This window comes from Culex pipiens, chromosome 2 (assembly GCF_016801865.2).
Source record: "Culex pipiens pallens isolate TS chromosome 2, TS_CPP_V2, whole genome shotgun sequence".
NCBI lineage: Eukaryota > Metazoa > Arthropoda > Insecta > Diptera > Culicidae > Culex > Culex pipiens.
The window spans coordinates 100,991,779-101,280,136 of NC_068938.1; the positions used below are offsets into that span (position 1 = coordinate 100,991,779).

The window sequence follows — 288,358 nt, forward strand, 5'->3', positions numbered from 1 at the left end:
CATTTTTGAAGCCGGATCTCACTTAAATGTATGTAAACTATGTCCGGATCCATCATCAAACCCATCGTTGGTTAGGTAATTGAAAGGCCTTTCCAATGAGTCCAAGACATTGAAAATCTGGCAACCCTGTCTCGAGTTATGACCACTTAAGTGATATTTATGTACTTTTTTGAAGCCGGATCTCACTTAAATGCATGTAAACTATGTCCGGATCCATCATCCGACCCATCGTTGGTTACGTAATTGAAAGGCCTTTCCAATGAGTCCAAGACATTGAAAATCTGGCAACCCTGTCTCGAGTTATGACCACTTAAGTGATATTTATGTACTTTTTTGAAGCCGGATCTCACTTAAATGCATGTAAACTATGTCCGGATCCATCTTCCGACCCATCGTTGGTTAGGTAATTGAAAGGCCTTTCCAATGAGTCCAAGACATTGAAGATCTGGCAACCCTGTCTCGAGTTATGACCACTTAAGTGATATTTATGTACTTTTTTGAAGCCAGATCTTACTTAAATGTATGTAAACTATGTCTGGATCCATCATTCGACCCATCGTTGGTTAGGTAATTGAAAGGCCTTTCCAATGAGTCCAAAACATTGAAGATCTGGAAACCCTGTCTCGAGTTATGACCACATAAGTTATACATTGTGTTCTTTTTTTTCTGGATCTAAAAAAATGATGAAACCACTCATATACTCATTTTTGGTAAAAAGTGAGGAAGGCATCAACCACATAGGTGGATTAAGTTAGTTTTTATTTTTAAAACCGCTGTATCTTCCCAAGGATTGGACATAGGACAATAGTCAATATGGAGACTTTTATGTAAAATTGTCTGGAGAATCGATTCCCACTACCGGCTTTTGAAAATTTTGATGTTTACACCACTTTTCAAAAAAACAGTTTTAGTAAATGATTTTTGTATTTTTTTAGGAGAGACATACCATCCTGCATTTTTCGTCAGTCTTTTGGTAACATTTTAGGCTATGTCCTCAAAAATTTTGAACGAAAAAAAATCGTGACATCACCTTTAAATTTAAGTTTTAGATTTAAAAATCAAAAAATCTCATAGATATGACGTGTATTTTTGTTTCAGTGTATTTTTTTCAGAAAGCCCGTCCAATTTCCTACAAGTTTGTCTTTGACCACTTTTTGATACGACGCAATGGCTTCGAGATACAGTAATTTTTAAATTACAAAATACAAAAATATTTATATACCTTACGCCCTTCTCAAATGTTATTTTCGAGTACTGTTGGCTCCATATACACAAAAATGGCTTATATAGGCCTAGGAAAACATGTCTACAAAGTTTCATTGAAATCGGAGAGGGTCGGGTACAAAAGTACCAGTAAAATTCCTGATTTGAGCTGGAATTGCTCCATGGCAATGACAATGCTGTAGTGCGAATAATTTGATTGGATTTTTGGTTTGATTTAATTTTGTTTATCAGTATCATAATTTAAAAACTTAATGCGATTTTTTCAATTTGAAAAAGCATCTTTTTTATTAATCACAAAATTTACTTCATTTTTTGGTCGAAATCATGAATTTCTTATGAGCTTAAAGAAGTACTCAATTAAGCTTTCAAAGAGCAAGAGTTAAAACCGTTCAGCAACATCCTTTTTCGTCGGCGCACGATGAGTAGAATTTCGCAGAAAAAGTCGTGTCCAAAGTGGCCATATACCAGAATCGATTAATTGTGGGTTATTCAATGATCTTTTTTTGCTCTTACTGCTCTTCTTTTAAAGATTTACTTTTTTTGCTCTTCACCCAAACTTGAACTTGCCAAATATGCGCGCGCCAATCACGAAATTAACCCGCCATAATTGCATATATTTGAGCCAAAAAAATGACGGGGCTCAGCTCAAATTGATTGCAATTGCTCTTGTTCAAACAAAATTTCACATGGGCCCGCGTGTGTGTGTGTGTCTGTGTGCGAGCTCAACTCTGCTGTTGTTGATTGAATTGATAGTGTCGACGAGCGCGTTGTGTGTTGGTCGTGCCAGCCAGCATCCGCGGCACAGTCGGATCTTGGCCTTCGTCTCAGTGCCACAAATTCTCCCACCCGAGCGGGGCCCGATCTTGCCGCGACTTAGAGATGGTCGGAAATACGCAGAGCTTTCGAGTATTCTGAGATTTTTCTGACTAAAAGTTGTTAAAAGTGCTTTTAGTTGATTTTTTTGTTGTTGTATTTTGGGTGTTTGGTATTTTTGTATTTAAATCCAACCATCCCTACCATCCCTCAGAAAGGTCCGTCCAAGAGTTCACTCTCTCTTTCATCGAGCACAGCCCGCGACCCTCGTATGGGTTCTCCAAGTGCATCGCAGTTCACGATACAGTGCAACGTGCAATACTGCGGCGGCGGATGCGCGTGCATCTTCCCATCGCTTTCAGGCGTAAAAACATAGCATAAGCATAATCATGATTGCTTCATAACACAACCAACCAACCCAACCCTCTTGCTTCCTTCCTCTTTTTTTCATTTTTTGCATTTCGTCTTTCTGTAGCATAATGCAACATGATGTTGCAGTGCATGTATATAATCAGTGTGCCAAGCGAGAAAATAACACACAGCATAAGAAGAAAACAACCGCAAAGAAGAACCACTAAAACAATCATAAGGCCAATAATCGTGATCGTCGGCTTGATATTAGCATCATCACGAACAGGGCCGGCATTTTAATCCGCGACGCGCGCGAACTCGACGCCGACATAATAAACACACACACATCAAACAGTCAAACAATCATAATCGCATTCTCACCGATAACCAGAGGCAGGCAAACACATATCGGAAGGGTTTATGCTCTTCGGCAGCATCTCACTTGATGTGACGCATTTCGTGGAACTCAGTTTTAGTGCAAACGTGAGAGAGAGCAATGCTCTTGGCGGTGGATTAAAGCACAGACTGGGTAGCGCTTTTATGTTTTAATACTCAGTATTTTGATTGCTTTTCAATTTGCTTTTGATCGCTGCTGATATTTATTTTGCTGATACACGTTACTTTTTCATACAACTTGAAATGTTTAAAAATAAGTAGCTGACATCCCCAGCTTACCCTGGAGTAGAAGATTCATTTGAGTAAAAATAGGTTTGGGTGCTCTCCCCATCCAAGCCTTCGGACTCCTAGGCTCGAGCATAAACTTGCAATAGAGACCACAAAAGACCTGGGGGTCGTGAAAGTAGATGGTTCGATGTATTTTAAAGTGTCTTGTAAACGTTTTTGACGTTTTTTTCTGAACTTTTCTGATATGGTTTTCTGCGGATACACTCAATGTTTACATTTGTTCATTGAGTCCAGATCTGCAGAAAAAAAACTAATTTTGTTTTATTTCAAGCTAAAATCACGATTTCACTACTCTACATTATAGGTGTAAATTTGGAGGTTTATAATTGCCTCTCTTGAACTAAATTTAGACTGAAGAAGTGACATTATACCGGTAAATTTATACATTTTTAGTGGAAAAATTACACATTAGTTCTGACTGTGAACACGCCTCAAATAACAGATTTACATTTTTTTTTCCTTTCTAGCTAGTACTACTCAAAACATAACACTTTATATGAATGCTAAAGATTCATTCTACACTCCATGCAACTACATTGAATTTCAATTTCTTCGAATCGATTCATGGAGGCACCTGTTTTCTTAGAATTAATCTTTAGCAATGAAATCTTGTTGATTGAAACTTGTTCAGGGAGCCCAGTTCATACAGAACTTGCACTGCCACTCTAATCAAGTCCGTCCCATAGGTAATTTCGTCAATGTTGAGTTTATGATACCGTTTGGTTTAAAATCATGTGAACCAATAAACTTTAGTACTTCGACGTCGTCGTGCTATCCTTTCGCACCCGCCATTTTAACGTTCCGAGAAAAACGCATTTTAATGTTTGAACTTGAATAAACATAAACGAAAGCACGCAATGTAAACAATAACAAACACGTTTTGTTTGGCTGACCATTTTGTGCATTGCCCCGAAGTTTGGTGGAAGTTGGTTGCTGGAATCCCGAGTTATAATTACAAATGTTTACGGTAGCCTAACTTGTACGTGTGACAAACGCGTTCTGACCTGAAATCCCTTTGGTCAATTGTCGTACTTACATCAATTTTCAGGGATAAAAATATAAAAAGTGAAAAAAAAATTTCAAAGCTTTTTCGGATTTCATTAAATATCTCAGGATTGAAATCCAATTTTGAGGACCTGTGAAGGTTAAAAGATGAGGCATTGTGAGCTGCACAAAATGGCGTTCTTAACTCAATTTAGTCCAAAATGCACGTACAACAAGTTAGCACGACGGCGACGAAATGGCTGTTACTTTTTTTTTGCGGGAGTCCACAGATTGTTTTGGTGACCGAACTGAGCCCAAATCCAAAATATGAAATTGATTTCTTTTGCTTTAAATTTTTTAATGGGATTTATTTTATTTTTTAAATATATTTTGTGTGATTTTTGATGATGATTTTTGGTAAGTAGTGAGGAAGGCACCAATCACAAGGAGGATTCAGCTGGTTTATTCATTAAAAACTGAGTTCAGTGTGTGGCGTAAAAAGAAAACTTGCTGCTTAATTTACACAATTTTCCAAAATCCTGAATATGAGCTCGATTGGATTGCTGTTTTTCACTATTTAAGCAAGCAACAACTCTTGAAGAAACATGCAAGCTTACTTCCTGGAGTTCTGTTGAAGCAGCGATGCCATGTGGCTGATTTTTTTTTGTATTTCTATCAGGGTAGGTAAACCATCACCATCGCACTATCGTTGATGCATATTTCGGTACGTTCCTCGTCTCTTAAAATTTCTCTTCTCTTTCGCAGCCGAGTGATGGTCGGCTTGCTATCGCGAATATCGAAAGCCCATCACATCGACGAGAAATACACTCTCGCTGGCTCCGATGGAACTATCGTTCCAACCGGAGAGGCACGCACACGAAATTGCTGTATACATACACTGGAGCTCACGCACACAAATGAACTCATTTCTACAGGGCTTACGGGCGAGATAATTTCACGATTGCTCTCTCTCTTGCTTTTTGAGCGAGGGGACTGGCTGTGTGAGAGATTTTTTCCGTCTTACGCATCGGTTTGTTCGTTGCTCGCTATTTCATCGGCGTCGTTTTCGCTTCGCTCTCTTGATGCAGTTTTGGGAGAACGCCGAAAATTTGATGATTTGAGCGAGGGACGATATCTAAAAGCCCTCGCCATCGGCGAGGAAACGAGAAAATACCATCCCTGATTTCTATTGGTTGTTCTTTTGCGTGTTGCATGCATTTGGTGAGTTTTATAATAATAATTCAATAATGATTTCAGTTGCGCGTTGCCAGTGGGGACGCGTCGTCATGATTTTTTGAGTGATATCTATAGTTGAATAATGATATCATTTGTTAGCTAGCAGTGATAGAATAATTCCTTCCTTTATCAACGTTGATCGGAAGGCACGCCGTCGGTTGAGTTCGTCGAGGTTATTTTGTAACAAAATTACATGTCAACTTCATTTGCAAAAGTTTATGTATTGTCATGAGTTTGTATTCATTATCTCTATAAAATTCGTTGAAAGCAACATTTGAATCCAACTAGAACTAACCTGGTTGCTGAAAAGACAAAATGCGTAACGTGATTTTCGAATGCTCCCCACTGATCCTCACTACTACAACTACACTACCCAAGTAACCGCGGGACTGTATAAGGTAGCTTTAAGTCCCCTCTATATCAACATATAAAGTATTCGAGTTATGAGACTCTATAACTTTATATCCACTTTATACGCATGGAGGTAAAATTGAGTGGCGACGGGTAGAGTTGATATAAAGTTATACCGTGGTAAAATGTCAAAATATTGCTTTACCGACAGTATTAAAAATAGAAACATTCAAAAAGCTTTGCGCAGCTCTCTCTTTCTGGGGAGAGTGCTTTTCACGCTGAGATAATGTTTTTGTAAGCTTATTTGTGTTTTTTTTTTGTTAAGTTTCTCTACATTGGAGATTCTAAACAGCATGTTGAATTGGATGTTTCTCCTTGATGCGCTGCGCCAACCGTCTCGTCCGTTCTGAAATATGTATGAACTGATGATGTTATAATTCTATTCTATCGATACAAAGACCCCCAAAACGGTGTTATACCCACTCCAAAATATTTATTTAGCAATTCTATGGTAATATATTGACATTTAGTTAAATTAAAAGTTTTCAAAATTCAGTTTGGATAAATTTTATATAGAATTTACAAATATTTTTAAACTTTTATATTAAGTAGTTAGTAAACTTTATATTCAATCAAAATTATGTTTTTAATCAATCAAGGATGCCTATTTGGAGTTGGGACTGGATTTATGGTGATTTGTCAACAAATAACTTTATTTATGTTAATTTTTCGAAAGGTGTACAAACTTTTTTTGTACCTTTTTTGATTTTTCTGATAGTATTTGTTATATAACTTTTTATAGAAATCATCTTTTCGTGAGCTTTTTGTAGCAAAATATTTGGCATGAATTTCTGAACAAAACGTAGTACTAGGTTTTTGTCAAACTTTAAATTGTTTACATGTTTCATCACAAAATGTGCATTGTGCCTAAGGGGTGCAAATACTTTTTTTTACATACTGTAAACATTAATTGTTTCCTGCTCTCATCAATTGACGTTCAATTCATGAGCAGGAAACACTGCATGTTTACATAAAAAAGAGTCAATTTTCTTAGATGATTTTAATTTGACGACTCTCTCCGATGTTCATAAACAATAATACAACTTCATTGTACATCAAATTGCCCTGTAAGTGCGGCTAATCTAGTTTGTGTGATTTGTGTCTTCAAGATTATAGATTAGAATCGATTTGTGTTAAAAATAAATTAAATATCTAGTGTTCTATTGTAGCTGTACGTCATCACCGGGTTTAATTTACAAAAAAACCAAGCAAACATTTTAACCTTAAGGTCCAGTTTAACTCCACTTATCCTAAACCAGATGCTCGGTTCAAATGTTACACTGATCGTGTCTTGATTGACTCAATTTTGATCAAATTCACAGCTGTTCCAATTTTTGAATTAGTCTTCTGCAAACCTTATGTTTCAAATAAAACTCCCCTTTGCTTCGCCAAAAGCTTGCATTTCGAAAAAGCCCCACCACACGCCCGTCTTCAAAAATCGAACGAAAAGAAAGTGTTTTAATGAGATGTCAACTTTTCTAATTTGCATAAAGCCGGGCACCGGCCAACCATGGTTTGTGGTTGTTGCTGCCTTTTAGATTTTGATTTCGATTTCGATCACGTAATATTCGCACATAAGACTCAGCGAGCTTCCTTCGACGGACAGGCTTACGGGTTTTTTTTTATCGTAGAAATTCCATTCCAAACTCGAATGTGTCACGTCCAGTCCAAAGCTCCATCCCTTAGGAAAAAAGTGACAGTGCCGTGACAAGTGTAATTTTTTGTACCGTTCAAAAATAGTCATTTTTCACTTTTAATATCTCACGTCCACATATCTTGCAAAAATGTACTTTTCTAGCATACAAATTGTGGCGGTTGCGTAAAAGAGGTGAAAATTGACTATTCAAGACAAGTTCGGAGTTGGCTTGCCAGAGGCCAGTCCGTAGGAGCCTAGCGTGGTCAGCAAAGTGGCCAACTCCTCGAAGAATTGCCCAAAACAACCTAATTAACCGCGGTCAGGACTGCCGGCTCGGTGAAAGAACTCAGCTGCTTCGGAGCCCAGCCAGAAAATTCGAAAGAAACCACCCAAAAAATGTTCGTATGCCAGCCGGCATGTAACACTGACCCAAAACACGCAAGTCCCAAGAGCAAGAGGGGAAAAAAACCTTGCAAATTTTGGACATTTTGAGAGCGTTCCACACACAAGCCGTTGCGTCATCAAACATCCACTCTGGTCAGCACGCGGCCAACCATTGGCCAATTGGGCATCGGGGTGTCCGGTGGCCAACTGACCAGCCAACCGACCAGCCTCGAGATGTCGCGTGTTTTGGGCGAAATGCAACAGGTATGTCTCACTTTTACTTTTATTGTAGATCTTTGGAAAGATGTCTTCTAGCGTTGTTTGGGGTGACGAAAGAAAATCAGGTCTTTTCAAGGAGGATCACTATCACTAGCAAATTGATTAGATTTTTCAAATTGGGGTGTTTTGACGAAACGCATTGCTAGTAATTTCGCAATCATGCCTTAAAAATATTCATCAACAAAATGTAATATTTTTCTGTTACTACATTTATGTTGTAGTGGCCAACAGCTATGAGATTGACACACCTTTTTTCGTGCCAAGTCAAGATATTATTTTTAAAAAGCGGTTTTTAAACATTTCACTCTTTAAACATTGTTTTTTTAGCTATTGAAAATAGTGTCCATCTAGAGCGTCCAATTTCCCGAGGTTACAAAAATCCCGAGAAACGGGAAATTTTCAACCGAGAAATTTCAATTTTAATTTTCATGATGATTTTTTTACAAAAGAATTTAACAGGGTAGCGGTAACAAATATGTCTGAGCATCAATTAAAAGCATTACCGCTTGTTAAAAAACTTGAATATTTTTGTTTTTTTTTTTTTTAATTTTATAAACTGTGTTCCAAATTTTTGTTGAGAAGTATTTATTTTAACAAAATGTTTGGACAGTGAGTAAAATGATTGCTTACTTCACAACTATAAAATTACTTTTAAATTTCTCTGATAAGAGAAGGGAGGGGGGGAGGGTTTTGGATCAGTTGGTTAGCGTAACGTAAGTAAATTGATTATAATTAAAAACAGGTACAATTAACCCCCAATTTGACAAGAGTCCTTTGAAATGAAAATTCGTTTGCATCTAAATACGGATATTAAAAAATATCGAGTTTTCTAAATAATCACAAAAAAAATAAAAAAAAAAACATGACATTGCTGAAATAAAATCGTACGTGTGACTGGAAAGTAATCAAAACCACGAAATAGGCAAAAGATAACGATTTGACCAGATTTGACTACACGGAGAAAAAAGAGTTCCCAAAATCGTGAACAAGCGTTCATGCAATTCGGAACCATGAACAAAGTGTTCAAATTGCATGGTAAGTTTTTCAACAATGAATGAAAATGAAATGATGAAAAATTCAATTTAATTTAATACAATATACCACACAGGCCAATTATTCATTGAAAAAAAAATCATTTTAAGAAAACGTGATCACAATCGAAAAATGCAACATTTTGACAAAAAATGTTTTACAAAAGTACCAAAAACATGCAGTTTAATTTAAAATTGTTTGAAAAAATACCTCTACGGGTTACTTCAGATTCCAGATTCCAAACCAAATTTGACTAAAAACGACATGGCCCAAGGTTTTACAGTTGGCTGCTGGTGTGATATCTTTTGACAAGCCTTCAAGATCTGAAGTGTCAGAAAAGCTCGGTTCATCTTTTCCGAATTTGATGTGAATAGACAGAGAATGATTCACCTCGGAAGTTACAAAAAAATAATATATACTTTCACGACTTTTTTTTAAATGGTCCTATAAACAAATGTAAACAATAAGTGTATCCCTTTCAAACCTCATTTCAATTTCATCGGAAAAAGTGGGTTGCACTAAATGTTTACATTTGTTTATAGGACTTAATCAAAAAAGTCTAAAATTGATCTTAAAGCTATAGAACTTCGGTAATAACTTCTAAAGTCTTACTTAGAAAACTTGAGTTTCCAGTTAACTCAAAGTACTCAGTAATTGAAATAGCCTTTTGTATAGTAAATTTGCATGTATTTTACTGAAGATACTGTTAAAACTTGAGTAATTTTTGGACTTTCATACTTGGTGTGTTTGCAAAAAAAAATGTCAGGGGTGCCCAACCTTTTGGCCCTGCGGGCCATATCTCATTTTTCTGAAGCAGTGGCGGAACTAACATTTGATAAAAGTTGAAAAAAGTAAAACTTGATTTTAAGTATAAAACACATAGATAACTTTCAAAAATGTGTTTATCTGACATATCGATGCTTGTGTGCTCTCTTATACTAACTGACATTTTGGTGGTTACGAGAAAATCGACTTTTTAACTTTGAATTACTGTTTCTGGGAAACTGTTCGACAAACAATTGTCCTAATAATTTTAAAGTATGCTCCTGATATAACTTAAAGACATGGTAAAATATGAAAACTTTTGAAATTCAAAAAAAAATTTGGCAGAGAAATTACGAAAAAAAATCATGCTTGCAATTAGCACAAGTGTGTCTTGAACAGTGATTTGTATGAGTTAGCACAAACGTGCACAGGGCAATTTTTGCAGTTGAGCTAAAATGCTTCTTCGATGGCAGAGTCGTGTATACTTCCAACGTGGCACTTGGTACAAAAGTGCGCAGAGTCATTTTATTGTTAAAATAGTAGTTATTGCTTGTTTCAATGTTTTTTGCGTAGTTACTTTGAATTGTTGCTAGTTAAGGAACATTTTTCTCAACAAAACTTTTTTAATAGACTTGTTTATCATTAAATTTATTGTGAAAATTGCAGTTTTTGAGAGCAACTACCGTTAAAACATGAATTTTATTAAGAAAAACTTAGTGAAGTGTGATGATTCATAAATATAAGTATGATAATCCATGAAATAGCTTCAATAAGACCAACTATGACGAAAACCGAATAGTTCTACGCTTACAAACAGAAGAAAATGATTTTGTAAAAACTTTGAGCTAGTTTATTTTATTTCCCTCATGTCATACGACCTTTTTAGAAATGCAAGATATCCAGGGCACAAACCATAGAACTGTTATGGTAGATTGCAGTTAGAACAAGTGTGTCTATTGCAATGAATTCTTAGTTTGTATCGAATAGAACAAAAGTGCTCCAAAAAAAATCAATACTTAGTCTTTGAACATGGACGACCCCTACAGTTGTGCTAAGTGTGCACAACTACGTGAATGATGTTGTTACGTGTTTTTTTTTGGTTTGGACGACCCCTGCAGTTGTGCTAAGTTTGCACAACTTCTTGAAGGGTGTTTGAGTTGGATATTTGGGTAAGGCTAAGTTTGAGATTGGTTAGTGGATGTTATTGTTACGTAGTTTTTTTTATTGGACGACCCCTGTAATTGTGCTAAGTGTGCACAGCTACTTGGAGGGTGTTTAAATTGAATATTTGGGTTAGGCTAAATGTGACATTGGTTAGTGGATGATGTTGTTACGTATTTTTTTTGGATAAGACGATCCCTGCAGTTGTGGTAAGTGTGCAAAACTACTTAAAAGTGTTTTAAATTGGATATTTGAGTTAGGCTAAGTGTAACATTCATTACACCGTAACATTCGTTACACCGTAACATTCGTTACACCGTAACATTCGTTACACCGTAACATTCGTTACACCGTAACATTCGTTACACCGTAACATTCGTTACACCGTAACATTCGTTACACCGCAGTATGGTTACACCGTAACATTCGTTGCATCGTAGCATTCTTTACACCGTGACATTCGTTACACCGTAATACACCGCAATTAAAACATTTTTCAAGTCTTTGTGCACACTTAGCACAACTGCAGGGGTCGTCCAATAAAAAAAACGTAACAACATCATCCATTCACCAATAACACACTTAGCCTAACTCAAATATCCAATTCAAAAACCCCCCAAGTAGTTGTGCACACTTAGCACAACTGCAAGGGTCATCCATTAAAGAAAACTACGTAACAATAACATCCACTAATTAATCTCACACTTAGCCTAACTCAAATATCCAATTTAAAACATTTTTAAGCCGTTGTGCACACTTAGAACAACTGCAGGGGTCGTCAAATCCAAAAAAACTACGTAACAACAACATCCACTCACCAATATCACACTTAGCCTAACTCAAATATCCAATTCAAAAACCCCGCAAATAGTTGTGCACACTTAGCACAACTGCAGGGGTCGTCCATTAAAAAAAACTACGTAACAATAACATCCACCTACCAATGTTACACTTAGGGGTCATCCAATTAAAAAAAACTCTGCCACTAAATAATTTTTTGACACACTTCGTCTAACTTACAACTTCTTCACGTATCCAAATGTGCACACTTGTGCTAATTGCCTTCCAAAATAGTGCTCCATAATATTGCTCAAACTAGTAAGGACACCTGGCAATTTACCATAATATTATAGTATAATCGTATTTTTATGGATTTGCGTGTTTTCAAAAGGTCAAGCCATGATGAAAAATAAGAGAGCACATCCATGATGCGTTCGAAAATGTCAGTTAGTACAAATGGTTGCAGGGCGATATCTCCGCGTAGGAAACGAATTTTTCAGATCTCTTAGAAGCGTTTTGTAGGGATTTCAATTAGCTAAAAGATGGCATCATTAACTCATTTTGGCCCAAAAGTCAGTTAGTACATCAGAGCACAGAGGCATCGATATTCTAATTTTTGTTTGTTTAAAATTGTATAGTTATTGTTTTTGACGATTGCAATCAAATACCTCGATAAAATAAAAAAAAAACATTCAAATTTCAATGGTCGTTGCCATTTTTTAAGATTAATTTCCTCAACACTACAATATAAAAAAATTAATGAGACATGATAAAATTTATTCCAACGAAATTTGGATTCGAATATCTTTTACAAAAAAAAAACCTTGTTGTAAACCTTTATTCAAATATTTTGAAAAAAATGTTTTATAAATATTTCAAACACACAAAATTTAAAAGTATCAAAAATATATATTAAATCATTTTTATTTGATTTGCTCTCTAATTTCTTAACTCATTGTCTCAATGTTTCAAACATTTTTTAATATTTTTAAAATATTTGCAGCGATCAGTACGAATAATTTGCTTTTTGAAGCTTTTTTCAAAAAAAAAAATTATTATAGAAGTGTTGGAAAAATACATAAGTTTTTACTAAGTTATTTAAAAAAAAATTAGATAAAAAATACTTCAATGTGTTAAAACTGAAAGAAATTTAAATTTAGAGTCATTTTGTACATTTTTAGACAACAATTCAAGTTTTTTTTCATAAATTTCACAATTTTGCGAAATGGATAATTTTGTTTCCGTGCACCATTTTTCAGTTTAAAAATATCAATATAGAAATTAGAAGAATTAAATTCAAACATGAAGAATGTTGTTATATTATGTTAAAATTTGATCACAAGTGTACTTTTTTTAACTCAGACAATCAATTTATTTATTTAATATTTCAAGAGCAGCCTCAAGGGCCGCTAATAAAACTATTTTGAAAATCCGTCGCGGGCCGGATGAAATGGCTTCACGGGCCGGATCCGGCCCGCGGGCCGGACGTTGGGCAGGCCTGACCTATGTGGTTGGAGCCTTCCTCACAACAGTGGCTGTACACAAGTTTCATCTATTTTTTAGATCCGGCTTCCAAAAAGTACATCAATATCACTTAAGTGGCCATATCTCGAGACAGGGTTGCCAGATCTTCAATGTTTTAGGCTCGTTGGAAAGGTCTTTTGATAAACTAACCAACGATGGGTCGGATGGTGGATCCGGATATAGTTTACATACATTTAAGTGAGATCCGGCTTCAAAAAAGTACATCAATATCACTTAAGTGGCCATATCTCGAAACAGGGTTGCCAGATCTTCAATGTTTTAGACTCGTTGGAAAGGTCTTTTGATAACCTAACCAACAATGGGTCGGATGGTGGATCCGGACATAGTTTACATACATTTAAGTGAGATCCGGCTTCAAAAAAGTACATCAATATCACTTAAGTGGCCATATCTCGAGACAGGGTTGCCAGATCTTCAATGTTTTAGACTCGTTGGAAAGGTCTTTTGATAACCTAACCAACAATAGGTCGGATGGTGGATCCGGACATAGTTTACATACATTTAAGTGAGATCCGGCTTCAAAAAAGTACATCAATATCACTTAAGTGGCCATATCTCGAGACAGGGTTGCCAGATCTTCAATGTTTTAGGCTCGTTGGAAAGGTCTTTTGATAACCTAACCAACAATAGGTCGGATGATGGATCCGGACATAGTTTACATACATTTAATTGAGATCCGGCTTCAAAAAAGTACATCAATATCACTTAAGGGGCCATATCTCGAGACAGGGTTGCCAGATCTTCATTGTCGAATGATGGACCCGGACATAGTTTACATACAGTTAAGTGAGATCCAAATATATGTGAAAACACATTTTTATACATAACTTTTGAACTACTAATCGAAACTTCAGTCTGTATAAAACTCGATCTATGGGACCCTAAACCAAGTCGAATGCAACAAGTTCGGGTCAAATCGGTTCGGCCAGTGCCGAGAAACATGCGCTAGTTTGTTGGTCACATACATACATACACACACACATACACACACACATACACACACACAAACACACAGGCATTTGTTCAGTTTTCGATTCTGAGTCGATGTGTATACATGAAGGTGGGTCTACGACGTTTTTATACGAAGTTCATTTTTAGAGCAGGATTATAGCCTTACCTCAGTGAGGAAGGCAAAAAGACTTGTAGGAACTTTTATCGGCATAGTTCGATACTTTAATTTTCAGCTGACCGCATTTTATTTTTTCCATTACGAAAATTACAGATTCTTTTGAAGGAATCTTCTCGCTGGCATAATCCCGTTTTGAACCTGCTCCACATTTTTAAGTAATCTTTTTCGCCATGGTCAATTATGTTTGCAGAATTGATTTGTCAATGAATGATTTAATGTAGTATTTTAAATTTTATTTTAAAAGGAATCATTGAAATACATATCAAATAAACAATAAATAATGCATAACCATAAGTACGGTAAATTCGGTTAATTTTTACAGGATTCAGGGGAAATATACCCATTTTGATCACTTTAAGCCGTTCGACCATTTCTCATCACTTTTGCCGTTTTCCGCTATTAAACCAACATTTTCAGATGTATCAACAATGAGCGTTGCTTGCTCACTTTTATATGAGCTACTTATTACTTTGGAACAGTCAAAAATATTTTATGAAAGCTGTAATTTATGATGAAAGTGCTGATAGGCCGATAATAGAAATAGGCTGAAAATGGGTATAGTTCCCCTAACAGTAAAATTTTGAACATGCTGTCAAATTCGCGTTTACAAAGCACTCGGTAATTTCTAGTGTTACTGAGCTGCTTATCGAGCGCTCGACTGTTGAGACTTCGGTAAAAAATTATACCGAGTACGGTAAAAAAATCTAAGTTACCAGTCACATTGATACAGATTTGAACAAAAGTTTAAAAAAGTTTTAAACTAATCTGTTATTCAAATTCTCTCGTTAACCCACATCACAAATCCAGCAAGTCATCTTATCAAAATCCCGCGTCTAGACCGCGTTTTTGCCAACATTTAACCGCATCTCATTTGATAACGAAACCAAAACAGAGAATGAGTTCCTCCTCTCTCGCCTTTCTCCATCGAACGAGAGAGAGAGGGCAACCGCACGAGACGAGAGTTCCCAACCATCCGTCGAGAGACCCCCGTCGATCGCCAGCAAACTCTTTTTGCTTCTTTAGTTTTATCCACTGCCAGCGTCGCGACCTGCGATCAGTCGGTTCGCGAAAGCTTAACACCGCGCAAGTGTCTGCTCGAGTTGTCCCCATCTCGGTTGTTGAATTGTTTCAATTGTGCGCGACTTTGGGAATTGTTTGCGGTTCGTCGCCTACAGGTCTGTTCAAGTCACTGGAAGAAATTGGTGTTGCGTTGGGATTGGAAGCTCTTACTTAGCGCTTAATCAGCATTAAATCGACTTTCAATCAGAATTGGTTAAATCTTAAGTGAATTTGATGGATCGTGAAGATTAAAACAGAAAGTGAACACAATCAAAACTTGGAAGAACTGTGCAACTGTGTGATTCCCATTGTGTTTGTGCAGAAGAAGTTGAACAAACAGAGAACCCACGGTGAAGGTCTCCCCCCGGGGACCTCAACGACACTCGATCACGACCGAAAACGGGCCCCTAAAAGAAGCTTATTAATATATTAATTTCTTTTTGATTGATATGTTGTGTGTTGAATGAAAACATAAAAACGTGAAAGAAAGCAACGCTCCGCGTGGTGTGGAGTCGTTTTTTGTATCTTTTTGCTGTTTATACTGGACTCTGATTCCTTCCCGTGGGTCGGTTTTTGGCCGAGGACACAAGACATTTCGCGGGGGTCCCAAGAAGAAGCGGTAGGAAAACAAACAGAAGAAGAAGAAGCCGCAGAGGAAGCAAAAACTTCTGCGTGGTTGCCCGAAAAAGGGGCGACCCCTTGGAGCGGTCCTTTCTTGTTCGCCCTCTTGAGAGGACCCCTCGAAGACCCCTCCACAGAGAGAGAGACCCCCAGCCGGCAGCCAACAACTTCCAGAAAATCACGGACCCCGTCAGAGGAAGGAAGTTTTGTGTGTGCGTGTGCGTGTGTGTGTTTCCCTGGGAACCCTGGAACTGAGTGTCGGAGAAAAACGAGTTTTTTTTTTTTTTTGTTTTATTTGGACCTCTAGCAAATGGACAACAACGACAAAAAGTATTGATTTCGGTCAAGTTCAAAGTGATTTTGGAGGGTTTTTTCTGTGTTCACTCTCGCGCGTGTTTGGGCGTCGTGGGACGGAACAAGGAGACACGGCGGGCGCGTTTCACGGCGTGTTTGACAATTACGCAAATGCATGGATCACCGGGGCAGGGCAGAAGTGTGCGGTGCGAGGCAACAAGTTTATTATCTGCTACAAAATCAACTACATTTCAGTGATAAAGCTCATTTCCTCTTAGATGTTGGATCTACTTGATATCTTAAACAAAATTGATACATTATTAAAAGTATAATTTTTCCAAAATATGTGAAGTGAAAAATTTAATTGGAACAGAATTTTTAATATATCATTTAAACTGAAAACATCCGGTTTTTTAACAGATTGTGTTTATTCCTACAAAAAGTTTGAGTTGTCATGCATGTACATTGCTTGAAAAATCTTTTCTTTTTTTTTAAAGTCAGCAAAAATAATACTAAAAAATCGTTGTTCCGAACTCTAATGAGGATTTTCATTTTAAATTAAAAATAACAAAAACTAATTGATTCGCAAAAAAATTTTTATCTGTTACTTTTAAAGTACTCCATAAACGGCATGCACAGAAAAAAAAATCAATTCTCGAAACCGTAAAGTCAGTTCACGATTATAAGAACCACGAAGGAATATATTCACGTTTATGGTGCAAATGCACCATACTCATGAATAAATTCCTTCGTGGATCTCACATTCGTGAACTTAATTCACGATTACGGGAATTGATTTTTTCTGTGTGTGGTAAAATTCAGTTCAGTTAGAGCATTTTTATCACATTTTAAGGGGTTAAGTCGATTCCGTTTTCCGTTTTCTTTGGCTGATAAGGGTATTTGATCAGATGAACATTTCAAATCATGCCAAGCGTTAAAAAGAATAGTTTTAACCGACATTTTCAAAATGATAGGGATAACTTTACCCCCTTTTAACATTTTGAAGAAATCTTAAGCAAAATGTTTCTTATTCATCCAAACTTATGATTTGCTATAAGTTACAGAAATTACACACAAAACGTTTACGTTTAGTATGTAAAATATTAAAAAAAAACTTTAAATATAATTTTTTGGACCAAAATTGAGCATGTTGCTCAAGCAAATGCTGGTAATTTTTGGTCACAAAACTTCTGAAAAATGGTTCTAACTGCAGTAATTCATGTACAGCTATAATAAAAGACACCATGCACGAAAAACCAAACCAACTAATTAAGCTTGAGACTGATTCCAGTGACTGTAAAAATGCAGTGATCAAGTTTCCCTAAACCCACTTTATTAAACTTTTTTTTTTGTGAAAATGGTATGACGATAAATTTAACATCAAATACTTAACGGTTTTGTAATTGATAACTTTATCAAACAATATGTATTTTTTTAAATAAATTTCAAGTGTTTTCAATACATATCAGAACAAAAAAAAAGATCTCTTGGAGGTTTTATACAGCATTTTTTAGAAAAATGTGTGAAACTTAATCCAAACATTTTTGAGTTTTTTTCCAAAACGAGTTTGAGTCATTTTGCCCAACTCTCTAGAACAAAGCTATTTTTACCCATATCCTGAAGAGATACCGGTTTGGAATCAAGTGTCCCCGGGGATCAAGTCTCCTCACTGTCCCCTATACGAAATTGTGGATCTATGAGACTTCATAAAGAAAATAAAATGATGTTTGAAACATAAATCAGAATAACCGGAATTTCACGGGTTTTGACTATTAAACCATAAATACAAAAGCTTAAATATAAAACGTATTTTTATCGAAAAAAAAATACAATATTAGTTTCAAAAAATCTGCCATTACTCGATACTCGACTGTAAAACGTATTGAAACATAATATTTTATTGAAAATTAAATGTTCTTTTCAAATCTGCAATTTTCATTTAGAACAAAATAATTCATTTTAAAATTTCGAGTTTTTTGTAACTTTGCAGGATTATTTTTCAGAGTGTAACAATGTTTTACAAAGTTGAAGAGCAGACAATTTTCAAAAAAAAATAATCTTAAGGAGTTAGCTTGTAACCATCACGAGTTATCGTAATTTTACGAAAAAAAAGTTTTGAAAAGTTCATGCTTTCTCTCGGGTTGAACCTGTGCAGTAATTTTATGAAGTTCAAAGTATTTTTTAAGTTCTTTGAATTTGCACAGTCAGGTTTTTTTTTTCAACAAATGTGAATAATTCTGAAACTATTCGTTTTTTCGGGAATTTGTATTTTTTTCATTTGATGAAACCTAGTTCAACTATTCTATTTGGCGAGATAGATTCTCCATACAAAAGTACTATAAAAAATTCGAAAATCTGTCATAGAATTTTAGGAAAATTTATTGTTTTCAGTCCCGCCCGTGTGAATCAATCGGACCACGCACTGGACTCACAATCCAAAGGTCGCCGGTTCGAATCCCGCGGCGGGCGCTCTAAAATTCTTTGTGTAAATATGGGTATACGGCGCCGTCGCTCCGTGTCATACTTTCATACACTTAGGAGCCCAGGGCGGTGAACTCCTTGTAGATAAAAGGAAGACACTAGTGGTTGGTACTAGCAATGGTGGCCGACAGCTATAAAGTCAACTTCGTATTATTGTTTTCAGAAAAATTGTAGGACTGATTAAAAAATGTCGAGTACAAGTAAAAAATGTTTGTTTAAATTTAAAAATCTCAATTTTCTCTAATTTTATGTTATGCATTGCGAACAAATTATTTTTGACAAAGTTTGTTTTTTTTCTCAAAAAGGCCGTTGCAAACATTTTTCAAAGTTATTGTCGTCAAAATCGGCCAAAAAAACAGGGGGCAAATTCGGAAACATTTAAAATTTAAAAAGAAATAAAAGTTTAATCAGCTGAAAGCGACTAGAAATTTATTTCCCGCGTTTATAATCAATAAAGCATGTTTGGATCGCTTAAAAATATTTGGATTTTTTTTGTGCAATTTTCATGTTAAAGTACCGCAAAAAGTAGTTTTTTTCGCGGTAGAAAATATTTCATCAATGTTGATGGAATGTTGAGAAATTTTGATGAGGTGCACGGTTTTTGAGTTTTTTTTTATATTTTTTGGAAGATTTTTCAACTTATTTTTACAAATTAAAAAAAAGACCTCGTTCACCTAGAAAAAAAAATGTTCAGAGAGGTGAGAAAATTCTGTACGGATTATTTTAAATTGCTGAACCGATTATTAGTCGTTCAAGTATGGTTTTGTAAAATTAGAATGAATGATAATATCACATAATTTGTGAAAAATGTTAATTTCAGATAAAACAATCACGACATCCGAGGTCCACAATCATGACAAAGATTTTGAAAAGGCAGTAATTTTATTCTTCAAAACTTTTCAAAAATGTACAACTATAACTCAAAAGTTGTCACTTTTGGCCAATTAAAACATATCAGATTCATAATCGATTGCTTACTAAAGGGAAGGTTGTATATCATCACCAGGGATGCCAGATACACAGATTTGTCTGTGTTTCACAGACATTTGAGCTCGTGTCAGACATTTTTTGAGGTATTTTGTAAAAATATCAATCGAAAATTATTTCGTTAGTCTTCAAATGCTCAAAACAAATTTTTTGATGGATTTCTATGACTGTAAATTGATATATTTGAATTTTAGACAAAGGCACAGACATACACAGACTTTTTCACAGACATTTTAAAAAATCATTTGGCATCCCTGATCATCACAGACTTTATCAACGACATCTTAGGGAAGCCAACCTATAGATTTTTTTTTATTATTATTATAGACATTTTACCACTTTTGTGGAATTCATGTCTACCTATGGAATGTTAACCACAATCTTCACATGTTGACTATAAGTTAAGAAATAGCCACAGAATCGGCTTTTTAAATGCGGCCCAAAAAAATCAGGGAAGAACAGATAGTTTTTAGCACTACAGAAAATCTTTTTTTTTACGCGGAGGCATAACGCAAAGTTTTTCGTCAATCTCTCTTCAAGATATTGCAAGATGGTTTCTTTGGATTGCTACTTTTCAGATCAATTTAGCCACTTTCTAGCTCTTCAAAACTTTTGAAACATGTTACATGAACATTCATATTTTTGGATTAAATTTAATATCTCTTTGAATCTATTGTAATCTTTTTTAACGATTCAATAAAATCTTAACACAAAGATTAAACTGAACAAATGTTAAGTGCATTGTTTGTCATATTCGTTTCTCTTACATTATTTTTGTTATTTAAAATTGAACCGCACACAACTTTCCGCCAGATGACACCCCAGCAAAAATATAAAATGTAGTTTCGATCGCTCAGATTTGTTGCTCAGACTATCGCCGCGGCGTGTGAAAAAGGATTTGTTTGCTCTAATTTATGCGTCCCAAACAGGATTAGGTTAGTTTTGCAAATGTGACCAGAGACCGGAGGAACCTATTGTGAGAGTGGACTACGTGGAGTTGAAGTGTGTGCAAAATCAGAGCTGTTTGTTTGGCAATTTGCTGCTGTCTGTGATACAATCTACCCCGCAAAGCTTTGGACAAGACCAGGTTGAAACCTGCTGCTGAAAGCCTTTTCGGAACAAGGAGGTAAGTCCGGCCGTCCGGCCGATCTACACTAATGAGCCCGGTCAAACATATCAGTGCTTAGTTGTCGTGTCGAATTATGGAGCCGGTTCCCGGAAGGATGACAGATCGAAATCCTGACACCAAGGGTCGGGTTTTTTTTTGTTGTTTTCTTCAAAATCTGGTCTGGGACTGGGACGACTGATGGGCACTTTCCCCTTTGCGGGCGGAATCGGCGGAACAACCCGGAGTCCGAATTTATAATTAGGACCAATTAATTTCTAGCAAATTATGACATTTGTGGCATTGAGTGAAAGTTCGACAGGATTATCGGCAGCCACTCGGTATTGGAAGCTGGGTTTGGCCGGGGTCACACGCTTTGGCACGATCTCACGTGAGACGACTGTTTGTCTGGCCGGTCAGGGGACCGGTTGAGGAATGATTGTTGTTGTGTAATATTTATGTCTCTGTTGTTGACACTTGATGGGAACGGTTGATGCAACATTTCTCCTTGTATGTTTTAATTCGGGCTTAGTTCCTTCCGGTTTATTGGCATTCATTGATTTCAGTATCTCTCTATTTAACAAGATAAAAGTTCGTTTTTTGGTTTATAGATGTTTTAAAGACATTGCATAACTTTTTTATATGCAGTACAAAGTAGTGTTCCAAGAAATTAGTATGGATTTTGGAGAGCATTTCAAAAACCCAACAATGACACCCAAGGATATCAATGTAACCCCAGTTCAGTTAAGAATCCTATCCTTATTCCGTGGGAACCTTTTCCCAGCGTAACCATATAGACTGGACACAATCTTTCGCCAACTCACACTCCTCCTCCAAAAAAAAAGCTCTCCAAGAAGTGCTGAACTTCTTCACCTCGTCTTCCTTGTTCCGTCTTCCTCCCAAATTCGAGGCGGCTCCTTAAAGTCTTAAATCGTTAAATCGTGTCTGTACTTTTTCGGCACTCTGGTCCTGGTGGTGGAGACACTTTGGAGGACGAGGGGGGCAACATCATCATCATCGCCGTTCGTGAATGAGTGCATGAATGAAAAAGAGTCCCCGAGGGCATCCAACGACGACGACGACGACGACGGGCGATCATGTCTGAACTTGGCACAAACCCGAATAATGCTGTGATTGTGAAGCGATTGCGATGGAGCTTTGTGTAGAAAATGAAAGTTTTTATCTTCTTGTCCAGATGAAGGGGGTAGCCCCCACTGGAGTGGTGAAGTATGATGGAGTTGGTTTGCGAAGTGGAATTGATTTTTGATCGGAAACTGCGTGAATTAATTGAGAATCATTAAAGATCAATAAACCATTCTTTCTAAATTCGTCAAATTAAGGTGAATTGTCTTTATCTTTTTTTCTGGAGAAAAATCGGAATCTTACCTAAAGAATAAACATTCAACATTGTAGAAACCCCAATATTCTTACCTGACCTCTCCTAAGAATGAAATAAAAAAAAAATACGAAAATTTATACATTGGATCCAAGAATATTTGACGGGTTCCAACTAATAAGGGAATAAAGTAGTTTTCGCAACTAGTTTCAAAATGCCTACTTTCCAGCACGAGTTGGACAGCTCAAGCTCTGCCGATTTGAAGAGATACCGTCATCTGGGCCTTTGAACAATAATTTGGTATTCAGATTTTTAGGTATTTCCGGTTAGAACAGAAGCAGAACTAAGTTAGTTCATAAACGAAAAAAAATATGTGTTTGAGTGTCCTAAAAACTGCTGTCTTTATACAGAATGTAGTCCTGATATGCCCCAGATTGATGATGAAGTTTTCCAACAAATTGCAAGAAAACTATGTTCGAACTTTCATATTCTTAAAGAACATTTTCTTAACTTCCTTATCAAAATGGCCTGTCTGCTGTGATTCAGAGGAGAAACAATAACGGTATCTAAAACAATATTTGCTCATACAAAACTTGCGTGCAATTTGTTAAAGAGCATTTATTACGTTGTAAATTTCCCAAAACAAACCATCCACTTTAACGTCCCCCAGGTCTTTTGTGGTCTCTATTGCAAGTTTCTGCTCGAATACTTCAAGGAATCTTCCACTCCAGGGTTCAAACTGACGACCTTTGGATTGCAAATCCAACCGCCACCAGCGATTCCACCGAAGCAGGCTTGGTTTGGTGTGTAGTTTGTACTTATAGTGTGGAGACGACTCCGACACTTGGAATGACTTAACGGCCTAACAACATCCAAGGAAGGGACCGACGTTTTACTTCCCCATCCGATGGAAGGTTAAATTTACCATACCTCTGAAATTCGTGAAGAAATTGTCATATTTAGAAAGGATTTGTCTTAAATGATCAGTTCTTCAAAACTTCGGCCATCGATTTTTTGTATTTTCAAATTTGCCTTTAGAGGAAAATTTCATTCATGACGTTCGAAAGGAAAGTATACATTTTTTTGTATTTTACGTAGTTTTGAAAAAACATTGTTTTGAAAGAACAAACACTCAGAAGATTTTTGAAACATACAATTTAGATGATTTGAATCATTTTCAAAAAAATAATCAATCATTTTACTATGAAGCAGGTGAAGTTTTAGAGGAAAGTATACAATTTTCTGTATTTTACGAAGTTTTGATATAATTTTCTAGTTTTTGTTGTAAGAAAACACACTCATAATGTTTTTGAACTTTATAATTCAGATGATTCGAAACATTTCCATAAGAGAAATCACTCATTTTACTACGAAGCAGGTGAAGTTTTAAAGGAAAGTAAACAATTTACTGTATTTTACGTAGTTTTGGTATTTTTTTTTTAGTGTTTTGGAAGAACAAAAACTCAGAAGGTTTTGGAATCTTATAATTTAGATGATTTGAAACATTTTCATAAAAGAATACGTTCATGCAGAATAAGTGGGTTGTTCTCGAAAATAAAATGTCCGGTGCTTTGAAAATATTAGGAATTTCTGATATTTGCGTTATTTAGAGGTTTTAGAGGGTTTTAGAGAAAAACCTTTTTTTTATCATCCAAGTAACACATAATTTTCAAATGCCGTTAACTTATAAACTGCTGATCCGATAAAAATATATAATATTGTTAAAATAATATCATCCGGAGCGTTTGGTACGGTATGTCCACGCATCCTTCCTCCCCTGTAGATTCTGTGAAATGTGATCCGTTCACAGAATCCTCTCTGCGGTTAATGCAACGCAGTAGGCCTGGCCGCTTTTATGAGTGTAATACGTTTCGGGGATGCTCGAATGTACTACAATCATTAATATTGACAAGAAACAACATGGGGCGTAATCTAATCACATGTTCTTCCAGGATGCTTTCTTCGGACTGGCTGCGCTTGTGTTTGATTAGAATAGATTAGATTAGTATATTGCTAAAATAATATCAAAAATTTACATTCACACAAATTCTTGATAAATTGTTTAAGATGTAAATTAAGCTATTTTCAAATGTTGTTTTTGAATTAAAAATTAATGTATTAGTTTGGTCATAAAGATCAAACAAGTTTTTTTTAGAATAAACATTCGATCAAAAGTTGCTGAAAATGTAGTGTCTTTGTATTTGTTTTTCAAGTGAGTTTTTTTTTCAAAGAGACTTGAAAAAATGCATAAAAAATCACTGAGTATTATTTGAAAATGTCCCAAAAGATAAGGAATCCCTTGGCTTCTAAGACAATCACAAAACTGTAGATTTGTTTGTTAAAAATCAAATTTTCAGATTAAAAGCAATCATTCAAAAGGACCTCTGTGTGATGGATTTCCCATTTAGATAAGACCTTTAAAAAAGTATAACGAAACATTTGTTTGTCTTTGTTTTATAAAATTATAATGTGAATCTATATAAATTATGAGGTTAAGTTACTAAAAAGTTGCTTATTTTAAATCATAAATCAGAAAATTTTAATATTTACTTGGAACTTAGTGTTATTAAACGAAACTGTTGCATTATGTTCAATAATTCGGAAAATAATTTAAGCTATTTCTAGTGCAAAAATTGTGTAAACAATCCAAAACTACCTTACTTATGATAAATTTTACGTTAGTTTGACGTACAGTGATTTGTAAAAAAATACTATCAAAATAACAATTTTCAACGAAACTTTTTTTAAAGCACTATTGAAAAATACTTTTTTGAAAAACCCTTCATGGACATTATGTTACCCAGCCAAGTACATATTCAGAATAAAAAAAACGTTAGAAAAGTCTTACTGGTTGTCACTCCGATTTTGTATACCGTACTTTGAACACTTATTAACTAAGAAAAGTTTAATTCCTCTCAATTCTTACTTTTCTTTTTGCGTACAGCAAATGGACGTTGTCGTGCTATCTTGTCGCACGTCGCTTCTTGCCGTTCCGAGAAAAAACTTATTTAATGTTAGACCTTAATTAAACAAAACTAGAGCACGCCATGCGAACAATAACAACCACGTTATGTTTGGTTGACCATTCTGTGCACTGTCCCGAAGTTTGGTTGCCGGAGTCCCGAGTTATAACTACAAATGTTTACGGTAGTCGGGCATGTACGAGTGTCAAACGCGTTCTGATCTGAAATCCCTTTGCCCAGTTGTCACACTTCAATTTTCAGACTGTGTCAAGATAACACGACTAGATTGAAATCTCTCTCATATGAAGAGTGACAACAATGCACGAAGTTTTTTTTCTGTTTTAATGAATTACTCAGGCTTGAAATCTAATTTTGGTAATCTGGGTAGGTCAAAAGATGGAGCATTGAAATCATTTTGGCCCAAAATCGACGTGTGACGGAAATATCTCTGACTTGTTATTAAATTTAGAATATTATTTTAGAAATGTTTTTATCGCGTTAAAAGTTCTATAAAAAGTTCAAGTTCCGTTTTACTGTTTTATAATTCGAAACCTCAATAACTACCAATTTAAGTCACAAGTATTCCAGATTCTTCAAAACTGACTGTCCAGATTAGGGACCTCGCAAACCTGCCGCTAAATATCAATCAATCATAGCGTTACCGCCAAACGGCCAACTTCATCAAAAGACCACCGGAGCAGGAAATTGCACGCCAAAAGTGTTGGCACCACGCCGCTTAACGACGACGACTCCGAAGATCACAAAACCCGAAGCGAAAGTTGTTAAATCGTTTAACTGACCACACCACAACAAGTACGCAAAGGCAACAACACATCGATTCTTCCTGTGCAGATCATCGATCAGAGCGGCGAGGTATTGGCAACGTGGTACACAACAACAGAAACAATGTCCAACACACCGTAGTTCGACAGACGCTGAGAGATCAAAACAAAATCATTCGGACACAATGTCCGAATTTCCGCCACAAAGTCTAGGATCTCTCGAGAGGTTCGCGTTAGGGTGACCCAGGTCTGGTTGATCTTGAGTTGGGTTCAATGACATTTTAGCATTGTAGTTGATGTTTCCAAACGGGGAACGCCAAATCCAAACAGGTTGGCAATAAACGGGTTGGTGCCAGAAGTTGGCAACTTTTTTACATCCAAACCAAACTTCAGTGAGCTTAACTACCAACCAATTGTAAACTTCACTCGCTATCTTTATCGTCAAGTAAGTCGAGTGTAAAGAGAGTTTGACAGTGAAGAATGTGTCAGTTTTTGATAATCAGGAGAACTCAATAAAATCTATCAAATTAATAAAAAAAAAAAGTAACCCTACTCTTCAAGCCATGCCATCGAACACAGATCTTAAACGAGCGATCTTTGCCCAGTTTGCCAAGTTTCACACAGCCGTTATCGTGCAACTACTCGCATGGTGATGCTGGCATGTATGGTCACAACATGATTTATGATCGTGCAAACATCATCACCACTAAGCACACAGACACCATGACTCATGGGTTTCGTCTATGCTCCAATGACCCAAAGACGGACGGACCACGACGATGACGGACGCGAAAGAACGATGATGGCTGATGATCGTGTGGGGGTCCTAACTGAGGCAGTTGGTTTGCCGGTGCTTTAGCTTGGGGTCCCACCCGGTACGCATGATATTGGCGGAAAGAAATGGTCAACAAGCATGGTATACAAACGCGCAGTCAATGGCCCCCGGCGGAGTTGCGGAATCAGTGGTGTCAGTTAAGGATCGTGTGCGTGTGAAATTGAAGCATTTTATGACGCATTGGGATAGGTTTGACGGAGAAAAGTGAGTGGACAATGCCGATGGCTATTGGGCAATGGCCACTTTAGAGTAATTTGTGTGCAGACTGGAATTGTTTTTTTAAACTAGATATTGAGATTGCTTATTTATTTATATAGAGATTGATAGAAATGAACTTTTTGCATACATATTTAATCAAAAAGTTCCTAAAAAGGTTCAATCAAATAATTACAAATGATAAAAAGAATATATTTCAACGCTGGATGGACATAGCAGTGCTTCAGTGCTTTCTTTCTTAAAAATACACTGAAACAAAAATACACGCCACTTCTATGAGATTTTTGGATTTTTAAGTTTAAAAGTTAAATTTCAAGGTGATGTCACGATTTTTTTTCGCTCAAAATTTTTGAGGAAATAGCCTAAAATGTCACAAAAAGACTCACGAAAAATGCAGGATGAAGAAGCACTGGCAACTCTGAGCCAGCAAGTTCACTTTCTTCTGTGCTCCGCAAATTTTTTTTTCGATTTTTTTTCCAACGCGAGTGACAAAACTATCCGCGAATGGCTCCCCCGGGGGGACATAAACCCGTTCCGGAACGCCGCAATCCGTTTATTCGGCCGAATTCAGCTCGTGGTGCTTCACCAGGCCGAGTTGCGAAAAACTCGGACGCCACCAAACGGACTTGGTCACCGTCCGTCTTCCTGAACATGCCGAAGGATATCCCTGACCCTTCGAAACTCCATCCTGGGTACAGCCCAAGAAGCCCTATACAAACCCGTCAAAAAACGGCCATGGACCAGCAATCTGCAGGAACGTCCGGGGTTTCATCCTCCGGAGGCAAAACAGTGCCAACAAGCTCAAACGCTATTAAAACATCCAACACATACGATGTGCTGAACGAAGACAATGGTGACGACGACGACGACAAACAGAATCCAGCCGACGGTATGGAAACTGAGGACGAAGCAAAAATCAAAAACAAGTGGCAAGTGCCTATTGTAATTCCAGACTATCCCGGCGCAGCGATAGACAATTTGCTGTCTCGAGCTGGTTGCCAGTACGAGATTTTAATCTTGAAAAGCAGCGTGCGCATCAGCACACTTAACCGTCCTATGTTTGAAAAAGTGCAAACTGTGCTAAAAGAGGGCAACGTACCGTATTTCACATACGCATCGCGGGACAAGCTTCCGGTTAAAATTGTCTTAACCGGATATGTCCCAGTAACCGCAACGCAGCTGGCTGAAGTCCTTGACGCGTACGATGTGCATCCCCAGGAAATTCGTGTTCTGTCCAGTACCGAGACGGTGACTGGCGAACATGTACTTTACCTTTTAGTGTTCGACCGGGGGTCAGTAAAGCTTCAGGACCTTCGTCGTATCAAAACACTTGACGGTTTCGTTGTGAGCTGGAGGTACTTTGCCAAGAGACCTACGGACGCAGCGCAATGTCACCGATGTCAACGCTTCGGACACGGCTCTCGCAATTGCACGCTTCCTCCCAAGTGTGTGAAATGCGGGGAGGCCTATCTCACAGACCAGTGCTCGCTACCTCGGAGGACGAACCTTGGGGACAATGACAACGCTGAGCGAAATAAAGCTTTGGTCAAGTGTGTCAACTGCCAAGGGAACCACACAGCAAATTTTCGCGGGTGTCCCGCTCGGAAGAGTTATCTCGAGGTGCTGGAGAAGCAGCGGAAGAAACCAGCCAACAAACAACCATCTAAATCATCGTCTTCGACGGTCCCACGTTTGACGCATCCACCTGGTTGGGGGCGTACCTACGCTAGCGTGACTGCCTCGGCTAGCGATGAAACGTCTACTACTGCTGCTGCTGCTGCTGCTGGAGGGGCTGATCTATTCACCCTAACTGAGTTCCTTTCTCTGGCTCGGGAAATGTTTACCCGTTTCCGTGCTTGCCAGAATAAGGAACAGCAATTCATGGCCCTCGGCGAGCTGATGATAAAGTACGTGGGAGCAGGGTAGACTGCTACGCGTGCTGAAGATCTACGACGCCGGAAGTGCTCTGGCTTGCTTTGCATTTTAGAATTAAGTTTTCCTTTCCCTGTCCCTTTCCTTAAGTAATTTTTTGTAGGTTTTTTGATAGTTTTTTCCTGCTCCTGTCACCCCCTTTTCAAAGTTCAAAACATCGAAAGATTATTGTGTACTTAGTAATAGTTGAAAGGAACCCCATATCTCTATTTAATGTATTTTAAATACCACAACTTGTACACCGATAAGTACCACTAATAAAACAAAATTGAATTGAATTGAAAAATGCAGGATGGTATGTCTCTCCTAAAAAAATACAAAAATCATTTACTAAAACTGTTTTTTTTTTTTTTTGAAAAGTGGTCTGGGTGTGGTTTGGTCTGAAAAGCTGTCAAAGGCAAACTTATGGAAAATTTAACGAGCTTTCCGGTAAAAATATTTTCGAGACCAAAAAACCAAGTCTGTCATATAGAAATTGCCAAAAACCACCAAAAAACCAGTTTTTTCATCATTTTTATTTTTAAAACCGCTGTATCTTCCCAAGGATTGGACTTGGGACAATGGTCAATATGGAGACTTTTATGTAAAATTGTCTGAGGAATCGATTCCCATTATCGGTTTTTGAAAATTTTGACGTTTAGACCACTTTTCAAAAAACAGTTTTAGTAAATGATTTTTTGTATTTTTTTAGGAGAGACATACCATCCTGCATTTTTCGTGAGTCTTTTTGTAACATTTTAGGCTATTTCCTCAAAAATTTTGAGCGAAAAAAAATCGTGACATCACCTTAAAATTTAACTTTTAACTTAAAAATCAAAAAATCTCATAGAAGTGGCGTGTTTTTTTGTTTCAGTGTATTTTTTCCAGAAAGCCCGTCCAATTTCCTACAAGTTTGTCTTTGACCACTTTTTGATACGATGCAACGGCTTCGAGATACAGTAATTTTTAAATTGCAAAATACAAAAATATTTAAAAACCTCACGCCCTTCCCAAGTGTCATTTTCGAGTACAATTGGCTCCATATACACAAAAATGGCTTATATAGGCCTAGGATAACATGTCTCAAAAGTTTCATTGAAATCGGAGAGGGTCGGGTACAAAAGTACCAGAAAAAATCCTGATTTGAGCTGGAATTGCTCATAACATAAACATTAACTGAGCAACTCTCTACGAAATCGGTCTTTTTTCTTAAATTTTAAATTTTTGTAATTTTTAATCTAACTGAAACTTTTTTGGTGCCTTCGGTATGCCCAAAGAAGCCATTTTGCATCATTAGTTTGTCCATATAATTTTCCATACAATTTTGGCAGCTGTCCATACAAAAATGATGTATGAAAATTCAAAAATCTGTACCTTTTGAAGGAATTTTTTGATCGATTTGGTGTCTTCGGCAAAATTGTAGGTATGGATATGGACTACACTGAAAAAAATGATGCACGGTAAAAAAATTTTTGGTGATTTTTTATTTAACTTTTTGTCACTAAAACTTGATTTGCAAAAAAACACTATTTTTAATTTTTTTTATTTTTTGATTTGTTTTACAGGACATCAAATGGCAACTTTTCAGTAATTTCCAGGTTGTGCATTTTATTTCTAACCAGATTTTATAGATTCATCATGTTTCTTTTTTCGTAACACGATAAGTCTAGCATTCTAAAATGGAATGGTTTTTAATGAGCTTTTTATCACTTTTATGTCAGATAGCACTAGGCACTTGGCATTTCTGGTTGGATCATTAATCTTCCTGTTAACGAACACCTCCAGTGACATATTACAAAACACAGAGCCATTATAATCCACTTTGGTTAAGTTTAAATCTTGCTGTGCCTTTCCCCAAAATCTCCAAGATCTGCTGCACTTCTTTCTAAGTCAGCCAGATATGTGTCAATGTGACAATCGCCTCTCCTTATCCACCTCGGCTCAATCACCTGAGTGAGTTGATCCAAAAGAGAAGAGATAAAGTTGGAAAAAGGTAACAAAACACGCCAAACAGCATAGAAAATCAATGTTTTGATTGCGCAACCACCGGCTCAGACTCTAGTGTAATTCAAACTCAAGTCTGATGGCACTACCAACCCACATCTCTCGACTAGACCACTTTTCGATGGGGAAAATTAAGACTTCTTTTTTTTTTTGCTTCACTAGAGCACACTACTGCTCCGATTCCACCTTGAGGGGCAAATTTTTGCACCGTCGAAAAATTCCAGCAATTTCATCTCGAGTGAAGCACTCTCACACACAAATTCAACAAAAGTCTAAAAGAGTCATGTTTGGCTAGGCTTCCCCACTTATCTTTAAAGAAAACCCACTTTTACTTTTGACGCAGGCTTTTGATTTGGTGATTTAATTGATTTGTGCTTTAAATTCCACCCCAATACTCTCAGCATACCGGAGGGGCCTTATGCAACTCTTCGGCCGAGGCTTGGACGAATTAGATGTAGAGCTCTTGTGGCAGGTCCTCGGAGTTGATAACACGTGCCTGCCTACCTGCCGAAATTAAGGCTCTTAATAACACTCATTACAATACGGTTTCGTAAATAAAAGAAAGACAAAAAAGTGCAGTCTCGTGATTTAGGCAGCCACGAGATGCCCAGCGGGGTGGTCCGTGTTGAGTGTTACTTGTTATCTAATATTATATTATATTATTTTCACAAGATTGCCCTGCAACAAATGAAGGCGGTGTGTGCAGTGTCATAAGAGAGCCATTAAGCGTTAGAAGGTTTTATCACACTGGTCGTAAGACAATCAGCAGTGCACTCAACGGCGGCAAATTGATTGATTTTGGGCCAACGATGATCGATTGGTTTTGGTTATGGGCTCAAACGTTTTCCCTTTGTTGGTGGAAAGTAGGTCTATTAACCAATTGGGTTAGTGGAAGTTCAAGGTATCCTTAGTAGTTGTGAACTAATTAGTTGACCAAGAGTATCGATATGACAGTTTTCAACTTATTTGGACAAATTGAATATTTTTTTAATTTTGAAGTTGATAAAGCTTTTCTTCTATGTTCGCATAAATGTCCCATATGCAAAACAGCAAGCTGAGAAAAATGCAAGAAAAGTTTGTCCCAAAAAAGCAAAGCAATCCGCTTTAACGACTCCCGGGTCTTTTGTGGGCTCTGTTGCATGTTTCTGCTCATTTCTAGGCGCCCGAAGGTTATGTGTGGTGAATCACCCAAAACCTCTTTTACGCAAATGGACCGACGTTTTACTTCCCCATCCGATAGAAGGCCAGGAGGATAAGGCGGGAATCGAACCCGCGCCTAATAGCAACTTAGGGATCGGCAGCCGAAGCCGCTAACCACCGCGCCACGAGGCCCTTGTCCCACATACAGTTAAAAAACATGGTAATATTACATCCGGGAAGGAGTAGGGGAAATTCTCGTATGTTTGGCAGGTTAAGCACTCGCTCCTAACTCCATCCAATTCGCTGATTTTCACTATTTAAACAACCAATTTTGCAAAAAATTTGATGGAAACTTGCTAGCTCACTTCTCCTGAGCTATTTATCACTCGATTACGATTGAAAACGCTTTTATTGGCTTTAATTGAATGACAAAGTTCTGACCTGAGAGCATTAGAGGCACGCTGGAATTAGATGCTGTTTCCCTACATCTTTTATAGCAGAAAAAAGTGTAATTTTATCTCTGAAAGTATGTAATCTTACCTCTTTTCTTGTGAAATGTCAATGTCCTTGTGAAGTTACAGCCGGTTTAAAAATAAAAAATGTTGAAAAAAATTAGTTTTCGATGGTTCTTGACAATTTCTATATGACAGACTTGATTTCTAAGACTTTTTTGTAGTTCAGTGGATGGTAGTAATCTGGATCGTAAATAAGCTTAAATCATCAAAAAACGAGTTATTTCGAAAAGTGGTTTAAGATAATCTTATGGGAAATTGGACGAGCTTTCCGGTAAAAAATATTTACGAGATGGAAAAATCAAGTCTGTCATATAGTCTGCGAGCAGCAGTGAAGCGAGTCAGACGTGCGTCCCCCACACACCAAAAAAGTGCTAAAAAGTGCAAAAAATGCCTTACGGCAAGAAAAAGAGGCGGTCCTCACCAGCAGGATCGGCAGATTTGAAGAAGCTAAAGAATGCCGAAGCGCTACCTGCAAAGCCAGGCAGTTTGAGCAAGGACGCTCAAAATTCGTCAGGAAACCAGTTCGCTACCCTCCCTGTGGACGTGAGCGAGAAGGAAGAATTTGAACGACGGGAAAAGTTGCCACCCATTTTTTGTGAAAACATCGTCATCGGATTCGGTGCGAAAGTGGCTGACCGGGTTTATCAAATCTGGTGCTTTACGAGCTTCCATTCGCTTGTGTGCTGATGGACTCAAAATTCTGCTACCTACCAGAAAGGATTACAACTACGTTCGGGATTTTCTGAACAACACAAAGATTGAATACTACAGCCATGACGATCCAGGTAAACGCCCCTATGAAACAGGTCCTCCGTGGCCTGTACGACATGGATGTGAGTGTGCTGAAAGAAGAGCTCAAAACTCTTAAGTTGAACGTGATCGAAGTCTTCAAGATGACGAGGCACAACAAGGACATCAAGTATCTAGATCAACTGTACCTGGTTCATCTCGAGAAAGGATCGACAACGCCGTCTGAGCTGAAAGCAGTTCGGACAATTTTCAACATCATCGTGACTTGGGAACGTCATCGTCCAGTGCACCGAGACGTGACACAATGTTCGAACTGCTTGCAGTTTGGGCATGGTGGAAGGAACTGTTTCATCAAGAGTCGTTGTGCAATCTGCGGAGGTGAGCACAAAACCCAAGCTTGCAACACAATCAACGAGAACATCGAAGCGAAATGCTTCAACTGCGGTGGCGAAGATTCGACCAAGAATCGGAGCTGCCCAAAACGTGCTGAGTTTGTAAAAATTCGGCAGCAAGCGACGACGAGGCACCAACCAAATCGTCGCAATACACCACCAACATTCACGGACGTGGATTTTCCTGCTTTGGCGTCACCAGGAGCGGGATCTGCGCGAGTGGTTCCAAATCTGCAACCACTGCCGTTGAATCAGCGGCAAAAATTTGCAGAGAGCACAACATCTCCTGGCTTCAGTCAGCAACCGAGGGAAAACCAACCAGCATCAACGGATGAAGGCAGCAGTGACCTGTTTTCACCACAAGAACTTTTGAACATTTTCATCGAGATGACAACAACACTGCGTTTTTGTCCCTCGGCCCTGGCCGAGGTCAAGGGGGGGGGGCAAAAAAATAAAAAAATATAAAAATTTAAATAACAAGCCATAGTCTTCACATTTAAATGAAAAAAGTGTTTTAAAATGCATTTTATACTAGTTCAGTTGTTTTGCAATCATTTGGTTTCAAAAAATCTAAGATCTGACAAAAACAAAAATTGTATCGAAAAAAAAGATTTTGCATCGAAAATTTTCAAAAAATATTAAGATTTTTTAATAAACCCAAACATGCTAAAAATGATTTTAAACGCAGGAGAATGTATTTTAATTTGATTTCAGTTGGTTGCACTTGAATGTTCATTGAAATTTTGAAGTTTATTGTAAAAATATTTTTTTTGCCCCCTGATTTTTCGGGTTAATTTTGAAGGGGGGGGGGGTGACAAAAACTTTTAAAAATATTTGTACCAGCCTAAAGACATATTTAATTAAAAAAAAAAAGTCTGTCATATAGAAATTGTCAAAAACCATCAAAAAACCGTTTTTTTCATCATTTTTAATTTCAAAACCGTTGTAACTTCACAAGGATTGGACTTAGGACAGTGGTCAATATGGAGACTTTTGTGTAAAATTGTCTGGGGAATCGATTTCCGTATTCGGGTATTTAAAATTTTGACGTTTAGAGCAGTTTTCTAAAAAACAGTTTCAGTTAATGATTTTTGTATTTTTCAGGTGAGTTGCTCCATCCTTCATTTTTCATGAGTATTTTTGTAACATATTGGGCTATTTTCATAAAAATTTTGAACAAAAAAAACGTAGGCTCACCTTCAAATTTGACTTTTAAATTTAAAAATCAGATATGTGGCTTGTTTTTTTTTCTTTTAGTGTATTTTTTCGGAAAGCCTGTCAAATTTTCTACAAGTTTATCTTTGATCACTTTTTGATACGATGCAACGATTTCGAGATACAGAAATATTTAAATTCCGAAATACAAAAATATTTAAAACACTTACGCGCTTCTCAAATGTCATTATTGAGTGAAACTGGCTCCATACACACAAAATGGCTTATATAAGCGTAGGATAACATGTCTACAAAGTTTCGTTCAAAATCGGAGAGGGTCCGGTATAACCAATTCCCTATTTGGCATGAAATTGCAGAAAAAAATAAAATAAACTTAATTCAACTAAATGTATTTAGCTATCAAAAATGTTTGGTGGAGGTCGAGCGGAGGGGAAAAAGGTGAAAATTTCAAATGTAGACAGTAATTATTTTTTGCTTCCTGGTCTTTAGGGAAATTTAAAAGGCGGAGGGAGGGGTACAAAAATTGAAGTACCTATACTTTGCAATGGCTTTGAAAAAAAACTATAGAATTCAATAGTACATGGCTTTTAAATGAAAATATCTGTTTTAGGAATTTTTTTCACCTTATTTTCGGAAAAATGATCTAAAACAAGCATACAAAATTTCCTATAAGCTAGCATGAGTCAAAAAAATGTGGCAAAACCCCATTTAGGCTTGCATTTAAGTAACGTACCTGCTCCCTGAATCTCAAATTCCAAAACACCTCATCGCACACCGGAAGGGAAACGCAGAGTGAAGAAACATTTGTTATCTCAGTTTATGAGTAGTTCCTCTGACTAGTTGAACGTCACCGACCAGCTATGTTGACAATTTGCTAAGTAAATATGCAAATGAGTGGCACGAATGACACATTTAAGGTCATCGCTTCTTGGTGACCCACTTTGCCAATTCCACGCCACACCTTGTGAATGGTGACGACTTGAACCTTAAACGAACTTCAGTAGAAGAGTTACAGCACGTTTGAAAAGTTTGGATAATTCCTTTCAATTGCACAACAACAATCGTAAATATCCTGCCTACCGGGGTGTGAAGCGTGCTCCTCCAAATGAAAACCATCAAATTAAATCGGTCGCATATCATAATCACAATCATCTGCTAATCTAACTTAATGTGCACCTATTAACGCCTCAAACACCTCACTCCTCACTCGTCAGTCACCATCCTGCGTGAACATGATTTTAATTCATCTCTCTTCTCTCTTCTCCATTCACCAGCAATCATCATTATCACGGTTGAGAGGCAAGCAGCATCAGTATGAGTGTGCGACGGTACAAGCTGATATTTATACTGGTGTTTTTCATTCAAACGTCCGCGGCCAACGATCCACACTCCGCGCCGGCCACGACCACGTTCCAGCAGTGGCCAGCGGTCAGCACCGGCAGCAGCAGCTCCATCAGTGGTTTCGGTTTCACGAGAACTGGCCGCTCTAGTCAGGGGACACCAGGTGAGAAGGTGGATCTACTATGTTACTTATATGATTCAAATCCGACCTGGACCAATTGAAATATCTATCACCAGTTCTGAAACATTCATATATTTTTGCTAAAAACAGATATCTTTAAAGCTGAAATAAAAATGATGAGATATAAATTAAAGTAAACGAATGCAATTCCTGAAATAATAAATAAAATAATGAAATTATGCATAACTATTCCAAATTATAATGATTTTCAATGATAAGTTTAATTTCTAAAATAAAAAAAAAAACAGAAAATAATATTTTAGAAATTCAATTTGAATTAACTTCCAGAGTTGAGCCATGTTACCATTATTGTATATGAGCAATTATCTAACAAAACCGGAAATGGATTTTATATGTATCTTTTGATATGGCTCAAACTTTGTTGGGCCCTTCTCTACAACCAAAGAAGCTATTTTTTGTCATTAGTTTACCCATACAAGTCTTCATACAATTTTGGCAGCTGCCCATACAAAAATAGTACGTAAATATTCAAAAGTCTGTAACTTTTGAATGAATTTTCTGGTCAAGTTCTAGGTATTGTTGAGGACTACACAACTGGTGATTTTTTTCCTTCTGGATTCGATTGCTTAGCAAAGGAAAGGTAGTGTATCGTCACAAACTGGACCTTATCAAGACACCTTAGGAAGACAACCTATGGAATGTTAACATCAACTTTCACATGTTAACATTAAGTTGATTAATAAAATGTCATTGAATCCGCTTTGTAAATGCCGGCGCCGATACTATTCACGGGTGTTCCCCTCAGGCACAGGAAAAGATTTACTTAATGTTATTATGAGAAAAATAGGTACACGGATTTTTCTATAAACTTTTTTTTAACTTTTTTTTCACAAAAACTCAATTTCCCAAAATATGTATTTTTTTACTTTCGAGATTTTTTTTAATGTTTTAGGAGACAAAAATCCGCAACTTTTGAGACATAGAGTAGTATGGTCAACAATTCTGCCAATGAGTTATGAATTTAAAAAAAAAATTAAATTTCATACATATTTTTTACCTCATGGTTTTTATGTAATATTGGCCCCGTTTTTTCGAATTTTAAAAATAGTGACCATGCGCACTATCTCTGAAAATATTTTTTTAAGTTCAGAAAACATGCTATAAAATTGTTAACGATTGGTTGCTGAGATACAGCGGCTTAAAAAAAAATAAACAAAAAAATGATGTTTTCTAAGTCTCACCCAAACAACCCTCCATTTTCTAATGTTGATATCTCAGCAACTGATGGTTCGATATTCAATGTTAAAAAATGAAACATTTGTGAAATTTTCCTATCTTTTCGAAAACAATATTTTGAATCGAGACTAACATTTTGAAAGGGCCAAATATTGAATAGATTGCTGCGACTCCTGTCAGACTTCGATGTAACAAAATAAAAGTGACAAAAGTGACAGACGCAACACTCTGCGATATGCCATTGTAGATCAGGCTTAAGAATTTCTCACCTTTTTTCCCGAAACCCGCAATGTTTTTTGGTATTGAAATAGTTGATTTAATCAATTCTCTTTTGAGAAATGTTTCTGGGCCAATTGATTGTACAAATCACTACTGAAAAGTGTAATTGGTTGGGTTTAAGTTGATTGTTCAACTGTAAGTCACTTTTGTTAATTTTGGATTTTAACTGAATCATCATATTTCCATGTGTTTTGGTTATAAAATATGCCATTTCATGTTAGGGTATATGTCCCTATTTTGGACCTACTATGCAAAGCGTCAACATATTTCGCATAGTTCTCAGGAACGATCTAACTAATTTGGCTCGTTTCAGGATTGTTTTGTGCCTTAATTTATGCTTAACAAAGTGTACTATTGAAATTTGGAAATAATTTAACCATTTCATTGTTATAAGCATTTCGAGTAAAACATTTTTTGGATGCTTTTTGGACTTATTGAATGTATTTTGGAGACATCGCTGAACCTATTTTGGACCTACACTCTGATTCGTTGAAATTTGGACAACTCGAATTGCGGCGTGCGGCGGCAACACGCACACTTACAGAAACTTGGTTTGATAAACCAAAGGGCCTATCCACGATTATAATTTGGAAAATATTTATTCCAGAAATTAAATAATTATGATAAAACAATGGATTTGTTTTTTATTATATTGAATGGAAACTCACGCTTCTTTTTTTTCTTTCTTCTTTTTTTCAAATCTTTGTTTGAATACCAGGGTGTCTTTGATAGTCATAGTTTGCTTTGTTAAAAGCAGATTTGAAGTGTTCAAACATTATGTTTACTCCGAACTTACCATCACTTAGGTTGCTGATATAATTTTTAAGAAAATCGTTTATGTCAATATTTAGTTAACTAAGTTTATAACTTGGTTTATAAGCTTTTAAACCTTATATAAGTTTTAGGTAAAATTGTTAAAAATTCAGAACCTTGCCTGAAATTCGTTGAAACTAGTTTTGTTCATTAAATTATAGATTTATATTACATGTTTAACTGAATTCAAAGAACGAATCAAAAGTCTTCACATTTTATATGAAATTTGTTTTACTGAAAATGCCTTTAAATTGGGAGATTTTTTTAAATTATCTTTCAAAAACAATAATATTCAATAAGACTTATTATTCACAAACTTATTTTACCTTTTCCTAGTAGAAGATTGCCTGATAAATCCGAAAATGCATTCCGTTTTATGATTCAAAATTATGTTCATTGAGAAAATCATGACACTTTGAGAAGATTAAAATAATGCTATTTATCAACATTTTCTCAATTGTCTCTATTGTTAACAAATTTTTTTAACTTTTAAAAATTTCATGAAAAGTTCTTCATGAGGTACTTTGAGCACTTCTCTACCACGGTCAGTATGATTCCATACCATTCCGTACGTATTTAATTTGTACTCTTCATTTTGTGGAAAAATCTCAAACCTATCAAAGTCACCCAAATTTACGATAATCAGATATGTCTCAAATCATAAACTTCATAAAGTCAACATCGCACCTCTTTTGCCATCACGATCTCCGACACTTATTTGATTTTTTTCTCTGAATCTAACTTTGTTTGTTTTTCAGCAAAGAGCATTTTGAAGTTGTGGATTTTTTATTCATTATACGTAAATTGATCGAGAGCTGATCAAAAAATTGATTTGTTTATAACTAGCTCTTAGGATCTTTTTAAAACTAACTCAAGATTTTTTAAATTTAATTCATACGACTTTTTCAAAAACCACTCGTAAGCAATGTTGACAGCTCCTGTCACGGTGACAGCTAACGATTAAATGAACTAGACCCTTTAGGTTTTTCAATCGTTTCCCCTTCAATTCCAACAGGGTAGCCAGCTTGCATTTTTTTGAAGCAAAAATTCTAAATATATGCAGCTAAATTGGTGATAATGATGTTAAGACAAAAATAAATCAACATCAGTTTAAATTTTGGGATACTTTGCAATCGGTCCTAACAATCATCTAAATCTCTATCATCAATTTGCATTTTTACCGTTTAAAACAAACATATTTTCGTTGTTTCTGTTAATCATTTGCATTTTAAAACTTAGATTTCTTTCAAATAATTACAGTAAAGAAATTCAATTCAAAATATTAAATTAAAAATTATCAATTAATTTCAATGAAATATCGAAATAAATTGATAAACTAAACTGGCAACACCTTGTTATACATGTGTTGGTGATAGCCTTGAACCGACGGCAAAGTAGGTCCAAAAACTGATCCAACGCGGCTGATTTGAAAAAAATATTTTGAATTGTGTTTTTTTCGATAATAGAATAGTTATTTCAATGGTTTAGTGATGAAAAACATAAAAGAATTAAATAAACAACAGTTACATTGCTCGGAAACCGGGCGAAATTGCTTGGTGTCAGTGCAAAACAGAAAAAATCATCAAGGTGTCGCGAGCCAAATCTGATAAGCAACGAGGCTGGAATTTTTGGACCTAATCTAGGTGCTAGGAAAATGGTAGGAAATACGAATGGCATTGGAAAAAGTGGCTGAAAAAGCGGAAATAATCAAAAATGTTAACATTTTTGGAAGAGGTAAGCTACAAAACGATCCAGTTTACACTTTCTGTTGGTTGGATTCAGTGAACTCGTACTTTAAAAGCCTAAACCACCTCGATTAATAAAAATAGGTCCAAAATAGGTACTAGGTCCAAAATAAGGTCATATACCCTATTTTCTCATACATATTTTGAGGTAAGATGAAAAAAAAATAATTGAAAAGAAGACTTATTCGTGGTTTTGTTTATGAAAGCAATATAATTATTGAAATTTGTACATTTAATAGTAGTTTATGCAACAAGTTGTAAAAAGAGGATTTTTTCAGCACGAGTCGTACATTTATCCAACGAGGTTCACCGAGTTGGATAAATACGAAGAGTGCTGAAAAAATCAAGTTTTGCAACAAAAAACAATAAACCAGATGATTTTTTTTAAAAAAAAAACCTGTTGTTATTCTACTAGGAGATGGTAAAATATGTTTGTAAATAATAAATACTATGTGTTTTTGAAACATAATTAAAAAAAATCTTCCAATTTATAGGCATTTTTGGTAGAACAAATTTCATATAAAGTTTGAAAACTGATTCGTGCTTCGAATTCAGTTTAAAAATGCTATATAAATCGATAATTTTATAAAGAAATCTAGTTTTAACGAACTATGGGTGAAATTGGGAGTTTCGACAATTTTACCTAAAATTTAAATGCATTTTTTAAAAAAAAGGTTATAAACTTAATTGACGTAATAAAAAAAATAAAATTTTTCTTAAAAACTATATCAGCAACTAAAGTGATGGTACATTTGACTCAAAAATAAAATTTGAAAAACCTTAAATCTGATTTTAACAAGAAAAACTATGACTAACAAAGTCACCCCGGAATTCTAAATAAGAATTTTCATCGCAACTAATTTTCTAAACTCTATTGAAAAAACTTTTTTTCAAAAATAGTGCATGGACCTTGTGTGGCCTATTCCAAGTACATCTTTTAAAAATAAAAACGTTACTTAAACCACCCTTTGCTATCCAAAATAGACACAAAAGGGCGGCGTTTTTCAGTGTTTTATCAATTTGACTCATTTTTCATACCATTAGATTTGGTAGTCAGATCTTCATATTGCAGGGCACTTTTGTGCTTACAACTTATGATAAGGTAGTCAGATCTCCCATCCAATTCGTGCTCGTTGGAAAGGACTTTTAATTACCTATTCAAAGATAGGTCGCATGATATATTTGAACAACGTTTTCATCAAAATATCTGAGCTCTGGCCTCCAAAAAATATATAAATAACACTTAAGTGCTTATAACTTTTGATGGGGTTGCCAGATCTTCGATGTTTTGAACGCGTTGGAAAGGCCTTTTGATTACCTTTCCAACGACAGGTCGCATGATAGATCCGCACATCGTTTTTATCAAAATATCTGAGATCCGGTCCGGAAGGGTTTCCAGCAAGGCCTCAGACTGGCAAGTAATTAATAATTACTTTAATTTTTAGCTGGTAATTAGGTAATTCTTCAATTACTAAGTAATTCATGGTAATTAGGGTAATTAATTAATTGGTAATTAAAGTAATTTTTGAGTAATTACATTAATTGATATTTTTAAATTGTACTTTTACAACGAAACTATTTACTTTTTATATATAATCGATTATAACATTCAATTCAATTCAATTAGTTTTTATTAGTAAATAATCAATTCACAATTCCGTAATTCTTATAACCTAATAGAGTTTTGGAGTACCTTTCAACTATGATTTGTACTATAGTTCATTTTGATGTAATTGGATATTCTAACAATGGATTTGCCAACAGAAGGAAAAATTATTTTAAAAAAAACCTTCTAAATTTGCTAAGGAAAAGGATAGAGATAGAAAAGCTTAAAACTAGATCACAGTTTGTTTTGTCTTTTGACGTCGAAAAACTTCGCTGCACAAGGCAGCTTATCCGTTGTAGATATACTTCATCATAAGCTCACTCAGAGCTTGGAATTGTTCTGCCTTGTTCCGGCAGGCACGAAAGCGCGTGAGCATCTCTCCAGCAAGAGCGAAAAACTCGGGAAGCGTGAAGAGATCATCTCCGGTAACGTCTGCTTGTCCCGGTGAAGTACCGCTCCCAGAAGCGGCTACTCTAGCGTACGAACCTCCCCAACCGGGAGGGAACGCTGGGTTGGTCGGTGGAACCGCTCCGCCGCCAGCTGCTGCAGCGTTCGTGCTCGAAGTCTTTGGAGGTTGGCGGGACGCTGGCGCTTTCTTCTTCTTGTCCTGCTCCTCGAGGTACTTTTTCCGCGCGGCACAGCCACGGAAATTCGCCGTGTGGTTTCCACCACAGTTCGCACACTTGACGCGCGCTTTGTGCTGCTGGGCGTTTTCCCCCAGCTGGTCTTTCCGCGGAAGATTGCACCTTTCGGTGAAGTGGGTCTCACCGCACTTAACGCACCGGGGCGGAAGATTACAGTTTCTTGAACCGTGCCCGAATTTTTGACAGCGGTGGCATTGCGCTGCGTCGGTCGGATTCTTCGTGTAGAATCGCCACGTCACGAAGAAGCCGTCCAGTGCTTTGATCTGCCGTAGGTCCTGGATTTTGACCGACCCACGATCGAAGTACAGGAGGTACAATGTGTACGTACCTGTCACCGTTGTCGATTTCGAGAGCACCTTAACCTCTCGAGGCTTAACCTTGACGCCCGACAGGTGTTCTTCCAGGTCGGAGATCGGGCGGTCCGGATATCCCTGAAGGACGATCTTCACTGGGACCTTCTCTGCTGGGTCAAATGTGAAGAATTTGAAGTTTCGCAACTTCAACTTCTTCACTACCAAGTCGAAATTCTGTTTTTTATGCGTAATCACTTGCACCGAAGTTTTACTAATTTTAAGACAATATTGGAGTCCCTCAAGCAACTCGTCAACATCGTCCGCCAACGTATCCAAAACAAAAATTGGAGGTGGTCGTCGTTCCTTCGAAGAGTTACACTTTTTCTGCTTTCCTTGCTTGCGCGCAAGTTCATCATCGTCATCGTCGTCGCCAGCACTGCTGCTGTCACTGGCGGTGTTGTTTTCTTCTCCACTCAGCATCTCAAATTCGTTGCTGGTGGGAACGTTGGAAGTGGTTGTTGTCGTAGTACTGGTGGACTGCTGCTGCTGCTGCTGGTCGGAAGTACTTCCGGATGCCCGGGTCGATTGTCTCGTCCGTACTGGGGACTCACGTGGACGGTATGACACGTGTAAAAAAGAAGGATCGGTGACGTCACCGGGCACGCTCCCGTGCGCGATGGCGGTCGATGCGGCGTTGGTATGTTTACCTTTCTGCACTCTGCCGGTAGATGAACTTCGCGGGTTTTTCGAGGCCGCACTCGAACTGCCACGGCCACGGCCGGCCCTTGGCATGCTGGAGCAGCAAACTCGCGGGAAAACACTGTTAATTACGGCGAAAAAATCGAAAAGTTTGAGGAGCTCCGAACAGTTGACTGTTGCTGGCTGGTGTTGCCAGTCCCGATGACGATTATAACATAATCTTATTAATTTCAAATAAGAGTGAAACACAAAATTACAGAAACTGATCATGTATGTAGAAGGCCTTATCACCATAGTTCTCTCCAAAAACTCTCCTAAAATTTATTTTTATCATGTTGTTTATCGAACTGATTAACAACAAATATTACCCAGTGAAAAATGTTTTGTGAATCCGAAATCCATTCATTTTTATTAAGTTATTATAAAAATATGTTTTTTTTTTTTTTTTTTGAAAGAACTACACTGCCCATATTCGCATAAATGTCCCATATGCAAAAACAGCAAGCTGAGAAAAACACATTTAAAGTTTGTCCCATACATAAAGCTATGTGTAAAGTTTTCGAGAAAAACTGGGTTTCCTCCTGATTTCTAGAACAAAGTACTGGATGTTATAGGCTCTTTCAAAAGAGCACATAATTTTGAACCAAACTGCATCAATAACTCGAAATCGACGAAAATGCATATGGGAAATTTATGCGATCAGGGGCAATACATTAGAATCGATTTTATGCTTTTCCTTCTTATTGACAGTCAAAATTATTTGAAGTTTTTGTGGATCAAATATTTAAAACCAAAATGTACTTAATTATCATTGAAATAAACAAAATTTTCAAGTGATGACCATTTAAAAATCAATAAAAATAAAAATATGTTTTTTTTTATATTTTTTCATCATCTGGCAGTCCTGTAATATCTCTCTATTAAGAGATTAGCTATTTTCCCGAAAAATTTCCAAATATTTCTGAGACAAATGTTTCAATGGTAAAAATCAAACTCAGTGAAATTAAAATCGACTAACATTCAGATGCAATTAAATCCAATGGTAATGTCACGTTCCACATTATCTGTATTTTAAGTATCAGATTTTTTAAATTTGCTTCAGAAAAAAAAAATGCAAAGTAATGTCAAACCAATGTTTGAAAAACGTTTTAAAACTAAACGTTATTTTGATGAATTTCACAATTCTCAAGAAGAGCCGCTGCAAATATTTGTCAATGTTTTTGTTTAGCTCAAATAATCAGGGGGCCTTTTTTACAACAAATTCTATATATAAATGACATTCGTCTTTGGAAGCTAAAAATATTATTGAAATTCATATATTGAAGTAAAACAGTACAATTTTTTTTGCTTTTATGACAAACATGACTTCAAAAAACGTAAGCCAACTTAAATAATCTTCATTTGCAATTGTTTGATAAGGGTTCGGTTGATTGAAACGTGAACATTAAGGAAATTTCGAATCAGATAGTGAAAAAGGTTAAATTGGCCATGAAACAATTATTATTGTTCATATCCAGAGTTTTTTTTAAAGGTTCTATAAGCTATTGTGTTTCATATGTTTATAAGACCTATTAAAAAAACTCTAGATATCAATTGAGCTACTTATTTTTTACCGAAAAATTGTTTAGTTAAATACGAATGTCAATTTTATAATAAAATAAAAAATCCAAATTTCAAACCAATTAACTCGCTGTAGGATATCATGTAAACATCACTCAAAGTTTCAGCGCCCTCTAGTTGGGGGCATTTTTGACGTTTGATCGCCTATATCTATTTTCAATAAAAATTATACGTGAAAAAACAAAGTAAACATAATAATTATCGAAAAAGCTATCGAATGATATATTTATCAATGTTTTTTATCGTAGTGAAAAGTAATTAAGTAATTTGTGTAATTAACCATTATGCACCAGTAATTTGAGTAATTAATTGGCAGACTGACAAGTAATAGACCCTTCTAGAAACCCTTGATCCGGTCTCCAAAGAGTGCATAAATAACACTTAAGTGTTTATAACTTTTGATAGGGTTGTCAGATCTTCAATGTCTTGGACGCGTTGGAAAGGTCTTTTAGTTACCTATTCAACGATAGGTCGCATGAAAGATCCGGACAACGTTTTCATCAAAATATCTGAGATGCCGCTTCCAAAAAGTGCATAAATAACACTTAAGTGCAAATAACTTTTTATAGGGTTATCAGATCTTTAGTGTCTTTCAAATATCTTTCTAAAATTGTATAGCATTACGGCCTTTCTTACAAAAAACACCCTTTTTACAATCTTGCGAACTTTAGTCGAAATCGTTTTTTAGCATAACTTTTGAAGTACTTTACTAAACATAATGAAAATATGACCTATGGGACATGTAGACGGATCTAAAAACACAGATCCGGACAAAATCGGCCAAGCCAGTTTCGAGAAAAGTGAGTGAGAAAAAAATCTACGTCCATCCACACACACAGACATTTGCTCAGAATTTGATTCTGAGTCGATAGGTATACGTGAAGGTGGGTCTACGTGGCCTGTTTAAGAAGTTTAGTTTTCGAGTGATTTTAAAGCCTTTCCTCAGTGAGGTGAGGAAGGCAAAACCTTACTAGTAGAATAATATTCCAAAAATAAATCGAAATTCTATCAATGTCACCCTGGTTTACGAAATTAACTTTTCTTGTCATTCTCTAGTGATGAAATGGTCCAATATTTTGGTTTTGAGTTGACCACACACACAAACGCCAAACTAAAGCGGCAAAACAAACGATTCACTGAAATATTCGAAAGTGATTTTCAGAATTGCAAAAAAAATGTTGTATGCAACTCCATGCTAACTCGATGTTTTTCAGCACTAGTCGTAAGTTTATCCAACGAAGCTCTGCCGTTCTTTTGCAACTTGTTGCAGAACTGTAATTGTCGTTTCCCGACACACCCGCAACTAGTTGCAATACGAGTTGTTACCTTTTCAGTAACTCAGTCCTCTAAATCATATTAAAATAATAAAAAAAAACTATTTTTTGAAGTTTTATTTCTGTGTTAAAAAATAGTTAACTTGAAAAAACAAAAGGAATCCAAAAAGTTTTAGCAAAATAAATAAAATATATTTGGTCCATTTTCAGTTTTTGCTGATGTTTGTTGAATACCGATAATTCAATCAATTTACACTTTCCTTAAAATAATTCCAACTACCGGAGTAAACGACTGAGAGTTGAAAAATTATTCGAAAAAAGAAAAATTATTGTTTATGTGAATGTTTAATTTATAAAAAGAATACTTATTACTAGAGAGCCTGGATCTTATTAGAGAACGGCCATCTCAAACCAAAGTACCAATCGAAGCACGAGAACTGTCAAATGGAGGTACCTATAGAGCAAAAGATAAAGGATTTTGCTTAATTGGTACCGTAAACCGGGGTGACTTTGATAGGATTTCAATTTGTTTTTGGAATATTTTCGAACAGGTAAGGTTCTTCTCAAGATTATGTACTGGGGTAGGCCACACAAAGTCCATGCACTATTTCGGAAAAAAAAGTTTTTTCAATAATGTTTAGAAAAATAGTTACGTTAAAAAATTTTAGTTTTAATTCCGGGGTGACTTTGATAGTCATAGTTTTTCTTGTTAAAATCATATTTAAGATGTTCAAACTTTATTTGTACGCTAAATAGGGGGATGGCGTCGCTATTTTTAGACCACGTTTTCCACTTTTTCTCATCGAAACCGACTACTTTATCGACTTCATTTTGCTGGGCGAGATAGGACGCCGTCTATTTTTAGACGATGACTCAGCACTTTTCCACTCTTGCGCTTAAAAAAACCAGATGGCAGCACGATGTAACGCCACGTCCCTATGCACTAAAGTAGCTGATATAGTTTTAAGAAAAAAAATCAATGTTTATATTAAGTTAACTAAGTGTATAAGCTTTTTAGCAAAATACATATAAATTTTAGGTAAAATTGTTAAAAAGTCGGAATTTTGCCTGACATTTGTTAAAACTTGTTTTGTTTATAAAATTATTGATTTATATTGCATTTTATACTGAATTTCAAGCACGAATCACAGATTTTCATATTTTACATGAAATTTGTTCAACTGAAATTGCCTATAAAGTTGGTGATTTATTTAAATTGTGTTTCAAAAACAAAATATTATATATTATTTACAATTTTTTTTAACCTTCTCCTAGTAAAAAATTGTCCAAAGAATCCAAAAATGCATTCCGTTTTCCGATTAAAAATCATGTTCATTGAGAAAATCATGACACTTTGAGAAGTTTTAAATAATGACTTTCATCAACATTTTTTTAACTATACTTAACTAACTTTTTAAATTTGTCAAAATTTTATGAAAAGTTCTTGTTGAGGTACTTCGAACACTTCTCTACCACGGTCAGTATGTTTCTAAACCATTCCTTACGTATTTTAACTGTACTCTTCATTTTGCGTAAAAATCGCAAACCTATCAAAGTCACCCGGCTATCAAAGTCACCCCGTTTTACGGTACCTCCGTTTGACAGTTCTCGAGCTTCGATTGGTACTTTGGTTTGAGATGGCCGTTCTTTAAAAAGGTCCAGGTTCTCTGCTTATTACATATCTTTCCGATAAAATATAATTAAATAAACAGTTTAAAAAGAATCAGTTAAAACTCTCCTCCCTACCGTTTTTGTGTCACCTAAATTTCAAACCAATACGATCACCTCCCGACACACCCCCAACTCGCATCAACAGAGAAGATTCCCGCCGAGTTGGTTAGTAGCTCAACCCTCAATTACGGTGGCTGGCGCGCGTTAATCTGCCCGCAAAAGTGGCGCTTGGCTTATCTCAACGCCAAGTGTAGTTCAGCGACGCGATGTGAAGTCTCACTTTCAAGGTGTGCGCCTCGATCAAAAGCCGGCCGCGACTGGAGCCCGAGGTGGCTTCCCTCTGTAAACGAGACTTCCAAGAGCGGAAGCCATTCGTTATTTGCTTGCGGAGAAACACCATTATCGGCAGAGCTAAGGGAGAGATATCGTTGGAAGAAAAAAAAGCTGACGGATTCAATGGGTTTGGATTATAAACATGGACTGTTTATTGAATCATCCGGCATAAACATTCAATTTTATCAATTGATCGTGCTGAAATTGACGTTTAGTGTCGCTTTTGATGGTGGTCTACATTGTAAGCAAGTCAGCTTTAAATTATATTTTCACTGGAATGACAATATTGTAAAAATCACAAAATAGCAAAAGAAATTCGTCTTATGCAACATACCAAAAAATATGCTTCCTTGAACACGCCATCAACTAGCATCGATCTGAATCGGTGGATCTTCCTTAACCAGCTCTAATCCAGCATCTCAATGCACGACTTGAACACAGCCACACGATTGCATAACCTATGCCGCAGCTAATTGCCACGATAGATGGATGGATGCGCGCACAAACAGCTGAATCTTCCGGCTATTCTTCGATGAGCTTAGCCGGCCTTAGACGGGGCTGCGTATGCGCGATTCAAGTTGGCACATAAATCAACCAAGATTCGCTATCCATCCCGCAGCTGCTGCCGTCGCGGGCTCTAGAGGGGCTTCTTCTTTAGCGGCAGACGTTCCGACGGCGACGACGATTCGTCGCGTGAGGAATCCTCGCCAATCCGCAATAAATTGGAAAAGCACAACCCGGCGTGGTCGTCACAGCTGGGTGCGATTTCCGAGAAAAGTCTCTCGCTGACTGTCGCTGCTTTTGGGCTTGGGGTCAGTGGTGCTTTACTTGGTGAAAATTTGACCCCGCAATGTGATGTTTCGACTACCAGAAGTTTGGTTTATGGATGGCCCCGAACTTCAGTTGATCGAATCTCGCCGAAAATTACTCTTAATTTTTATTCGTCACACATAGGTACAATTTAAGTGATATAATCCCTGTAACATAACCATACAAAAATTAGTTAAGAAAAACAACATATAAAAAATTTCAGTGTCACATTCCAGTTCAAGATAACAGAATACTAGAATTAGGGACCAATGAAAATAAATTATGTGCCGATATCGATGGAGTCCACAGTCATCTCACAAAATTAATGCGGAACACATTTCAAGCAAAACAATGCCAAAGGGCCGTTGTGGGTTTGTAAACAAAGAGTGTGTCCTGCTCACGCTAGAGGATGTTTACATCTGGCATGAAAGGGATACACTCTTTGTTTACAAACCCACAACGGCCCTTTGGCATTGTTTTGCTAAATTTGTGTTAATTTATCATCCAACAATTTATTTGACATTAGGACTACTACAATGAACTTGTTCAGACCATTCTCGAGCTATTTCACTAAAAAAAGTTCTTTCTTTTGATCAAAACACTAGTCTATCAAGTGCAGCAAAATACTGCCTGAAAATTGCCTGCTTCATAATTGGGGTATGAAGGATTTTAGACTTCGTCCATAAAGTACGTCACGCAAAAATCAGCCAAAACAAACTTGGGGACACTGTGGAGGTTTTCCCCTGTCCCCTTAAAATAGTGGAGCATCATCAATTCCCGTCTATCCTATCCTTGGTGCGCGGTGCAGAGCCGGCAATGGGCACTGCCATGGTGGTGAGAAGATGGTTCAGAGAAAATTGGTTCTACTCCCAACTATTGATTCTAAGGCAATTTGTGCTTAGACCATCATCACATCACATGGCAAAATCCAGACTGCAATCCGCTAAAATCACCGTCTCCTAGCGAAGCGAAGTATTGATCCAATTTTGTGGGCTCGTCATACAAAATGGGTACGTAAATGCATGAAAATATGTGTGTAATTCTCCGCCAACTCGCACAGCAGTTGCCCCGACCCCTCTTCGCTTTGCGTGAAACTTTATCCTAAGGGGTAACTTTTGTCTCTGATCACGAATCCGAGGTCCTTTTTTGATATCCCGTGACGGAGGGGCGGTACGACCCCTTTTTATTTTTGAGCATGCGAAAAAAGAGGTGTTTTCACTAATTTGCAGCCTGAAACGGTGATGAGGTAGAAATTTGGTGTCAAAGGGACTTTTACGTAACATGACTGTAAATTTTTTTGGAACATGTCATTTTATGGGAAATTTAATGTACTTTTCGAATCTACAATGACCCAGAAGTGTCATTTTTTCATTTAGAAAAAAAATCATAGGTAATCAAAAAACGTGCCCAAAAGATTGAAGATCTGACTACCCTATCATAAGTTATAAGTACTTTAGTGTTTTTAATACACTTTTTTGAGACTGTGTAGTGTATTCACTTCATGCATGCGAGGAAGGCACCAACCACCTAGAGGTGGATTTAGTAACGTTTTTTTTTTATAAAATCGCGATTACTCGTGATGTTTATGAGCAAACTCCTTATGTTTATACATCAAAATTTTTGTAATTGTCTGTTCTATAACTTTGTAGATCATTGTCACACTATAAAAAATATCCTTGCAAAGTTAGAAAAAATACAAAACAATAAAATGAAAATTTTTGTTCTAAATGCAAAAATGACCCATCTGGGTCAATGTAGATTCGAAAAGTACATTAAATTTCCCATAAAATGACATGTTCCAAATTTGTTTAAAAGTCGAGTAACGGAAAATGGGAGAATTTTTAAAACTTTTATTGGTGTATTTTTCGATGAAAAATACGTTTTTCCGGATTTCTGAGTACGCCATTAAATCGGGCGAATAATTTCACATAAAAATACCTTTGACACCAAATTTCTATCTCATCACCGTTTCAGGCTGCAAATTATTGAAAAACACATCTTTTTTCGCATGCTCAAAAATGATAGGGGTCGTACCGCCCCTCCGTCACGGGATATCAAAAAAGTACCTCGGATTCGTGATCAGGGACAAAAGTTACCCCTAAGGACAAATTTTCACGCAAATCGAAAAGGGGTCGGGGCAACTTTTCCCGATTTCGTGTGAGTTGGTAGAGAATCACCCATGGATCTTAATATGGATTTTTCTGAACGATTTGGTGTCTTCGGAAAAGTTGTAGTTTATAGGACTATTCAGAAAAAAAAGTTACACTCTTAAAAAAAATCACCCTTTTTTTTCATCAAAAATTTGAATCCCATTAGTGCATGTTAGTGCAAAATCTGGTTCCAAAAATATATATTTGTTTTTTTTTAATATCGATGAAAATTTGAAAGAATTATTTTTCAAAGCTAAATCAAATTAATAATTGAATAGAATACAAAACATTTGATAAATTCCACCGATTTCGAGTTGAAGGCACTAAATATTTTTAGGTTCGTAATTTTTTACACCCCCCTCTTCGTTTTGCGTGAAACTTTGTCCTAAGGGGTAACTTTTGTCCCTGATCACGAATCCGAGGTCCTTTTTTGATATCCCGTGACGGAGGGGAGGTACGACCCCTTTCATTTTTGAGCATGCGAAAAAAGAGGTGTTTTTCAATAATTTGCACGTAATTTTTACGTAAACGTTCGTAATTTTTTACATTTTTCAACCTATTTCAAAAATGTGGAAAATATACTCAAAATTTCTTAACACTTATAGCACGAACAGGGTCAAAACTTACGCGAAGCACCAAGGGGGTCAAAAAAGTTGTAAATGCAACTTCAACCGGCTGTATCTTGGCGAAAACTCAACCGATTTGGATGATTCTTGTTACATTCGATCCGGAAGAATGCCAAGAATCACCTCCAACAAGGTAGATCCAAAACAGATGCGTCTACCTTAAGTTATAATAAAAAAAAACATTCCCAACTTTTTTTTCAAAGGGTTGTATGAGCCGGTGGAAGGGAGCGGCCGTGGCTGACTGGTTACGGTGTTCGCTTTGTAAGCGAATGGTTCTGGGTTCGATGTCCATCTGCTCCCAACGAGAATGATTAGAACACAGAAATTAGAAATAATAAATATGAACGAAAAATCAAAGTCGCTCGAGGCGGGGTTCAAACCCCCGTCCTTTGGATTGGTAAGCAAAAATGGTAACCACTAGGCCATGACAACTTGGTGAGCTTCGACTGGAATTAGGAATACTGTTACAGAGAGCGAGTTGTGGCGCTATAACCACGGCAAATAGTGTCCAGGGCATTCGTGGAAATACAATGTCCCATCCCAGAGGGTCCCGGAGTACCAAACCTTCTTAGCATGGTGCTCCCAACGAATGCAACCAAAATCTCGGAGCGTAGGTGGTGTGTCCCCACGCTTCTTCCTCCCCTGTCGATTCAGAATTGTGCTGTTGTTCGAACACTTAGTGCTCAAACTCAACCCAATTACGAGTCATCTCTGCGATACGGCTTTACGCAGTAGGCCTGGCCGCTTTAACGCTTGTGATGTTTCAATGCATTCCGATGCAATGGCGCACTACAAATGTTAATGAATGACAAGAAGAGTGCTAGGCGTCATCTAACCTAAGGCACGCTCCAGGATCCCTTTGAAAGATTGGCTGCGCTAGGGTCTGATTAGATTAGATTAGATTAGACAAAGGGTTGTATGAGCCGGTGGAATTGCATTTCCAACTTTTTTGACTTCGTTGGGGCTACAAGTGTTTATAATAAATTAAAAATGCAAACTTAAATTTGCAATCGTAAAGTAATTTTAATTTTATCTTTAAAAACTAACTTAATCCACCTATGTGGTTGGAGCCTTCCTCACAACAATGGCTGTACACAAGTTTCATCTATTTTTTAGATCCGGCTTCGAAAAAGTACATCAATATCACTTAAGTGGCCATATCTCGAGACAGGGTTGCCAGATCTTCAATGTTTTGCACTCGTTGGAAAGGTCTTTTGATATCCTAACCAACAATGGGTCGAATGATGGACCCGGACATAGTTTACATACATTTAAGTGAGATCCGGCTTCAAAAAAGTACATCAATATCACTTAAGGGGCCATATCTCGAGACAGGGTTGCCAGATCTTCAATGTTTTGGACTCGTTGGAAAGGTCTCTTGATAACCTAACCAACAATGGGTCGGATGATAGACCCGGACATAGTTTACATACAGTTAAGTGAGATCCAAATATATGTGAAAACACATTTTTATACATAACTTTTGAACTACTTATCGAAACTTCAATCTGTATAAAACTCGATCTATGGGACCCTAAACCAAGTCGAATTCAGCCAGTGCCGAGAAACATGAGCTAGTTTGTTGGTCACATACATACATACACACACACATACACACACACATACACACAGACATTTGTTCAGTTTTCGATTCTGAGTCGATATGTATATACGACGTTTTTATACGAAGTTCATTTTTAGAGCAGGATTATAGCCTTACCTCAGTGAGGAAGGCAAAACGGGTCAGACTTTTAAGGGATAAAACACTTTTTTGCCTTCCTCACTGAGGTAAGGCTATAATCCTGCTCTAAAAATGAACTTCGTATAAAAACGTCGTAGACCCACCTTCATGTATACATATCGACTCAGAATCGAAAACTGAACAAATGTCTGTGTGTATGTGTGTGTGTATGTGTGTGTGTGTGTGTGTGTGTGTGTGTGTGTGTGTATGTGTGTGTGTGTATGTGTGTGTGTATGTATGTATGTGACCAACAAACTAGCTCATGTTTCTCGGCACTGGCTGAACCGATTTGACCCGAACTTGTTGCATTCGACTTGGTTTAGGGTCCCATAGATCGAGTTTTATACAGATTGAAGTTTCGATAAGTAGTTCAAAAGTTATGTATAAAAATGTGTTTTCACATATATTTGGATCTCACTTAACTGTATGTAAACTATGTCCGGGTCCATCATCCGACCCATCGTTGGTTAGGTTATCAAAAGACCTTTCCAACGAGCCCAAAACATTGAAGATCTGGCAACCCTGTCTCGAGATATGGCCTCTTAAGTGATATTGATGTACTTTTTTGAAGCCGGATCTCACTTAAATGTATGTTAACTATGTCCGGATCCACTATCCGACCTATTGTTGGTTAGGTTATCAAAAGACCTTTCCAACGAGTGCAAAACATTGAAGATCTGGCAACCCTGTCTCGAGATATGGCCACTTAAGTGATATTTATGTACTTTTTTGAAGCCGGATCTCACTTAAATGTATGTTAACTATGTCCGGGTCCATCATCCGACCCAACGTTGGTTAGGCTATCAAAAAACCTTTACAACGAGCCCAAAACATTGAAGATCTGGCAACCCGGTCTCGAGATATGGCCACTTAATGGCCTATCTACAATCACTTAGCTTAGAAAATTTCACTTAGCTTAGGAATTTGAATCAATGGAAATGAATCTGAGTTTCTACAATGGAAAAGTAATCAAATTAGAAACTGACGTTTGGTTTGGAAAATTTCAAAATCTACGGTAAGTTGACGTTTCCATATCAAAGGTAAACAAACAACTGCATAGCAACGTATATCAGCCCAGCAAGTTTTCTAAGTTGATTGTGGATGACGAACGTAAGTTGCAGACTTTCCTAAGTAACTACTTTACTTAGATGTTCTAAGCTAAGTGATTGTAGATAGGCCATAACTGCCCATATTTGAAAATTCGGCTATTATGCCAAATCAAGTATTCCGAGAAAAACGCGTTTTAGTGTTTGTCACCAAATCTCCGTCAAGGCAGTTTCCCATAAGAATGGCATATTAGCCGTTTGGTTTTTCACCCGGCAGCCAAATCTAAACACTATTTTAGTGAAATTCAAGTTTCAGAAGATGCGTTGGAACATCATCTACACAGAAAAAAAAATCATGGTAATATTACATCTGGGAGGGGTACATCTTTTATGTCAGAAAAAAGGTGTTATTTTACCTCTGGAAATTTGTAATTTTACCACTTTTCTGGTGTGATGTCACTATTTCAATCTAAATTGAGGTAAAATTATATCATTAAAGAGGTAATATTCAACCTTCAAAAATTACAGCTTCCAAATTTACATTATTTTTTTCTGTGTACCACCTGGTGCTAATATCTCATTTTTGCCAAAAGTGGATAGTAGCCGTTTTTTCAATGGTGGGCAGTTAAGTGATATCGATGTACTTTTTGGAAGCCGGATCTAAAAAATAGATGAAACTTGTGTACAGCCATTGTTGTGAGGAAGGCTCCAACCACATAGGTGGATTAAGTTAGTTTTTTAAATAAATTTTATGTACATCCAACTCAAAAGTGATGAGAATTGGTCGAACGGCTTAGTGTGATTAAAATGGGTATATTTCCCCTAATTACAAAAAAAAACTTCAAAAATGCAAATAGAAAAATATTCTTAGCTACCTGAACAAAATTATCAGAAATGGACAAACATGGTCACTATTTAATGAAATCCAAAATAACAATTTTTTTGGTCCTCATCCGAAAATTTGGCCGAAGACAACAAATCGATTTCAGATATTTTAAAATCCATTTTTTATGGACAGCTGCTAAACATGTATGAGCAAACCAATTATGAAAATGTCTTCTGTGGTCCTAGGGAAGCCACCCAAAATTGATAGCCAAATAAAGAAATACAACTGAAATCTATTTTCTGTTTTCGAGAAATGTACTTATACAAAGAGACAGTTTAGCTGTCGGCCACCATTGCTAGTACCAACCACTAGTGTCTTGCTTTTATCTACAAGGACTTCGCCGCCCTGGGCTCCTAAGTGTACGAGAGTATGGCATGAAGCGACGGCGCCGAATACCCATATTTACACAAAGAATTTTAGAGCGCCCGCCGCGGGATTCGAACCGGCGACCTCTGGATTGTGAGTCCAGTGCGCGGTCCGATTGATCCACACGGGCGGGACTGATCGTGTTTGGAATGTATTTTTTTCAGTAAGGACGCTCACATATAAATATAAAGATTTTAGAACCACTGCAACGGTTTAAAACCGAAGCCAAGTCACCGCCGACAGCACACAGCCGCTTTGATAATCAGCTGAACACTTTATTGATTTCATTAGTGAAACTCTTCCTCTCCTCAAGCAGATATGCTGCTGTAGCAGTAAGACAAATCAAACGATTTGTAATTTTCTCATCAACCACCGAGAGTGAACGATCGGTCATTTAGCTGTTTACGTTAAATGTATGGGATTGTGCGAAAACGTATTTTTTCTCAAGACAAATTATTCTTTGCAAATATCAAAGAAAAGTAACAGTGCAGATTTGCAAATGACCAGCTGATACTTGTTTGAAGTGAGCCAAACGTGTCATGGTCTTATTTGTAACACCGGCTTTTCCGGAGGCTTCGATGGCCATCACATTGAAAAAATGCAGAAGAAAGAACTGCCCAGTGAGCATCCAAGCCAACCAAGCCAAGGACCAGCAGGTGAATGTCGAAAAATTTATGAATGGGCGAAGAAGACACACGTGTAAGTGATATGACACCAAACGAGTTGTGCTTCTCAGGGGCGTTGTGTGCATTTACATTTTATGATGATGCGGGCTATTACCGCCACTTATTGAGAAGCGTTTATTTTGTTCGTTTGCCCTGAATGAGGTTAAGGCCAGAGCTGAAAATGTCAGGGGTCCTGACGCGAAAATCGGCGACGCATACATGATTTTTTCAGATCCATTCACTGAACCGCAAAACCGTGACATAAACAAACCCGACTCAGTCGTGAGTGCCCTAGCTCACTGAGCAGCTGCAATGCGAGGCTGTAGTCCACCAACGCTCATTCGACGTTGCAAGCACACACATAAAGAAACACGTTTTTACACAAAAAGTTGGTATTTATGCGTGGAAATGTAATTTTGAATATAAGTTATGGTTGTTTTAAGTGTTTTGCACAGTCTAGAACCATTCAATTGTTTAAAAATAGTCAAAATAGTGTTTAGAGAAGATTTTACGAGTCAGTCATACGACACGAATTGAGTGAGTGTAGCTCAATTTTTCACGTCTCTCATTCTCCAGCAGCCGACCGGCACGAGTCAGGCGGCAGTGGTTGAACGGACACAGTAGGCTTACAGTCAGATGCTAGCAGTGAACTGACATTTTGGTTTGCTTCATGTGTACGCTGGGTTGGAAACATTTTGCAGGCCTGGTTAAGGCATTGAGAATTGATTACCTTAGAGTTGAATAATGGGGTAAATTTTACTTTCATAATCGAGGAATATTTTCGCTTCCATTAGATCAATTCTGCCAACACTAAGAATCTCTTTGTATTTTTTTTACTTGTAACCGACAGTTAATTAAAAAAATCCTAAGTTCATTCATCACCAACCATCATCTTATCACAACAAATCAGTGTTCCCATAAGCAATCATTGCACCACCGCCAGTCGTCACAAGTCGATGTAACACCTGGTTCAATGCACTTTTCTCCACGTGAGCTGTCAGGTGAGAGAACGGCAAGAAAAAAAACTCATTCTAACCAGTTCCACGTTTCAACATTTCCAACTTCCATCACGTACATCACGCAACGCATTCCTGCCAGTTTCCATAGTTCACTTTTACCGCACACACAACATGAGAAGACCCGTTCCCAAGTGTCATCTGCGATTGAATGGGCAGGTTTTCCTCTTTCCAGTGGTCGTTTTTGAATCATACTACTATTTGCTTAAAAAATAAACTTGATTTGGTTTTTCTAAGATTTTTAAAGTTCAAAAATAAAATCAAAGTTATTTCACAAAAAAAATTCAAAATTATTCCACTAAGTGGATTCATCCAACGGGGTTTTCCCGATTATGTATCACGTGTGCATGTTTATTTCTCTTGATACTTCATCACCGAGTTTAGCCGATGATGTTGGATGCCACACCGCAAAACCACGCAACATCCCTCGCACGAGAAGAGAAAATAACTCACCGCAAAAAAACAGGTGCCAGCCACTATCACTAGATGGCATTACAGTCACATTTGGATGCCACAGAAGTAAGCAAAAAGCAATCCGCGGAAAATGTCTGCATAAATATTGGCTGCGGTGACTTCCCGAGTTAAAATAGTGGTTATTGGTGATTTTTAGTGTTCAAATTTCTGACTTATGCACAATTCTATTTTTTCTTATTAAATATAAAATTTGAAAAATTCTTCATCTTTTCACAAATCAACTTTTTTTGTATTTTATTAATTGGGTGAGACTTTACCCATTCAATCTCTGCGTAAAAAAATGTATTATGCATCATTAGTTTTTCCCAACAAGGCTTCCTTTAGTTTTGCGGGGTGGTTATACAAAATGGGCATGTAAATATTCGAAATTCAGTATCTTGGGAAGGAATTTTGTGATTGATTTGGTATCTTCAGCCAAATTATAGGAATATTCAGAAAAAAATGTTACACACAAAACAAATATCCAGTTTTTTTGTTTTGTTTTACTTTTCATCATTAAAAGTTGAATTCCCAAAATGCGTATCTTTTAACAATTTTTTTTATGTCTTCTGTAGTAACTTTTCAAAATGACGAAACCGTGGATGTAAATAAATAGTATATCCCAATTGCTCCAGTGACAGTTCAAATTGAGTAAGAGTAAGTTAGACTGCTTGTTTACATCCAAGATTTCGCGATGATAATTCACTACGGCGACTTGGAAAAGCATATGTTTGCAAAAAAATACTCATATTTTATTTTTCTGTCGAACCGTTTTAAAAATATGGGAGTTTTGGGCATTTTATATATTTTTTTCAAATTTTTCCAATTTAAAAATACTTTTAACACAAAAATTATTCCTGCATATTTTACATTTCGAAAGAATAGGCTCGTTGGAAAATACACTGATATAAGCTCTTTTTACCAAATTCAAATTTTTAGCTTTTTAAAGATTTTTTTTTTTTCAGGGGTGCTTTTCTTTCATAAAATAATTTAAACAACAAAAAAAATTATTATTCGAAAAAAACTGATATTGACTGCAAATTGAAAAAGTTGCCCCTTATCAAACAATTGAAACCTCCTTTTTGATTGCAAATTTGATTTTGCATCTAAAAATGATTTTTGAAATTTTGTGAGAATTTTTTCGATTTTTTGCCAAAGTCCTGTTCTAGATATTTTGTCATTCTTAACTCTAAACAAAATATTCCCTTAATAAAAATTTAAAATTAAGAATAAAATCATTTTTGGAATAAATATTTTAGTGAAAAATGTCAGATATAAAAAATCTAGAGAATTATACAATGATTATTATGTTAAAAAAATGGCAATTGTTTTCCTAAAGAGAAGCTGTTTTTTTATTTCTTCAATTACTGTTTCTACCCAAAAACATAGTAGCAATCCTCTTTGGTAAAGAATAAATATTTGCAGTATTAAAAAAAGAAAAAATGATTTTTTAATGTAAGCAAAACTAAAATTTATTGATAAATTTTATGTTTTATTTTTTAAATCTTCAAGAATTTTCTGTACTGCTAAAGGCTCACAAATACTAAATAACATAACAGCAATTCCCCACGAAAACAGCATGATTCGAGAAGAGAAAAATGTTCTCCGATTGGGCTCAATTTTTTTCTGGAGGATCCTTGGCCGAAATAATCAGACCCGTATTTTTTTTTGTTTGGCCATTAGGGTGACCTACGCCGTGTTAGGGTGGTCCGAAAAATGGCAATTTTCGTCGATTTTCGCAAAAACCACCTTTTAAAAAAATCATATCTCCACGCCATTTTATCCGATTTTAGCTGTCTTAGACGCAAAATAAAGGTGATTAGTTTGGCTATTTTGGGAAAAATAGTAAGAAGTTTCAAAAATCTAGCTTAACATTTGAAAAGGTCGTATGAAAACTTAAAATGCTGTTTTGAAGATCTCGGGACCAAAGAGCCTTTGTCTGAAAATATGTTTATCAGACTCCTCGAAAAATTTTACATCAGTTATGTTTTCAATACTCGGAGGTACGATTTTTTTGAAAATAAAAACTGGGTTTTCGACGCGCCACGCGCAAAAATGGGAAAATGTCAAAAAACGGGAAAAAATCGACTGTTTCACTAAAACTGCGATAACTTTAAAATTTCAGCGATGACCTATACATGTCAGGGTACCAAAATTTTTGTAATTGAAATACGCTACTTTTGGTACACTAACATGTATAGGTCATCGCTGAAATTTTGAAGTTATCGCAGTTTTAGTGAAACAGTCGATTTTTTCCCGTTTTCGTCATTTTTCCATTTTTGCGCGTGGCACGTCGAAAAACCCAGTTTCGTATCGTATCTCAGAGTATTGAAAACATAACTTCACCATTTTTTATACGTTATGTAAAATTTTTCGAGGAATCTTATAAAAATATTTTTAGACATAAGCTCTTCGGTCCCGAGACCTTCAAAACAGCATTTTTAGTTGTCATACGACCTTTTCAAATGTTAAGCTAGATTTTTGGAACTTCTTACTATTTTTTCCCAAATAGCCAAATTAATTACCTTTCTTTTGCGCATAAGACAGCTAAAATGGCGCGGAGATATGATTATTTAAAAAAAGTGTTTTTTGCAAAAATCGACGAAAATTGTAATTTTTCGAACCATCCTAGCACGGCTTAGGTCACCCTAATGGCCAAACAAAAAAATACGGGTCTGATTATTTTGGCTAAGGAACCACCAGAAAAATGCTACACCCAATCGGAGAACTTTTTTTCGCATCATGCTGTTTTCGTGGGGAATTGCTGATAAACAATAACAAACTTAAAAAAAACCACTTTGAAGGAAATCACCATATTTCAGTTTTTTTTTACCATTTTAGGCCTGAATTTTCAAAAAAAAAAATTGGTGAATGATGGGAAAATAATTCTTACGACCTTTCGAATATTAAAAGCTAGTTATGGAAATTTTCATTTTTGGGTCATGTATGACCCATCAGGCCTGAAAGGATTAAAGAAAAGGTTAAACAAAACGTGTCACAAGATGCTTCAAATATTATCACATAAATAGCTCTGTAGTTTTTTTTAAATAATAATGAATTCATAAAACTATGTATGTTTAATTTTTTTAATTTAAGAGTGCCATTTTTGAATAAAAAGCAAATATAATCTTTTGAAAACGTGTTCTAAAAAGTAACTAATTATTTTTCTATATAGTTTTCCATTTGTTATCAAATGAAATCGTGTATGAAATAACTCAGAAAGAAAAGAACAAGCATGTTTCCATTGAAAGTTGTGCAAACAATAAATTGGATGAAAATAAGATCAAATCCGACTGACAATAGGATGACAGAAATGTATGATGCCAGACATATGAGATTTTTTTTCGCCCCTCGTTTTTTTAAGGAATATTTTGTAGGGGGATAGACAAAACTGTAAATAAAATATGAGTTGACCTTAGATTTTTCATAAGTTATGCAGGAAAACGATTTTGTAAAGTATGTAAAGTTATTTCAAAAAGTTTTTCTAAGGTACGCCAAGATCTGCTTGCCCTATCAAAATTGAAAAGCACTTAAAAGGTTATTTATGCATTTTTAAGCTGGATCTCAGATATTTTGGTGCAATTTATGTCTGTGCACTCGACTAACAATTTGTTGGACGGGCAATCAAAATATTTGTTTAAATAGGTTAATAATTTTGAAGGTCTGACAACCCCACTTACCTACCTAAAGTTATTAGTATCTGAAGCTAAATTTATTGATATTTATTTTGATATTTTGGATAAAATACCGTCATCATGGGTGACATTGGATCTGAGGGGTATGACTGGGTCATACAAAAATGCAGAAATTTGTATGGTTCAATATAACCCCCAGACCCCATGTCACCCCTAATGTCGGTACTTTATAAATGTAAGAAGGCAGCAAACACCTTGTAGTAGATTAACGACGAATGAAAATGATGGTCTTGCCCTAGGGGGTGTACAGAATTAAAATAATTAACGTTCGTCAATATATTGACGTTGTTATTTATATACTGGTCAATAGATTAGTGGGTCTCGTGGCGCAGGGGTAGCGGCTTCGGCTGCCGATCCCGATGATGCTATGAGACGCGGGTTCGATTCCCGCCTTATCCACTGAGCTTCTATCGGATGGTGAAGTAAAACGTCGGTCCCGGTTTCTCCTGTCTCGTCAGAGGCGCTGGAGCAGAAATCCCACGTTAGAGGAAGGCCATGCCCCGGGGGGCGTAGTGCCAATAGTTTCGTTTCGTTTTCAATAGATTAACGAAAATCGCGATGACCTACATTTGCACACCTTGATTTGACATTTGACAGAAGGAAACAAAAATAATTTTGGCGAATAAAATAAACAGAAATAAACCATACAGTTCGGCATTTTTAACAGAAAAAGGCCATGTTCAGTCCCAGATTGGCCAAATTCGGTCGTAGAAAGTGAGAGCTTCCACTGAAATGGAGCATTTGGCGTTTCGACCGGGTTTGACGAAAATCCTCCAGTAGGAGAGGTGCCCTGAAAGTAGGCGAAAGCAGAAGATTTGGTTCGAGGAGGTGGAGGAAATATCAACGGTATCATCCGTGATTTTCCGGGTTACCCTTCAATAAAAAATTGGACGGGATAAAAGAACCGTTCTGCTAGCGGCCATGACGATGATGATATTCAAATAGTTTCCTCTTGCCTGGTGGAAAAAGAAGGCAACCTGTCGATTGTTTCCTCGCTTTCCGCTGCCTGGTTTAAGTTGGCCACATTTTGTGATCGGATTTGAAACATGTTCCACGGTCCACGTAGGTTTGGAACCGAGATGAGTCATAATACTACACTGTGGTATTAAACGGAAAGATGTTCCACTTCCGCCACTTAGAGGATGTTGCGGAAAGTCACCGGTGCCAAAGAGTTTTTGCTTAGCGCTTTGAGAGTCAGGTTATGTTATCCGTCCTCAGCCAGGGTCCTTAGAAAAGGAGAAGCTTTCTCCGTGTTCTACTTTTTTATCGAGGGGTCATTTTTGATTCTTAAATGCTGGAGGAAGCAACGGGACAGGATATAGCCACCGGAACTTGGTTACTTTTGCCACAGGTGGAGAAGGTGGAGGGACGTAGCGGAATCAGGAATCCGCTCCACTGTATTTTCTTTTTTTAGCGTTTTCAAAAGTAACAAGACCTGACCATTCTTGATCGACGGAGCATTATCCGGACTGTACACTCTGAAGAAATGTTCAATTCCTGCCACTTATAAATGTACCTCCGGAATTTCCATGAGCCTCCTCACCGTCAAAATGTTTTGTGTTTATGTTCGGTTTGACATTACTATTTGACAGTGATTCAAGGAATCACAAAACCAGGTGAGGTTGCGTTAAAGTATTGACGAAATATTAATATGTTAACAAACTATTATTAGTCTATCGACCAAGTTGTCCTGCCCCTAGGTCTTGCCCATAAATCATTGTGTACAACCCTGAAACATAGATGTTCGATTCTTTTTCTTTGACTTCTTCATCTTACTGAGGAAAAACTAAAAAAAATACTCGTAAATTGAACTTCTTTACGGTACACATCAATCAAAGCTTTTGCACCAAGATTTTTGTTACAGACGTTTTAGTATCTTCAAAATTACGAAATCTTTCGATATGATTTTTTATTCATCCCCTAAAGTACTGCCTTCAAAGTTATTTACAAAAATTTTGACTATTTTTACAATTAGATTGTTGCAGAAGTTTAACAATTTTGGAATAAAAAGACAACAACTTCCTTGGTTACTGTGTACCCTAAATTTGACCTCCTAGACCCACCTTCACCTGTACATATCGACTCAGAATCAAGTTCTGCGCAAATGTCTGTGTGTGGGATGTTAATAAAAAAAAAACTGTCACTCGATTATCTCCGGACTGGCTTATCGGATTTTGATCGTTTTGATCTCATTGATTTGATCCATACAGTAGATTTATAAACGTATTTTTTTTTTCTTGTGATAAAAATTATTTTTAAAATAATACTCCAAACTTTCCTACTCGGGTATCCTCAAGCAACTCCCGTACAAATCCATAAACTGTGGCTTATGCTGTAATGCCAATAACAATAGCTGGACAAGTCAGGTAACTTTACCTGGCAACCCACTCCGATTCGTCGTTGGTGGTTAATATCAATTTCAAGTGTATGTGCCAATGGCCTCTTATCTTGTGGGGAGGATGGATCCTTGAGCTGGGTTTTGTGGTTTTACATTTTTCACTATTGCAACTTATTTTTCCCCCCAGATAACAAAAACCGGCCCCTCTTCTCCCCCCGCATGGAGTACAACGAGTGGCTCCCGGTGGGTCGCGGTGACCCGCTGAAGAATGACCCCACGTACGACTACAGCCCGCCGGTGCTGGACCGCGTTCGGTACTGGTCGGAGAACCTCGCCAACAAGGACAAGGGCAACGACATTCTGCTGCTCGGAGTGCCATCGAAAAAGGCCAGCAACCAGCAAAAGGCCATCGTAGAACAGCAGCAGCAGCAGCCTCAGCAAGTTCCGTGGGGGTCAAACAGCGGGCCAATGAGGCGAAATTACTACCACCACCAGATCAACCAGTTACCAACGGTGTTGATGCCACCGCCGCTGAACAACCACCTGCAGCCGGACGGCGGGGATGGGTATCTGTGGACGCAGGCCAGCACACATCAGGCGCAGCGGTACGAAGGACTGCCCCAAGGGGAGGGCTTCCGGTATCGGCCGCAGCCGGGGCCGATTCCCCAGCAGCAACATCAACCGCAGCCACATCCTGGGCATAGCTTCCAGTATCAGGGTGAGTTTTTTTAAATTGCTTATTGAGTTTATTAAAAACTACATCTTTTAAAAGAATAAAAATTAGGACTACAATAACCATGCTAAAAATTAACACATTTTTTTTAAATAATCTAGGCATAAGAAATTACCTGCAAGTAAAAGCATTTTGTAAACAATTTAGAATTTCACACATGTTTAGGTTTTCGGCTTTGAATTAATTCTGATAAAGCAAAACACAGTGGCATATCCCTAGAAGCACTAAGCACTATAACTAAGCCAGAATTTTGTTTGGTTCAAATTTGGATTTTTAGGGGAATAAAATGAAAAAAGTACCGTTTTCCCCATACTAACGTGCCCAAAATCCAACACAAAATTGAAATCGAATGGGCACCTCGAATTCTCAACCGAATTGGCTGAAATTTTCAGGAGAGCTTCTACACTGAAATTAAAAAAAAGTACCAAATTTCTAAATTCTTGGAATTTTGGCTCCTTTCCTTATTTAGTAATTGGGTTTTTTGGATTACTTAATAAGAAAAGGAGGCAAAATTCCTAGAATTTAGGAATTTGGTACTTTTTTTATATTTCAGTGTAGGGATATGCAACTATGATTTTCTGGCCGCCTCAACTTTTGGCATTTGTGACGCACCCTATTAGACAGCCAGTTCATGAAGATCTTGAAAACTAAACAAATCTGGAGTTTTTTTTTTTTTTTTTTTTTTTGAAAAGGTCCAATAAACCAAATCTCCAGTTTTTGCTTTTTGGGTGTTTTTAAAACCGCCTTGATTCAGGGGTATTAAAAAATACCCAAAAAGCAAAAACTGAAAATTTGGTTTATTGAACCTTTTCAAAATTAAAACTCCAGAAATGTTTTGATTGGAATCAGCTATAACGCTACACAAATTTTTCTCTTTTCCAGGTCCAAAGTACACCGAACCTCCCATGTACCACATGAACTCGTTCCACCAGCAGGCCGTCCACCCCAGCCAGCAACAGTACACGACCACACTGCGGCTCACAACTCCCAACGACATCGGCCACGGCAACCCCAAGAAACCGATCCTGCACACGATCCTCCAGAACGAGAAAGCCTATCCGTTCACCAAAACCGCCATGACCAACACCATCACCGAGTACACGTCCAGCTTCTACAACCCGCAGAACATCAACGCGATGGCCACGACCATCATCCACCCACCGCAGACCACCGAGTACCTGACGGCCGAACCCACCAAGGTGTTCCCCACGGTCAGCACCTCGATGAAGGCACCTTTCGTAACGCCCGCAACGTATGTTTCGCCAATGACCTCCACGACGACGACGACCACGACGACCAGCACCACGATGCGACCTTACCAGCAAACCATGGACCCCGTGCTGGCGCAGTTCAACCAACCTCCACGGCCGGTGGCCCCACTCTACCTGATCATCGAAGGTCACTCCAAGGTGAAAACGTACGGACTCAACAACAACGACACCCTGATGCAGCTGCCCAAGCTGGTTCCGGTGATCGGTTCCGAGGATCCCGTCATCCGACACGTGGTCAGTCGGGACGACACCGGGGACGCGCTGCAAGTTCCGCACGTAACGATGAAACCTTCGACGACGACCACCACGACAGCAACTCCACCCACGACCTCCAAAACACCACCGGCGGAACCGTCCACCTCCGATGAAGAAACCAGCGAGGAAAAGTCCGCCGTCAACTCGATACTCAGCCTGCTGGACGCGTCCTTCGGAAACTTCCTGCTGAACGGCGAGTCCGGTGGAAACTCGCTGGACAGCGGTGAAAGCGACAAGGACTCGAAGGCGCGGCGGAACGCTCGAAGTGCCCGAGAGCCGGAAAGCCAACAGGTGTACGTGATAGGCTCCTTCCAGGTGGGGGATCAGCAGCAGGAAGCGACCGGAGACGGCTACCGGAGGGGAGATGTGTTCGACGAAACGAGTGCCAGCATTGATCGGGATGCATTTAGACAGTGACCGGACGCGATTATGGACGATTGTTAAGTTTGAGCAACCTGGAAAGTTTGTTGGGAGAGCCACGCTGTTTTTGGGAGTGGCAAATTTCTTGTTGAATTTCATGTGACCATTTGTAAATAGAAACAATAAAAAAAACTAGCCATTAATTTTGACTACTTTTAAGGATTGAGTGAGCGAATTTATTCATTGGCAGCTTCTTTTGTAGGGGTTTTATGTTATACAGGTTCTCAGCGATGTTTTTCACGAGAAAATAACGCAAATAGGAGGAAGTCTGCTTTGTAGAAAACTCTTTGGATTAGGCTGGTTTTGAATAAAGAAATGTGAGAGTAAATAAAAGCAAGTGTTTTCATTCTTTCACTCCGAATGCATTTTTTACAGGCACACCAGGGGATTTGGAAAACGGGAACTGTTGATGATTTTTTAAAAGGGATAAGGGAAAATCCCCCCAAGTAAGTTTCACTAGAAGTTGGGTGAATTTTGAGAAGGTAACTGGTTTAAAGTGCACTATAACTTGTGGACGGTTGGAAAATCTGCTTTTTTGGTAATAACGCCTGCGCACTATGCGAGGTATAACTGTATCTGATAACCCTATCACAAGTTATGAGTGACTGAAGCTTATTTTTAAAATTTTAATGTCGGCTATTGCTACATATTTTTGAAAAAAAAATACTACACCAACGAGGTAGATAAAGTTTTTTCGTTGATTAAATGTGTTTCCACAATTTGTAACATTACGTAACGCATGCTCAAAAGTGAACAAAAGATGAGTGACTACCCGCTAAGAAATTTAACGCCCCGATCGACCTTCGTCTACTCCAGCGATTCTCAACGGGGGTACCGGGCCTACTTGATTTACACGGCAGGGGGTACCAGGCTAGAATAAGGTTGAGAATCGCTGGTCTACTCGATTTTGTTCAACCATCAGACTCGTCGGGGCGTTACATTTCCGAAAGAGTACAATCTCATTTTCTTTGCCTACATCAAGGAGATTTTCAGTGCTAAGCGTTACGAAATTGTCTTTCCACAGATTATTATGTTGTGTACAGAGTAACCTCCTTTTTGCGGATGTGCTACGTTTTGTAATAAGCCGTTTTCTCTGGAATAACGTTTCGTTATTTTATTTAAATTTAGTACACATATTTCTTTTTTTGTTATGATTTGTAATTTGGCGATTTCTCTAACGCAGCAATGTTGCCTTATTGTAAAGCAATTTATACAAATCTTTTTTTGAAGCTTACTATTTTTTTAATTCATGGATAATGTTGGAATAAAAAGCGTAACTCTTCGGCGTAAAATGAAGTTTATGTGTGATGAGAAATTCTCCAACAAAACCGGAAATTTATTGAATTTCGTTTGCTTCAAACTTTGTGAGGTCCTTCCCAATGAATAAAGAAGCCATTTTGTTGCATTGGTTGCCACATGCAAGTTTCCATTAAATTTTGGCACATACAAAATTGTACGTAAATATTCAAAAATTTGGGAAATGGATTGTTGGTGAAAAAAACTTAATTTAAATTTTCCGTGTACAGTTAAATCTCGCATAGCGCGGGCGTTACGCTTTGTATTTCGTCGATTACTCGAAAACGCCCGTGTGGATCAATCGGACCGCTCACTGGACTCCAACCCAGAGGTCGCCGGTTCGAATCCCGCGGTGGGCGCTCTAAAATTCTTTGTGTAAATATGGGTATTCGGCGCCGTCGCTCCGTGCCATACTTTCATACACTTAGGAGCCCAGGGCGCCGAAGTCCTTGTAGATAAAAAGGAAGACACTAGTGGTTGGTACTAGCAATGGTGGCCGACAGCTATAAAGTCAACTTCGTTTTTTTTTACTAAAAAACGACTTAGGGAAAATATACCCATTTTAATCGGCCGTTCGACCAATTTTCATCACTTTTGCCGTTTTCCGTTATTAAATCAACATTTTCAGATGTATCAACAATGGAGAGTTGCTTGCTCACTTTCATTTGAGCTATTTATTACTTTGGAGCAGTCAAAAACACATTATGAATGCTGTAATTCATGATCAAAGTGCTGATAGGCCGATAATAGAAATAGGCTGAAAAAGGGTATAGTTCCCCTAATATATTTGCAATCTATCTTAAGCTTTTGCTTCGTCTTGTTCCAATCTACAATTAGCTTCAAAAAGATAGCAAAAATATTAAGTCGTTTTTGAGTAATCGACGAAATACAAAGCGTAACGCCTGCGCACAATGCAAGGTTTAACTGTACCTGTTTTTTTTCTAAATAGACCTCTCCTCCTCAACTTTTCAAAATCGATCCATCAAAAGTTACAGGTTTTTGAATATCCACGTACATTATTGCATGGACCAATTGTAAGTGTGAACGAATGGCACAAATTGCGGCCTGGGTTCGATCCCAGAAGGCCCCCTGGCATTTTCGAGACGAGATTTGTCTGATCACGCCTTCCGTCGGAAGGGGAAGTAAATGTTGGCCCCGGTCTAACCTGTGCCTAGAGGTTAGGTCGTTAGCTAAGTCCAGGTGTTGGAGTTGTCTCCCTGATTCCTGTCCCGGGGGAGTCGCTTGTAGGCAGTTTTACTCACAATCCAAAGGTCGTCAGTTCGAATCCCGGGGTGGATGGAAGCTAAGATGTAAAAAGAGGTTTGCAATTGCCTCAACGATCAAGCCTTAGGACACCTAGTTTCGAGTAGGAAACTCGCAATCGAAAACGCCAAGGCAAAGCTGTAGAGCGAATAATTTGATTTGATTTTTTGATTTAAAAAATAACTCCTGAATTGTTCTTGCAAAAATAAATTTCATGGGTATTTGTCCCTGTTTTGGGCCTAGTACCTATTTTAGGTCTACCAAACTTAATTCAACGAAATTGTGCCAATCACCAAATCTGGCAGGAATCTGCCACTTGAGAATGATTCGTGCTGTCATTATCTTCATTTCGGTGGGCAAGAATAAGTCACGTTTTCTTCGTAAATTATAAATAATGCAATAAATATATCACTCTTCACTTTTTTCTTGGCAAATTGCTACTTGCCCATTAGGTCAACAATTTTCACCACTTTTGCATACCGCTTGTTGACACTCAGCGTCACGGTTTTCATCGCTCAGCTCATGAATGAGAGCCGTCCCCTGAATCTCCAACCACCGGAAATGTGTTTTTATTGGTGGGTTGCACAATCCCATTGCAACAACAATCACAAAACTGCCACAAAATCAAAAAAAAACTGATTAATGTTGTTTGTCCATATCGGAGAGAAAAAATCAAGACCAAAGAACCGTGAGCAGGATACTCTGACTGTTTACTTATAATGTTTTGGTCATCATAAAAAAATGTTCAGAAATGTAATTCAACATTTAAACTGAAGAGGAAGAAACATTTTGGATTGTGCATCTGAAATTGTTCAAATTTCAATGTTATGTGTGTGGTCCAATCCAATACCCGCTGGCCGGCAGAGAAATTATGGAAAAGTATAGTTTGTATTAGACTTTTTGGTAATGCTGATACAACTTATCTCAATCCCCGGTGCTCGATGGTGATAGCTTCTTGATGGTGATTTTTCAAAATAATATTTTCTATTTGTTTTTTTCTGACATTTTTAAGAGGGAGCAAAAATTTAGGTGAATACTTTATCGGCCTAAACTGTGATATCGCAATAAAAAAAACGAATTGTTCAGTTTAAAAGTTATGTTTCGTTGCATTTTATTGTCTTTGTCTCTATACAGTGTATTGTTCTTAGGTTTTACAAGGTAACTGTGACACTATTGATTCTTTGTCTACTTATACGTGATGTCCTCGTTGCACCACTTCTGTTTCTTCAATTTTATTTTCGAGTATTATTTCTTCGCTTCACCGCCCTACATTTGTAACACTATCGCGTCTCCTAACCACTAAATAAATATATTATCTCGTAAAACAACTCTCTCGTCTATGCACATTTCCCGGTCCCGGCCCCCTTCTCCTCCTCCTCTCCCTCACAGCGCCACATCCCGGTACTTCCGGAAGTCGTCCGACTCGTTGCCCAACGACTGCCGGCTGTTGTTTGCACTGTTGAGGTACGCGTTGCTGTACCCATAGCTGAGCGTCGAGTGGGTCGCACTGTACGGTGCCGCCATCCCTCCACCTCCTGGTCCCATGCCGTGGTGCATGTGATGACCGCCTCCTCCGTGCATCGCGTGATGAGGTGCGGCAAAGTAGCCACCACCACCTCCTCCGTTGGCCATTCCGCCGGGAGTGCCTGCCGCCGGTGGGAAGTTGTTGTGGTGCATGTGGTACATGTGGTACGGGTGCATTTGGTGGGCGTAGTGGAAGTACGCCGGTGGGTACGCGCTGTAAGCCGGGTTGTACGCGATCACGTTCCACGGATTGAGCGCGTAGTTCTTGAGCAGGTTGTTCCCGTACCGATACTGAGCAAAGTCGTTCTTCTTGTATGGCAGTGGTGACTCGGACAGGGTGATGTTGCCGAGGTTCTCCAGCGAAACGCAGTTCCGGCCAAGGATCTTGCTGGTTTTGTTGGACTCGATCGTGTAGTAGATCGGATCGTTGACCGCACCCGACGTCGGGTCGGTATTCATCTCGATCACACTGTTGCTGTCTTTGATGCCCTTTCCACTTTCATTGAGCTTGTTGTTGATCTTGTTCTTGAGGTTGTTGTTCAACACGCTACTGCTATCCGTCTCATCCGTTCCCTTTCCCTCTTTGGCTGGAGCTTTCTTCTCGATGTTGTTGTTATTGTTGCTAGATCCTAGAAATTTGGGCGGAAAAATGAATCGAAGATCCAGCAGCGATTGCGTCTTTTTGCACTCCGGACCAAGCGCCGGCGGCGGAGGTCCAATGTATTGCGACGGGTTCAAACCGAATATACTAGCGTTGAACTCGCTCTGAGACCCGTACAGATTGTTATACGCCGTGTACTGCTGCACAATGTCCACCGAGTTGGTCTCAACGCCAGGAACGTAGCCCGGGTTGTCAAACCCGGTCGACGGTCGGCGGCTCATCTGGCTGCGTTTGCTCGCCCGCAGCGAGTTCAGTCCGTTGGTGGTGAGGGGTGCCCCCACCGTTGTTCCGTTAAACGGCGTGGTCGGTGTCGGGGTCGTCAGCTGGAGACGTGACGCGAGTGATTCCAGCTGCGAGAGGACCTTCTTCTCCTGGCGCCATCTGGAAGGAATGAAAAAAATAATGAGAAGCTTTATTTAGACAACTTCTTTGTTACTCAAGTTTACATTGAATTTTGAAGTTTAAAAAAAATGTTTCTTTTACCCTCTGATTTTTCGGACCGATTTTAAAGGACAAGCGAGGCAAAAACTTTGAAAAATATTTGAAACAGTCTCCTTGAGCGTTCAATTTTCCGGGGTTACAAAATTCCCGAGAAATTTCAACTTTAAGAAAATATATATTTATTTTTTAATTTTATATGCTGTCTTTCAAATCGTACAAAATCAATATATTAACATTCGTATTTTTTGTTGAGAAGTATTTATCTTGATCCGGGTTCGCAACGACTGATTATTTTTAATCTTTCTGGTTTTTGGCGAGCAGTCTTGTCGAAAAAGAAAAAAACAGATTTTCTCTACTTCACCGACGTTTCGGCCTTTATTTTGAGGCTCTGAGGAAGGTCTCAAAATAATGGCCGAAACGTCGGTGAGTAGAGAAAATCTGTTTTTCTTTTTCCACAAGACTGCTCGCCAAAAATTAGAAAGATTGAAGTATTTATTAATATTCAGCGATTCCCCACGAAAACATCATGGCAAAAAACAAACATGCTCGGTTTGGGCTCAACATTTTTCTTTATTTTTGTTTGACAATTAGAGTGACCTACGCCGTGATAGGGTGGTCCGAAAAAAGGCCATATTCGTCGAATTTCGCAAAACCCTTTTTTTTTTAAAAAAATCATAACTATACGCCATTTCAGCCGATTTTTGCTGTCTTATTTGCAAATGAATGGTGATAAGTTGGCCTTTCATAGAAAAATAGTAAGATGTTTCAAGAATCTAACCTAACTGATAGGGTCGTAAAAAACTTTAAAATTACGTTTTGGCGGTGTCTGGACCAATTAGCCTATGTCTGTAAATATTTTTATCGGATTCCTCGGACATTTTTCGCAAATTACTAAAAACGGGAGGAGATAAATAACCCGATTCCGATATATGATTTTTTTAAAATAAAATTCGAGTTTTTCGACGCACCGGACGCAAAAATAGAAAAATGACGAAATCGGCAAAAAACAACTTTTTTCACTTAAACTGCGATCACTTGAAAATTTCACCACTCGAAATCGACTTTTTCTGATCAAGCTTAAATTTAGTGGAGCTATTGATACTATCAAAACATGTAAGAATCCCGATTTTGGACCAAATTGGTCCACCCCTTCTTTTTTGACACCGCCCTCAAAGTTTTGCGTTTTGCGTATTTTTTTTAAACCTCTGCTTTTAAGTGGCCATATCTCGGAAACAAAAAATGATAGAGCAAACGCGATACATTTTGCATAAAAAACGAACAAACAAATCGTCCAATGTTTTATTCACAATTCTGGAACCGCAAGCTTAAAAAATCGTTATCTCAAGAGATTTCAATTTGCCCAACATTCGAAAACTTGATTCTTATGTAAAATCGTCTGGAGAACACGATGTTGAGGTTTAATTCAAAATTGAATCGCGTGTATATTGAGAAAATTGCATGTAAAGTTTTCAATTGCGCAAAATGCATCAAAGTTTGATTCCAATCGAAAATCTGCACCACCAAATGTGAGCTTAATCAGAAAAAGTCGATTTCGAATTTGTACTTTTTTGGGTACGAAAACTTTCGTCATTAGTTCAGCTAATGAATGAATAAATAATAATTGAATTTACCTTAAAAATCTGACTTATCGTGCTTTTTTACTTGAAACACTATTTCATGAAACCACAACTCAAAGTTTTCAAATATTTGAAGCGAGTTTTTGAAATATGTTTGCATTCTTTAGGCACCTTTCATATGATACGAAGTTGTTTTTAATGGTTTTTTTATGGAAATAAATGACTTAGCTTATAAGAACGTTCATAGTTCAAAAAGTGGTTTAAATTGAACGTTACAAGTTTTTCATATTTAACCCTTATACGCCCTTAATTTCTCAAATACTATTAAAAAACACTTCTTGCTCAACTCTCTTTGATTTTTTTATGATAACAAATTTTATTTTCTTCCAATTTGGTCACGGTAAACAAAAACGTTAAAAAAATCTCAGTTTTGATCTTAGTCGGAAGGAGTTAATATCTTATTTTCAAATGATAAATGTTACAACAATTTTCATTAAAAAAGGTTACTAAGATTAAATTAGTTTATTTTCATTTCATAATAAATCAATTTTTGTTGCTCAACAAATAAGCAAGATCTATTCTCAGTTTTGAATGCTTCAGAATTAACTATTATCTGAAATAATCCATGAGATGAATTTTACAGACGGGCTGATTAGTTCAATATGAAAAGTAGAATCAAGATAGGTTCTCTCATTAATTTAATTTGTAAATTTTCAAAACATTGGTGCCAAAAAGTTAAGAAAATGAAAAATGTAATTTCGGGAATTCCCGGGAAATTTACAAATTTCCCGGGAAGCGGGAAATATTTTTTTCGTGAAATTTCGGGAATTCCCGGGAAACGTATGCTCGGAACGGGAAATTTGACGCTCTAACTGCTTGTACTAAGCATTTTAAATTATACCTTTTACAAGTGTAAATTTTTGGAGACAAATTTTTACAGACCCAAGAAATTATGATAATTTTTATATTAAGTTGTATTGAGTATTGAGTTTATAATATTTCATGAGAACCCTTTATGTAAATATACCAAAATTTTCCAAACTTTCCAAAATCCGAAATTTTTAAATTAGGTAATTTTGCTCAACATGAAAAATAACCCGAGATTTTGTAAGTTGAGTAACGTGAAATAACAGTTTTTTTTTAAATCTATTTTATAGTTTTTTGGTAAGAACACAAGTCCAAACATTAATCAAAAATTCAACAAAAAAAAATTGTTTTGATTCTTTCAAAACATGTTCCTGTTTGTTTTTTGTTATTACCTCAGAGCAGTCGGGATGACACAAAGAAGTGCCAAGCAGTTGACTATTAAACGTACTAAATAACCTATTAATTCCGTTAGTCCGTGCGCTGACTGCAAACCCTAAAAAATTAAAAAAGGTTATTCTAAATTCGTTTTCAAACATGTGAATAGATATCCTTACCCAATACTGAATAGTCATGTACATGACAAGCGCCAGCTCCGGCACCGACAGCACCCCAATGATGATTGACCAGCTGAGCAAACCCCACGAGATTCCCTGGAGAAATAGGTAAATTTAAACCAAATCAAAACCTAAAGAATAACTTAACTAACCGTCGACAGTCCATGGATGAGAATCGCTGATGAGATAAACAGGATAAAGTACTCGGCACACAGAAGATACGACGGAATCGGCAGGGTACCCTTGGCCTCCAGTATCCACGAGACCTCGCAGGAAAACGCCACCAGGTAGGTGATCTGGGAGGTGGGAAAGAAGTAAAATTATCAAGTTGGAAATCAAAGATAGTTGCTATTGGGTAAGTGCTTGGGAAGGCACGGTCTGGTCTAATTAGTTGATCCGAGATTAGCGATGGACACAATGCACAATGGCTCAACACCAGAAGCACAAGCATCTGCACTTCCGAGTTTTGCGTTGTGCAACTGTGCGTAATGATTTGCAGATAACTTTTATTTAATATCAGGTTTTCTTGGAATGATAGATAGTTTCCCAACACGAGAAAGCTCACTGAATTGTATGTTTTGGGCTTGTATAATTTTATGAGTTATGCAATAAATTTGTCATGATTACGTAGTTATTATTTTGAGTTCACTAACTTAGTAAAAGGTTATTACAAAATTAACTAAATTAACCACCAATTGAAAATAATCAAAAGCTTAAATTCTGATTTTTCCCAAGATGCACAAAATAAAGTTAAATGCATCATTACAGTCTTGCTACTGTCAAAAATTTGCAAAATATTCTAAAATGAATTAGAATATTTTTATCTTATTTTTACTCTTATTTCGATCTGCGGCCCAAAAATTGTCTTCTTTTTTGCGCAAAATCACTATTATCCACTGATGCGGCTATTGGCCTTTTAAAATGGCTTAGGTTTATTGTATTCAGTTCAGCAAAATAACATGGATAACATTTGATTCTTTTTTTTTTACTCCCAACAAAAAAGTGACCCAATCTAATGATCTAAATCCACAAGCTTCAAGTTTCCTCATAAAAAATAAATTTCCCAACAACGCCAAAATTGCAGGGTTAATGATCCTCAACCCCCTTAAAACGTTTCACCCACATCAGGGCAGTTTGACCTACACCCACTGCATGAGTCATGAATAGAAAACGTAGGACAGCAAAAAAAAACAAACCAAAACAAAAAATAACAACGTTTCCCGAAACACCGACGCTTCTTCGTCTGCGGCTGAGCCGGCTTTGGCCATGTTGTTGAACCGCGGGCAACACCAACACCGGCAGAGTTTAATTGCCCAAATTGGCCTCCAAACCAGCCTCTGCCGGCGGCCAAGATTTGCAATATCTTCCGTTGAATTGGGTGAATTTTGTGAAAAGATTTTAATAAATTATTGTTCGGCTTAGCAAAATGAGGAAATTCTTCAGAAAATATACAATAAAAACATGAATTTCAAATGAATTTGATGTCTTTTATTTGAAGAATTATCAAAACAATCAACTAAAATATCATGAAATGAACATTAACTTCATAATTACAGTATCAAACTTCACTATTCTACGGTTGTGCTTTACATTGTTGAATATTACGACAACCGGCGTTCGTTCCAATACCCGCAGACAGCCACACACACACATACATCTTCCAAAATTAATAACACAACAGCGCACACCACATGCATTCATTTTAGCATTTCCGAACAAACGAGCGTAAAATTTCACTTTTGACCGAAATTTCACCACGCGTAAGCCCGTGTGCAATTGTTAATTGTTGACTATTGAGTGATCACCAGCTGACTGACTGACTGACGTCGTTGTACGTGTACGAATGCCGGCCTGACCTTAATAGACACATGGCTTATCATATCGAATTGGTGATGGTGGAGCAGGTTTTTTTCCGTGGCTTTTCACTTGAAATATGGCGAAAAAATGCCGACCATAAAACCAAAAACTGCAAGCCAGTATAGTTTATTGTGAGTCATTAAAACTAGATGAACATAGCTTTCGTGTGGTAGAAAAAAAGGGCAATAAAGTTCAATACTCTTGGGCACCTCTTGCATTCAATAATGCGAAAGGAAAACTTAATAGTTGGTTGTCCAATATTTTTGAAGCGCAATGTTTTGATCAAAATCGATGGCGGTTTTTATCTCATCAATTGATAACTTTTGATTTAATTAAAAGAAATACATTTTGCTCAAATTACTAGACATTTGTTTTCTCTTCATGTGTTTGCCTATTAAGATATTATTGCATTTTTATTACTATGATCATGAATAGAATCATGCAAATAAACTTAACATGCTAACAAAAATATTCTTGAAGACATTTTTAAAATTTTCGGGTGAGTGATTGTTTTGTTCTAAATTAGGGCTGCCCAACCTACGGCCCGCGAAAATTGTTCAAGAACTGACCCTTAAGACGGTATTGAATAAATAAGTTGAGTGTTTAATAAAATAAAAAAATAAGAAGTACGATATAAAATTTTCCCATTTCAGAACAGTTCTATTTTTTAGCTCTAGTTTGATTCTTTTCTATTCTAAATTGATATTTTTTAAATAAATTCTTCGATGTACCGTTTTTATTTGGCTGTGTAAGCGCCAATGTATATTATTTGTTTAAAAGCAACGATATTAAAGTATTACAACAACTGCTAATAATGTTTCAGAGATGGCGAAAAAGATTCCACTTGGTGCAGGTGGGATTTGAACCCACAACTGATCAACGGTACTGATCCGCGTTACCAATTATGCTACTGCGACCGGTGACAAATTTGTTGTCTATTGGTGTACAGCACAATCGAATGTCGCGTATTGGATTTCAAAGCTTTCCCATACCAATTGTTTCTCTTTCTATCCTTCTCTTCCACACTACCGTCGTTGCTATTGTATCTCAAATTCTCGCTGAGAAGAGTCTATTTATAGAACTAACTTTGTATTCTACCCCTTCGACAGGAGGACATTTAGCTTCTCAACCGGTGGTTAGAATGTCGGATCAGTACCGTTGATCAGTTGTGGGTTCAAATCCCACCTGCACCAAGTGGAATCTTTTTCGCCATCTCTGAAACATTATTAGTAGTTGTTGTAATACTTTAATATCGTTGCTTTTAAATAAATTCTTCGATTGAATAAATTACAACAGAAAACAAAATTATCTATTTTGGAAAAATGTGAATCAATTGATAAAAAAATATTGTTTATATTGTAATTGTACACAGTAAAAAATAATGTAAATTTGGAAGCTGTGATTTTGGAAGGTTGAATTTTACCTCTTTTATGATGTAATTTTACCTCAATTTAGACTGAAAAAGTGACATTACACCAGAAAAGTGGTAAGATTACATATTTCCAGAGGTAAAATTACACCTTTTTTCTGACATAAAAGATGTACCCAGATGTAATATTACCATAATTTTTTTCTTGTTTTTGCTGAGTTTACTTTAAAGTTTATCTTTTTTAAATGGTGTTATTTTTGAAATTAGTAAGCAAGTTTGCCATAATTATATTAACACTGGAACGCATGTCTATCTTACACGGACGCCAAAACCTCCCAAAAAAGTTGGAACAGAAACATCAACTCGCAGGTTCTCGGGCTTAACTCAACCAATCGGGGCGATTCTTGTTTCCAGTGATTTGTAAGAATGTCTAGATGATCCTAGAAAATTGCAGAACTCAAATCTTAAATTTCTACGACCGAAAACATCGTTCCAACTTTTTCAAAGCGACTGCCTCTGCGGATTTTTTGGCGATATTTTTTTACATGCGAAAAAAAATAAAAATTTAAATTCTTCATTTTGAAATCTGTATAGATCCTTGCTAATATTTTTTGAAGATAGAAAAATGTAATAAAAATCAGAACCAAAATATGTGCAAATGACCAAAGAAGTGTAATGTTTGTTTAAATTAATAATATTAATAATTTCGAGAAAAATTAGAATCCTGCGCTCCAATTAATCGCCGCAGAAAGATATCGTCGCAATGGGAAAGCCCTGAAAACCTAGAGAAGGCAGGAAAGTAGGCTTAGACATTTTTAAAAAATAATTGTTGATTGTCAATCTGAGATGTTCGTAGTGTAATAGTCTGAACACCACTGCATTCCCAACATACCCATTCACACTTAATTTCCATTACCATGCCCGGACCTCGCACAACAAGACCAGGTTTTGTCTTTCAAAACACAAACCCTGCCTGGCTGTAGAGCCCACACAGCTGTAGAGCCAGCCCAACCACTTGGCGCAAGCATAATTGCTGATGCTTGCGTATAGCCTTTTTCGAACCATATTTCGGTTCATCGACAATTGGCCGGGACGCTGACTCTTGCTGAGCCAGCGCAAGGGTTCAACTCAGTACAAGCCAACTCCAGAAGTCCATACTGTAGCACGTAAGTGTCACCACTCAAATTACATGTGATGCAACAAATTTGACTAGTATAAATACCCGAGTTCAAATAAACAAAAATGAGTCTTTTCGGCTGGAACATCAAGGCGACTTGTCTACTTTATTTCGAGCTCCGAGCTGGTTACTGCTCCTCGCAGTCTACCACACCTTGGATAGCTCTTAATGCAAAGAAAGTCCCTGCAGGTTTCCCCGCAGTTCTTACGCCTCGCACTGTCGAACGTTTGAGATATTACAGTAGGAACTTTGTCTGCTGGCTGACGTTTTTGGCTTGTTGGTTTTGGCTGCGGTTGTCTGGTTTCCGGTGGCGGAATCTACGGTTCTGAGACCTTCGCGATCGTTTTTATGGAACCATCCGACCCGGTATGCACGGGGGGTATGGATATCGGGCATGGTTTGCTTCCCAATCGGAGCAGATCGTGGTGCCCAGCCATACGCTAATCAGGGCATGCTTAAAGAGGACACTTCCTGACCGTTAAGGTCAGCAGCCTGAGAGATGTCGGCCTTGATTTTGATTACGCTAAATGGCGCTAGTCGATGGGTAAATGTGGGAAAATGACCAAAAATTGACCGAAACATGGTTCCACCAAAGAGTACTTCTCTCTAGTTCCACGTTAACCATCAATAGCTATGTTTAAGTATCAGAAAATAGAATCTGACGGAAAATCAACGCACAGACCGGTGGCCGGGATACGATCCACCTAAGATCCAGATTTGACAAGAATTTTGACTCCATTTTGATTCCATTTCTTTAAACATGAAATCTCATGCAAAACAATCCTAGAACAGCAAAAAAATCCATTGGACTGGAATATCGGGAACCGGTTTCACGATCTTCGGTGGCCAAATCCAGAACCGTATTTAAGAAACTGCGTTAACTCGTCGGTTAACTGGCCATGCGACGTATAAAACTTGTTTATTTTGTATCAAGAGTGTCTTTAGTGTCTCCTGGCCGGTTCCCATATTCCCCGGTGGTCACATCCGGAATCCGTTTTTGGCAAACAAAAATGTAACAAAGTCTCAACCACATCCCCTTAACTGCGTTTAATAATAAAAGAACGCAGTTGCGGCCTCTGGATGATATACAATTTCATATGATCCCTGCAATAAAAGGAAGAAGTTATATTTTAAATATAAAATATTATTTCCATTAAAACCGCTCACCATCTGAAAAAACCATCAAAACGAAAAAATAGCATAAACAATTGAGTTGAACTGACAGTGATGTAAAGTGAAAATCAAAACGATTGCTGCGATTAATTGAAAAACTCCTTGCGCTCCTATATTTCAGACCCCCTCAAGATAATCACCAAAACTGATTATTTCTCAATACGCGCAATAAAATTGCAATCGACAAAACAATCAAAATTGAAATAATTAAACATAAAAGTTTTTGAGAGGATCGAAGTAGTCTACAATCGGAGAAAGACGTCAAATTTTTTCGCTGCTGCTTTTTTCCATGAATTTTCGTTCCAAAAAATTAAAAGTGGTTCCGGAACTAATCAGTGCAGTGGTCAATGGTGTTGTTCGTGATGGAATTGCTCAAGTAGTGGTTCCAGTCATCCGGACGAAGTAGTTCGCGCCGCAAACGGCCAAGCTGTACCAATCGGCGTTCATGCTGCGACAAAAGATGCTGATTGCCATCCAGGACTTTGAGGACGCATGATCGAGCTGATCGGACCCAACTGGCAAATCTTCTACCAGAAGTGCTACACTATCATCAGGACTTCCTGGACCAGTTTATCAAAAATTGCATGCTGACTGATCAGGACCTGCTCAAGAACATCATCAGTCTGTGCAACATTGGGTGCTCCTTCCGGTTATCACCACGGTCAGCTTTCCCCAGCAGCAACAGGAGAAGCAAATCGTCGTTGGAAGCGATTCAAATCCTAAAACTGAGAATCTTTACATTGGAAGCCGGAAGTGAAGTTCGTGTTTCAAAATTTCTTGAAAAATGAAATGGACCAGGATCCGATTCCAAATTTGGTGAGCCCGTTCTTTTTTTCAACACAAACACTTTATCACTTATTCTATCATACTCTCATAACAATCAAGACAAATACGCCAACCTTATTATATACGTGGTAGGGTGTTCCCTCAGTCGTTCGCTGTGAGTTGTGGATTGCCTGCTTCTCTAATGATGGTTCGACTGGGGGGGGCATGCTTATTAATTTCTCGTCGCTCCATACTGCAGCGACCTCAAATTTAAATCATTAAATTTGTCCATTTATCGATCCTCACCACAGTTCTGACCATGCGCGCTTACGCAAGCATAAATAATTTTACCCGTCGACTCGCGTTGCGCGACAAATAATAAAGCTTATGTACAGGTGTGGATCATGAGTCATCCTCACCTGAAAAGCCCTTTATTAAATTTCGCCAATTGTTAGGCAATCAAAAAAATGGTTAAGCTTTCAATTATGAATGTGCGATGTTATTACACAGGGGAAATTGAGGGTGTGGCTTAACCAAATTCATTGGCATGTTTGTTCAATGGAGAATTCGACCTTCTCATTATTGACCAACATTTTTGAGAATGTTTTGGGAACATAATTTTGATATTCCAATAACATAATTTAAAGTTTCACGACAATGGTTCGAACCCATGACTTCCGATTTTGAGGTGTACTCACTACACCATACGGAAAGTCATGAAGAATTGCAGAGGTCTGCATAATTTAATTCATGAGGTTCATCGATGCTTCTCATCGAAACGGACCACTTTTAGTAGAACAAAATTTAGTAGAGTTTTCGGGGACTGACTATAAAAACCCCAAAATTCTTGAGGAGGGCAATTAGTTCCAGTTAGTTCCAGTTAGTTCCAGTCAGTTCCAGCCAGTTCAAGCCCAGTCCAGTTCCAGATCCTGAAGAAGCATCAGACCAGCCGGACCCGCCAGCAGCCACCAGTAGCAGAGGCCCCAGTCCAGCCGGACTTAGCGGTGAAGGCCGCAGTCCGCCGGGACTTAGCCGCTGTGAAGAGTCCGCCGGGACTTAGCCGCTGTGAAGAGTCCGCCGGGACTTAGCCGCTGTGAAGAGTCCGCCGGGACTTAGCCGCTGGGAAGAGTCCGCCGGGACTTAGCCGCCGTGGAGTCAACCAGGGACGTAGCAGAGTTCGGGTCTGGCATGGCTCGGCGAAGAGGTCTGGAGGACAAGTCTGGCTTCAACGTAGAGAATTGGCTCGACGAAAGTCTTAATGAAATTAGCTATTTGTTGCTAAGTGAGTGATGTGATCGTGCGCGTAAAAGTTGAAAGTGTTACCGCAAAAAAATGTAATCTTTAAAAAGTGTAATATACAGATAAGTGAAGTTTACTGATCTGTTTTGAATCTACAAGTTAATATCACAAAAATCCTGAAAGCCTAAACCGCTCGGGCCGTTCAGGTGGTGACTAGCGGAAAGCAACGCTGTGTGTGTTTGGACACGCCATTTTGATTGGACAAAACCGAGAGTTGAAAATGTGACTATGTGTGAAAATTAATGAACAAAATGATTTCGCGAAGTAACAAACAGTTAAAATAGTGTAAAAAAAAAAACGTTAAATTGAAGAAAATGTTATATGAGGAGTTCTAAGATGGAAGCAAATATGCAGCAGTACGAGATGGAACCAAAACGGGCTCGACCAATGGCAGAAGCATCGAAAATTTCAAAACCGGCCAACGATGGACAACACTAGGGATTCAACAATGACGAGATCATCTGGATCAACTGGAGACGAAATTCGGCCGCATCGGACACCCAAGAAGACGACCATGGAAATCTGGCAGTTTAGGGTGAGTAAACAAAAGTTATACCGAAATTTGATGTAAATAGTTAAAAACACGCTTAAAAGGGTGCACAGCAACCAAGGAAGTTGTTGTCTTCTTATGCCAAAATTGACAAACTTACGGACCCAATCCTGCACAAATCTGATTGTAAAAACAGGCAAATTTTGTTGTAAATCACTTAGTAGACAGTACTTTAGGGGATGAATAAAACATTATATCGATAGTTCCCGTAGTTTCGAAAATACTAAAATATCTGTAACAAAAATCTTGGTGCAAAAGCTCTTGTTGATGTGCACCGTTAAAGATGGCGAATTTGGAGATGACGGATTTAATCCAGCTTATTCCAGAATTTGATGGGTCATTAGACTCACTGGAGCAATTTTTAATATTAATAGAATATTATGCTGATCAAATTCCTGAAGGCGAAGATCAAAGTAAATTTTTAAATGTTGTTTTTATGAAACTAAAATTTAAAGCAGCAGCACGTATTAACCGAATTTATGCAAGCACTTGGGAAGAAACCAAGGCAAATTTAATTAGAGAGTTTGGTATCAAAACTACTTTTGGTAGTATAATTGAACAAATTGAAACTCTGAAACAAGGACGGGATGAATCATTTAAATCATATGCAGGAAGAGTTCTTGACATAAAATACGAAATCAAAAAAATTGATCAAAGTTACAACGAAAATTCATTTACAGCTTATTGCTTAAAAAGCCACTTTATAGTTGGAATTATAAATAATGAAATCAAAGCAATTGCCACTAATAACCGTCATATGAAGTTGGAAAATTTGCTAGAATTTTTAGAAAATGAACGAATTGACAGAGAGTCTTTAAGAACTCTCGAACAAAGGTTACTTGCTAGTACTGAAAATTCAAACCTTAATTTTGACAGAAAATTCAGAAATTTCAGGAACAATAAAAATAAAAAATTTTATCAAAGAAATAATTATCAAGCTAACAAATTTTATGAATGTTATAAAACGAATACTGCAAAGAGCACTTTAAAACGAACTTATACAAATAGTCGACGCAATAAAAATCAAATTCCAAATAATTTTAAACTGCAATTTAACGAATACATTCCACCACATGAAACATTAAAAATCAATTTCAATAATGATTCAATATTTTATGCAAATATTGCTACCTTGGCAAATCCAACAAAATTTCACAAATTTATAATTGACTCCGCATCATGTAACAATTTTGTAAGATGGGATGTGGTTAGTAATATGCGTTTAACTAACATTGATTTCAACGATAGAATTTCCATTAGAGGGGTTCATGGAATAGCAGAAGATACAGTAGGATCTGTAAATATGATTTTATTGATAGGAAATTCAAAATACGAGGAAAAGTTTTACATTTTGAAGCATTTCGCAGATGTTGCAATTCTTGGAGCACTTTTTCTAAAGAAATACACCTTATATATTAGTCAAAGTTTCGACTACATAGTTTTACGAACGCCTGATACAAATAATATGCAATATCATAATCATGAAATGACCAATTTATTTAGAAACAATGACATTGAAAATATAAACAAAGTAAATATGACAGGTATTGGAGCAAATAGCTATGACAATTTTAATACAAATTATGATGAAAATAATGGAAATAATTATGATAATGACAATGGCTGCAATGGCAGAATCCAACCGTGCATTGAAGAGTATTATGACGATCAAATTGAAATTGATGATGATAACCAAGATTACCCAAAAGAGATGAATTTAGAAAATGATCGGGATTATGATGTGATTGAAAACATGAAGCATGAGAAACTTACAGGCAATGAAAGAATGAGAAAAATTTATGAATTGGTTAAAACAGACCACTTGAAAGGCGATATCAATCAAGAAATTAATAATATTTTGAATGATTTTAATGAAATATTTTATTTAGAGGGTGACGAGTTGACTTATACCAATTTAACCATGCACGATATAGAGACAACAACTGAAATTCCAATTAATAAAAGACAATATAGATTTCCTGAAGCTACCAAGAAACACGTAGAAGAACAAGTGGAAGAAATGCTAAAATTAGGGATAATACGCCCAAGTAAAAGTCCGTGGAATGCACCGGTATTATGCATCCCAAAGAAAGACTTAGACGCCGAAGGCAACAAACGCTACAGAATTGTAGTGGATTTTCGAGACCTAATACAATTACTAAACCATTTGTGTACCCTATACCGCTTATTAGCGAAATTTTGGACAGTATTGGAGAAGCTCGATATTTCTCAACCATTGACTTGAAATCAGGATTTTATCAAATCCCAATTAACCCAAAGGATGCTGCGAAAACCGCCTTTTCAACATTTTTAGGACATTATGAATTTTTAAGAATGCCAATGGGACTGAAAAATAGTCCATCAACATTTCAAAAATTTACATTCACACTTATTTATGAAATACAACCAGTTAATGCGTTTGTATACTTGGATGATATTATTATATTCGGTAGAACTATCGAAGCACACAATGAAAATTTATACAAAGTTTTGAATGCATTGCATGAACATAATTTAAAAGTTGAACCATCAAAATGTAAAATTTTACACAAAGAAGTCAGATATTTGGGTCATATTATTAATGAAGAAGGTATTCGACCAACTAGTGAAAATATTGATACAATCAAAAACATGAAAAGGCCGCAGACGATTAAAAATGTGAGATCATTTTTGGGAACTGTTAATTTTTATGGCAAATTTATTCCAAACATTGCAGATAAACGTAAGCCACTTAATGCATTATTAAAGAAAAATGTGAAATTTATTTGGACAGAAGAATGCGAAAATGCTTTTGAAGAATTAAAAAACTATTTAATTTCAGAACCAGTTTTAGTTAGACCGAACTACAATGACAAATTTGTTTTGACAACTGATGCTAGCGATTATGCTATCGGAGCAGTTCTTACTAATGAGAAATCAAATGATCACCCCATCGCTTACGCAAGTCGTGCGCTTATCGGGGCAGAAAAAAATTATTTTACTATCGAGAAGGAACTACTAGCTATTGTTTGGGCAGTAGACCACTTCAAACATTTTATCTATAACCAAGATTTTATCGTTTACACAGATCATAGACCGTTGGTAGCTCTATGGCATTTGAAGGAAACTTCACCAACTTTGACAAAACTTCGTTTGAAAATCCAAGGCATTGGATGTGAAATTCGTTACAAGCAAGGAAAGGACAATGTGGTTGCAGATTTTCTCTCACGTTTAAATAATGATGAAGATCATGCAGATGATAAACAAGCATCAAAATTAGTAGCAATTACAACTCGTCAACAAGCAAAACAAAATAGACAAAATATTTCAGATAATCAAAACACAACAAATACTTTAAACAGAAAGAATTTATCTAGAAACAACACTAATTGGAATAATAATATGAATGGACTTCAACAAATTGACATAAATTTAGACAATGACGATGATAGCAACGATAAAACATTTACCTACAAGGATTTCCAAGATACAGATATCGATTTTAACGTTGTAAATTTTTCTAAAAAGATTATACCATTTGAACAAGCCGAAGCTACATTTATGATATTAAACAGTGTTACGGTACACAAAGAATTGAGTAAATACATTGACCTTCCACATGGTATTAAGGATTACACCAATGAAAATATATTTGTATTCCCGCAAAAGAAAATTTGGGGTTTAATTTTGAATGGAACATATCGTTCAGCAGTTAAAAATGAAGAATTTTTCGATGGTTTATTTAAAAGCTTTGATGATTACCCTGATTTTGCTAAAGATGCAACAGTTATACAAATTATTTCTCATAGAATATTTAAAACAGAGTTGGAACTAAACTTATTACGATTTTTTGCAATGAAACATTCAAAGTCATTTACACTATATGCAACAGAAAATGAACGAATTTATGTAAAGCCAGAAGACAGAGATCAAGTGCTTAAAGATTTTCACGACGCACCGTTGGGTGGTCATGTCGGAGGTAAACGAATGATAAAAAGAATGAGTCCTCTTTTTACATGGGAAAATATGCGAAGAGATGTTTTGAATTATGTAAAGCAATGTGATTCTTGTCAAAAGAATAAAATATGGCCAGCAAATAAGATGCCAATGAAAATTACAACAACATCGTATGAACCCTTTGATAAAATTTATATGGATGTGGTTATGTTACCAATTTCTAATAATGGAAACAATTGTGGACTTGTGATACAAGATGATTTAACAAGATTTTTGATTGTAGCTCCCATGGAAAACCAAGAAAGTGCAACAGTTGCTAGAACTTTTGTTGAAAACTTTGTTTGTAAATTTGGTGCTCCTAAAGAAGTTGTAACCGATCGAGGTACAAACTTTGTAAGCAAATTATTGCAACATACATGCAAAATATTACACATTAAAAAGATCGTTACAAGTGCATATCATCCTCAAGCTAATTTAGTTGAGAGATCAAACAGAGAATTGAAAGTTTATTTACGAAATTTTATAGGCAAAGATCCACAATGTTGGGATGAATTAATACCATATTTTATGTTTGAATACAACACTACAGAAAATTCATCAACTGGATATTCTCCCTATGAACTTTTGTATGGAAGAAAAGCTACTATACCAAGCACAATTTATAAAATCAATGATTCAGATTTAAATTATGACGACTATATTTGTTCAATGAAAGATATATTCAAGGATGCTCATGAAACTGCTAGAAACAACTTAATATTGTCAAAAGAAAAAAGAAAGGAAATTTATGACAAAAAGACAAATGATTGGGTACCAATGTGGGGAGATAGAGTTTTGGTACAAATGGTACAAACAGGAATTGGTCAAAAGTTACAAAATAAGTGGCGAGGCCCTTACGATATCGTTAAATTTAACAGCGATCAAACAACCACTATTAAAAATGGCAACAAATTTGAAGATGTACATAATAATAGACTTAGAAAATATAATGATTAACATAACACTAAATTATAGTTCAGAATGTACCCGTATGAAAATATATTTGACATTTTTTTTAAACAATACATATTAAAAATACATTAAAATTAAATGCTCCAATACAAGATAAAATATTTTAAAATTACAATAACATTAAAATTAAATGGAATACAGATAAAATGACGATGATTTATGCAATGAATGACATAGTATCATAAACGATTAATATCAAAAGACTACAATTAATGAAAATATTTATTTTTAACCCACGGGATTATTTATGTATATTGAACAAAAATAATAATAATAATAATAATAAACTTATTGAATTGATATGATTGAAGAATTAGAAAAAAAAGATTGTTATCAAGAGAACTAAATGAATCAAACAAATGTGTTACAAATACTGATTTTTTGAATAGAAAAATAAACATGAAAAAGAATATATGATTGATTTGATATGAAAAATGAATTAATGTTGAGTTAAACAAAATATGAATGATTATTATCAAAAAAAAAAAAAAAAAAAAAGCGCAAACAAGAATTTTATGGATTTGGATGAAAGATGTTTTACAAATGATTGAGTTGATGGGGTTTAAACAAGAAACAGATTAAGAAGATACCAGTACTGAGCTTATATTTTTTATCAAATAAAGCGATCATGATCAAATATAAACATAACAATGAAGCAGTGATAAAACACGTTAAAACAATTAAGAAGCTGTTGGGTTGCAATATTTGGGAATATAATAAATTGAGCTGAAATGGGATAACAGGGTTGAAGAAGAACAATGACGCATTTTTAAAAAAAAAAATATACCATGACTAAGCAATAATTAAATTTCATCGACAAGCAAATGAAGATAGTATGATTATTAAATGTTCCAAAACAACATGTATGCAAGTAAGAATGTGTGTGAGAATAATTGGACAAGGGAAGGCCACCCAGAATGATTGTTGAATGTAAACATGTGTTTTATAATTTACTTAACAAAGTATTAAGAATTTATTTTCAGACTTTTTATACGCTAATACGAAGGATTTACAGGAAACCATTGGAAGACGATCAAGAAGACAACAATATCAGCAAGGACGCTTGCAAGGACGAATATGGAATTCAGCTCAAGGAAGGGTAAAATTTGTGAGTATATCGTGGGGAATCTAAAAAGATCGAAAAGGACGGTAAAAGTTCCGATCTAGGGATACATAAACTGATAAAGCAACGCCAAAGGGATTAAAAAAGTAGACAATTGTACTCTATGGGGAGAGTTTTATGTCGAATAAAGCTTCAAACAGTTGTAATCCATGGGGGGATTCAATAAGTTAAAAACATTTCAAAACATTTGCACTTTACGGGGATAGTCAAATGAAAATTAAAGGGAATGGATAAATAACGCTTCAAGGGGAAAATCAAGGGATAAAATAATGCTTCAAGGGAAAAACACCTTTACACTGATAAAATTGAGAGGGATAAAAAAATCAGAACATTATCATTAGAATGATAATTGAACCAACTAATTTTCTTGCAAATTCAGCATTTTATTGCGAATTGCTCAAATAAACAAATTGAATGGATTTGACAAATCTGAAAACACAAAGTGACAGACAAGTTTCATAAAAAGTTGATATAACAGAAAAGATATTTTAACATGCGCAGTTTTGCAATGACAAGATGATAGGATGTATAGATCAATGAAAAACTTTATAGAGTAATTTTTTTATTCAGGTATAAAAATAATAGTCAATTAGAACTGTTTTTTTTATTATTAAAAATAATAGAACTGATTTCATATAAAAATATCAACAAGATTTATAAAATTGTAAGTAAATTTGAATTTCAATTTTGCACAGAAATTAAATGATAGATTCCTGAAAATTATAAAATATTGTTCATGCGAAGAAAACAAGTAAGAAATTTTTGTGGGAGAAACAAAACTAAAAACTGAAGTAAAATATGGCAGAGACGGGAGACGAAACACAAGGATGATCGACGCGTTCGTATGCTGAGAGGTTCTACGCGTTCGTATGCAGAAGTTTGTGATGGCAAGATGGTGAGTGGCAAAGTCATGCGGGAGGTTGAACAGGTAACGGTGTTGATGTTGTTGCAAAAAGGTCATACCAATGAGGATCGAGTCGGATTAAGACGCAATTCTAGTAACGAGACATTCACGTAAAACAAATTACCAACCGAAATGTGGAATCATGCGAAGTAAAGATGATTGAAATGCGAAACATCAATTATGGAACAAAAAAAAAAAAAGTTGAGATCATACTGCACGTCTGAAACTATTGAAAAGGAGAAGATCATGATAAACAAATGATAACATCATCCGATGTCATTAATTTACAAAAGCCAAAGTTGCAAATTACACGAAAAGACAATTTTGGACAAACAACATTTCCTAAACATTTGAAAAAAGAATTACATCAACCGATGTCAATATTTTGAGATTGTCAAAGATACAAAGCAACTGGAAAAGTCAATTTTGGACAAAAATACTGGATTTACGAACAATTCACAATACTCAGCAAGTGAGAAGTCAATGCACTCTCAAAATTGACCACAGTCAACTCACAGTTGAGTTATGAAGCATAATTCATGATGGAAACGACAATTGCACTAATCCATGAAATTCAACACCTTAGCCTCGAAAACTGACCAATTGACCAAGTCACTGTGGAATGAATAGCCTCACGATAAAGACGATTTTTGATGGAAGACGACGACGATAACAACCAGCCGATCAACACAGTTCTACAACAACAACAAATTTTGCTTACAGTGGGAAAAATGCAATGATTTTTTTTTAGGAGAGATAATGAAAATTAATTTCAAATGCAATTTTATTTAAATCAGTTTCAACGAAAATAATTTTACAAGAGAAGTTCAAAACAGTAATTCAAGTAATTTAACAGGACAAAAGATCAAAAGAGTAATGAAAATAATTTTAGAGTAGAAAAATCAAAAGAGCAATTATAATTATAAAGCAATTTACAAGAAAGCACAAGAAGAACAAATTGTAAACCGCACGATCACTACACCCGACAATATTCTTTCCAAAGATGATCATTTCTTTCAGACGATCATCTAGCTGATAAGTGTGGGGGAGATTAACCAAACCATTTTTTTAAATCAATTTTTCATAGCCAGCCATTTAAGTTTTTTTTATGATTTTTTGCAAAGTAATTTTTTTTCACAATTTAAATTATTAACTTTGGGTATCATATTTCAACCAACAAATAACTTTCGGTAGATGTTCTTAATGCTTTTCAAGAATACAAACATCTAGCTGGTAAGTGTGGGGGAATGCAGCGACCTCAAATTTAAATCATTAAATTTGTCCATTTATCGATCCTCACCACAGTTCTGACCATGCGCGCTTACGCAAGCATAAATAATTTTACCCGTCGACTCGCGTTGCGCGACAAATAATAAAGCTTATGTACAGGTGTGGATCATGAGTCATCCTCACCTGAAAAGCCCTTTATTAAATTTCGCCAATTGTTAGGCAATCAAAAAAATGGTTAAGCTTTCAATTATGAATGTGCGATGTTATTACACAGGGGAAATTGAGGGTGTGGCTTAACCAAATTCATTGGCATGTTTGTTCAATGGAGAATTCGACCTTCTCATTATTGACCAACATTTTTGAGAATGTTTTGGGAACATAATTTTGATATTCCAATAACATAATTTAAAGTTTCACGACAATGGTTCGAACCCATGACTTCCGATTTTGAGGTGTACTCACTACACCATACGGAAAGTCATGAAGAATTGCAGAGGTCTGCATAATTTAATTCATGAGGTTCATCGATGCTTCTCATCGAAACGGACCACTTTTAGTAGAACAAAATTTAGTAGAGTTTTCGGGGACTGACTATAAAAACCCCAAAATTCTTGAGGAGGGCAATTAGTTCCAGTTAGTTCCAGTTAGTTCCAGTCAGTTCCAGCCAGTTCAAGCCCAGTCCAGTTCCAGATCCTGAAGAAGCATCAGACCAGCCGGACCCGCCAGCAGCCACCAGTAGCAGAGGCCCCAGTCCAGCCGGACTTAGCGGTGAAGGCCGCAGTCCGCCGGGACTTAGCCGCTGTGAAGAGTCCGCCGGGACTTAGCCGCTGTGAAGAGTCCGCCGGGACTTAGCCGCTGTGAAGAGTCCGCCGGGACTTAGCCGCTGGGAAGAGTCCGCCGGGACTTAGCCGCCGTGGAGTCAACCAGGGACGTAGCAGAGTTCGGGTCTGGCATGGCTCGGCGAAGAGGTCTGGAGGACAAGTCTGGCTTCAACGTAGAGAATTGGCTCGACGAAAGTCTTAATGAAATTAGCTATTTGTTGCTAAGTGAGTGATGTGATCGTGCGCGTAAAAGTTGAAAGTGTTACCGCAAAAAAATGTAATCTTTAAAAAGTGTAATATACAGATAAGTGAAGTTTACTGATCTGTTTTGAATCTACAAGTTAATATCACAAAAATCCTGAAAGCCTAAACCGCTCGGGCCGTTCAATACCCTCAGTGACGTGATGGGAGCAAGAGCGTCTATGCGAAGTGTCCCTACACCCGCTACAAATTTCCGGCGCTTGGGGAGGGAAACTGGAAACCCATTTTGATTTATGCGCCGGTATTTGTAGCATTAAAATTCGTGCAAAAAAACTTATGCACGTGGGTGTACAGATTATGGAGTAAAAGATGATCGAATTGTTCACTTAGCGCTCACATGTGTTTCGGGACCAAGTTGCCTGCGGTTATGGGGATCATACATACATACATACATACAATTAAACATACAAGTTTTTGAAAGTATTTTCTTTCTTTCTTGCATAATATTAAAATGTAAAAATCTTATTTGCAACAGGTTGATTCTCTACTAATTCTGATCACGAATCCGTTTTTGGGTACCTCGTGACGGAGGGTCGGTACGACCCCTTCTATTTTCGAACATGCGAAAAAAGAGGTGTTTTCAATAATTTGCAGCTTGAAAAGGTATAACCTAACTTTGCAGGGTTAGTTTTTAGAGAGTGAAAAAGTTTTAAAAAAGTGACTTTTTGCAATTCCGTCTTGAAACTGTTTACTTTTTCTGTCATTCTAGAAAGACGAAACAGTCTACTTTTCTCTACCAACAAATGAAGATTCGAATAGAAACGCTTTACAAAATAAATGCTGAAAAGTTCTACTTTTCGACACCACCAACTTTTTCAAAACTTTTTTTTCGTAAAATCGCAACAACTTTGTTGCGCTCTAAAAAATAACCTTGCAAATTTAAAAAAACACGAAATTTTAAAATAAAAAAAATTGTTCTAAATGAAAAATTCACTCTTCTGGGTTAATGCAGATTAAAGAACATTAAATTTCCCTTAAATTGGCATGTTCCAAAATTTTCGACAGTTGAGTAACGGAAAATGGCAGAGTTTTTAAATGTCCTTGACATCAAATTTCCATCTCATCACCATTTCAGGCTGCAAGTTATTGAAAAAAATGTCTTTTTTCGCATGTTCAAAAATGGAAGGGGTCGTACCGCCCCTCCGTCACGAGATATCAAAAATATCGGACGGATCGGATATCAGACCTCGAACTCGTGATCAGGGACACAAGTTACCCCTTAGGACAAAGTTTCATGCAAATCGAAGAGGGGTTGGGGCAACTTTTCCCGATTTCGTGTGAGTTGGTAGAGAATAACCCATAGATTTTGAAGCACTTTACCAGCTCGGCCTCGCCCTAAGCAAACTACAACAGGTCCAGCCAGATTTGATAGATTTTATCGGAATCACCTTGTGGGGTGGCTAGATTTTTGCAACCAGACTGCCTCAGGTGACCACCGAAACATGAGAACGTGAGTGGCAATTATTGTGCAATGTCGCTAGCAACAATTCCTTAGCAGCAGTTAGTAAAGTAATTTCTCAAACCAAAAGCAGCAGTCCAAATGAATGAATGGGAACGTACTTTGCTACCAGGTGGGAAAACAAAAAAATTCTTTACAGAGCCATGCTGTGGGCTCTGATATAAATATAAATAGTTTAAAAGCAAAACAAGATCACAGACACCACGTGGTTTGCGGCAGGGCAAGAGTCGCGTGTTGGGCTGGGCATTGTTGAACTTTGGCATGACTAACGTGGGAACTTGTTTGCTTTAGCTGTTTGCTTGAAGGAATATGACGCCCCGTAGAACGTTGTTAGTTTTGCATTATAAATGGGTGCAAGATTAAAGTTATTATCGTGGAATGCTAGTCTGACACTTTGATACTGGTGGAGAAAGGAAGGTCATGCTTAGTTGAAACAATTTTAGATCAACAAAGTTCAACAAAATATGTATCAATTACAGCTATTTTGTAATGATACCTTCCACACTCGACTAAGTCCATTATCCGTTCCATTGGTTTCATCTCAACCGCAAAATGAACATCGTGAAACACAGTCAGATCCAAAATAATCACAATCAGGCATATCATCCGCTAATTCGAAAACATTCATCCAACGTTTGACGTTGATGATTGTTGCTGTTGCGAATGTTGAGCATAAATGAGCATGTTTGATGTGATTAGTGGAGCTGAACTCATTCAACCGTGGACGAAGATTAAGAAGAAGGCACACACACATCAGGTGGATGACCGCCCCGAAGGGGTTAAGGTGAAACGACCAGCTCCAGCTAAATAGTAATACATGGAGGGTTGCACAAACAGACCAAAGTGCTACCGCGGATGAGTTTCACTTGCATGTTGATGGTAATTTGGAAGTGGATCCGGTCTATAAATTGACCTAAAAATGTTATTGGCTTTTTAAACATGATTTTTTTTGGAAATTATTTTAGTTTTGGAATCAAAAGGACTGGACGTGACACGAGGGATGATACTAAAACATCCTTAAGTTACAAAAATAAACTCAAATTTGAAAACATAAGAAAAGTGAAGTTGTACATTTATTTACAAACAAGTTTTTATCAATAGCGCTTTAAAAAAAATAGTTTCTTTGAAAAATAATATTCAAAAAACCGGTATGATTTTTGATAGTTACTGTGTTTCTTGCAAATATTATCCTGAAAGTATGCAAATCGAAGTATTACGTCAAAATAACAACAAGCAAGGGTAATTTTAAAATTTATTTTGAGAAATTAACAATTTAATGTTTGTTTAACTAAGTTTACGAACTTTTCATAAAATTTAATAAATTTTAGGTTAAGTTAACACTTGTAGCCCCAACGGCTCTTGGAACCCTTAGAAAAAAGTTGGAAATGCCTTTTTCATTGTAACTTAGGATAGACGCAACTGTTTTGGATCTACCTTGTTGTAGGTGGTTTTTGACATCCTTCCGGATCAAATGCAACAAGAATAATCCAAATCGGTTCAGTTTTCGCCGAGATACAGCCGGATGAAGTTGCATTTCCAACTTGTTTGACCCCCTTGGTGCTTCGCGTATGTTTTGATCCCGTTGGTGCTACAAGTGTTAACAAGTAGTTTGACAAAATGTCATTGGAAACAATTTTTTAAATTGAAAAAACATAAATTTTTTGCCATTAAAACCAATTATGTAGCGTGATTCATAAATTTTCCAAATTTACTAAGAATCCTGTTTTACTCAAAATGCCTATAAATCTAAAGATACTTTTGAACTTTGTTTCAATAAAACTTAACACAACACAGTAACAAGTTACTTAGAAACTCATATCAACTGTTCTTGGTTTAAAATTGTCCAAAAAATCCGAAGATGCAGCCCGTTTTAAGATTTGAACTCATTTAAATTAAGAAAAATTTGACACTTTGAGAGTATTGAAGCAATCTAACTTTAAAAACTTTTCAAAATTGGTTGACAACTACTTCATTAGGTACTGGAACATGAATATGGCTCCATATGATTCCATTTGTATTTGATTCCTATTTTTATTTTTATGTTGCTAAAAAATCTCGATTCTATTGATTTCACCCTGGATTACGGTGTTTAAAAGTGTGAACGATTCTTTTTCAAATCTATATTTTTTAAATGCTGTGAAAAAACTCACTTTTTAAAGTAAAATCAAACTTAAAATCGAATAAAATTATGTGCTGACTTGTTGACCGGTATGGCCCTAACTTCTAAAGGACACGTTTTTTTTTAATTATATTGTATCTCAAAATCGTGATGAGTAATATTTATGGTGTCAAAGAGATTTTTATGTTATTTTAAACACCTGATTAAAATTTGCGTTTTTTTTTTTTCAAAAGAATTTCATATTGTTTAAAACTTCTACCCCAGTGAAGTGTTACTATGTTTCACAAAATTGGAGAGCAGATAAAAACATAAATTTTGTAGATTTGTATTTTGGCCTTTTTCGACAATTTTGGAATTTACAATTTTTCAAACAAAAACTAATTTGAAAATATTTTTATTTTCGTAATTTTTTTGAAAATATTCGGTTTAATATTAGGTTACGTTTCGGATTACGAACATTTGGTAAATGCAAATTCCAGTTTGTTTCTTCTTCAAAAGCCTTCTTAGGATGCAGGGCTGTGGAGTCGGAGTCGGAGTCGGAGCCGGAGTCGGTGGAGTCGGGTCTTTTTGGGGACCTGGAGTCGGAGTCGGAGTCGGAGTCGTCAAAACTCGAACAGCTGGAGTCGGAGTCGGAGCCGGAGTCGGCTAAATTTTATGAGCTGGAGTCGGAGTCGGAGTCGGAGCCGAAAATTTCTGATAACCCGGAGTCGGAGTCGGAGTCGGAGTCATCTTAAATGCAAAAAAAAATCTTGTTGTTCAGTATTTGCTATAAAACAGCTTAATTTACAAAACTTCTTGTATTTTTAACTGTTTTTTAAGTCGTTTGCACTGAATTGCCATTTTTTAAAGATTTATCAGATGCCATTATGTTTTTGAAGCTTTTTATTGTGATTGGAAAACTCTTATTGTGTTATTTTACTAAATGATAACCTGTTTATTCCCTCTTACACAAGTATTTAGTATTATAACTTTTTGTAGCCAGAAATATTTAATTGAGTCTTGACTGCATCCCTTTCAATTAAAATTTGACCAAATTTAATCTAGTTCTCTCTGAAAAAACCTTACCTCTCCTTTTAAATTTTTGACACTGTTGGCGTAGTAAAAAAAACTCCCGGGTCCCGGGAATTCCCGGGAAATTGCCAAGTTCAACTCTCGATTCCTGGGAAATTGAATATCTCGAGAATCGTCACCCAATACTTCCAACAAATATTTAATCGTTATAACAATCTATTTCTAAGAAATCAACATGTGCATTTTGTTTTAAACTAAGTACAAAAAAATCAAAGTGTTGCATTTAAAATAATTGAAACTGACAAAAATTATCAATACAGTTGCAACTTATTTTGAAATAATCATTGAATATGTTAAATATATCGATTATCTTAATGTTTACTATTTCTCTACAAAAATCTGAGAATGTTGATCCTTGACAAACTATTTTGATATCGTTGCAAATTATCGTTGAACAAATCTCAAGATTTCAGTACCAAAAAGTACATCAAATTAAAATATTATTCAACCAGTAATAATTTTCTCATATTGTATGTTCAAGGCCAATATTTCGGAAGGTGATTATCATTGCAAATCAATGTACCTACAAAAATGTTTTTTGGAAAGATCCTTTTAAAATTACCTAGAAAATATTCTACCTGTGGATTTTGGTTTTTATCCAATATTTTGATATTTCATATATTTTGAAGGAGGCGCACGATCATTCATAAAGCTTCGTTTTAGGTGAAGATTCAAGAAGTATTGCGCGCCTCCTTCTATGTATATTAAAAATTTTAAAATTAAAATAAATCAATAATTCCCAGGGAAAATATTTTCTAGGTCACGGATATTTTAAAAGGACCCCTTAATTACCTTTTCCACGAAGACATTTTTTAGATACCTTGATTTGCGATCATAATCTTTAAATAGTAGTATATGCAACAAGTTGCAAAAAGAAGGTGTTTTAAGCACGAGTCGTACATTTATCCAACGAGGTTTACCGAGTTGGACAAATACGATGAGTGCTGCAAAAAAAAAACAAGTTTTGCAACGAGTTGCTTACAACATTTTTTGCAATTCCGAAAAACGCTTTTTGAATGGAATTTTATGTCAATTATTCATGTGTTAAGTAAACTCACCGTTCAAAACAAAAAAAATATTGAAAAATGTTACTTTTCGATACTAGTGCTGAAAAGTTCAACTTTTCAGCACCCATTTCAAGTGGAACTTTTCAGCACTGGTGTTGAAAGGTATAAATTTTCCATTTTGTTATTTTTGGTAGGGAAAAGTAGGCCGTTTCGTTTCTCCAGAAGGACAGGAAAAGTTGACAGTTTCACAGCGGAATTGCAAAATAGTAGTTTATGCAACAAGTTGCAAAAAGAGGATTTTTTCAGCACGAGTCGTATATTTATCCAACGAGGTTCACCGAGTTGGATAAATACGAAGAGTGCTGAAAAAATCAAGTTTTGCAACGAGTTCCATACAACATTTTTTGCAATTCCGAAAAACACCCATTGAGTGAAATTTTAAGTCAAATTTTCACGTATTTTGTCAATAAATCGTTTAAATCAAAAAAAATGTTGAAAAGTGTTACTTTTCTAAACAAGTGCTGAAAAGTTCAACTTTTCAGCACCCATTTCAGTGCTGAAAAGTAGAACTTTTCAGCATTTATTTTGAAAAGTGTTGCTATTCGATTCTGTTATTTTTGGTACAGAAAAGTAGGCTATTTCGTCGTTCAATAATGACAGGAAAAGTAAGTAGTTTCACGACGGAATTGCAAAAAAACAGTTTCGTTTAAAATTGTTATTTAAAAAACAAGGTGACTTTGATAGTCACTGCGCTTCTTATAAATGTCAGCTTAAAAGTGAGCAAATTGAATTTATATGTTAAATCGATCATTAAGGCTAGATTTCTTTAAATGATTCATTCAAAAAAAAAATGCAATTTAATATTAAAATATATAAGCTTTTTATAATTAAATGTACATAAAACAAACAAGCTAATTTTAGGTTAAGTAAATAAAACCCAATCTAATTACAAAACTGTTCTTCTGAAAATGCCTTCAAAACTGGAGATAGTTTTTGAATTCTGTTTCAACAACGTATAAAACTTGTAAACTATAAAAAAAAATTCCCTTGATTCTTCCTTGAGAAAAACATAGCACTTAGAGAGTATTTAAATAATCCTATTTATCAATGTTTTCAAAATAATAGTTAACAAACTTTTGAAACATTTCAAAATATGTGGAGTCGGAGTCGGAGTCGGAGCCAACAATTTGTAGTAAGCTGGAGTCGGAGTCGGAGTCGGAGTCGGCTAGAGTTGGTAGGCCGGAGTTGGAGTCAGAGTCGGAGTCGGTTGGGACTGAAAGCCGGAGCCGGAGTCGGAGTTGGAGTCGTCTAATCTCAGAAAGCCGGAGTCGGAGTCGGAGTCGGAGTCGCTTGAAATATGACCCGACTCTGCAGCCCTGTTAGGATGGTTCAAAAAATGACGTCGATTTTCTCAAAAACCACATTTTTCAAAAAATCATAACTTGGACGCAAATGAAAGTTCATCACGATTTTAAGGAAAAGTAGTTAGAAGTTTCAAAATTGAAGGCGCATGAAACTTTAAAATGCTGTTTTGACCGTGTCTAGAACAGAGAGCTTATGTCTGAAAATATTGTTATCGGATTTCTCGGAAAATTTCACGTAAGATGGTAAAAAATCAAAATGTACGGTCCTGGGATATGATTTTTTTTAATACAATCTGAGGTTTCGAGGCACGTGTGCTTAACTCGAACTCGAAAAATGGAAAAAAAACTACTTCAGGAAAGCGAAGACAAGAAAAAACAGTTTTGGTTAATGTTTTCCAATTAATCTTTACGACGATTCTCAGCAACTTTATAACTGTTGTAAAATTTCCTGTCTTTGGAATCGTAATATTTTAGAAATTTTTCAATCAATCCTTACATTTAAAATTTTTTTTAGAAAGTATTTTAATAATCACAGTGCCAATAATTTTTGAATAGGAGTCGGCAAAGGAGTCGGCAATAGGATTCTGCAAATTTCTGAAAACATTGAAAGGGAGTTGTTGTTGAATCGTCAGAATGCGAGATCGGAATCATACAAAATCTAACTTTATAACTTGGAAAAATATATTTGAGCATTGTGAAGGATTTTGGAATGAAGGATATAACCGATGTCTCTATTTCACCACTAAAAAATTTTAAAATATTTTTTGAGATGCATCTTTCCAATGCATATCCGTATTCAAACAAGTTCATCTCATAAAAAATGCTCTTGCAATTGCTCTCAAGTGCAGTTATGAAATTTTTCTTGTTTTGTTTTCCCTTTCTGATAAGGAAAAAAAAGGTAGATGACCTTCCGCACAAACTGAAGAGACCTCGCGCGAAAACCGTTCCCATTTAGTGCCAAATTGGTGCGATTGCGCTCTATTGCTCGTGTGCAGTCAAAACGAACGGCCGGCGCTTGAAACAAAAGTGAACGCGAAATTCCGCGCCGCCATTCAAACGGATTTGCAGTGGCAGTGTTGCCTGCCAGAGCTGATTTTTTTTGGGCGCTCTACATTATTACATAATTGACGGCAATTTCCTTGAGTTTGTAATATTTACCAACAAAGAAGGCGGCGGCGGCGGCGGCCAACGAACGGCCAGGCCACAATTACACGCACCAAAACGTCCGTCGTGAGAAGCACCTGTGAGCTTTTTGATGGAGGAGAAGGGGATGAGGAGGGGTTTGAGGAGAATTCAATTGCCCCACCCCACCCTCTGGCGTCTTCTTCACTCAAAGTGCAGCACTGCGTTGAGCAATTGTCTGTGAACGAGCGGTGATTTCCATGGAACTGCGCCGTCAAGGAACGATTCCGTCTCTAGTCGAGTTCAGTGAACGCACTATATGCAACGATCGAATCGCGATCATTTTGAACAAAAACATACTTACTTACATTGTTTTAAAATGAAGATTTAATGAATTTTGGTAACACTCTCCTAAAGAACAGGTCTCAACAGGGCTCATGCATAAACCACGTGGCCTCCGAATTATAAATTTCGAACAAAAAATTTAAAAAAGGACGCAACCTAGGATTTTAAAAATATATAAAAACATTACATATCGAATAACTTGCTAATTATGAGGGAAAACGGTTATCCACTCCCACTTTGTTATAATTTCTGGTTTATTTTTAGCTGAGTCATTTAATTTTTAAATAAATAGCTTCAATAAAAACATATATATCTAGTTTCAGAACTACCACTCACCAGTGACAAGCACGCCGAAATACAGCAATAGATGAAGATGTTCCGCTTGGAAAAATATCCCATCCTGCCAGCAGCGGTGCCAAGCGGAGCCGAAATGTCCTTTCCTCGTCGTGGCTCATCGATCGCTGCCGGAGACCCCTCGTTTGGCACTTGGCACCGTCCTCACTTCACCGGTTCTTCACCGATTTGGTTCATTAGACTCTCGAACCACTAAACTGGCCACTTTTTACGTACTCTTCTTCCTTCAAATGCTCATTATCTTCACTTCACTGGTTTTGTGGCTCGTCACAACTCAAATTGATCACTGATTTTATATTCTTTTCCTTCGCTAAAATTTGAAACAAAAATTAAACTTTATTCGTAATCCTTATTCAACACATTTTCTTTGGCATGTTTTCGATGCTGCGATTGATTATTTCGATTGTTAAACTCTTCGCTCGATTGAGGATTCGATTCGCTGGAAATTCACGGTTCACTTTTTTTCTTCTTCCATGGAAGAGACCTGCCGTGACGGAACCTGTTTGGTGGCCACCGATCGATCGTCTGTTGATTAATTCACTTCTCGGCGAGCAGCACTGTAAACGAAAAAGAAAAAAAAAGTTGTCAAAAATTAGCAACGCAGTCGGGTTTTGGGCAGAGCGGGAAGAAAATGGACGAAGAGTTTTCGTTTTCAAACTCGTTCAATTTGTCGAACATCCCAATAAAAATTCGGCTGGGACCGTAAAAAAGTCGTTCCTTAACCGGTTTCTGGTTGATTTTCAATTGTTTTTTTGGGGGTTGAGGAAACAAAGGTGGTTCCGCAAGTCGTGGTCGAATTATATCTCAACGACAAGCCGTCTGACGAGAAATCGAAAGTGTTAATTTTTTGGACGCATCCAAAGTTGCATAATCTGGAGCAACAGTAAATTGGTGGGAAATGATTTGATTAGTTGTTAAGTATTGTTCCAAGTTTATTCAAATATGTTTAGCTAATTTGTTATTTTGTTTTTGACGTTTTAAGAAAAAAGTAAATATCATGTACAATAGTTGAATTTATAAATAATTAAGGGGCACTAAATCTAAATATCTCCTAAATGATATCAACATACGTTTTCCCAAAAGTTTTTTTAATGAATCCTTTGTTTTGTTATTAAGTTACTTTAATTTTCTCACTTTCTTTGAAATGACCTCGTTTTTGCTTTACTCACTTATGTAAGGCTACACCCACAGTTGGGCAGCGCCATCCGAAAGAATAAAGAACACGATCTGGTAGTATAAAGGTACTGTGAACGGACACAGAGGATAAATCCCGAGATAGACTAGAGCGTTATTCTCATGGGTTCATTTCTAAAACAGTTCATCAACCAAAAAAAAGTGCCAAAATCGAGACTCGAACCCAAGACCTTTGACATATCGAACCGCGCCTTTGCCGTATCGGCCACCAAAGTTCGATGACTATGAGATGGTCATTTGGCAATATAAGCCACTCAATGGGATGAACTGTTTCAATGAACAAATGAACACAATTTCGTGGAAGTTCACCCGCGAGAGGTTTATTCTTCCATTTAATTATGGTAGAGCTATTCTCTCGGCTTTCTACAATGGGTGTACGTTTAGACCTCCATAAGTCCCTTTTAGAAATTATGATGTTCAGTTTAGTTTAGTACTGCAAGAAATATGCTAAAAAAAAAGATTTTGGAGAATGTCTGGAAGATTGTAAAAACGGTGTTTTTTGGGAAAAAAATTGTCAAGCTCTCTATTCTTAAAAAGGTATTCAAAATATCGTTTCCAAGAGCTTAAGAAATTGAAGTAGAATAGACAAAACATTGAAAGGACTAACATCAATTTTTCAACCAATTTTGGATCTTTAGTTAGCATTGGAAAGAAGAACTCCTAAAATTTTAAGTGATTTCAGGGTTAGAGGTTTGACTAGTTTTAGGTGACTTTGCCAATGTTTTTAAAAATATCAAAATGTGGATATTATAGGATCCATAAGGATTAAGTAACGTTTTGTTCAAACATTGATTAATTTTAACGATTTTGTCATATTTTCGGTTTATGTTTTAAAACATTGTTTACATACAGATACACCCAAAATTCAGAGTCGAGATAATCGTTCTCTCAAAATTTATTGAGGGCTCAGTGCCAAAATCGATAGAATAATGGTACCAACTCACACTATCATAACAAATGAGTTCATTCGTTAGTTGAATCAATAAATCTCCAACAAGTGTCATACATCGACTTCTGACTTCTCTTTGGTCACCAAGCTGTGGTGGCCGAGGCAGCTAAGTCATTGGATTGGTTTGTCAAAGGTCTCTGGTTCGATTCCCGTTGTCGACACTTTTGGTTTTTTGTTTGACGGATGAACTTTGTTTGCAAATGAACCTCGAGAGAATAGTTCTATCGCCCATCTCGAGCTGTGTTCTCTGCGTCCGTGAATGGTACCACTATTCTCTCGACTCGAGACCATCATTCTCTCGGACTAGCGCTGCCAGTTTTGGGTGTAAGTGAGATACGCCTTTAAAAAAAGTACTTAAATATCACTTAAGTGGCCATAACTTGAGATAGGGTAACCAGATCTTCGAAATTTTTGACTCGTTTGGATGGTATTTTGAGTACCTATCCAACGATACGTCGGATGATGGATTCAGACATTGTAAACAATCAGAAAAAGGATATCCGGCTTAAAACAAAGTTCTTAAATATCATTTAAGTGGTCCTAACTTGAGACAGGGTTGTCAGATCTTCAAACTTTTGGGCTCGTTTGGTAGGTCTTTCGATTATCTATACGACAATCGGTCTGGTCATATACGTGATGGATCCGGACATTGTTTGAATACAGATTAGTGAGATCCGGCTTTAAAAAAGTACTTAAGTGGCTATAATTTGAGATAGGGTTGCCAGATCCTCAAACTTTTAGACCCGTTTGGGAGGTTTCAACGATGTATAACATGACGATATTTGAAAAGATTTTTGATCACTTACAACATCAAAATATACACAAAACACATGTTTATATATAACTTTTGAACTACTTTTTAAATAATTAGGTCCAATATCGAATTTAACTTCCCTGACTGATGTGTTCACAAATATTTGTGCACTTAGTTTATGTAAAATTTTCATGTTCAATGTAAACGGAGCCTAACAACGAAGTGTAAACAAACAATCTATCATACCCACATCAGTTAATGTTTATTGAAAAAATACTGTTTGTTTATGCTTTGTTATTGATTCATCAGCATTTTTTCTTAATTATGCTAGAAGTCCGAACTTCAATGTTATAAATTTATATGAAATTTTCGGAACCTTTCGAAAAATATATTTTCAGAAATGGATTTCATAGACACTATTTTTTACAAACTTCAAGAGTATATCAAAAAAATTACCAGTACTTTTCGATTGCAATTGTTTTTTTTAAATCAAAAACTGATGTCAAACAAAATGTTGGAGTAAGATTTCAATTTTTCCAGAAAACACAATTTTGAAAAATATTATTTGGCAACAAGTTTTTTTCCGTACTTCTCTATGGCCCGAATATTGCGGGAATTCTTTCCTTAACCATATATTTTTTTAGAGATTTTTCAAAGATATATTTCATGAAAACAAGAAAAAATCTAAAAAAACTACCCTGTGAATATTTTAATTCACCTTATCATCTGAGGTAAGGGTTCATGCATAAACCACGTCTGTTAAAAAACCACGCTCCATCCAAAAAGTTGAAATTTTGTTAGGAGAAAAAACCACGGTGGGGGGAGGGGATTGAAAATTTCAAATTAAAAGGCCACGTGGTTTATGTGGAGACACATGGGGCGATTTAAAACAGTGGTCATGATTTTGAAGGGGGTTTGTTAATATTTCGGGTGGTTTCGCTTACAATTTTTCTTCCTTTCCTTATTAAGAAATCAAAAAAACCCATTTAATAAATTAGGAAAGGAGGCGAAATTCCTAAAATTTAGGAATTTCTTACTTTTTTTATTTCGGTGATGCGTAGATCCAGTGCAACAAATTCTGTACATCCATTTTCAGATTTGTAGCTTTCAAGTTCCTCAAAATACTGTTCCTATTCATAATATAGGCCCGATTTATTCCAGTTGACGGTACACATTTTAAACTATTTGGAATAATGTTTTTTATCGAATCGAAGCGAAACAAAATAATTTGATGGTAGATACGACAAGGTTTCAGCTTCTTAATACTTGGTTCTAGGGTACATTAACCCTCTAACGCCCATGGTTATTCCAGAGCACCAGAAATTTGTGTCTTCTTAATTAAATTTCTCTGCAGCCATGCATTTTTTCAACCTGGTTTAACCTGCATTGTAGTGTAAAAAACCCGATTTAATCCCACCTGGGGTAAGATAGAGCCTTTCTTACAAAAGAATATAACAATGGTAGAACTTTTTTCAATTCATAACATCGACTTTGTTTATTTATAACGTCACCACAAAAGAAAGTCTTATGATGAAAGCAAAGTATTATGATGATATTATGAGTATTATGAATGATATGATTTCCAAAAGAAATAAAAAAACGCAATTTTCACCAAAAGAATATTTTCAATCGTACAAAATGTTTGTACGTTTGTAATCAAACAAGCGTTTATGACTAACGCGATCATAGCAAGCTTTCCAATGCGCCAGTGGCAACGCACACCGCGGTTTTGGTTTTTTAGCTTCGGTGAACCGCGTGTGCCGCACGGTGCATGGAAGCTAGCCATTCAGCTTCTAAGAAAGTGACAAAGTCAGAGATAGCTATTTTCAACAACCGCACCACTACACACTCAATCGCGAGAACCTTTGGTAGAAAGCCATTGGCGTCGCCAGCATTGAAAACTTTGAAAACGATATAAACGATGAAAGCTTGGAAAGCTCCTATTGGAATCCAATGAACCCTGTTAAATAAAATTACGAAAATGAAGTCTACATTAAGGCGATTTTAGGAGCGCACGGGAAACAAATTGATTGTAGCCGGATGAATGTCCTATGTCACAAAAGTTTTTGCATAAACATTGGACAGTTATGCAAAAAAGGACAGAGCAAAAGAAACCGAAAAGCCACGATATCATACATGTTGTAGGAAACATCGGTAGACAAGCTACTACAAAACGAGTATAAGTCGAGCCACAAAATATATGCGCCAGCATTCTCGCGCCAGTATTCGAAGCTCAACTTGACAACTTGTCGACTTGGCGACGAAGCGTCAAAAATCGATGCAGTGTGATTTTTTGACGATTTTTCCGATTAAAATTCATGCTGAATCGACACATTTACGAAGCTGGAAATGACGTCCAGCCTTAAAGTAAAACCTATACCTTTCTTTAGTAAGAAAGGCAAAAAGTAAATAGTTCTAAAAATTGATCGGGATTGCCGATCGATGTCGAATTTGTTTCAGATGCTCACTCATGGTCTGTACTATGAATGTAGAAAGAAATTTCGGATAAAATTGGAAATGAAAAGTGTTGGCGAAGGTCACCAGGTGGGCTTTTACCCTTTTTTAGGGATTTTTTTTTCTTTTGGTAGGTTAATCAAACGGCTCTAACTCCAGAACCAGATTATGCATCTGGATGAAAATTTGGGAGGTTGTAGAGCTCGAAAAATGCAATTTTTGAGATAAATAAAAAAAATGAAAATGAAAAAAATTTACCATATTTTCATTTGAAAACTGTGTATTTTGTTGAAAAGTCTGGCCGCATCCGAAAACAGATGGATATTTCGAAATTTGCGCGGCAACTCGCCCAGGTTCAGCACACTAGCTTTCATCTGCATAAGAATTGAAATCGGATATATGGGAGCTGAGAACGGCGCGGCACAAAATTTTGCAAAATTTTACCACATACGAACATCACTCGACCTCCACGGAATTTATTTTCTCAAAATTCGAGGGTTCGAGATAGACGAGTTCTGTCAAGGTGAATCGATAGAGCGTCGAAAATCGATGCAGTGTGATTTTTTGACGATTTTTCCGATTAAAATTCATGCTGAATCGACACATTTACGAAGCTGGAAATGGCGTCCAGCCTTAAAGTAAAACCTATACCTTTCTTTAGTAAGAAAGGCAAAAACGTAAAAAATCACGATTTTGCTCTGGGCGGGAAGGGGTTATCTATAAATTGCCAAATATCATGATGTTCCATCACCATCAACCTGACATTTGAGGTGCTCTGCTCCTTTTTTACAATTACAGTCTAGACTAAAACCCAAAGTACTCGCACAAATTTATTTCGGAAAAAAAAACTTTTCGTGATTCGGTTATCCAGAGATTCTATGGAGAGCTTTGGATAGTTGTAGATGGACTGTAGTAAGATTACTACACTTATACCAAACTCGATCAGTTCCCTTCAATCTGAATTTGCATCAAGTTCATGGTCTCGACATAACCAACAGTTCCGCCAATGATAAAATCAAACATCATTCAGCACACTTCCAACCATTCCTACACGGCTCTCCATCATCGAAATACCACGTCTTCGAGTCTCCAACGAACGCCCCAACAAACCACATCCACAGCGGATGAGGCACACCTTCCGCCTTACATTACGCTGTGTATTTCTACCTATGAAGCTGCATGAATTAAAAACCTAACCCCGCCGAGTTCCACCCATAAAGTCGTCAAACTCGTAAATTCGTCACTTTTGCGTTGTTCGACCATGGTGGGCTTTTTCGGGTGTGCGTTTTTGGTGTATTCACATGAGCAAGAAAGATCAACTACCTTAAGATAGTAATTGAAGCTGCCGGTAGTAAGCCATTTAAAGCGCGTTTATGGACACGCCACAGCGGAGGCGAACGTCCTGGAAGCTGAACTCCAAACTTTTGCTGTTTACATCTCTTGGGTCATCTCCGTACACGCGGAACTTGAACTCGCATAAAGCTGAGATCATTGACCAATTTACATTGCCAGGGTAATTTGGCAGTTGTTGAACGATTGAAAGTTTGGCACTGCGTTTCTAAGAGCTGAAAATTACCCTAAAAGACTTCTCCCAAAAGTGATGTCATGCTAGAAACAGTTGTTCCACGTGCGATTCTTCTTCGAAGTGCCACAACTCAAACAGGACTTTACAAATAAACACCCTCGCCCAAGCTCTAACTGTTTACGGACCCAATTATAGTGGAGCAGAGGCAGAAAATTTGCTTCGTGCGTCAAGTCGTAACCAATTCTGGTGGCGTTTCGATTACCACTCGAAGAAGGGAACTATTGGTTTCGTCGTGGTTGAGCTTTCAACTTGAATTTGTTTGATATCCACGTCACGTAAGCCGATTATCAATCACCGTTCGATTCGGCTTCCGTCACGTCGGTTTTTTTTCTTCTGTTGACCGAGTTCGTTTATATTGGTCGTTAATTCAGAAATGATGAGCCATACCCGATTGCTCGTTCGGAGCTACTGTGGGTGGGTTCGTCGCCGTCGCTGACGGGTGCTGGCGTTGAAGTCTTTATGGCTTTGCCGGTTGAAATGGGGGCAAATTATTGCACGCGAAAAGTTGATTGATGGTCTATAAATTTAGCATGGAAAAGTGAGGGATCGCGAAGGGAACTTCAGGAAACGTTCCAGCCAGGACGCCGACTCTGCACAGATAGAAAACCTTTGAGCTAATCCGGTAACTCCATGTTTTCGAATTTTTGAACATTGAAATGTTTCCAAAATCGTCACCATGCTCTCCAAATTTGAACAACAATTTTAATTTTAATTTTTATGTTTTAGGTGCATATGATGAGTAAGACCATTGCAAATATTTCACGAATATTTTCATATATGCACAAATACAATCGTTTATAATGTATGTAAGATGTTGAACAAAAGATGTATTTTCTAAATTTGTTTTTTATTAATTGTCAGTTTCGATAATTCAATTTTTACTTTTAACTTAATAAAGCTTTTGAATGTTGCAATGAATCGATTAGAAAATATTTTTTCTAAAAACTTGAACAATAATTCAAGGGGCGTCATAAAATCAATCTTGTACATTTAGTTGAATTTCGATTTGTTGACTAATAATAACTGCATACTTTTCATCCCATGCATTTTGGCTGACTAAAATTGTTTTTTTCTCATAATATTTTTTTAAACCCTCTTTTTCCATTTTTTGAAAATACTGTTTCTTAAAAAATGCACTAAAATATATTTAATAGCTACCGTAAACCGGGGTGACTTTGATAGGATTTCAATTAGTTTTTAGAATATTTTTCAACAAGTAAGATTTTTCTCAAGATTATTATTTTTAAAACATGTACTAGGGTAGGCCACATAAAGTCCATGCACTATTTCGGAAAAAAAAATCAATAGTTTTTAGCAAAATAGTTACGTTAAACAATCTTAGTTTAAATTCCGGGGTGACTTTGATAGTCATAGTTTTTCTTGTTAAAATCATATTTAAGATGTTAAAATTTATATGTACGTTAAATGTACCATCACTAAAGTAATTTTTAAGAGAAAAAAATCAATGTTTATATTTGGTTAACTATGTTTATGAGCTTTTTAACAGAATACATATCACGGTGGGTAAGAAGGGGATTATTATGCAACTTGCATGCACCTCGGAAATTCCTCCTGGAGGTTGTTGGGGGGACTAATCTGAGTCAGAAAAATCGACTCCCAAAATATTCTGTCGGTGAAAACTGATTTTATCTCGATTTGAAGTTAAAAAACCTAATAAATCACCTAAAATCCCAAAAATACGTCTAAAATTTCAGTCTTACTCTGGACAAAGATGTAAATTTTCATCAAGATATCAATTCTTACTTCCCAAATATATTCCTGACATAGTACACCTTAAATCGATCCATTACTTGAGTCCCAGCGTCATCAGGAGATGTAAAATAGTGTTATTTCTAAAAAAATATTTTCAATTTGCTCTGGTAAATAAACTGTCATGTCTGAATTCAAAAACTAATGTTGTAGCATTGTTGCAAACAAAATGAAGAACAATTGAAGCACTCTGGAGCTCAGGCCTTCAAAGTTTTGATTTTTTCGAAAAATTGGCTGAGCAGAAAAGATAGGCGTTGCGCCATTTCATTTTGCTAAAAACTTCAATGTTATATATACTAAACATGCACAAGGATCTGTCCTACACGCCAATGATGTTGAAAATAAACGTTTCAGTGGCCAAAGTGCCTAAAAAGCTACATTTGTGAAAAAAAATGTTTGTTTTACGGGTATTTAACCCATTTAAAATTCAAATGCAAAGCGACAGCTCCTATTAAGTTCAACCAAGCTCATATTTGGGATTTGAGCTCAGTACCTCCACCGGAACTAGCCCCTGAATGCCTGCCAAAAAGAATTTTTTGTTACATCCTACTGAGTATGATCGTAGTAGCTGTTTATAACAGAAATGAGTTAAATATCGAATAATTTTGAAAATTGGCATCAATTTTCCCACTAAAATAGACATAACTTTACTGAAAATGGATGAAATGTCATACTTTTTTCTGCAAAATTGTTCTTCATTTTGTTTGCAACAATGCTACAACATTAGTTTTTGAATTCAGACATGACAGTTTATTTACCAGAGCAAATTGAAAATATATTTTTAGAAATAACACTATTTTACATCTCCTGATGACGCTGGGACTCAAGTAATGGATCGATTTAAGGTGTACTATGTCAGGAATATATTTTGGGAAGTAAGAATTGATATCTTGATGAAAATTTACATCTTTGTCCAGAGTAAGACTGAAATTTTAGACGTATTTTTGGGGTTTTAGGTGATTTATTAGGTTTTTTAACTTCAAATCGAGATAAAATCAGTTTTCACCGACAGAATATTTTGGGAGTCGATTTTTCTGACTCAGATTAGTCCCCCCAACAACCTCCAGGAGGAATTTCCGAGGTGCATGCAAGTTGCATAATAATCTCCTTCTTACTCACCGTGATATAAACTTTAAGTAAAATTGATAAAAAGTCGGAATTTTGCCTGAAATTTGTTAAAACTAGTTTTTTTTATAAAATTATCGTTTTATATTGCATTTTATACTGAATTTGAAGCACGAATCACATGTTTTCACATTTTACGTGAAATTTGTTCAACTGAAATTGCTTATAAATTTGGAGATTTTTTTAAATTGTTTTTCAAAAACACATATTATTTATTATTTACAATCTTATTTAACCTTCACCTAGTGGAAAATTGTCCGAAAAAATCGGAAATGCATTCCGTTTTCCGATTCAAAATCATGTTTACTGAGAAAATCATGACACATTGAGAAGTTTAAAATAATGACAATCATAAACATTTTTTTAACTATAGTTAACTAACTTTTTAAACTTTTCAAAATGTTATGAACAGTTCTTCTTGAGGTACTTTGAACACTTCTCTACCACAGTCAGTATGATTCTAAACCATTCCGTAAGTATATTAATTGTACTCTTCATTTTGCTTAAAAATCGCGAACCTATCAAAGTCACCCCGGCTATCAAAGTCACCCCGTTTAACGGTATTCGAGAATTAAATAACTTTGAAGAACTTTTCATGTTTGAAAGAATGTAATAACTGGTAAACAATATTCAAAAATGCTTTTTTTGTAGAAGCGATTAAAAAATACAAAATCTATCAGATTGTTTTTGAAAAATCGCTGCCAAATTTTCAAGTAGTTGCTCACTTTAAAAAAATGCAAAATTCATGGTTTTTTGTGTTTTTTTTTTTTTTGTAGAAATATTGTTTCCTGCTACAGACCGGTTTTAGCAGAATTCAAAATCTTTCTGTTATAATTTTTAAAATGCAATAATTCGCGAAAAAAATACTCGAAATTTTAGATATTGTAATATGGGAATCAAATGATCGGGATTTTTTCATACATTTCAGTACAGTTTTTCTGATGCAAAAACTAAAATTTAAGTAGTTTTCCAAACAAAAATTGCTTTGTTTTGCATTTTCAAAAAAAAGTAATACATTTTTTTAAAAATTTCCGACCATTTGATATGATTATTAAAAAAATGTTTATTTTTTTTAATTTCGAAAAAATAAACATAGTTTAGTGGAAATTTTGAGTATTTCCAAAAAATCTATTATGACACTGGAATTTTTGTTGTTTTTTTGTTGTAAGGCCATTGCAAATATTTTTCAAAGTTTATGTCGCCCCCCCTTTCAAAATTTGTCCGATAAATCAAGGGGCAAAAAAAAATATTTTTTCAAAAAACTTCAAAATTTCAATAAAAACAAAAGTTAAATCAACTGAAAACAATCCTAAATGCATTTTTCTGCATTGCTAATTATATTTAGCATGTTTGGGCTGGATTAAAAATATTTTGAATTTTTATGGAGTTCAAATGCACAGAACCGCAAAAACTTTTTTTTTTCGCGAAAAATAAAATTTTCGTCAATACTTAGATATTTTGGAAACTAATGATTGCAAAACAACTGGACAGGTGTATAATGCATTTTAAAACACTTTTTTCATTCAAATGTTGAAACCATGGCTCGTAAATTCAATTTTTCATCTTTTTTTATTTTTTGCCCCCACCCCTCGACTTTGGTCAGAGGCGAGGGACATAAACTTCAAAAAATAATTGCAACGGCCAAATAATAAAAAAATCATTTCTATCGGAATATATTAGAAAATCCTGATCATTTTATACCCATATTGCAAAATCTAAAATTTTGAGTTTTCTTTTTTTCAAGTTACATTGAATTAGAATACAGAAGAAAATTCGTATAATTGTAAACTTTTTTTCATCTAATTCAAGATGCTAAGCTAACATCACCACGGCTCCAAAAAACTATAAACTATATTCTTCTATTCCTAACTTCGCAGGGTTGTTATTTAGAGTGTAACAATGTTCTACAAAGTTGTAGAACAGACAATTCCAAAAATTTTGATAATTTTGATATTCCAAAAATTTTGAGGATTGCTTATAAGCATTTTGTAGAACATAATTACACTTTGAAAATAACCCTGCAAAGTTACAAAAAAACACGAAATTTTAAAATGAAAAATTTTGTTCTAAATAAAAATGACTCTTCTGGGTTAATATAGATTCGAAAAGTACATTAAATTTCCCTTAAAATGACATATGTTCCAAAAAAAATTAGAGTCGAGAAAATGGCAGAGTTTTGAAAACTTGTTTAGTGTTTTTTAGATGAAAAATACGTTTTTTTCGGAATTCTGAGTACGCCATCAAATCGGGCGTCCAATTTTACATAAAAGTCCCTATGACACCAAATTTCTTTCTCATCACCGTTTCTGGCTGCAAATTATTGAAAAACACCAATTTTTTCGCAAGTTAAAAAATGAAAGGGGTCGTACCGCCCATCCTTCACGAGATATAAAAAACGGGCCTCGGATTCGTGATCAGGGACAAAAGTTACCCTTTTATGTTAAAGTTTCACGCAAATCGAGGTCGGGTCGGGGCATCTATTCACGATTTCGTGTGAATTTGAAGAGTATAAACAAGTATTTTTAAAATTAGAAATCCACCCCGTCACATTTTTGAGATTCAACCGTGCCCCCTGAACCTGTCCAAATTCAGCGAGTGTTTCAAAAGTACGTTTCAACATGTCATGCTTCACACCATGCGTTAAATTAAACCTCTTATTCTAAACAGTGGCACACGTCCAAACCCTGACTACACTAGCCAATCAACACCTGGGTGACCCAAAACTACTCAACAGGACCGTGACGTAATCTTGGACCGCGCCTCCCCTTTGGGCAAGGTTACGGCGACAATCGACAGCTCATTCGTTATGGCACCAACATCACTCAAAACCAAAGCAACACACAACAACCACTCAGAGATTAGTTCGATCTCTCAATCTTGGACCGTTTGCGACTCCGACAGCGAATCGATTTGATGGATTTTGTGTCTGTTTTATTCGTTTTTGTGTTTTGTCCCGTCACAAATCAATTCGATGCCACGATTGGTAAAAATGAAAGAAAAAGTTGCGAAACGCCTCTCTCGAAAAAAACGCGCAAATTGGGAACACTTTTTACGCCGAATTTGCGCACTTTCTTCCTGAACTCATCATCATCGAAAAAATAACCGCACGCGAAAGATTTACAATTAGTCATTACGATTCGCTTGTCTTGTTGTTTCTGGGTGCCGACTTTAACGACCATTGGACTGCACTTTAGCATGCAGGTTAAGTTGGCTTCGTTGCGGCATTTGAGACCACGCCAAGTCCCCTTGACTGGGGTCTGGTGGAAAACGAAAGTATTTGTACCGTAAATCATCTACTTAGCGAAGTTTGCGTTGAAATTAAGCCCGGAACGAGAGCCACGTGCCGCGTGGTGGAAATTGAATTTTAAGTAACAGTAAAACTTTTTTACGAGGCCTTTCGAAACTTGCCCCGGTCTAATTTGGGTGAGGATGATGGATGACTCAATAAAGTTGAAATTTGCCTTTCTTTTTGTTATTTTTATTGAAATTACTCGCAATATGACGAACAACGAAGACGGCTTCAACCCCCGAAAAAAACCCCAACCCTAATGTTCAGGACAACCTTGGAAACCCCAACATTAAAGACCGACCGGGCGATCGGCACCCAAACAAAGTGAGGTGCGGCTTTCTTTCGATACTCAACTTATTACTTTCGATGCAGAAACTGTTCATGCGTAAGATCCAACACGGCGGCGTCACGCCGGTGTGCTGTTTAAAGCCACCGCTCCTGAGCGAAACCGATTGGAATTTTTGTGATCCAATTAACGTTTCAAATCGAAGGCTAAGTTCGAGCCTTCTGAGTCGGTCAACGGCGGTGGTGATGTTGGTGTTTTTGGGAAGGGGTTGTTGATGGATTTTAAGCTGGTTCAGTTGGTTTAGTGAACATTTTCAAGTGACATAAACTTATTCGAAGGAATAAACACAAAGAATAAATTTTAATTTATCGAGTTCCATTGATTCTTCAGATAACTAAAGTTAGGAACTCGCAATTTATCCTAAAACATGCATTACAATTTTATGATGCTATGTTGCTGATATACAGCCTCTTAACGTTTAAATTATGTCAAAAATTAATTTTTCTCAGTGTCATCTAATCTAATTTAATATAAAATCATAAAATCATAAAATCATAAAATCATAAAATCATAAAATCATAAAATCATAAAATCATAAAATCATAAAATCATAAAATCATAAAATCATAAAATCATAAAATCATAAAATCATAAAATCATAAAATCATAAAATCATAAAATCAAAAAATCATAAAATCATAAAATCATAAAATCATAAAATCATAAAATCATAAAATCATAAAATCATAAAATCATAAAATCATAAAATCATAAAATCATAAAATCGTAAAATCATAAAATCATAAAATCATAAAATCATAAAATCATAAAATCATAAAATCATAAAATCATAAAATCATAAAATCATCCTACAATCCACTAGATCGGATGGTCTAGATCGCAAAATCAAATGTAAAATAGAATTTCCGAAAAATTGTGAAGTTTTTGAGCTTTGGTGTCTTCAGAAGAGTTGTTGCAAATAGAAAGGAGTTTGGTTGAAGATTAGGTTAGTTCAGGATTGGGGTGATTTTGAAAATCTTACTTTTCTGGAATATTTTTGGGATTTTTTTGTCTTCTAAAAAAAATGTTAGGCTTGACAATCCAAGCAATTTTGTTAAGACACCAAAATATTATCTCGCAAATTACGCCTTCAACGACTAAATTTAGAGAAAGCAAATAAGCAAACCTCCAAAAATCAATTTTTTGAACGTAGCAATTCAGGGTTAAGCTCTTGAGAAAAGTGATTTTTGGGGCACTTTTAGAGCTCTAAAAACAAACTTTTTTTGTTGACAGGTCAATTTGAACATAAGGTTCACAAGTAAAGCGCCATGTTGCTTTCAAAAGACGAGATCTAGCACTACAAACGCTGAAAAAATCTAAGGGATGTTTTTCTTTTAACTCAAAATATCGATTTTTGGTCATACTTTGGATTTATTTATTTAATAATTTTACATAGAAACAAAAATTACAAATGATCATAAATTAATATTTTTAAATCATACATTTTGGCTGTAGCTTTTGACCCTTAAGTCTCAATTGACTTTTTTTAATAAAAATGTTTGTTTTTTAGAGCTCTAAAAGTGCCCCGCAACTCACTTTTCTCTTAAAGATAACCCTGAATTGCTACGTTTGAAAAACTGATCATGGTGTTACATTTTTAGTTGCTTTCTCTAAATTTGGTCATAGAAAGCGTGAACATACCTAATCTTCAACCTAACTACAAGTTGACCCTTTCTATTTGCAACAACTCTTCCGAAGACACCAAAGCTTCAAGACTTCAACATCAACACAAAATATGAAACATTAGTGAAATTTTCCGATCCTTTCAAAAAAAATAATTTCATTTTTTTTAACCATGACTAACATTTTAAAAGGGTGTTATATTGAATATTTGGCCCTGTTGAAATGTTAGTCTTGATTTAAATTTTTTGAAAATATTGTATTCGAAAAGATCGGAAAATTTCACAAATGTTTCATATTTTAACATTGAAAATCGGAGCATTACTTGCTGAGATATAGACATTAGAAAATGGTGTTTTTTTTTTTTGGGTGAGACTTAGAAAACATCAATTTTCCTGTTTTTAAACCTTTGCTTGGCAATATCTCAGCAACTTAGGGTCGTATCAACAAAGTTCAAAAAATCAAAACATAGAGAATTTTCTCAGCTTTTCAAAAATATTTTTTTCGAAAGTGGGCAAACTTGTGCACTAATTTAAAAAAATGAAAAACTGCGACTATTTTTAAAAAAGTCACCTAAAAATGGATTTAACTTGAAAACGGTACACTTTATCAAAATTTCAGTGAAGTACTTTTTGATTGCAAATTTAATTTTACATCAAAAAAATGAAGTTGAAATTTTTTTGCGACCAATATTTCCAATTTTTTGAAAAATTAGTATTGATTAAAAAATTCATAACTCGGTCAATGATTTTTTACACAACCTGGAAATTTCTTAAAAGTTAAATAAAAAATCACCAATTTTTTTACCGTGTATCATTTTTTTTCAGTGTAGTCCGTATCCATACCTATAACTTTGCCGAAGACACCAAATCGATCAGAAAATTCCTTCGAAAGATACAGATTTTTGAATTTTCATACATCATTTTTGTATGGACAGCTGCCAAATTTGTATGGAAAATTATATGGACAAACTAATGATGTAAAATGGCTTCTTTGGGTATACCGAAGGCACCAAAAAAGTTTTAGCCGGATTAAAAAATACAAAAATTCAAATTGAAGAAGGTGTTGGTACATTTTTCAAAACAAAACTTATTTATTCAACTTTTACACAAGAATCTGAACAAAAAGTGTGTATTTGTTAATGAAACTTTTTAAACTTAAAGCTCTCAGAAAAAAATATGATGAAAAAAATGTTTCAAATAGCGGATAAATGGAGCACTTTTTTCCTTCAGGCCTCAAGCCACGAGCTCGCACTTGGCACATTTTTGCCTCTATTTTCGGTTTAGTTTTCCAGCAACGCAAGCGAGAAATAATCGGGCAAAAAAGTCCGTTCAAGAAGACTCGCTCGAGGAGCTTCTAATTGATTCCAAGAAAAAAACAGAACGGGTAGCATGCAATCAACTCAGGTGTAGGGTACTTGGCCTGTTTAATGCTGTTTTATTTGGTTCAATTCTGTGGAAAGCACAACAACTCAAAAAATTTTACTGCCCGTTTAAAATTTCGTCAAATCTTCTCCCATATAAACCTCAATTAGTGCAATAAAAAAGCAGTCGCGATCAATTTCGCCGCGATTAATTCACCGGCCAAATCAAATTATCACCTTTAATGCCACGTTGATTATGGCATCGACCGCGTGCCGCCAATCTAATCGCGATCTTCAACCTCTCGCGGCGGAGTCCCCCCCATTCAACGTCGTTCCTTCCCTGTGCATAGAAAGCCATAACTCGCGAGTGTGTAAAAGGTGCGCCTTGTGTTTTATGCTACGTCCGATGAGTTTTATTTACTGCCAACTACCTCTTTGAATGAGTCGAGTGAGTTGGCATATGACTCATCGAAAAAAATAAAGTTGCTTACTAAATGTGGTAAGGGGAGCATCTTTCGATTTGAGAAGACAATTTGTAATTTTTTGTTTTAAATATAATTTAAAATAATTCATAGATCATTTTCCATAAGCTTATGCCACAAATTGCAGCATTTACCCTAAATACCATTCAGTTACTAAGCACATACTTTGGCAGAGTTCCGCAAAATCTCAGATCAGCCTCCTAGCTCCGAGCTATGGTATGTTGCCACAAATTGACTTCTCAGCAGTGACAGCTGTAACTGCCGTTGAAGCTTTTGAACTCCATCGCGCGAGGAAAGCAGATTTGTACAGCAATTTTGAGAAAAATGAAAGTGTTGAAAGCCTTGTCTTTATTTGAGAATTGTACTCTTTTTTAGTTTTTCGTTTTTAGTTTTTAGTTTTTAGTTTTTAGTTTTTAGTTTTTAGTTTTTAGTTTTTAGTTTTTAGTTTTTAGTTTTTAGTTTTTAGTTTTTAGTTTTTAGTTTTTAGTTTTTAGTTTTTAGTTTTTAGTTTTTAGTTTTTAGTTTTTAGTTTTTAGTTTTTAGTTTTTAGTTTTTAGTTTTTAGTTTTTAGTTTTTAGTTTTTAGTTTTTAGTTTTTAGTTTTTAGTTTTTAGTTTTTAGTTTTTAGTTTTTAGTTTTTAGTTTTTAGTTTTTAGTTTTTAGTTTTTAGTTTTTAGTTTTTAGTTTTTAGTTTTTAGTTTTTAGTTTTTAGTTTTTAGTTTTTAGTTTTTAGTTTTTAGTTTTTAGTTTTTAGTTTTTAGTTTTTAGTTTTTAGTTTTTAGTTTTTTGTTTTTAGTTTTTAGTTTTTTGTTTTTAGTTTTTTGTTTTTAGTTTTTAGTTTTTAGTTTTTAGTTTTTAGTTTTTAGTTTTTAGTTTTTAGTTTTTAGTTTTTAGTTTTTAGTTTTTAGTTTTTAGTTTTTAGTTTTTAGTTTTTAGTTTTTAGTTTTTAGTTTTTAGTTTTTAATTTTTAGTTTTTAATTTTTAGTTTTTAGTTTTTAGTTTTTAGTTTTTAGTTTTTAGTTTTTAGTTTTTAGTTTTTAGTTTTTAGTTTTTAGTTTTTAGTTTTTAGTTTTTAGTTTTTAGTTTTTAGTTTTTAGTTTTTAGTTTTTAGTTTTTAGTTTTTAGTTTTTAGTTTTTAGTTTTTAGTTTTTTTTTTTTAGTTTTTAGTTTTTAGTTTTTAGTTTTTAGTTTTTAGTTTTTAGTTTTTAGTTTTTAGTTTTTAGTTTTTAGTTTTTAGTTTTTAGTTTTTAGTTTTTAGTTTTTAGTTTTTAGTTTTTAGTTTTTAGTTTTTAGTTTTTAGTTTTTAGTTTTTAGTTTTTAGTTTTTAGTTTTTAGTTTTTAGTTTTTAGTTTTTAGTTTTTAGTTTTTAGTTTTTAGTTTTTAGTTTTTAGTTTTTAGTTTTTAGTTTTTAGTTTTTAGTTTTTAGTTTTTAGTTTTTAGTTTTTAGTTTTTAGTTTTTAGTTTTTAGTTTTTAGTTTTAGTTTTTAGTTTTTAGTTTTTAGTTTTTAGTTTTTAGTTTTTAGTTTTTAGTTTTTAGTTTTTAGTTTTTAGTTTTTAGTTTTTAGTTTTTAGTTTTTAGTTTTTAGTTTTTAGTTTTTAGTTTTTAGTTTTTAGTTTTTAGTTTTTAGTTTTTAGTTTTTAGTTTTTAGTTTTTAGTTTTTAGTTTTTAGTTTTTAGTTTTTAGTTTTTAGTTTTTAGTTTTTAGTTTTTAGTTTTTAGTTTTTAGTTTTTAGTTTTTAGTTTTTAGTTTTTAGTTTTTAGTTTTAGTTTTTAGTTTTTAGTTTTTAGTTTTTAGTTTTTAGTTTTTAGTTTTTAGTTTAGTTTTTAGTTTTTAGTTTTTAGTTTTTAGTTTTTAGTTTTTAGTTTTTAGTTTTTAGTTTTTAGTTTTTAGTTTTTAGTTTTTAGTTTTTAGTTTTTAGTTTTTAGTTTTTAGTTTTTAGTTTTTAGTTTTTAGTTTTTAGTTTTTAGTTTTTAGTTTTTAGTTTTTTAGTTTTTAGTTTTTAGTTTTTAGTTTTTAGTTTTTAGTTTTTAGTTTTTAGTTTTTAGTTTTTAGTTTTTAGTTTTTAGTTTTTAGTTTTTAGTTTTTAGTTTTTAGTTTTTAGTTTTTAGTTTTTAGTTTTTAGTTTTTAGTTTTTAGTTTTTAGTTTTTAGTTTTTAGTTTTTAGTTTTTAGTTTTTAGTTTTTAGTTTTTAGTTTTTAGTTTTTAGTTTTTAGTTTTTAGTTTTTAGTTTTTAGTTTTTAGTTTTTAGTTTTTAGTTTTTAGTTTTCAGGGCAATTTTGAACGTATCGGAATTGCTCTTAGAACTAAACAAAAATGAGATTGATTGAAAATTTCATCAATCATCATTTTGTCAGAATTATAAACAATTTCGAAAGCAATCTGGCTTAAACCGAAGAGAGCAGTGAATGATAAATTTGCAAAGAAAGAGATCGCCCGAAATGTGTGAAGCAAACCGATTATTATTTAAGCAAATTGGAGCCAATTTGAGGCAAATTTGATCTCGAATTAGATGTTATTTTTGCAGTTGGTGAAGGAGAGGAGGAGGTTTTTCTTCTTTCTTTTTGTAGGTTATTGGAGCGTTTTCGTGATCCGCGATCCGGGAATCGGATTGATTGGAGCGGGTAAATTGCTTGGCTGATTGGAGCTTTTGTTGACTTTAATGTGGTTTAGCGATGCAAGACGGATTGGCGCTAGGTTTGCGGTTTGACTAAACTTTTGTTGTTTAGCAAACTTTCTGTTTGTGGTTATGAACGAACTCTCATTATTTGAATAGTTTGAAAAAGTTACATCATTCAAACAAGTTGGATTGAACAAAACACGAATAATTGAAAAGCATTTGCTATCATCATGTGAGAAATACAAATCACCACTATTGTATTTCAAACTATAAACAATGAAGCAAAAAATGTAAAATTTCTCAAGTTTCATAACATGAGCCAGATTAGCAAAAGTTTATCTTATGAATGGCAACAATGCTTTCTCTATAACATAACAACCGTTTTTTCATCAACACTCGTAATGCAATTTGCTGCGATTTATATGCATTGGATATATCCTATAACAATACCATAAAACATAGCAAATGCATTGTTATCGAGCTTTTTTCTGCTGCACTTTAGAACATACACCCCTTTATTACGGTTTTGCATAAATACCCACAAGTGTTCGATCAAATTATTTCTTGTCGTAACATTCGCTCGATGATGCTCCATCTTCTTCTTTTCTTCTTTTTCGCACAAGAAAAACAACAAGGTTGCAAAAAAAATGTTGCGTTAGAGCAAAACTTCCCACTATGGAACACAAACGCAAGGGCGGTTCGTTGCAGTGTTGCACTGAAAACAGTTCTTCATAAATTACTATTACACAGTTCAGGCTTCGTTTTTTTCATTCATTCGTTTCCATGCATTAGCCGGGTAAGAAAATGCATGGCAGTGAAAAACTGGACAAAAAAATGCATTGCAGCAGCACGCGTGGTAAGGAGCGAAGGGAAATCTGCAGCACGCAGCTGCACCTTAACCCTTAAAGAGCAAGACATGAAATGAAAATTAAAATAAAATCTTTCGTAAAATTTAAATGTAAAAAGCATTTTGTTAAAAAGGATAAATTAACATTCTTTAATGGTACAAAAAAAAATTATCCGCAAAACAGATCTTCAGGGTTGGACATGCTTGATCGTAGTGTTATGAAATCCGGTCCCCACTCTTTTGATAGGAACAACAGTAGTGTGTACGGATGCATAAATAAAATGTGAAAAATATACCCGCTGTGTCAAAAATCAGAACATTTCTGGAGTTTTTTTTTTTAAAGGACCAATAAACCAAATTTTCAGTTTTTGCTTTTTGGGTGTTTTTTAATACCCTTGACTCAAGGCGGTTCTAAAAACACCCAGAAAGCAAAAACTGGAAATTTGGTTTATTGGTCCTTTTCAAAAAAACTCCAGATTATTTTTTCAATAAAGTGAGCAAACAAGTTGTTATCAAAGCTTCAACAAATTTAAGTTAGTGAGGCTATTATCAAAGACAATATTTCCAGATTAATCATTCGAACCGTCATTGGATAGGTTATCGAAAGACCTTCCAAATGAAAGAAGATCTGGCAACCCTGTTTCAAGTTATGATCTAAGTACAGTCATCCCACATATTTGGAACACCCACAAATTCGGAACATTTTTGTGATAACTTGTCAATAGCATGCCAAATGCTTCTTGTCTGTCGACCCTACTATTTTTAGCACTTTTATTTGGACATTCTCTTGCTATTTCACTAGTAATAGTAGTATTTTCAAAACAAAAAAAACTGCATTTCAAAACTATTTTATTCGGAGCAGCAAAACACTGCCTCCAAATTGTTTGTTCCATAATTGTGGGATGTTATTTTACCTCCCACAAATGTGGAACACCTAAATTATACTGATATTTTCACACAAAAAAATATCAGACCATTCATAAAACCTTACTAAGCTTGAGTTTCATTGATTTTAGGGTGTGAAGTCATTATTTCATAAAAAAATATTTACTCCTGGAGTGAACCAAAGTTTGTTTACATCCGTAAGAAAAAAGTGTTCCAAATTTTGTGGATCGCAAGGGTCAATGTTTTTCTTTGAAGATTTGATATAAAAAGTAAAAAAATGACAGTCAGTCAATACATCAATCAAAAGATCACAAGAAAAGATTTCACATGATTTGCTTTTACATTATGTGCAATTATCGATTTACTATGATTTTTTTCAACGTTGGCTGATCTGTATACTGTTCCGAATATGAGTAATGACTGCACTTTAATTTATTTTTGAAATATTTTCCAACTGGTAAGGTTTGTCTTAAGACAAATATTTTTTTTTAATGTACTAGGGTATGCCACATAAGGTTTTTTGAAAAAAAATTTCTAGAGTGTTTTTTTATAGTTATTGTTATTCTTGTAAAAATCAGATTTAATGTGTTCAAATTTTATGTTTAGGTCAAATGTACCATCACTAAGGTGTCTGATACAACTTTCAAGAAAAAAAATCAATGTTTATAAATAGTTAACTAACTTTTAAGCTTTTTACCAAAATATGTGTAAAAAGTCAAAATTTTGCCTAAAATTCATTAAAACTAGTTTTGTTTACAAAATTATCGAATCATATTACACTCTAAACTGAAATCAAAGCAAGAATCACAAGTTTTCACATTTTATGTGACATTTGTTCTAATGAAAATGCCTATAAATTGGGAGATTTTTTTAAATAATGTTTCAAAAACACATAATACCAATTATTAACAAACTTATTTTACCTTCTCCTAGTGGAAAACTGTCCAAAGAATCTTAAAATGCATTCCATTTTCCGATTCGAAATCATGTTCATTGAGAAAATCATGCCACTTTCAGAATATTAAAATGATGCTATTTATCAAAATTTTCATTATTTAACTCACTTTTAAAACTTTTCAAAATTTTATGAAAACTTCTTCTTATAGTACTTTGAACACTTTTCCATCACGGTCAGAATGATTCCATACCATTCCGTGCGTATTTAATTTGCACTCATCATTTTGCGGAAAAATCTCTAACCTATCAAAGTAATCCCAGGTATCAAAGTCACCCCGCTTTATGGTAACAAAAATATACTTTTTTTGAAGCCGGATCTTCTGGTTTTGGTTTCTATAATTTTTGTAATGTCTCAGACTATGCCTCTACGATTTTTTTACATTTAACATAATAATGTCATCATTCTATAGTTGAACATGTGAAAAACAAGCAAAAAATTGAAAAAGTGACTGTAAAAATATGAAAAACTAAAATGGAAAATGATAATGATAGGAGGTGCTAGTATAAGCCAAATATTATCAGAAACAAACATTAAACTAAATATGACAAATGAAAATAAAAATACTAAAAATGGAAAAAGAAAAACACAAAATAATGAAGTAAAATTTTCGGAGACAAAAGTTTCACAAAATGACTCCTAAAAACGCAAAAAAAAATTTGAAAAAAAAATTTGGCCATAAAATTTTAGCAAACCTTTTTTCATTGAAATATTCAAACTATTGCCTGTTATTTATTTTTTATGTTTGCGATATCATATGCGATTCAGTTTGAAAATTACACGCAGAAGCATGTAACCATTTGTATGAGAAACTTCCAAGGCCTTCGGACAATCGAGGCTGGGCTGTACATAAAAAATAATTACTATACCACTTTTTAATGATTCGAAAATTGGTCTTTTTTTTCAATTTCAAAATAGTTTATGAAGAAAAACACCAATTTTAACTTTATGGTCACTGAGACGAATTAAAAAGCAATTTTATGGTTGTGGAGCATAGATTTTCACTGTCCAAACACTTTGGTTTTAAAAACAAAAATCAACAAAAATACTAATAATATTTTCTTTTATATGGGACGATTAAAAAGTTTAAAAATTAAAAAGTTTGTATATTTTCTCAAAGTTGCATGATTTTTCACAAGCAGTCAAGCCATAAATTGATCCTCACACTCATTTTGACCATTAAAGTTGCTGTTCTATACAATTTCGTTGCAAAAGATTAATCAGAAACAGGATTAGAATAATTTTCGTTTTCCCGGAAATTCCCGGGTTTTCCCGGGAAATTTGTTGAAAATTTCCCGTTTCCCGGGAATTTTGTTACCCCGGTAAATTGGACGCTCTCCTTGTGAACGTTGCACTTTATCAAAAAAAAAGAAGTCATTTTCGATTGCTAATTAAATTTTGCGTAAAACTTGTAAATATTTGTATGACCGCACCATGCTGAACTTTCGCACAAAATTTGTCTTTGCTAGTTGCCTAAATCGTATAAAAAAATCAAAATTTAAAAAATGCGAATTTTGGTAATGGGTAATTCTCCGCCAACTCACACAACAGTTGCCTCGACCCCTCTTCGATTTGCGTGAAACTTTGTCTTAAGGGGTAACTTTTGGCCCTGATACAGCGAATAAAAGAAAAGGAAACAAGAAATTTGTTGGAAAATTGAAGTTATCTAAATCTCATCATATGATTCATTACAATTTACGATCTGTGGCCTATAAATTCAAAATCTACCAAATTTAAAAAAAAATATAAGGCTGATGCAAATATTTTACTAAGTTTTTGTCTATCGGCTCTGGCCTTCGAGGGGGGGGGAGGGGTTGAGTGGCAATCAAAAATATTAAAATTTAAATAAGCCAGAATTAAATTGAAAAAAAATAAAAAAAAATAGTGTAGAAAGGCTTGGACAATGCATTATACACCAGTACAGTAGTTTTGTAACCTTTAGTTTTCAAAAAAATCTTAGTTTTGAATGAAACATCAAACATGACGCAGGGCAATGCATTTTATATTGTTTTCAGCTGGTAACACTTAAAACATCATTGGAATTTTTAGTTTTTTAGGAAAAATATTTTTTTGCCTCGTTATTACAAATATTTGGAACAGCCTAAAGACAAATTGGAAAATTGTAACAAACTCGTTTACCGTAAACCGGGGTGACTTTGATAGGATTTCATTTTGTTTCTGGAATATTTTCCAACAGGTAAGGTTGTTCTCAAGATAATTATGTTTAAAACATGTACTGGGGTAGGCCACAAAAAGTCCATGCACTATTTTGGAAAAAAAGTTTTTTCAATATTGTTTAAAAAAATAGTTACGTTAAAAATTCTTAGTTTAAATTCCGGGGTGACTTTGATAGTCATAGTTTTTCTTGTTCAAATCATATTTAAGATGTTCAAACTTTATTTGTACGTTAAATGAACCATCACTAAAGTAACTGATATAGTTTTAAAGATAAAAAATCTATGTTTAAATTTAGTCAACTACCCAAGTAGCACTCATAACTTGTCGTCTGTTTAATAATAGTTAGACAGCTGTTTTTGATCAACATAAGAGAAAAAATTTCAACGCTAGTTAAATAACAGTTTGTTTCACTACTTGTATAACTGACTTATGTAACTCTTGAGAATTGTGCCACACAATTAATTAAGTGTTAAAACACAGTCAACTTCACTCTTTTCCAACTTTAACACACAACATAGGGAAGATGCACTCCAATTTGCTAATTTTCACTATTTAAACAATTTATTTTGGAACAATTTTGATAGTAACTTGCTTGCTCGCTTCCTATCGGGCTATTTATCACTTTATTTCACTTGAAAACACTTTTTATGAGCTGTAATTGATCGTCAAAGTGCTGATATGCCAAGATGCTGTTCCCTCATCTGCAAAATTTTACTCGAAAACAGTTTGTTGAATAAAAACAATATTGCACTGTTTGTTTCACTGCTTATCTAACATTGCCATGTGACGGCATCTTCTAAAAAATGGGCGTGGCCAACCATTCTATAAATAACCTTAGGTTTTCTCACTTTGTTACACAAATGTTATCGGAGAATAGATTATATAACTGATGCTCAACATACATATTCAACTTGACATTGCGTGTTGTTAGGTGGTGTAAATTTGTAAATGAAGAATTTAGAGTTTCAAAAATGTTTATGTATTGAAGATTGCAATAGTTTTGATTGTTCACCGATTCATTTGTGAACATATCGCTGGTAAAAGCTACAAAAATTATCAGCTTATAGAGTTTATGATAGAGAAAACAACAAATCAAAATCATACCGATTTTCAATATTACTCCATGGTACGGTAGTCGAAATGACAGTTGAAACGGTTTGTTGTAACAACAGTTTGCAGAAACAAGCGTACTTTTTTTATAAGCTTCGTCGTTGATTGAAATTCTAATAAGAAACGTTTGTTTACATGTAAGTTAGTCGACGGTTAGATAGCTGTTTTCAATCTAACTTTCCTTTCCAGTGTGGGCTTTGATTTGACAGCACAGCCCTAAACCACGCCCCCTTTTTTCGTTGGATCTCTTGTTAGATGGCACAGTGTTTTCAAATACATTTGTACAACTTACTCTGATAACTTGCATCTTTTTCTGGCAAGTTATACAACAACAAAAAGTGCGCTTTTTCCAGTTCACAGGAGTTGTAGAACAAGTTGTGGTAACGCGGCGGATTGGTTATACAACCAGTTAGGAAATACGTTTATCTGACAAAGTGTGTTGCTTGGGTAAGTTTATAAGCTTTTTAAGAAAATACATATAAATTTTAGGTAAAATTGTAAAAATGTCGGAATTTTGCCTGAAATTTGTTTAAACTAGTTTTGTTTATAAAATTATCGATTTATATTGCATTTTATACTGAATTCGAAGCACGAATCACAAGTTTTCACATTTTACATGAAACTTATTCAACTGAAATTGCCTATAAATTCGGAGATTTTTTTAATTGTTTTTCAAAAACACATATTATTTATTATTTACAGACTTATTTAACCTTCCCCTAGTAGAAAATTGTCCAAAGAATCCGAAAATGCATTCCGTTTTCCAATACAAAATCATGTTTATTGAGAAAATCATGACACTTTGAGAAGTTTAAAATAATAACTTTCATCAACATAGTTAACTAACTTTTTAAACTTTTCAAAATTTTACGAAAAGTTCTTCTTGAGATACTTTGAACTCTTCTCTACCACAGTCAGTTTGATTCTAAACCGTTCCTTAAGTATTTTAATTGTACTCTTCATTTTGCGGATAAATAGCGAACCTATCAAAGTCACCCCGTTTTACGGTACTTTTGATTTTAATAAAATAATTAAGTTTGCATTTTCCCATAGATGAACAAACGAATGAAATAACAACAATAACTTCTAAATAAAAATAATATTGCTCAAGAAAGCAACTGAGAAAAGGTGCAAAGCCACTAAAATGTTGCATGCTAATAATTCACCTTGTACTCCAAAGCTTAAGACCCAACCAACCGAAGGAACCTAAACCTACATTGATTGATTTGGCTGGTTGGTGCAATTATTTATGCAAATTGAATGTGAATAATCTTGCGCAATTGCTGTTTCTTTCCCTGTCTTGTTCTGCGTTCAAACCCCCAGGTATGTAAAAGCTGTTGTAAAATTAAGCTGAAAAAAAAACTAAAACACCAACCATTAGCATTCCATTTCTCGACCTAAACTGACTATTAAACTGTACCATACTCGCAAAACCGTTGTGTTTGTGGTGTTGTATTACCACAATTACACTCCAACACTTGAGATAATTTTTCTCGACTTTAATTTCGTTGGCGAACGTCACCGTCGTCATCCTCAACAATAACAAAATTGCGAACCTGTCTCGTGTTCTTGCGCCGCGGATTCAGAGCTCAAGAAAATTGCAATTATTACTGTTGTTCTTGCACTCGTTTCGAAACATGACCTTTTGGTCAAGTTTAATTTTTTGGTGAGTCGTCTTAAAATGACGTATCAATACTAAATAGAAATACAATGACTCGTTTTCAACCGACAACAATCAAACAAGCATCATTAGAAATGCATCAAACTGCACTTGTTGTGACAAAAACGACGCGCTAAACAAACAATGGCCTCCTCGTCAAGAACAAGCGCGAATCGGTGGGAAATTTGTTCTTCTGAAACGGCGAAACAGTTGGCCAAACAACCGGGTCGTTTCGTGGTGACAATAAACCGCAACGCAAGTTGGACGGTTGACCTGGATTCATAATTACCCTGGTGGCCGGATGTTCACGCCGAGGTGTCTTCTTATCGGGGCAGGTGTAAAAACTGCACCGAGGGAAGGTGCAATCCTCTGCGAGGTCATCGTGATGAGAGACAATGGTAATTTTGGGTAATTGAAGGGTATGGTGCCATTTATGGGCAGTTGAAGTGACAGACATTGAAGGGTAATGAAATTGAATTGTCCACGCTCCATTGAGATTGTTGAGGGGTTGAGTTTTCCAAAAAAGTGTCCACGTGGTTTGTGGATGGTCCCTTCACAAAATATTTTAAAATTAAACAAAACCGAATCTAAAAAAAAGATCATTTTAAAATGCTTTTACCTTGATGTACATTATCAAAATGCAAAAAAAAATGTGTGAAATCGTTTTCGATTGCTAAATTGAATTTGTAGGCGAAGAGGGAGTAATATGCACCCCCCGAGCAAAATGCACCCCCTGCTTTTCTCGATACTTGGAAGAATTGTCCGGGAAAAATCATAGAAATTTTAAGCTTAATATTGCTAAACCATGCTGGATAAATTTGAGCTTCGTAGTATAAAATCAGGTTAAGTTACACAGAAAAAAATCATGGTAATATTACATCTGGGAAGGGGTACATCTTTTATGTCAGAAAAAATGTGTAATTTTACCTCTGAAAATATGTAATTTTACTACTTTCTGTTGTAATGTCGCTTTTTCAGTCTAAATTGAGGTAAAATTACATCATAATAGAGGCAATATTAAACCTTCCAAAAATACACCTTCCAATTTACACAATTTTTTACTGTGTATTTGCAAAACATTAAAATGTTGTGTTTTCATCTAATTTTCATTGAACTTTCATTATGATTTTTGGACAATATAAAAAGCATTTATTGATATTGTAAGTGTTGAGGTATATAGTTTTTGTCATGATCTTCATTATTCTGTAGATAGATGAGTCCAAAAACATCAAAAAATGCATTTTTAATTAAATTTTCTGCAAAAAGCGTGGTTGGGGCAAAATGCACCACTGTAAAGCTCCTTTGTAAAAACAGCGGTGTCATCTAGTGGTGAGTAGTGAAAACTGTTTTTACCCGGTGCATTTTTCCCCATGTTGTGGTGTATTTTGCCCCGTTATTGTAGTGCATATTGCCCCGCATGATTGTTTGAAATGAATCAGAAATGTTTTTAGAAATTTGATATTTTCGAACAATTTTGAGGTTTTCTAAGACTTTTTTCACATGGATGACGAAGAATAATAGTTGGTTAAGAACACCAAACAAAATTCTTCCACAGTAATGCTGTAATGGTTGAGATATCATCGGTAGGGGAGATGGAGGTAAGACGGCCACCCTAAGGGAGAAGTCTCATAAAATTTACACTACATATTATTTTGATCTCAAATCAGGTACATATTGTTCTACTAAAAGTCCATTATAGAAATGACATAAATTAGTTGGTCTAAAAACCAATTTTCAATACTTTTCAGCAATTTCAAAAAAATAATTGAAATCGGATATATATGAAACACGCGGGGTAAGACGGCCACCCATGTGCGGTAAGACGGTCAGTGCTATAAATTAACTTGATAACATTGTTAAATCCACCCAAATACCTACATGATTGACTATTTTGGTTGAAAAAAACAAGTTTCAAAGTGAAGAAAAATTTTGTTCAACAAATTTTATATTTTGGCTATGTGAATTTCATATTATTGCGACCACATTTCATGAACAATTATGAATTTTTACACGTAAATATACCCAATTTAATGAAAATTAACTGATTTATGTAAACAATATTAAATTAGCGACTTTTATTAAAAGTTTAATTAGATTTCATACTATTCAATGAATTTTGCTATATCACAGTAAGGAATATTGACGAACCAGCAGTTAACAGCATTTTGATTTTAAAAAAATGATAGTTTTATCGAAAGTATGTCAAATATGTCTTAACAGTCAAAAATCCTTCAAAAATGCAACCTTTATCAAACCAAATTTACAAATAACGGGTGGCCGTCTTACCCCCCGTGGAGGTGGCCGTCTTGCCCCCAAATTACTTATTTTATAAAACATTTTTTGCAAATACCTCAACGCATTTTTTAAACTTTTTCGAGGGACATAATCTTGGGAAAACTTCAATTTAACATGAAAAAATATTTAAAGAAAGTATTACATATGGTTACCTAACCAAAATGCTTACGTTGTAAATCTTAAAAATTACATCCATTTTCAAGTAGAAAAAATATTTGTTTATTTTGAGCTATTTTTATACTATTTCAAACAATAGGTTTGCCAAAGGTGACTCCATATGCATTTTGTAGCATGAGGAACAGTATTGCTTAACATTTTAGAAATATTCATTAGTATGCTTAATAAAACAGTGGGGTGGCCGTCTTACCCCACCTGGCCGTCTTACCCCCAGCTCCCCTAAACCTCGTTAAATAAATGTACGACCCGTGCTGAAAACATATTCTTTTTGCATTTTGTTGCATAAACTACTATTTTAAGGCCCTTGAACATACCATGAAGTTCAAAAAAATTATTATTATGATAATAATATTTATTTTAAAACATCAACTTTTTGTGATAAAAAGTCAAATGAAATATCCGGACTTGATCGTCCAATTTCCCGTCCCGGAAAAAAAATTCCCGGGAATTCCTGGGATTTCCCGAAAGAAAATATTTCCCGTAATTCAAGCGGAAGTAAACATTTTCTTAAATTTTTGGAACTATTTTTTGAAAATGCTAAGACAAAATAAAAAAAATGAACAAACTCAACATGATTTTGTTCAATTAAATGTAGTGTTTGGTTTAAACATAATTAATCAGATTATCAGAAATTATGATAACAGAATTATTTCCGATAATATTAATTGTTAAAGCAACTGGGAATAGATTTTGCTAAATGAATATTAAATTATTACAATTAGGTAATTTGTTAATAGATTCATGTTATTTCATCAAAACAATATTAACTCCTTACCTCCAAATTAAAATTGATTTCTTTTACGTTTTTGTTTACCATGATCAAATGAGATGATAATCGAATTTGTGCAAAAAGAATCAATTCAATTGGTTGAAAATACAATTTGAAGTAAAAGAATTTTTTAAAACTTCATCATCCCGGTACGAGAATCGAACTCACGACCTCTGGATTGGAATCCCAGCACGCCGCTAGTCGAAACCCATCCCCTACCGGTCAGTACTCCCAGTGAGCATATTTACTCCTTTAAGGGATCTGACTTTGCCGAGCCAGACAGGAATCGAACCCATCACCTTCCGCTTACAAGGCGAAACCCGTAACCTCACGGCCACGGAAGCTCGGCTAAAGAATTATGGAGCACTGATGCAACTACAGGTTTTAGAGAATTAAATGTGAAAAAATAGAAGACTTTTTGTGGAATTATGTTAATATATTTAAATCATGTTGCATAATAATACAAAAAAATCATTGAAAAATTACTTTCTATTGTTTGTTCTCAAAAAATGCAAAAAAAATATATTCAAAGCTTGCTTCAAATATTTGAAAACATTGGGTTGTTTGGAGTAAAACCAACACTAAAAAGCATTACCATTTGTTCAAGAGCTGAAACCAGTATTTGTCATGAAAAACATAATTTCTGCATGTTATGATTGTGGATTATGCAATTTTATGATTGTGGATTATGGATTAATTTTACTCACAGTTTTGATAAAAAATATTTCTCATCAAAAAATACCAAATGATTTTTTACATGCAGTCTAGCTGCTAATTGATCTTCACACTTATTTAAACCATTAATGTTGATGTCCTATACCAAGCCTATCCATCCATGTCCTATCCAAACCAAGATCATAACAATTTTCAATAAATTTAAAATTTCCCGGGATTTCCCGGGAAATTGGCTGAAAATTTCCCGTTTCCCGGGAAATTGGACGCTCTAATCCGGACATTTTTTCCGTGTAGCTATTTTATTCTGGAAAATCCCAATCATAACCCACAAATTTATCATGTAAATTTGGAAGCAAAATTTAATTTGCGATCGTAAATGATTTCATTTTTTAATTAGCTACACCGATTTTATTCAAGGTTAATTTATTTAGAAAATTCTAATTATAAGAAAAGCGAGTGTAATATAATTTTAATTTTAGAAGAAAGATGACTCAAAATGTTTTTTTATGTCATGCTTAAGTTCATCAACATAAAAATAAAAAGAAAAATGTGGTTTTGCTTAGTAAACATATATGAATTGTCATGGTTTCAATATTTAAATGAAAAAAGTCTTTTAAAATGCATTTTAACACCAGTCCAGCTGTTTAACCATCTTTAGTTTTCAAAATATTTAAGAGCGAGTCCACGAGCAAAGCATACCCATCTCGCATCGACCTCACCAATTTACTTGAAATTTCTGGCCAAAATATGAGCACTCTGGGTTAACGGGAAGCGGGGCAAATCGGGACACAATGTTTAACGATTCAAAAACGTCAAAAATCTTTAAAAGGCTGTATCGTAAGCAAAATTCAACTTAATTTAAAAATTCAAAATGCATTTAAAAGAGCTTAAATTTCAGGCAGATTGGTGAGTTGCCTATATATTTAGAGAAAAACACAACATTTTCACGTATTCGATTGTTTTAAGAATATTTTCGAAGATATTGAAACATTTCTTCCATTCATAAGAAAACACCACAAAACCAATAATAATTCTAAATAAATTATGAACATGTCTTACCTGTCGCCTGATTCGCATCCAAGTCTCTCGACCAGAAAGGTTCACGCCCTCCTAATCAACATTCAGCGGGCGTCGTCTTTTCGAAAATAAATGTCACTGGTAAGTCACCATTTTTTCCTTCCAGGTGTCCAACTGGTCAGGTTTCCTCTTTTCTATTTTTTTTCTCTCTAATTTATTTACCTCCTTCCCAAACACGATAAGCCACACGACCAAACAACAAACTTCAATTTCTTCACGATCGCAAGCTTGTCGATCGAAATGGCCAAGATTACGAGCCGCTCTTCTCAGCGGGCAGTTTCATCGAAAGAGTGCGAGATGATCTTCTTTCTTATCAATCGTATCGATCTGTGTGCTCCTCCTAAATCAGTGATTTCACCTCGTTCGCTCGCGCTACCGTTTCACTTGGAGTTTTTGAATTAGTAGTGTGTAAAAATAAATAACTCACTCGACCTGTTTGTGTGGGACTGTGAAAGTTTTGAGCGAAATTCGATTTATGACATATCAAATTAGGAAATTAGGAAGAAGAATGAATTTCATAATAACTGACGGAAAGAAATTTTTTAAATCTTTATCACAACAATTCTAAAAAGAAGTAGCAATATCTCGATCATTCGATTCTATTGAAAAGGCGGAGGCCACAAACTAATCTCAAAACATTGCGGAACCGAGTTGAAAGACCAAAACAGCAAGTAAAGTTCAGCGTCACTCAAACACCCACAAACACAGTCAGGATATTTGGATCAGGAACAGCAAATAACAAATGAATAATAATGAAAAGTTTGAAACGAAACACAACACACACAAACACTTTTGGCAGCAATGCAAAGTCAATATCCACGAGATGATTAATGCAATAAAGCACGACCAAGCACTCACACACACCCTTTTAAGTTCCTAAAACCACGCGGGCCACGAAACAAAAGAAACAACTCACACCAACACGCCTGAGCCAACTTTGAGAGATTTGGTTTTGCAAAAGCCGAAACTGCAACACAAGCGACGAACCTCCGCACTGGATAAACAAATCAACGAGAACGAAAAAAAAAACAAAAATCCGAAGCCCGCAAAACAAAACACGACTGGTTCGATCGAAAGGTGCCACAAGACTGAATCGCCGGCCGAAGACGGAGGCGCGATCGCGATCGTGTTTGTTCGTCGGTGATCGTGGCAAAATGGTTCGGCTCACCTGTGGAAAGCTTACGCGGGTGGCGTGGTGTTGGTGAGCCGAGTTTGGGAAGATAATGAAATGACGTTTCAATTTGGACAAAAATGGGAACGAAGATTCTGGTTTACAGAAAAAAAAAACTTATTACATTGTTTCACAACCAGGGCTTGTGTTGATCTGACATGGCAAGTAAACTTCCGTTCACCTTCCCCATGACAGCATTCAAATTAGGTCTCGTGTCGAGCTGTTGCTTGCGTGCTGAACTCTGTTTCCGTTCGTTTCAACTTCATGTGCGTTCCCTGCTCCGCGATGACAATCATAACAGGCGCGCTAAGTAAGCTTTAACGATCGATTCGATGATGAAAGCTGGCTCTGTCAAATTTAGTTCAACGATGATAATATTTTGTTGAAACATGTAAACTGTATATTTTTTTCATGGAATTCATGGAAATTGTTTTATTAGAATTATTAAAAAAGCGCAGAAAAAAATCAATTCCCGTAATCGTGAATTGTGTTCATGAATTCGAGAACCACGAAGGAATTTATTCATGAGCATTTGCACTATAAACGTGAATATATTCCTTCGTGGTTGTAATATTCATGAACACCATTTACAATTACGGGTTTGAATTTTTTTTCTGTGTGAAAGAGTATTAAATCCATAAGTTTTGGAGAAAGACACTCTTTATTTTACGAAATTGTGCATTTCTCTGCTTCTACTGAACCAAAACTGCAACTTTTTAGTGAACTTGTTCTGAAAATGCACTCACATGAAATCGTGATTTGCTAGTAACTCAGTTACTAGTACTAAACTTGCCCTAAGCAATACTTTTTGTCCCTGATCACGATTCCGCGCTTCTTTTTTCGATATCTCGTGACGGAGGTGCAGTACCACTCCTTCCATTTAAAACATTCGAAAAAATACGTGTTTGTCAATAATGTGTAGCCTGAAATAATGATGAGATGGAAATTTGGTGTCAAACCGAATTTTATGTAAAATTGGACGCCCGATTTGATGGCGTACCTGATTTTTTTTGCAAAATTCTAGAGCAGACAATTACAATTGCTTGTAACCATCACAAGTCATCGCGATTTTACGAAAAAATGAGTGCGCGTCAGACTAGTAAGAATTGATGAAAATTGGTTTGGCCATAAAAAACTTTTTGTGTTATTTTTTTTTTTAGTCTGACTAATTTTGATTTCTGAATTTTGCCATCCACTTACTCCTCGATCATTCCGGTTTGTTTTGGTTTTTTGACTACGGCCCTGTTATCGAGCGCCCTGTTTAAAAGCAGTCCAGTTGAACATCGCCCAGTTACCGAACAAGTACTGTATCCGGAATTCCCGACATAAAAGGCCACCCTGACCGCACATTCGATTGAACCAAAACTGGCACTGCCGATAGAGTTATCTAAGCCCGGTCTCACGCACACTAGCTTACCATTTGGTTTTGCTGGCGGGTACAAATTTTAACCTAAAAACCTTTTTTTTTTTTTTTTGAAATTAAATATGTCTTTATTGAACATTCTTATAATAATTACATTTCTTTTACATTCTAAGTGGTATGGCTACATGCTCTTCATCTTTGTTGTATTTTTCGTTTTATTATTAACTGATCACATTTATTTATTTGCTTCAAATTGTTTTACATTATTGCATTGAATTGAATACATTTGGGTAAAAAAAAAAAATCACTTTAACAGCTAATCCTAACCTAAAACTAAAAAAAAAATCCATTGAAATATTCAAAATCACTAGAACGAGTAAACTACGAACTGTATTTTAAGATGAATGCTCCAAGAGTTCTTACTTGTTCCTGGCGAGTTTTGCACCCACGCAGAGTTGTTGTCATCTCGATGAAAATGTTCAGAAGTTCTTGTGGTGAAAACAGGTCACTGCTGCCTTCATCCGTTGATGCTGGTTGGTTTTCCCTCGGTTGCTGACTGAAGCCTGGAGGTGTTGTATGCTCTGCAACTCTTTGCCGCTGATTCAACGGCAATGGCTGCAGATTTGGAACCACTCGAGTAGATCCTGCTCCTGGTGACGCCAAAGCAGGAAAATCCACGTCCGTGAAAGTTGGTGGTGTTTTGCGACGATTTGGTTGGTGCCTCGTCGTCGCTTGCTGCCGAATTTTTACAAACTCAGCTCGTTTTGGGCAGCTTCGATTCTTGGTAGAATGGTCGCCGCCGCAATTGAAGCATTTCGCTTCGATGTTCTCGTTGATTGTTTCGCAAGCTTGTGTTTTGTGCTCACCTCCGCAGGTTGCACAACGACTCTTGATGAAACAGTTCCTTCCACCATGTCCAAACTGCAAACAGTTTGAACATTGTGTCACGTCACGGTGCACTGGACGATAACGTTCCCAAGTCACGATGATGTTGAAAATTGCCCGAACTGCTTTCAGCTCAGACGGCGTTGTCGATCCTTTCTCGAGATGAACCAGGTACAGTTGATCACGATACTTGATGTCCTTGTTGTGCCTCGTCATCTTGAAGACTTCGATCACGTTCAACTTAAGAGTTTTGAGCTCTTCTTTCAGCACACTCACATCCATGTCGTACAGGCCTCGGAGGACCTGTTTCATGGGGCGTTTACCTGGATCGTCATGGCTGTAGTATTCAATCTTTGTGTTGTTCAGGAAATCCCGAACGTAGTTGTAATCCTTTCTGGTAGGTAGCAGAATTTTGAGTCCATCAGCACACAAGCGGATGGAAGCTCGTAAAGCATCAGATTTGATAAACCCGGTCAGCCGCGTTCGCACCGAATCCAATGACGATGTTTTCACAAAAATGGGTGCCACCTTTTCCGTCGTTCAAATTCTTCCTTCTCGCTCACGTCCACAGGGAGGGTAGCGAACTGGTTTCCAGACAATTTTTGAGCGTCCTTGCTCAAACTGCCTGGCTTTGCAGGTAACGCTTCGGCATTCTTTAGCTTCTTCAAATCTGCCGATCCTGCTGGTGAGGACCGCCTCTTTTTCTTGCCCTGAGGCATTTTTGCACTTTTTAAGCACTTTTCAGGAGCTAAAATCCAGGAGTACCTCACTGAATGATGGTCCACAAAGGAATGAACCTAAAAACCTTTCGTGTACGTACACGCAATACATGCGCACGTAGATAACTCTATAGAGCTTTATGACGTTTCGCGTACGCACACTAGCGCACCATTTGATTTTGCTGCCTGACAAAATTTAACCTCACTTTATTTTCGTGTACGTACACGCAATACATACGCACGTAGATTGCTCTATAGCGGCACTCATGGTACGTTCGTTTGAAAAGCCGGTGCGGCACTGAGTGCCGCACTCCTCGGTGCCAGTTTTGGTTCAAACAAGCGTCATTTGTTAAGGCTAGTATGCAGATCGGAAGGAAAGGGGTCAAGAAACAGCTTTACGAACAGCAGAACAAAGGAGAGGGAGCGATTTCTTGGGGCTTTTCTTCACCCTCTCTGACTTGCTTGCGCTGCCGCTGCTACCCATTTGATTTTTTTCTTGACCGGTTCCTTCCGAAGAGCGTATACCGCTTTAGTGTGCGTGGAACTCGCATAAAACTGAAAAAAATATCGAGTGCGGCACTAGAGTTTCAGTTCCAAGATGGCGGCGATACTCGTGCAGAACTAGCGCGAGCTTCTTAAAAAAAACACTTTGACAGCTCTGAGTGCGGCACTCAGTAAGAAACTAAGCCTCAAACGAACCGGCCCTTCAAACGAACGAACCATTAGACCAGGCCTGTCCAACGTCCGGCCCGCGGGCCGTATCCGGCCCTTGAAGCCATTTCATCCGGCCCGCGAAAGCTCTTCTAAAAATTTCAAAGGCTGTTCATGAAATATTCAAATAAATAAATTGAGTGTCTAAATTTTGAAAAAAAGTTTTAGATCAAATTATCAAATACTTTAACAAAAATTTAATCAAGAAATTGAACTTTAAAAAATGCAACGAGCAATAAATTTGAATGTTGTTCTTTAATTAAATGTTATTAGTGTATTTAAGAGCAATCGACAAAAACAATTACCATATAACTTTAAACAAAACAAAAAAAATCAAATATACACATTTTTGAAAGTTATCTATGATTTCTTTCTTAAACTTAAAATATATGAATCTAATTTGCAAAACTAGTTTATCTAATCAAAAATAATTTTACGAAAACAATGAGTGAGTCGTGTGGTGTTCGTGGGAGAGATCGGTGGGCGAAGAGACGCGCGCGATTTCGCAAAAAAAAAAGAGCTAGAAGATTCTGGAATTCATTGAAAAAGGTGTCGCGTCGTGACCTTGGAAGTTCTGTCTTAAGTTGTGTGGAGTTCGTGGGGGAGATTGGTGGGCGAATCGACGCGCGAGAATCCGCGAGATAGTAGTGGAAGTTTTTTTTAATTTATTGATAGAAGGCTTCGCGTCGTCGCAAAGGTTGAATTTCTGTAATTGAGCCGGTTGTTCGCGGTCCGGAATGGACACATTCGTGTTGAAGTTTGTTGCAAAGAAGTCGTGCGCGATGAATTTAATGAAATCGATTGAAACAGTTCGGTGTATCAGCACTATTTGAGGTTTACATGATAATGAATAATACGTTACCTAACATTTCATTTCGTTTGAAAGCCCTTCCCATAGCATCGTTGCTCGGATGGCACGCCGACGGTAAGAAGTAAATAATACGGAATTGAGTGTATAATTAAGTCTTTCTCATAGCGCCGAAGCTCAGAAGGCAACGATTATGTTTCATATCTGGTCATATCATCTACCAATAATGAATCCGAATCTATTTAAAATTGTACGTCACCAAATAATACGTTAATTCATATTTCATTTAGATTTGAAAGCCCATCCCAAAGCATCGTTGCTCGGATGGCACGCCGGCGGTAAAAAGTAAAAAAAATACGCGAATGATAAGTCCTTCTTATAGCTTCGTAACTCGGAAGACAACGATTATGTTTCACTTTCTGGTCATATCATCTACCAAGATGAATCCTGACCTTCCCTTTCCTTCCCCTACTAACACAATTCCCCCACTTCCCGTGATGCTTGAAGGAGATGCTGTGGATTCAACGGTCTCATGCGGTGTCAACAGGTATAGAGCGACAAACTCTGTGTCTGATGAGCCTGCAACTTCAACTATCGGACAAACATTCCTACCTTTGTTGAACTGCATCTCCTTGGGGGGGCGCCGGTATTGACTTAAAGCAGAGATCTTCAGGGGTTATACAGTGAGGATGATAAGCTCCCACTACTCATCTGTTGGTTCATTGTGTAACTTCAGCTAATCCGTCAATAACGGAGTAGCAGCTCATTGGCAGTCAACCATGCTCATGCGCATGCTCATGCTCAAAAATAATTTTACGAAAACAATATTTGTTTACTTTTATCAAACATTAGTTCCGGCTCGCCACTACTTCAGAAAAAGCAGATCTGGCCCGCAGGGCCAAAAGGTTGGGCACCCCTGCAGTTCGACATCTGACGGCACATGTCCTAATTTATTTTTATTTGGTCCTCTTCGGTACCGAGACCTGGTTAGGATTGGGGATCAAATACATTAAATAACAAAAATGAATTCTCTACGGCTGAAGTTAACCCACACCGAACTTTCGGGACATGGTGCCGACCACCCTTTCCTGGTCCGAGCGGGTCTTGCAACTCCACAACCACGCGGTGAACTCGTAGAACATCTTCCACAGCTCCCCGAGGTTTCCCAAGTATCCCGATTTTTTTTCCAGAATGAAAAGACAATTGAATCTGGAGCTTCAATGATAAATGGTATATTTCCGAATATTTAATACTTAAGTCGATTATGTTTAGTATAAAAAATCACTATTCTTGATATTACACATCGCACCCTCGGATAGATCGAGAGGGCAATCAAAGCTAAACAACATTTCAAATCCGCTTCACAAAACCTTCCTAGTGCTGTAATATCAAATTGGTAGAAAGTTGACCACCCTAAGAAGAAGATAAATACAATTCGTAACACAACTTCACAAAAATGTTATTCTACAGCCGAGCATTCCTCAAAGTGGTAGCTTCGTTCGTCGCTTTGAGCAAACACAAATAGTCTTGATAATTTTCACCAGCAGGACAAGTGTTAGGTAGATCACCGGCAAGGATGCCACCACGATGTACGAGATCAGCTGGTGAAATCGGTTCGTTGTCCAGAGCACCGTGTACTTTAGGGTGGTTCCGTCTGAAAGAATTCTTAGTTTTATTTTAAGTTTCAACAAAGTTTACAAAAATACTCACCAATCACAGCAAATCCATAGCCAATGTCCGGAACGCCCATCCGGTACGAACACGTCGGAACGATAATCTCCAGCAGCTCCTGCGTGTCCTGGTGGTAGTGCAGATCAAAGTTGTGCACCTTGTAAGCCGTCTTTTTGTCGTCGCTCAGTGGTTTGTACGTGGCCGCCCGCAGATGCTTCCGGTGAATGCGGACGTACCGCGAGTGGTGCAAGTGGCCGGAGAATATCACGTTCGGTTTGAGCTTTCCGATTGCCTGTGAGAAAGAAGATATGAAATAATAAACAGAATAACATTTTATAATATATAATCATGTCAACTGAGTACACCTTTGGACTTGGCCTTCACCGATTTTAACCAAACTTCGAGAGAACGTTCATCCATCTATAGTTATCATCAATCACAATTTTGGTGCCGATTGGATCATCCCTTTACTTTGGTACTGCCCCTTTTTGATGATTTTCTTTAAAAACTTGTTTTCCAATCACTCGAAACTTTGCAACTTCTTCTGATTGCAATTTAAAAGAAATTGCCCAAGAAATGACTGTTGATCGCCAAAGTGCTGATATGCCAAAAGTAGGAGAACGATAGCCTCATTCACTCACTTCCACACCAATCGCTACTGAATACTCTCTCTTTTGCTCTCCTTCTCACTCGAATCGCCTAGTACAGCGAATGGCTCTGAGACGCTGCAGCTTGCGCTATGTAGCTCAAAGCTGACTCAAAAAAGTATGCGATCGGCTTTGTTTTGATCATTAATTAAATTGCTTGAAATCAATGATATCATCATTATTTTGCCATTTTTTTTAATCACCCAAGGTCTTTAAAATTTAAGGTTGAAAAACTTATAGGTATTTTTGTGGTGCTGCCACATCTCGTTTTTGGCCAAAACTGTTTTAAATTGATTCCTAACTTGTTTTTGCATCTTGTTGCTCGATTGGATCCCGGATTTGACAGTTCGTTTTGAACCCTGAGAGTAACATTTCGCCTCTCCATATAGACTCTCTAGATAACACAACATCAAAAGCACATTTGACAGCACAACATTCGTGGTGGAAATCATCATGCCGATTATAAATTAACGGCAAAATGTGGTAGTGCAGGCCAACTGAGCGCCACGCTTGTATTTTCCTAGATTCTCTCCTCTCTGAAAATATTCGTTTCGTGACTCGGGTCGACAGACGGAGTAGACAAATAAATTTACGAAGTAACCTATTTGTATCGCTGTGAGAAGCGATTGACCAAGTCGCTAGCAGCTAGCGAGTCGTGATCGCTCACGATTGGTTGAAGCGTTCAACCGGCAAAGATTCGTTCGGCGATGTGTAAGTGATTTCTGATCTTTAAAATGGACCCTTGTTTTTCACCCGTGCCCTCTTGGATTTCTTCCACGCGAATTGCAAATGGGATAATCTTCTTCTTGAAAATCCAAATTCAAAATTGTTCAAAAATCCCAGCCTTTTTTTGATGGTTTAATTCGAAAAAAACAATTCAATGAAAACTTAAAAATATAAAATTATAGTTCTGCATCATGTTATTTTTCTCTCCGTAACGTTCTGTAAGAATTCCGCTTATTGGACACACTCCAATCGACAGAATTAGGTTCCATTCTTAAAAACCAGGAGCATCCATGGAATTAAAGAACACAGAGAGATTCAATGGAGGCGCTTGGTTTCTTTGAATGTTTGCTGTGTTTAGTGCTTGCCAGATGTACAATAAAATTTATTTTTTTGTTTTGATTACGATTGATATTTGATTAATACTGAATGAATTTTCTACGATCTTCAAATAAAATTGACAGTAGACATGAATTGAACCCTCCAAATAATTTCGACACCATTCCTTATCGGTCAGTTAATCCCACGATTAGATAAATCAAACTTCCAACACTTCACTGTTCCTCTCCACAGAACGTCAACTGTGATAACAAAACGCCTGCAACACAGTTGCGGAACATCTGTCGAATTCCTAACATAATCGTTTACAACACTCACCTCGTACGTAAACGTGCTCGCCGCACTCAACACCGGCATGTGACTGAGAAAAATCCGGATGTACCGATCCGAAACGTCCACCCCGGTGTCGTCCACCATCCTCGGATCGTGCAGCGGCCGTTCGTGCGTAATCTTGTTGATGTTGTAGATGGTCACATTGTCGTTCACGATCCACGCCGGTTTCTCGCTGAAATACTGCCGAAATCGTCGCACCACCGATTCCTTGACCTCTTCGCCGGCTTCCCCACCGATGTCGTTATCCCCAGGGATGTAGATTGTCTTTGCCGTTGGGTGCGTCGGGAAGATGGACCCAAAGCGTTCGTAGTACTCTTTGAAGTTCAGCTCGTTCGAGGTGTTGCCCTCGTCCATGAGGTCCCCGAGGAAGCAGATTACGTCCGGTCGGACGTGGTCGACCACTTCCCGGTAGTACCAAGCTAGGTAGCGATCGGAGTCATAGTTGGCTAGTCCGCGATACAGCCGCCGACCGGTGTTCTCACCCAGGATTTGCGGATCTCCAACGAGAAGTATCCGGAGACAGTTTGCTAAAAGAATCGAGTTTGGCCTTAGTGTTGTCTCCAGTCATTTACGTAACGTGGCACAGCTTACCATCCTTGCAGTTGATGCTTGACCATTTGAACTTTTGCAGCACGTAGATGAACACCTCGTTGTACAGTATGAGAATGATAAGTACGATGCAGTAGATTCGCCACACCGGGTGCAACCTGGAATGATTAGCCATGGTTAAAAGAGCTAAGTCAAACCCATCGACCTGCTACGATGACCACGACCACCTACCGCATGAACCGCTTTCTCATTCTGGTAAGCGAAATTCGGGCCATTTTTCGTAGCTGAAACCTCGCAGCTCTAAACTCATATTTCACAATCGATTCGCTAGAAATCGAATTTCGATCAGCAGACGCGAAAGGTCAGTCGTTCGTGGCTTCCGTTACATAGCTCTCCGTCCACGACGCGTTCCGCGCGATATAAGTACACCGCACTTAGCACACCACCTAAGTCGGCTGACCCGACCACCCCAAAAAATTGTAAATAAACAAGACCGATGACAATCAATGCACTGACCGACTGACTGAACCGTGGCTGGTTGACGACCAAGACCGTCAAGAGAAGGGGAGTGCTGCAGCTGATTACCAAGACATGCGCACGTGGTGACTTTGTGTTGGACGGTGTACAACGAACGATGAGGGGGATTTATGCTACCGCACGGCAGTAAAACGACTCGTGGAGGTATGCTTATGCTGCGGGAGCTGATTGTGAGCTACCTACAGCCGTCAATGAGAGTTGTGATATAACCAATACTAAGCCAGAAAAGTGAGTGAACAATGTTTAGAATGGCAGGTAAAAATCTCGCAATATTGTATAAATAAATTAAAATTCACGTGTTAGGATATGAGAAAACTATATTCGATAACATCATACACAGCATCGATTACAATCTGCCTTCTTCTACACTGGTACACCTATCCATGTAATCCTATTAGGCCAGTGTCTCCGTTGAAAATCGCTGATATACAGTTTCATGGAGGCGCAAGGTATTTTAGAGGTTTAAAGCGTCATCCAAATTGCTGTGGATCTTCTTGATTAATTTACAGTCGACTCTCTGGCTGTCGATCTTCTCGATATCAATATTGCTCCATCTACCGATGAATTCTTCAGTCCCTTCAATCTGCATACTCCAATTCTCTTCATTCCTCGATATTTTCTATTACTTGAAGGATCTCTTCCTCGACGGTCCCTTGGATTCTGTTTGATTTTAAAATTTCATCCGGTTGTCAATAATTTCACTTTCTCATGGCTTGCATAGACATTTTTCTTCGCGAAACGAAGCTTTGAAGGGCGTTTGACATAAGTTTGTTTTTGTTTGCTGGGCGTTGCCATGATTCTCTCCCATAGCTGGGTATCAAGAAAAAAAATTTCAATCGAGTCTTCCTTTTGCATCGTTCTGTAAACTGATGATTCTCTTCCTCGACGGTCCCTTGGATATTGACAACCAGAGAGTCGGTATTTGTTCAAAACTAAGGCTTGCGATGGGCAATGCGCATGCGCATTGCGATGGGCAAAAACAAAAAACTTTTTTGAAAATTTTATGTTTAAGAGCATGCAACAATTCACAAAAATCAATATAAATAATCTTCTCAAAAATCACTAAAATATGAAACTCAGAAACAATATCAATCTCTTTTTCAATCTCTTTTTTATTTTATTTTTAAAGAAAAGCTCAGGTTTAAAATAATTCTATATATTACGGAGTTTCTGATTACAAAACACTTAGATTTTTCAAATAACTTTGCATGTTTGAGAAAAAGCAAAAATCAAAAAAAGAATTGTGGATAAGTAAGGACCTTCTCATGTTCAACAGAAAGGGAAAAACATTTAAATCTCTTTTTTATTTTGATATTAGTTTGGTTCCTGATCACGTATGCGAGGTTCGTTTTTCAATACAGTCGACTCTCTGGCTGTCGATCTTCTCGATATCAATAATTCTCCATCTATCGATGAATTCTTCAGTCCCTTCAATCTGCATACTTCAATTATCTTCATTCTTCGATATTTTCCCTTGCTTGAAGGATCTCTTCCTCGACGGTCCCTTGGATTCTGTTTGCTTTAAAAATCTCTTCCGGTTGTCAATAATTTCATTTTCTCATGGCTTGCATAGACATTTTTCTTGGCAAAACGAAGCTTTGAAGGGTGTTTGACATAAGTTTGTTTTTGTTTGATGGACGTTACCATGATTCTCTCCCATAGCTGGGTATCAAGAAAAAAATATTTTCAATCGAGTCTTCATTTTGCATCGTTCTGTAAACTGATGATTCTCTTCCTCGACGGTCCCTTGGATATTGACAACCAGAGAGTCGACTGTATCTCGTGACGGAGGAGCGGTACGACCCCATTCATTTTTAAACATGTTGATGATTTGGAATTTTGATGTCAAAGCAATTTTTATGTAAAATTAGACGACCATCGATGACGTTTTCAGAATTTCGAAAAAACGTCTTTTCATCAAAAAAATACAAAAAATAGCTTGAAAAATTTTGCCATGTTTCTTTACTTGACATTTTTTTCGAATCTGCAATAGCTCAGAAGGGTCATCGCAAAATATCGCAATTCAGCGAAAAAAAGATTTGAAAAAGTGGTTCGTCGTGGTCCTCGTTGATCATGGCCGTTCAAGGCAGCCCACGACAGACAAGATCGAAAGTGTCCGGGGCAACTGCATGCTATGTGAGTAACTGTTAGCGGAGAATTACCCAATAAAACAAATTATCCAAAAATGTTACAAAATATTAGGATGTAACAAAAATGACTTTTTGGCGGGCATTCAGGGGTTTGTTCCGGTGGGCATACTGAGCCTAAATCCCAAATATGAGCTTGATTGGACGTAACAGGAGCTGGCGCTCCGCCCTTCAATTTTAAATGGGATTTAACCCGTAAAAAAAGATTTTTTCAAAAATGTCACTTTTTGAGGCATTTTGGCCACCAATGCGTTTACCAAAAACATCACTGGCGTATAGGCCAGATCCTTGCGCATCTTTTGGTATATATAACATTGAAGTTTGGAGCATCCTGGTGCTCGGTACAGACCTTCAAAGTTTGGCATATTTTCGAAAAATCGGTCCCAGCAAAATCAAATGGCGTCTCGGGCGTCGCGAGGTGCGACGCATATCTTTTTTGCCGGGGCCGATTTTTCGAAAAAATGCCAAACTTTGAAGGTCTGTACCGAGCACCAGGATGCTCCAAACTTCAATGTTATATATACCAAAAGATGCGCAAGGATCTAGCCTACACGCCAGTGATGTTTTTGGTAAACGCATTGGTGGCCAATATGCCTCAAAAAGTGACATTTTTGAAAAAATCTTTTTTTACGGGTTAAATCCCATTTAAAATTGAAGGGCGGAGCGCCAGCTCCTGTTACGTCCAATCAAGCTCATATTTGGGATTTAGGCTCAGTATGCCCACCTGAACAAACCCCTGAATGCCCGCCAAAAAGTCATTTTTGTTACACTCTAACAAAATATACTTCCATCAATCATTCCTAACTAATTATATTTCCAGTAGAAAAAAAATAATTTTCATTCAATTTGACACCTACACTAGGGTGGGTACGTTTTTCAAAAAGTTCTCGGATCAAGTTTTAGTATGTTTCCCCTTGTAGGGCATGCCCATAGGGACTTTCATGCCAAATATCAGCTCATTTGATTGTAAACTGGCTGCGCGCATCAGGGTAAAAGTTTACATGGAAATTACTTTGGGAAATTGGAACTTTTTGTTCAAACGCTCCTACAGGTCTGGGAAAATCACGCGCCAACTTCTGGTATGGTCCGGCCTATGGGGAATGGTCTGGAGAACACTTTTCCCGTAGAGAGCATATGGATTCGTTGTCCCTAGAGCTGGCGCATCGGCAAACAATCCGATGTCTCCGGAATCAACGGTTTTCCCTCAAAAAGCATCACATTTTCCTTAGCATGCTATGAAAGCTTGATGAACACCGCGACAAGGCAATGCTGTTGAGTGATTAATTTTGATTTTTCTCGACCTAGTAAAACTGACTACGTCAATCAGTCAATTCAAGCACGGAATGATTAATTAATGTTAAGATTTACACACTCAAAAAAATCAAATTCCAGGCTACAATTGATATAAAAAATACAATTTCAGCAATTAAAAAAAATTTAAAAAATAATAATTTATGAATTACCCTTATGTACTAAGATTTCATTTCATGAAAAAATAATTATATTTTTGAATTCAGCTGCCCAAAATTACCGTAATAGGGGAAATCTACCCTTTCCAATCAAACACCTATCTTCGTCATATGGAGAGTTTGATGCTCGATTAAAGCTCCAAAAATACTATTTGGGCTATAAACTTACCAGCAACAGCACCGCCTCGAGTAAGCACTCAAATGTATGCCACTTACTGGCCAAAAAGATCACATTTAATGCACTTTTGATCATAATTTGTATTTTGCGAGACCACTTCTCATCATTTTGTTGGCACACACAGTGACACACACGAGAATCCCTCAAACGCTTAATGAATATCGCCAAAATTAACTTTTCACTTTCGCTTACTTTTTCACGGCGCTTAAGATATGAAATTGCTTCCAACTACCGGCAACATGTTCTTTTGATCATTAGTAAGGCACTCACTTGAAGAATAATCCCGAAAAATGTAATAAATTAGCAAGCGCCATCAAAAAAACAAACGCGCCAAGTCGTTTGACGTTTCAATTTTCACTTTGCATTCCAATCGGAGGCTGAAGAAAACCGAGCGAGAGACGAAGGCAAAAAAGAACAAAGGCTGGCCGTCAACACCACCAGCAGCACAGCCAGCGATGCCAGGAAACTTTCCCTATAAATGCCACTTTTCGTGAGTGTTCGTTTGAACTGTCAGCGCAAATGGCAACACTCGACAGAGTGTTGGAAGAAAAAAGAACTAAGCCGATATAAGAAAAATGGGCGTGGCCCAATGCATTCGCCTCGATTAGAATACCCTTGGGATTTTTTTTTTTTGTTAAATGCTTGGTAAACAAAAACTTGCTCTACTCGTTGGTGTACTTGGTTTTAGTAAAATTCAAGGGAGACTCTAGATTATCCAGCATCATTCAAACACGACCGCTTATTAGGATTAAAATGGGTAGATTTCCCCTATGACATATTTGGTAGGATACCTATATTTTTTTAATTTTGTTATTCACTGAGCATCGGTGGACAAGTTCAGAAATTGTAGGGTATATGACCCTATTTTGGACCTAGTACCTATTTTGGACCTATTTTTATTAATCGAGGTAGTTCAGGCTTTTAAAGTACGAATTCACTGAATCCAACCAACAGAAAGTGTAGGCAGGATCGTTTTGTATCTTACCTCTTCCAAAAATGTTAACATTTTTGATTATTTCCGCTTTTTCAGCCACTTTTTCCAACGCCATTCGAACTTCCTTTCATTTTCCTAGCACATCGATTAGGTCCAAAAATTCCGGCCTCGTTGCTTATCAGATTTGGCTCGCGACACCTTGATGATTTTATCTGTTTTGCACTGACACCAAGCAATTTCGTCCGGTTTCCGAGCAATGTAACTGTTGTTTATTTAATTCTTTCTTGTTTTCCGTCACTAAACAATTGAAATAACTATTCTATTATAGAAAAAAACTCATTTCAAAATATTTTTTCAAATCAGCCGCGTTGGATCAGTTTTTGGAGCTACTTTGCCGTCGGTTCAAGGCTATCACCAACACATGCATAACAAGGTGTTGCCAGTTTTGTTTATCAATTTATTTCTATATTTCATTGAAATTGATTAAATTTTTTAAATTTAATTTTTTGAATTGAATTTCTTTACTGTAATTATTTGAATGAAATCCAAGCTTTTAAAAGCAAATGATTAACAGAAACAATGAAAATATGTTTTTAAACGATAAAAATGCAAATTGATGCTAGAGATTTAGATGATTGTTAGGACCGATTACAAAGTATCCCAAAATTTAAACTGATGTTGATTTATTTTTGTCTAAACATCATTATCACCAATTTAGCCGCATATATTTTTAATTTTTGCTTCAAAAAATGCAAACTGGCTACCCTGTTGGAATTGAAGGGGAAACGATTGAAAAACCTAAAGGGTCTAGTTCATTAAATCGTCAGCTGTCACCGTGACAGGAGCTGTCAACATCGCTTACGAGTGGTTTTTGAAAAAGTCGTATGAATTAAATTTAAAAAAATCTTGAGTTAGTTTTAAAAAGATCCTAAGCGCTAGTTGTAAACAAATCAATTTTTCGATTAGTTCTCGATCAATTTACGAATTATCAGAGAAATATACATATGGAAAATATATTTTTTGTAAGTTTTATCTGATTTTTGCATGTTTATCTATACACTCAACCCCCGGTGGTTGGTCACTTTTTCGTTTGACACTTTTTTAGTTTGTACCCCGTTGGTTGGTCAAAGTCAAACTAAAAAGTGACGAACTGTCACTTTATACACGGCGCTCACGCACACTATCAAAACAAACGTTTGGTAGTGTGTGTGAGCTTAGTGTTAAAGGGGTGTCAAACTAAAAAGTGACCCCGTTCATTTGACAACAGTTGGTGTCAAACCATCGGGGTTTGAGTGTATATAATTTTAAAAAATACAGGTATAACGCATTTTTTCACAATTGGCAGCGTTGGTTTATAATAAATTACACTTTTAAATTTTACCGTGTCAATCATGTTAGAAACACAATTAAACCAGCTAGAAAAATAAAAATCTTCAAAAAAAAAAGTTGAATACGTACGGAATGGTATGGAATCATACTGACCGTGGTAGAGAAGTGCTCAAAGTACCTCATGAAGAACTTTTCATGAAATTTTGAAAAGTTTAAAAAGCTCGTTAACTGTAACTAAGAAAATGTTGATAAATAGCATTATTTTCATCTTCTCAACGTGTCATGTTTTTTTCAATGAACATGATTTTGAATCGTAAAAAGGAATGCATTTTCAGATTCTTAGGACAATCTTCTACCGTAAACTGGGGTGACTTTGATAGCCCGGGGTGAAATTGATAGAAATTTGATTTGGCCACTAATTTTGATACATCCAATGTAACAGACACAATTTTGCATATATGTTCGACAATAAGCTTTTCCTTAATGCTTACATACGCAAAATGCTTAGGTATTAATTTGACGGGCATTTGAAAAACCTATCAAAGTCACCCCGGGCTATCAAAGTCACCCCAGTTTACGGTACTAGGAAAAGGTAAAATAAGTAATATGAATATTATTAAATATTATTTGTTTTTGAAACATAATTTAAAAAAATATCATAATTTAAAGGCATTTCCATTAAAACAAATTTCATATAAAATGTGCAAACTTTTAATTCATTCTTTAAATTCAGTTATACATGTAATATAAATCCATAATTTAATAAACAAAACTAGTTTCAACGAATTTCAGGCAAAGTTCTGTATTTTTAACAATATTACCTAAAATTTATGTTATATATTAAAAAGCTTATAAACATAATAAACTAAGTATTGATAAAATGATTTTCTTAAAAATTATATCAGCAACCTAAGCGATGGTAAGTTCGAAGTAAAAATAATGTTTGAAAACCTCAAATCTGCTTTTAACAAGACAAACTATGACTATCAAAGGCACCCTGGTATTCAAACAAAGTTTTTTTCAAATATTACACTGTTTTTAAAGTGCAACATGTAGTTAAACTTTTTGTCAAGCAACTGTAAAGTTTAACATGACAGATGAGAAAGTTTCACACCAAGTTACAAGCTATAATCTCCCTTTAAAATTTATTGATTGTTTAAAAATATTTGAACATAAGCTCTGCGTAAAATTTAGAACCTTTTTTCATTGTAACTTGTTATGTATCTGTGTCATTCATTTAATTTTAGGATAAGGTGTTTTAATTGCGAGTAATAACGGGTTGTCTTTTATGTTCTAATGCTTGAACAATTAGGTCGTAAGAATATGCAAATTGTAAATAGGACAGAGACCTGCTAAAGATGCGTGAGTTTCCATTCAATATGATTAAAACACGTTTTCAAATTCAAATCCATTGTTTCATCATAATTGTTTAATTTCTGAAATAAATATTTTCCAAATTATAATCGTGGATAGGCCCTTTGGTTTATCAAACCGAGTTTTTGTAAGTATGCGTGTTGCCGCCGCACGCCGCAATTCAAGTTGTCCAATTTTCAACCAATCAGAGTGTGGGTCCAAAATAGGTTCAGCGATGTCTCCAAAATACATTCAATAAGTCCAAAAAGCATCCAAAAAATGTTTTACTTGAAATGCTTATTACAATGAAATGGTTAAATTATTTTAAATTTTCAATAGTACACTTTGTTAAGCATAAATTAAGGCACAAAACAATCTTGAAACGAGCCAAATTAGTTAGACCGTTCCTGAGAACTATGCGAAATATGTTGACGCTTTGCATAGTAGGTCCAAAATAGGGCCATATACCCTATGCCCTTTCCGATGGCACACATGGGGACTTACGGAACATGGGCCTTATCGTATAATACCGGTGGATTTTCCGACGACTTAATTCCAGGTTGGTACGAAATTTCAACCAAAAATCAAGTGAGCCATTTTTTTATTGGATTTAGGATTAGTATTTTGGGATGGGGCAAATGAAAAGTTCGACTTACTTGAAGAAAATTCAATTTATAATTCGAATCTGTAATAATATTTTAGTTTGGGACAGATGTTAATATCATTCGGAACATAATTCGAAAAAAAAGAAAAAATCATGACGTTGCAAACGGCACAATTTGTCATCTACTTTTTAAAAACAAACTTCAAATGCGTATGTAAAGCTGGAATGAGCTAACGAACTTAACACTCAGGCTGGGACCGACATTTACTTCTCATACAAAGATTTTTTAAATGTGGGTTCGTTCAAAAATTACGTCCATGAATTAGGGGAGGAGGGTGAGGTCTGGGGTTTGTGACAGGCCATGTTAAAGGTATAGGAAAAGTGCTTGACAGAAGGCAGGGGGGAGGAAGTCTGTAATTCCGAAAATCTCGGGACGAAATATTTGAACAAACCCTAACCCAGCACTGGCTCTAAGATTAAGCGGCTTCGACTCCAGCTTATGAGAATTTGCCGATTCCGACTCCACAGCTCCAGCTTTATTGAATAATTTTAAGATACCATGCGTCCCCATAATTTAGTCCATTGTTCAATTGTATTTCAAAGGAGACGCATGGTTATTGATAAATCTTTAACTAGTAAAGTACCACCCGTCTCCATAAACTAATGTTGACGAAAAAAATTATGTGATATTTAAAAAAAGGAAAGTAAAACAAACGCAAATCTTTTATGTCTGTTGTGTATTTACCAATAATCATGTATTTCATTCTTACTATTTACTCAGTATCATTCCTTTTTCTTTATTTTCAATTAACAGTAACAATCATTTTTTAAATTTTGCCTGAAAATCCTCCTGTCGACGATGCTTGTACGATCCTATATCAAATAGTGGGAGGTACGCTTAGGTTGTTTGTTGGGTTTTGTTGTAACGCAAAATATCCTGACTTTGCTTCGTTTTGCTCTCGCGGAACTGTGCATATTCACACACACATTTAGGGTTTGTTTTGTTTTAGGTTATGTAATTGATATCTGTCCCTTACTTAGTAATATTAGTAATATGAGAGTCAGAGAGTGACGAGACTATGAACTACGCGCGCTCAAAATGTGGTATGTGCTCAGTTTTTGTTTCTTTCGCTTCCACCGTCTTTGGGATTTACTGCGGGTGACGGAACTTCTTGCCGGCGAACTTGGCACCGCTGCCGAGCTCCTCCTCAATGCGCAGAATCTGGTTGTACTTGGCCAGACGCTCCGATCGGCACGGAGCTCCGGTCTTGATCTGGCCAGTGCTCAGACCGACGACGAGATCGGCGATGAAGGTGTCCTCGGTTTCACCGGAGCGATGCGACACCATGGTTCCCCAGCCGTTCTTCTTGGCCAGCAGATGGGCGTTGATGGACTCGGTCACGGAACCGATCTGGTTGACCTTCAGCAGCAGGCAGTTGCAGGCCTTCTTCTCGACGGCAGTAGCGATACGCTTCGGGTTGGTCACAGTCAAATCGTCACCGACGATCTGGATCGTGGTGTTGGCGGTGATCTTCGCCCAGGCGTCCCAGTGGTCCTGGTCGAAGGGATCCTCAATGCTGACGATCGGGAAGTCCTTGATGAAGCCCTGGTACATTTCCTCGAGGGAGTCCGGCGACAGCCAGGCGCTCTTGTCCGACTTGGGGTTCTTGAAGTCCAGATCGTACTTGCCGTCCTTGTGGAACTCGGACGCGGCGACGTCCATGCCGATCTCGACCTTTCCGGTGTAACCGGCCTTGGCGATGGCATCCTGGATCAGGTTCAGCGCTTCCTTGTTCTCCAGAATGTTGGGCGCGAAGCCACCCTCATCACCGACGGCGGTCGCGTCCAGACCGAACTTGGCCTTGATGACGTTCTTCAGGTGGTGGTACACCTCCGTGCCGATCTTCATGGCTTCGGTGAAGGACGACGCACCGGTCGGCAGGATCATGAACTCCTGCATGGCCAGTTTGTTACCAGCGTGGCTGCCACCGTTGATCACGTTGAAGGCCGGCACCGGCAGGATGATGTCACCGTTTCCGGACAGCTCAGCGATGTGCTTGTACAGCGGAATGCCCTTCTTGGCGGCACCAGCCTTGCACACGGCCAGCGAGACTCCCAGGATGGCGTTGGCACCGAGCTTCGACTTGTTCTCGGTTCCGTCCAACTTCAGCATCAGCTCATCGATCTGTCGAAAGGGACGGAAAAAGCATCCAAGTTATTTAACCGATGTAGCAATAAAAACAAGCGGCGAGCGCGCGCCACGCGAGTCAACGACTTCTTCCGAACTCGATTACCCAACCGTTCTTGGCGCAAATTACAAAAATAACCATTCTTCCTGGGCACACAAATCGAACGCCGTGCCAACCGCGTAAAAATAGTCGCGCCGATCACGCCAACTCACCTCCTTCTGCTGGGTCACGCACAGTCCGGACGCCATGACGGCCGGCGCGATCGACTTGTTGATGTTCTCCACCGCCTTCAGGACGCCCTTGCCGTGCCAGTCGGCCTTGACTTCGTCGCGCAGCTCCAGCGCCTCGTGGACACCGGTGGAGGCGCCGGACGGGACCGCCGCGCGGAACAGACCCAGATCGGTGATCAGGTCGACCTCGACGGTGGGGTTGCCACGCGAGTCGAAGATCTGGCGGGCCTTAATACTCTTGAACGGCATTTTGGAGCTGCAGGAAAGGAAAGGGGGGAAAACCGGGGTTAATCGTCGGGTGACTTTGGGGTGATCGCCGAGGAAACCGTTTTCTTATCAGTGATGTTTTTCGCTTTCGAACCTGTCTGACTATCAACTACGTCAAAGCACAAGAGTAAAAGTTTGATTAAAGGTGCTTACATAATTCCACGGATCATCGGAAGTCGGTGATGTTCAGGGTTGTTGTGTTATTTTTTTTATTGGCTGGCTTATCGACGCTTCAGGATTGAAATTTGATGACGCCCAATGTTGATGGGATGACTTTCAACAAACAAGTCGTTGTTTCTTGGTGAGAAATAGTCTCAAAGCCTAAAACAATTGCCTAATCCTTTGAATATCTAACACACATCAGCTAAATTTAAAGTCACGATTCACAATTCATTGGTTATGAAATATAGCAGAGGCGCATGATCTGTAAACTTTGAAATCATTAGATTACAAACAGAGTCTCCGTTCTTAGAATATTGAGCTATGTTTAAAAATGTGTTTTCGCGGCCGGAAATCGTACCCAGTTTCATCATTTTAAAAATCGTTTGATACGTAACGGAAAGACTTTTCAAACGAGTCGAAAATTTAGAAGATCTGGCAACTCTGTTTCAAGTTATGAACACTTAAATGTTAATATTGTACTTTTTTATGCTGAATCTCACTTATATCAATGAATACTATGTCCGGATCAATCATCTGACCTATCGTTGAATAATTTATAGAAAAACCTTAAAAATGAGCCTCAAATATTGAAGATTTGGCAACCCTGTCTCATGTTATGGCCACTTAAGTGATATTCTTAGCCGGATTTCACTTATCTGTATGAAAACAATGACCGGATTAATAATCCGACCTAACGTTGTTGTCAATTATGTCCTGATCTTATGTGTGACCCATTTTTGGTTATCACCAACCATATAGGTAAATTTAGTTTGTTTTTAAGCTCAATGTTAATAAAAATGTATAATAAGTTGAATTCAATATTTTTTTCTATTTTACATCTTTATTTTCAAAATTAAACCAAAACCATATTAAAATTTACAGCGAAATAGATTTGGGAATCAAAAATCCTGGCTTATGTTTTCGCTCATATTACGCCTAGCATTGTCCTTGTCGTATATTGACATTTAAGCAAAACAACTTAAATAGGCCAAAGAGGATTTGTAGACAAGAAGTCTATCCAGCTCACGTGAGTCAATTGTTAGGGGAAGGTGGGGCAAGACGACCATATGGGGCAAGAGGAACAATCGCTCGTACGGCAGTATTTTTTACAGTTTTGGTTATTTCCAGTATTAGAATTGTTGCTAGCAATGCAATTAGCTGATTCTACTACCACATAACCGCCAAAACGACGCAAACGCCACTGGGCATAAGATTGAATGAAGTTTTTTTCAAAACCTTCGTTTTCTTATAATATTTGGAAAGTACAAAATAAGGCTCAGGCGAGGGCTCAGGGTTCGTTTTAAGGCTCATTTTATCAAAATGGTATTTTTCCTAGATCAGTAGTGTCCCTACCAATGACTTGCACCAATTATAAAGTATGATTTAACTTTTGGTTATTTTTGTTGAGAACTTTTAAAAAATCATGTTCAGGTGGGGCAAGTGTACCATACGGATTTTTGGTATGGAAAAAAAACGAATTGCTGCAACAACATATTTTATTGTGAAATAAATACTTAAAAGTACCTAAAAACTGATAAACATTTGTTTTAAAAAAAATTCCATGCAAAATAAAGTGATATCATGAAAATTTACTATTTATCATTTAAGTAATATTTTCTTTCGTAGAAACGATAAATTTTTTAGTAAAATATTATGTTTTTATCTAAAAATGGAAGAAACGTTTCAAATGCATTCTAATCTGATGTATCTAAGTGATAACAGTTCAATTCTTAGCAAATTAACATGTTGTTTCATGCATTGTTCCTCTTGCCCCAACGGGTTGTTCGTCTTGCCCCACTAGTTGAGTAGAACGTACGGAAAATCAAAAATTTCAAAAACAATTTTTTACATTAAAAACAAGATTTTTAAAAACTTGTTCTATAAAAGTCTCAGTCAAGACCAAGATGATGATTATGAAAAATCCGGCAGATTATTTAACGTTTTTAACGGGTTATAACGAGCATTTCCTTAGCTTGTTACACTTGCCCACTTTCCCCTACATTTAACATGAGCAGGATAGACTGCTTGTAGCCCACTTGCATTATTTGGCTTGTTTTGCATTGAAACTTCAAAATTATTGAAGCGGCTAGGCCTACTGCGTAAAGTTTTCCATAAAGAAGATCGTTGACTTGGACTGTGGTTGTTTATTTCATTAGTGTGACTTTAACCAAAAGGGGGTCATTCGTGACCAAGAATTGACATGAGTTTCAGCATAAGTGTTCAAACAATATCTTATTTTTGAAAACAAAATGTTTCCAAAAAATAACGTTTCGGAGTTTAATTTTTCCATGGCTGCGAAAATCATCAAATCCCATCAAAATTTGACCTTTTGGGATCTTTTAAATACTTGGAAAAAAACTTCACATTTTGTAAAGCTTCAAGTTGTAATACAAAAAAAAAACACAGAATAGTTATTTTCTTGTTTACCCTAATATTTCTGTAATCTTTATCAACTATTTGGTTTAAAGTGACGACTTCCACCATGATTTTTCTAAATCTCTTCTATAGGTTGTTTAAAATAGTACTTTTCCTTATAGAGTTATGAAAATCGTCATTTATCAATAATAGTCAAACAGGAATGAAAAAATGATATAAATTTGGAGACACATTTGATTTAGAGCAAAAATTCATTTTGGTGCAGAATTTCATCAAATTGAGTTAAATACAAAGCATTCCAGAGTGATGATCAATTCTCTTTGAAAAATGATCAACGGCTTCAAGTAACTCCAACACTCTGTAAGGTATTCAAATTGATCTTATTGGAAATAACTGAATTATTAACACTAAAAGCCGCAATGAAATTAAACTGTTTGTACTTATGAGATACTGATAAAATTTTAGTTTTTGGCAACGGATTTTGGACCAACTTTAAGCTCTTTTCCCTGTCATAAAAAATGGGCGTCGCAAAACATTACAGACCAATACAGTGTTTCAGAATGGTTGAACATCGACTTTGAAAATGTTCACCAGAATCTGGCCTTCGCAAATATGACACCAGCAGAAAAAAAAACTAAAATGTCCTGAATATTAAACTTAACAACTGCAATAGCAACTGTGGTTCGATGAAAAAACTTTGATCCCATGAAACAAGATATAATAAATGATTTTGGTAAATAAACAATCAGTCCCAATACTGATCAAATGATAGTTTCTGTAAAGAAAGTCCAAAAAGTGAGATTTTCTTTTCTGAAAAGGACGTTGCTTGGTCATACAAAATGTTATAGCGCTCAGAAAAATGAGCTTTATTGTTGAGTAGTCCAGTGGCAGCGCATCTGGAGACAGCTCATGACCCGGAGGTTGTACGAGCAGGAAAAGTAAAAAAAGTAAGTAAGTTGAGTTGAGTGTGATAAAATCAGCAATCTGAGCTCATTTTTTTTTAATTCTCCCAATTGAATAACTATTTCTATCAAATACTTAAAGGCTTCAAAATAAGTGACAATCCTAGAATTTCCATAGCTATTTTAAGTAAATTCTTTATTTTTAATAGTTAATTATGATAATGATAATCTAATCTACGCTAAAATCGTTTTCATATCAAGGTTATTAATGTGCTCAGATATTAGGTCGAGGGCACGCGCTGTCAGCATGCCCCATGAGTGACTTCCCCAAGGTCACTAAATAATACTTCCTTTTTCACTTTCTCTGCTCTCTTTTATCGCTCCAGAACAGACCATGGAGAGAAGTGTTACATGACTTTCATTTTCGTTCGGAAAAGAGCAAAATATGCGTTGTTACAATTTACCAAAACCATAATGCTTGATGTTTGGGATAATCGGAAGAAAAGTGAAAATTGGAGGATACGCCCGTCAATGTCAAGGTTTTATTTTTTTACTTATTTTTAGCACAGTTTAGTGTGAAACGAAGGAGACATTTCACAAAACATGCAAAAAATATTTGCAAAGCGCGTGACTGAGACGTAACGAAATTAAATTCGCAAGTGAACGAATAATCGTGTTTATCACTTTTGAGCAATCTCTGACCAAGAAATAAGAGAATTTCACTTTCGCTATAAGTCAACCACTTGAATTCCAGCTTAATCTTTACTAATGGTAAAATTATCACATCCCACCTCACATTTTTCCTGAATGAATAAATTGTCCCCACACACCTCTTCCAAACGGAAAAGAGTACAAAAAACCACACGACCTCTACAGTACCGGTGGAGGTCAACGTTGGAGCGAGCTCACAGTTAATCCTATCAGAATTTGGAAACGCGAGATCGAGTCCCGGTCTTTGACCTGCGTTTTTTGCTTTCGCACGCTGCACAAAAATTGCATCCAAGCTGGCTTCTCTTATGTAATCGCCGGGAATGGTCTCCAAAAAAGGGTCCACCATTTTTCTTCCTGATATCGACGGCCTACTCTGATGGAAAAGTACCGATTTTCAAGTGTTAGGGCGTGAAAGTCGAATTGAAGTGGCTTCTTAGATCGATTATTTACGAAGTTTGTGGAAAAGTAGTTTAGTTATGCTATAAAAAACTTTATAATCTTTTTGTACACTTTCTAACTAATAATACTAAGCCCAATTTGTGTCACTACGTGTAAGTCACTGCTGACTATGCCTCACTTGTAATCTCACTGATTCCAATCAAGTGAAATTATCACCAGATTTCGCAACAAAATAGTCACATCTACTGATAAGAAAACTTTCAACCGCTAAGATCCTTTACTAAACAACAATAAATACAAAAAAAAAGTTTGTAAAACACTTACTTTGCTTTCTAGTGAAGTTAGAAAGGGGAGTAGTATCTCACTAAGGGACCGAACCACAACGCAATACTTGACGGTACGAGCTCACTGGATAAACTGAGCTCGGCTGAAAATTTTTCGCTCGCCGAGGCCCTGCGCGATGCCGCGATGACCTTGGCAGAGGTGAGCCAGGGTTGGACTATCGCGCCGCGATCAAAATGCCGGCTCACCGCGAGCCGCGTTTGACGGTTCTCGCGAGACGCCAACGTGAGCTGTGAGCGCGCGAGTTCGCGAGAATCAAAGTGAGCGGTGACTGGTTAGCCGAAAGTGTGATTTGTTCAAGTTGGTCGTTGGTTGCGCCACAGAGAAGGAGGATTGCGTGAAAATTGCGCGTGGAGTTGGTGAGAAGTTTTGGGTGGAGTACGTGATCGCGTGGTAGTTTTCGAATGATGAAATTTATGATCAGGGTTGAACATTCCTAACTTTGTTTTGTGTTTATGAATCAACCGGTGGTTGGTCACTTTTTCGTTTGACACTTTTTTAGTTTGTACGGTTTGTACCCTGTTGGTTGGTCAAAGCCAAACTAAAAAGTGACGAACTGTCACTTTTTACACGGCGCTCACTCACACTATCAAAACAAACGTTTGGTAGGGTGCGTTATCTCCGTGTAAAAGAGGTGTCAAACTTAAAAGTGACCCCGTTCGTTTGACAACAGTTGGTGTCTGTGATACTTTAGAGATTGAATAACTAATGAAATATTATTTAGCAAGAAAAATAGTTAATTACTGCGCAGTCCACAACTCGTCTGCTTGACTCGTTTAGACGTTATGCTGTGGGCAACATCAACTCGGTAGCATACATTCGCTTGGGGGGTGAATCACAACACGCATAGGGTGACCGTGCCACAGTGTCAAACCATCGGGGTTTGAGTGTAGGGTAGAGTAGTTATCAATGAGACACTTCGACGGCAACATTTCAAAAGGCATCATGTACATTTTGACACTTTCTGGGTTATTGCATATTCTGAAAGTACTCCCAATAAGCTACCTCTCCACCAAAAATGAGCAAAAGTTACTACAATAAAGTCTATTTAATAATGATTTTAAATAAAGTAACATAAACAAAATCTCTGGCATCAGCAACACTTGTTTATATAGCCCTGTCCATCTGTCAAATAAAAGACTACATGAACCTCGTGACGAAAAAAAAGCAACATGAAAAAAGCGCCATGTACATTTGCCGACGAAAAGCGAATCATAACAAAGCGCCACCCTCAATGACAGCAGGGTGATATAAACGTTGGTAATTTTAAAAGAAGTTATGTTTGTTTTTCTCAAATAAAATGACGGAAATAGTGTTTTATTGAATATGATGATCAAGTATGAATAAAAGCAACGTTTTTCATCGTTTGTTATCATTAGAACATCGTCTTTTGCCTTTATATTAAAATGGGAATTGAAGAATGATGCTCAACATTCAAAAGCGTTTTTCTCAAACGCATGGTTTGTACATGATGCTTTTTGAAATGTTGGCATCGACTTTTGGTTTTTAAACTTCAACGATTTTTGTATTTTTTTCATCAGCATGTTTTAAATAGCTTTTTGTTTGTTGTTTGGTTGTTTCTTTTAATTTATTCTTACATTGACCAAAATATGAGATCGATCTGACGTCTACAGCCAGATTTATTCAACTGTCTCATTGTAGACGCACTTGGCAGGAACAATGAGACAGCTGGGGAACAATGAGACACTCTACGAAAATCAATATTTTTCTAGCTAAACATCATGTTCTTGTGTTGGTTCATTGCAGGTGACTTGTCTTGGACATTTGAAAGCAATTTTGCCAACTTTACACACTCAGAATCAATTTTCGAGTTCGGCAGAAATATCTGCCGACCGTGCTCGGCAAGGTAATATTCTGCCGAAATCTCGGTAGAAAATTCGTGGTCCCAATATTCACGGTTAAATTTAACCGATAGTTCGGCAGATCTAAGCAAAATGCCGAAGTTGATCAGTTAAATTTAACGAAAATCTCGGCATGTCCAAAACCTACCGAGTTCGGCAATTCAACTGTCAAATTCGCTAGAAAGTGCCGAGCTGTTCGGTTAGATGTTGAGGTAGCCATATTTGTTTTCGATATGAGAAGTGCTCGCTAAGCTAAGTTCTGGTTCTTTGGTTAAATCTGGATTCCTCCTTGAATTCCGACAGGATTTCTACTTGAGAGCTAGGTAAACATTTTTAATAAAATCGGAGTGAAAGGATAATTCTAAAGGGTCTATCATTTGCAGCTATTACCATGGAAATGCAAGACGATGGCGCTTGGACGGAATATAGGATTAATTTTGGTTCTGATTGTATCAGATTATATCAGATTGTATTAGATTATACTTAAAACTACCAATAAATATGAAAACACGCATGCATATTATTTTAAAATATGTTGAATAATGTTTTTCAGCTTTTAATTAATTGCGAGAATCTCGATTTGGTTTTATTATAAAAAATGCCGAGATTTTCGGTTAAATTCGTTTCCAGGAATGCCGAGATTTTCGGCATGAACAAACTGACTGTCAAAATTATTTTTGCCGAGACTTCGGCAGATGAATTTTCTGCCGAACTCTCTGCCGAGCGCTCAATTGTTCTGTTTTCGGCAGAATTCTGCCGAAGTTCGGCATAAAAAACTGAGTGTGTAAACTTTAATTAACAAAAGTTATACTAAAAAGTATTTAAATTTTGTAAAATCCAATTATTTATATCAGCCTTACCCGACAAACTTCGTTCTGCCTTTTTTCGTTTGTTGACGTTTTAAACTTTTTTGCTTATTCAGCCTCCTGTGATCAAAATTTGATTTTACGTAACTTTTCCCATACAATCTGCAGATTTTCCGGAATCCAGAGTTCCAGAGTGGCCAAAGTTGTAACTTTTTGACGTAAGAACCTTCCTTGGACTTATACAAACCCAACGCAACAAAGAGCATTCGATCCGACACTCCGTAATGAACTGATTCGCGTTCGAACAAAACCATCGAAATTTTTTATATTTATAGATAACTGTATATTTTTGGTTAAATGAAGTTCAAACTCAATAAATATGCCAAAAATCACTTCCAATTCATGTTTTGAAAGATTTTATTAGATTTTGAAAAGTTGAATGAAGAAAAACCAAAGTGTATCATCGTTACCCATGAGCCGTTAAGAGTGGGGAACAATGAGACAGCCCTGGATTCTGGGTATATTCTAAATTTTGGTCAAACCTAATAAAAGGACATTGTAGCCCAACTCATGCCCTGTGAAATGACGAAAGAAATTTTGAGGAATATTTCAAAAAATAAAAAAAATATATTTATAAATTTAAATCACAAGCCATCATAATAACATTTAAATGAAAAAAGTGTTTTAAAATGCATTTTTTACCTGCCCTGTTGTTTTGCAATCATTAGTTTTAAAAATATTTAAGCATTGGTTTTTTTCTCACCGAAAAAAAGATTGCTGAACAACGGACTCTTACAAACATTTAAAGTATTTTTCAACGAACATGTTGAAAGTGATAACAAACACAGGGGATTAAATTTTTAATGTTTTTAGCTGATTGCACTCAAAATTTCGTGAATGTTTTGAAGTTTTTTGATAAAACCATTTTTTTGCCCACTGATTTTTCGGACCTTAATGATGGGGACGGCTACAAATTTGAAAAATATTTGCAACGGCCTTAAAGTACTTTGCTCAAAAAGGTAAAATGTTTGGGTAAAAACAATTTCACGTGATTTTACACGTAACGTTACATGTTCGGATTGACCCAAATTACAGGGATTCTACGCCCTTCCAAGCTGTGGTATTATATGGTATCTTTTTGGCTGAGTCAGGTAAGTCATTGAGTTAGTTAGTCAAAGGTCCCTGGTTCGATTCCTGCAGACAGCACTTTTTAACGGCGTGACTGGAGCAAAATATTATAAACCGAGATACCCCATTGGAGATTTATGCGTAGAAAATTGTGTTTTACTGACCTGAATCAGAATATGTTTAACTTAAAAAATTCTATCGGTGTAAATCACGATTTCAGTTTTTTTAACGTTTTCGATTTTTGGTACCTGGCCTTATAGGTGGATCGAAAAAAATTTGTTATAACCGAATTGTAGAGATATTTCTTACCTATTAAATCCTTTTTAGGGTTTGTAAATCCGTTTTTATTGTCAAAAGGTAATCGACTTTAAAGACAACAAAAAAAAACTTGTTTAGGCTGATTTTTGGTGACAAACATGGCCCAGAGGTTCAAGGTCAAAGAAGTTCGCTTGAAAAATGAATGATTTCAAAGTGGAATATCTTTTCTATTAAGGCCAGTAAAACACAACATATTATGTATAAATTATAATATTTTGCTCCGGCCACGCCATTTTTTTGTATTATTTTTGTTTTGTTTTGACGGATGAACTTTATATTCGAGATAAACTCGAGGGCATTATTCTCTCTGCCATTTCGAGCTGTGTTCTCTGTGTCTGGCCCTTTTGGCCGTTCATGAAATATTTAACAAATAAGTTTATGTCAACCACGACCATCTAAGTGATTTTTATATACTTTTTTGGAGTCGGATCTAAAACAAATTAGATGACAAATTAGATGAATATTAATAATTGTTGGTAAACAGTGAGGAAGGCATCAACCACAAAGGTGGATTAAGTAAGTGTTTTCAATATTAATTTTATTATTTATAATTAATTTAAAATATATTTTGTTTGAATTTGATTTTTTGCAATTCAATAATAATAATTTTCGGAATCAATTTTTTATTAAAAAAATTACACCAATAACGGCCGGGACCCGTGGTGTAGGGGTAAGCGTGGTCGGCTTGGGTTCGATCCCAAACGGTCCCGGTGGCATTTTTCGAGACGATATTTGTCTGATCACGCCTTCCGTTGGACGGGGAAGTAATGTTGGCCCCGGTCTAACCTAGAGGGTTAGGTCGTTAGCTCAATCCAGGTGTTGGTGTCGTCTCCCTGGGTCCTGCCTCGGTGGAGTTGCTTGTAGGCAGTTGGACTAACAATCCAAAGGTCGTCAGTTCGAATCTTGGAGTGGATGGAAGGTAAGTGTAAAAAGAGGTTTGCAATTGCCTCAACAATCAAGCCTTCGGACACTAAGTTTCGAGTAGGAATCTCGCAATCGAGAACGCCAAGGCCAATGCTGTAGAGCGTACAATTTGATTTGCTTTAATTTTTGTATGTAAGGACGTCAAAAATTCTTGTTCCAAGGAGACGCATGGTCAAAAGATAGTTTAATGGAAACGCATGGTTATAGAGTGTGGAGAAGCATGTTGAATTTTGTCGCAATCCATCCAGTGATGATTTGACTTTTTGAAAAGTTATCGAAAATGAGCCAATGCTCCAAAAATTGTCCCGATACGATCCATTTCACGAAGACAGAGACAGTTGAAGGCGATAAAGCTTTGTAACTTCCCGAATTGGTCTCTGCAATTCTCTCACCATTTAGTAGAAGTTATCACGTCTCGCAGAGATTAACGCGCATGCCCAACACGAATCCGAAACTTAAATCCCAACGATTCAATCCGATCGACATTTGTCGTCATTCTCGCGGGTAATCAAACCGCTAAAAATAGTTACTCGATAACTATTACCACACCGCCACGCCGTTGACATACCTCCCTCTGACCTCTGACCTTTGATCTATTCGTTGTAACCGGTAGACAATTGGTCGTGCGCGACATTTTCCCTTTCGTTGCGGGGCTCTGACGCAGGTTCAAGGCATTGGCCGGTCAACGCGGAAGCAAGGACTTTTCTTTACTGTTCTTATCGCTGAAAGGTGAAGAAATAAAACAAGTTGCTTTTTTTATTTTGTACTGTACCGGTCGTAAAATGTATTTGTCCTTACAAAAACTGGGGCCTTACGATACGTAACAGAACTGCGTAGTCAGTTGGGAAATAAGTAAATGTTACACACAAAATATATAGATTAATCAAATTACAATAACTTAACCCGCGCGCCTCAGCTGGAAACGTCCATCGGTTGGGGCGAAACGATCGACGATTGGTCGAGCGCAACCGAACTGCTGGTCCCTCCACCGCCGCCGCCACCGCCACCTCCGTCACTCTCGTCCACATCCTTCTCCTTTGTGGGTCCTTCGTCTTCGTCTTTGATCTCGTCCTTGGTTTGCTCCAGCAGCCCCGAGTCGGACTGCAGGCTGAGATTGGGATTGTACGAAAAGGACTGCTGCGTTTGCGAGGACATCTGATGGAACTTGGGCGGATCGTTCTTGATCGTTACGGAGTTGGTGCAGTCCGTCACCTTGTAGATGCCAACCAGGTAGTCGGACAGCTCGAACATGTTCGACCGCAGCGAGATGATGATGAACTGGGCGTTTTTCGTGCGTTCCTGGAATTGTGAAATTGTACGATTAGATTCTTCAAAACCCACTTCAAGAAACCAAACCTTACCTTAATGTAATGCGCCACAATCGACACGTTCTTAAAGTCCAGCGCCGCGTCAATCTCGTCCATCACGTACAGCGGCGACGGCTTGTAGTAGTGCAGCGCAAACACCAGCGCCAACGACGAAAGCGTCTTCTCCCCGCCCGAAAGGTTCGAGATCATCTTCCACGACTTCTTCGGCGGTCGCACGCTAAACACGATGCCCTCGTTGAACGGATCCATCGAGTCGACCAGCTCCAGCTCGGCGTCACCGCCCAGCGTGATCATCTGGTACATTTCCTTCAGCTTTTTCGTAATGATGTGGAATCCCTGCATAAACTCGGTGAAGCGCTTCTTCCGCACGTCGTCGTACAGCTGGCGCATTTCGTTACGCTTGGCTGTGATCTCCTCCAGGATGGCCACCCGCTGCAGGTACGCTTCCTGCTTCTTGAGGAACTCCTCGATCACGGACAGGTTCGGCTTGCTGGCGTTTAACTTTTCCTCCTGGATTGAGATCTGGTACTGCAGGTCGGCCAGCTTGTAGCCTTCCAGCTCCTCCTCGGTGTACTCTTTGAGGGGTTCCGGAGCGGTTTCGCCCGGGATTTCGTGCAGTTTGAGGGGTTTCAGCTGTGGAAAAGAGAGAAGAGGGATCGTTATTTTACTAAAAAATGATTCTGGAGCGCCTGATATCACGTGAATTCGAATGGGATGGAAACAGTAATTTTTTCCACCTATGTGGTTGGGGCCTTTCTCACCCCTTACCAAGTATGAGTCAACATTAGGCCACGCAAAAGATCCAGAAATAATTTTCATGTGAATTATTATCCTTTTGGAAACGAAAGCGACAAACATGGGTTTTGGTATTAAATCAAATAAGTCCAACAGATATTGCATAAGTTTTACATCAATATAACTTAGGTGAGACTTAAAAAATAGTTGCCATACACTCTTTTAGACTTAATTGGAAGATACCTTGATAACCTATTCTATGATAGGTCGGATGATGGAACCGGGGAATAGTTTTCATACATAGAAGAAAAAAGTCATAACTAGAAACAGGGTTGCCAAATCATGAAATATTCAACGATGTATTAAAAACATGATATTATTTCATTAAAATTGCATAAGCCATATGTTTCGTTTTCGATTCTCTTAAGTTTCCCCGTACAAGTCTCTAAACAACTTTGAGAAGAGATTTTCTAATCGATTAATGTCTTCGATAAAATTGAAGGTTATGATTTGAACTTTGGAAAAAAATTGGAACACGGCAAAAATGCCATCAGCTTACTGAAGAAGGGCTATAATCACTCGAAAATGAACTTTTTCATTCGACCTCGTAGACCCACCTTCACGTATACCTATCGAGTCAGAATCAAATTCTGAACAAATGTCTGTGTGTGTATTTCTGTAAGTCCGTGCACCGAAAAATATGTACTAGACCATCTCCGGACTTGTTTAACCGATTTGGACCGTTTAAGTCTCATTGGATCCGTTTTGGGGTCCAGTTGATATTATAAAGTCTAGAAAAACACTTCAAAAGTTATTCTAAAATACAAATTTCTGCTAAAGTTCGAAAGATTCGCTTCACTAGGAGACGGCGATTTAAGCGGATTGCAGACTGGATTTCGCCATGTTGAGTGATGATTGTCTAAGCCCAAGTTGCCTAGGAATCGATAATTGAGAACCAACTCCACTTGAACCAGATTCTCAAAACTTTGACAGCCGTCAATTGCCGGCCGCGCACCAGGGACAAGGAAAAGGATTTGGAAGACGGGAAGTGTTGATGCTCCACTTTTTTTTAAGGGGACAAGGGAAAATCTCCACGGTGTCCCCAAGTAAGTTTCGCATGGAGTTGGACGGTTTTTGTGAAGGTATAAGGTGTAGGATATGCTCTAAGCAAGCGTTGCAACCAATGCATAAAGTGTTTAAAGGTTATAGTTTTATTCGGATGCTGCTTTCGAGACAATTCCCGTTTATTTCAAATGGAAGGTTAGTATTTCATAAGAGTGAAAATTTATTCTCAAGGCAAACACTCGAATGCTACTGTAGAGACTGTTTTAGTTTAGCTGATGGATTTTTAAAATTTTCAAAAGATTCTTTCTTAGACAGCCGGCTGGGGATAGATTGAATCATGGTGAAAGAGAATTATACACTCAAACCCCGATGGTTTGACACCAACTCTTGCCAAACGAACGGGGTCACTTTTTAGTTTACACGGAGTTCACACAAACTACCAAACGTTTGTTTTGATAGTATGTGTGAGCGCGGTGTAAAAAGTGACAGTTTGTCACTTTTTAGTTTGACTTTGACCAACCAACGGGGTACAAACTAAAAAAGTGTTAAACGAAAAAGTGACCAACCACCGGGGGTTGAGTGTATGCCAAATAACAAATTAAATACAGAACATCTACTGCATTGACTATTCTGAGGTATTTCCCGATTAAAATATTATATATTAAAGATAAGAAAAGTAGATAAATTGTAGATATAAAAAAATATGCATTTAGAGATTGCAATTCGGAGCATGGATTGTATTTTATCCTTTCAAGTTTACTTTCTCTACTACCAATTTATTTTTAAGGTAAAATTACAAAAGAAATGAATTGACTTAAATTTGGTTGATTCAAGGTATTTTTTTTTTTTTTTCAAAAAATCCGACCTTTCATGAATAATTAAGATTTTTTTTTGAGTCCCGTAAATTTTTCACTAAATTAGATGATTTTGTTCAATGGTATGTACCTGAAAAAATAAGAAATTTCAATCTTTAATTTGTTATTCAATTTTAAAGATTTTGTCGTAGCTTATATTTTTGCATATTGTTTTTACGAAACTTTTGAAGGTAGATAACTTGTTTTTCAGAGCTTATGAAAAGTATGTTGCAAATATTTTACACTAAATGTTTGCTTTAGTTCTATTCGGTAGATAATTACATGTTAAGATCATACGTTTGAAACTAAATCAGGGTGGCCACCAGATTTCGATTTTCAATTTCCCGGTTTTTTCCCGGTTTTCTCCCGAGACCAGAAGGAATTTTCCGGAATGTTTTTAAACCAAATTACAATGTTTTTTAGGCTAACGTTAATATCATCATACTTTTTGAACGCATACATTTGGTTCAAAGTTTGAATTCCTCAAGAATGCTTTCAAATCTTGAGTAAAATGTAAGTAAGTTGTAAACAAAGCCATTTTTATCTGTTATCAATCAAACCTCTAATTTTCAAAGTATCGGGTTTTTTCATCAAAAGTAGTTTTTTATTTTTTTAAATAAGTTAAATTATTAATAGAATTTATTAATTTTGTAAAATAGATTTACAAAAATACATTGTTATCAACATTGATGTAAATGCTCGTTAATTTTCTTTGAAAAAAGGTTTTGTGAATTCAAAAAGAACAATTCTTCCAAGAATTATCAATTTCTGTGATTTTCTTTTTGTTAAAATTATTAGAGCGAGTTGTGGCGCTATAACCACGGCAAATAGTGTCCAGGGCATTCGTGGAAATACAATGTCCCATCCCAGAGGGTTCCGGAGTACCAAACCTTCTTAGCATGGTGCTCCCAACGAATACAACCATATCTCGGAGCGTATGGTGGTGTGTCCCCACGCTTCTTCCTCCCCTGTCGATTCAGAATTGTGTTGTTGTTCGAACACTCAGTGCTCAAACTCAACCCAATTACGAGTCATCTCTGCGATACGGCTTTACGCAGTAGGCCTGGCCGGTTTAACGCTTGTGATGTTTCAATGCATTCTAATGCAATGGCGCACTACAAATGTTAATGAATGACAAGAAGAGTGCTAGGCGTCATCTAATCTAAGGCACACCCTTCGAAAGATTGGCTGCGCTAGGGTCTGATTAGATTAGATTAGATTTTCTTTTTGTTAAAACTATGTAAGTACTTTTTTATAACCAAAAAAGTCTTTTTGCATCATTAGTCCAAACAAAAATGTATACACTTTGGCAGCTGCGCAGGAAAAGTGCCATACAAATGTAAAAAAAATCGATACCTTGAAAGTTTTTTTTAGAATAATTACTTTCTAAAAAACCCAAAACACATAATGGTAAAAACAATTAAAAAATTATCGTGCTGTGATTTTTTCAACAACACATAAGGCGGGTACACATTTTATTTAAAGTTTTTGTTGGCCCGAAAAATCAGGGGACAAAAAATTATTATTTTTTTCAAAAAACATCAAAATTTTAATGGAAATTTAAGTGCAATCAGCTGAAATCAATTTAAAATGCATTCCCTTGCGTCTTGAATCATTTTTAAGCATGTTTGGGTTGATTAAATAATCTCTTGAATTTTTGAAAATTTTCGATCTTTAGTTTTTTTTCGTTATTTTTTTTGTTTTCGTCAAATCTTACATTTTTTGTAGACTAATGATTGCAAAACAACTGAACTAGCGTAAAATGCATTTTTTAACACTTTTTGCATTCAAATTTTGAGACTATGGCTTGTTACTTGATTTTTTTTCAGATTTAAACATACTACACATACTTTTTTGAAGTTGTAGCTATTTTCAATTAAAAAATAATTCTATTTTATCTCTAAAAAGTCAAATGGTTGAGAAAATTCTTTATTGCATTCTTTTTTGAACATTTTTGATCCATTCTTTTGTTGCTAAGATACAGGCCAAGAAAAATATTTTAAAAGAGTGTATTTTGTGTGACAATTTGAAGGAAAAGTCTTGATCTTTAAATTTAGAGAGATATTTACTGTAATGTTGTTTTCGTACCATGATATCCATATTTTCCACTTACAAAAAATCCTAATTTTAATTTTATGCAAAACTAATATTTTAGCAAAGATGGGGTAAATGTCCGCCATTACGGGGTTTGTCTTCCGGACCCCCTGAGACCGCTCGTGGTACCACCAGGAATACATGTACCCCAGGTTGAGAACCGCTGGTAGAGCAAACATTTTGCTTTATTAAAAAAAAAACAATTTCGCCTGGTAAAAGTATCATAGGATACAACACAAAAAAAAAAAATCCATAGCCAAGAAGCATGAGTCTATCACACAAATTCAAACATACTTACTTTACTTTACTTACTTTTACTGCTCAGACAACCCCCGGGTCATGAGCTGTCTCCAGATGCGCTGCCACTGAACTCGGTCTTGGGCTGCTACTCTCCAATTCCGACTCGGGACTCCCACACTTCGAAGATCTTCCTCCACTTGGTCTAACCACCTTGCACGTTGCGCCCCCCTCCGCCGCGTTCCAGACGGCTCCGAATTAAACACCAACTTCACCGGATTGATAGTCTGGTTCGGTTGGCGCGCATCCAGCGCGTCCGGCATTCTCGCGACGTGTCCGGCCCACCTGATTCGGCCAGCTTTGGCGACTTTCCGAATGTTTGGCTTGCCGTAGAGTTGCGCCAGCTCGTGGTTCATCCTTCTCCTCCATACCGTGTTCTCACGCACGCCGCCAAAGATCGTCCTAAGCACTCGTCGCTCGAAAACTTCAAGCGCTTGCAGGTCCTCCTCGAGCATCGTCCACGTCTCGTGCCCGTAGAGAACGACCGGTCTTATCAGCGTTTCGTACATGGTGCACTTTGTACGCCGGGAAAGATGACCAGACCGTAGGGTCTTGTGGAGTCCATAGTAGGCACGACTACCGGTGATGATGCGCCTCCGAATTTCTCTGCTGCAGTTGTTGTCCGACGTCACCAACGATCCGAGGTACACAAACTCCTCCACGACCTCGAACTCGTCGCCGTCGATCGTCACGTTCGGTCCTATGCGAGCCCTAAGGGACTCGGTTCCTCCTGCCAGCAGATATTTCGTCTTCGCCACATTCACCTTCAATCCAACCTTCTCTGCTTCCCGCTTCAATTCGGTGTACCGCCTGGCCACCTCCTCGAACGTCCTGCCGACAATGTCCATGTCGTCGGCATAGCAGATGAACTGGCTGGATCGGTTGATAATCGTGCCCCGCATGTTGAAGCCCGCCCGCCTCATTACACCTTCAAGCCCAATGTTGAAACAGAGGCCGGAGATACCGTCGCCTTGTCGCAGTCCCTTGCGCGATTCGATCGGGTCGGACATCGCCCCCGAAATCTTCACGCTGCACCGTGCCCCGTCCATCGTTGATTTCACCAGTCTGATCAGCTTCCCGGGAAAGCCGTTCTCGTACATGATCTTCCATAGCTCTTCGCGATCGACCGAGTCGTACGCGGCTTTGAAATCGATGAACAGGTGGTGCGTCGGGATCTGGTACTCGCGACATTTTTGGAGGATTTGGCGTAGCAAAAAGATTTGGTCCGTCGTCGATTTCCCCTCCACAAAACCGGCTTGGTACGGCCCAACGAAATCCTTTGCTCGCTCCGACAGACGACAGAAGATGATCTGAGACAGCACTTTGTAGGCCGCGTTGAGAATAGTGATGGCTCGATAGTTCTCACATTCCAACTTGTCCCCCTTCTTGTAGATCGGGCATATTACTCCCTCTTTCCACTCCTCCGGTAGCTGTTCTGTGTCCCAGACCTTGACAATCAGCCGGTGTAGGCAGGCCGCCAGCTTGTCCGGGCCCATCTTGATGAGTTCAGCACCGATACCATCCTTACCCGCTGCTTTGTTGTTCTTCAGCTTCTTGATGGCATCCTTAACTTCCCTCATCGTGGGTGCTGGCTCGTCTTCGCCGTCCACCATACCGCTGACGTCGTTTCTCCCGTCGCCCTGGTACTCCGCCTCTGGGCCGTTCAGGTGCTCGTCGAAGTGCTGCTTCCACCTTTCGATCACCTCACGCTCGTCCGTCAAGATTCCTCCGTCCTTATCCCGGCACATTTCGGCTCGCGGCATGAAGCCAGTCCGGGATTGACTGAGTTTCTTGTAGAACTTACGCGTTTCGTTGGAGCGATACAGCTGCTCCATATCCTGGAACTCCAACTCTTCCAGGCGGCGCTTCTTGTCCCGAAAGAGATGGGTTTGCTGTCTTCGCAACTGTTTGTACGACTCCTTGTTCCCACGGGTGTTGCGCAGCAGCCACTTGTCCCGCGCTGCTTTCTTCTCGTCCCAAATCGCCTGACATTCCTCGTCAAACCAGCCGTTCCGTCGAACTCGGTCCACGTACCCGATGGCGCTCGATGCCGCTGCGTTGATGGCTGCTTCCATATGGCTCCAGCAGGCCTCCAGAGGGGCTTCGGCAAGCTCACCCTCGTCAGGCAACGCAGCTTCGAGTTCCCGCGCGTACTGGGTAGCGACCTCAGGATCCTTGAGCCGCTCCAGATTATACCGCTGCGGGCGACGGTACCGGATCTTGTTGACCTCAGACAGGCGTTGGCGCAGCTTGGCCACCACCAGGTAGTGGTCCGAGTCGATGTCCGCGCCACGGTAGGTTCTGACGTCGATTATGTCCGAGAAGTGCCGACCATCGATGAGAACATGGTCGATTTGCGTCTCCGTGTCGTTTGGTGATCTCCAGGTGTACTTGTATAGGGAGGTGTGCTGGAAGAAGGTACTACGTATGGCCATGTTTCGGGAGGTAGCGAAATCGATGAGTCGTAGGCCGTTCTCGTTCGTCTGCTGGTGAGCGCTGAACCTCCCAATAACCGGTCTGAACTCCTCCTCCTGGCCAACTTGAGCGTTCAAGTCGCCGATGACAATCTTGACGTCGTGTTTTGGACACTTCCTGTACTCGCGGTCAAGAAGCTCGTAGAAAGCGTCCTTGTCATCGGCGTCGCTTCCCATGTGCGGGCTGTGCACGTTGATGATGCTCAGGTTGAAGAATCGGCCCTTGATTCTCAACCGGCACATTCTGTCGTTGACTGGCCACCACCCAATCACGCGCTTCGCCATTTCACCCAGCACGATAAAAGCTGTCCCCAGCTCGTGTGTATCGCCGCCGCTCCAATACATAGTATACCCACCGAATTCTCGGTGGTCCTTCCCCGTCCAGCACACCTCCTGCAGCGCCACGACTTCGAGACCGCGGACCCGCAATTCATTGTGAAGAATGCGGTCGCTCCCATCGAAGTTGAGAGACCTGCAGTTCCACGTCCCGAGTTTCCAATCCCTGGATCCCCGAAAATCGGGTCGGCGATTGGATCGGCTCGCATCTGGAGCTCTCTGCACTTGAGTTTTACGGCGGGTGCGTGTAGCCATCACCAACCCCCTGTCTCGCCGGAGGACCGTCGTACCAGGACTGTTTAGAGTCCCACCCTGGCACTGGGACTGTTAGTCAGCCGCCCCTAACCTGGGGTACAGACGCTGATTCGAGCCGCCCCTAACCTGGGGAACAGACGCTCGGTGGGGGGGGGGGTCCTAACTCTACCTGCAGTAAGCCGCCCCTAACATGGAGAACAGACGCTTACCTCGACGATGGAGCAGGACACCGGTTTCTTTGAGCCGCCCCTAACCTGGAGAACAGACGCTCAAAGAGGGGGGGGGGGGTCAACCTCTTCTTTGGAGCCGCCCCTAACGTGGGGAACAGCCGCTCACAAGTAGAAGGAATCGAACACCAGGTTGTTTTGGGCCGCCCCTAACCTGGGGTACAGCCGCCCAAAAACGGTTGATGGAGGGAGGGGTGGGGGGGGGGCGCACGCACGATTTGGGTTTTTGAATGCACTCTCGTTTGAAATTATTTTTCTTTTTAATTTTCAAAAACTTTTTGTTGTTGTTTTTCCTCGCACTAAATCTTCCACTCCGACCCACTGTGCACTATCGAGAATTTCTTCTGTATACACTCCCAAGCAGCACTACACCCAGCACGTTGACGACGACGACGATACCCGCACACAACACAAACGCCGTGCAAAAGAACGAAGACGACGACGACGACGGTATTGTACTTGCCACGCGGGGACTTTTTTGGTTCTTTGTTATGGCCCGATTTGATCTGCGAGTCGACCAATAAATTTGCAACGATTTTGGCCAATCTCACGATCGTCGCGCACGGTTTTTAGTGGCCACCGATTCACTGCAGGTTCCGGAGTATCTCGACGGAATTTCACGCCGCGATGCACCGGTGTACTACGATTTTCGCGAAAAATTCGACGGACCGATCGGAGCACGACACTTCACCTGCTCGCACGCACACTCGCTGTGAACAAATTCAAACATAGATTTCGCGAATTCTTCATTTAGAATAACAGGAATAATATTCTTATTGAGAAAAGAACATATTGAATACATTAAAGAGGCTTCTGTCAAATTTTAACGAAACTTAAAATATTTTCCCGGTTTGTCGGTCGAATTCCCGGTTTTCTCCCGGTGGATAAAAATCCCGGTTTTTTCCCGGTTTTCCCGGTTTTTTCCCGGTTTTCCCGGTTTTTTCCCGAGGTGGCCACCCTGAACTAAAAATAACAAAGAAATTTTCAAATTATATTAGTGCAATAAGTTAAGCAAATTTATGGCTGAATGAAAACTTTCATAAATTATAGTGTAAACAGTATTTTTTGTAACCTTATCAAGGTTATTTTAAGATTTTTTTACGTTCCGCGAAATTTGCGTGAAATTTGGAGTTTTCGAATTATAAAAAGTAAATCTTTCCCTGTTCCTGAGGGGAACACCCTTGAAGAGTATCGGGGCCGGCATTTACAAAGCGGATTCAGTGGCAGTTTCATTCTCAACTTAATGTTAATATGTTAGGGTTAATGATAACATTCCATAGGTCGCCTCCCTAAGGTGTCGTGATAAGGTCCAGTTTGTGACGATACACTACCTTCCCTTTACTAAGCAATCGATTCCAGAAGGGAAAAGATCACCAGTTGTGTTGGTCCGAGCCGGGATTTGAACCCCGATCTACCGCTTACGAGGCGGAAGCGTTACCACTGGGCTACGTGGCTCGGTCATAAGAATTATGGTCCCCGTGAAAATTGCAATTTTTGAGCGTGAAAATCACGAAGCCTAAAGATAGTACACAAACGACAATGTACTACATGAATGTGAGGAAGGCACCAACCACCTCAAGGTGGATTAAGTAACGATTTTAATTGACTGTTTTTTACTAAAAGTTGGATCGCCAAAAACCGTACTTATTTTTAATATTTGAAATATTTTGACATGGTTTACTGTCGTTCTACGCATAAAAGTGTTCTAAAAAGTGCGCCTGAGAAAAACGCGATTGAAATTTTTCGACCGATTTGTGAGGTTCTACACTTAATTATCCCGTGGGTCCCTATTGGCCCCAGTAAGCAGTTAATCATTCTCAGTTGTTATCCTGTTGACTTGGTGATATTTTCAATGATTTCCCGAACAAATTACTTGATTTTACGGGGTTTTCAAAATTATACGTCCAATTAAACTTGAAAATATTAAAAAGTCAGAATAGTCCGAAAGTAACATGGGAAAATTATGCGAAAACTGCAGTTTTATCGGACCAAAAAAGGCAAGTGTTAAGGATGGTGCAAAATCTGGTACCGGAGATATAAAAAAATATATTCAAAAATATATTTTCTTAAAAACTGTTGAATTTGATAATTATGCAAAACTAAATTTGCAATCGAAAATGACTACGAAGGTTTTTATTTTTATGCCTTTCTTAATAAAGAAAGGTATAGGTTTTACTTTATGGCTGGACCTCATTTTCATCTTCGTAAATAAAACGATACAGCATGAATATTAATCGGAAAAATCGCCAAAAAATCACACTGCATTGATTTTCGACGCTCTATCGATTCACCTTGACAGAACTCGCCTATCTCCAACCCCCGAATTTTGAGAAAATAAATTCCGTGGAGGTCGAGTGATGTTCGTATGTGGTGAAATTTTGCAAAATTTTGTGTCGCGCCGTTCTCAGCTCCCATATATCCGATTTCGATTCTTCTGAACGCAGATGAAAGCTAGTGTGCTGAACCTGGGCGAGTTGCCGCGCAAATTTCGAAATATCCATCTGTTTTCGGATGCGGCCAGACTTTTCAACAAAATACACAGTTTTCAAATGAAAATATGGTCAATTTTTTTCATTTTCATATCTTTTATTTATCTCAAAAATTGCACTTTTCGAGCTCTACAACCTCCCAAATTTTCATCCAGATTCATAATATGGTTCTGAAGTTAGAGCCGTTCGATTAACCTACCATAAGAAAAAAAAACCACTAAAAAAGGTAAAAGCCTACCTGGTACCTTCGCCAACATTTTTCATTTCTGATTTTATTCGAAATTTCTTACTATATTCATAGCACAGACCATGAGTGAGAATCTGAACCAACATCTCTCGGCAATCCTGATCAATTTTTAGAACGATTTACTTTTTGCCTTTCTTACTAAAGAAAGGTGTAGGTTTTAGGGGAACTATACCCTTTCTCAGCCTATTTCTATTATCGGCCTATCAGCACTTTGATCATGAATTACAGCTGTCATAAAATGTTTTTGACTGTTCCAAAGTAATAAATAGCTCAAATAAAAGTGAGCAAGCAACTTTCTATTGTTGATACATCTTAAAATGTTGATTTAATAGCGGAAAACGGCAAAAGTGATGAGAATTGGTCGAACGGCTTAGAGTGATTAAAATGGGCATATTTCCCCTACTTTAAGGCTGGACGTCATTTTCATCTTCGTAAATAAGACGATACAGCATGAATATTAATCGAAAAAATCGCCAAAAATCACACTGCATTGATTTTCGACGCTTCGTCCCAGTCGCCAAGTTGCCAAGTTGAGCTTCGAATACTGACGCGAGAATGCTGGCGCATATATGTTTTGGCTCGACTTATACTCGTTTGTAGTAGCTTGTCTACCGATGTTTCCTTCAACATGTAAGATATCGTAGCTTTTCGGTTGCTTTTGTTCTGTCCGTTTTAGCATAACTGTCCAATGTTTATGCAAAAACTTTTTTGACATAGGATATTCATCCGGGTACAAACAATTGGTTTCCCGTGTGCTCCTAAAATCGCCTTTAAGTAGGCTTCATTTTGTCGTGATTTCGTAAGTTTATTTAACAGAGTTCAATGGATTCCAATAGGAGCTTTCGAAGCTGTTAAGCTTTATATCGTTTTCAAAGTTTTCAATGCTCGCGACGCCAATGGCTATCTACCTAAGGTATTGCGATTGAGTGTGTAGTGGTGCGGTTGTAAAAATATCTATCTCTCTCACTTTCGTAGATGCTGAATGGCAAGCTTCCCACTGTGCGGTTAACTCGGTTTTGCTTTGCGCCTGCTTTGTTCGGTTTTTGGGCTCGTACCAAAACTAGAACACCCAAAGTACAACCATGTTCCTCCAAACAACAGATTCTTCACCGATGGCTCCAAGCTCGACGGCTGTACGGGCTTCGGTGTTTATCATGAATCTTATCAGCTGTTCTTTAAGCTGAAGGACCCGAGTTCAGTTTATGTCGCAGAGTTAGCCGCGGTTTACTGCGCACTGCGAATCATCGAGACCATGCCACCTGACCACTACTTCATCTTCACCGATAGCTTTAGCTCTGTTGAGGCTATCCGGTCTCTGAAGCCGACCAGGGAGTCTGCGTTTTTCCTCACGGAAATACGCAAGACTTTAAACAACCTGGCGGCTCAGTCCTTCAGCATCACGGTGGTGTGGGTCCGCGCTCATTGCTCGATTCCGGGTAATGAGAAAGCGGACTTGCTCGCCAAGAAGGGTGCTGAGAGTGGAGACATTTTTGAAAGGCCAATTAGCGTACAAGAATGCTACGGTTTTCCGAGGCAGCGTGCGCTTCTGGATTGGCAAAAACAATGGGACGACGACACCAAGGGACGTTGGATGTATTCCATACGACCTAAGGTGCAAAAAAGAGCCTGGTTCAAGGGAATGGACTTGACGCGTGGATTCATCAGAACGATGTCCCGCCTTATGTCGAACCATTACTCGTCCAAGGCTCATCTTTACCGTATCAACATGAGTGATACGAACCTTTGCGACTGTGGGCAGGGTTATCAGGACATCGACCATCTCGTATGGGCGTGTCCAGATCACCAGGCTCACAGAATTAAGTTGAAAGATACCCTCAGGGCCCGAGGAAGACCACCAGAAATCCCGATGCGAGACGCGTTATCTCAACTAGACCTTGATGTTCTCTATCCGATCTATCAGTTCCTCTCAGATTCCAAAATATCTATTTAGTTTTCTTCCAGTTAGTTTTCCTTCAGTTAGTATAACTCGCCTTCGCACAAAGCCGTCGTTTCTGGTTTGCATCGGAAGAAAAGCAAGAACGCCCCAGCAGCTGGACACCGAGTTGCGGCTGAGGACAAAAGCAAAGGCCAGCAGAGCCAACCAAGACCCCTACACAATCCCCCTTCCCTTCCCACGCCTTGTCTTTAACATCAATCCCTTCCCTAATAACCCCGAATAGGCCGCGGGTAATCGGCTCCCCTCCCACTAACATTTACACACAAGATCCTCTGTAATTATTAAGTCAAATGTAATTACAAAAGCCGACTCGGTCCTAACCAGGTCCCAGTACCGAAAAGGATCTAATAAAAATAATTTTATGAAAAAAAAAAAAAAAACTAGAACACCAAAACCGCGGTGTGTGTCGTCACTGGCGCATGGGAAGCTAGCTATGCTAGCGTTTGTCATAATCGCTTGTTTGATTAAGAATTTGTACGATTAAAAATATTCTATTGGTGAAAATTGCGTTTTCAATTTTTTTTAGAAAACACATCATTTATAATACACGGCGTGTTTTCCAGAACAACCTTTTCAAGAAAAAATAGTCATCGCTACTTTCAAATGTGTCTTATAGGAAATTTTCTCAGCTATCCAATGCTTCTAAGAGCGAAATGTTTCATCGGGAAATTTCTGAGATATCTGTATATTAAGTTTTCTGTTTTAAATTCCTGTATTATTTATTGGAAACTTAATACTAACAGTTCAGAAAACTTATCAAATGTTGTGTTTCATGTGTCATGTACTCATCATAATGTGCAAAATAAGTCAAGAAAGAACTTTGTAGAAGGTTGCAAACCGCTGACATTTTGAAAATTTTGTTTGATCTGAGTTTTTGAATATAAGGGATTTATTCAGAACTTAAAATCATAAAACCGTATTAATATATTTTTTACAAGAATTATTAAAATATTACATATTTTTTGTTTTGGTTTGGGTTATTTTTTGTGTACAAATATCACGCGTCTGCTCTGATTTAGCTTGCTCAACCGAAACTTTGGCAGGTTTGTGATTGTTAATGGTGTTATTGAAATTTAATGAATTTTTTTTAAATTTTCTTAAGCAAACATAAACCAGGAGCATAAATACAAATATGTTTAAAATCGAAAATATACTACATATTACTGTTGCAAGCTTCAAAAGTCTTATTTTCATGGTTTTAAAATAAAGATGAAATTTTATTAAATGTTTACTGCTGAAAATGCACTTAAAAGAAGTAATAAAACTCGAGTCTTTCAACTCAGAATGCTGAAAACACCGTCACAAACTTTTTTTTTTAATTCAATATTATATTAACAAAAAAAAAAACAAACAGAAACTTCTTTTCCAAACTAAAAAAAATGCGAAGACTTCTATTATAGTGCTAATTCTTTATTCATTTAACACAAAAAAAAACAAAACAATCATTCATACTAATGAAAAGTATTTCTCCTAAAGCTTGCAACAGTAGTTTGCAGTTCAATTTCGAATATTAAATATGTTTTGAATCCATGCAACTGGTTGATGTTTGGTTAAGGAAATATGATAGTAATTCATAAAAATCTAGGGAATACCCTATCAATCACAAACCTGTCAAAGTTTTGGTTGAACAAGCTAAATCAGAGCAGAACGGTGTTATTTGTACACAACAGTTATGTAATAATCTATTTGTTCTTGTAAAAATCATATTTTAATACGGTTTTATAATTTTGATTTCTGAATAAATCCCATATCTTCAAAAATCCGGTTAAAACTTCATTATTCTAATGTTTAGCGAATTGCAACCTTCTACAAAGTTGTTTCTTGTCTTATTTTGCACATTTTGATGAGTATATGACATATGAAACTCATCATTTGACAAGTTTCCTGTACTGTTATTTAAAAGTTTCCAATAAATGATTAAGGATTTTAAAACAAAAAGCTTAAAATAGAGATATCTCAGAAATTTCCCGATGAAACATTTCGCTCTAAGAAGCATTGGAAAGCTGAGAAAATTTCCTATAAGACACATTTGAAAGTAGCGATGACCATTTTTTCTACTTAAGGTTGCCCTAAAAACACACCGTGAATACCTTGCTTTCATCATAAGATTTTTTGTATCAAGTCGACGTTATGAATTGAAAGAAGTTTTATTCTTTAGTAAGAAAGGCTTTAACTCACCCCTGGTGGGATTAAATCGGGTTTTATTCTTTGAAGTGCGCCGTTTTCAAGTTTCTGGCATTTTAGTTTTATTTCAGTTCTACATGAAAAATTAAAAATTCTACTTGAAGAAAAAGCACTTCTGCTAAACATATTTTCTTTTACAGAAGACTAGTGCTTTACTACTTATCACCTTTTCTAGTCAAAAAAGTCCTCCCGTAAAAAGATAGTGCTGGTATTAAGAAAATTACTAATTGAAGAAAAAAGATAAAATCTTTTACATGCCCAAAAGATATATCACTGTCCGAATATTTTCAGCTGAACTGTATTGTACATTATAGTCCGGTTGATAAAATCAAACAATTAAAAAAACAATAATCAACCAGGTTTGCGTGTCTGATAAACTTGCCAGTCACGAACACCAAAAATTAAGAGTGGCCAAGTCCAAACAAATCATCTCATTTCCTCTCGTAACAGCTCCGTTGCGGAACGTTTCCCGGCATGTTGGCACACCAAAGTCAGGATCAGAGCAGTAAACAAACACTTAATCTAAAAGTTCTCTCGTCGCGAAGAGTTACCTCAAGAATGAAAGCCACAGACAAGGGGATTGCTCAGTCAGATGCGTTCAAAAACAACGATTCTTCAACTCAAAATGTCATGCATTGTTCTATGAACACGGAGTCTGCGCACTCCGCCCAAAACATGTGCGACGACGAGACTCTTGTTCCAAAACAGCAAATTCTTTGGACACACAGTGTCATCATCGTTCGTACTCCACACTGCAGCCTCATAGACCACCACACAGCCCAGAGTCGAGTGTTGAGAAGAGAAGAGATTGTCCAGAAGAAGAGGTGGTGTCGTAACTCTGACTAGAACAATAAAGGTGCATTCAGCTGAAGAATCAATATTATCGAGTCGGTTTCAATAATCGTACAGAGGAAAATCGTTTGTTATTGTTTGATTTTTGCCTCAAGTTTACAAGTTTAACAGTAATAGTTAACAGTAACGATATGGGTAGCTTCTCATCGCATCCTTCCGGGACGGAAGTGCTCAAGAAGAACCAAGAGTACATCTCCGAGATGAACAAGAATAAGGTAGGTCGTAAATTTTTAATCGCGAAAAAAAATACTTTTAAAATCTCCTCCCAAATCTCAGATGGAACGTTGGATCCAGATGCACTTCCAGATTAAGGAGCGGGAGACGGCGCTGGAGATTTCCAGGGCTCGGGAACTGTTCTACTGGCTGGCGTCGTTCTACGGCGTGGCAACAGTTGGCCTCATCGGGCGGTTCAACAGCACGAAACGGGCAGCGGTCCTAGCGCCGATTGTGCCGTTGTCCTTCCTGGTGGCCTACTACGCGGACCTTGCGTACGGAACGAAAATACACCGCATCACGGGTGAGCGATTGATTATGGGAAATGAGTTGTGTCAGAGGGGGAAATTCCGAAAGTGGTTTCAGGGGTTCCGAAGCAGTTTGCTGAACTCAACAATGATGATCGAAAAAAGTGATAAATTTATCTTAAGATGATTGTACCACTTCCATTTCACTGATATCTAAGGGGGTTTCCCTTATCAAAAGAGTAACATCTTCTTGTTGACTAAAGAATCACAAATGAAGTAGTGTTCAAGCTGCAGTGACATGATGTTTTACAATCGTTACAACCCAGACAAATTGCAATCTCAAAAAAATCCCCTTTCAAATTGCAAAGGACTATAAATTCCACTGCTGCAACTTGGCAAAGTTACAGTTCAGCTTTCAAACTCGTAACGTAACGAAGAGCAGCTTGGTTCCCACGATGAAGATTTTCCTCATTTTAACCACCATTATAGCGATTACGATGGCCATGTTGGCTGGATCGGCGATTGCTGGCAGGGACGGACCTCAATATTTGCCCCGGCCAAGACCACCCCCAATCTATCGTGGTTAACTCTATCAACATGGATTCTGCTGTTCTGAAAAAAAAACTAACATTGGAATGTAATAAATATAATTAAGATGCAGCAAAAAACTGCTTAAAAGATTTTTCCTATGTAGAATCTTCAAATATATGAAAGTTCAAAGTTTCACATCAATATGGGTCATCCCAGGTCAACTGAGCACACTTTTGGACTCGACCTTCACCGATTTGGAACAAACTTGGAGGGAACGTTCATCTATCGATAGTTAACAGAAATCTCAAGTTTGGTGCTGATTGGACCATCCCTCTATTTTAGGCTCCACCCTCTTTTTTAAATGATTTTCTAAAAAACTTTTTTTCTTTTAATCATAACTTTGCAACTATTTGAGCACAAGAATTTCTACAGATTGCATTCTATAGAAAATTGTCCAAGGAATTCGATAAAAATAAAATTTTAACTTTTGAATGCCCACTTTTATTGTGTATTTTAACGTTTTAAGTATTAAAATTCAGTTTTAACCAATTCCTTACATTTTTATTTGTTTTATTTTATCACCATCGTGTTCCACCTTTCCAAAATTTCCGAAATAAGTTTCACACATATAAAATCCGAACTATGCGGGATTCATCCCTTTTTGTTGAAAAGTACACCATGTTCTTCCGAGTGCTGCGCAAAATCAAACTTTTTTTTCAGTAAAATCGCTGTATCTCGCCAATAGTTCATTTTAGTTTGAGGTGGACATTTATTATTACGTAAAATTATCCGGAGAACACGATGGTAATAAAATAAAACAAATGAAAGTATAAGGAATTGGTCAAAAGTGAATTTTAATGCTTAAAAAGTTAAAATATAATATTAGTGGGCATTCAAAAGTTAAAATATTATTTTTATCGAATTCCTTGAACAATTTTCTATAAAATGCAACCAGTAGAAAGTCTTTTCCTCAAGTATTTGCAAATTTATGATTAAAAGAAAAAAAAGTTTATTAGAAAATCGTCAATCAGGACCAAACTTGGGGTTTCTGTTAACTATCGAGAGATGAACGTTCTCTCCATGTTTGGTCCAAATCGGTGAAGGTCGAATCCAAAAGTGTACTCAGTTGACCTGGAATGACTCATATATAAACTCCAATTAGAAAATAGGACTCACTTTATTAGTATCCTTAATAAAAATTATCCGAGCGATTTTGGGATCTAGGAAAAGTTTTAGGTTCTGTGGTAAAATTCTTCCACCGTGTTCGATTTATACAAAGATTGTGTCACGTTCCCAGAAAACTATTCCCCCGAATACAGTCATCCCACATATTCGGAACGGTTTCCAGATCGGCCAATGTTCAAAAAATCATAGCAAATCGATAATTGAACTTAATGACTCGCTTTTACCTTCATTTGAAAGCTTTTCTTGCGATCTTTCGAATGCTGTATCGAACATCTACAAATTTTAACTTTTATATGAAGTTTTTGAAGAATTACTTTGACCCTTGAAATCCACAAATTCGGAACACTTTTTTCTTACGAATGTAAACAAACTTTGGATCTCTCCAGGAGTACATATTTATTATCAAATAATGACTTCACACACTGAAACCAATGAAACTCAAGCTTAGTGATGTTTTATACATGGTTTGATAACTTTTTTTGTGAAAATATCAGTTAAATTCAGGTGTTCCACAATTGTGGGAGGTACAATAACATCCCACAATAATGAAACAGGCCATTTGGAGGCAGTGTTTTGCTGCTCTGGACAAAATAGTCTTAGAATGAAGTTTTTTGTTCAAAAAGTACTACTTTTACTAGTGAAATAGCAAGATAATGTCCAAATGAAGGTTCTAAAAATAGTAAGATCGACAGAAAAGCTACTTTTGGCATGCTATTGACAAATTATCATAAAAGTGTTCCGAATTTGTGGGTGTTCCGAATATGTGGGATGACTGTACCATTCCCCAGAAAACCACTCCCCAGGATGTACCGTTTCCCAGAAATATGTATCGTGGTGATTATTATTTTCAAAATTTCCATACAATTCAAAATTTTCAAAATTTCTAAAACCTTTAAAAATTTTAAAAATTTGCAAAAATTTTCAATATTTCCAAAATTTTCAAAATTTCTTAAATTTTCAAAATTTCCAAAACTTCAGAAAATTTCCAAAATTTCCAAAATTTCAAAAATTTCCAAAATTTAAAAAAGTTCCAAAATTTCAAAAATTCTCAAAATTTCAAAATTTCCAAAATGTTGAAAATTTTCAAAATTTTTCAAATTTCCAAAATTTGAAAAAATTTCAAAATTTCCAAATTCCAAAATTTCTAAAATTTCCAAAATTTTTAAAACTTCTAAAATTTCCAAAATTTCCAAAATTTTCAAAATTTCCAAAATTTTCAAAATTTCCCAAAATTCCTAAAATTTCCAAAATTTTTAAAATTTCTAAAATTTCCAAAATTTCCAAAATTTCCAAAATTCCCAAAATTTCCAAAATTTCCAAAATTTTCCAAATTTTCCAAATTTCCAAAATTTCCAAATTTTTACAATTTCCAAAATTTTCCATATTTCCAGAATGGCCCGCCTAAGTAAAATGCGCCAAAAACCATCGAAAAACATGAAAACTTAATAATTCAGTGTAGTAGGCTTATGCTTTGGGATGTACCCTTCAACGTTGTATACTTGGTTGATGATTTTTATTAGTTTACAACAGTTTTTGAGCCACTTAAAAAAAAAAAAGTTTTTTCGACTACTTTTCCAGGGTGCGGGGCAGAATGAGCCACCTTAGAAAACAAGCCATTTCGTCTAATACAACGTTGAAGGGAGATAAGAAATGACTTAAGGTACCTTTCTAACATAGTTTCCATGAAGTTAGACCACTTAAATAAAAATAGTTACTTACCAAAACAAACATTTTTGAAAATAGTGTTAATATATTGAAAATTGACACTATTTTTACATTTAATCGTCAAAACAACTAAAAAATCAACTAATGTTGCATTAAACGTTATTTGTGAAACTACCAGGAGTGAAATAATCCATTTAATCCAAATTTCATAACTTTTGATTGTTTTTATAAGACAGGATAAGGGTGGTCCATTCTGCCCCCAAGTGGATTTTAATTTAACACTTCCACCACCAAGCCTCTAAATGATTTTTTGCAATTCCGTCGTGAAACTACTTACTTTTCCTGTCATTCTTAAACGACGAAATAGCCTACTTTTCTGTACCAAAAATAACAGAATCAAATAGCAACACTTTTCAAAATAAATGCTGAAAAGTTCTACTTTTCAGCACTCAAATGGGTGCTGAAAAGTTGAACTTTTCTGCACTTGTTTCGAAAAGTAACACTTTTCAACATTTTTTTGATTTAAACGATTTATTGACAAAATACATGAAAATTTGACATAAAATTTCACTCAGTGTGTGTTTTTTGGAATTGCAAAAAATGTTGTATGGAACTCGTTGCAAAACTTGATTTTTTCAGCACTCTTCGTATTTATCCAACTCGGTGAACCTCGTTGGATAAATGTACGACTCGTGCTGAAAAAATCCTCTTTTTGCAACTTGTTGCATAAACTACTATTAAGGTTCCGTTGTTGTTTTTATACCTTGGTAGTAACATCTAGTAACATTCTAAGCATTGAGCAAACTTTTTCAAACAATCCAACTTTTCAGAAAGTTTATTTAAAAACCTCGAAATAAACAACATTTGCGTGGTTATGTCAATAAATTTACATTTTTGCTCATAATTCGAAAAATACAATGAATTCAAACGTCGTTTTCGGTATGGTGAAGTTATTTGACGTCCTTTATAAGACCCTTGCCTTACAATTGGTCTAAATCCATTCTATAGCCCAAAACCAAGGGTGGGCCATTCTGCCCCCCTGGTCCATTCTTTCCATTCTGGTCACATAAATTACTACAGTGGGATTTCCCAGACGCTGACGCAAAATATGAAACTTCAAAAACCTACATGCAGCCACAAAGCACAATCATAACAAAATAGCTTTATATTATCCCAGCTTCTTCGTTCAAAACTTTGAACAGCATCATAATCATCGCATAAAGAGGAGTTTTTTCTCACTTGGGAACCCCAGAAGCGCGTCTAATAGCTATTCCGTGTTAATAAACATAAACATAATCAGCTACCTAACACACACACATAACCACAAATATCCTTTTTCTGTTTTGTATGTTTCTCTCCCCCCTCTTAGCCGAGGCCGAAATGATAATGCAGCACGAGCCGGACCTGCTGGAGTGGCCCAGCGGGCTGCCAACGGTATCGGAAATCGATTCCGCCCGGCTCGACATCGACGATAAGATCCGTTTGCATCCCCACCAGATGTAAGGGGCCAATAAAAATGCTCAATAAAAAAAAGCAACACAAAAAGGGTAAGAGTGTTGGGTTTAGGCAAAACGGGAGGAAAATCATTCCAAAGAAAGAAAAAACAACAACAATAAAAAACGAAAACAACAGCAAAGTAAGAACAATATCATTAGTGTGTAAATGGAAGTGGATGTCATTTCTAAAACCATCATTCTTCTTTCAAAGATCCATTTGTGTCACAATATCGCTCTATTTGTCACTTTAAAAACAATTCATTGTACGTTTTCCTTGAAAAAAAAAATCCTGCATGCAACTACCAAAACATAATCTCTATCCAATAACAATACGAATACAATAACATCGTTTGTGCATTAAAATACAATTGAAAATTGTAGTTTACAACTTTAAAGACTCCTAATAAATCCTTACTATAAAAAAGTAAACAACACTTATACAATTCGAGAACGAAAAAAAAAGAAGACGTAAAAGAACAAGTAACCATTTGATATCCCCCTGTTTAAGATACCGTTTGTCCGTTTTTCCCCTCTTGATAATAGCAATGCTCGATCGAGTATTTTAAAATAATAAAATAAAAAAATCGTCACGAAAATGTTAACTATAGCCGTGTTAAGCGCAATAAACGTTGAAAAAATTCCACGATTCGTTGAAAAGTGTATTGTTCAAACAAGAAAGAAATCCATGAAAACACACCCACTGAGAATTTTGTCGAGGCTCGATCCAAAATTTTCAGTGGACATTTTATACGAAAATAGGGGTAATATGTCTATTCCCAGCCTACTAAGCGGTCGTGTCTGAATAATGCGAAAAAATGTGGAATGTTCCTTGAAATTTACTAAAACCAAGAAAACCATCGCGTAGAGTAACTTTTTGTGAACATTTCTGTTCAATTTGACTTTTACTAAAAGTTATTCTATTCCTTATTGCAAGCATTTTACAAAAATATTTCCCAACTGTATTCTAATCTGACGCGAATGCACTGGAGCCCATTATCGTGAGTTCTTTTTACTTTCAGCGCTCTTTTGTGCCTACCTAGTGGTGCAATTTATGACGAAGTTTTAACCGAAAACTAGTAGAAGGAAAAAAAGTAGAATTTATAGAGACAGTTTCCTGGCATCACTGGCTCACTCCAACAGGCGCTGATGGTGGTGTTGGTGGCCTCCCTTTGTTCTTTATTTGCCTTCGCTTTTCGCTAGGGTTTTGGTCAGCAAATGCTGCATTACGCTCCATACAATTTATTTTGAAGCTTTAATCGTGCAACAAACTCTCCATATGAGCAATTCTCTAAGATTTCGGTCATTCGTTTTTTTTTGTTTTTTAATCCGGCTGAAACTTTTTTGGTGCCTTCGGTATGCCCAAAGAATCCATTTTGCATCATTAGTTTGTCCATATAATTTTCCTTACAAATTTGGCAGCTGTCCATACAAAAATGATTTATGAAAATTCAAAAATCTGTATCTTTTGAAGCAATTTTTTGATCGATTTGGTGTCTTCGGCAAAGGTTAAGGACTACACCTAAAAAATGATACACGATAGAAAAAAATGGCTGATTTTTAATTTCACTTTTTGTCACTAAAACTTGATTTCCAAAAAATATCTTTTTTTATTAATTTTTCATTTTCTGATATGTTCTAGGGGACATAAAATGCCAACTTTTCAGAATTTCCAGAATGGGCAAAAAATCTTCGACCGGTTCATGAAATTCTTAATTAATACTGATTTTTTCAAAAAATCGAAATATTGGTCGCAACAATTTTCAACTTTATTTTTCGATATAAAATCGATTTGCCTTCTGAAAGTACTTAAGAGAATTTTTGTTTTCAAGTTATAGCCATTTTTATATGACTTTTTTTAAAAGTCTCAGTTATTCATTTTTTAGGTAGTGCACATGTTTGCCCACCTTCGAAAAAAAAATTGAAAAGCTGAGAAAATTCTCTATATTTTGTTTTTTTTTGTTGATACGACCCATAGTTGCTGAGATATTGCCGTGCAAAGGTTTGAAAACAGGAAAATTGATGTTTTCTAAGTCTCGCCCAAACAACCCACCATTCAGCAACTAATGGTCCGATTTTCAATGTTAAAATATGAAACATTCGTGAAATTTTCCGAACTTTTCGAAAACAATATTTTCAAAATTTTTAAATCAAGACTAACATTTCAAAAGGGCCAAACATTCAATATTACGCCCTTTTGAAATTAAAAATATAGTTTTTTTGCAAATCAAGTGACAAAAAGTGAAATTAAAAATCACAAAAAAATGTTACCGTGTATCATTTTTTTTTCAGTGTAGTCCTTATCCATACCAACAACTTTGCCGAAGACACTAAATCGATCAAAAAAATCCTTCAAAAGATACAGATTTTTGAATTTTCATATAACATTTTTGTGTGGACAGCTGCCAAATTTGTATGGAAAATTATATGGACAAACTAATGATGCAAAATGGCTTCTTTGGGCACACCGAAGGCACCAAAAAAGTATGAGCCGGATAAAAAAATTAAATTAATAAAAAAGACCGATTTTGTAGAGAACTGCTGATATGCTGAAGACAGGTGATTGGTTAGAATAGGTATATTTCCCCTAGTTGTAGACTAATTTTACAACATGAAAATTATCGATATTGACAATAAATTGGACCACACAAAACCATATAAACAAGTGCTCAATCTTCTCTCTCCGTTCCTCTTTTTTCTATGCGGACAAAAATCTCGATTGCAGTCGCTATGTTTCGTTGTGTGGTTACCATCGCAGTTCAGGCACTTGGCACGCAATACAGCATGGATGGAGGGCTCTACTACACCCTCTTTCGCATCCATGCAGTCATAAATGGAGAACCGGATTCGAGAGGTAGAAATTATAGTTCTCCCATAATAAACATATTGTATAAAAAGCAAAAAACTGCTCGAATGCCAGTTCTGCTTTTTCGAAATTTCGAGTTTTTGTTTTGAAGATATTTTTTTGTATTGTTTTGTTGTTAGTTTTAGCAGTCTCTCAAACATGAACAGGTAATTGATAATGGGTTTTCTGAAATCAATTTCGGTAAAGTTTTTTCGACTTTGCTAGTTTTATTATTTTGTGTTAAACATGCAATTCTTTGAAAATTCTAGCTTTTCATAAAAATATATTTTTGAGGTTTTATTTTTTGATGACATTACGCCCATTAAATACGCCACTCGAAATAGGCACGCTTCTTTCAACAGTTCTATACTAATATTTAAATGTGACGTATCTCTAAACAAGTTTTGCAAGAAAATGATTCCAGTAATTAAAAGTCTTTTCTAATGAATCCAAATTATTCAAGTTCTGGCAACCCTGTCTCGAGATATGACCACTTAAGTAATATATATATGTACTTTTTTGATGCCGGATCTCACTTAAATGCATGTAAACTATGTCCGGATTCATCATCCAACCCATCGTTGGTTAGGTAATCAAAAGACCTTTCCAATGAGTACAAAACATTGAAGATCTGGCAACCCTGTCTCGAGATATGTACACTTAAGTGATATTTTTATACTTTTTTCAATGCCTAAGCTATGTCCGGATCCATCCTCCGACCCATCGTTGGTTAGGTAATGAGTTTTTTTCCCATGAGTCCAAAACATTGAAGATCTGGCAACGCTCAGTTTCAAGTTATGACCGCTTAAGTGACATTTGTGTATTTTTTATATTGAGAAATAGATGGAATTTGTGTCCAAACCCATCATATCACCAAATGTTGGTTAAAAGTGAGGAAGGCACCAACCACGTAGGTGGATCAAGTCAGTTTTTTTTTAAATTGATTTAATTTCAAAATTTCAACAATTAAGTAATTGAATTATGCTTTAATAAGATCAAAAAGCTTAAATCTGCTATTCAAATTTTGAAAATGTCTAGTATGGGTTCAAATTTGACATGATAAAATACAGATTTATTTTTAAGAAAATACAGATCTGGAAAAAAATATAATCTGGCATCGTTGTCAGTTCGTATGGGAGCTGTCAACATGCTCCCGGGCTGCCGAGCTCCCGTGGTCTAGGGGTACGGGTTTCGCTCTGTAAGCGGAAGGTCGATGGCTTGAAACCCATCTGGCGAGGCAAAAGAGGTAGGTGGCGGTCGAGAGGGGATTTCGGCTGCTGCGGGAATTGATTTGTCAAGTCCCAAGCCTCCCCAAAACCCATCCTATCGAATCTCTCGGACGATCTGTTGGCGACTGAGTCTGAGCGTTGAAGAACTCTGCAATAACACGCATAGAAGAGCTTCAAATGCTACTTTCGGCTCGGTCACATGCTCTCAGGCAAAATTCGAGCTGAAGATTGGGCTATATGATCGGTAACGATCACTAGATGGGTCAAAAATAAACGAGATTTCCCCTCAATCTCGCTCATCTCCACGTCCTCGGATCGGTCTCTCGTGCTCGTGTGGCATGGCATTGGGGGATTGGTTTGGGGAATGAGAGGGGGCAACTGCTCGAACTACAATAGATACGCAAGTGTCGCAGTGGTCCGTGTCTGTTCACAGTAAAAAATGCTCCCGGGCTGGCAGCTTATCAAAAAGAGCAATTTTATCCTCCTCTATTGGCCACCGAAAAAGCGCTTCCCTAACACTGATGTGAACTTCGAAAACCTAGAATGCATGAAATTTTGAAGGCAACCTAGCGTTTAACAAACCGATAATTGAGTTCCTACACTCGTTGAACTTCCCTAACATGATCTACGATATTCAACGCCATTTCGGTTATGTTACGGCATAACTACTGTATGCCCAGGATGTGCTCTGGAGCATCAAATGAAGGGCGACAAACTGGTAAGAACATTTCTAATGTTATACAAAAGGCCTTTTGTTCAAGACTAGTGATGACACACTTTCCTGCAGGGCTACGAGCGACCACCTTTTGTCCGAACTCCGCAACCCGCAGAACGTTCCCATTCAAGGAAAAGGAAAACGTCGAAAGGCTTGTTTCTCCGACCGCGTTCTCTACCAGCACGTGAAGCAAGAAAAATGAAGCACCTGTTCAACATTGTTGTATACCAGCACGAACCTGGAGGCGTCCGCGGATGTAGCGAGGATCGTGGAAGATTTAGGAACGCTGGCACCCTCTACGTGCCTAAATGCACCGACGACGCCGTCATCGTTGCCTTTGGTTTGTAACCCCCTTCCATCAGCAGGGGTGCGTTGCAAAACGACTTCCGCTGTTAATATCAGAATGGTTTAGGTGCAAGTTGGCCCAGCCCAGCAAAATGGCTGTTTAAAGATTGACGAGACTATATGTGCAACAGATGCATTAAAGAATGCAGAGAACCAGTGAATATGAGTCAATGCTTGATGCACTCTAGGCATTTGAAGTTTACATCCGTGTTAGGGAAGTGCTTTTTCGGTGACCAATTCTACGCATTCTAGGTACTTGACTTTTTTGTCGGTTGTAAGGAAACACTCATTTTGCTTGCTGCCCTGTCTGCAATATGATTTGAAAATTGAAAATTGATGATCATTTCAATTGAACAGCACCCCAGTGCCATCGACTAAGGCGTTTTCAAACATTTAAAATTATGACAAGGAAAACTAACCTTATTCCTCCAGTGCGGTATCGTGTCCTTCACCTCGCCCAGCTTCTTCTCGATCGCCTGCACAATCTGCTCAAACTCCAGCCGCTTCATTTTGCCCTCCGCTTCCTTCTTCTGGATCGCCACAATCTCCTTCTTGATCCCGGACGAACCCTCGTGCGCCTTTTCGATCTCAACCTTCAGCTCGTCAATTTCCGTCTTCAGCGCGCTCGCTTCCTCGTCCAGCTTTTCCCGCTCGTCGTTGCCGGCCCGGATCGCTTCCTGCGCGGCCACCACCTCTTCCTCCATGCTCTTGATTTTGTCCTCGGCTTTCTTCACGTTCCGTTCCGACGTTTTGATCTCCACCGTCAGTTTGGAGATGTTCGTCGTAAGTTTGTCGATTTGCTTCGTCAGACTGGAGATCTTCGTCTGCAGATTCTTCACCTTGCTGTTGGTGATGTCGTTGATTTGGGCGGTGATTTGATCCACCTTCTTCTGGATCTCGTTGGCCGCGTCGCTCGACGTTTTGTGCTCTTCCTTGCACTCCTGCACCTTGGCCTCCAGCGCGCGCACCTTCTCCGGATCCGAATGCGTCTGGCCAACTTTTTCCTCCTGCCAGTCCACCTGGTCCTTCAGCCGGGGCAGCTGCTCCGACAAGCTGTTCACGTCCATCTTCAACCGTTTAATTTCGTTCTGCTGCTGCTTCAGCTGCATCGACAACCGCTGAATCTCCTGCTCCAGCTCGCCCTGCTGCTCTTGCAGGTAGTTGATCTGCGACTGAATCTCCTGCGCCTTAACCTGCAGCTGCTCGACCTCCCGGTTCGATTTGCTCGGAGTGTCCGACGCCGACGTCTTCGTTTGGACCTTGGTTCCCATGCGGCCCCGTTGCTGCGACCGGCCACCGCCGGACATGGTTCCGCTCGTTTCGATGACGTCCCCGTTCAGGGTGACCACGCGGTACCGCCGGGCGCCGTACGCAATGCGCTGGCCCTGGTCCAGGTTCTCGGCGACGAGGGTGTCCCGCAGGGCGAAGTAGAACGCCGGCAGGACGCGTTCGTCCTCGACGCGGACCAGGTCGAACAGTCGCGGGACGTTTTCCGGGCTGAGAAGAGAGAAAAGAAAAAAGAAGATATATTTAGTTTTGGGGTCTCTGGATTCATTCTTTGGACTCAGTAAGCTAAAGATTTTGAATGTTGGATCAAGTTATTCTCTTTTTTGCACAAAACAAATATTTTTAGTGGAATATTTGTCCATGCATTTTCCAAGCCATAAGGTAGCGATTTTTAATTACGTAACGCAACTTTTTTGGACCCCGGTTATCATGATTTATTTGGCAAAATCAAGATCTTTGCTAGCGGATATTCTAACGCATCGTGGCGAAAACGCGTTTTTCTCGGAATACTTGAATTCGCATAATAACCGAAACTTCAATTTTGAGCAGTATAAAGATCTCGTTCTGGTGGGCCGTTGTCTTGGTAAAAATCAAATAAGCTCTTTCTTCATTTGGCAAAAGAGGACTCATTATTTCATTCACAGGCGAGGCGAAGTACCTGAAGACCAAAATTATCGTCACCGCAGCTCATTTTGCCCTGGCAATTCTACGGCGCGACTTTTGATAATGCACAGAACGGCGTTGAGTACGTTGATTGTCGCAGTTCAAGAAGACGATATCATCAAAGAGTAATTTCCAGATGTAGCTTCCGAAGATGCCGAGGACGAGTTTTGAAGACCCGAAGGTGTTTTGTTGAATGTGTGCGATGCGGTGCACACACGCTTAATTTAGTAGTCATTGATGCTACCAAGCGGCACGAGAGCGAGCTCAAGGAAAAAACTAAAATCGTTGAGTCGTATCGTAAAGCCGAATACATGAATCGTTTTAAGAACACTGGAGTTCCCCTGCCTCAGATACCATGCAAAACGCGATGGAATCACTATTTCCTGAGGAGGAGATCATTGAACAAGAAGCACGACACGACTTCTTCAACGGATTGGGCATCAAATATTTGGCGATTTGGCTGGAACCCTGTTTAAGACGCATTTTGTAGACTGGGCTAAAAATCTAAAATAACCTTACTAAGCTGGTTTTATTCGTCCTTGAGTTTTGAAAATTATGAATGAAACAATGTTTACAGATCTTTCAGAACAATGGCAACTTATTGAGAAGTATACTGCCGTTCTACGCATAATTGCCCCATGTCATTTTTCAATGATTTTGACTTTTTCGTTTTCGTTTTACGGAGCAAGGTGGGGGACGCGGCCTCAAGTCAATCCAAACCCGGTTTCTTGTGGAAAAAAGGGTAGTGCACAGAAAAAAATCAATTCCCGTAATCGTGAATTAATTTCACGAATTTGAGATCCACGAAGGAATTTATTCATGAGTATGGTGCATTTGCACCATAAACGTGAATATATTCCTTCGTGGTTCTCATAATCGTGAACTGACTTCACGGTTTCGAGAATTGATTTTTTTCTGTGTGGCCGAACTAGTATTGCATACAAAATGAACACCACCGGAAGATATAGGGGATCGGGAGGGGGAAGGTGAAAGAAAATTAGTGTAGGTGTGAGTGGTAAGAACTTGGATTGATTGAACGGTTACGTTTATCTAAATTTAAAACCTAATAAAGGAACTCTAAAGCAGTTATTCAAAAAAAAAGCAAAACACTATTATGCATTCCAACTCTAAATGGAATCAAAAATCGCACTGGAAAACGAAAGATAAAATAACTTGTTTATGGAATGCAAATCTCGATGTTAAAACCTCTAAACGGGGTCCTCGTCCTGTCACGTCCGTCAGTAGTCTTGTCGTACATTGCACCTAGAAGCATTTCTGCCAAAACCTTAACTAAACTATCTGAAATAACTTTAATCTTAAATCCCCAAAATTTTTAGTTACAAAGCCAAACATTCCTTTATCTTGCCTTTAAACCTGTCTTGCCGCTTCCAAAACCAATAAACATAAATGAACAGTTCCAGGCGTCGACGTGAACAGTTAAACAGGCGTCGTGAATGAGAAAATAGACGACCATTTCGTGCCTTCCATTTCATTAGGGCACATAACTCATGTAAACAAGAGTGTAACCCTCTCACACCTTATGAAAACTATCATTTAAGTGAAAGGGACACACTCCTGCTCACAAAACCCATGCGCCCTTTTGAAATGTTAGGCTCCATTTGATCGTCAAAACTCCAGTAGATCCTCGATTCGCAACAATGGTCGATACAACCATAATCCGAGAACCGTTAGTTCAACAGATTAACGAATTTTGTCCGATATCATTTCATTATTGATTGATCGAGACGCTATGGCAACTTTGACAAATCAGAACAGTACTCAACATGAATGAAAATTAACGATTCTGGCTGTATTACTTGCCCCGCTGACTGCCTAATGTAATTCTGATAATTGTTATCTTTAATCTAATTCCTAAAATTACTAAATGTAAAATCTTCAAAGACCCTATTTTAATTTTAATTTGGAATTCGAATGAGAAACTATTTTTTTGAAAACTAAGTCCTAACCTAACTCCCACATTCGATAGGGGAAAAGTCACATATGTAGCGGTTTGTTGTGATATTTCCACTATCGGAGAACCTCTTGGTCTCGACGCTTAACTCACCAGCAGTCGCGTTAGTATTCATTGTACACACGTTGTAAGGACATTTTAAGAGTGCCCAAAATACGCGACTTCTAGATGGTTAAGTCAAAAGACATCGATAAGCCTTGGTACTACGGCAAAGCGGGTTCTCATCAGCATGGAACGATATCCATTGTGTTAATAAAATGGAAGTTTTAACAGTATTCGGAACAATACAATTAAACCCTCAATTTCATTACCATGACGGAACTATCCATGCCCCTTGACAAAATGAGTACTATAACGATCTAGGGGAACCATACCCTTTTTCAGCCTATTTCTATTATCGGCCTATCAGCACTTTGATCATGAATTACAGCTTTTATAAAGTGTTTTCGACTGTTCCAAAGTATTAATTAGCTCAAATAAAAGTGAGCAAACAACTCTCCATTGTTGAATCATCTAAAAATGTTGATTTAATAGCGGAAAATGGCAAAAGTGATTAGAATTGGTCGAAAGGCTTAGAGTGATTAAAATGGGTATATTTCCCCTATATAATACTCCCCTGGCAAGGCCCAAGGATTTTTCAATGATTTTGACTTTTTGACATTTTAAGTTTAGTTTGACGTATACTTTAAGAAAAACACATAAAATCGGGTACTTGGTTCGGAAATTCATCAAAAACTACACCAAGTCTGTTTGTTTTTTTTTTTTTTCAAATATTTTCTTACACGGAATCATTAGTTTTACGAAGGATTATGTCTTGTTTACCTGTTCTTTAGCAAGAGATAAAAAACTGCTATTTGGGACGATTAGGGACACATAGAGCGAATAGAAACTCACGGGACAATTATGCGTAGAAACACAGAAATCGGTCGAAAAATTTCAATCACGTTTTTCTCAGTTGCACTTTTTTGAACATGGGACAATTATGCGTAGAACGGAAGTATATCAACGTAAAGTATCCAATAAGCAACTTTTAAGCAACCGATACTCGATTCTCGGAGAAAAAAGATTTCGTAGTACGGTAAACTTTTTTTTCGTATCATTTTTACATCAAATAATGCCGAATCTACAGCTAAACTTCCCAAAGTTTCTGCGGGGCATGTGGGGCACGTTTTGGGACCACATATCAGGGAAACTCATGAAATTTAATGATGTTTTGCAAATTTGTGACAGAAACACACACAGAAAAAAAAAATGATGGTAATATTCATCAGAAAATGGTGACAGATTTTGTGTTAAAAAAATGATTAATTTTACCCCAGAAAATTTTGAATTTTCATCAGTTTTTGATGAATATTCATCAGGTTCAAATTTTTACACATTTTTTATGTAATATTACTCAAAAAAAACTTTACTTAATCCACCATAAGGTGGTTGGTGCCTTCCTCACATTCATGTTGTATTTACAAATTAATTTAAGATTTTTATTTTTTTTTTTTCATTTTTGCCTTCCTCACTGAGGTAAGGCTATAATCCTGCTCTAAAAATGAACTTTTTATTAAAAGCTCGAAGACCCACCTTCATATATACATATCGACTCAGAATCGAAAACTGAACAAATGTCTGTGTGTGTGTATGTGTGTGTGTGTGTATGTGTGTGTGTGTGTATGTATGTATGTGTTCAAAAATCTTGCCAAGTTTTCTCAGCACTGGCTGAACCGATTTTGATCGAACCAGTTGCATTCGACTTGGTTTAGGGTCCCATACATCGCTATTGAATTGTTTGAAGTTTCGATAAGTAGTTCAAAAGTTATGTATAAAAATGTGTTTTCACATAAATCCGGATCTCAATTATATGCATGTAAACGATGTCCGGATCCATCATCCGACCCATAGTTGGTTAGGTTATCAAGAGACCTTTCCAACGAGTCCACAATATCGAAGATCTGGCAACCCTGTCTCGAGTTATGACCACTTAAGTTATATTTATGTACTTTTTTGAAGCCGGGTCTAACTTAAATGCATGTACACGATGTCCGGATCCATCATCCGACCCATCGTTATTTAGATAATCAAGATACCTTTCCAAAGAGTCCACAACATCGAAGATCTGGCAACCCTGTCTCGAGTTATGACCACTTAAGTGATATTTATGTACTTTTTTGAAGCCGGGTCTCACTTAAATGTATGTAAACGATGTCCAGATCCATCATCCGACCCATCATTGGTTAGATAATCAAGAGACCTTTCCAACGAGTCCTCAACATTGAATATCTGGCAACCCTGTCTCGAGTTATGACCACTTTAGTGATATTTATGTACTTTTTTGAAGCCGGATCTCACTTAAATGTATGTGAACGATGTCCGGAACCATCATCCAACCCATCGTTGGTTAGGTAATCAAGAGACCTTTCAAACGAGTCCACATAATAGAAAATCTGGCAACCCTGTCTCGAGTTATGACAACTTAAGTTATATCTGTGTACTTATTTTTCTGGACCTAAAAAAATAGCTGAAAAATGTGTCCAAACCACTCATATTACCCATTGTTGGTAAAAAGTGAGGAAGGCATCAACCACACAGGTGGATTAAGTTAGTTTTTTTTTATAATTATGGTTTTTACCATAACAGCAATTTTCAATTCCTTTTTTACCAACTCTCCAAAATAAAGGAGTAAAGGGGGGCTCTGTAATTGAATTTAAATGTGCTAATATGCCAACATTAGGTAAACGATGGAATTTCATGCTGTCCTTCTAGTGTTAGTAAACAATGTCTTATGAGTTGTGTATTTCAGTAAAAAGTTCGTGTAAATCTATGTCGAGACAAAATGATGTATTCATCAACATAATTAATACAGACTTTTTCCAGAAGAGACACAGACACTGCTTAAGCAATGTGGCAACCGGGCGATACGCATGCTGCGCGGCTCTCGCGCATAAGCCTTTGAGGTTATGCAAAAATCGCCCTTTTTTGTAGCTACAAAAAGTACTTCACTAAACAGAATAAAATTTAATAGGGTTTTAGGGGACCCCAAAACGAACAGAATAAGGTGGATCCGGCCAAAACCGGTTCAGCCAGTTCTGAGATAATCGTGTGGAAAAAAATCATGTCTACACACATACCCACAGACATTTGTTCAGAATTTGATTCTGAGTCGATAGGTACACGTGAAGGAATATCTAGGAGGTGTATTTAAGAAGTTCATTTTTCGAGTGATTTTATAGCCTTGCCTCAGTGAGGTGAGGAAGGCAAACAGAGGTACAGAGAAACCTCTTTTTATGCGGTGGCGTTACGCTTTTTGTTTCGTAGATTATTCTTAAAAGGCAGTATTTGTAAATATTGCTCGGTTTGTTCTAGAGGTCGTATCGAGGTGCTCCAATTTGGATGAAACTTTCAGCGTTTGTTTGTCTATGCATGAGATGAACTCATGCCAAATATGAGCCCTCTACGACAAAGGGAAGTGGGGTAAACGGGCTTTGAAGTTTGAGGTCAAAAAAACATAAAAAATCTTAAAATTGCTCGCATTTCCGTGAAACTTCATCAATTCCAGCTCTCTTAGATGCATTCGAAAGGTCTTTTGGAGCACTTCAAAATGTGCAATAGACATCCAGGATCGGTTTGACTTTTTCTCTTAGCTTTTGCAAATTACTGTCAAAAATTGATTTTTTTAAATCCTTAATATCTTTTTCCAACAGCCTCCAATACCCATACTCCGATAGGTCAAAAGATAGGGAATATGGACTATAAGCCTATGGTATTAACTTTTTTTTTGGCCAATCGCAGTTTTTCTCATAGTTTTTCGATTTTTCTACAACAAACAATTTACAACGTTAGTTTTTACCCTGCTGGCCTCCATAGCGGCACTTTTTGGTCTCAATTTTGTCATATTCGGAATCCTCGGACAATTTCACGTAAGTTAGAAGTATTGGAATTGTAATTTTGATTTAAAAAATAATTAAATAAAACATTTTTGAAAAAAGAAATAGATTTTATTTACCCTGTGATTAATGCGTCAAATGCTGTATCAAGTAGGCGAAAACCTGTTTTACCCCTAATCCAACAAATTTAAAAAAAATATTTTAATTCATTCTAAATGGCAATTTTTTCAATCAAATTTATAACTCCAATACTTCTAATTTACGTGAAATTGTCTGAGGATTCCGAATATGACAAAATTGAGACCAAAAAGTGCCGCTATGGAGGCCGCAGTTGAAAAGTAACAGAAACAGAAAGTGGCGTTTGACGTTTCTTTGCGCGGTGCTTGTTTGTTATATGTTTGGATGAAAAAAATCAAAGAATTTGAATTTCCATTTTTGAATCCGACTGATAATTACAACCGTTTTAATAATTTAGTTTTCGATATACAGCAATTCCATTTGAAAAGAGCCTAAACCGAAAAAAAAGTTCTTCGATCGGGCCGAAAATTTTTCTGGGGGTTCCTTGGCCAAAATAATTAGACCCCTATTTGTTTGTTTGGCCATTAGGGTGACCTACATCGTGCTAGGGTGGTTCGAAAAATTTCAGTTTTCGTCATTTTTCGCAAAAACCTCTTTTTTCAAAAAATCATATGTCCACGCCATTTCATCCGATTTTAGCTGTTTTATACGCAACAGAAAGGTGATGAGTTTGGCTATTTGGGAAAAATAGTAAGAAGTTTCAACGATTTAGCTTAACATTTGAAAAAGTCAGATGAAAACTTAAAATGGCGTTTTGACCGTGTCTGGACCAAAGAGCCTTTGTCTGAAAATATTTTTTTCGGATTCCTCGAAAAATTTCACATAATATATCAAAAAATAGACGATGTCGAACCGTACTTTTCGGAGATATGATTATTTGAAAATAAAAACTGAGTTTTGCGACGCGTCACGCGCAAAAACGGGAAAATGACGAAATTGGCAAAAAATCAACTTTTTTCACTAAAACTGCGATAACTTTAAAATTTCAGCGATGATAGATGTTTGGAAGTAAAATGTCGGTCCCGGCCTTGGTTGTTAGGCCGTTAAGTCATTCCAGGTGTAGGAGTCGTCTCCATGCCATAAGTACAAACAACACACCAAACCAAGCCTACTCCGGTGGAATCGCTGGCGGCGGTTGGACTCGCAATCCAAAGGTCGTCAGTTCAAACACTGGGGTGGAAGGTTCCTTGGAGTAAAAAGAGGTTTTGATGCTCTCCGCATTCAAGCCTTCGGACTCCTAGGTTCGAGCAGAAACTTGCAATAGAGACCACAAAAGACCCGGGGGTCGTCAATGTGGATGGTTTGATTTTTTTTTGAGATGAATGGATATCAAAATTTTCGTAATTGAAAGACGCAACCAGCAACCTCTGGATTGTGAGTTCAGTGCGCTGTCCGATTGATCCACACTAGCGGGACCGCAATGAAGTAAACCAGAGTGAAAAAAAAAAAACTTGAAAATAATCATATAAATATCAATTTTTCGACTGAAAAATTCAACAACAATCTGAAATTTTTGAAATCAACAATGCAAATAATTCAAAAATAAAACTTCAAAGATGTGGAATACCAAACATTTCAGAAATATTTAATAACAAAAAAATAAAAAAGGATATTTCAATATTTTTTTTAATATTTGAAATTTGGAAATTCAAAATAAAAAATATGCAGAATTGAATAATAATTTTAATAGGAAAGTGAGCATGAGCATGAGCATGGTTGACTGCCAATGAGCTGCTACTCCGTTATTGACAGATCAGCTGAAGTTAAACAATGAATCAAAAATGATCAGTGGGAGCCAACCATCCGTTCACTGTTTAACCCCTGAAGACCCCGACTTTATTAGTCAATACCGGCGCCCTCCCAAGAAGCCTGCAGTTCAACGAAAGGGAGGAATGTTAGTCCGATAGTTGAAGTTCCAGACTCATCAAGCACATAGTTTTTCGCTATATACTTGTTGTTTTTGGGTTAGTAGGATAAGGTATTAGCTTTTCAATGCCTCTCGAGCTACGACGCTATAGGGAGGACTTTCAAAACAGACCCGTCGGCGAGCCTTCCGAGCAACGATGCTATGGGAAGGTCTTTCTGGTTAACACATAAAATCACTCACACACAGTTATTTTGCTCCACTATTAACTCAACGATCCAAATTGTCGGTGCGTCTTTCGATCATTATATAAAAATGGCTTTTTCACAGCAAAAAAAAAATTAAACCTTATTTGAAAAAATTAAACACAATCCACCCGACGCCGTGCCTTCCGATCAACGATGATATAGGAAGGGCTTTGAAAATCACAAAAAAATCACTTTTTACTCCGAATATTTTTTTACGGCCACGCGCTCCCTTTGCCAATTATGCACTGAAGACGCTGCATTTTCAGAGGGTAATCTCCTCCTCGCAGCACACAATTCACGACAAAAATGCGAAACAAAAGGCACACACAAAAAAAATCACTTTTCACTCCGAATAATAAATGAGACCACGCGCTCCCTTTGCCAATTATTCACTCAATAATTATTTTAATAGTAAAGTAATTATAAATTCAATAGCTCAAAATATTCAAAATTCGAAGCCTGAAAAAATTTAAAAAATCAGAAATATAGAAATTCTAAAACACAATTCTACGAAAACCCCGAAATTCTAACATTCAAAAACTCTATTTTTCAAAAAAATAAAAGTTTGAGAATAAAATTTTAAAATTAAGGTTTTTTTTTTAAATTTCAGAATTTAAGAAATAAAAAAAATAAAAATTTGAATTTAAATTTTTTAAAAATCAAATTAAATTTAAAATTCAAAATCTAAAATACAAAAAACAAAGAATATAAGAACTTTAGAATTTTCGAATTTTCGAATTTTTGAATTTAAAAATTTAAGAATTTAAGAATTTAGGAATTTAAGAATTTAAGAATTGAGGAATTTAAGAATTTAAGAATTTAAGAATTATTGAATTTTTTGAATTTTTTGAATTTTTGAATTTTGGAATTTAATAATTTAAGAATTTAAGAATTTAAGAATTTAAGAATTTAAGAATTTAGGAATTTAAGAATTTAAGAATTTAAGAATTTAAGAATTTAAGAATTTAAGAATTTAAGAATTTAAGAATTTAAGAATTTAAGAATTTAAGAATTTAAGAATTTAAGAATTTAAGAATTTAAGAATTTAAGAATTGAGGAATTTAAGAATTTAAGAATTATTGAATTTTTTGAATTTTTTGAATTTTTGAATTTTTGAATTTAATAATTTAAGAATTTGAGAATTTAAGAATTTAAGAATTTAGGAATTTAAGAATTTAAGAATTTAAGAATTCAAGAATTTAAGAATTTAAGAATTTAAGAATTTAAGAATTTAAGAATTTAAGAATTTAAGAATTTAAGAATTTAAGAATTTAAGAATTTAAGAATTTAAGAATTTAAGAATTTAAGAATTTAAGAATTTAAGAATTTAAGAATTTAAGAATTTAAGAATTTAAGAATTTAAGAATTTAAGAATTTAAGAATTTAAGAATTTAAGAATTTAAGAAATTAAGAATTTAAGAATTTAAGAATTTAAGAATTTAAGAATTTAAGAATTTAAGAATTTAAGAATTTAAGAATTTGAGAATTTAAGAATTTAAGAATTTAAGAATTTAAGAATTTAAGAATTTAAGAATTTAAGAATTTAAGAATTTAAGAATTTAAGAAATTAAGAAATTAAGAAATTAAGAATTTAAGAATTTAAGAATTTAAGAATTTTAGAATTTTAGAATTTAAGAATTTAAGAATTTAAGAATTTAAGAATTTAAGAATTTAAGAATTTAAGAATTTAAGAATTTAAGAATTTAAGAATTTAAGAATTTAAGAATTTAAGAATTTAAGAATTTAAGAATTTAAGAATTTAAGAATTTAAGAATTTAAGAATTTAAGAATTTAAGAATTTAAGAATTTAAGAATTTAAGAATTTAAGAATTTAAGAATTTAAGAATTTAAGAATTTAAGAATTTAAGAATTTAAGAATTTAAGAATTTAAGAATTTAAGAAATTAAGAAATTAAGAATTTAAGAATTTAAGAATTTAAGAATTTAAGAATTTAAGAATTTAAGAATTTAAGAATTTAAGAATTTAAGAATTTAAGAATTTAAGAATTTAAGAATTTAAGAATTTAAGAATTTAAAAATTGCAGGATTTCAGAAAACTGTAAAAAAATTGTTCCAGCCTTATTTTACAATTTTCTAATATTCTTATTTCATATATGATATCATAATTTCACAATTTCATACTTAAATGATTTATAGATAACTTTTTCAAAACAACCAATGCGCCATGGGTTCCTTTTAAAAAAGCAAGCGAGATCTGCGTAACTGCGTAACGTAATCGAAGAAATACAAAGCATAACGCTTGCGCACTATGCGAGGTTTAACTGTATTTCAATAATTTTATAAATTTAGTAGGTATTTCTAGTTTTATAATTTAAGAATTTCTAATTTCAGTATTTTTAAAGAAATTTTGATTTATTGATTTCAGAATTTTGTTTATAATTAATAATTGTTGTCAGAGGTTTTTTAATAAATATTTTAAAGTTAAAATTAATTTTTTAACTTTTTGAATGTTTCTGGGTGGGGATCCCGAAAAGAATGCGCATCATTTCTTGACCGCGTTCCTGCCGATCTGCATACTTATACGTTTCATACGATATGTCTAAAGTATCAAGATCACAAAAGCAAACACTCACGTCTGTATCCGGTTGTGACAATACTGCTGATACTGCTGAATCTTCTCCAGCGCGACAAACGACGCCCGGCCAATGTCGTGCTTCTTCAAAAAGTCAATGCAAGCCTGCGCATCGTTCACCGTCTCCACGACGATAAAGTCCAGGTGGCCACAGCAGGTCGAGATGGCCACATCGTACTGCGAGTCGATTCCACCGAGATTTCCCAACCGACCCAGGATTCCGGGGATTCTGCCTTCGTTCTTCTGTCGCATCAGGGCGTCCAGGACTTTGCCTTGGGAGCGGGTGGCCTGCATCGATTGCATCGACTCTTGGAGCTTGCCTTGGATGGTGCGGAGTTGGTTGCGGAGGTCCTTTTCTTCGGTGACGTTTTCTTTGAGCTTGTTCTGGGCGGCGGTGAAGTCCTGCTGGAGTTGGGGGAAGGATTGTTCGAGCTCTTGGAGGCGGGTTTGCTTTTCCTGGTGGGATTTTGCGGACTCTTCGTAGGAGTATTTGAGGGTTTCGAGCTTGCGCTTTTCGGTGGTTTCGTTGTGTTGGCAGATTTTGAGCTCGGATTCGGCGAGGGCGAGGGCGGATTTGGAGTCGTCGACGGCTTTTTTCAGGTCGATCAGTTCGGTTTGGAGTTGCTCTTTTTGCTCGAGCAGGGGCTGGGTTTCGTCCTTGAGAGTGGTGAGATTCTCGGCGAGGGTTGTTTCAAGGTCGGTCTTTTGCCGGGTGAGAGATTCGATTTTCTTTTCCGATTCGGTTATTTCCTTGGCGTTCTTTTCGGGGACGGCTTGGAGTTCGTGGAGTTTCTTTTTCTCGGTTTCGATTTGGGTCATGGTCTTTTTGCGCCGCTCGTTGGTGGCCTTCATGTTGGCTTGGACCTTGGTGTATTTGTCCAGGGAGGACTTGAGGGCGGCCTCTTTGTCTTCCTTCGCTTTGACCAGCGAGTCGTACTGCTTGATTTCCTCTTTGACGAGATTTTCCTTCTCGATGCGTTCCTTTTTGAGCGCTTCAAAAGTTTCGTCGTGTTTGGTGAGGATCGCCGCGGCCTGGTCACGTTCCTGGTCCAACTCGACGATCTTCTTCTTTTGCTCGCTGAGATACTTTTGGATTTGCTGGTTCCGGGTGCGAGTGAGGGAATTCTCCAGCTTCAAGTACTCAACGGCTTCGTTCATTGGCTTTTCCAGGTCTTTCATCTCGCGCTCGGCCAGTTTGCACCGGTTGTGCTTCTCGGTTCGTTCCTCGTTCAGCGCCTCGACGCGCTCGTTGATCTTCACCAACGGTTGCTTGTACCGCGTCGTTCCCACAATGTCCTCTAAATACTCCAACAACCCGCAATCGTTCTCCGTGAGCGCCTTCGGCTTCATCATCGAAATCGACTCGACCTCGCCCTGCAGAATCAGGAACCGATTGTGGTCCAAATCGATCCCGTGCTGCTTCAGCAACTTCGACACCTCCTTAAAGTGCACCTTCCGATTATCAATCGTATAGTACGACGAATTGTCCCGCGACGCAGTCCTCGCCACGACAAACTCCGTGTTCGGAACCACCTCAAACGAACCATCCTCCCGGTCAAGAATCTGCTGAAAGTGAACCCCAACGGTGCAGCTCTGCGTGTTTGGATGCTTCGACGAACTGTGCAACAGCACCGACAGCTTCTTACTCCGAATCTTCTGCGCCCGATACCCAAACACAAACAACATGGAATCGATCACATTACTCTTGCCACTCCCGTTCGGACCGATAATCGCCGAGAACCGCTGGTGAAACGGCCCCAACATCACGTGCCCCGCATAACTCTTAAAGTTATAATTCGATATGTTTGTAATAATCAACCGCGGTCCCTTGCACTCCGTCGAACAGTACGGCGGCACCGGTGGCGGAATGTAGATCCCTCCGACGCGAGTTCCCCCTAAAAGAAACAAAACCAAAAATCAATCCCACCTCAACCAACAAACCTCCAATCAACCTACCCTCCTCATCCTCGGACAAATTGGCGTCGTCCGCGTCCACCTCCATGGCCTCCGGGGGCGGTTGCTGCTGTTGCTGGGCGGATTCCGCCGCCGCAGCTTGGCCGCCTCCCGAGCGGCGTTTGTTTTTGCTCATGTCAACCCCAAAGCCTGAAATCAAAAGTAACCCCGAAAACAATACAACCGGAACACGCGACCCGACCGACGGCGAACGCGACGACGACGACGACGATTACGGAACTGTAACGGATTATGGGAAAAAAAGCTTGTTGCGGATTGCTGTGTTGTTTACAAAACTGGCGGCGGCGGTTTTTGGAGCGAAGAGCGAAGCGAGTTGACGGCGATTTGAATTTGCGACGATTGCGCGTCAAACTGTCAACGGAAAATGAAGGACGCGGTGAGAGGGAGAGTGTTCCTGAAGGGTGGCATTGCGCAGAGGCTGAAATTAGAGAGCCTAGAACTTATTAGAGAACGGACATCTCAAACCAAAAGTACCAATCGAAGCACGAGAACTGTCAAACAGAGGTACCAATCGAGCAAAATCCTTTGTCTTATGCTCGATTGGTACCTCCGTTTGACAGTTCTCGTGCTTCGATTGGTACTTTTGGTTTGAGATGTCCGTTCTCTAATAAGCTCTAGGCTCTCTAGCTGAAATAGGGTGATTCACGTGGTGATTAATTATGATAAAACATTAAAAAAATTCTGAATCCATAAGTTTTTTTTTTCGTTTTTTCCGCATATCCAAATACAAAGCGTACACACATTCAACCATCAATGCCGAGCCACCACCACCGAATACAACCGGTGCGAATCCTCATTCCTACCTCCCATCCTACAAAAACAAACAAAATCAATTACAAACGCCACAAAACACCCAAACTTCTTTTACCCCTTTCCGGTCGTGGAACAGCCACAGTTCCTGCAAGAAGCTGGCCTTGTCCTTTTCGAGCACCTCTTTGTGGTCGTACAAAGGGTCATTGTACTCAGAAAAATAAGCTTTTTCGCCGAGTTTTTCGCTGTAAACAATAATATCAGCAATTTAAGCTTCATTTTAGGACCCTATTATTCGGTTCGTCCACAAACAATCTCATGTTGGTAAACAAACGACGCCATATTAAGCCTTCGGACACCTAGTTTCGAGTAGGAATCTCACAACGAGAACGCCAAGGCAATTTAACAATTCGACGACATTTTTTCCCTAGGTTCGCTGTTGTTCCTGCGGTGTTCGGAATGACAGCCTCCATACATTTTGAGCAGTTTTAAGGGAAAAATGCGTTTATAATAAAAAATCAAAAATCAGAAATGTGTGGTATTGCAAAGTGTGGCAATTTCGTCAATGATCATAATGTGTGGTGATTTGTTGTGATTAATTGTGACTGGTATTTTATTTAAACGATTTTTCCAAAAAGATGTTCAATATTTTTGATAATTTGAGTTAAATGTTGCAAAAGTTGGAATTAATGATCAAATGTTATGTCAAAGTTTTTGAACATTACTTTTTTCCTGTTTTCTTTTCCTTTGTTTCCTAATAGTTTGTTCTATCAACAATATACACATAAGTAGAATTATCAATCAACTAAATCTTATTTTAATCAATTTTTCAAAGGAGCTTTTTGATAAATTTGAGGAAAAAAGATAAAAAAATAAATGAGCCTCTATGATTTATACATAAGGCTACCAACACTTGCTGAGCTTAAATCCGTACACTTTGCCGATATGACACCATGGTACAGTAGTTGTTCGGTAACTGGGCTGAGAACGTAGCGCAGTCCCCGAATGTTGCTCGTCAACTGGGCTGAACAAAAAATAATTAGGGGACCACCGATGCATAATATTTTCCAGAAGAAATATAAAAATAAAAGTTACTCAAATTTATTTGCAATGCTTACTTTTCATATTTCTTTAATTGTAACTTGAAAGTAAACAAAAGTTTGAAAAAAGATTTTTTATTTATTGAATATGATTTTTGCATCCATTAACCCCTCTGTCATTTTGGTTGGTTTTGGTTTTTTGACGTTTGTTTGCTTTTAAACTGGGTACAGCCCAGTTATCGAGCGCCCAGTTAAACAACGCCCAGTTACCGAACAACTACTGTATAACAAAATATGTCAAGGAATTATTTAGATAAAATAAATTTGAGAATTACTCATGAAGCTCATCAAAAGATGATTTCTATAAAAAGTTTTATAACAAATACTGTCACAAAAATCAAAAAAAGGTGCAAAAAAAGTTTGTACACATTTCGAATAATTAACATAAATAAAATTATTTGTTGACAAATCACCGTGAATCCAGTCTCCCAACTCAAAATAGGCATCCTTGATTGATTAAAAAAAATATTTGGATTGAATATATGTAAAGTTTACTAACTACTTAGTATAAAAGTTTTTAAAACTCTGGAAATTCTATATAAAACTTTTTAAACTTAATTTTGCAAACTTTTATTTTTTTAATTATTTAAAAACGTGGGTTTTATAGAAACCCTAGATTTCCCGACGACGTAATTCTGGGTTGGTACGAAATTCCAACGAAAAATCCGAGGAAAAATCTATTCTATCGATGCAATAAAGACCCCCAAAACGGTGTTATGCCCACTCCAAAATGTTTATTTAGCAATTCTATGGTAATATATTGACGTTTAGTTAAATTAAAAGTTTGTAAAATTTAGTTTGAATAAGTTTTACATAGAATTTACAGAGTTAAATAAACTTTTATACTAAGTAGTTAGTAAACTTTATATTCAATCCAAATTATTTTTATAATCAGTAAAGGATGCCTATTTGGAGTTGGAAGACTGGATTTATGGTGATTTGTCAACAAATAACTTTATTTATGTTAATTTTTCAAATGGTGTACGAACTTTTTTTGCACCTTTTTTTATTTTTGTAATAGTATTAGTTTTATAACTTTATATAGAAATCATCTTTTCATGAGCTTTTTGTAGCAAAATGTTCGACATAAGTTTCTGAACAAAACGTAGTACAAGGTTTCTGTCAAACTTTAAATTGTTCACATGTTTCATCACAACATGAGTATTGTGCCCAAGAGGTGTAAATACTTTTTTTGACGAAGAACTTCGTCTTAGGGCTCTATACAGGGTAGCAATCCAAAATTTCCAAATGAAACCGAAAAATGAAACGCCTTCCCCAAGCAGAGGGGAAAATCACAGAAGCAGCGCGGCCGACGGTTTTGATATAAATATAAACGCCACCCCCTCCACAGCATTAGTTTAGTCGGTGGTATACCACCGAAGCGAGAGGAGCTCAGCTCTTCTCGCGAGCGCCAGCCTTCTCTCTTCCCTACAAAACCACGGGAAATTTGAAAGCTGGCTTCAGTCGGTGGTCTACCACCGAAGCGAGAGGAGCTCAGCTCCTCTCGCAAGCGCCACTAGGTGGCGTCTTCAGGAACTAGCCTTCCCACTTCCCTACAAAACCATGGGAAATCGGAAGGCTGGCTTCAGTCGGTGGTCTACCACCGAAGCGAGAGGAGATCAGCTCCTCTCGCATGCGCCACCAAGCGCTTGGCAGTAGTGGCCACCACCTGGAGGCCCCGGGGATGTTCCGATAAGGGAACATTTGCGGAACCATAAGAGTTGGGGCAATATGGGTATCAAACTTCAGGGTTTTTGATACTGGACATGAAATTTGACATTTTGGCAGTAGTGGCCACCACCTGGAGTGGCCGTAGGCCCCGGGGATGTTCCGATAAGGGGACATTTGCGGAACCATAAGAGTTGGGGCAATATAAGTATCAAACTTCAGGGTTTTTGATACTGGACATGAAATTTGTAGTGGCCGCAATCCGGAGTGACCGGAGCCCTCGGGGGTGTTCCGATGAGGGGACATTTGCGGAACCATAAGAGTTGGGGCAATATGGGTATCAAACTTCAGGGTTTTTGATACTGGACATGAAATTTGAAATTGGCGGAACCATAAGAGTTGGGGCAATAAAGGTATCAAAATGTAGCTGCTCCTCTGTGATGTTGCTGCACGCAAAACGGAAATGAAATTAAATCCAGCCTCGGAATAGAGTTATCTACGTGCGTATGTATTGCGTGTACGTACACGAAAAAGATTGAGGTTAAATTTAGTACAGTCCAGCAAAACAAATGGCGTGCTAGTGTGCGTGAGAGCGGGCTTAGATAACTCTATCAGAATCACCTCGAAATTTACGAGCGATTACATATGTGTGTGTGTGAGTGTAAGCGCGTGCAGTCCAAAAATCTCAGCCTGCTGCGCCCCACTTCAGCTCATAATTTTTGGATCGTCGTCGAGGCCACATCAGCTGCAGCAGAAGAGGGCGCAGAAGGCGAAAATTTCCCTAGGCAGCCCAACGGACAAACAACGAAGAACAACCGCAGCACCGCAGGAGAAGCAAACCACAGGCCAAGGTTCCGAAGGAGAGAGGAAACCGGCCAAGCCCGCGGCCCGTCCGCTGGTTGACGAAACGAATCTGGCCGCCATCACCCCGAAGGATCGGAACTTCGGAACTGTAGCAGGCCTTGACCTGCACAGCTGATGCAAGTCAGTTCAATCCCGACTACCAAGCAAGTCGGATGTAATAAACAGTTATTTCGCTACAACCTAACTGTCTTTTAGTAGCCTAGCAACGGCTCTAACAATTGGCGACGAGGATGGGATCCAGTTCTCCAGCAAGTGGTGAGTTTCCTCAACGAAGGTTGGCCAGCGAGCGCCAAGCTGATTGCTGACTCTGACGTCAGAAAGTTCTTCGCTCGGCGCGATGGACTCCAAGTCGTCGACGACTGTGTGATGTTCGGCGATCGGATCGTCGTGCCCCTCAAGTTCCGCAAACGGATCATTCGCCAACTGCATCGTGGACACCCAGGGATGGACCGCATGAAGTCTCTGGCCCGCAGCTACGTTTACTGGCCGAACGTAGACGACGATGTGGTGCAGTTTGTTCGCCAGTGCAAACCGTGCGCTGCTGCAGCGAAATCCCCGACGAAGGCGACCCTCGAGTCGTGGCCTCTCCCGGACAGGCCGTGGCAACGTGTCCACATCGACTACGCTGGACCAGTCGATGGTTACTACTACTTCGTCATCGTGGAACGGTTACAGAACCCAGGTCATCCAGCTGGCGGCGCAGAACGGATCGTCGAGTCGCTGGCAAGCGGAATTCAAGAGTTCCAGTACGATCCGGATGCCGGAGTCTTCTTCGATGGCTGGTACGGGAGGTACGAGGACGTTTTCACCAAGGACGGCAAGGACCTCGACGACCCCGCTCGAGTGAGGTTGCTTCTACGGAAGCTCAGCACGCCCGTCCACGAAAAGTACTCCAACACGGTTCTTCCCAACCATCCCCGGGATTTCACGCTGGCGCAGACCGTTGTGAAGCTCAAGAAGCTCTTCGGCCGGCAGAAATCCGTTTTCCACGCCCGTTACCAGTGCTTGCAGTACGCCAAGAACGACGCGGATGATTTCACGACGTATGCTGCCACGGTGAACAAACACTGTGAAGCGTTCCAGCTCTCCAAGCTTTCCTCGGACCAGTTCAAAGCGCTCCGGTTCGTCTGTGGACTCCAATCGCCACGGGACGCGGACATACGAGTCCGACTGATCTCCAAGCTTGAAGCCGACGAAACCGCAGCTGTCGAAGCAGCCGCAGCAGGCGCTGCCGCCGGCGACGCTGGCGACGCTGGCGCAGTAGGCGTTGCTGTCCGAAGCAGGGTGACCCTGGAGAACCTCGTGGAAGAGTGCCACCGTGTGGCCAACTTGAAGCAGGACACGCTGATGGTGGAGAACAAGGATGCACGCAACGTCAACATTGTGTCTCGCAACCAGAAGAAGCCTGCCTCGCAGGGGAAACCAAAAACCCCGAAAACGCCCTGTTGGAAGTGCGGGGACAACCACTACGTTCGAGAGTGTCCGTTCGCTTCGCACACCTGTTCCAGATGCAAGCAACAAGGACACAAAGAGGGCTATTGCTCCAGCAACAAGCCCACCACCTCGAAGCAGACGAAGCCCAAGGAGAACGTGAGGTCGAAAGGTATCTTCACGGTCTGCAACATCGGAAGCAAGCGGAAGTTCGTTCCGGTAGAACTCAACGGCACAGCAGTCAAGCTCCAGCATGACTCGGCGTCCGACATCACCATCATTTCGCAAGAAACATGGACCAGCATCGGACAGCCAGCCGCTCGACCCACCGACGAATCTGCTGTCACGGCTTCCGGAAGCAGCCTCAACCTTCTCGCCGAGTTCCAGACCGAGATCACCATCGGAGGCGTCACCAAGCGTGGACGCGTCTTCATCTCGGACAGCGCCGAACTCAACGTCCTTGGCATCGAGACGATGGATCTTTTCGATCTGTGGTCTATTCCGATCAACAACTTGGTCAACGCCGTGCACCAACGCCCCGACCAAGTCATCGAGCAACTCAAGCAGCAGTTTCCGGAGGTGTTCCGAAGCACGCTGGGTAGATGCACCAAAGCGCAGGTGAAGCTGTACCTCAAGCCCGACGCACGTCCAACCTACTGCCCGAAGCGACCAGTGGCGTACGCTGCTCTTCCGAAGGTGGACGCAGAACTGCAGCGGCTCCAGGACAACGGTATCATCTCGCCAGTTCAATTCTCGGACTGGGCAGCTCCGATAGTCGTCGTGCGCAAGGCGGACAACGTCTCCGTCAGGATTTGCGGTGACTATTCGACGGGGCTGAACAACGCGCTGGAATCTGACCGACACCCGCTGCCTCACCCCGACGACCTCTTTGCGGAACTGGCTGGCGCACACTTCTTCACACATCTCGATTTGTCTGACGCCTACCTGCAGGTCGAAATCGAAGAGGAATCGCGCAAGCTGCTCACCGTGAACACGCATCGTGGCCTGTTCCAGTACAATCGACTGCCGCCTGGAGTCAAGCCGGCGCCTGGAGCTTTCCAGCGCATCACCAACAGCATGGTTGCCGGCATTCCTGGAGTCAAAACGTACCTGGACGACATCCTCATCGCTGGCCGCACCAGAGAGGATCACGATCGCAGTCTTCGCGCTGTTCTCGAGCGCGTGCGTGAGTATGGCTTTCACTTACGCATCGAAAAGTGCCGTTTCGCCCTGCCACAGATCAAGTTCCTCGGACACATCGTGGACAAAGACGGCATTCGGCCCGATCCATCCAAGACGGAGGCCATTGCCCAGATGCAGCCGCCGAAGGATGTCCAGCAGCTGAGGTCCTACCTCGGCGCAATCAACTACTATGGACGGTTCGTGAAGCAGATGAAGCAGCTCCGGGCTCCCCTGGACAACCTGCTCAAGAAGGACGCACCCTGGCGCTGGTCCGCAGAATGCCAGAAATCGTTCGAGCAGTTCAAGGCCATCCTGCTTTCCGATCTGCTGCTCACCCACTATGACCCGTCCAAGGAGATCGTTGTCGCAGCAGATGCATCGAAGTACGGCCTCGGCGCCGTCATCATGCACCGATTCCCGTCCGGTGAGGTGAAGGCCATCGCACACGCCTCTCGCTCACTGACGCCGGCGGAGATGAACTACGGACAAGTGGAGAAGGAAGCCCTGGCCCTGGTTTTCGCTGTCACGCGATTCCACAAGATGCTGTACGGACGCCACTTCCTCCTGCAAACCGATCATCAACCGCTGCTCAAGGTATTCGGCTCGAAGAAAGGCATTCCTGTCTACACGGCGAATCGTCTTCAACGCTGGGCCTTGACGTTCCTGCTGTACGACTTCGACATCCAGCACGTTTCGACGACGGCTTTCGGCTACGCTGATTTCCTCTCCCGGCTGATGTCATCCCAAAGCCGGCCAGACGAGGATTACGTGATTGCCGCCGTCTACGTCGAATCCGAAGCCAGAGCCATCCTCGACGACTCAATCAGCAACCTTCCAGTCACTCACAAGATGATCGTGGCTGAGACGCGAAAGGATCCAGTTCTCCAGCAAGTGGTGAGTTTCCTCAACGAAGGTTGGCCAGCGAGCGCCAAGCTGATTGCTGACTCTGACGTCAGAAAGTTCTTCGCTCGGCGCGATGGACTCCAAGTCATCGACGACTGTGTGATGTTCGGCGATCGGATCGTCGTGCCCCTCAAGTTCCGCAAACGGATCATTCGCCAACTGCATCGTGGACACTAGCCTGTCCCATTTTGAGGTCATGTCGAGTAATTTCAGGTGCTCACTTCTTAAATGATAGATTATGATGTTAGGAACAATGTTTTCTTAGACAAGAAAAAATAATAAAATACTTTCTCGCACCCCCTAGTCGATTTACTGAAAAAAGTCACTTTTTTGAACAAATTTTCTAAAATCGCTTGGAATCAATACAAAAACTGTTTCGATCAGGTGTGTATTACCTGCAAACGATAGGTTTTTGTCCATAGATTAAGATGCACTATCAATATTGGACCAAAATTTAAGTTTTTGGACTCTCCCAGGCGGATTTGTGTCGAAAAAATCGCATTTTTTCAAAACTTTTTTCAGAAATGTTAATTTAATTTAGGGTAGCCTATTTTTTCTAGTGAAACCAATACATGCAGCTTATAGGAAATTTCATGGCAAACATTTTTCCCTCTGAGAAAATTCAATTTCGACACTCCAGAGCCGAGATATTTGAGTTTTAGTGAGGAAAAAAGTGCCAATTTTCAAAATTTCTTAGAATTCAGAAGCAAGGCCTACTAATTACACGATGTAGCAAGCATATGTCTCAAAGGTCAGGGTATGCTTTTTTATAGTAATTTTGGCCGCTGAATCCGAATCTGAAATCAAATTTCGTTTAAACAGTGATGTTTTGGAGCTACACCCTTTTGGAATGTTATTTGCGTGTTTAAGAGGCAGTTTTTGTAAATATTGCTCGGTTTGTTCTACAGGTCGTATCGAGGTGTTCCGATTTGGATGAAACTTTCAGCGTTTGTTTGTCTATACATGAGATGAACTCATGCCAAATATGAGCCCTCTACGACAAAGGGAAGTGGGGTAAAACGGGCATTGAAGTTTGAGGTCCAAAAAATATAAAACATCTTAAAATTGCTCGCATTTTAGTAAAACTTCATCAATTCCAACTCTCTTAGATGCATTCGAAAGGTCTCTTCAAAATGAGCCATTGACATCGAGGATTGGTTTAACATTTTCTCATAGCTTTTGCAAATTACTGTTAAAAATGTTTTTTTTAAACCTCAATATCTTTTTGCAACAGCCAGCAACACCCAAACTCTTTTAGTTCAAAAGTTAGGGAATTTCATGGACTATAAGCCTACGGTAATAACTTTTTGGCCAATTGCAGTTTTTCTCAAAGTTTTTCGATTTTTCTATAACAAACATTTTACAACGTTAGTTATTGTCCTGTAGGCATCCATAGCGGCACTTTTTAGTCTCACTTTTGTCATATTCGAAATCCTCGGAAAATTCAAACTTCAATGCCCGTTTTACCCCCCTCCCCTTTGTCGTAGAGGGCTCATATTTGGCATGAGTTCATCTCATGTATAGACAAACAAACGCTGAAAGTTTCATCCAAATCGGAACACCTCGATACGACCTCTAGAACAAACCGAGCAATATTTACAAAAACTGCCTCTTAAACACGCAAATAACATTCCAAAAGGGTGTAGCTCCAAAACATCACTGTTTACACGAAATTTGATTTCAGATTCGGATTCAGCGGCCAAAATTACTATAAAAAGCATACCCTGACCTTTGAGACATATGCTTGCTACATCGTGTAATTAGTAGGCCTTGCTTCTGAATTCTAAGAAATTTTGAAAATTGGCACTTTTTTCCTCACTAAAACTCAAATATCTCGGCTCTGGAGTCTCGAAATTGAATTTTCTCAGAGGGAAAAATGTTTGCCATGAAATTTCCTATAAGCTGCATGTATTGGTTTCACTGGGAAAAATAGGCTACCCTGAATTAAATTAACATTTCTGAAAAAAGTTTCGATAAAATGCGATTTTTTCGACACAAATCCGCCTGGGAGAGTCCAAAAACTTAAATTTTGGTCCAATATTGATAGTTCATCTTAATCTATGGACAAAAACCTATCGTTTGCAGGTAATACACACCTGATCGAAACAGTTTTTGTATTGATTCCAAGCGATTTTAGAAAATTTGTTCAAAAAAGTGACTTTTTTCAGTAAATCGACTAGGGGGTGCGAGAAAGTATTTTATTATTTTTTCTTGTCTAAGAAAACATTGTTCCTAACATCATAATCTATCATTTAAGAAGTGAGCACCTGAAATTACTCGACATGACCTCAAAATGGGACAGGCTAGTGGACACCCAGGGATGGACCGCATGAAGTCTCTGGCCCGCAGCTACGTTTACTGGCCGAACGTAGACGACGATGTGGTGCAGTTTGTTCGCCAGTGCAAACCGTGCGCTGCTGCAGCGAAATCCCCGACGAAGGCGACCCTCGAGTCGTGGCCTCTCCCGGACAGGCCGTGGCAACGTGTCCACATCGACTACGCTGGACCAGTCGATGGTTACTACTACTTCGTCATCGTGGATGCCTACTCCAAGTGGCCCGAGATCTTCCGCACTCGTGCCATAACCGCAACTGCAACCCTGGACATGCTTCGTGAGACCTGTTCCCGTTACGGCAACCCGGACGTCCTGGTCTCAGACAACGGAACGCAGTTCACCAGCGGGCAGTTCGAGGAGTTTTGCCGTGCGAATGGTGTTACCCATCTCCGCACTGCGCCCTACCACCCGCAGTCAAACGGCCAAGCGGAGCGATTCGTTGACTCACTCAAACGTGGCCTCAAGAAGTTGAGTGAGGGGGAAGGCTCGCCCACACTGGAGCACTTGCAAACGTTCTTGTCGGTGTACCGTTCCACGCCCAACCGGAACACACCGAACATGACGTCTCCAGCTGAAGCATTCCTTGGACGACCCGTGCGCACCACACTGGACCTGCTGAAGAAGCCTGTTCCTGCCACGCCGGTCGCCGTCAACCACAAGCAGAACGAGCAGTTCAACCATCGGCATGGAGCCGTCAAGCGCGAGTTCAAGGACGATGACCTGGTCTACGCCGAGTACCACCAGCGCAACACCAAGTCCTGGATTCCCGGCCGTGTCGTCGAACGGAAAGGTTCCGTCAACTACATCGTGCAGCTGGACCTGGAAGGAAGACAAAGGATCGTGAGTTCGCACGTCAACCAGTTACGCCCTCGCTACGATGCTGATGTTCCTGACCAAGTCCAACAACGTCTACCGTGGGAGATCCTGATCGAAGAAGCTCGACCGTTGCTGCTAGCCGACCAGGAAGAACCTGAAGCTTCCATCGAGATCGACATCCCTGTTCCAGACAGTCCCGCACCTCCAGCCCTGCCTGGAACCGAAGATCCATTGGAAGGTGGATCTGGCACAAACCCCTTTGTGCTGCCTGAAGAAGATGCCGTACCCGCCGACAAGCCCGTAACGCCGCCGAAGCCGCCGACACCGATACTTCCTGTTGGTCCACGACGTCCCGTTCGACCGTCCAGGATTCCACGGTGGCTGAATTTGTACGACATCTCTTAAGGGGGAGATGTAGCAGGCCTTGACCTGCACAGCTGATGCAAGTCAGTTCAATCCCGACTACCAAGCAAGTCGGATGTAATAAACAGTTATTTCGCTACAACCTAACTGTCTTTTAGTAGCCTAGCAACGGCTCTAACAGGAACGAATCGCCACTGCAGACCAGGCCCTGCTCCTCAACCATCGCAAGTGTAACGGACAAGAAGCAAAAGCCCCGCCGCAAGTAGCACTTAGGAACGTGGTGCTGATGCAGGTTGACCCAGACCAAAGCCATGGACATCTTCCTCAACGTTGACCGGAGAAGCGGCCCGAATGAAGCACTACACCTCGCGGAAGATTTGATAAACAAACGGCCCTTTTCAGGGCCACCAAATATCTCACGAAAGAGTTGTTCCTTCAAAATTTCCCTCTAAGAATGTTCCCAAAAAATTTAAAAAAAGATCGAATAAAAATCATTTCACCACAGAGTTAGCATGAAACCACTGTTTCTGTGTGGTAGAATGTCATACGCGCTTGTGTGTGTGTGTGTGTGTGTGTGTGTGTGTGTGTGTGTGTGTGTGTGAGCACGGAGAGGGAAAAATCGCCTGCTGCAAAAATGCACAAGTCAGAATAACTTTTTCGAAAATTTGGAGCCGTCGCCGATTGCTGGCAACAGCCTTCAAAAAACACTGGCTCAGAAAAAGCCCCATCGAAACTACAGATTGTCAAGTCAAACAGATTGGCCGATCGATTTTGACAGATCCAAACGCGCTGGACACCAAACGCGTTGAGCAACGCGTTATGTTTCTTACGGTGGGAAAGGATGGGAAGTATTGTAATTTCAATATTTTTATTCATTATTTTTTTTATCAATATTTATTTATAAATTATTTTTTTATTACATGCTATTTTACGTTTTAGCACACCATTGTTTTAAAATTTAAATATTTTTTTTCATATTCAAGAATTATGAATTTTTGGAGCACGGGTCGGAAACAGATATCGAGACATTAAAAGTGAGAGTGCGTGCGTGCAACATGGAGTTAAACTTTTCGAAGTGCCATGGGAACCTTCACAGAAACTGCACAGAAAGTTTAACTCCATGTTGCACACACTCTCACTTTTAATTTCTCGATGGATTTTGTACGATTTTTTGGAAATTTTCAATTATTTTGTTAAAAGAATTACGGCAGTAATGAATATTTCAATACTTTTTATTGAAAAAAAAAACTCAGTTCTCATTTCTGTTGTATTTTTAATGATTCAATTTAAGTGATCAACATTTTTCAAGGTTTGATTGAACAGCAGATTACAGTTTTTATTAACTTCCATAAAATTATCGGTTCTAGGGTTTCAATCAAGTTCCGATGGTTATCAACGATAGTAGCGTCGGAGTGGGCGGTTCCTGGCTCGGCGAGACTGATGCGTAATCTGGTCGCACTGGTGACTCAGTTCCCGGAGGTCACTTCGTTCACAACATCGCCCGATACGGTCGGACTGAAATTCTCCAGTCATAGTTCCATCGAGGGGTAACCAAATGAGATGAGATGTCGAGCACATCCTCCGGCGTGGCAGAGTGGTTCAGCTCCAGTGGATGATAATGGCGTACGGCAAATGGATTAGCCGGTGGATCTTGGGTTTTGGAGGACCTCGACAACAGGGGTAACGGAGAATACGGTTCCCGGTGTGTTGCAGTTGTCTCCGGTAGTAAACCTCCTCGGTATTGGCAATCACTGGCAGTAGCGAACGTTTTACTCCCATCTGCTGAAAATGACGTACCGCAAAAGGTTTGCACTTTTCCCTCGAATCCATCCGATCGATTTCGGACTGACAGACGAGAATGGTTCGTAACCCGGTCGTTATGTCTTGGGTCGTTGCGTTGTAGCCAGTTTGGCTGGTTCATGCCGGGTACTCGAGGACACCTCGCTCTCAGCATTAACCGGCCGGATGAATTCCCTCCAAATAAATCCAACGTCGAGGTGCAGTCGAAGAGGACGAATCCATGCAATCTCCAAAAGTATCCTGTGAATTGTAAAAACATTATTATATGTGGCTGTATAGTCCAATTCAAGCAGATGTTAACAAAAAATGGATTCGCTGGCTAATCATAGGATTTGGAAGCCCTCGACGATAAAATGTAGGAAATTTCATTCTAAAGCAGACGAGTTTTACCTGAGCCCATTCAGCTGCTGGCTGTGCCAACTTGTAGATTGGAAATGCATTTTTGCGGTGTTTTACATTGCCACCGGTGTCGATATACAAGTCGTCTTGAACAAAATGGAGCTGAAAGTAGGTATTTGAGTGGTTATTGTTGATCATTTGTCCATATTTTATTAACTTACGCTGCAACTTCTCGGTTATCGCTGCACAGTTTCAATTTTCCTTCGTAAACTGAAAGAATCCCACCCTCGCAACAACGTTTTGCGAATCACTTTTGCAAAACTTACTGAAAAACTTCCTGCCGTTTTTTTCTCCAAGCCTTTTTGTTTACTTTTTTTCCAATAACGTTTAAGTCACGCAAAATTTGAGCACTTTGCAGTGTTGCCGAAAATTTGATATTTGTGGTGAGGCAAGGCATAGGTTGCCAGGCCGATTTAATTTGGATCGGCCAATCTGTTTGACTTGACAATCTGTAATCGAAACGACGTTGAACGCTTCAACTTTATCCTCAGCTCAAGCATCTCCGCCGTCAGGTATTCCCGGTTTGGTTGACTCGTCCGACCGGGAACTGCGGCCCAGCTCGAGACTACCGTGTCTGTTTCTCGCCTTCACCTTTCCTCATTTGCTGACGCGTCGTCCCTTCCTCGTTGAAAGTCGAGAGTGAAATGATTGCGAAAATGACAAATCGACCTATATTTATAGATTTTTGTTTTGGCATATCGCGGAACGATAAAATCTTGGTGGCGAATGCAGTAGGAAGGGCAAAATGAGGAAAAAATCTTGCGTGCTTGTGAAAAGAGGGGAAGTAATAGCGAAATAGAAGTATAAAAATGCGTTCTACCCTTTCCACTCCACTTAGTTGCCACCGAGATGCTGAACAAGTCGGGTCGGCTCATAATATCTGAGCCGCAGACGCTTGAAGCAGCAGCAGCAGGGAGAGAGAGCCCCAAATTCTCTCTTCCGGAGAAGTATTTCTTCTGAAAAATTACCTTTATTTTCTAGAGAGAGAGAGAGAGAGAATCGGAGAGCAGCACCGAAGAGGGCAAATTGTGTGCGAATGCCGTAGAACGACACACCATACATACACACTCCCGTTTCATGGTACACGCTGATTGGGTTCGATGCGTCGAGTTTCCCTTCCACGGATGTTCGATTGATGTATCTAAATTCGTCACCTGAAAAGGCCATCAAAGACTGCGACCAACTACAGATACACCCGGGGACGAGCAAAACCGCCAGCGGAGGCAACTTTTAGGCAGTGGAGTAAAATCGTTTAACCTAGTAGACTGTGTGAAAATTGTTGTAGCCCTGTTGTATGGGTTAGTACAACGAATCTACTACGAGCTCGTGTAATTGGTCACGGCCCCGGGATGCACAGCCGGGTCAGTCAGGAAGCTTCCCCCAATTCGTTCAAAGATTTTGTTTACGCCAGTGGTGGCCAAAACCTGGAGTGGCCGGTGCCCTCAAAGAAGGTTCCCCCGGGGCCTGGGGGGACATTTATAGAACCATACGAGTTGTGGCAATATGGGTATCAAAATTCATGGTTTTTGATACTGAACATGAAAATGGCCATTTCGACAGTGGTGGCCAAAACCTAGAGTGGCCGGTGCCCTCAAAGAAGGTTCCCCCGGGGCCCGGAGGGCCTTTTACAGAACCATACGAGTTGTGGCAATATGGGTATCAAAATTAATGGTTTTTGATACTGAACATGAAAATGGCCATTTCGGCAGTGGTGGCTAAAACCTGGAGTGGCCGGTGCCCTCAAAGAAGGTTCCCTCGGGGCCCGGAGGGCCTTTTACAGAACCATATGAGTTTTGGTAATATGGGTATCAAAATTCATGGTTTTTGATACTGAACATGATAATGGCCATTTCGGCAGTGGTGGCTAAAACCTGGAGTGGCCGGTGCCCTCAAAGAAGGTTCCCTCGGGGCCCGGAGGGCCTTTTACAGAACCATATGAGTTTTGGTAATATGGGTATCAAAATTCATGGTTTTTGATACTGAACATGAAAATGGCCATTTCGGCAGTGATGGCTAAAACCTGGAGTGGCTGGTGCCCTCAAAGAAGGTTCCCTCGGGGCCCGGAGGGCCTTTTACAGAACCATATGAGTTTTGGTAATATGGGTATCAAAATTCATGGTTTTTGATACTGAACATGATAATGGCCATTTCGGCAGTGGTGGCTAAAACCTGGAGTGGCCGGTGCCCTCAAAGCAGGTTCCTCTTGGGCCCAGGGTAACATTAACCGAAACATACGGGTTGTTGCAATATGCACCCAAAGGAAAAATATATCTCAAAATCTGCAACAGTGGATTTGCTGCAGAAAATGTCACATTTTATAACATTTTATGCAGCAAGCCCCTAGATCATTTTTGCCCGCTTGTAAACATTTCAGCGATCTGCAGTTCTCACCAACACATATAATGCTGGCCCGTCCCCGAGCAACACTCTAAAGAGAAGCATATGTTGGTGCTCTTTCACTTACTTTTCGTCAAGCGTCCATGGCGCGGTGGTAGCGTGTCGGATCAAAAACCAAGAAGTTGGTGGTTCAATCCTCGATCTGTTAAGGGTTTTTTTTTTGTAAAATACAAACAAAATGCCTTCGGTAATGTCGATAATTGTCGGTAACGGGCAAAAATGTCATACCCCTATATCGCAAAAAATGCATGAGGACAGATTTCATGCAGATTCTGATATACTTTCATGCCGCCATGTATCACAATCATGCGACCGCCGGTTGGGTGTGGGTATCAAAATTCATTGTTTTGATATTGAACCTGCAAATGGCCATTTCGACAGTAGTGGCTACAACCTGGAGTTGCCGGTGCCCTCATGGAAAGTTCACATTGGGGGAACATTTAGGACAATTTTGCCGACAAATCTATGAAACAAAATACAATAATCTTATCCCAGATTTCACTAGCAATCCAAAAACTCATTCAAAATGTTTGGTCCTATGTCTTTCGGTTATGTCTCTGACATACCATCTTGAACTTTTTGGCAATATGAGTAATAAATCGCTGGGGGTAATAAATCGATAATTGCGAAATTATTGAAATTGAGAATAACTCTTTCGTAATCAATTTGAGCCCTAAAAAGGGCTTTTTAATGCTTGCTGTTGAAATTTACTTGGCTGTCGCCGATGGCTGGCAAGAGCCTTGCCAAAACATTTCCCCATCGCGAACAACATTGAACCCTTGCAGGTTCGGTCTGCCCCTTCGCCACGATGCTTCTCCGCCTTCAGCTATCTTTGTTGCCGCTGTGTCGTCCCTTCCTCGTAGACTGTCGAGAGTGATTTGAGTACGCAAATGAAATAGATTTTCGTTTTGGGATTTCGTGGAACGAAGAAATCTAGGTGGCGAATGCCGTAGGAAGGCAGAGAGAACGCCGTAGAAACGTCAAAACGAAAAAAAAGTCTTGTAATGTGTGGGAATAAATCGTTTAATGTGATTCAAATTTGTTGTGACGCAAAGAAAATCTTTAACACATGGTTCAGACTAGCTCTTTGTAATGAATTGGAGTCCTGATAACCCAAGTAACATTTTAAGCTTTATCAAAGCTGGCACAACCGCTATAAAACCTATCAGCCAAAACCAACATTAAAACCCCTTAGTCGTAACAAACTCCCCAGAACCTTGATAAACCCCACTTAAAACCCAAAAGGACCTCCGCAAAAGGTTGTTACGGCCTATTTATAAAACCTACATAGGAGTTCAAGGCTTTACAACTGAATCCTAACAACATCCTCAAAGCCTTGATAAAACCTTTGTTAAAACCTAGTCAGGAGTTATGGAAAAATGACATTTCATACGTCTTCAAACGTCTTATGCCAAATAGGTTTTATTTTGGCAAAAATAAGTCTTCGTCTTGCCAAATGAAATTATGGAGATGGTTGTCAAAAATGGCGATGATAAATAATAGATATTAGAGGTAATCCAAATAATTTGAAAGCTTATTTCTCGCAATTGGTGGCTCAAATTCAGCTGCGGTTGAAATTTTATTGATAAATGTAGGGGAGATAGAGCCAAAAAATTCAACTCGCTTCATCAAAAATCAATATTTTGTAATCATACTGTTTAATGTTAAAAAATATTTTATTGCAATTCTTTGAAAAAAATGTTCAAAATATTTTTAAACATCTATCGCTATATTAATCATACCAAAAATTCAGCATAAATGTGTGTTTTCATGAAATTTAAATCAAATTTTTCAGTTTTTCATTTTTTTCAATCAAGATGGCGGTCAATCATATTCAATCAGAGCACGCGTTTAGCGCCATATTTATGCACTGCTATTTGGCCGCGATAAATGCTCTTTTAGGAGCTTATGGGTTTAAGTGAGCTTTTTACATGCCTAATGGCACTTGACAGCTACAACACCCTAGGTTTTAACAAAGCATGCGATAAAACCGTTTGGCATGGCATTGCCATCTGGTTTTCAAGCCTCTATTAAAACTTTCATAAAACCTTATTGAAAGCCAGTCGGCTTTTATTTCCACCCGGTTTTATGTCCGAGGCATAAAACCCTGTTAGAACCTATTAATTAGCTCTTGCTTGTTGGTTGCGGTGAATGCCCAAATAAAACTATTAAGCAATCAAGATGCTACAATAAAACCTCAATAAAACTTGGTGGTGGCTAGTTGGTTTAAAAATGTTACTTGGGAATGGCTTTCAATTATTTCAAAATATTTCTAAAAAATTGTTCAATGCCAAAAGTTTAATTGATGAAATGATTTCAATCAACTGGCACGAAAATCTTGACATTACGATTAGCTGTGAAGCGTTTCAAAACTTTAGACGTTATCCAACGTCAAAATACCATAAGATCTTAGAGCAGAAATACCATAAGATCTTAGAGCAGAAATAAATAGATCTTAAGAAATAACCATTTCGTGATTGATTTTGTGGCCAAGAAACGCAATTAATAAAACTATAAAAAAAATCATTAACTTTTGTGTCCGAAGTTCTTCGTCATGATGGTTATGCCTGTAGCATTACCACTGCACCTTTTTTACATACTGTACATCATTTGGTTTGTTTATGCGATTGCCATACTTTGCAAAATGGATGCGTGCACGTTTCTGCCGAATGTTTCTATGCAGTAGAGCGAGTAATTAAATTTTTTTGTTTTTTTTTCTAGTTTTTTTAGGTTTTAAATGTATTTTATTTTTGTCATTAGTCATTTTATTTTTTATACAATTTTGTTGTTAATTTTTTTTGATTTATTTTGCCTTCCTCACTGAGGTAAGGCTATAATCCTGCTCTAAAAATGAACTTTTTATTAAAAGCTCGAAGACCCACCTTCATATATACATATCGACTCAGAATCGAAAACTGAACAAATGTCTGTGTGTGTGTATGTGTGTGTGTGTGTATGTGTGTGTGTGTGTATGTATGTATGTGTTCAAAAATCTTGCCAAGTTTTCTCAGCACTGGCTGAACCGATTTTGATCGAACCAGTTGCATTCGACTTGGTTTAGGGTCCCATACATCGCTATTGAATTGTTTGAAGTTTCGATAAGTAGTTCAAAAGTTATGTATAAAAATGTGTTTTCACATAAATCCGGATCTCAATTATATGCATGTAAACGATGTCCGGATCCATCATCCGACCCATAGTTGGTTAGGTTATCAAGAGACCTTTCCAACGAGTCCACAATATCGAAGATCTGGCAACCCTGTCTCGAGTTATGACCACTTAAGTTATATTTATGTACTTTTTTGAAGCCGGGTCTAACTTAAATGCATGTACACGATGTCCGGATCCATCATCCGACCCATCGTTATTTAGATAATCAAGATACCTTTCCAAAGAGTCCACAACATCGAAGATCTGGCAACCCTGTCTCGAGTTATGACCACTTAAGTGATATTTATGTACTTTTTTGAAGCCGGGTCTCACTTAAATGTATGTAAACGATGTCCAGATCCATCATCCGACCCATCATTGGTTAGATAATCAAGAGACCTTTCCAACGAGTCCTCAACATTGAATATCTGGCAACCCTGTCTCGAGTTATGACCACTTTAGTGATATTTATGTACTTTTTTGAAGCCGGATCTCACTTAAATGTATGTGAACGATGTCCGGAACCATCATCCAACCCATCGTTGGTTAGGTAATCAAGAGACCTTTCAAACGAGTCCACATAATAGAAAATCTGGCAACCCTGTCTCGAGTTATGACAACTTAAGTTATATCTGTGTACTTATTTTTCTGGACCTAAAAAAATAGCTGAAAAATGTGTCCAAACCACTCATATTACCCATTGTTGGTAAAAAGTGAGGAAGGCATCAACCACACAGGTGGATTAAGTTAGTTTTTTTTGTTCATTTAAATCTGGGAGGGAGAAGCGAAGAGGACTTCTTATTCTTATTCATTTTCTTGTTGTTGTTTTTGTTTTTTGTGCAAGATAATTTCTCTTCCCATATAAATTCCCAGTCAGTCGTCATCTGCCTTTCTTGACAATTCAAATTTTCTTGCAGCACATTTCAAAACAGTGCTCAAGATCGTGCATGACTCATGTGATGCAACTTTCTCTGCCAATTTTTTTTATTCATAACATATTTTTTTAGGTCCTCTTCCGTGCTGAGACCAGGTTAGGACCGGGAATCATGAAAGTTACATAAAAAATAATGATAATTTTTTTTCAAACAAATGACAGCAACATGAAACCGATTTGAGTGGGTCTTGCTGAGTTTCAACTGGATGCTGAACTCGTTGAAGATCCTCCTCAGCTCAGCCGAACTGTAGAGTACCGCCTTGCCTTGTCCCTTCGTGACTCCACAGGCGTGGGGGAGGGAGTTAGTATTTTCTTTGCTGCTTCCTGCTTGTCGAGAGCGATCCTTCTGTTTTTAATCCAGAACCGCGCCCGACAGCGGAGGAACTGCCGAACTTTGTTTTCCATCTTTTCAATTCTGGTTGCAATAAAATGCAAAACCCGAGCTGTGGAGGAAGTTAAGTGAATTCGCTGTGACGTGATCATTCTTCCGAGATGCCGGTTTTGCAGAGTGATTTTTTTTTTTGAAAAACGGTGGCTTACGAAAACGGTTCCGCTTCCTATCTGTTGTGATTTTCGCTTCATTTCGTAATATAAACATAAAGAAAACAGTAGCTTTCTAATCTTAAAATCACTTTGTTTATTTCTCGACCGCTGCCACTCGCGACCCGCTCAGTCTGCCTGATACTCTGCACTCTTACATCGAGTTATCCCTATTTCTAGTTATTATTACTTAGACGTTAGATCTCTACATTCCTCCTTTTCTATCAAATAAAGTTTTACTGACAATGCAAACCAGTTATTTACAAGTTTGTTATTTATAAACTATTTTAGATGAAGAAACCTAGGGGAACAGCATCTAATTCCAGCGTGCCTCTAATGTTGGCAGGTCAGAACTTTGACATTCAATTAAAGCTAATTAAAAGCGTTTTCAACTGAAATCGAGTGATAAATAGCTCAATAAGAAGTGAGCAAGCAAGTTTCTTTCAAAAGTTTTGCAAAATTAGTTATTTAAATAGTGAAAATCAGCAAATTGGATGGAGTTAGGAGCGAGAGCTTGACCTGCCAAACATACGAGAATTTCCCCTAATAACATCAAGTCTTACTATGAACATTAGAGCAGGCATACGAGTGACTTTGATCTGATTTGACAGGAAAAGCGCAAGGCAGAAAAACCTGTGTCTTTTCAAATTAATTACAATGAGATAATGTGAATCAACAAACATGAATTTATAAAACTCCTAGATTGATCAGTTCATCTTCTCGTTCTCAGTTGGTAAACGTTCCCGTTCCAACATGTGGTAAACTCTCGTCGTGGAAAATGGTACCTTGAATAGAATTGCATTTAAGTATACAAATTTCAAATAATTAATAAATCCTCATTTTACTTCCCTTTTGTTTTAGCTGAGGAGTTGGACATTCATTTGTATTCCATAATTTAAGACAGCTTCAGTGAAGTCGCTGGTCGATGATTTTACTCGCAGTCCATGGGCATTTGTTCGGATCCTGAAGATGTTCAAGATGTGCTCTACATTCAAGAATTAGGACGCCAGTACTTATTATCTCTTCTCATCCCCTCCTTTTTTCTATGAACAAAAAAAAAAGTATAAGAAAATTACCGATTTGAAGAATTAAACCAACAGTTTTGGAATTTACAAGCTACACTACAAATTAAACATAGACCGTTTTTTCTTGCTACAGCCCTAACTCTCAGTACCTACAAAGTCAGAAAGAATTCTTACGAGAGAAACTAGGTAGAGATAGAGAGAGCGCAGCGAAAAGTTTACCTTTCGAATGGTCAACGTTTCTAAAAGTTACATTTGATTTATCCGTTCTCTTTTATTGATTCAGTTACTGAAATCTTCCACTTCTTGCCTTCAGTACATCCCTTAAATTTTATTGTACTAGCATACCACTTATAACTGTATATTTAACCTGGATTATTAACTCCACATATTCTTAAAGAACTCAATTTTGACAAAGAACTTTGTCCTAAGGGCTCTATTCTGGTGAGGTGTCAATCCAGAAAAACGAAAAATGTCGCGCGTTACGAAAATGTTGCATGCTTGGTACTGCGGAAGGGGTCAGCAACGAATGAAGTGTGGCAACAATGGTGCAACATTCTCGCGTGACAGTTCCAAGCAAGCAGGAGACGAGGCAAAAATTGCACCATGTTGCCACATTTCATGCGGACTATATAAGCTAACAGATAGCCTCTGAACAGTTAGTTTTGACCGAAAATCCGTCAGAGACGGATCGACGGTGGTAATTTTATTGCTCACACACACATACACACATTGAAAGACACAGGTTGTGCACCACCTTGGGAGGAATTCGGTTCTAAAGAACATTGTAAGAACGGTCACTCGGAAACCAGAATGATTCAAGGCAATGGGGTTGGGACCAAACTGGTAGGATATTGGCCACACCCGGAGTGGCCATGGCCCTGAGGGAAGGTTCTACCGGGGGGACATTTATCGAACCATACGACTTTGGGCAATATGGGTATCAAAATTCATGGTTTTTGATACTGGTGATGAAAATGGCCATTTTGACAGGATTGGCCACACCCGGAGTGGCCATGGCCCTGAGGGAAGGTTCTACCGGGGGGACATTTATCGAACCATACGTTTTGGGACAATATGGGTGTTAAAATTCATGGTTTTTGATACTGGTGATGAAAATGGCTATTTTGACAGGATTGGCCACACCCGGAGTGGCCATGGCCCTGAAGGAAGGTTCTACCGGGGGAACGTTTATCGAACCATACGACTTGGGGCAATATGGGTATCAAAATTCATGGTTTTTGATACTGGTGATGAAAATGGCCATTTTGACAGGATTGGTCACACCCGGAGTGGCCATGGCCCTGAGGGAAGGTTCTACCGGGGGGACGTTTATCGAACCATACGACTTTGGGCAATATGGGTATCAAAATTCATGGTTTTTGATACTGGTGATGAAAATGGCCATTTTGACAGGATTGGCCACACCCGGAGTGGCCTGGCCCTGAGGGAAGAATCTACCGGGGGGACATTTATCGAACCATACGACTTGGGGCAATATTGGTATCAAAATTCATGGTTTTTGATACTGGTGATGAAAATGGCCATTTTGACAGGATTGGCCACACCCGGAGTGGCCATGGCCCTGAGGGAAGGTTCTACCGGGGGGACATTTATCGAACCATACGACTTAAGTCAATATGGGTATCAAAATTCATGGTTTTTGATACTGGTGATGAAAATGGCCATTTTGACAGGATTGGCCACACCCGGAGTGGCCATGGCCCTGAGGGAAGGTTCTACCGGAGGGACATTTATCGAACCATACGACTTGGGGCAATATGGGTATCAAAATTCATGGTTTTTGATACTGGTGATGAAAATGGTTATTTTGACAGGATTGGCCACACCCGGAGTGGCCATGGCCTGAGGGAAGGTTCTACCGGGGGGACATTTGAATCATACGACTTGGGGCAATATGGGTATCAAAATTCATGGTTTTTGATACTGGTGATGAAAATGGCCATTTTGACAGGATTGGCCACACCCGGACTGGCCATGGCCCTGAGGGAAGGTTCTACCGGGGGGGACATTTATCGAACCATACGACTTGGGGCAATATGGGTATCAAAATTCATGGTTTTTGGTACCGTCCCAAGTCGTATGGTTCGATAAATGTCCCCGGTAGAACCTTCCCCAGGGCCATGGCCACTTCGGTTGAGGCCAACCCTGCCAAAATGTCCATTTTCATTACCAGTATCAAAAACCATGAATTTTGATACCCATATTGCTCCAATTTATATGGTTCGATAAATATCCCCCCGGTAAAACCTTCCCTCAGGGCATTTGAATCAATTGATTACTCCTTTATTTGACCTCCTAGCCAAATGGTGTCTTCGGAAGAGTTGTTGAACTTGATAAGGGCTATCTTTTAAAGTTATTGACATACAGGGTGACGACCTTCCAGGGTGTCAACCAAAAACTAACTCTGTTGGATGACGTTGTAGGGCTTTGGTGTATTGCGCAAAGTTGTAGAGGAGAAAATTTCATGAAAGTTTGTCAAAGGCGCCAAATTTGTAGCTCTTAATCTACTACGTCATTTTTGCAAAAATGGTAAAAAAGCACTTTTTTGTGATAACTTCAAATGTTAGCATTTTAGCGGCCTACTATGTTCTGAAGAGTTGTTTATGACATAAAATTACACATCTTTGCCCAAGACAGCAAAATGTTGTGAGCCTTTATTGAGGAGTTATAACCATTTTTAAGTGATTTTGAGCATATTTTTAAGTTGCAATGTTTTCGAAATGGCGAATTTTGGCGCAAAACCGAACAATGCACATGAAAGTACACACTTTCAACTACATTTTCTGAAAATATCTCCGTGTCTATCGGTGTCGATTTAGAGATACAGTGGACTCTCTCGTTGTCGATCTTCTCGATATCAATATTACTCCAGCTGTCAATAAATTTTTCAGTCCCTTCAAATAGATTGCTTTGATTTTTTGTTCTACAATTTCATAACTCCTGCTCTCGACGGTCCCTTCAATATCGACAACGAGAGAGTCCACTGTATCTCAATTTGAATTTGACGGTATTTGGATCAATTTATTTATAATTTTTAAGCGGAATCTTATTGAAACGTGGTAATAATCGGTAAATTGAAAGGGTAAATTGATCGATTTTAATATTGCTTATTGCGAGATAAAATCACGTTTCTCCTTCGCTGTGAGTGACAGGAGATTGTTGCCACCTTATTACCGCAGTGTAAAAATCAGCAAGTTGAACTGAAATTATGGTTGATTTGGCTGTCAACTTGGTTTGTTTTCAATATTTTCCAAAAAGTCAGCTCAAAACTCCAGGCAACCTTTGACAACAGCCAAAAATTTGTTCTGCGGTTGTCTTGCGGCTGTCATGCGACCATTATCTTACGGTCGTATCACCGCACGTGAACTCTAATTATTGACGTCCGCAGTAAAACATTGTTCATGCTTAAAATTATGATACACATTTTAAAATTATGAATAAATACATGTTTTTCCCAAAAATAATGTAAGTGAAAATTTTAAATAATTGTTCTTATTTAAAATTAAGTATTTCCTTTTATATGTGGTCACTCTGGAAAGGTTGTCGTATTTTTTCATAGACAATGTAATTTCCATAAAAACCCTTCAATTTACCGATTTTCACCATGTATTCATTATGATTTCGAATAACATTTATAAATAAATTGATTAAAAATCGGCAAATTCAAATTGAGATATCTAAAAATATATACACGGAGATATTTTCAGGAAATGTAGTTGAAAGTGTGTACTTTCAGGTGCATTGTTCGGTTTTGCGCCAAAATGCGCCATTTTGAATACATTGCAACTTGAAAATAGGCTCAAAATCACTTAAAAATGGTTATAACTCCTCAATTAAGGCTCAAAACATTTTGCTGTTTTCGGCAAAGATATGTAATTTTATGTCATAAACATCTCTTCAGAACATAGTAGGCCGCTAAAACGCTAACATTTTAAGTTATCACAAAAAAGTGCTTTTTGGACCATTTTTGCAAAACTGGCGTATATCTCGAGTAGATTAAGAGCTACAAATTTGGCACCTTCGGCCAACCTTCATGAATTTTTCTCCTCTACAACTTTGCCCTACAACGTCATCCAACAAAGTTAATTATGGTAGACACCCTGGAAGGTCGTCACCCTGTATGTCAATAACTTCAAAAGATAGCCCTTATCAAGTACAACAACTCTTCCGAAGACACCATTTTGCTAGGACGTCAAATAAAAGAGTTATCAATTTATTCCTCTTAATTTTGCCATTCCGAACACTGTGCAATGGCCACTCCGGGTGTGGCCAATCCTGTCAAAATGGCCATTTTCATTACCAGTATCAAAAACCATGAATTTTGATACCCATATTGCCCCAAGTCGTATGGTTCGATAAATGCCCCCCCGGTAGAACCTTCCCTCAGGGCCATGGCCACTCCGGGTGTGGCCAATCCTGTCAAAATGGCCATTTTCATCACCAGTATCAAAAACCATGAATTTTGATACCCATATTGCCCCAAGTCGTATGATTCGATAAATGTCCCCCCGGTAGAACCTTCCCTCAGGGCCATGGCCACTCCGGGTGTGGCCAATCCTGTCAAAATGGCCATTTTCATCACCAGTATCAAAAACCATAAATGTTGATACCTATATTGCCCCAAGTCGTATGGTTCGATAAATGTCCCCCCGGTAGAACCTTCCCTCAGGGCCATGGCCACTCCGGGTGTGGCCAATATCCTACCAGTTTGGTCCCAACCCCATTGCCTTGAATCATTCTGGTTTCCGAGTGACCGTTCTTACAATGTTCTTTAGAACCGAATTCCTCCCAAGGTGGTGCACAACCTGTGTCTTTCAATGTGTGTATGTGTGTGTGAGCAATAAAATTACCACCGTCGATCCGTCTCTGACGGATTTTCGGTCAAAACTAACTGTTCAGAGGCTATCTGTTAGCTTATATAGTCCGCATGAAATGTGGCAACATGGTGCAATTTTTGCCTCGTCTCCTGCTTGCTTGGAACTGTCACGCGAGAATGTTGCACCATTGTTGCCACATTTCATGCGGACTATATAAGCTAACAGATAGCCTCTGAATAGTTAGTTTTGACCGAAAATCCGTCAGAGACGGATCGACGGTGGTAATTTTATTGCTCACACACACATACACACATTGAAAGACACAGGTTGTGCACCACCTTGGGAGGAATTCTGTTCTAAAAACATTGTAAGAACGGTCACTCGGAAACCAGAATGATTCAAGGCAATGGGGTTGGGACCAAACTGGTAGGATATTGGCCACACCCGGAGTGGCCATGGCCCTGAGGGAAGGTTTTACCGGGGGGACATTTATCGAACCATACGACTTGGGGCAATATGGGTATCAAAATTCATGGTTTTTGATACTGGTGATGAAAATGGCCATTTTGACAGGATTGGCCACACCCGGAGTGGCCATGGCCCTGAGGGAAGGTTCTACCGGGGGGACATTTATCGAACCATACGACTTGGGGCAATATGGGTATCAAAATTCATGGTTTTTGATACTGATGATGAAAATGGCCATTTTGACAGGATTGGCCACACCCGGAGTGGCCATGGCCCTGAGGGAAGGTTCTGCCGGGGGGACATTTATCGAACCATACGACTTTGGGCAATATGGGTATCAAAATTCATGGTTTTTGATACTGGTGATGAAAATGGCCATTTTGATAGGATTGGCCACACCCGGAGTGGCCATGGCCCTGAGGGAAGGTTTTACCGGGGGGACATTTATCGAACCATACGACTTGGGGCAATATGGGTATCAAAATTCATGGTTTTTGATACTGGTGATGAAAATGGCCATTTTGACAGGATTGGCCACACCCGGAGTGGCCATGGCCCTGAGGGAAGGTTCTACCGGGGGGACATTTATCGAACCATACGACTTTGGGCAATATGGGTATCAAAATTCATGGTTTTTGATACTGGTGATGAAAATGGCCATTTTGACAGGATTTGCCACACCTGGAGTGGCCTGGCCCTGAGGGAAGGTTCTACCGGGGGACATTTATTGAACCATACGACTTGGGGCAATATGGGTATCAAAATTCATGGTTTTTGATACTGGTGATGAAAATGGCCATTTTGACAGGATTGGCCACACCCGGAGTGGCCTGGCCCTGAGGGAAGGTTCTACCGGGGGGACATTTATCGAACCATACGACTTTGGGCAATATGGGTATCAAAATTCATGGTTTTTGATACTGGTGATGAAAATGGCCATTTTGACAGGATTGGCCACACCCGGAGTGGCCATGGCCCTGAGGGAAGGTTCTACCGGGGGGACATTTATCGAACCATACGACTTTGGGCAATATGGGTATCAAAATTCATGGTTTTTGATACTGGTGATGAAAATGGCCATTTTGATAGGATTGGCCACACCCGGAGTGGCCATGGCCCTGAGGGAAGGTTTTACCGGGGGGACATTTATCGAACCATACGACTTGGGGCAATATGGGTATCAAAATTCATGGTTTTTGATACTGGTGATGAAAATGGCCATTTTGACAGGATTGGCCACACCCGGAGTGGCCATGGCCCTGAGGGAAGGTTTTAACGGGGGGACATTTATCGAACCATACGACTTGGGGCAATATGGGTATCAAAATTCATGGTTTTCGATACTGGTGATGAAAATGGCCATTTTGACAGGATTGGCCACACCCGGAGTGGCCATGGCCCTGAGGGAAGGTTCTACCGGGGGGACATTTATCGAACCATACGACTTTGGGCAATATGGGTATCAAAATTCATGGTTTTTGATACTGGTGATGAAAATGGCCATTTTGATAGGATTGGCCACACCCGGAGTGGCCATGGCCCTGAGGGAAGGTTTTACCGGGGGGACATTTATCGAACCATACGACTTGGGGCAATATGGGTATCAAAATTCATGGTTTTTGATACTGGTGATGAAAATGGCCATTTTGACAGGATTGGCCACACCCGGAGTGGCCATGGCCCTGAGGGAAGGTTCTACCGGGGGGACATTTATCGAACCATACGACTTGGGGCAATATGGGTATCAAAATTCCTGGTTTTTGATACTGGTGATGAAAATGGCCATTTTGACAGGATTGGCCACACCCGGAGTGGCCATGGCCCTGAGGGAAGGTTTTACCGGGAGGACATTTATCGAACCATACGACTTGGGGCAATATGGGTATCAAAATTCATGGTTTTTGATACTGGTGATGAAAATGGCCATTTTGACAGGATTAGCCACACCCGGAGTGGCCATGGCCCTGAGGGAAGGTTTTACCGGGGGGACATTTATCGAACCATACGACTTGGGGCAATATGGGTATCAAAATTCCTGGTTTTTGATACTGGTGATGAAAATGGCCATTTTGACAGGATTGGCCACACCCGGAGTGGCCATGGCCCTGAGGGAAGGTTTTACCGGGGGGACATTTATTGAACCATACGACTTGGGGCAATATGGGTATCAAAATTCATGGTTTTTGATACTGGTGATGAAAATGGCCATTTTGATAGGATTGGCCACACCCGGAGTGGCCATGGCCCTGAGGGAAGGTTCTACCGGGGGGACATTTATCGAACCATACGACTTTGGGCAATATGGGTATCAAAATTCATGGTTTTTGATACTGGTGATGAAAATGGCCATTTTGACAGGATTGGCCACACCCGGAGTGGCCATGGCCCTGAGGGAAGGTTTTACCGGGGGGACATTTATCGAACCATACGACTTGGGGCAATATGGGTATCAAAATTCATGGTTTTTGATACTGGTGATGAAAATGGCCATTTTGACAGGATTGGCCACACCCGGAGTGGCCATGGCCCTGAGGGAAGGTTCTACCGGGGGGACATTTATCGAACCATACGACTTGGGGCAATATGGGTATCAAAATTCATGGTTTTTGATACTGGTGATGAAAATGGCCATTTTGACAGGATTGGCCACACCCGGAGTGGCCATGGCCCTGAGGGAAGGTTTTACCGGGGGGACATTTATCGAACCATACGACTTGGGGCAATATGGGTATCAAAATTCATGGTTTTCGATACTGGTGATGAAAATGGCCATTTTGACAGGATTGGCCACACCCGGAGTGGCCATGGCCCTGAGGGAAGGTTTTACCGGGGGGACATTTATCGAACCATACGACTTTGGGCAATATGGGTATCAAAATTCATGGTTTTTGATACTGGTGATGAAAATGGCCATTTTGACAGGATTGGCCACACCCGGAGTGGCCATGGCCCTGAGGGAAGGTTCTACCGGGGGACATTTATCGAACCATACGACTTTGGGCAATATGGGTATCAAAATTCATGGTTTTTGATACTGGTGATGAAAATGGCCATTTTGACAGGATTGGCCACACCCGGAGGCCAGTGCCTTGGGGAAGGTTCTACCGGGGATACATTTATCGAACCATACGACTTTGGGCAATATGGGTATCAAAATTCATGGTTTTTGATACTGGTGATGAAAATGGCCATTTTGACAGGATTTGCCACACCCGGAGTGGCCATGGCCCTGAGGGAAGGTTTTACCGGGGGGACATTTATCGAACCATACGACTTGGGGCAATATGGGTATCAAAATTCCTGGTTTTTGATACTGGTGATGAAAATGGCCATTTTGACAGGATTGGCCACACCCGGAGTGGCCATGGCCCTGAGGGAAGGTTTTACCGGGGGGACATTTATCGAACCATACGACTTGGGGCAATATGGGTATCAAAATTCATGGTTTTCGATACTGGTGATGAAAATGGCCATTTTGACAGGATTGGCCACACCCGGAGTGGCCATGGCCCTGAGGGAAGGTTCTACCGGGGGGACATTTATTGAACCATACGACTTGGGGCAATATGGGTATCAAAATTCATGGTTTTTGATACTGGTGATGAAAATGGCCATTTTGACAGGATTGGCCACACCCGGAGTGGCCATGGCCCTGAGGGAAGGTTTTACCGGGTGACATTTATCGAACCATACGACTTTGGGCAATATGGGTATCAAAATTCATGGTTTTTGATACTGGTGATGAAAATGGCCATTTTGACAGGATTGGCCACACCCGGATTGGCCAGTGCCTTGGGGAAGGTTCTACCGGGGATACATTTATCGAACCATACGACTTTGGGCGATATGGGTATCAAAATTCATGGTTTTTGATACTGGTGATGAAAATGGCCATTTTGACAGGATTTGCCACACCTGGAGTGGCCATGGCCCTGAGGGAAGGTTCTACCGGGGGACATTTATTGAACCATACGACTTGGGGCAATATGGGTATCAAAATTCATGGTTTTTGATACTGGTGATAAAAATGGTTCTACCGGTGCCATTGATTGAATAAATTTAATTCGAATTAATTATTCAGGTTCAAATAAATAGGCAAAGAATTAAAAAATATAAATAAAAATAGCATGATTTTTAGAGTTTTGTACAAAGTTCTTTGTCATATTGGTCATGTAGAACATAACCACCTGCACCTTTTTTTAAAGAAAATCATTTATATACCTTTTGATAATATTAAACTTTTGTTTTTTCGTAGTTTTAATCATGATAGATTTTTCCTGAAGCTTTCCCGCAGGTTATTTTTGTTCCTATTTCCAATCTTAACACTATCCTCGCCTTTCGAAACAGCTTACGTCAGCATCCTGATAATATTTTGTAATCGACGCCAAACCTCTGATGATTATTTAAAATCCCTCAACGTACGGTACTCAATAAATAAATTTATATTAAATTTATATTTTTCCTCACGATTTAAATACTTTGAAACCTTTCACCTGAAAAACCTCACGGTGTTGGATTTATTTATTTTATTCATTCCTCACGGTGTAAAACCGAAAACCTGTCCACCGAAAAACCTCACGGTGCTGGATTTATTTTTTTTTTCTCACGGTGTAAAACCGAAAACATCCACCGAAAAACCTCACGGTGTTGGATTTATTTATTTTATACATTCCTCACGGTGTAAAACCGAAAGCATGTCCACCGAAAAACCTCACGGTGTTGGACTTATTTATTTTTTCATTTCTCACGGTGTAAAACCGAAAACATGTTCACCGAAAAACCTCACGGTGTTGGATTTATTTATATTTTGATTCCTCACGGTGTAAAACCGAAAACATGTTCACCGAAAAACCTCACGGTGTTAGATTGATTAATTTTTCAATTCCTCACGGTGTACTCGAGGGCATAATTCTCTCGGTCATGTAGAACTGTGTTCTCTGTGTCAGTGAATCTTTCCGCTAGTCTCGTGTCGGATGAGTGCTGCCCAGTTCTGGGGTTTCTTTAGATTAAATTCGAAAAAGAAGGGAAAAATGTGAATTTATTTAGAAATTTCCTTCTTCAAGTAAAATTTTAATCAAAAGAAGGGAAAATTGCATTATAAAAGCTCAATTGTCGAAGATTTGAAGAGGTTTTTCTCATCATGAATTTCATATAAAAGAAGGGAAAATTTCATTTAAAAAATTACTCCTAATTATATTGAAAGGGGAAAAATTTTAAGCTAACAAGAGATATGTTAATTATTTAATAAAAATATCAAAATTTCATTGAAAAGATTTATTGTGAATTATTCAAAATGGAAAGAATTTACTATTGGGAAAAAATATAGAGATACCTAATTTTTTATAGAAAAAAATTATAATCTCTTAAAGTAATATAAAAAAGGTAAAAAATATACATTTTCATTCGTGAAAATGACAAATAATTAACAAAAAAAACAAGCTAGTAATAATCATGCCAAACGTCAATTATGCCAAACGTCCATTATGCCAAACGTCCATTATGCCAAACGTCCTTGATGGTTTTTGAACGAATTATGCCAAACGTCCATTATGCCAAATGTCCATTATGCCAAACGTCCCTGATGTCTTGGACCAATTATGCCAAACGTCCATTATGCCAAACGTCCATCTTGAAAACCCGTTATGCCAAATGGGGTACACCCATTCCTCACGGTGTAAAACCGAAAGCATGTCCACCGAAAAACCTCACGGTGTTGGATTTATTTATTTTTTTTTCATTCCTCACGGTGTAAACCGAAAACATGTTCACCGAAAAACCTCACGGTGTTGGATTGATTAATTTTTCAATTCCTCACGGTGTAAAACCGAAAACATGTTCACCGAAAAACCTCACGGTGTTGGACTTATTTATTTTTTCATTTCTCACGGTGTAAACCGAAAACATGTTCACCGAAAAACCTCACGGTGTTGGATTTATTTATATTTTGATTCCTCACGGTGTAAACCGAAAACATGTTCACCGAAAAACCTCACGGTGTTTGATTGATTAATTTTTCAATTCCTCACGGTGTAAAACCGAAAACATATCCACCGAAAAACCTCACGGTGTTGGACTTATTTATTTTTTTCATTCCTCACGGTGTAAAACCGAAAACATGTCCACCGAAAAACCTCACGGTGTTGGATTTATTTATTTTTTTCATTCCTCACGGTGTAAACCGAAAACATGTTCACCGAAAAACCTCACGGTGTTAGATTAATTAATTTTTCAATTCCTCACGGTGTAAAACCGAAAACATATCCACCGAAAAACCTCACGGTGTTGGACTTATTTATTTTTTTTCATTCCTCACGGTGTAAAACCGAAAACATGTACACCGAAAAACCTCACGGTGTTGGATTTATTTATATTTTGATTCCTCACGGTGTAAAACCGAAAACATCCACCGAAAAACCTCACGGTGTTGGATTTATTTATTTTTTTTTTCATTCCTCACGGTGTAAACCGAAAACATGTTCACCGAAAAACCTCACGGTGTTGGATTGATTAATTTTTCAATTCCTCACGGTGTAAAACCGAAAACATGTTCACCGAAAAAACTCACGGTGTTAGATTGATTAATTTTCCAATTCCTCGCGGTATAAAACCGAAAACATCCACCGAAAAACCTCACGGTGTTAGATTTATTTATTTTTTCATTCCTCACGGTGTAAACCGAAAACATGTTCACCGAAAAACCTCACGGTGTTGGATTGATTAATTTTTCAATTCCTCACGGTGTAAAACCAAACACATGTAAAAAAAACAAAATGATGACTTGAACTGCCCTCGAGTCATGTGTGTTGCAAGTTTCTACTCGCGCCCAAACCTCTTTTACGCTTAACACCTACTACCCAGGGATTCGAACTGATGACCTTAGGATTGCGAGTCCATCGGCCTCCAACAATTCCACCGGAGCAGGTATTTGGTCTGATACGCTTACAGTTTGCTGTACCACTTCCAGGGAGACGACTCGCACACCTGGACTGACTTAACGACCTAACCTCAAAGCTAAATCGGGACTTAACCATCCGATAGAAGTGCGTGATTAGACAAATCTCGTCTCGAAAAATGCCCCCGGGAACGACTGGGATTGATCCAAGGGCAACTGGGGTAATAGGCAAACCACGCTAACCCCGGCATGTCCACCGAAAAATTAAACCTACCATGCTACATGCCACTCTAGAACCTCTTTCAAAAAGTCGAGCAATGCTTAGGTTACCGTCACTATTTATTTCAAAGTTTATAGGAAGAATTTTTTCTCGACTTTGCCCTCCTGATACAAAATATCTACATGAACTTTAAATCAGCAAATGCGAGTTAAACTTCCTGTCTAGTTCCATCCTCATAAAATCTTTTAACACTGCGCACGTACACACATTTGCCTTCAATAACTATCAACCAATATATATATATATATATATATATATATATTTTTAAAGGAAACAATACATTGTCCGATCAGAGAAAATATTCCTTCTCAACCTTATTATAACTCACTCGCTTTTCCCTAATCTCAAAGATAACAACCAAAACCTTCCCTCTCAGCTTCTAATCTCTTTCACAATATTAAAGTACGCAATTTTGGGTCCACGGCCTAAACTTATTTCACATTGTGTATGATCAGCGCAGCGTGTACCTTCAACGTAAAACGTCAGCCATGACTGTTGCTGACCCCGGTTTCCACTGACAACAAAAAAACACTTCAAACCCGTTAGATTTCTTAACAAAATATACTTATCTTTAATCCTCGTCGCCAAATGTTGTGATTTTCGCTTCATTTCGTAATATAAACATAAAGAAAACAGTAGCTTTTCAATCAAAAATCACTTTGTTTATTTCTCGACCGCTGCCACTCGCGACCCGCTCCGTCTGCCTGACACTCTGCACTCTTACATCGAGTTATCCCTATTTCTAGTTATTATTACTTAGAGGTTAGATCTCTACACTATCTATCCGTGTTAACCTCCAGCTCGCCGTTTTTCCCCTCTTTGTTCGCATTTTCGCCCAGAGAATTTGCGTCACTTCCCTCAAAGCTCGGGTTCTACTGAAGGAACGATTTATATATTTTAACACATTGACTACTACTACTACCAACTTAATAAGTCTTAGTTTAAGCACATACATACACATAACGTTGTTTGATTTATGGTCATAAGGAAATATATCTAATCTAATCTAATCTAATCGAACACAAGCGCAGCCAGTCCGAAGAAAGCATCCTGGAAGAACTTAAGGAAATATATCTCATGAAAACATATTTTAAACTGAATTTTAATACAAATCAGCAAAAAACAAATAAACGTTTATTACATATTTTTGGCCTCTTTTGCATTTAATGAATTTATTTTCCTTCAAATACAATACTGCTCAAACCAAATAAGTACAGTAACAAAAAATGAAGGCGGCTCTCACTGACAGTTCGCAAGTGGATGACACTGACAACTAGGTGTACATATTCTTCTCCGCCCGACTAAAAAAAAAAAAACTGGTTTATTTTTTTTCTCCGTGCACAATCATCTTGTGAAAGGACCCTTCAGAATCGATTGCTGCAGAAATTTGTACGCTTGTTTGCAAAAATCTGCAGAGGAACTGTCAAGTTTGCATTGTTTACTTCCAGAAATTTCAAGCGGCTGAGTGGATTGTGATTTTTTTGGGAGAATTTTTATCAAAAATCTACATCTTTTGTGTTTTTAGAGGTTTGTAAATCGTGACAAAAAGTTTATAAAAGGTGTAATTATCAATTTTTATTGATATTCGACAGAAATTTAACTGTTTGTTAGTGATATCGATCAACCTCCCTCAAAGGTTTGCAAACGTTTGCTCTTGTTCTCGATCGGCGCAATTCAACTTTCCTCTTGTCTTCCAGCTCAAACAACCATGTCCGGCGTTCGGAAGCGCCGCTCGCGGTCCCGCGAACGCATGGACCTGGACAGAGACCGTGGATTCCCGCGTGATCGTCCACAGCAGCGCGATCGCAACTACGGCAACGACCGGGACTTGGACCAGCGGGACAACCGAGGCCGAGGCCACCGCAGTCCTCCACCGATGAGGGGAGATCGCGGGGACCGTGGCCAGGATTTGGGCGGCAGGAAGCGATCACGGTCGCGGGAACGCGAACGGGATGATAAGCGGAAGAGAGACGAGCGCAAGTCCGAGGCAGATCCGGATGTGGAGGAGGTTAAGGCGGAGGTGAAACCGACGGTGGGTGGTTCGAAGAAGGAACCACTTTCGCTGGAGGAACTGCTGGCGAAGAAGAAGGCGGAGGAGGAGGCTCGGAGCAAGCCGAAGTTTATCACGAAGGAGCAACGGGCGGCGGAAGCGCTGAAGAGACGGCAGGAGGAAGTGGCCGCGATGAAGGCGGCGCAGGCCTCGAATGTGCCCAAATTTGGGGACGTTCCGGTGACGGCGCTGTTAAATCGGGAGAAGCGAGATCCGCTGGAGAAGTACGACCGGAGGGAGAGGGAGCGGGAGCGTGAACGGGAGAGAATGGAGAGGATTCGGAACCGTGAACGTGAGGGCAAAGGGAAGGATGGGGAGGGGGATGATAAGGGTGGGAGGGGAGCGGTGGTTGAGGAGAATCCAGTTAAGGATAAGGAGAAGGAAACGGAAGCGATTCGAGAGCGGTATTTGGGAATAATCAAGAAGAAGCGACGCGTGCGAAGGTTGAACGACCGGAAGTTTGTGTTTGATTGGGACGCGGCAGAGGACACTTCGGTGGATTACAACAATCTGTACAAGGAGCGACACCACGTGCAGTTCTTTGGCCGCGGGAACATTGCCGGGATTGACATCAAAGAGCAGAAGCGAAAGCAGAGCAAGTTTTACGGAGATTTGTTGGAGAAGCGGCGAACCGACGCCGAGAAGGAGCAGGAGAAGGTCCGGTTGAAGAAGGTCAAGAAGAAGGAGGACAAACAAAAGTGGGACGACCGGCACTGGTCGGAGAAGGAAGTGGACGAGATGACGGAACGTGATTGGCGTATTTTCCGAGAGGATTACAACGTAACAATTAAGGGTGGTAAGATTCCGAACCCGATCCGTAGCTGGAAGGAGTCCGGCTTTCCGAAGGAGGTGCTGGAGATCATCGACAAGGTCGGCTACAAGGAACCGACTCCGATTCAGCGGCAGGCCATTCCGATTGGACTGCAGAATCGTGACATTATCGGTATTGCGGAAACCGGTTCTGGTAAGACTTTGGCCTTCCTTATCCCGCTGCTGAACTGGATCCAGGGTCTTCCGAAGATTGAACGGCAGGAAACGGCGGACCAAGGTCCGTACGCGATCATTCTGGCTCCAACACGTGAGTTGGCCCAACAAATCGAAGAAGAAACGCAGAAATTCGGTCAACCGCTCGGCATCCGAACCGTCGTCGTCGTGGGTGGTTTGTCCCGTGAAGAGCAAGGCTTCCGTCTACGGTTGGGTTGTGAAATCGTCATCGCCACTCCGGGTCGTCTGATTGACGTGCTCGAGAATCGCTACCTGGTCCTGAATCAGTGCACGTACATCGTCATGGACGAGGCCGATCGTATGATTGACATGGGCTTCGAACCGGACGTCCAAAAGATCCTCGAGTACATGCCCGTGACGAACCTCAAGCCGGACACGGAAGAAGCCGAGGACGCCACCAAACTGATGGAGAACTTCAACACGAAGAAAAAGTACCGCCAAACGGTCATGTTCACGGCTACGATGCCTCCCGCCGTCGAACGCCTCGCTCGAACGTATCTCCGACGCCCGGCCACCGTTTACATCGGTTCCGTCGGCAAACCAACCGAACGAACCGAACAAATCGTCCACATCGTCACCGAAAACGAAAAACGCAAGAAGCTCATGGAGATCCTGTCCCGCGGCGTCGAACCCCCGTGCATCATCTTCGTCAACCAGAAGAAGGGCGCCGACGTCCTCGCCAAGGGTCTCGAGAAGCTCGGCTACAACGCGTGCACACTCCACGGCGGCAAAGGTCAAGAACAGCGCGAGTACGCCCTGGCTTCGCTCAAGAACGGCTCCAAAGACATCCTGGTCGCCACCGACGTCGCCGGTCGTGGTATCGACATCAAGGACGTCTCGCTCGTCATCAACTACGACATGGCCAAAACGATCGAGGATTACACGCATCGTATTGGTCGTACGGGACGTGCCGGCAAGACCGGTTGCGCCATCTCGTTCTGCACCAAGGACGACAGCCATCTGTTCTACGACCTCAAGCAGATTATTGTGGCGAGTCCGGTGTCGTCGTGTCCGCCCGAGCTGATGAACCACCCGGACGCGCAGCACAAGCCGGGAACGGTCGTGACGAAGAAGCGAAGGGAGGAGAAGATTTTCGCTTAGAGGGATGGAACGGATTGGTGGAAATAAATGTGTTTAATTCGATGAAACGTGGTTTTGTTATTCATATCACATTCCTTGCTTATTTGCTAGTTAGTAACAATCCAAAACCTGGAAATGCGAAACAATCCACGTTATATTAGGAAGAAATCGCAATTCCAATTTGTCGATTTTCACTATTTAATCAGCTTTTTTCAAAACTATTGATGTATAGCTGATTCAGAGAAAAATGTCCGCACTTTGAGAACACGCAGAAAAATCAGGCCTGTTTGAATCAACAAAAACTTTTTTTGATTCAGCTAAACGATTTTTTGTTGAAGTAAGTCTCAAATCCAATTATATCTCTAAATTTTGAGTTGAACTGTGTAACTCACTGGATTTTGTCAAACCGTTTCGGAAAAACCACAAAATTTTTGCGTTGTTTCTACTCAAATTCAAAATTTAATCAACTCAACCGGGGTTTTTGATTCAATAGAAAAAAACTTGTTTTTAAAACGTGTTTACCATCTGACGAAAATAAAAGTTTCATCTTAGAAGTCCGTATTTCGTTTTCTTTGAACTACGTTTTCGTGTGTAATTTGGACCCAATCCTTCCTGTAAGCGAAATTCTGTGAACATCCAGGTCAACTGAAGCTGAACAACGCAAATGCAGCCAATACGTAGCAGCTCCACAATCGTCGGATTTTCCTTTGCATGTTACGGCATGGCGGAACAATCCCGGATTGGGCGACTTTTAACGGTTCCCCAGCTCGTTGGTATACAAGACGGAACTCAATTAGTAAGCACCTTAAAATCACTCTTGGATCCACTACGCAGCTCCTTGGCGATATTCTTTACCAGGAAATGGTTACTTTTTGTTAAATCAATTAAATAATGGATTTTGTAAAATTCCATGAATAAAGAACATTTTTCCATCCCTCTATTTTGTTGATTCAATTCAACGGCTAACCTTGATTCAATAAAAAAAAAGCTTGTGTTATTTCAACAAAAATTCGACGTTGTTTCAACAAACATCTGATTAGAATGCGATTTCTGTCAAATTTCTATCAGCAAAAATGAGGGCAGGTTAAACAAAATACACTCAAACCCCTATGGTTTGACACCAACTGTTGTCAAACGAACAGGGTCACTTTTTAGTTTGACACCCCTTTTACACGGAGTTCACACACACTACCAAACGTTTGTTTTGATAGTGTGTGTGAGCGCCGTGTCGGGACCGTGGTGCAGGGGTAAGCGTGGTTGCCTCTCACCCAGTCGGCCTGGGTTCGATCCCAGAAGGTCCCGGTGGCAAATTTTGAGACGAGATTTGTCTGATCACGCCTTCCGTCGGATGGGGAAGTAAATGTTGGCCCCGGTCTAACCTAGAGGTGTTAGGTCGTTAGCTCAGTCCAGGTGTAGGAGTCGTCTCCCTGGGTCCTGCCTCGGTGGATTCGCTGGTAGGCAGTTGGACTCACAATCCAAAGGTCGTCAGTTCGAATCCCGGGGTGGATGGAAGCTAAGGTGTAAAAAGAGGTTTGCAATTGCCTCAACAATCAAGCCTTCGGACACCTAGTTTCGAGTAGGAATCTCGCAATCGAGAACGCCAAGGCAAAGCTGTAGAGCGAATAATTTGATTTTTTTTTGAGCGCCGTGTAAAAAGTGACAGTTCGTCACTTTTTAGTTTGCCTTTGACCTACCAACGGGGTACAAACTAAAAAGTGTCAAACGAAAAAGTTGAAATTACGAGTCATGGTTTCAACATTTTAATGAAAAAAGTGTTTTAAAATGTCACCTGTCCAGTTATTTTGCCATCATTAATTTCCAAAATATCTAAATATTGACGAAAATTTTATTTTTTTGCCAAACATATTTTTTTACGGTGCTGTACATTGGAATTTTATAAAAATTCAAAACATTTTTAAACAAGCTCAAAGATGCTAAATGCATTTTAGATTGTTTTCAGTTGATTAGATTTCTATTTTCATGGAAATTTTGAAATTTTTTGATTTTTTTTTGCCTTCTGATTTTTTTAGACCAATTTAAAAGGGGGAGGGGGGTGACATATACTTTGAAAAATATTTGCAACGGCCTTACATTGTTATTTAAATGGTATAAAGATGCGAAGAGACTAGAGAGTAACAAAAATGACTTTTTGGCGGACATTCAAGGGTTTGTTCCGGTGGACATACTAAGCCCAAATCCAAAATATGAGCTTGATTGGACGTAACAGGAGCAGGTGCTTTGTATTTCAATTTTAAATGGGATTTAACCCGTAAAAAACATTTTTTCAAAAATGTCACTTTTAGAGGCATTTTGGCCACTGAAGCGTTTATTTGCGTTTTTTTGCTAAGCGTTTATTTGCATTTTTCGAAAAATCGGCCCCGGCAAAAAAGATATGCGCCGCGCCTCGCCTGAATACCAAAATATGCGCAAGGATCTGGCCTACACGCCAATGATGTTTAGCGGCCAAAATGCCTCAAAAAGCTACATTTTTTTTAAAATGTTTTTTGCGTGTTAAATCCCATCTAAAATTCAAATGCAAGCATATTTTGGATTTGGGCTCAATATGAACAAACCTCTGAATGCCCGCCAAAAAGTTATTTTTGCAATTCCGTCGTGAAACTACTTACTTTTCCTGTCATTCTTGAACGACGAAATAGCCTACTTTTCTGTACCAAAAATAACAGAATCGAATAGCAACACTTTTCAAAATAAATGCTGAAAAGTTCTACTTTTCAGCACTCAAATGGGTGCTGAAAAGTTGAACTTTTCAGCACTTGTTTCGAAAAGTAACACTTTTCAACATTTTTTTGATTTAAACGATTTATTGATAAAATACATGAAAATTTGACATAAAATTTCACTCAGTTTGTGTCGGTGAACCTCGTTGGATAAATGTACGACTCGTGTTGAAAAAATCCTCTTTTTGCAACTTGTTGCATAAACTACTATTTTGTTACATCCTAGTAGAGACATAGTCTGGGACATTGCAAAAATTACTGCATACTAGAGGTGGGCAAAAAAAGAGCGAGCCGCTCAAAGAGCCGGTTCACTAAAAAGAGCGAACGAACCGTGGCTCAGAAAAAAAGAACCGCGGTTCTTTTTAAACTTCGGTCTTTTGAAAGAACCGTTTCAAGATGGCATGATTTATGCTATAAATATAATTTATTGAATTTTAAAAAAATAGTTTTAAATTTGTTTTTGAGAATTGAAAATGCAATTTCAAATATTTCAATGCTAATAAAAATTTATCTCAAAAGTAAATGATTGTCTAAACAAAATGAAAAAAAAAATCATTGTACAACTGATTGTACACTAAAGTATTACCAGAATACGAATTAGAACATTTCAAATTGCATTATTTGTAAAATATTACCAAAAATCTACTGAATAGTTTAGAGATTTTTGAAAAAAAAATCCCAAGCCTTCTTAGCATGGTCCTGAAAAAGAGCGGTTTTGCCCACCTCTACTGCATACTTATTTTTACAAAACATATACGAAATGTTAGTGAAAACCATCGCCAATTTTTAAAAACATTGGCAACTCCCAACCCTAAAATCTTTTTAAATTAATGAGTTCTTCTTTTGAATGTATCCCGAACAGACGGTAATAACTAAATTCATGCCATTTTAATAACAAATACTGTTAAAATAACAGAAAGTGTTATGGAATATTCTTGCAAAATCCATTTTTGCATAAGAGGCTAATAACAGTTTATGTTATAACAAAAATTGTTATTGGTTTGATTTTGATTGAAAGCCAAAACGACTTGGGAATAACATTTTTTGTTATGGAAGAAAACCTCCAACTGTTATTGGGATGATCGGATTAGTTGTTAAAATAACAAAAAATAATAACAAAGATTTGTTCGAAGAATAACTAAAAATGGTATTAGTCTGGTATTACAATAACAATCCAAAAACAAAAAAATCATAACGGCGAATAACAATTCTTGTTATAAATAACATAAAATATTATTGCCATAGTATTTTCAAATATCAAAAAATGTTATTCCCACGTTATTTCCGTCTGCTCGGGATTTTAGACATCAAAAATTGGTTCCAATAGCAGCATGTACGAGGTTCACCGAGTTGAATAAATAGGACGAGTGTTGCAAAATCAAGTTTTGCAACGAGACCCATACAACGTTTTTTGCAATTCCGAAAACACCCTTTGAACAGAATTATAAGACAAATGTCCTTGCATTAAGGCAATGAATCGTTTAAATAAAAAAAAGTGTTGAACAAATGCTTAAAAGTTCAACTGTTTAGCATCCATTTCAGTGCTAAAAAGTAGAACTTTTCAGCTTTTTTTTTAAATGAGTTACTATTCGATTCAGTTATTTTTGGTACAGAAAAGTAGGCTGATTCAAGAAAGACAGGAAAAGTGAGTAGGGTAGGGTAGTCATCAATGAGACACTTTTGGTTTTTAAACTTCAACGATTTTTGTATTTTTTTCTTTAGCATATTTTAAAGAACTTTTTGTTGCATTTTCTTTCTTTTAGTTTGTTCTAACATTGACCAAAATATGAGATCGATCTGACGTCTACAGTCAGAGTTATTCAACTGTCTCATTGTAGACGCACTTGGCAGGAACAATGAGACAGCTGGGGAACAATGAGACACTCTACAAAAATCAATACTTTTCTAGTAAAACATCATGCTTTTATATTGTTCCATTGCAGGTGACTTGCTTTGAATATATTCAAGCAATTTTGTCAACATGAAAGTTCAATTTACAAAAGTTGTACTAAAAAGTATTTAAATTTTGTAAAATCCATATATTTTATCAAATAACTTTATATTTTTGGTTAAATGAAGTTCAAACTCAATAAATATGCCAAAAATCACTTCTAATTCACGTTTTGAAAGATTTCCACAGATTTCGAAAAGTTTAATGAAGAAAAATCAAAGTGTCTCATTGTTACCCATGGGTAGAAAAGAGTGGGGAACAATGAGACAGCCCTGGATTCTGGGTATATTCTAAATTTTGGTCAAACCCAATAAAAGGACATTGTAGCCCAACTTATGCCCTGTAAAATGACGAAAGAAATTTGGAGAAATATTAGTTTTTGTGTTAATGGCAGCCTATGAGCGAAAATGTAATTTTTAGTCATAATTTACTATTACACCCCAGAATCAAACATGTATGAATAACTTTACAAGGGAGCATCCATAACCAAAGCCACAATTATAGCAGACGTGTATCTAGTAGACACACCTTTCCCCCAAATATGAGCCTGATTGATTGAAACTACGTCTTGTGAGAGCCATTTTATCATTGTTCCCCGTGTCTCATTGATGACTACTCTACCCTAGTTTCACGACGGGGTTGTAAAAACTGGATTTTTGGCGAATTTTTAGATCGAAGCCTGCTTAGAGGCATTTTCAACAATTTTTTGATCTTTAAAAAGCATTGGGAATAAGAACTCTCGTAATTTTAGAAACAAATGAGTTTGAAATTTGACTCGTTTTTATGAGACTTTGCCAATTTTCTGGGGTCAATTTTGGCTGTGTCATCTCCGGCAAGGAACTTTCATGCCAAATTTGAGCCAATTCGGAGCACTTTTGATCTGGATATTGCTGGTTTGTGCAAAAAAAGTGCAAAAAATATTTTAAAAATTCTAACTTCTTTTTACACTTAAGATCCCATCCACCCCGGGATTCGAACTGACGACCTTTGCATTGTGAGGCAATTTTTTTTGGTGGAATTTTCTGTTAAAAGGAGGTGTTTCGTAAATGTGGGAGGACCACTAAAATCCCACTGTTCGATACGGGATGAGTGCACTACTTACCAAGCTTGGGACAGTCGTATTTTAATCTTTTTGTATCGTTATGTAATTAAATGTAGTTTTAATACATCTTACGAATGAAACATCCACAATTATGGAACAGGCAATTTGCAGGCAGTGTTGTGCTGCTTTCGATAACTGTTTTAGTAGGTGGGATTAGCCAAATAGTCTTGAAATGCAGTATTTTTTTTAAAAAAAGATCAACTTTTAATAGTGAAATAGCAGAAGAATGGTCACAACAAGATCCTAAAAATAGTTGGGTTGAAAGAAAAGTAGCATTTTTCCTATTGACGAATTACCACAAAGTGAGTGTTCCTTATACGTGGGATGACTGTATAGTCGAATCATATCAAGGTCTTGTCGGGAACTGAACCCTGGACCTTCCGCTTATGAGAAGTCTAAAAAATACACCTTCTTTAAAAAATATGCCTTTTCAATTCTTTTTTTTTCAGAAGAAGCGTGATCAAGTGAAAACGAATGGAAATTTGTAGCTCTTAAAACAAAAAATGATAAAAAAATGGTATTTTGTTTACAAAGATTGTAATCGTTAACTCCTTAAAAATTTAAACATTGTCCTTTTTAGTCGTTGTCATCGCCAACAATGTAAAGCAAACAAACAGTTTTTTTTGCACCATCTGTACAATTTTTTGAGAAAAAATCTAATAACTACAATTTAAAACTGTCTTCTCTTGTTACCTTCCAAAATTACTATTCAAGCATGCAGAGCGGGTGCCAAACAAGGCGCCTTTCGGAAATTACACACTCGGTAAACATGGACCACCACCAAACGACCACCAAACACGTGCTACAAAGTCCACTCTGAACGCACGCTTATTGATTTAGGTATTTTAGCAAGAAAAAAGGCAATTTTCTTCATGCAAACAAACTGAGTTAATTGAACACTTGCTAAGCTTGTTACTTTTGTTTGCGCAACTCAACGGGTTGTCTTTTTTTTTGGCAGTTTGTAATTATTTGAGTTTGTTTAGAAAATTGTTGAATCATTTTTCGACTTCGATTTTAAAACTCTAGACTGTGATACCCTAAAGGCTTTAAGAAACCATTCTAGTTAAAAATTCTTCTCCGATTCAAGGTCAACTGCTGAAAAAACGGTTCTGCATGCATAACCATAAAACCCTGCGTGGTCGTCGTCGTCTGTGAAAGCATATTTTTTCATCCATAACTGATAACTCCAGGGATGATGCTGCGACTGGAAAGCATCAGATTTTTTCCGCCTCTCTTCTTAAAGCACAGAAAATGTATCCCAGTCTCGGTCGGTAGCAGACACTTTTTTTCTCTACTGTCCCGGTTACGGTGGCTACTTTTTTTTCTGATTTATCCCCCTCGGGGCCCAGCAAGACTAGAGAGCAGAGATGCATCTTGCACGGAGGATTCCGCTCCGTTGGCCTAATGGCCAGGTTGTGCGTGCGCTGAGCGTGCCCACGAGGATCTTCACGAGGGCTGCCAAGCACCCAAGTGAAACATGCAAAACCTGAAAACGAAACGAAAGTGGAAATTATTGTAATTTAATGTACGCAAAACGGTGTGCAATCAGTCGTCGTCGGCTACCTTAAGGACAATCAGCCAGCTCTTATCGGGAAGGGAGAGATTCGAAAGAGTTAACTATCACCTCGTTTGTGAGATGCCCTGGCGGGTGATAAGACTAGACTAGGGGGTAGGAGAAATGGGACCTCTTACTTTCCATGGTGGAGAAAATATCGAGTTTTAAGTGTTATTTATTCACTTTGTTGTTCGACGGGAAAGATATTGAAGAGCTATGTGTAATTCAATAGTTGAGTACATTAAAGATACACATCACTCTGAAATTATAGGCAGGGAGAACTAGTTCTAAATACCATATCAACTTCAGTCCATTGACGCCCAGATTTTACTTTTGAAAAGGCCAACTTTTCATTCAAATTAGTCAGTTGCAAGTAATTTTGAAAGTTTATGTTCTTCGGCTCAAGTCGAAGGGATCTAAAGTTTTAATGATCTGTGATCCTAAAATTCAAATTTTTGGTCATTCCCCGACCCCTCTTCGACTTTTGGTCCATTTTTCGATATCCCGTGACGGAGGGGCGGTACGGCCTCTTTTATTTTTCTGGATTTTTCTTTAGACACGTGTTACAGTGATTTGTACACCCAAAGGAAAAATATATCTCAAAATCTGCAACAGGGGATTTGCTGCAGAAAATGTCACATTTTATAACATTTTTTGCAGCAAGCCCGTAGATCATTTTTGCCCGCGTGTAATCATTTCAGCGATCTGCAGTTCTCACCAACACATATAATGCTGGCCCGTTCCCGAGCAACACTCCAAAGAGAAGAATATGTTGGTGCTCTTTCACTTACATTTCATCAAGCGTCCATGGCGCGGTGGTAGCGTGTCGGATCAGTAACCAAGAAGTTGGCGGTTCAATCTACGTTCTGTTAAGGGTTTTTTTTTTTTGTGAAATACAACCAAAAAGCCGTCGGTAATGTCAATAATTGTCGGTAACGGGCAAAAATGTCATACCCCAATATCGCAAAAAATGCATGAGGACAGTTTTCATGCAGATTCTGATATACTTTCATGCCGCCATGCGACCGTCGTTTGGGTGTAGCTCGAAATGGTGAAGAGACAGAAATTTGGTGTCAAAAAAACTTTTGTGTAAAGTCAAGGGAATGATGGAAAGAGAGGAATCACAAATCCGTATAAATAATTTCAAGATTTTTCAGGTGTAAACCGAAAACGCGATCAAAAATTAAAATGGAAGAATAAGGCTTTTAACTGCTTATTTAATTGTCGGTGTACAGGACGCCGCACTGTTTAATCATTCCAAACCCAGTCATTGAACTGGAAATTTTTTATTTTTTTTTTTCAAATTTTCTTTTCTTGATTTGTGTGCACCTACGTCGAAGACCAAGATTGTTTACTTTTTGCTCTTTGGTCTGACAGTCTTGGTCTGACAGATTTGGTCTGTCAGTTTTATCATGGATTTTGGTCTGGTCTAGACGAGGGATAGGACACAGCACCTTCCTGTGTAAAGTTCTACGTCTGATTTGACGGCGTATACACTAAATTCCGTAAAAACGTAATTTTTATCAAACTAAACTGTAAAAAATAGTTGAATATGGGTAATTCTCTACCAACTCACACGAAATCGGGAAAAGTTGCCCCGACCCCTCTTCGATTTGCGTGAAACTTTGTCCTAAGGGGTAACTTTTGTCCCTGATCACGAATCCGAGGTCCGTTTTTTGATATCTCATGACGGAGGGGCGGTACGACCCCTTCCATTTTTGAACATGTGATAAAAGAGGTGTTTTTCAATAATTTGTGGCCTGAAACGGTGATGAGATAGAAATTTGGTGTCAAAGAGACGTACCGCCCCTCCGTCACGAGATATCAAAAAACGGACCTCGGTTTCGTGATCAGGGACAAAAGTTACCCCTTAGGACAAAGTTTCACGCAAATCGAAGAGGGGTCGGGGCAACTGCTGTGTGAGTTGGCGGAGAATTACCCATATGTCATTTTATAAGGAATTTATTGTACATTTCGAATTTGAAATAACCCGGAAGGGATTTTCTTTCAATACTTCATCACCGCTATTTTGGCCGCCATCTTGAATCTTTAAAAAATCAAAATCACTTCACATGCATTGCTAAAATCGATTTTTTTTCTTAAAAAAATATTTTTATGATGAGCATCATCTGCACCGATAAAACTATCGTTATCGTTATTCCGATAATTCTATCGGCGATAATTTTATCGACGATAACGGACGTTAACTTATATTTTATTTATTTCTAAAATTGACTAAAACCATCCAAATTATGTTGAATTTTCAAGCTTCCTCTTAGTCAATATTTTTTGATTATATGGTGAGATTCAAAGCATAAATACTAAAAAATCACACAATACCGTATTTTTTGAGAGTATTATTTTTTTATAATTTACAAAATGGATATAAAACGATTCGAAATTTGGATGCATTTGCACTGTTTTATAGTTTTTTGAATGAAATACTTAAATATTCACAAAATACCGTATTTTCTCGAAAATACTCAAATTTTTATTTTTTGCAATATGGGTATCAAACGATTTGATTTTTTTTTATGAATATCAACTGTTTTTGAGTTTTTTTGAATGATAACATCAGGTGAAATTTCGCTTCGTTTGGTATCCATGTTGCAATTCATGGAAATTTGAGTACTTTAAATAAAAAAATACGGTATTTTGAGAAAATTCGAGTATTTTATTCATAAAACATTGAAGATGCATGCGAAATTTCGAATCGTTTGATACCCATATTGCGAATTATAAAAAATTGAGTATTTTCGAGAAAAACGGTATTTTGCGAGAATTTTAGTATTTCATTCACAAAACTCTAAAACAGTGAAAATGCGTGCAAAATTTTGAATCGTTTGATACCAATATTGCGAATCATACAAAATTGGGTATTTTCGAAAACATACGGTATTATTTTGTGAAAATTTAAGTATTTATGCTTTGAAACTTACTACATTATCAAAAAATAACATTGATATTGATGGATTAAGTCAATTTAAGACAGATTTTAAAAAAGCGTTATCGTCCGATATCGGCGATAAAATTATTGCCAATAGAATTATCAAAATAACGATAACGATAACCACTATCGTTATCGTTAGACGATAATATTATCAACGATAATTTTATCGATTAACAACCTTGGTAGGTTGAATATAACCTCATTTTTGAGTAATATTACATAAAAAATGTGTTAAAATTTGAACCTGATGAAAATTTACCGGTTCCTGATGCAATATTGAGCATGAGCATGAGCATGAGAGACCACCCATGGTTGTCCTTCTCCGTTGCTGAACAGGACCGTAATATCCCATCAGCACAACTGGTCACACGCTTCAACGATCAAATGATGTTTCCCTTATCAACAGCATGCATGAATGCGCTGAAAAGATAAAACTTCACGATCATCAAAACTAGAGCCGGTGCGAATAGGAAACAGTCGTTGGCCACCAACGGCGCCCGCCATGTCAGTTTGTAGATCTCGAGGGGATGGGACGGGAATGTTAGTTAGCACAGGCTGCTACCAAGGGTGGGTTCTATACGATATCCACACCCCCGCGTGTGCCGGAAAACTACCTCTACTTGGGATTTTGTTAGTGGGGAAGGGTTATGGCCAGGATTCATCATAGAGGATGATGATGTGGCCCAATAATCAATGAATTTTGTTGAATAGGGTGATGTATTATGTATTCTCAAGGCAAACAATCGGATGATGCGGATGAGACCGTTCCCGGTTATTTGGTGTTGAGTTTAACATAAATGATTCAATCTTAGACAGCCGGCTGTGGAAAGATAGAATCAAAATTATGTGTGATTAAAAGGTGAAATATTAAACTCAGCGTAACATATTTACGTAGAGTTGCCCTGAGACTATTTATACTTTTAAATTATTATAAGATGAGCGACCAATTAATGACTGAAGAGTTATGATGTTATCTGAAGGACTTGAACAAATTGCAAATCATAGAACAAAGAAATCCGACTGTGATGTGTATCAAATACATGACTAACGAGAAAAACACACCGACGACGATGGACGAAAACGGAACGCGAAAAAAATGCGTTCCGACGGACAGGCACCTCGAAACGAACTGGCTCAGCTCTGCTGTCATCATGACAACCAGAGCTAGCCGCACCTTCACACACACACGCACGAACTCACCCGAAATACACACCGACGACGAACGACGAAAACGGAACGCGAAAATAAATGCGTCCCGACGGACAGGCACCGCGAAACGAACTGACTCTGCTCTGCTGTCATCGTGACAACCAGAGCTAGCCGCACCTTCACACACACACGCACGAACTCACCCGAAATACACACCGACGACGATCGACGAAAACGGAACGCGAAAAAAAAATGCGTCCCGACGGACAGGCATCGCGAAACGAACTGGCTCTGCTCTGCTGTCATCGTGACAACCAGAGCTAGCCGCACCTTCACACACACACGCACGAACTCACCCGAAATACACACCGACGACGATCGACGGAAACGGAACACTGAAAGAAAGGCACACAGCAATATCACATGTTTAACACGTGAATCTGCCCCATACGACTTGGCATGTGAATGTCATGTTTAAATCACTTCGAAAATTCTCATCGCGCGACGCGGTAAACTCAAAAGCAAAACACGTTAACTTCATATGAAAACGCTTTTGAATTTGCAATGCTTTTCTCACGAATGTTAAATGATTTTGTAGTCTAAATTGACTGGGTTTCCAGTGGTTTTCAGGTGTTAAAACGATGAAAGGGGTTTTCTTATTTTTACAAATTTATTACACGGTTTCAATGATAAATAAGATTTATTTTTATAAATAAAAACATTTTTAAGAATACTTAAATTACATAAATCGGCGTTGTGAAGTTCGTTCACCGAGACATTCAAGAATTCGCCCTGCCGGAACGGCGAATCGGCAAGGTCAGATCGTTCGAGAACGGGTTCAAGCTGGCCGAAAAAAAGTGCAGCAAGACGACCAAACACTTCACGATCCGACAGCTGGCCGATCCGTAGCTCGCCCGTGTTATCTATGATGAATCTTGAGAAGCACCGTCACCGCCGGATCCTGATCTTCTGAAAAAATAAAATAAAAATAAATATATTTGTATTATTTTTAAACAACCTAACTATTTATCTTGATTTTACCTACCATTGCGCCCAAATATTAAAATAATCTAAGGGAACTAGTTGGCTAAAAGCTCGGTTAGAAGTAATTTCTATCCGAAAAGCAAATTCTTCACCATCCTCGTGCGTGGCCATCTTACTTATGGAGAGTTTTTTGCCACACGCATTTGCCACACAACATTTGAACCTAACGTGTTTTTCACTACAAAATCAAAGGAAATATCGAATGGGGCAAATCGATGTGAAATTCATTTGAATCTGAAGTGAAAAGCATACGAAATAAGAATGAAAGGCTTTTTGCTAACGATCAGCTGGTTTAAAATGATTTTCACATCTATATGACATGGAAAGCATGTGCTTGTCAAAGGAAAAGCACGTGATCTTATGGTGTGAATTTTTGGAGACTCTCACGTGAAAAAACACTTGAGTTTGCTATGTTGGTTTCTTTCAGTGAACGCGAAAAAAATGCGTCCCGACGGACAGGCACCTCGAAACGAACTCTACCGGATCCTGATGCAATATTACACATTTATTTTGACGCAAAATCTGTCATAATTTCCTGATGATACAAGCAGTGCACGAGCCACAACAATCATCCAAACGAAAAATTGCTGATCCCTTATTCAAAATTTTATGAACTTTCCGAAAATACTTTCAAAAGAACACGATTGAATTTTAGGGGTAAAAATTGCCAAAATCATCAGCTTTTTTTGTGAAATACTGATAACATGTGAAGAATACATGCAAAACACTTCTGTTTTTATATGGGTAATTCTCCGCCAACTCACACAGCAGTTGCCCCGACCCCTCTTCGATTTGCGTGCAACTTTGTCCTAAGGGGTAACTTTTGTCCCTGATCACGAATCCGAGGTCCGTTTTTGATATCTCGTGACGGAGGGGCGGTACGACCCCTTCCATTTTTGAACATGTGAAAAAAGAGGTGTTTTTCAATAATTTGCAGCCTGAAACGGTGATGAGATAGAAATTTGATGTCAAAGGGACTTTTATGTAAAATTAGACGCCCGATTTGATGGCGTACTCAGAATTCCGAATAAACGTATTTTTCATCAAAAAAAACACTAAAAAAGTTTTAAAAATTCTCCCATTTTCCGTTACTCGACTGTAAAAAAGTTTGGAACATGTCATTTTATGGGAAATTTAATGTACTTTTCGAATCTACATTGACTCAGAAGGGTCATTTTTTCATTTAGAACAAAATTTTTCATTTTAAAATTTCGTGTTTTTTCTAACTTTGCAGGGTTATTTTTTAGAGTGTAACAATGTTCTACAAAGTTGTAGAACAGACAATTACAAAAATTTTGATTTATAGACATAAGGGGTTTGCTTATAAACATCACGAGTTATCGCGATTTTACGAAAAAAAGATTTGAGAATGTTGGTCGTCGTTGATCATGGCCGTTCATGGTCACCCGCGACAGACACGGACGACGAAACAAAGAGAAACGCAAAAAGTAACTTTTTCAAAACTTTTTTTTCGTAAAATTGCGGTAACTCGTGATGTTTATAAGCAAACCCTTTATGTCTATATATCAAAATTTTTGTAATTGTCTGCTCTACAACTTTGTACAACATTGTTACACTCTAAAAAATAACCCTGCAAAGTTAGAAAAAAACACGAAATTTTAAAATGATTTTTTTTCTTTTAAATGAAACAATTACCCTTCTCGGTTAAACAAAATAATGGTGGTAATATTCATCAGGTACACAGCAAAAAATCCGATGATGAAATCGCATGCAAAAGCATGCACATCACCTTCGTCAAAATAAACACTTAATATTACACACTGCATGTACAATTTTTGCAAACACAAAAAGAAGTTGCAACCGACGGGATTCAAACCCAGCACCAACAGTAAGGACTGGTGCCTTAGCCCACTCGGCCATCAGACCGATGAAAAATGGAAAGGATAAACGCATACACGAGCTTGACATTTCGGTCAAGTAGGTTTCCCATACTGATGGGCTACATATTTCAGAGTGTAAAATCACATTAAATTGCATAAAATAATGCAATTTTAATTTTACACCCAGGCCTTTTACACGCAGCTGGATTACTACTTTTTTAGCTGTGTAATGATGACAGATTAGAAAAGTATATTGAATGTCCCAAAAAAAGACATATATCACGATTTTTGACACTTGAATAATGGGAAATTGCAGCGATTTTAAAACTATTTTTTAACTAATTTTTTTGATGAAATTACTTTTTTTATTTTGAGTACGCCATAAAATCGGGTGTCCAATTTTACATAAAGGCCCCTTCGACACCAAATTTCTATCTCTTCACGATTTCGAGCTACAAATCACTGAGAAACGTGTCTTAGTAAAAAAAACCCAGAAAATGAAAGGGGTCGTACCACCCCACCGTCACGAGATATAAAAAAAAAGTTTCATGAAAATCGTAAAGGGGTTGAGAGAACTTTTTCCGATTTCGTGTGAGTTTGCGGAGAATAACCCATTTGTAAAAACCTACACTCCCATGCTCCATACAAATTCCCCCTTTTTTGGACGCTAAATTACAAGCCCTAGTTTAGTGGCCGGGTCCGGTGGTTTAGTGGTTAGCGTGGTAGCCTCTGAACCCCAGTATGGCCTGGGTTCAATCCCAGACGGACCCGGTGGCATTTTTCGAGACGAGATTTGCCTGATCACGCCTTCTATCGGATGGGGAAGTAAAACGTCGGTCCATTTGCGTAAAAGAGTTTTTGAGGCCGGGACCGTGGTGTAGGGGCAAGCGTGATTGCCTCTCACCCAGTCGGCCTGAGTTCGATCCCAGAAGGTCCCGGTGGCAAATTTTGAGACGAGATTTGTCTGATCACGCCTTCCGTCGGATGGGGAAGTATATGTTGACCCCGGTCTAACCTAGAGGTTAGGTCGATAGCTCATTCCAGGTGTAGGAGTCGTCTCCCTGGGTCCTGCCTCGGTGGAGTCGCTGGTACGCAGTTGGACTCACAATCCAAAGGTCGTCAGTACGAATCCCGGGGTGGATGGAAGCTTAGGTGTAAAAAGAGGTTTGCAATTGCCTCAACAATCAAGCCTTCGGACATCAAGTTTCGAGTAGGAATCCCGTAATCGGGAACGCCAAGGCGAATAATTTGATTTTTGATTTTGAGTTTTTGAGTGACTCACCACACATATCCTTTGGACGCCTAGAAATGAGCAGAAACTTGCAACAGAGACCACAAAAGACTAGAGACCCTAAATAGGCAACGTATGCATTGAGCTTGGCAACACTGATAAGTTTTGTTGGGCGTAAAGGCAAATGCTCGTTTGGATACGTCAAACTCGTGTCTGTTTGGGTACGTCAAATTCACTTCAACCAGTCCCAGTGTCTTGCGAACCTTCGTGGTGAACGGACACTAGAGCTGCGGTATTTTTTACTACCTAAGCTCAGAGTTATTTCAAAACAAAATTCACAGTCTTTTTAAAGACTACCTGAGTTATTTTCCAAAATTCTAAACAGTCTTTTCAAGACTAACCCCACCTGAAATTTTGTTGTATTTTACAAACAAGGCCATCTTTTTAAGAGAACTTTGCTTGCAAAATGCGTCAAAACAAAGGTAAACGCAAATCTTCTGAAGATTTGGTCGTTACGTCGGTGAAGCGTTTGAACGCTAAACCGGCTAACGGAAACAGAAAAAGAAAACCGCCTCTTCTGAGGTCTGATTCTGATTCTGAATGTGAGGTCAATCCTCCAATTCCATTGACAAACAGTTTCGGTGTTTTATCCGAAACTGATGACAAGGAACCTTCTCCTCGTACTGAGCCTTCTGCCGTCGAGAAACGAGTAAAGGCTCCGCCAATTGTAGTGACTTCCGTCTCCGATTTGGCCAGCTTTCGAACGCAACTGAAGAATTGCAAGGAAACTTGCAATTTGAAAGTTTCGTTCCAGCTTGGTCGAAGAGGAGAATGTCGCTTGTTGACGGAATCTTTACAAGATCACCAAACTTTTGTTGGTTATTTGAAAAACCACAAACACAATTTCTACACGTATGAGACCAAGAATGCTCGCCCATTCAAGGCGGTCTTGAAAGGTCTCTCCAACGACTTGTCGGTGGATGAGATCAAAAACGAACTTAAGGTGTTGCTTGGCTTTGCCCCATCCCAAGTAATACCAATGAAGAAAAAATCAAACGGGAATATTTCTCGCTTTGGTTTGACTTCACAATTTTATCTGATTCATTTCAACAGAAATGAAATCAACAATTTGAAACTTTTGGACAAAGTTCAGTTTTTGTTCCATGTACGGGTAAAGTGGGAGCATTTTAAGAAACATGGCGGTAATGGCCAGAATCTGACCCAGTGCCGGCGTTGCCAGGCATTCGGTCACGGTACTGATCATTGCGCCATGGTTCCAAAATGCATGGTTTGCGGGGATTCTTCTCACGACAAGGACAATTGTCCCGTGAAAGAAGTCACCCAATTTAAATGTGCAAATTGTGGTGGAAATCACAAATCAAATTTCTGGGATTGCCCCATCAGAAAAAAGGTTTTGGATTCTCGTGCTAAGCATCAGCCGAAATCCAAACCGAAATTTTCTCAAAGTCAGGTTGTACCTGCATCTTTAAATCAAACGTTCGTGCTGTCTCACTCGAACAATTCTAGAAATACCCCTACCGTGGAAAAGTTAGGTAACAACAATGGCATTTCTTATGCTAACGTCGTTTCGGGTTCATCCACGAATTTTAAATCCTCTACCAATCTTTCTGAAATTGGGCAGGTACCTCAAATCTCATTTGAAATTTTTTCTGCTGGCAACGCTTTGGGATCTTCTGATCTCGGCGATGTTACGTTTGAAAAAATGACTTTTTTGCAAAACTCACTGTTTGGTTTGATTCAAACAATGAGTAATGCTACATCCATGATGGAAGCAATCCAGATTGGATTAAAATTTGCGAATGATGTTGTTCTTACCCTGAAGTTTAATCATGGATCTAAGTAATTCCATCAATATTATGAATTTTAGTGCTCACTCTTTAAAAGCGAAAGAAAATGAATTTTTCAACTTTTTACGAGTTCATAACGTGCATGTTGCTCTTATAACCGAAACATTTTTAAAAACTGGCACTTATTTGAAAAGTGATCCAGATTATAAAGTTATAACTAATAACCGAATGAATCGAAATGGCGGTGGAGTTGCAATAGTTATCCACCGTAGTATGACTTATAGCACGTTACGTGACTTTAAGTTAAAAGTTATTGAAAGTTTGGGCATTGAACTTGAAACTTCTTTTGGGAAAATTATGATTGCAGCTGCATATTTGCCATTCCAATGCACTGGGGAAAATAAAAATTATTTCAAAGGGGATTTGAATAAACTTACTCGGCATAGATCTCGATTTTTGATCATCGGTGATTTTAATGCCAAACACCAATCTTGGAATAATTCTAAAGTAAATTCCAATGGTAAAATTCTATTCAGAGATTGCACTTCTGGTCTTTATTCGGTTTTATACCCGAATGGGCCAACTTGCTTTTCTTCTGTTAGAAATCCATCTACTATTGATTTGGTGTTGACAAATCAAAGTCAGTATTGTGGTCCTTTAGTGACTCATGCTGATTTTGATTCTGATCATCTTCCAGTAACTTTTTCACTTTCTCATGAAGCAGTTACCAGACCCAATAGTTCTGTGTTTAATTACCACAAAGCTAATTGGGACAGGTATCAGCATCATATTGAGAATAATTTGAATCATGATTTTGTTTTAGAAACCAAAGCTGATATTGATTCAGCCTTGGAATCTTTAACTAATGCAATTTTGGATGCTAGGAATATTGCTATTCCTAAAGTCCAAGTCAAATTTGATTCTCCCATTATTGATGACTATCTTCAGCTTTTGATTCGTCTAAAAAATGTTCGCCGAAGACAGTATCAACGTTCTCGTGATCCTGCACTGAAGCGAATTCAAAAAGATTTGCAAAAGGTTATTGACCACAGATTCACTCTCCTGCGAAATGAAAAGTTCGCAAGAGATGTCGAACAAATTAAACCTTATTCCAAACCTTTTTGGAAACTTTCAAAGGTTCTTAAGAAACCTCAAAAACCCATCCCTTCTTTAAAAGATGGTGATAATATTCTATTAACTAATGGGGAAAAAGCTCAAAAACTTGCTCAGCAGTTTGAGAGTGCTCATAATTTCAACTTGAATGTTTTGAGTCCTATTGAAAATCAAATTTCAATAGAATTTCAAAATATTGTTGAACAAGAATTTTCATCAGATGAAGTTTTTAATACGGATCTGAATGAAATAAAATCTATTATCAAAAAATTTAAAAATATGAAAGCCCCTGGTGAGGATGGCATTTTTTACATTTTAATTAAAAAATTACCAGAAGCAACTTTAAGTTGCTTGGTCAAAATTTTCAACAAATGTTTTGATTTGGCATATTTTCCCAGTAGTTGGAAAAATGCCAAAGTAATTCCGATTTTGAAACCGGATAAAAATCCTGCTGAAGCCTCAAGCTATCGGCCCATTAGTTTGCTTTCATCTATTAGTAAATTATTCGAAAGAATAATTCTTAATAGAATGATGACACACATTAATGAAAATTCAATTTTCGCTGATGAGCAGTTTGGATTTCGCCTTGGGCATTCAACTACTCATCAGTTGTTGAGAGTTTCAAATTTGATTCGAAGCAACAAATCTGAGGGCTATTCTACTGGCGCTGCTCTTCTAGACATAGAAAAAGCATTTGACAGTGTTTGGCATAAAGGTTTGATTGCGAAATTGAAAAGGTTTAATTTTCCGATTTATATCGTGAAAATTATCCAAAATTATTTGACGGATCGTACTCTGCAGGTATGTTATCAGAATAGCAAATCTGATCAACTACCTGTACGTGCTGGCGTCCCTCAAGGAAGCATTTTGGGTCCAATTTTATACAATATTTTTACTTCTGACTTGCCTGATTTGCCCCCCAGGATGTCAGAAATCACTTTTTGCTGATGATACAAGCATCTCCGCCAAAGGTAGAAGCCTTCGTGTCATCACAAGAAGATTACAAAAAAGCTTGGATATTTTCAATTCTTATTTGAAAGAATGGAAAATTACTCCAAATGCTGCAAAAACTCAACTTATTATTTTCCCTCACAGACCAAGGGCTGATTTTCTTAAACCAAAAAGTCATCACATTATAAAGATGAATGAGGTAAATTTAAAGTGGGAGGATCAAGTGAAATATCTTGGACTTGGTTTTGACAAAAACCTTACTTACAAGGATCACATTGAAAGTATCCAGGTTAAATGTAACAAATATATTAAATGTTTGTATCCACTTATAAACAGGAATTCTAGACTTTGTCTCAAGAATAAACTGTTAATTTATAAACAAATTTTCAGACCTGCCATGCTTTATGCTGTGCCGATCTGGACAAGCTGTTGCTTAACCAGGAAGAAAAAACTTCAGAGGATTCAGAACAAAATTCTGAAAATGATTCTGAAACTTCCTCCCTGGTTCAGCACCAGTGAACTTCATCAATTAGCCGAAGTTGACACTTTGGATGTTATGTCCAATAAGATAATTGATGCATTTCGACAAAAATCATTGCAGTCTTCAGCTGCATTGATCCGCTCTTTATATAGTTTATAAGTTAGTTTTAAGGTATCCCTTTTCCCTTTTGTACATGTAGGACCTCCTACATTTGAAATCACTGAATAGCGAAAGCTACAATATTTCATGAATAAATGAAAGTTGCTAGTATTTAAAATTGAGGTGAAAAGTCATCGTTTGTGATTGGACACTCAATAATATTTTAACTGAATGAATGTACATGGAAAAGAAATTTGAATAAATATAAATTAAAAAAAAAAAAAAACTTCAACACTGAAAAAACCCAATTCTCGAAATCGTGAATTAAATTCACGAATGCGAGAACCACGAAGGAATATATTCACGTTTATAGTGCAAATGCACCATACTCATGAATAAATTCGTTCGTGGTTCTCACATTCGTGAACTTAATTCACGATTACGAGAATTGATTTTTTTCTGTGTATTTAGGGTCCCTACAAAAGACCCGGCGGTCGTTAAAGTGGATTGCTTTGCTTTTTTTTGGTTTAAAAATTCGAATTGATAAATGATTGTGAATGCATCACCATCCCTAGATTTGTTGTCTTACAATCAGTAGTTCTTATGTTTTCAAGATTTTTTGGCGATGCTTTATACATGATTCTAGCCTATGCTACTTACATAGGCCAGAATTTTTAATATAAATTTTCATAATCTTGCCTCCTTCACCATTTTTTTTAAATTTCAGTCCGAACTGCATCGGTATCTAAGCCTCGATTTGCCCCGAAGACAACGTGACGTCTTCTCTGCCTAGCAAACGAATCATTAGCCCAGACAGGCTGGCTATTGTTTTAGCTTCTGCACGCGGCCCATATGGGCCACTTCGAGCCAACAGATTCTTACTAAACTGGATAATTACAGGCTTCGGCATGGTCGAGCCTTCTGCCTCGAAACGTCCCGCACCCTCTTCTAGCTTAAATTGGCCAGAATGAGAACAGATCCTTAAAACAGTTATAAATTAGCAGGAATTATTCCCACCTAAATCTTCCCGTAGTTGGTCAGGGCTCTCACAACAAAATCGACTTGAGTAATTGAATCCAGAGAGGGAATGGAAAAGGTGCCAGGAGAGGGCGTTTAAGTGGGAAGACAGGCCGGTGCGGCAACCTTCCAAGGACCTCTTTGTCGTCGTTGGCGAATCCTTCGTCCCTTCCTTATTATGCCGGTATTCTTTTCTGGTTCTGGCTTCGTTGCACTACTTCAAAGTGATCTGCGGGCAAAAAGGTAAAAAAAGGGTGGGCACAAATCGTTTAAGGCCCTATAATTTTCCAACTAAGCGCCACTTTTGAGGAAAAAGTCGGCAATCGATACAGGTTTGCGGGATTTTCTATAGAATCGAGCCATAGTTCTCATGCAACTTGAGGTAAAGGTGTCATGAGAATATGGGAAAGAGGGAAAAATGAGCGACATTCGTTACGGTCGCAAATCTCCAAGAACATTCGAAAAAAGGTTCGTTTTGATTATATTTAGTTATAAATCTTGCCGTGTTTGGCCACATCGGTGGTTTTGTTTTTGTTCGGAATGTCTCAGTTGGTCTTTATGTGCAGTAAATTAGAAATTAGAAATGCCTGAAATTTATGACAGTAAGACACGTGACCAGACTGGAACACTCATCAAGTTCATAGTTTTGTGAAAAATTGAGCAATACAAAAAAGGGATTTAGTCTCCTCTACAATACTACAGAAAATATGATTTTTTCTTAATGCTCGGATTTGTTGAATCCTCATAATGCAAGACATTTTTATTTTTAGGACAACAGACATTTATGTTCTCACGAAACTTTCCCACGCAATATACAATTTTCGCAATAAACTAAAATAACGTCTCTGCCGAAACAGCCACCCTTCTCCAATGGTCCCCGTGAGACTTTCGCCACTGCAATCGGCAAAACCCAAAAACCGTTTAACCAATTTTGCCTTTGCCACCCGAAAAACTTAAGGAGAGTGTAAAGTTCATTGAATTAGGGGTTCCATTTAACTCAAAGTGGCACTATTCGTGCTTCTGGCCGTATATAAAACAATCAACGGGCCGCGTCGTGGTCCAGATGTTACACCAATTTCCAAGCAACCTTCGAAAATTGCCCTGGCAAAGTGAATTTCCATCATCTTAAAATTTAAAACACCAACAAATCCCTGCCAGCCTTTTGCCAATGGCGGTACTGGGTCCCAAGGGGGGGCAGCTAGGCTAGAGGGGGAATTAAATAAACAAACTAAAATAAAGCAGGGAGAAAAACTAAATCACCCAAAGTGAATGGCTTTGGCCGCGCGGACCAGACACCTTTAAATTATATCAATTTGTTTCGGCTCCTCGGGGCTCAATCACGCGTGGCCACGGCGGCAGCACCTGTGTGGAGAAATACCCCCCTTTCTCACTCCACCACGTGGTAATTGCCCACGTGAAAGGTAAATCTTCATCTCCCCACTCCGCAGAACGTCCATAGCAATAATTTGAATAACGTTTTAATTGAGCGCCAGTGCGTTTATCGCGAGAATGGTCCGCGGTGCATTATCAACTTCAAAGAACATCCCCCAAAGATCTCGGAAGTTGTTGAACTTGAACTTCTTCTCTGTGGGCAGAATTTGGTTCATATGTGGAGTTCTTTCCGCTCACTCTCCCTCTTTTGGACCGGCGGGGTCAATCGCCTTTCCCCCGGGTGGGTGCGGCACCCAGAAAACTTTTTGGCGGAAGGCAAAATTTCAATTAGAACTAGCGCAATTTTCCAGAGTTGCTTTTTTTTTTGTTTATGTTTGCTAGCTTTTCCGATGTTTGCTACATGGTGGTTACCTAAATTAAATACTTTAGTAATTTTTGCTCTGTTCTAGTCAATTTTGCAATTCTGTTCAATTCTATTCAATTCTATTCAATTCGATTCAATTCTATTCAATTCTATTCAATTCTATTCAATTCTATTCAATTCTATTCAATTCTATTCAATTCTATTCAATTCTATTCAATTCTATTCAATTCTATTCAATTCTATTCAATTCTATTCAATTCTATTCAATTCTATTCAATTCTATTCAATTCAATTCAATTCTATTCAATTCTATTCAATTCTATTCAATTCTATTCAATTATATTCAATTCTATTCAATTCTATTCAATTCTATTCAATTCTATTCAATTCTATTCAATTATATTCAATTCTATTCAATTCTATTCAATTCTATTCAATTCTATTCAATTCTATTCAATTCTATTCAATTCTATTCAATTCTTCAATTCTATTCAATTCTATTCAATTCTATTCAATTCTATTCAATTCTATTCAATTCTATTCAATTCTATTCAATTCTATTCAATTCTATTCAATTCTATTCAATTCTATTCAATTCTATTCAATTCTATTCAATTCTATTCAATTCTATTCAATTCTATTCAATTCTATTCAATTATATTCAATTCTATTTAATTCTATTCAGTTCTATTCAATTCTATTCAATTCAATTCAATTCAATTCAATTCAATTCAATTCAATTCTATTCAATTCTATTCAATTCTATTCAATTCTATTCAATTCTATTCAATTCTATTCAATTCTATTCAATTCTATTCAATTCTTTTCAATTCAATTCAATTCTATTCAATTCTATTCAATTCTATTCAATTCTATTCAATTCTATTCAATTCTATTCAATTCTATTCAATTCTATTCAATTCTATTCAATTCTATTCAATTCTATTCAATTCTATTCAATTCTATTCAATTCTATTCAATTCAATTCAATTCTATTCAATTCTATTCAATTCTATTCAATTATATTCAATTCTATTCAATTCTATTCAATTCAATTCAATTCTATTCAATTCTATTCAATTCTATTCAATTCTATTCAATTCTATTCAATTCTTTTCAATTCAATTCAATTCTATTCAATTCTAATCAATTCTATTCAATTCTATTCAATTCTATTCAATTCTATTCAATTCTATTCAATTCTATTCAATTCTATTCAATTCTATTCAATTCTATTCAATTCTATTCAATTCTATTCAATTCTATTCAATTCTATTCAATTCAATTCAATTATATTCAATTCTATTCAATTCTATTCAATTATATTCAATTCTATTCAATTCTATTCAATTCTATTCAATTCTATTCAATTCTTTTCAATTATATTCAATTCTATTTAATTCTATTCAGTTCTATTCAATTCTATTCAATTCAATTCAATTCAATTCAATTCAATTCAATTCAATTCAATTCAATTCTATTCCATTCCATTCCATTCCATTCCATTCAATTCAATTCTATTCAATTCTATTCAATTCTATTCAATTCTATTCAATTCTATTCAATTCTATTCAATTCTATTCAATTCTATTCAATTCTATTCAATTCTATTCAATTCTATTCAATTCTATTCAATTCTATTCAATTCTATTCAATTCTATTCAATTCTATTCAATTCTATTCAATTCTATTCAATTCTATTCAATTCAATTCAATTCTATTCAATTCTATTCAATTCTATTCAATTATATTCAATTCTATTCAATTCTATTCAATTCAATTCAATTCTATTCAATTCTATTCAATTCTATTCAATTCTATTCAATTCTATTCAATTCTATTCAATTCTATTCAATTCTATTCAATTCTATTCAATTCTATTCAATTCTATTCAATTCTATTCAATTCTATTCAATTCTATTCAATTCTATTCAATTCTATTCAATTCTATTCAATTCTATTCAATTCTATTCAATTCTATTCAATTCAATTCAATTCTATTCAATTCTATTCAATTCTATTCAATTCTATTCAATTCTATTCAATTCTATTCAATTCTATTCAATTCTATTCAATTCTATTCAATTCTATTCAATTCTATTCAATTCTATTCAATTCTATTCAATTCTATTCAATTCTATTCAATTCTATTCAATTCTATTCAATTCTATTCAATTCTATTCAATTATATTCAATTCTATTTAATTCTATTCAGTTCTATTCAATTCTATTCAATTCAATTCAATTCAATTCAATTCAATTCAATTCAATTCTATTCAATTCTATTCAATTCTATTCAATTCTATTCAATTATTACAGCAAAAAATAATGCTCCAGATTCGTGTAAAAGGCCTTGATGAAAAATAGTTTTTTGCATTATTTCATGAAATCTTATGTAATATTACATCAAGATCTATGGAGCCCATCAGTATGGGAAATCTACTTGACCGAATTGTCAGACTCATATAAAAATACAATTTTTATTACATATAATTTATATAACTATTCGTTTCTTTGCAATTTATTATGTTGAATGAAACCATGAATAAAGTATAGACTCGATGATCCGAAGTTTCGGTTATCCGAAGATCAATCTTCCGAAGGTTTGTATGGGACTTCAGATAATCGAGTCGTGAACATAAAAAATGTTCTTCGTATTTTTTATATTTTTACTTTAAACTAGAGCGTCCAATTTCCCGGGGTTACAACATTTCCGGGAAACGGGAAATTTTCAACAATTTTCCAAGGAATTCCAGGGAAATTTTAAATTTATTGAAAATTGTTTCCGAGCTTATTTCTGATTAATATTATGCAAAAAAATCTAAGAACAGCGACTTTAACGGTTAAAATAAGTGTCAATTAACTGCTTGACTACATGTAAAAAATCATACAGTTACGAGAAAATTATTTTTTTTTCAAATTACAATAAATCAAGTTCAATAAATCAAAAAAATATCTCAGGTATTTTTAATGGGAAGTATTTTTAATCAAGTGAGTAAAATGAATCCATACTCAATCATCACAATTCTTGTTTGAGAGTATGGTTTGAAAAAAAAAACATGCAGAAATTATGTTTTTCATGACAAATATCTTTTCTGAAACAAGTCATACTGGTTTCAGCCTTAAACAAAATGGTACAGCTTTTTTTTATTTTCTTATATTTTCCTCGTGTTTGTTTTACAGCCATCCCACATATTTGGAACACCCACAAATTTGGAACACTTTTATGATAATTTGTCAATAGCATGCCAAAAGTAGCTTCTCTGTCGACCTTACTATTTTTAGAACCTTCATTTGGACATGATCTTGCTATTTCACTAGTAAAATTAGTACTTTTTGAACAAAAAACTTCATTCCAAGACTATTTTGTCCAGAGCTGCATAACATTGCCTCAAAATGGCCTGTTTCATAATTGTGGGATGTTATTGTGCCTCCCACAATTGTGGAACACCTGAATTTAACTGATATTTTCACAAAAAGTTATCAAACCATGTATAAAACATCACTTAGCTTGAGTTTCATTGGTTTCAGTGTGTGAAGTCATTATTTTGCTACAAATCTGTACTCCTGGAGAGATCCAAAGTTTGTTTACATCCGTAAGAAAAAAGTGTTCCGAATTTGTGGATTTCAAGGGTCAAAGTAATTCTTCAAAAACTTCATATAAAAGTTAAAATTTGCAGATGTTCGATACAGCATTCGAAATATCGCAAGAAAAGCTTTCAAATGAAGGTAAAAGCGAATCATTAAGTTCAATTACCGATTTGCTATGATTTTTTGAACATTGGCCGATCTGGAAACCGTTCCGAATATGTGGGATGACTGTACTTCAAGTTTTGAATAAATATCTTTGTTTTTTTCATTTTTTGATCACCTCTTAAATTATACAAAGTAGTTTTCTAATGTTTTTTTAAAGGTTTTATTATACCACATGATTTTCAGGTTTATAATCGACTTCGTGTGAATGTTTTTTCATGGCACAAAAAAGTAATTCAAATTGTAAGAAAATCTCATTTGATCATGGTAAACAAAAAATGTTAAACAAAATCTCTATCTTACTTTGGCAGGAAGGGGTTTATATATTTTTTAAACGAAATAACAACAGTAACTCTTCAAAAAAATCATACTGTAGTAAATCATTTTCATTATGCAAGATCTTTTTCCAGTTGCTTTAGAAATTAATATCATCAGAAATAAATGTCGATATCAAAATTTCTGATAATCCGATATATGTATGAACTTAACAATGAATATGATAAGTTTTTTCATTAATTTTTTTCAGAGCATTTTAAAAATATTGGTCTCAAAAAGTTAAAAAATTGTATGCTTCCGCTTGAATTTCGGGAATTTGTAAATTTCCCGGGAAACGGGAAATATTTTTTCCGGGAAATTCCGGGAATTCCCGGGACGGGAAGTTGAACACTCTACTTTAAACATCAAATCCGAGTTCTGTTACCCCATTTTAGTCAAATTTGAATGGTTGGTTGCCTGTAAAATAAAAAAAAGCATTTTTTCAATAATAAATCATCGCCGTTTTGGCCGCCATCTTAGATTTAAAAATACTTAATCACCTTAGGGTAGTTTAACGAGAAGACTTCCATTATTGCTATGATTTTTCGTTTAAAGATATACATTTCGCGTCCCTATCAACTTTTTGCCTTCCTCACTGAGGTAAGGCTATAATCCTGCTCTAAAAATGAACTTTGTATAAAAACGTCGTAGACCCAACTTCATGTATACATATCGACTCAGAATCGAAAACTGAACAAATGTCTGTGTGTATGTGTGTGTGTATGTATGTATGTGACCAACAAACTAGCTCATGTTTCTCGGCACTGGCTGAACCGATTTGACCTGAACCTATTGCATTCGACTTGGTTTAGGGTCCCATAGATCGAGTTTTATACAGATAGAAGTTTCGATAAGTAGTTCAAAAGTTATGTATAAAAATGTGTTTTCACATATATCCGGATCTCACTTAAATGTATGTAAACTATATCCGGGTTCATCATCCGACCCATCGTTGGTTAGGTTATCAAAAAACCTTTTCAACGAGCCTAAAACATTGAAGATCTGGCAACCCTGTCTCGAGATATGGCCACTTAAGTGATATTGATGTACTTTTTGGAAGCCGGATCTCACTTAATTGTATGTAAACTATGTCCGGATCCACCATCTGACCCCTCGTTGGTTAAGTTATCAAAAGACCTTTCCAATGAGTCCAAAACATTGAAGATCTGGCAACCCTGTCTCGAGATATGCCCACTTAAGTGATATTGATGCACTTTTTGGAAGCCGGATCTCACTTAAATGTATGTAAACTATGTCCGGATCCACCATCCGACCCTTCGTTGATTAGGTAATCAGAAGACCTTTTCAACGAGCCCAAAACATTGAAGATCTGGCAACCCTGTCTCGAGATATGTACACTTAAGTGATATTGATGTACTTTTTGGATGCCGGATCTCACTTAAATGTATGTAAACTATGTCTGGATCCACCATCCAACCCATCGTTGGTTAGGTTATCAAAAACCTTTCCAACGAGTTCAAAACATTGAAGATCTGGCAACCCTGTCTCGAGATATGGCCACTTAAGTGACATTGATGTACTTTTTGGAAGCCGGATCTCACTTAAATGTATGTAAACTTTGTCCGGGTCCATCATCCGACCCATCGTTGGTTAGATTATCAAAAGACCTTTCCAACGAGTCCAAAACATTGAAGATCTGGCAACCCTGTCTCGAGATATGCCCACTTAAGTGATATTGATGCACTTTTTGGAAGCCGGATCTCACTTAAATGTATGTAAACTATGTCCGGATCCACCATCCGACCCTTCGTTGATTAGGTAATCAGAAGACCTTTTCAACGAGCCCAAAACATTGAAGATCTGGCAACCCTGTCTCGAGATATGTACACTTAAGTGATATTGATGTACTTTTTGGATGCCGGATCTCACTTAAATGTATGTAAACTATGTCTGGATCCACCATCCAACCCATCGTTGGTTAGGTTATCAAAAAACCTTTCCAACGAGTTCAAAACATTGAAGATCTGGCAACCCTGTCTCGAGATATGGCCACTTAAGTGACATTGATGTACTTTTTGGAAGCCGGATCTCACTTAAATGTATGTAAACTATGTCCGGGTCCATCATCCGACCCATCGTTGGTTAGATTATCAAAAGACCTTTCCAACGAGTCCAAAACATTGAAGATCTGGCAACCCTGTCTCGAGATATGCCCACTTAAGTGATATTGATGTACTTTTTGGATGCCGGATCTCACTTAAATGTATGTAAACTATGTCCGGATCCACCATCCGACCCATCATTGGTTAGGTTATCAGAAGACCTTTCTAACGAGTCCAAAACATTGAAGATCTGGCAACCTTGTCTCGAGATATGATCACTAAAGTGATATTGATGTACTTTTTTATTCCGGTTCTAAAAAATAGATGAAATTTTTGTACAATTCCATCATATCAGCGATTGTTGGTAATATGTGAGGAAGGCTCCAACCATATAAGTGGATTAAGTAAGTTTTTTTTAACAAAATCCCTTCTACAAGTTGTTAAGAATAGTGCCCTACACATGCTGATACTTTTTGGAAACGACTATCCCATTCCTTGCGAAGTCATGAAAATCGTCATTAATCAATGATTGCCAATTAGGACATTAATGACTGTGCCACAAAATTATATAAATTTTGAAGTACAATTGATTTAGATCAAAAATTCCTTCAGTGGCTTCAATGAGGCAACAACCGGCTCATGCTGATTCAATTTGGTGCAGCAATTCGTTAAATTGAATTAAATATAGATAATTTTAGATCATCAGATTTTCTTCAAGAATGCTCTACGGCTTCACTTTAAGGGTCATGCCAAAGCTCAACAATTTAAAATAAGACAACGAATTTTTTTTCGTGATTCGATTAACCGAAGTGAATTTTTGCTAAGGCCTTCGGATTAGAGGGTGAAGAGGGGGAATTTCCGGGAAAATTTTCCCGGGAACTCGACCATTTTTGAACCTCTTGATTCCCGAAAAATTCGTTCAAGACTCGCGGGAAATTTTAAACTTATAAATATCGAAGCAAAACTATATAAACTAATCAGAAAAAAATAAATAAAATTGTTTAGAACATTGAATGTTCAATGTTCGATGTTCTCGTTTGAATAAACCAATGCTTCGCTTATCTTATTCAGAAAGTGTAATTTTAACTTTAAAAAAATCCAATAACTATAATTGAGAGAAGCCAAAAAAAATGTGGATCCCAAAATTTACTTTAAAAAATATTTACCGGTTACAACCCAGAAATGAAATTGAATGTTTTATTTTCAAATATTTTTTTTTATTATTTCTAAGAGGGATTCTTCAAGAAATATTTACAGTTGACCTTAAAAATTACAACAAAAAACAGTTTAGTTAATTATTTTGAGTCGTTGTTTATCATACTGCAAAATTCCCGATACTGGGAAATTATATATTAACCATATTAAATACTTTTTTGAACAAAAATCTAATATTAGGTTTGTGCTACTTTTGAAAAATTACTCAGTGCGAATTAAGATACGTAAATATTTTAAACTAAAACTTTGAATCTTAAAAATAAACCATTTTGTATTTGCCGATTCAGAAAAAAAATCAATAGGTTTTCTATAGTCCCCTAGAATAATGAGGCTACTTAAATTAACGTTTTATAGTATTATTATGAATTAATTGTTACTGATTTCATTGAAAAGAAACAATTTTATTACTTTTCATTATAAATTTTTGGCGCTATTTACATAGTAAAAAACTCCCTGGACCCTGGAATTCCCGGGAAATGGCCAAATTCAACTCACTAGTCTCGGGAAATTGAAAATCACGGGAATCGTCACCCTCTATTTCGGATAATCGAGTCTGGACTGTATTATGATATCTTCTAAATATAGTTTTTCAACTTTGAAAGAAGAAAGATGTGGTTCTGTCAGAGTAACGAAAATGATAAAAAATACAAATTAAAGCAAATAAATAAACAAATAAAGCATTGGATTTTGAAACAAATAAACAAATTGACACCCTGCCAAAGACCTTGCCACCCCAAAGTTTGGGGGAAGTAATTTGGGCAGAAAGATTGCGATCCATCCGTCAATTCTGATCAGATTTTGATGCCATGGCCGCTAAAAAAGTTCTGTACTCATAATTGATTCACTTTTTCTGCCCACCAAAATTAAACCTCAAGCGAAGAGGAAAAATTCTACGCGAGAGGCGAAAGGAATGAACAAACAGCTTCCAGCATTATCTAACTCGATCGGAAGCTGCTGTAGATGGAAAATCAGAAGAAATGAGATGAAAATTGTATTTTTGTTGCATGTATGTGGGTTCATAATATTATCTGCAAAGTGATTTCAAAGGAAACGGAACTTTTCCGGATAATTTCCCAATTAATGCTTTCGTGATCATGGAGTGTTTATTTTGTAATATTAAGATAAGAGTTCCCATTTCAGCTACGACAAGATTTCCACTTGTTATAGTTTTATTCCCTAATGCCTAATTTATAATCTCAACTTCTCCTTCTGAAATCTATTCTCAGATCGCTCTATTACAAAATCACCTTGAAAGAGAACAAAAAATTGCAGTGAAAGCAGCATAGAAAAAAAACAACTCACGCGTGCTCCGTACTTTCGGAAGTACGTAATTACAGCCCCGGATAAATATCTCTGGCGCAGAAATCAAGGGTTCGGTTGTAAACCGATTATAGTAAAACCCGCGAGCATTTGGAAAGGGATTTTCCCTTCCGTTTTTTTTTCAACTCATTCTGGCTCTCCTTGGTTCGATCTTAGCCCGGGGAGAACCAACGGCGGTTAATTTGTAGAAATTATCGCGGAAATTTAAGCTGGACCAGGGTGGAGTGACCAATATTTGAACGATCTAAGGGAGCTTTTCTTTGAAATGAAATTTGAAGTAATTTTAAATGAAAATTAATTATCTTGTAAAAAAATTGACCGTTTTTAACATGAGCAACATATGTCACTCTACCCTAACTTCATTCAATAAATTCAACTTTCTTCATGTTGCTCTTCTCTTCTCGGGATTTCTTTCTGCACTAATTAAAGTTGGTTTAATTTGTAAATTGATAGACCAATTTCAGCATCTTTGGCTGCCGTTCTAGGGGGTCATTACGCGCGTATCTCGTAACGATCGGAAGTGCTGATCGTCGTGCATGTGGAATGTATTTTTAGCCGCCTAGAAGCCGTATTCGGCTAGATTTTGGACATCAGGGTGAGGGGATCTTTGTTTGGCGTGAATAAAATTTGATTTTAAAAGTGTACTGTTTTTTCGTGGCAGAAGAAAACAGCTTAATGCAGAGTTCAATAAATTTTAAAATATAACTTTGATTTTGACTAAAAAAGGCAGAAATTATCTCCCTCAACCATAATTGAAGTGGAAAGTGAATGTTTGGAAGCTGCGAGCTTAAAACGAAAGCACACATCGCAGAATCAGAAACCAGCAAATCTCCGGAAGGAAATGCACGCGCGGAAGAAGTTTTTCTTTTTGCTATGATGGCTTGATGCGTACACAGATCGGAAGGAATATTGAACTTTGGGGATAATTGTGGATACAGCTAATGGGATGTGTTTGAACTCGGCTCCGGCGGGTTCAGCTCTATATTTATCTGGATGATATTCTGGACGTTCGCCAAGTAATTTGGTACCGCTGTTTGCCGCGGGAGAGGAAGGTTGAAGACCCCGTCCGCCATGTATGGGGGTTGATGATCACAAGCTTGCGGAAAATTTGAGCTTCGTTTGATTTACTATCGATTTTAAATGTCAAGAGATTGTTCTCAATACAACAATTTACAGCAATTTATTTTCATTCAAAATAAGATTTTATAAACATAAATTTGACTCCGCTTGAAAAATACAAAAATAATTTTAATATGACTTTAGAGGAATTGAAAAAAACCTGTCTGTAAAAAGTTGAATTTCAAAATCATAAAAAACCAGATTTGCAAACTGCATTATACACGATTACAGTTGACAGTTGTTGCCTGTAGATTCAGTTTCAGAAATCGTCCACTCTATTTTACAAAAAAAAAACTTGAAGAGAATGTTGGAAATCAAAATCAAGCCTAATTCTAGAAATTTAATAAAATTCAATTCAATTTATTTTATTTGTAAATAATCAATTCACAATTTCGTATTTCTTATAACCTAATAGAGTTTTGGAGTTCATTTCAACTATGATATGTACTATTGCTAATTTTGACGTAATTGAATATTCGAACAATAGATTTGGCAAGAGATGGAAAAAATTACAAAAAAATAACATTCTGGAAACTCTAGAAATTTTGAAACAAAAAAAATCACAAAATGCTACAAATTTTGGAAGGGATTTTTATCCAACATGGGTAAAATATTTGTAGTTCTCTTCAATAAACTAAAGACTATAAGTCTTTATTGTGTATTTTTTCTTACTTCAAGTAAAACTCATGCAAAATAAAATGCTTGACATTAAATCGGGCAAGCAATAAAAAAATGTTTCTTTTTGAATGTATGCAAATAATTTTCAAATATTTTGTAATTTAAAAAAACTTACTTTTCCTGTCCTGTAATGATCAAATTACCTACTTAGGCCGATGCAAATATCTTTTAAAGTTTCTGTCGTTCGGCTCTGGCCGTGGTCGAGAGGGCGGGGGGAGGAGGGGGGGGGAATAAGAAAATATAAATATTGAAATAACAAGTCTTATTTTTTCACTAGTTCAGATGTTTTGCAATAAGTTGCAAAAAGAGGATTTTTTCAGCACGAGTCGTACATTTATACAACGAGGTTCAAGAAGTTGGATAAATACGACGAGTGCTAAAAAATCAAATTTTGCAACGAGTTCCATACAACCTTTTTGCATTTTAGAAAACACCCATTTAGTGAAAATATGTTCATGTATTTTGTCAATAAATCGTTTGAATCAAACAAATGTTGAAAAGTATTACATTTCGAAACAAGTGCTGAAAAGTTTCACTTTCCCATTTAGACAGAGCTTTTCAGCATTTATTTTGAAAAGTGTTGCTATTCGATTCTGTTATCTTTGGTACAGAAAAGTAGGCTATTTCGTCGTTCAAGAATGACAGGAAAAGTAAGTAGTTTCACGACGGAATTGCAAAAAAAAACACTTTACAAAATAAATGCTGAAAAGTTCTACTTTTCAGCACTGAAATGGGTGCAGAAAAGTTGAACTTTTAAGCACTTGTTTCGAAAAGTAACACTTTTCAACATTTTTCTGATTTAAACAATTTATTGACAAAATACATGAAAATTCGACTTAAAATTTCACTCAGTGGGTGTTTTTCGAAATTGCAAAAAATGTGGTATGGAACTCGTTGCAAAACTTGATTTTTTCAGCACTCGTCGTATTTATCCAACTCGGTGATCCTCGTTGGATAAATGTACGACTCGTGCTGAAAAAATCCTCTTTTACAGCTTGTTGCATAAACTACTATTGCGATCCTAAACATCGAAAATTTCCAAAAATTCAAAATATTTTTAAATCAACCAAAACATACTAAAATGATTCTAAACGCAGGGGAATGCTTTTTAAATTGATTTCAGCTGATTACACATAAATTTCCATTTTTTTTAAATATATTTTTTGCCCCTGATTTTTGGGCCAACTTTGAAGGGAGACAACAACTTTAAATAAAATTTGTACCAGCCTTATCATCTCCAAAACAACAGTACTGAAAAGTTGAAGTAGCAAAGTAGCAGTCATTTGAGAGCTGAAAACTTTAGTATATCAAAACATTATACTTTATTGGATATTAAGTTGACTAAACACAAGGACGCCACACTTAAGTGAAAAAACAAACGTTTCAATAAAAATACTCAATGTTTTTTTTTAGAAATTTAATATCTGGAGCAACACGAGAAAAGGGCGCATAAGCATTTTGATAACAGCAACTATTTTGGAAATTTCGAGACAACAGGTCACTTTTCCTTTTCCACAAAACTCGAAGTGGTAAATAATAGCTGGCCTTCCCAGCTATCTTCTAACGTTGCGGGTTTTGTTAAATAGTTACCTGTTGACCCGGAATTTGCGAAAAAGTTCCAGTTGTCAAAATGCTTATGCGCCCTTTTCTCGTGTTGCTTCAGAAATAATGTATGCAACTTGCTGCAAAACCGTTTTTTACAGCACTTGTTGTATTTATCCATGTCGTGTTGAAAAAATCATAATTTTACAACTTGATTTACATCAGATGTTTTTATTTCATAGGGTAGAGGACCCAGTTTTCGCCCTGCTCCAGTTTTCGCCCACCTACTGGATTTAATCTGTATTTAGCAAACTTATACCATTTTTTGGTTGAATTTACTATGTAGGTTTACATATTCATTCATTTCTAGTACTAATTGAAACTTTTCTAATGAATTTCTATTGTTTATTAAGTTTTTATAAGCTTTTAAAAAAAAAGCCTTACTGCAGCCGCCATATTTTTGTCAATTTAGACTACAGCGGGTAATAATGTTAATGAGGGAAAACAACTCATTTTGTCCGAAAATTATGTAAATGAATAATTCATTAGTTCACTGTATGTCTGACATTCATGAAAATCTAGTGATTTACCTGTTTTAAACATTTTCCAAAGGTTATATCAATAAAATAAAGTGGGTGATTTCTGGGGTCATGAAAAAACATGCGATCCAATTTTCTTCCAGGGCGAAATCTATTATTGTATTTTCAGATTTTATATGGAACCAGTTTTCGTTTACCATAAAAACTTATCTAATCGCAGCGAAATGTGCTTGAAAATATATTTGGAACATTCTAGATTATTTTTATAGGTTAAATAATCATTGTAATTAGTTTCATTCATTAGGGGGTTTTGGTATAAACATCAGTTCAAAAATTGACCTAAGCTAAGATATGGGACACCTAGTTCAAATGTAGTAAAAGTTTACTGGTACAGAGGAAAACAAATTAAGCAGAGGATGGGAAAGTAGTTACACATGTGCTTTAATATTAATATTTAGAAGTACTCGAAGTTTTATATTGAGTCAATTCGGGAGCGAATGGCCCATAGGGTTAAAGCTCCCCTAACAAAATCAACAACAACATGGAGCTAATTGTAACTGTGTACTCTTATCTTGGGTGAATAGGGACACATGAGTTCTATCACAAATTTTGATTTAGTCATATTTTTTTAGTGAGAGTGAGAACATGTTTTGGTTTTAGTTAGAATATACAAAGAACCTAAAAATAGTAGGACATCTGTAAAGAAAGCTCCTAGGGTTTTTTGAACTTCAATTTATTTTACGACAAAATATGTGCAAATCAATGAAATTGAGCTTCGGGAACATGTTGTGTATCAATAGGAGACCATATTTGCTTAGCTTTGTGTCATAATTTCATATGGTTTCTTGATTTTTGTCGTGGGCGAAAACTGGTTCCAAAGATGGGCGAAAATTGGATTTAGGGGGGCGAAAATAGGCTCTTCAGAGCACTTTATTGATGAATGATGATGATGAAAACTTTGTGGAAACTGAAAAACAAATAGTTTATCATCGTTCTACAACATATAGAACCAAATACCATACATTGTCATTAAATACTCATCAAATTTCCTAGATTGCCACTATAAAGTGGGCGATTTCTGGGTTCTCTACCCTATTTAAATTTAAGATTCTTAAACTATCTACAACGAAAAAGTATTTTCATCCACCTTCGGTATCAAATCTCGTTCCAAGAAGTCACCCAAGGATTAGCGCTGTAAAACATGCCCCAATTACATCACCCGGATCACTCTTTTCAAAACCCGCAAAGCCGCCAAGCGCCACAACGCAAAAAGGATTATCTTGTACCTTTTCAACGGTTGATCAAATCCACCGCCCGAATTCCGATCAAGGTTGATCCTCAGGCCGGGCTGAAACCGATACCTGTCCACAAGCTAACCCTAATACGCCCGAGGACAAAGGACTGCGGCGGTGGCGGCGCTTATACGCCGCAGTAGCAGGTACAAATCTTCCTACGCACGATAGTTTGGGATCCTCCGTAATCGATATCAACGCGCTGTGCCCAAGGGTTGAAAAGAGACGACTGCAAACCTTCCAAAGAGGCGGAGCTAACCGTAGCTGACCCTAAAAGATCGTGTAGGTACACCACTCGAAGGTGCAAAAGGTAGCGCGCGATAAGTCGTGATCTCTCACTCTCTTTCGCCTGCCGATCACTCGTCGGGCCGTCTCGTTCCACCGTCCATCCCGATCCGGGACCGGTCCAGCTCTGTTTTGTTGCCGTTTCGCTCCGACTCTCTGGCAAGAATCACCTGTTGCTGCTGCAGAGATTCGGAGCTTTTCGGAGATCGCACGCGGGATCAACTCTACGATCGGGATCGCCGCAGCACTCCAAGTCAGTTGATTACGAAACTTCAACGCAATTAGACGCGTTTTCTGGACCGAGCAGCAGGTCGTCGCGAGTTTATTTTCTGGAAGAGCGTTTTTGAGAGTTTGTTTGTCGGTTTTTTGATTTTTGTTTATTACCACTGGATGAAAGCAGAGTGAATCTGGACTACGAAGTTGTGAACTTTAATGACGGTTAATTGCGCGTTGAGAGTGGAACAAGTAGCGCGAGGTTGTTTAGCGTGATTGCGCGGGACTTGAAAGATCGATCGTTGATCGAGTGCGAAGGAAGCCAGGAATTTGATAATTGGATAAGTGATTTCCAAGGACTTAGCAATGAGTTCGACGTACATGCAGTACAACCCAGCGTCCATGATGTACGGTGGAGGTTTGGAGTCGTCGTACAATCATTACGGGATGGGGACCGGTGGTCAGTGTTACGGGTACGGAACGGACGGAGCCTCTTCGGATGGGTATCATAGTCCGGGGCCGGTGTTCAGCCCGGAATCGTACTATCCTGGAGAAAATTACGGATACAACGGACCCAACCCGGCAACCAACGGAGAACCTTACTACAGCTACACAAGCAACAACTTTAAGACCGCCAGCCCAACGATTCCAAAGTTGATCCCGTCTTCAGGAAGTTCAACCGCCAATTACCACTCAACCCGATACGGCCAGGATCAACCAACTCCGCTCAAAGCAACCAACTACGATCGGATCAGCTATAGTCCGTACAGCATCCCGACAAAACGCAGTCCAGACTCCGCCACAACAACCCTTCAACAGCAACCACCGGCAACTTCCCCAACGCCGAGCACCTTCAGCAACGACAGCAGCATTAGCAGCAATCCGGATGGATCCCCAGTTCCCCTCCAACCGGAGGTCGTCAAGAAGCGCCGATTGGCGGCAAATGCCCGCGAGCGAAGACGCATGAACAGCCTGAACGATGCGTTTGACCGGCTTCGTGACGTGGTTCCTTCGCTGGGTAGCGACCGTAAGCTGTCCAAGTTCGAGACGCTTCAGATGGCACAGACCTACATTGCAGCGCTCAACGAGCTGCTGACAAGGAATTGAGAGATCTTGGTGGCGCAGTAGGCTGTTCGTGGTCGTCGCCAGGTTAACCTTGATAACTTAGGTTCACGAGTCAAATTCGTTAACGTATGTTAACGATTAGCAAATAAATCAGCCAGGCTACTGCGATGTCCTCGCAGTCTCCAAAATTGATGTAAATATTGATCACCTAAGTTGTAGACGTGTTACGTCGCACTCCGCTAGCAGACCAATTATTAGGTTTAATATAATTACCGTAGGTCGTCAGGCAAACACAAGTTTGAAATTATCTAGAAATAGCTTAAAACGCGATAAGTTCCTCGTGTAATTTTCGTCTAACCATCCCCGTCAAGAATACGAGACAAGGTCGACGAAACAATCACGGCTTGGACCCGAACAAAACGTGCTTATGCTAACATGTAAATAATATTTTAATCGAGCTTTGGCCGCCCGTTTGTCCCGCGTGGCGGACCCTCGGCAGTTGGCTCCGAAGTGGCGATTATTGGCCAATTATCGAATTACCAAGGCTGCCGTGGGTCAACCTCCAAGATCTTCGGGTGGCGTCAAGAGCTCACGCGCGCTGCACAGGAAAAATGTGGACTGATTCGATTAGGGCTTTAAATTGTACGTACGATGGTGAAGAAAAGGAGGAAGAAGAAGCAGTTTAACGTTTTAGGTTAAATATTGGACGCGAACGAGAGAAGGAGAAGGTAAAATCAGAAGCACTAAGAGAAACAAGACTTGTACCTCGTAAATTATATCGTTTAAGGTGCGCACCCAGCCAGCCTGATGCATCATCATCGGCTGAGGTGCAGGAAAAAGGTGAAGAAAAAAAGATTGTGTTTATGTGTAAATATATATGAAATATAGATAATTGTGCAATTGTAAGATTGTTGAGTGAAGGACGTACGAGCTCGTTCAGAGTGAGAGGTTAGAAATAAGTCAAAATAAAAGCATGTTGTTTGATAAATATAAACGCAATTTGGTAATTTCTAGTGTTCAAATGATGACCTAACAATGATCCATTCATCTTGCTAAAGGGGCCATACATAAACCACGTGGACACTTTAGGGGTTAGGGTGATGGATTGTGGGTGGTATGGATAATTGTTCACAAGGGGGAGGGGGAAGTTTCTTTGACAAGAAAAATAATTAAATACGTTCTTGCACCGCCTGTTCGATTTAGTGGAAAAGTAAATTTTTGAACTAAGTTTTGAAAGTCGTTTGTAATTAAAAGGTACCCAAGATGTTTTAATATGATGTTGCTGTTTCAAGATAAGGTTTTGAATTTTCCGGGAAATGGGATTATTTTTAATCGCTGGAATTTCCGGGATCCTGGGAAATGTTTGAAGCATGTTTTCATTATTTTGTTATTTTTGTCATGTTTAAAATCATAGAATTAACTCAATACAATTGATTGGTGATAATCTTCACTACAATCATAACAAGGACAGCAGTTTTTAGATAGCTAAAAAAATGTAGTTAATTACAATTTCCGAAGAAGTAATTTCGCGTTGGGACGAAATTTCAACGAAAAATAAATTCTATCGATACAAAAACTCTCCAAACGGTGCACCAGTGGGCAAAAACGGGTAAAAAACGGATCTTTTGATGCCATCAGTTTCTGCCTATCAAAAGTATCATTTTTAATGTAAGAAATTACGAGGAATATTAGCGGCAAATGACGGAAAGTGGTCCATTTTACCCCCTTTAGCCTTTTTCAGCGTGTTTTTCTTGAATATCTTCAACAGCCGTAGTTTGCCGCATTTCTAAAGTATCTTATTTTATCTAAAAAATCACGAGGAATCTATTGGCAGATTTTTTGACCATCTTCTCTAATATCTCGAAAATCAAAAAAAAAATTTTGGGAAATTGAGTTTTGTGAAAAAAAGTTAGTTAAAATTTTGCAAATTTTTTTCCGTGTACCGATTTTTTCTCAACAGTCCTCAACAACACCTGCAACTTTGACCACGACACCAAATTTATCAGAAAATTCACTCAAAAGTTACAGCCAAGGGTTCTGATTGCTCAAAATCAACCACTCCATTCGCGAGCACAAATAGCAGGCGACGCGATACTGCCCTGATGAATTCATACCGTTTGTCATTTTCACACCATTCGCTCCCGAACACTCTCTCATCTACTCTCCTTCTCTCTCTGATCGGCTCAGTCTCCGAACGGCTCAGGCAGGCCGAACGTCCTCGATCACTCTGAACTGAAAACATTTTTTCTTTGATGTGCTGCGTTATACTCATTGATTTGGGTTGCCTAAAATCAATGTTATCAATTAAATTGTGCATTTATTTTGATTTCATAACGTTATATACACCATTCAAAGAAACTTCCACCAAGAAAAAATCAAATTGATGGCAAACTGAGGGCGTGAAGACAAAAAGACTGCCGCGCTGGCATTTTGTGAGAATTGCTCTTCGCTGAGCATGTTAGTGTGTGAGTGTCGTCGAGCGACGGAGTAGTCAAATATTTTCAGGATGTATTTGTTCGCTGGGTAAACAGTTTGGACCACTCGCTGGCTGCTTGCGTGTCTCATTCGCTCATGAATGCTAGCGGGTTGAAATAGGCAACGAATGGAAAGGCGATGAGTGAGTGGTTTCTATTCATTGAGTCGAAAATCAGGACCCTTGGTTACAGCTGTTTGAATATTTACGTACCAAATTGTATGGAGACTTATATAGGTACACCAACGACATAAAATAGCTTTTTTGGTCATAGGAAAGTTTGAGCCACATCAAAAATTACAAAAAAAAAAATGTTCGAAATCACCCGATTTCGTAGAGAACTGCTCACATCTTTTTTCGCATGTTCAAAAATGAAAGGGGTCGTTTCGCCCCTCCGTCACGCGATATAAAAAAACAGACCTCGAATTCGTGATCAGGGACAAAGTTTCACGCAAATCGGGGCGGGACAACTGCTGTGTGAGTTGGCGGAGAATGAAAGCACGTTATTTTAACAAAATTATATTTACACAAAAAATAGTTACACAAATCATTAATTTAATGCCATTTTTTTCGCATTCCTGTACAATAAACGTAAAATTATGCTCTAACCAAACACTCAAGTGAGGCAAAAATTATCCACATTTTTTCAATGATTACCGAGTTGACCTCACTTATCCAAAGCAGCTCTGGACTGCGTTTTTTCTTCTTAAACACAATTTACGTACATTTATTTATTTTGCTAGCGCAGACAGCGTCGTCCTCGCACCTCGCCTGGGTACCCCAATTTGGTTAGTAATTTAATTATTAGCCGAAGAACACGCTCACTCGCTCGATAATATAAATCGGGCTGTAGTAAGTAAGTACAAATAGCGTCCCTCGCGCGCCATAAATTAACGTAATTTTTGAGGGGTGAACTATTAGGATGCTCAGGTGAGATGGCTTGAAGAGGTGGGGGGGAGGGCTCTACCTTCAGAGTTTGAAAGTTGGTTTTATCGTAGAGGTGGGGTAATTTTTAAGCTATCGGAATTTAGGATTTTTTTTAAATGCAGCAATTGCATTCAGATATGACGTTTTCAACGGAACAAAAAAAAAAAAAAAAAAAAAAATAGCAAACTTAATTAAGATAAAGATTTTTTTTTTTAAATATCGACAATTGGCAAACTGTCCCAACCTCACTGGTTTAAAGATCGATCAATCGATGGGTTTGAACAAAGTGTGAACTTCTCTGTGCTGAGGGCATGACTTTTCAATTTGCCCTCCTCCCAACACAGCATCTTCATTAGTTTCTTTTTGGGAAAATGAGGTAAATTTAAAAGTCTAGGGGTTTTTTTTAATTCAACTCGATTGAATTTTTGAGTTTTCATTACAACATTTTGCGAATAATAAAATTTGAAGTTTCTTTTAGCTTTACAATTGAAAGTAACCAAATTTTGAAAAGAAAATTGAAAAGAATAGCTCCAAAGTAACCCAATGCCCCTTCCCATGTATAACCGCCGTAAGACTGGAAGTTTTGTGGTGTGATATCGGTTCGAAAAAAAAGTAAAGCTCTGGTGGAGGTGCAGCTCATCGTGGGCAGAGGATCCCAACTTGCCGAAGATTAGCATCTTCATTGGCTTTATTATTGGGTGGTGTGGAGACCTTGCGTTGGCCTCGTCGATAAACTGTAGCCTAAGCAGTGTGTCTGGCTGGGCCCTGGACCCAGAGGTGGTTATTACGAGGTGGAGACCTAATTTTCGTGATTATTATGATTTTGGGATAGAGAGAATACAATACCTCAACTCAATACACACACCTTCGTACAACGCAAAACGATAAGATTTACCTTTGCGCAGGCAGGAAGAGAGAGGGCGCTAGTTGGATTAGTTGGTGAGATTTTTTTGTGGAGAAGAAATCTGCGCAAATTTTACGCCGAATTAGGGAATCGTATGGATTTTAGTTTGCTAACGCCGGCGTACTGACGCAGAATGTGTGGAAGATTAGGCGTAGGTGATAATAGCGATATTTTATGGAGATGATCTACTAATATTTGTATACTTTTTTGGAAGTAAACTAATGGATTGAACTACATAGAGATGGTATGTTTATCATTCTATAACAGCTTCAA

At 37.8% G+C, this 288,358-nt stretch overlaps 9 protein-coding genes and 2 long non-coding RNA genes across 16 annotated transcripts; 5 read left to right on the top strand and 6 right to left on the bottom strand.

Moving 5' to 3' along the window:
- Positions 1-15,475: 15,475 nt before the first annotated feature.
- On the top strand, positions 15,476-67,475 carry LOC120413149 (uncharacterized). 2 transcript variants are annotated; one of them, XM_052708869.1, is made up of 4 exons: positions 15,476-15,589; positions 36,256-36,485; positions 64,657-65,187; positions 66,085-67,475. In XM_052708869.1, the coding sequence occupies exons 2-4, from the start codon at positions 36,296-36,298 to the stop codon at positions 67,143-67,145; spliced, it is 1,782 nt and encodes a 593-aa protein (XP_052564829.1). In that variant the 5' UTR covers positions 15,476-15,589; positions 36,256-36,295; the 3' UTR covers positions 67,146-67,475. The 2 variants fall into 2 exon arrangements, with proteins under 2 accessions (XP_052564829.1, XP_039429788.1); XM_039573854.2 differs by lacking the exon at positions 15,476-15,589 and adding an exon at positions 20,825-20,982.
- Positions 67,476-70,801: 3,326 nt separating this feature from the next.
- Positions 70,802-134,915, bottom strand: LOC120413119 (uncharacterized). 4 transcript variants are annotated; one of them, XM_039573829.2, is made up of 7 exons: positions 134,741-134,915; positions 133,807-134,207; positions 101,631-102,205; positions 75,484-75,627; positions 75,332-75,427; positions 75,170-75,270; positions 70,802-72,273 (listed from the first exon to the last, which is right to left on the bottom strand). In XM_039573829.2, exons 3-7 carry the CDS (start codon positions 101,691-101,693, stop codon positions 71,091-71,093), a joined length of 1,587 nt encoding a protein of 528 aa, XP_039429763.1. In that variant the 5' UTR covers positions 101,694-102,205; positions 133,807-134,207; positions 134,741-134,915; the 3' UTR covers positions 70,802-71,090. The 4 variants fall into 4 exon arrangements, with proteins under 4 accessions (XP_039429763.1, XP_052564830.1, XP_039429762.1 ...); XM_052708870.1 differs by having other exon boundaries at positions 133,807-134,256; XM_039573828.2 differs by having other exon boundaries at positions 133,807-134,270.
- Positions 134,916-140,689: 5,774 nt separating this feature from the next.
- Positions 140,690-144,278, bottom strand: LOC120413127 (uncharacterized). The gene is made up of 5 exons (XM_039573832.2): positions 143,975-144,278; positions 143,786-143,901; positions 143,180-143,721; positions 141,192-141,444; positions 140,690-141,135 (listed from the first exon to the last, which is right to left on the bottom strand). The coding sequence occupies exons 1-5, from the start codon at positions 144,016-144,018 to the stop codon at positions 140,963-140,965; spliced, it is 1,128 nt and encodes a 375-aa protein (XP_039429766.1). The 5' UTR covers positions 144,019-144,278; the 3' UTR covers positions 140,690-140,962.
- Positions 144,279-153,014: 8,736 nt separating this feature from the next.
- Positions 153,015-160,012, bottom strand: LOC120413089 (enolase). 2 transcript variants are annotated; one of them, XM_039573796.2, is made up of 3 exons: positions 159,855-160,012; positions 154,696-154,969; positions 153,015-154,479 (listed from the first exon to the last, which is right to left on the bottom strand). In XM_039573796.2, exons 2-3 carry the CDS (start codon positions 154,960-154,962, stop codon positions 153,445-153,447), a joined length of 1,302 nt encoding a protein of 433 aa, XP_039429730.1. In that variant the 5' UTR covers positions 154,963-154,969; positions 159,855-160,012; the 3' UTR covers positions 153,015-153,444. The 2 variants fall into 2 exon arrangements, with proteins under 2 accessions (XP_039429730.1, XP_039429729.1); XM_039573795.1 differs by lacking the exon at positions 159,855-160,012 and adding an exon at positions 155,134-155,152.
- Positions 160,013-165,648: 5,636 nt separating this feature from the next.
- LOC120413085 (structural maintenance of chromosomes protein 4) lies at positions 165,649-207,658 on the bottom strand. The gene is made up of 5 exons (XM_039573791.2): positions 207,309-207,658; positions 205,354-207,247; positions 193,193-194,270; positions 166,272-166,871; positions 165,649-166,209 (listed from the first exon to the last, which is right to left on the bottom strand). The coding sequence occupies exons 1-5, from the start codon at positions 207,439-207,441 to the stop codon at positions 165,823-165,825; spliced, it is 4,092 nt and encodes a 1,363-aa protein (XP_039429725.1). The 5' UTR covers positions 207,442-207,658; the 3' UTR covers positions 165,649-165,822.
- On the top strand, positions 181,945-188,285 carry LOC120413086 (plasminogen receptor (KT)). The gene is made up of 3 exons (XM_039573793.2): positions 181,945-182,519; positions 182,581-182,821; positions 187,516-188,285. Exons 1-3 carry the CDS (start codon positions 182,436-182,438, stop codon positions 187,647-187,649), a joined length of 459 nt encoding a protein of 152 aa, XP_039429727.1. The 5' UTR covers positions 181,945-182,435; the 3' UTR covers positions 187,650-188,285.
- Positions 207,659-213,402: 5,744 nt separating the features above from the next.
- LOC120413100 (uncharacterized protein K02A2.6-like) lies at positions 213,403-218,910 on the top strand. The gene is made up of 2 exons (XM_052706949.1): positions 213,403-215,323; positions 217,527-218,910. Exons 1-2 carry the CDS (start codon positions 213,614-213,616, stop codon positions 218,778-218,780), a joined length of 2,964 nt encoding a protein of 987 aa, XP_052562909.1. The 5' UTR covers positions 213,403-213,613; the 3' UTR covers positions 218,781-218,910.
- A 1,081-nt stretch (positions 218,911-219,991) lies between these two features.
- On the bottom strand, positions 219,992-221,394 carry LOC120413104 (uncharacterized). The gene is made up of 3 exons (XR_005604908.2): positions 221,099-221,394; positions 220,929-221,039; positions 219,992-220,778 (listed from the first exon to the last, which is right to left on the bottom strand). It is a non-coding gene; the product is annotated as an uncharacterized LOC120413104 (long non-coding RNA).
- Positions 221,395-242,895: 21,501 nt separating this feature from the next.
- On the top strand, positions 242,896-245,664 carry LOC120413103 (probable ATP-dependent RNA helicase DDX23). The gene is made up of 3 exons (XM_052708130.1): positions 242,896-242,988; positions 243,054-243,097; positions 243,159-245,664. The coding sequence occupies exon 3, from the start codon at positions 243,170-243,172 to the stop codon at positions 245,615-245,617; it is 2,448 nt and encodes an 815-aa protein (XP_052564090.1). The 5' UTR covers positions 242,896-242,988; positions 243,054-243,097; positions 243,159-243,169; the 3' UTR covers positions 245,618-245,664.
- A 12,058-nt stretch (positions 245,665-257,722) lies between these two features.
- LOC120413121 (uncharacterized) lies at positions 257,723-258,511 on the bottom strand. The gene is made up of 2 exons (XR_005604912.2): positions 258,083-258,511; positions 257,723-258,010 (listed from the first exon to the last, which is right to left on the bottom strand). It is a non-coding gene; the product is annotated as an uncharacterized LOC120413121 (long non-coding RNA).
- Positions 258,512-282,127: 23,616 nt separating this feature from the next.
- LOC120413128 (protein atonal) lies at positions 282,128-284,765 on the top strand. The gene has a single exon (XM_039573833.2). The coding sequence runs from the start codon at positions 283,083-283,085 to the stop codon at positions 283,821-283,823; it is 741 nt and encodes a 246-aa protein (XP_039429767.1). The 5' UTR covers positions 282,128-283,082; the 3' UTR covers positions 283,824-284,765.
- The last annotated feature ends 3,593 nt before the right edge of the window (positions 284,766-288,358 follow it).

Coding starts and splice junctions, on each gene's coding strand:
- LOC120413149 (XM_052708869.1), top strand. CDS start 36,296: ATGAGTGTGCGACGGTACAAGCTGATATTTATACTGGTGTTTTTCATT. Junction 36,486..64,656: donor CTCTAGTCAGGGGACACCAG/GTGAGAAGGTGG, acceptor TTTTCCCCCCAG/ATAACAAAAACCGGCCCCTC. Junction 65,188..66,084: donor GCATAGCTTCCAGTATCAGG/GTGAGTTTTTTT, acceptor TCTCTTTTCCAG/GTCCAAAGTACACCGAACCT.
- LOC120413119 (XM_052708871.1), bottom strand. CDS start 101,693: ATGGGATATTTTTCCAAGCGGAACATCTTCATCTATTGCTGTATTTCG. Junction 75,271..75,331: donor ACATGACTATTCAGTATTGG/GTAAGGATATCT, acceptor TTAATTTTTTAG/GGTTTGCAGTCAGCGCACGG. Junction 72,274..75,169: donor GTCATCCCGACTGCTCTGAG/GTAATAACAAAA, acceptor CATTCCTTCCAG/ATGGCGCCAGGAGAAGAAGG.
- LOC120413127 (XM_039573832.2), bottom strand. CDS start 144,018: ATGGCCCGAATTTCGCTTACCAGAATGAGAAAGCGGTTCATGCG. Junction 143,722..143,785: donor AAGCATCAACTGCAAGGATG/GTAAGCTGTGCC, acceptor CGATTCTTTTAG/CAAACTGTCTCCGGATACTT. Junction 141,445..143,179: donor CGAGCACGTTTACGTACGAG/GTGAGTGTTGTA, acceptor TCTTTCTCACAG/GCAATCGGAAAGCTCAAACC.
- LOC120413089 (XM_039573795.1), bottom strand. Junction 154,480..154,695: donor GCGTGACCCAGCAGAAGGAG/GTGAGTTGGCGT, acceptor CCCTTTCGACAG/ATCGATGAGCTGATGCTGAA.
- LOC120413086 (XM_039573793.2), top strand. CDS start 182,436: ATGGGTAGCTTCTCATCGCATCCTTCCGGGACGGAAGTGCTCAAGAAG. Junction 182,520..182,580: donor CCGAGATGAACAAGAATAAG/GTAGGTCGTAAA, acceptor CCCAAATCTCAG/ATGGAACGTTGGATCCAGAT. Junction 182,822..187,515: donor GAAAATACACCGCATCACGG/GTGAGCGATTGA, acceptor CCCCCCTCTTAG/CCGAGGCCGAAATGATAATG.
- LOC120413085 (XM_039573791.2), bottom strand. CDS start 207,441: ATGAGCAAAAACAAACGCCGCTCGGGAGGCGGCCAAGCTGCGGCGGCG. Junction 194,271..205,353: donor TGTCACAACCGGATACAGAC/GTGAGTGTTTGC, acceptor CTCTCTTCTCAG/CCCGGAAAACGTCCCGCGAC. Junction 166,210..166,271: donor TTGTGGCGCATTACATTAAG/GTAAGGTTTGGT, acceptor TCACAATTCCAG/GAACGCACGAAAAACGCCCA.
- LOC120413100 (XM_052706949.1), top strand. CDS start 213,614: ATGGATCTTTTCGATCTGTGGTCTATTCCGATCAACAACTTGGTCAAC. Junction 215,324..217,526: donor TCCAAGTCATCGACGACTGT/GTGATGTTCGGC, acceptor AAAATGGGACAG/GCTAGTGGACACCCAGGGAT.
- LOC120413103 (XM_052708130.1), top strand. CDS start 243,170: ATGTCCGGCGTTCGGAAGCGCCGCTCGCGGTCCCGCGAACGCATGGAC.
- LOC120413128 (XM_039573833.2), top strand. CDS start 283,083: ATGAGTTCGACGTACATGCAGTACAACCCAGCGTCCATGATGTACGGT.